Source organism: Carassius carassius, chromosome 18 (assembly GCF_963082965.1).
Source record: "Carassius carassius chromosome 18, fCarCar2.1, whole genome shotgun sequence".
In the NCBI taxonomy this organism is placed as follows: Eukaryota; Metazoa; Chordata; class Actinopteri; order Cypriniformes; family Cyprinidae; genus Carassius; species Carassius carassius.
The window spans coordinates 30153482-30425533 of NC_081772.1; the positions used below are offsets into that span (position 1 = coordinate 30153482).

At 48.3% G+C, this 272052-nt stretch overlaps 1 protein-coding gene and 129 non-coding genes across 130 annotated transcripts; all 130 read left to right on the forward strand.

Annotated features, from left to right (window-relative positions):
- The first annotated feature begins 10810 nt into the window (after window positions 1–10810).
- trnan-auu (transfer RNA asparagine (anticodon AUU)) lies at window positions 10811–10883 on the forward strand. Its single transcript has one exon. It is a non-coding gene; the product is annotated as a tRNA-Asn (tRNA).
- Window positions 10884–11702: 819 nt separating this feature from the next.
- trnas-aga (transfer RNA serine (anticodon AGA)) lies at window positions 11703–11784 on the forward strand. Its single transcript has one exon. It is a non-coding gene; the product is annotated as a tRNA-Ser (tRNA).
- A 357-nt stretch (window positions 11785–12141) lies between these two features.
- On the forward strand, window positions 12142–12223 carry trnas-uga (transfer RNA serine (anticodon UGA)). Its single transcript has one exon. It is a non-coding gene; the product is annotated as a tRNA-Ser (tRNA).
- Window positions 12224–12401: 178 nt separating this feature from the next.
- Window positions 12402–12474, forward strand: trnak-uuu (transfer RNA lysine (anticodon UUU)). The gene has a single exon. It is a non-coding gene; the product is annotated as a tRNA-Lys (tRNA).
- Window positions 12475–14142: 1668 nt separating this feature from the next.
- trnah-gug (transfer RNA histidin (anticodon GUG)) lies at window positions 14143–14214 on the forward strand. Its single transcript has one exon. It is a non-coding gene; the product is annotated as a tRNA-His (tRNA).
- Window positions 14215–14605: 391 nt separating this feature from the next.
- trnak-uuu (transfer RNA lysine (anticodon UUU)) lies at window positions 14606–14678 on the forward strand. Its single transcript has one exon. It is a non-coding gene; the product is annotated as a tRNA-Lys (tRNA).
- A 612-nt stretch (window positions 14679–15290) lies between these two features.
- Window positions 15291–15372, forward strand: trnas-aga (transfer RNA serine (anticodon AGA)). Its single transcript has one exon. It is a non-coding gene; the product is annotated as a tRNA-Ser (tRNA).
- Window positions 15373–15983: 611 nt separating this feature from the next.
- trnak-uuu (transfer RNA lysine (anticodon UUU)) lies at window positions 15984–16056 on the forward strand. Its single transcript has one exon. It is a non-coding gene; the product is annotated as a tRNA-Lys (tRNA).
- An 842-nt stretch (window positions 16057–16898) lies between these two features.
- On the forward strand, window positions 16899–16970 carry trnah-gug (transfer RNA histidin (anticodon GUG)). The gene has a single exon. It is a non-coding gene; the product is annotated as a tRNA-His (tRNA).
- Window positions 16971–17101: 131 nt separating this feature from the next.
- trnas-uga (transfer RNA serine (anticodon UGA)) lies at window positions 17102–17183 on the forward strand. The gene has a single exon. It is a non-coding gene; the product is annotated as a tRNA-Ser (tRNA).
- A 1714-nt stretch (window positions 17184–18897) lies between these two features.
- trnah-gug (transfer RNA histidin (anticodon GUG)) lies at window positions 18898–18969 on the forward strand. The gene has a single exon. It is a non-coding gene; the product is annotated as a tRNA-His (tRNA).
- Window positions 18970–22696: 3727 nt separating this feature from the next.
- Window positions 22697–22778, forward strand: trnas-uga (transfer RNA serine (anticodon UGA)). Its single transcript has one exon. It is a non-coding gene; the product is annotated as a tRNA-Ser (tRNA).
- A 178-nt stretch (window positions 22779–22956) lies between these two features.
- Window positions 22957–23029, forward strand: trnak-uuu (transfer RNA lysine (anticodon UUU)). The gene has a single exon. It is a non-coding gene; the product is annotated as a tRNA-Lys (tRNA).
- Window positions 23030–33059: 10030 nt separating this feature from the next.
- Window positions 33060–33132, forward strand: trnak-uuu (transfer RNA lysine (anticodon UUU)). The gene has a single exon. It is a non-coding gene; the product is annotated as a tRNA-Lys (tRNA).
- Window positions 33133–34778: 1646 nt separating this feature from the next.
- On the forward strand, window positions 34779–34860 carry trnas-uga (transfer RNA serine (anticodon UGA)). Its single transcript has one exon. It is a non-coding gene; the product is annotated as a tRNA-Ser (tRNA).
- A 155-nt stretch (window positions 34861–35015) lies between these two features.
- Window positions 35016–35087, forward strand: trnah-gug (transfer RNA histidin (anticodon GUG)). The gene has a single exon. It is a non-coding gene; the product is annotated as a tRNA-His (tRNA).
- A 1990-nt stretch (window positions 35088–37077) lies between these two features.
- Window positions 37078–37150, forward strand: trnak-uuu (transfer RNA lysine (anticodon UUU)). Its single transcript has one exon. It is a non-coding gene; the product is annotated as a tRNA-Lys (tRNA).
- Window positions 37151–37970: 820 nt separating this feature from the next.
- Window positions 37971–38053, forward strand: trnac-aca (transfer RNA cysteine (anticodon ACA)). The gene has a single exon. It is a non-coding gene; the product is annotated as a tRNA-Cys (tRNA).
- A 3953-nt stretch (window positions 38054–42006) lies between these two features.
- trnas-uga (transfer RNA serine (anticodon UGA)) lies at window positions 42007–42088 on the forward strand. Its single transcript has one exon. It is a non-coding gene; the product is annotated as a tRNA-Ser (tRNA).
- A 177-nt stretch (window positions 42089–42265) lies between these two features.
- Window positions 42266–42338, forward strand: trnak-uuu (transfer RNA lysine (anticodon UUU)). The gene has a single exon. It is a non-coding gene; the product is annotated as a tRNA-Lys (tRNA).
- Window positions 42339–43776: 1438 nt separating this feature from the next.
- On the forward strand, window positions 43777–43858 carry trnas-aga (transfer RNA serine (anticodon AGA)). Its single transcript has one exon. It is a non-coding gene; the product is annotated as a tRNA-Ser (tRNA).
- Window positions 43859–44215: 357 nt separating this feature from the next.
- trnas-uga (transfer RNA serine (anticodon UGA)) lies at window positions 44216–44297 on the forward strand. The gene has a single exon. It is a non-coding gene; the product is annotated as a tRNA-Ser (tRNA).
- A 177-nt stretch (window positions 44298–44474) lies between these two features.
- trnak-uuu (transfer RNA lysine (anticodon UUU)) lies at window positions 44475–44547 on the forward strand. Its single transcript has one exon. It is a non-coding gene; the product is annotated as a tRNA-Lys (tRNA).
- A 1810-nt stretch (window positions 44548–46357) lies between these two features.
- Window positions 46358–46439, forward strand: trnas-uga (transfer RNA serine (anticodon UGA)). Its single transcript has one exon. It is a non-coding gene; the product is annotated as a tRNA-Ser (tRNA).
- A 177-nt stretch (window positions 46440–46616) lies between these two features.
- Window positions 46617–46689, forward strand: trnak-uuu (transfer RNA lysine (anticodon UUU)). The gene has a single exon. It is a non-coding gene; the product is annotated as a tRNA-Lys (tRNA).
- Window positions 46690–47301: 612 nt separating this feature from the next.
- trnas-aga (transfer RNA serine (anticodon AGA)) lies at window positions 47302–47383 on the forward strand. Its single transcript has one exon. It is a non-coding gene; the product is annotated as a tRNA-Ser (tRNA).
- Window positions 47384–47734: 351 nt separating this feature from the next.
- Window positions 47735–47816, forward strand: trnas-uga (transfer RNA serine (anticodon UGA)). Its single transcript has one exon. It is a non-coding gene; the product is annotated as a tRNA-Ser (tRNA).
- A 178-nt stretch (window positions 47817–47994) lies between these two features.
- Window positions 47995–48067, forward strand: trnak-uuu (transfer RNA lysine (anticodon UUU)). Its single transcript has one exon. It is a non-coding gene; the product is annotated as a tRNA-Lys (tRNA).
- A 1373-nt stretch (window positions 48068–49440) lies between these two features.
- Window positions 49441–49522, forward strand: trnas-aga (transfer RNA serine (anticodon AGA)). Its single transcript has one exon. It is a non-coding gene; the product is annotated as a tRNA-Ser (tRNA).
- A 357-nt stretch (window positions 49523–49879) lies between these two features.
- On the forward strand, window positions 49880–49961 carry trnas-uga (transfer RNA serine (anticodon UGA)). Its single transcript has one exon. It is a non-coding gene; the product is annotated as a tRNA-Ser (tRNA).
- A 178-nt stretch (window positions 49962–50139) lies between these two features.
- On the forward strand, window positions 50140–50212 carry trnak-uuu (transfer RNA lysine (anticodon UUU)). Its single transcript has one exon. It is a non-coding gene; the product is annotated as a tRNA-Lys (tRNA).
- A 1456-nt stretch (window positions 50213–51668) lies between these two features.
- On the forward strand, window positions 51669–51750 carry trnas-uga (transfer RNA serine (anticodon UGA)). The gene has a single exon. It is a non-coding gene; the product is annotated as a tRNA-Ser (tRNA).
- Window positions 51751–51927: 177 nt separating this feature from the next.
- On the forward strand, window positions 51928–52000 carry trnak-uuu (transfer RNA lysine (anticodon UUU)). Its single transcript has one exon. It is a non-coding gene; the product is annotated as a tRNA-Lys (tRNA).
- A 1025-nt stretch (window positions 52001–53025) lies between these two features.
- Window positions 53026–53107, forward strand: trnas-aga (transfer RNA serine (anticodon AGA)). The gene has a single exon. It is a non-coding gene; the product is annotated as a tRNA-Ser (tRNA).
- Window positions 53108–53718: 611 nt separating this feature from the next.
- trnak-uuu (transfer RNA lysine (anticodon UUU)) lies at window positions 53719–53791 on the forward strand. Its single transcript has one exon. It is a non-coding gene; the product is annotated as a tRNA-Lys (tRNA).
- A 612-nt stretch (window positions 53792–54403) lies between these two features.
- On the forward strand, window positions 54404–54485 carry trnas-aga (transfer RNA serine (anticodon AGA)). Its single transcript has one exon. It is a non-coding gene; the product is annotated as a tRNA-Ser (tRNA).
- A 148-nt stretch (window positions 54486–54633) lies between these two features.
- trnah-gug (transfer RNA histidin (anticodon GUG)) lies at window positions 54634–54705 on the forward strand. The gene has a single exon. It is a non-coding gene; the product is annotated as a tRNA-His (tRNA).
- Window positions 54706–55096: 391 nt separating this feature from the next.
- On the forward strand, window positions 55097–55169 carry trnak-uuu (transfer RNA lysine (anticodon UUU)). Its single transcript has one exon. It is a non-coding gene; the product is annotated as a tRNA-Lys (tRNA).
- A 612-nt stretch (window positions 55170–55781) lies between these two features.
- Window positions 55782–55863, forward strand: trnas-aga (transfer RNA serine (anticodon AGA)). Its single transcript has one exon. It is a non-coding gene; the product is annotated as a tRNA-Ser (tRNA).
- Window positions 55864–56011: 148 nt separating this feature from the next.
- Window positions 56012–56083, forward strand: trnah-gug (transfer RNA histidin (anticodon GUG)). The gene has a single exon. It is a non-coding gene; the product is annotated as a tRNA-His (tRNA).
- Window positions 56084–56214: 131 nt separating this feature from the next.
- On the forward strand, window positions 56215–56296 carry trnas-uga (transfer RNA serine (anticodon UGA)). The gene has a single exon. It is a non-coding gene; the product is annotated as a tRNA-Ser (tRNA).
- A 1688-nt stretch (window positions 56297–57984) lies between these two features.
- On the forward strand, window positions 57985–58066 carry trnas-aga (transfer RNA serine (anticodon AGA)). Its single transcript has one exon. It is a non-coding gene; the product is annotated as a tRNA-Ser (tRNA).
- A 357-nt stretch (window positions 58067–58423) lies between these two features.
- trnas-uga (transfer RNA serine (anticodon UGA)) lies at window positions 58424–58505 on the forward strand. Its single transcript has one exon. It is a non-coding gene; the product is annotated as a tRNA-Ser (tRNA).
- Window positions 58506–58682: 177 nt separating this feature from the next.
- trnak-uuu (transfer RNA lysine (anticodon UUU)) lies at window positions 58683–58755 on the forward strand. Its single transcript has one exon. It is a non-coding gene; the product is annotated as a tRNA-Lys (tRNA).
- A 1026-nt stretch (window positions 58756–59781) lies between these two features.
- Window positions 59782–59863, forward strand: trnas-aga (transfer RNA serine (anticodon AGA)). The gene has a single exon. It is a non-coding gene; the product is annotated as a tRNA-Ser (tRNA).
- Window positions 59864–61299: 1436 nt separating this feature from the next.
- trnas-aga (transfer RNA serine (anticodon AGA)) lies at window positions 61300–61381 on the forward strand. Its single transcript has one exon. It is a non-coding gene; the product is annotated as a tRNA-Ser (tRNA).
- A 618-nt stretch (window positions 61382–61999) lies between these two features.
- Window positions 62000–62072, forward strand: trnak-uuu (transfer RNA lysine (anticodon UUU)). Its single transcript has one exon. It is a non-coding gene; the product is annotated as a tRNA-Lys (tRNA).
- Window positions 62073–63510: 1438 nt separating this feature from the next.
- On the forward strand, window positions 63511–63592 carry trnas-aga (transfer RNA serine (anticodon AGA)). Its single transcript has one exon. It is a non-coding gene; the product is annotated as a tRNA-Ser (tRNA).
- A 373-nt stretch (window positions 63593–63965) lies between these two features.
- Window positions 63966–64047, forward strand: trnas-uga (transfer RNA serine (anticodon UGA)). The gene has a single exon. It is a non-coding gene; the product is annotated as a tRNA-Ser (tRNA).
- A 177-nt stretch (window positions 64048–64224) lies between these two features.
- trnak-uuu (transfer RNA lysine (anticodon UUU)) lies at window positions 64225–64297 on the forward strand. The gene has a single exon. It is a non-coding gene; the product is annotated as a tRNA-Lys (tRNA).
- Window positions 64298–65322: 1025 nt separating this feature from the next.
- Window positions 65323–65404, forward strand: trnas-aga (transfer RNA serine (anticodon AGA)). The gene has a single exon. It is a non-coding gene; the product is annotated as a tRNA-Ser (tRNA).
- Window positions 65405–66021: 617 nt separating this feature from the next.
- On the forward strand, window positions 66022–66094 carry trnak-uuu (transfer RNA lysine (anticodon UUU)). Its single transcript has one exon. It is a non-coding gene; the product is annotated as a tRNA-Lys (tRNA).
- Window positions 66095–67325: 1231 nt separating this feature from the next.
- Window positions 67326–67407, forward strand: trnas-aga (transfer RNA serine (anticodon AGA)). The gene has a single exon. It is a non-coding gene; the product is annotated as a tRNA-Ser (tRNA).
- A 618-nt stretch (window positions 67408–68025) lies between these two features.
- trnak-uuu (transfer RNA lysine (anticodon UUU)) lies at window positions 68026–68098 on the forward strand. The gene has a single exon. It is a non-coding gene; the product is annotated as a tRNA-Lys (tRNA).
- An 819-nt stretch (window positions 68099–68917) lies between these two features.
- Window positions 68918–68999, forward strand: trnas-aga (transfer RNA serine (anticodon AGA)). Its single transcript has one exon. It is a non-coding gene; the product is annotated as a tRNA-Ser (tRNA).
- Window positions 69000–69356: 357 nt separating this feature from the next.
- trnas-uga (transfer RNA serine (anticodon UGA)) lies at window positions 69357–69438 on the forward strand. The gene has a single exon. It is a non-coding gene; the product is annotated as a tRNA-Ser (tRNA).
- Window positions 69439–69617: 179 nt separating this feature from the next.
- Window positions 69618–69690, forward strand: trnak-uuu (transfer RNA lysine (anticodon UUU)). Its single transcript has one exon. It is a non-coding gene; the product is annotated as a tRNA-Lys (tRNA).
- Window positions 69691–71821: 2131 nt separating this feature from the next.
- On the forward strand, window positions 71822–71894 carry trnak-uuu (transfer RNA lysine (anticodon UUU)). The gene has a single exon. It is a non-coding gene; the product is annotated as a tRNA-Lys (tRNA).
- An 819-nt stretch (window positions 71895–72713) lies between these two features.
- trnas-aga (transfer RNA serine (anticodon AGA)) lies at window positions 72714–72795 on the forward strand. The gene has a single exon. It is a non-coding gene; the product is annotated as a tRNA-Ser (tRNA).
- A 357-nt stretch (window positions 72796–73152) lies between these two features.
- trnas-uga (transfer RNA serine (anticodon UGA)) lies at window positions 73153–73234 on the forward strand. Its single transcript has one exon. It is a non-coding gene; the product is annotated as a tRNA-Ser (tRNA).
- Window positions 73235–73413: 179 nt separating this feature from the next.
- On the forward strand, window positions 73414–73486 carry trnak-uuu (transfer RNA lysine (anticodon UUU)). Its single transcript has one exon. It is a non-coding gene; the product is annotated as a tRNA-Lys (tRNA).
- Window positions 73487–74098: 612 nt separating this feature from the next.
- On the forward strand, window positions 74099–74180 carry trnas-aga (transfer RNA serine (anticodon AGA)). The gene has a single exon. It is a non-coding gene; the product is annotated as a tRNA-Ser (tRNA).
- Window positions 74181–76490: 2310 nt separating this feature from the next.
- On the forward strand, window positions 76491–76572 carry trnas-aga (transfer RNA serine (anticodon AGA)). Its single transcript has one exon. It is a non-coding gene; the product is annotated as a tRNA-Ser (tRNA).
- Window positions 76573–76929: 357 nt separating this feature from the next.
- trnas-uga (transfer RNA serine (anticodon UGA)) lies at window positions 76930–77011 on the forward strand. The gene has a single exon. It is a non-coding gene; the product is annotated as a tRNA-Ser (tRNA).
- Window positions 77012–77189: 178 nt separating this feature from the next.
- On the forward strand, window positions 77190–77262 carry trnak-uuu (transfer RNA lysine (anticodon UUU)). The gene has a single exon. It is a non-coding gene; the product is annotated as a tRNA-Lys (tRNA).
- A 1025-nt stretch (window positions 77263–78287) lies between these two features.
- Window positions 78288–78369, forward strand: trnas-aga (transfer RNA serine (anticodon AGA)). The gene has a single exon. It is a non-coding gene; the product is annotated as a tRNA-Ser (tRNA).
- Window positions 78370–78517: 148 nt separating this feature from the next.
- Window positions 78518–78589, forward strand: trnah-gug (transfer RNA histidin (anticodon GUG)). Its single transcript has one exon. It is a non-coding gene; the product is annotated as a tRNA-His (tRNA).
- Window positions 78590–78720: 131 nt separating this feature from the next.
- On the forward strand, window positions 78721–78802 carry trnas-uga (transfer RNA serine (anticodon UGA)). The gene has a single exon. It is a non-coding gene; the product is annotated as a tRNA-Ser (tRNA).
- A 178-nt stretch (window positions 78803–78980) lies between these two features.
- Window positions 78981–79053, forward strand: trnak-uuu (transfer RNA lysine (anticodon UUU)). Its single transcript has one exon. It is a non-coding gene; the product is annotated as a tRNA-Lys (tRNA).
- Window positions 79054–80719: 1666 nt separating this feature from the next.
- Window positions 80720–80801, forward strand: trnas-uga (transfer RNA serine (anticodon UGA)). The gene has a single exon. It is a non-coding gene; the product is annotated as a tRNA-Ser (tRNA).
- Window positions 80802–85494: 4693 nt separating this feature from the next.
- On the forward strand, window positions 85495–85576 carry trnas-uga (transfer RNA serine (anticodon UGA)). The gene has a single exon. It is a non-coding gene; the product is annotated as a tRNA-Ser (tRNA).
- Window positions 85577–85754: 178 nt separating this feature from the next.
- trnak-uuu (transfer RNA lysine (anticodon UUU)) lies at window positions 85755–85827 on the forward strand. The gene has a single exon. It is a non-coding gene; the product is annotated as a tRNA-Lys (tRNA).
- A 10032-nt stretch (window positions 85828–95859) lies between these two features.
- Window positions 95860–95932, forward strand: trnak-uuu (transfer RNA lysine (anticodon UUU)). Its single transcript has one exon. It is a non-coding gene; the product is annotated as a tRNA-Lys (tRNA).
- Window positions 95933–97578: 1646 nt separating this feature from the next.
- Window positions 97579–97660, forward strand: trnas-uga (transfer RNA serine (anticodon UGA)). Its single transcript has one exon. It is a non-coding gene; the product is annotated as a tRNA-Ser (tRNA).
- A 155-nt stretch (window positions 97661–97815) lies between these two features.
- trnah-gug (transfer RNA histidin (anticodon GUG)) lies at window positions 97816–97887 on the forward strand. The gene has a single exon. It is a non-coding gene; the product is annotated as a tRNA-His (tRNA).
- Window positions 97888–99877: 1990 nt separating this feature from the next.
- trnak-uuu (transfer RNA lysine (anticodon UUU)) lies at window positions 99878–99950 on the forward strand. The gene has a single exon. It is a non-coding gene; the product is annotated as a tRNA-Lys (tRNA).
- Window positions 99951–100770: 820 nt separating this feature from the next.
- On the forward strand, window positions 100771–100853 carry trnac-aca (transfer RNA cysteine (anticodon ACA)). The gene has a single exon. It is a non-coding gene; the product is annotated as a tRNA-Cys (tRNA).
- Window positions 100854–104368: 3515 nt separating this feature from the next.
- Window positions 104369–104449, forward strand: trnas-uga (transfer RNA serine (anticodon UGA)). Its single transcript has one exon. It is a non-coding gene; the product is annotated as a tRNA-Ser (tRNA).
- A 616-nt stretch (window positions 104450–105065) lies between these two features.
- trnak-uuu (transfer RNA lysine (anticodon UUU)) lies at window positions 105066–105138 on the forward strand. Its single transcript has one exon. It is a non-coding gene; the product is annotated as a tRNA-Lys (tRNA).
- Window positions 105139–106368: 1230 nt separating this feature from the next.
- trnas-aga (transfer RNA serine (anticodon AGA)) lies at window positions 106369–106450 on the forward strand. Its single transcript has one exon. It is a non-coding gene; the product is annotated as a tRNA-Ser (tRNA).
- A 148-nt stretch (window positions 106451–106598) lies between these two features.
- On the forward strand, window positions 106599–106670 carry trnah-gug (transfer RNA histidin (anticodon GUG)). The gene has a single exon. It is a non-coding gene; the product is annotated as a tRNA-His (tRNA).
- Window positions 106671–107060: 390 nt separating this feature from the next.
- trnak-uuu (transfer RNA lysine (anticodon UUU)) lies at window positions 107061–107133 on the forward strand. Its single transcript has one exon. It is a non-coding gene; the product is annotated as a tRNA-Lys (tRNA).
- Window positions 107134–109398: 2265 nt separating this feature from the next.
- trnas-aga (transfer RNA serine (anticodon AGA)) lies at window positions 109399–109480 on the forward strand. Its single transcript has one exon. It is a non-coding gene; the product is annotated as a tRNA-Ser (tRNA).
- A 357-nt stretch (window positions 109481–109837) lies between these two features.
- trnas-uga (transfer RNA serine (anticodon UGA)) lies at window positions 109838–109919 on the forward strand. Its single transcript has one exon. It is a non-coding gene; the product is annotated as a tRNA-Ser (tRNA).
- A 1277-nt stretch (window positions 109920–111196) lies between these two features.
- On the forward strand, window positions 111197–111278 carry trnas-aga (transfer RNA serine (anticodon AGA)). Its single transcript has one exon. It is a non-coding gene; the product is annotated as a tRNA-Ser (tRNA).
- Window positions 111279–111883: 605 nt separating this feature from the next.
- On the forward strand, window positions 111884–111956 carry trnak-uuu (transfer RNA lysine (anticodon UUU)). Its single transcript has one exon. It is a non-coding gene; the product is annotated as a tRNA-Lys (tRNA).
- A 2474-nt stretch (window positions 111957–114430) lies between these two features.
- trnas-aga (transfer RNA serine (anticodon AGA)) lies at window positions 114431–114512 on the forward strand. Its single transcript has one exon. It is a non-coding gene; the product is annotated as a tRNA-Ser (tRNA).
- Window positions 114513–114869: 357 nt separating this feature from the next.
- trnap-ugg (transfer RNA proline (anticodon UGG)) lies at window positions 114870–114951 on the forward strand. Its single transcript has one exon. It is a non-coding gene; the product is annotated as a tRNA-Pro (tRNA).
- Window positions 114952–115128: 177 nt separating this feature from the next.
- Window positions 115129–115201, forward strand: trnak-uuu (transfer RNA lysine (anticodon UUU)). Its single transcript has one exon. It is a non-coding gene; the product is annotated as a tRNA-Lys (tRNA).
- A 1790-nt stretch (window positions 115202–116991) lies between these two features.
- Window positions 116992–117073, forward strand: trnas-uga (transfer RNA serine (anticodon UGA)). The gene has a single exon. It is a non-coding gene; the product is annotated as a tRNA-Ser (tRNA).
- Window positions 117074–120149: 3076 nt separating this feature from the next.
- trnas-uga (transfer RNA serine (anticodon UGA)) lies at window positions 120150–120231 on the forward strand. The gene has a single exon. It is a non-coding gene; the product is annotated as a tRNA-Ser (tRNA).
- A 178-nt stretch (window positions 120232–120409) lies between these two features.
- On the forward strand, window positions 120410–120482 carry trnak-uuu (transfer RNA lysine (anticodon UUU)). The gene has a single exon. It is a non-coding gene; the product is annotated as a tRNA-Lys (tRNA).
- An 8720-nt stretch (window positions 120483–129202) lies between these two features.
- On the forward strand, window positions 129203–129274 carry trnah-gug (transfer RNA histidin (anticodon GUG)). The gene has a single exon. It is a non-coding gene; the product is annotated as a tRNA-His (tRNA).
- Window positions 129275–143042: 13768 nt separating this feature from the next.
- On the forward strand, window positions 143043–143115 carry trnak-uuu (transfer RNA lysine (anticodon UUU)). Its single transcript has one exon. It is a non-coding gene; the product is annotated as a tRNA-Lys (tRNA).
- An 819-nt stretch (window positions 143116–143934) lies between these two features.
- Window positions 143935–144016, forward strand: trnas-uga (transfer RNA serine (anticodon UGA)). The gene has a single exon. It is a non-coding gene; the product is annotated as a tRNA-Ser (tRNA).
- A 603-nt stretch (window positions 144017–144619) lies between these two features.
- Window positions 144620–144692, forward strand: trnak-uuu (transfer RNA lysine (anticodon UUU)). Its single transcript has one exon. It is a non-coding gene; the product is annotated as a tRNA-Lys (tRNA).
- Window positions 144693–145512: 820 nt separating this feature from the next.
- trnas-aga (transfer RNA serine (anticodon AGA)) lies at window positions 145513–145594 on the forward strand. The gene has a single exon. It is a non-coding gene; the product is annotated as a tRNA-Ser (tRNA).
- A 155-nt stretch (window positions 145595–145749) lies between these two features.
- Window positions 145750–145821, forward strand: trnah-gug (transfer RNA histidin (anticodon GUG)). Its single transcript has one exon. It is a non-coding gene; the product is annotated as a tRNA-His (tRNA).
- Window positions 145822–146212: 391 nt separating this feature from the next.
- trnak-uuu (transfer RNA lysine (anticodon UUU)) lies at window positions 146213–146285 on the forward strand. Its single transcript has one exon. It is a non-coding gene; the product is annotated as a tRNA-Lys (tRNA).
- A 1582-nt stretch (window positions 146286–147867) lies between these two features.
- On the forward strand, window positions 147868–147949 carry trnas-uga (transfer RNA serine (anticodon UGA)). The gene has a single exon. It is a non-coding gene; the product is annotated as a tRNA-Ser (tRNA).
- Window positions 147950–149028: 1079 nt separating this feature from the next.
- trnas-aga (transfer RNA serine (anticodon AGA)) lies at window positions 149029–149110 on the forward strand. The gene has a single exon. It is a non-coding gene; the product is annotated as a tRNA-Ser (tRNA).
- A 1500-nt stretch (window positions 149111–150610) lies between these two features.
- Window positions 150611–150692, forward strand: trnas-aga (transfer RNA serine (anticodon AGA)). The gene has a single exon. It is a non-coding gene; the product is annotated as a tRNA-Ser (tRNA).
- Window positions 150693–152475: 1783 nt separating this feature from the next.
- On the forward strand, window positions 152476–152548 carry trnak-uuu (transfer RNA lysine (anticodon UUU)). The gene has a single exon. It is a non-coding gene; the product is annotated as a tRNA-Lys (tRNA).
- Window positions 152549–154194: 1646 nt separating this feature from the next.
- Window positions 154195–154276, forward strand: trnas-aga (transfer RNA serine (anticodon AGA)). The gene has a single exon. It is a non-coding gene; the product is annotated as a tRNA-Ser (tRNA).
- Window positions 154277–163531: 9255 nt separating this feature from the next.
- Window positions 163532–163604, forward strand: trnak-uuu (transfer RNA lysine (anticodon UUU)). Its single transcript has one exon. It is a non-coding gene; the product is annotated as a tRNA-Lys (tRNA).
- A 3257-nt stretch (window positions 163605–166861) lies between these two features.
- Window positions 166862–166943, forward strand: trnas-aga (transfer RNA serine (anticodon AGA)). The gene has a single exon. It is a non-coding gene; the product is annotated as a tRNA-Ser (tRNA).
- A 617-nt stretch (window positions 166944–167560) lies between these two features.
- On the forward strand, window positions 167561–167633 carry trnak-uuu (transfer RNA lysine (anticodon UUU)). Its single transcript has one exon. It is a non-coding gene; the product is annotated as a tRNA-Lys (tRNA).
- Window positions 167634–171188: 3555 nt separating this feature from the next.
- On the forward strand, window positions 171189–171261 carry trnak-uuu (transfer RNA lysine (anticodon UUU)). The gene has a single exon. It is a non-coding gene; the product is annotated as a tRNA-Lys (tRNA).
- Window positions 171262–173244: 1983 nt separating this feature from the next.
- trnah-gug (transfer RNA histidin (anticodon GUG)) lies at window positions 173245–173316 on the forward strand. Its single transcript has one exon. It is a non-coding gene; the product is annotated as a tRNA-His (tRNA).
- A 131-nt stretch (window positions 173317–173447) lies between these two features.
- trnas-uga (transfer RNA serine (anticodon UGA)) lies at window positions 173448–173529 on the forward strand. Its single transcript has one exon. It is a non-coding gene; the product is annotated as a tRNA-Ser (tRNA).
- A 178-nt stretch (window positions 173530–173707) lies between these two features.
- trnak-uuu (transfer RNA lysine (anticodon UUU)) lies at window positions 173708–173780 on the forward strand. The gene has a single exon. It is a non-coding gene; the product is annotated as a tRNA-Lys (tRNA).
- Window positions 173781–174392: 612 nt separating this feature from the next.
- trnas-aga (transfer RNA serine (anticodon AGA)) lies at window positions 174393–174474 on the forward strand. Its single transcript has one exon. It is a non-coding gene; the product is annotated as a tRNA-Ser (tRNA).
- A 351-nt stretch (window positions 174475–174825) lies between these two features.
- trnas-uga (transfer RNA serine (anticodon UGA)) lies at window positions 174826–174907 on the forward strand. The gene has a single exon. It is a non-coding gene; the product is annotated as a tRNA-Ser (tRNA).
- Window positions 174908–179157: 4250 nt separating this feature from the next.
- Window positions 179158–179239, forward strand: trnas-aga (transfer RNA serine (anticodon AGA)). Its single transcript has one exon. It is a non-coding gene; the product is annotated as a tRNA-Ser (tRNA).
- Window positions 179240–187285: 8046 nt separating this feature from the next.
- trnah-gug (transfer RNA histidin (anticodon GUG)) lies at window positions 187286–187357 on the forward strand. The gene has a single exon. It is a non-coding gene; the product is annotated as a tRNA-His (tRNA).
- A 3689-nt stretch (window positions 187358–191046) lies between these two features.
- Window positions 191047–192009, forward strand: LOC132092003 (paraneoplastic antigen Ma1 homolog). The gene has a single exon (XM_059498049.1). The coding sequence runs from the start codon at window positions 191047–191049 to the stop codon at window positions 192007–192009; it is 963 nt and encodes a 320-aa protein (XP_059354032.1).
- A 7772-nt stretch (window positions 192010–199781) lies between these two features.
- trnan-auu (transfer RNA asparagine (anticodon AUU)) lies at window positions 199782–199854 on the forward strand. The gene has a single exon. It is a non-coding gene; the product is annotated as a tRNA-Asn (tRNA).
- An 819-nt stretch (window positions 199855–200673) lies between these two features.
- trnas-uga (transfer RNA serine (anticodon UGA)) lies at window positions 200674–200755 on the forward strand. Its single transcript has one exon. It is a non-coding gene; the product is annotated as a tRNA-Ser (tRNA).
- A 1901-nt stretch (window positions 200756–202656) lies between these two features.
- Window positions 202657–202729, forward strand: trnak-uuu (transfer RNA lysine (anticodon UUU)). Its single transcript has one exon. It is a non-coding gene; the product is annotated as a tRNA-Lys (tRNA).
- An 11387-nt stretch (window positions 202730–214116) lies between these two features.
- Window positions 214117–214198, forward strand: trnas-uga (transfer RNA serine (anticodon UGA)). Its single transcript has one exon. It is a non-coding gene; the product is annotated as a tRNA-Ser (tRNA).
- A 1952-nt stretch (window positions 214199–216150) lies between these two features.
- Window positions 216151–216232, forward strand: trnas-uga (transfer RNA serine (anticodon UGA)). Its single transcript has one exon. It is a non-coding gene; the product is annotated as a tRNA-Ser (tRNA).
- Window positions 216233–216410: 178 nt separating this feature from the next.
- Window positions 216411–216483, forward strand: trnak-uuu (transfer RNA lysine (anticodon UUU)). The gene has a single exon. It is a non-coding gene; the product is annotated as a tRNA-Lys (tRNA).
- A 12363-nt stretch (window positions 216484–228846) lies between these two features.
- trnak-uuu (transfer RNA lysine (anticodon UUU)) lies at window positions 228847–228919 on the forward strand. The gene has a single exon. It is a non-coding gene; the product is annotated as a tRNA-Lys (tRNA).
- An 820-nt stretch (window positions 228920–229739) lies between these two features.
- trnal-caa (transfer RNA leucine (anticodon CAA)) lies at window positions 229740–229821 on the forward strand. Its single transcript has one exon. It is a non-coding gene; the product is annotated as a tRNA-Leu (tRNA).
- A 650-nt stretch (window positions 229822–230471) lies between these two features.
- Window positions 230472–230553, forward strand: trnas-uga (transfer RNA serine (anticodon UGA)). Its single transcript has one exon. It is a non-coding gene; the product is annotated as a tRNA-Ser (tRNA).
- A 10848-nt stretch (window positions 230554–241401) lies between these two features.
- Window positions 241402–241474, forward strand: trnak-uuu (transfer RNA lysine (anticodon UUU)). The gene has a single exon. It is a non-coding gene; the product is annotated as a tRNA-Lys (tRNA).
- Window positions 241475–251631: 10157 nt separating this feature from the next.
- trnas-uga (transfer RNA serine (anticodon UGA)) lies at window positions 251632–251713 on the forward strand. The gene has a single exon. It is a non-coding gene; the product is annotated as a tRNA-Ser (tRNA).
- Window positions 251714–262129: 10416 nt separating this feature from the next.
- Window positions 262130–262203, forward strand: trnak-uuu (transfer RNA lysine (anticodon UUU)). The gene has a single exon. It is a non-coding gene; the product is annotated as a tRNA-Lys (tRNA).
- An 819-nt stretch (window positions 262204–263022) lies between these two features.
- trnas-aga (transfer RNA serine (anticodon AGA)) lies at window positions 263023–263104 on the forward strand. Its single transcript has one exon. It is a non-coding gene; the product is annotated as a tRNA-Ser (tRNA).
- An 8337-nt stretch (window positions 263105–271441) lies between these two features.
- trnas-aga (transfer RNA serine (anticodon AGA)) lies at window positions 271442–271523 on the forward strand. The gene has a single exon. It is a non-coding gene; the product is annotated as a tRNA-Ser (tRNA).
- Window positions 271524–272052: the final 529 nt, after the last annotated feature.

The following is a 272052-nucleotide window of genomic DNA, read 5'->3' on the forward strand; positions in this document are numbered from 1 at the left end:
TGCATCTCCCTTGTTCGGCACACCTGATTCTGATGGTCAGCCATTTAGGAAAGAGTGCTCAAAGAGTGAGTAGAATAAGACAGACTTCCCAATTGTGCAGTGCTGTCGGTCCCCAGGGCCAGTACTGAAAAACCCCATTACATAGGATGAGACATGGCAGCCTGATTTCTCCTCAGTGGGATCGCTGTTTTACCCGCTTGCAGGGCTAGCTTGCAATCTCCGCTTGCTGACTGAGCTGGGTTGGTTGCAAGTAGGTCAGGCAGCAGTGTTGGACAAAAACTGAGCAGAAATTGGTCTACTCCCGTAGTCGTGGCCGTACCTTCCAGCGATCGGACGGCTGAACACTTCCTAACACTTCCTAACAACATTTGAATATTTCCGAACAAGGTCGCAACACTTCCTAACAAAGTCAGAACGAAAGTCCGAACACATCCTAAATTAATCCGTACAGGTCCTAATGCAAATCCGAAACTTTCGAACAGATGGGGCAAAGGAGCCAATCAATTCCTACCGAGAGGAAAGAGCCAATCAGCAAGTTGACATGCCAATCTCGCCGCTGATTGGCTAAATGAGTTTCGTGATATTCCAGCTGTTTGTAACTCACTGGACATCTGCTATGCGGAGATTCAAGGTAAGCGTTATCACAATACAAATCCGTGACATCAGTGTTAACCTATTTGTTTAAACATTAATTCATGATTTGGAATAAAGATTATTCTGATCGTTCTACGTTTGCGTAGCAAGGCAAGCTAACTTAACGTGTCGCTAACTGATGCTTGTTAAGCCTTCGATTCATAACAAGTTTTTATTTTCTATATCTTTGCAATAATTTCATTTCATCATTCAGTATTCCAAGTATCCATTCCCTATGTTATTTCAGTCATGACTGAGTGATTCTTTACTGAATGTATTTAAATCTTTTACTATTCCGGGTATTCATTAAATATCTAGTTTTTTCCCCTTTCTTACTTTATATACAAACACAGTTTTTATAATTATACATCAAAAGCTATTTGCAATTTTTTGCAAGTAGGAACATATTTACTGCAGAAAACTATTAACCTGCCACATATTTCCCCACTCAACATGTCTGCTTTTGTATACTTGATGTGAGTCTTTATATATATATATATATATATATATATATATATATATACTGTATATGTGTGTGTGTGTGTGTGTGTATGTGTGTGTATATAAATATAAAACTCCAATAAACTCCTTTCTACTATTGCTATATTAACACATATTTAACCACATTGATTTGTTCCCCATTATTGTTCAGATATGACCAAAACAGGCAAATCCTCTGCTTATTGGAACAACATCTGCCACAGGTATGCCCAGGGCACCTTCCAGTTCAGTACAGGAAAAAGGCCTGGAAGCAGAAAATGGAAGGAGGTCCTGGAGCGGATTGATGCCTGTCCCCTGCAAAGGAGGAATAAGGTGGACCTGTTTGGCAGGCACATAGTGTGCACTTGTGGGTTCCATAAGGTAGGTATATGATATAATATATCAAAGGCATGATAAGTCCCTGTATCATGTAATACACTATTTTATGCACCAACCCCTGATATATTCTCAGAATATATTCTCAGTACAGTTCTGCAGAGTAATTGGTGTAATTATTTAACATGAATAGTAAGACCTTCTTTTGTTCCTAATATTAATTTTCTCCCAGTCAACAGATAAGGTCTTGATTGATTCAGGGCCTAAGGTAAAGGCAGGTGGCAGCTCAGAGGAGACCGGGACATCACATGAAGTACATGGGGTGAAATGTTCTCTGTGTAGTGTGGTTGTGGAGGCAGAGAAGTTCTCCGAGCACCTCTCTGACCACCACGTTGAAGAGAGGTGTGACAGCTGTGGGGTCAGGGTCCAGGGTGCCGTCGGACTCCTCCAACACATTGAGTCGAGCCATTATGAGGCTCTATTGGCTCCACGTGTCAGCCCTTCAAAAAATCCCACACCATCTCATTGCCCCTCACCATCTCCATGGCTGCCTCCACCTCCACAGCACTTGCCGTCTCCAATGCCAGTACCAGTGTCTCCATCCCCAGGGCCCACTCCATTCCCACACCACTCTCCAGCTCCAAAGCCCTTACCACCACCTCCACGGTGCTCTCCATCTATACAGCCCTCTCCATCCTCACATCCAGTACCCTCACTGCAGCTTACACCATCTCTGCCTCAGGCTATTACTGACTGGGAGAGCTTTCTTCCCAGTCAGTTCAAGAGAGTCCTCCAGCCAGCAGATTGGGTGTGGATTGCCAAGTGCCTCTATGAGCCCACAGGGCAGCTGAGGCAGAAGATCCAGGTGAACTGGTTTTATCCACCGATGCAGCCCAAGCCATGTCCTCCTGAGCCCGGGTGGTACTTCCGACAGAGGATGTTCTTGTGGGCACCAATGAGGATGTGGGGCATTCCTCTTAAATGCCCACAGTGTGGCCGGAAGATGCACCATTCAGGAATTTACCCGAAGGTCAGGGAGGTGATTGACATGGATAGCCGCTATTACCTTGTGGGTGGGGACTATCCACGCTGCAGTGCATGCAAGTTGCCAGTATGCCCATGGAGCCAGGACATCCTTTCACAACTGGATGTGGCACACAGGACCATGTTTCCAGCGGTGCTGACCACTCAGCTAGCCCTGGACAAGAAATGTGTGACTTTCCTCAGGCCAAGGACCAGTGGTAACAGTTCCTCCTACTTCCAGTCTGCAGTAGAGGAAGCCCACATTGAGGAGTGGGCACGACGCACCATCCAGTACCTCTCTGATTGTGAGCATCATTTAAGAAAAGTTACCCTGGTCCAATCTGCAACGGCACCTGCCTTTTCTGCACCCGCACCCTTCAGGCCACTTCCACTCGCCCAGTGGTTTGAGACTGTCCACTCCAACGATATCCTCAGCCATGTGTACGAGATGAAGGGGGTGATTACCTCCACCTATGGCTGAATCCTGAAGATGGATTCTACAAAGAAGGTACAATACATGAAGGTTTCAGCATGGGGTTTATTTTCAGCCAGAAAGAATTTCAACATGATGAAAAATGTTGTGTTATATACATTTGTGTTATATATATATTATAATGTACCATAACAAATCAAAGAAAATGTTCAACCCGAATTCCGGAAAAGTCGGGACGTTTTTTTAAATTTGAATAAAATGAAAACTAAAAGACTTTCAAATCACATGAGCCAATATTTTATTCACAATAGAACATAGATAACATAGCAAATGTTTAAACTGAGAAAGTTTACAATTTTATGCACAAAATGAGCTCATTTCTATTTTGATTTCTGCTACAGGTCTCAAAATAGTTGGGACGGGGCATGTTTACCATGGTGTAGCATCTCCTTTTCTTTTCAAAACAGTTTGAAGACATCTGGGCATTGAGGCTATGAGTTGCTGGAGTTTTGCTGTTGGAATTTGGTCCCATTCTTGCCTTATATAGATTTCCAGCTGCTGAAGAGTTCGTGGTCGTCTTTGACGCATTTTTCGTTTAATGATGCGCCAAATGTTCTCTATAGGTGAAAGATCTGGACTGCAGGCAGGCCAGGTTAGCACCCGGACTCTTCTACGACGAAGCCATGCTGTTGTTATAGCTGCAGTATGTGGTTTTGCATTGTCCTGCTGAAATAAACAAGGCCTTCCCTGAAATAGACGTTGTTTGGAGGGAAGCATATGTTGCTCTAAAACCTTTATATACCTTTCAGCATTCACAGAGCCTTCCAAAACATGCAAGCTGCCCATACCGTATGCACTTATGCACCCCCATACCATCAGAGATGCTGGCTTTTGAACTGAACGCTGATAACATGCTGGAAGGTCTCCCTCCTCTTTAGCCCGGAGGACACGGCGTCCGTGATTTCCAACAAGAATGTCAAATTTGGACTCGTCTGACCATAAAACACTATTCCACTTTGAAATAGTCCATTTTAAATGAGCCTTGGCCCACAGGACACGACGGCGCTTCTGGACCATGTTCACATATGGCTTCCTTTTTGCATGATAGAGCTTTAGTTGGCATCTGCTGATGGCACGGCGGATTGTGTTTACCGACAGTGGTTTCTGAAAGTATTTCTGGGCCCATTTAGTAATGTCATTGACACAATCATGCCGATGAGTGATGCAGTGTCGTCTGAGAGCCCGAAGACCACGGGCATCCAATAAAGGTCTCCGGCCTTGTCCCCTACGCACAGAGATTTCTCCAGTTTCTCTGAATCTTTTGATGATGTTATGCAGTGTAGATGATGAGATTTGCAAAGTCGTTGAGGAACATTGTTTATAAAGTTTTCCACAATTTTTTTACGCAGTCTTTCACAGATTGGAGAGCCTCTGCCCATCTTTACTTCTGAGAGACTCTGCTTCTCTAAGACAAAGCTTTTATAGCTAATCATGTTACAGACCTGATATCAATTAACTTAATTAATCACTAGATGTTCTCCCAGCTGAATCTTTTCAAAACTGCTTGCTTTTTTAGCCATTTGTTGACCCCGTGCCAACTTTTTTGAGACCTGTAGCAGGCATTAAATTTTAAATTAGCTAATTAAGTGGATAAAAGTGTAAAATTTCTCAGTTTAAACATTTGCTACGTTATCTATGTTCTATTGTGAATAAAATATTGGCTCATGTGATTTGAAATTCCTTTAGTTTTCATTTTATTAAAATTTAAAAAACGTCCCAACTTTTCCGGAATTCGGGTTGTATAATTAAGCTTGTCAGAATGTCTTTATTTTTCCTTCTTTTTGTTTTTCAGATCACCAAAGAGCTGGCTGGTGGCATTGGGGACACGGCTGCATGGATGACCAACATTGGCAATGAGCTCGGCCAGGTTCTGAACAGTGTTCTGACAACAGCTGAAGGCGCAGGACTGGAGGAGCTGTGCCAGGGCGTCGTCAAACGCTACCAGAATGCTGGCGAGCCAGAGCCTGAGGTCATCTATGTTGACCGGGATTGCTGCAGTCAGTCAGGTGAGATTTTCAAATTACTACTTTATCAAATGTGCACTGCAATATATTTTATAAAAGTTAATAGTGGTGTAAAAAAGTTCCCCTTTCCCTATTGGTGATGGTAATTAATTAGTATTATTTTTACAGCCAGTGTATTAAAAATTGTAATAAATTATATTGACTGAAAAGTATGTTTGAAATTAAATCAAATGCATGTTTTTTATTTTTTCTCCTCCACAGGTGCATCTTCAGTGTTAAAACTTTTTCGGCCATGGAAGTCTATTGTAAGGCTAGATATCTGCCATTTTATGAGAAGATTCAACTGTGGCCTTACTTCAGAGCACCACCCTGTCTATGGTACCTTTTGTTCAAAACTTTCCTCCTGTATCTTTGAGTGGGATCAGGAGGATGTGAAAGAACTTAAGGCTGCCAAGAGAGGGGAGTGGAAGTGCAGCCATGGTGGAAAGGCTCCCACTGAGGCTCAGCTCATGGCCAGCATCAGCCCAGGTGAACTCGCGAAGCACTGTAGGCGGCGGACACGCAGGGCTGAGGAGATCCGGGCCATGATTTCAGGGCTGCTGGAATCAGTGTGGGAGCTAACTGACACTACAGGGTTTCGCCTGGTTAACCCTGACAGCATGCACCATGTCTGGGAGATGCAACAAAAACACCTCGAGTGCATCCAGGACCCTCCACATGTAGAGTTGTACACAAAGACGGGGACACTCCAGAAGGGTGGCAAAGTCCTAAACGTGCTTAGGTGCGGCAGGGGGTCATCCTCGCTGGAGAGTTTTCACCGCCACCAGTGTGCCTTCATTCCTGGTAAATTCTGAATATTAAATTGCAGTATGTTTTGTAGATTTTTACGTTGAAAAGATCGCTACTGTGTCAACAACAGAACCCTGGGTGCTACCTGGATTTGGCTTGTTTTCATGGAATTTACTATCAGTCTCATTATTATGTGTTACTGTTCTATAACTGTGTCATTAAATTTGTATGTCCTCAGTTTAAAATAATTGCTGATTGAATCTGTGCATTTTCATTCTTAGGATGGAGATGCAATGCCATGCACACACAAATGTACATGTTAGAGGGGGCCTCGAGGTGAAACATGAGCCGGGCAAAAGAAGCTGTATCTGTGGTGGGGGCCTCAAGCCTAAGGACATTTGATGTCTGCACAATGTCTCATTTAAACAGCAAGAGCCAACGGGTCCTTGGTCGGGCTTTGATGCCAGAATTTACCCCTCCAGGAAAACCCACTGGTAAGATATCTCACAGGAAAATGCTGAGCATTGGAGTATTTCTCTCTCTCCTGTGTTTGTTTGTTTGTGTGTGTGTGTGTGAGTGTGTGTGTCCTCTCCCCATTAACAATGTGGTACAAATTATTGCAGGGGAGCGCATTGCAGTGGAGTACTTGTTGGCCCAGTCCAATAGAGGCGACCAGTTGATTGCATACCACAATGACATGCCTGAAGTCCCCCCAGAGGAGCCCGAAGAGGATAGTGAAATTGACACGACTGTGTGCCATGCAGCTGACCTTAGGGCTGATGACTCTCCAGTAGCTGTCGTGTAGGCCCAGGTGACAAGTCAGGTGGGTGACACTGAACCCAAATCCCCAGATGAGGAGGTCACTGAGAAAGAGGAGGATGACACTGCAAGTCCTAGCACATCAAGCCAGGTAATATTGCTATCCTGTACTATTTTTTACTTTTAAAAAAAAATTATCTGGTACAGTGCAAAACGCCTATTGTCAACAATGTGTAAAGTTAAAATATATGCATGTACAATGCAAAATAATTATTACAACACCGTATATATTTATTGGACTGTGTTTGGCATTTTTCTCAATTTCCAGAGTACACAGTGTGATTCCAGAGGTGTCTTGGGCTGGGAGGCAGTTGATGCCCTGGCAGCCTACTTGGTTGGCCTAAACCGAACGATCACTGCCTTGTCATCACAAGAGGAGGCCAACATAGTCCAGCTGTACATGGCTCTGCATGCCAAGGACAAGGTACCATCAAAATATAGCCAGAGGGTTAAGAAGAAGGCTTTGACAGGACCTTGGAGAGCATCCAGGAAGCAGAGTGGCTCTGCTCCAGGACAGCAGGCAGCAGAGAGGTAATTTGACTTTTTGGATCGTCACTAGTTTATAACCCAGTATACAGTTCAGATTATATCATCTTTCTTTTCCATAGATTGTTCATGACTCATGGGCAGGCAGCTCAGGACCCTGAAGTCCACAGGGTCTGTGAATGTGTTTGCCTAAGGCTTTTGAAAGAGTTTCAGCAAGCACGGAACAGGCCCAGGGACACACAAGGAAAAACTCTGCCAATTCCACAATCCATTGTGGTGGTATACAGCCACTTAAAACAGCTGATGGAGAACAGCAGAGAGGTTCTAGGACAGACTAACCTAGTTCTGGTCCCGATAAACACCACTACTGTCTCCTCGTGGTGAGTCTTGTTTTATGCGATACTTTTGCACAATCACAGTAGTATATCAAGATTGTACTTATAAAACCTTCTTGTACATGCTTTTAAAAATGATGCTACAGGAAGTAAAGACAATGGGCTTTTATTCACTTAAATTGCTAATTTAAGATGAAGAATGTTTCTCTTGCAGGCTACTAAAAAGACAGAAACGTGTAGACAGAGACATGCTTCTGCAGGGTACTGCACTGCCCAAACAAGTATATTTGGCAAAGGAGGCTCTTCCTGAAGTGCGCGAACTTCCAGCTGTTCCTGCACAGCATGGGCATGAGGCCATGGTATTTCAGGATTCAGCAAATCAGGAGGGAGAGGCCTTCATTCGTAAGCGTATCTCCAACAGGTGCCCAATGCCCACCCCTCCTCCTCGATCTTACTCTGCATTTCCCATATACCCACCAGCACCACACTTTGCATTCCCCCCTGGGTCCTACCCACCCTTTCCCAGCTACCAACCAGGTCTACCACTGCCTCATTCTACCCAATTCCATCCCCCTCTCCAATTCCAGCCACCTTCCCAATTCCAGCCCCCTCCCCAATTCCAGCCACCTTCCCAATTCCAGCCACCTCCCCAATTCCAGCTGCCTCCCCAATTCCAGCCCCCTCCCCAATTCCAGCAGCCTAATACCTTGCCATCACAAACTTGTCCCTCTACTCAGTCCAGGCAGCGCACATGGAGAAGGCAGAAAGCTGCCCAAGAGGATGAGGAGCGAGTGGCTAGAGGTGAACCACCACGGAAACGACTAGCAAAGGATATATATCACTATATCTGCAAGCAGTGTGGGCTGGCAAAAAATAAGACAACTGGCCACACTCAGCTGAAGGGCCGGTGGTATTGTCCAGCCTCAGGCCTCTCTGTTGCACAGTGGAGAGAGAATGTACAGGGAGTTCTTTGATTTTTTTTTCATTGGTGTATATAGTAATGTATATAGTTAGGTTTTTATACAGTTGCATATGTTGTGCTGTGTGTGTGTTGTGCTGTGAACATTTTGTTTTTAGTTGCTGTTTCCAGTGTTTAATTTACAGTGTTTGTAAAAAAAAAAGAAAGACACAACTCTTGTGGTGTAATAGTAACACATCCACCCTTTGGGTGAAAGATTCCAGGTGCAAGTCCTGGCAAGAGTTTGTGGTGTGTTTGTCAGATTATTATTATTATTATTAATTTTTTTATTAAAAATATAGTCAAAAACCAATCAAAAACTTTACTTAAATCCTTTGTGAGTGTTCATGAAGTTTGATGGATAATTTTTTTTTCTTTTTCTTGCTTTCCCTCCTTTCTCCTTCTCTTTTCCCTTTCTTTCCCCCTTGTAGCAGTCCCTTTTGCCCTGTTTTTGGCCGAGTGGTTAAGGCGATGGACTAGAAATCCATTGGGGTCTCCCTGCGTAGGTTCGAATCCTGCTGACTACGCTGTTTGCTGAAGGCCATGAGGCAAAGCATCCATGCATTTTTCACGGTCTTCGCACTTATTTGCGAAATGTCCAGTCCCTCTTCGATGGACAAACACGGCGCTGCTGCTTCTTGTATCTGGGCTCCAGGGGTTGTCTTGGGTTAGCCAGTGGCACGTCGTGATCGTATAATGGTTAGTACTCTGTGTTGTGGCCGCAGCAACCCCGGTTCGAATCTGGGTCACGCCAACCCTTTGCCGTTGAGTATACGGGAAGGTTGAAAATTTTTTACCACCTCATCTTTCTGCGTGATTTTGTTTCTGAAGCTTGGCCTGTGCAGGGCGCCACCAGACAAGGGGGCTTGCTTTCTAACATTAGGCGTAGTCATGGCCGACTACAAGAGGAGGGCAAGCCAGAGTGGAAAAAAACAATGAGATACTTTTTAAAAAAATGTGGGGATTTTAACATGGAGGATGGAATTTTATGGATGAAAACGAAGAATTGGATGACAGAACGCTTACCAGAGTATTATAGAGAAGTTTTTAGTGCTTGGGGAAAATTTTTAGATAAAGTTGAATATGATCCACATGGGAGAGAAACCATTTTAAATCAACCTCTGTTCTTAAACAAAAACATTTTAAAACAAGACAAAGGGATTTTTTTTAAAGAAATGGATGGAAGTGGGGATAACAAGAGTGAGAGACATTTTGTATGAATTTAAAGAAGGGTTTTTAACGACACAATTTATTGTAGATGCAATGGAGGAGGCAAAAGAGGATTACAGTGAACAAGAAATAAAAAGTAAATATGAAATCATTAAAAGTGCAATACCCAAAGAGTGGATTAAAAGAATAGAAAGTATGGAAGGAGAGCCAAAACAGAAATGTATTTATGTGAAATTAGGGGAAAAACTGTATGATTTTAAGGTATGTACTCTGAAAATGATTTATTGTTCTTTTAGAGATGGTGTTTTTAAAGAGCCTATTGCAAATGGATACTGGATGCAGAAATTCAAATATTTAAAAAAAGAGTGTATATGGAGAAACATGACAGGGAAGTGTGTGGAAACTAAATTGGGATGTTTGGAGTATTTTATAAGGCATAAAGTGGTTTTTACTGAGGTTATTTTAAATAAAATAGGAAGGGAAGAAAATGCTCTGTGTAAAGTGTGCCAGGAAAAGGAAGAGGGGATTTTACATATGTTTTTATATTGTAGAGAACTGGAGGAATTTTTAAGAAAATGTAAATGTTTAATTAAAGATGTGACTGAAGACTGGGATGAAAATGGAATGGAATGGAACAGAGTGGTGATGTTTGGTTGGAAAAAAAAGTGTCAAAACAAAAATTTTATTAATCTGTGTGTAATGCTAATGAAAAGTGCAATATGGGAGAGTAAGAACTGTGGCTAAAAAGGAAATCATTGTGTTGGATGTTTGGACTGTGTTTAAAAGGAAAACCGAATTATATATTGAAAGACTGTATGTGTATTTTAAAGGTGTAAATATGTTGGATTATTTTTATGATGTTTTTACCCCAAAAGTTTATTGTGTTTTAAATGATTTAATGTGGAAGCTACCAGGAAGTGAAGGAGATTTTTAAATTATCTATGTAAAGGAAAGATGTGTAATGTAGAGATGTGTATAGAAGAAATTTTGTATTTTCTATTGCTTGTGTTTAATCTATTGTATTTTATTGATTGAAATTTCTTCAATAAAAAAAAAAAAAAAAAAAAAAAAAAAAAAAAAGGTTAAGGCGATGGACTTGAAATCCATCGGGGTCTCCCCGCGCAGGTTCGAACCCTGCCGTCTACGGGAGGGCTTTGCAGTATTGCTTTAGCTTTCTGTGACGATTATTGTGCCTTCTATGGTCCTTCGCTCTCTGTGCCATAACTGCTTCTAGCTTTCATCCTCGTGACACCTGCGTCTCTTCTGGGCAGCTTGTTGTAAAACTGCTGCTTTATAAAAGGTGAGAAGCCAGTGCTCCACAAGAGCCTGGATCGCTCAGTCGGTAGAGCATCAGACTATTAATCTGAGGGTCCAGGGTTCAAGTCCCTGTTTGGGCGAAGTTCTGTCTGCTTTTGGCGGAGTCACCTTGCTATCACTACGGTCCATCTCTTCTTCTGAATCTGTACTGGAGCGGTGTTCCTTCCTGCTCCAGGGTATCAGTGCACCTCCCTTGTTCGGCACACCTGATTCTGATGGTCAGCTCGTTAGGAAAGCGCGCTCACAGAGTGAGTAGAATAAGACAGACCTCCGAATATTGCAGTGCTGTCGGTCCCCAGGCCCAGCACTGAAAAACCCCATTACATAGGATGAGACATGGCAGCCTGATTTCTCCTCAGTGGGACTGCTGTTTTACCCGCTTCCAGGGCTAGCTTACAATCTTGGCTTGCTAGGTTGCAAGTAGGTCAGGCAGCAATGTGACACACAACAGGGCAGAAGGTGGTCTGCTTAATTCAAGTCCCTGTTTGGGCGAAGGTCAGTCTACTTTTTGGAGGGCTCAGCTTGCTATCACTACGGTCCATCTCTTCTGCTGACTCTGTATTAGAGCGATGTTCCTTCCTTCTTCCGGGGATCAGTGCATCTCCCTTGTTCGGCACACATGATTCTGATGGTCAGCCCTTTAGGAAAGAGTGCTCACAGAGTGAGTAGAATAAGACAGACCTCCCATTTGTGCAGTGCTGTAGGTCCTTGGGGCCAGTACTGAAAAACCCCATTACATAGGATGAGACATGGCAGCCTGATTTCTCCTCAGTGGGACCGCTGTTTTACCCGCTTGCAGGGCTAGCTTGCATTCTCCGCTTGCTGACTGAGCTGGGTTGGTTGCTAGTAGGTCAGGCAGCAGTGTTGGACACAAACTGAGCAGAAATTGGTCCACTCCCGTAGTCGTGGCCGAGTGGTTAAGGCGATGGACTAGAAATCCATTGGGGTCTCCCCGCGCAGGTTCGAATCCTGCCGACTACGCTGTTTGCTGAAGGCCATGAGGCAAAGCATCCATGCATTTTTCACGGTCCTCGCACTTATTTGCGAAATGTCCAGTCCCTCTTCGATGGACAAACACGCTGCTGCTGCTTCTTGTATCCGGGCTCCAGGGGTTGTCTTGGTTGAGCCAGTGGCACGCCGTGATCGTATAGTGGTTAGTACTCTGCGTTGTGGCTGCAGCAACCCCGGTTCGAATCCGCTTCACGGCAACCCTTTGCCGTTGAGTATACAGGAAGGTTGACATTTTTTACCACAACATCTTTCTGCGTGATTTTGTTTCTGAAGCTTGGCCTGTGCAGGGCGCCACCAGACAAGGGCGCTTGCTTTTTAACATTAGGCGTAGTCGTGGCCGAGAGGTTAAGGCGATGGACTTGAAATCCATTGGGGTCTCCCCGCGCAGGTTCGAACTCTGCCGACTACAGGAGGGATTTGCAGTATTGCTTTAGCTTTCTGTGACGGTAATTGTGCCTTCTATGGTCCTTCGCTCTCTGTGCCATAACTGCTTCTAGCTTTCATCCTCGTGACACCTGCGTCTCTTCTAGGCAGCTTGTTGTAAAACTGCTGCTTTATAAAAGGTGAGAAGCCAGTTCTCCATAAGAGCCTGGATAGCTCAGTCGGTAGAGCATCAGACTTTTAATCTGAGGGTCCAGGGTTCAAGTCCCTGTTCGGGCTAAGGTCTGTCTGATTTTGGCGGAGTCACCTTGCTATCACTACGGTCCATCTGTTCTTCTGAATCTGTACCGGAGCGGTGTTCCTTCCTGCTCCAGGGTATCAGTGCACCTCCCTTGTTTGGCACACCTGATTCTGATGGTCAGCTCATTAGGAAAGCGCGCTCACAGAGTGAGTAGAATAAGACAGACCTCCGAATTGTGCAGTGCTGTCGGTCCCCAGGCCCAGCACTGAAAAACGCCATTACATAGGATGAGACATGGCAGCCTGATTTCTCTTAGAGCGATGTTCCTTCCTTCTCCAGGGGGTCAGTGCATCTTCCTTGTTCGGCACACATGATTCTGACGGTCAGCCCTTTAGGAAAGAGTGCTCATGGAGTGAGTAGAATAAGACAGACCTCCCATTTGTGCAGTGCTGTCGGTCCCCAGGGCCAGTACTGAAAAACCCCATTACATAGGATGAGACATGGCAGCCTGATTTCTCCTCAGTTGGACTGCTGTTTTAGCCACTTCAAGGGCTAGCTTACAATCTCGGCTTGCTAGGTTGCAAGTAGGTCAGGCAGCAGTGTTACACACAACATGGAAGAAGGTGGTCTGCTTAATTTAAGTCCCTGTTTGGGCGAAGGTCAGTCTTCTTTTTGTAGGCCTCAGCTTGCTATCACTACGGTCCATCTCTTCTGCTGACTCTGTACTAGAGCGATGTTCCTTCCTGCTCCCGGGGATCAGTGCATCTCCCTTGTTCGGCAAACCTAATTCTGATGGTCAGCCCTTTAGGAAAGAGTGCTCACAGAGTGAGTAGAATAAGACAGACTTCCCAATTGTGCAGTGCTGTCGGTCCCCAGGGCCAGTACTGAAAAACCCCATTACATAGGATGAGACATGGCAGCCTGATTTCTCCTCAGTGGGACCGCTGTTTTACCCGCTTGCAGGGCTAGCTTGCAATCTCGGCTTGCTAGGTTGCAAGGAGGTCAGGCAGCAGTGTTACACACAACATGGCAGAAGGTGGTCTGCTTAATTCAAGTCCCTGTTTGGGCGAAGTTCAGTCTTCTTTTTGTAGGCCTCAGCTTGCTATCACTACGGTCCATCTCTTCTGTTGACTCTGTACTAGAGCGATGTTCCTTCCTGCTCCCGGGGATCAGTGCATCTCCCTTGTTCGGCACACCTGATTCTGATCGTCAGCCCTTTAGGAAAGAGTACTCACAGAGTGAGTAGAATAAGACAGATTTCCCAATTGTGCAGTGCTGTCGGTCCCCAGGGCCAGTACTGAAAAACGTCATTACATAGGATGAGACATGGCAGCCTGATTTCTCCTCAGTGGGACCGCTGTTTTACCCGCTTGCAGGGCTAGCTTGCAATCTCCGCTTGCTGACTGAGCTGGGTTGGTTGCAAGTAGGTCAGACAGCAGTGTTGGACACAAACTGAGCAGAAATTGGTTTACTACCATAGTCGTGGCTGAGTGGTTAAGGCGATGGACTAGAAATCCATTGGGGTTTCTCCGCGCAGGTTTGAATCCTGCCGACTACGCTGAAGGCCATGAGGCAAAGCATCCATGCATTTTTCACGGTCCTCGCACTTATTTGCGAAATGTCCAGTCTCTCTTCGATGGACAAACACGCCGCTGCTGCTTCTTGTATCCGGGCTCCAGGGGCTGTCTTGGGTGAGCCAGTGGCACGCCGTGATCGTATAGTGGTTAGTACTCTGCGTTGTGGCCGCAGCAACCCCGGTTCGAATCCGGGTCACGGCAACCCTTTGCCGTTGATTATACGGGAAGGTTGAAAATTTTTTACCACCTCATCTTTCTGCGTGATTTTGTTTCTGAAGCTTGGCCTGTGCAGGGCGCCACCAGACAAGGGTGCTTGCTTTTTAACATTAGCCGTCGTCGTGGCCGAGAGGTTAAGGCGATGGACTTGAAATCCATTGGGGTCTCCCCACGCAGGTTCGAACTCTGCTGACTACGGGAGGGATTTGCAGTATTGCTTTAGATTTCTGTGACGGTAATTGTGCCTTCTATTGTCCTTCGCTCTCTGTGCCATAACTGCTTCTAGCTTTCATCCTCGTGACACCTGCGTCTCTTCTGGGCAGCTTGTTGTAAAACTGCTGCTTTATAAAAGGTGAGAAGCCAGTTCTCCACAAGAGCCCGGATAGCTCAGTCGGTAGAGCATCAGACTTTTAATCTGAGGGTCCAGGGTTCAAGTCCCTGTTCGGGTGAAGGTCTGTCTGCTTTTGGCGGAGTCACCTTGCTATCACTACGGTCCATCTCTTCTTCTGAATCTGTACCGGAGCGGTGTTCCTTCCTGCTCCAGGGTATCAGTGCACCTCCCTTGTTTGGCACACCTGATTCTGATGGTCAGCTCATTAGGAAAGCGCGCTCACAGAGTGAGTAGAATAAGACAGACCTCCGAATTGTGCAGTGCTGTCGGTCCCCAGGCCCAGCACTGAAAAACGTCATTACATAGGATGAGACATGGCAGCCTGATTTCTCTTAGAGCGATGTTCCTTCCTTCTCCAGGGGGTCAGTGCATCTTCCTTGTTCGGCACACATGATTCTGATGGTCAGCCCTTTAGGAAAGAGTGCTCACGGAGTGAGTAGAATAAGACAGACATCCCAATTGTGCAGTGCTGTCGGTCCCCAGGGCCAGTACTGAAAAACCCCATTACATAGGATGAGACATGGCAGCCTGATTTCTCCTCAGTGGGACCGCTGTTTTACCCGCTTGCAGGGCTAGCTTGCAATCTCCGCTTGCTGACTGAGCTGGGTTGGTTGCAAGTAGGTCAGACAGCAGTGTTGGACACAAACTGAGCAGAAATTGGTTTACTACCATAGTCGTGGCTGAGTGGTTAAGGCGATGGACTAGAAATCCATTGGGGTTTCCCCGCGCAGGTTTGAATCCTGCCGACTACGCTGAAGGCCATGAGGCAAAGCATCCATGCATTTTTCACGGTCCTCGCACTTATTTGCGAAATGTCCAGTCTCTCTTCGATGGACAAACACGCCGCTGCTGCTTCTTGTATCCGGGCTCCAGGGGCTGTCTTGGGTGAGCCAGTGGCACGCCGTGATCGTATAGTGATTAGTACTCTGCGTTGTGGCCGAAGCAACCCCGGTTCGAATCCGGGTCACGGCAACCCTTTGCCGTTGATTATACGGGAAGGTTGAACATTTTTTACAACCTCACCTTTCTGCGTGATTTTGTTTCTGAAGCTTGGCCTGTGCAGGGCGCCACCAGACAAGGGTGCTTGCTTTTTAACATTAGCCGTAGTCGTGGCCGAGAGGTTAAGGCGATGGACTTGAAATCCATTGGGGTCTCCCCACGCAGGTTCGAACTCTGCTGACTGCGGGAGGGATTTGCAGTATTGCTTTAGATTTCTGTGAAGGTAATTGTGCCTTCTATTGTCCTTCGCTCTCTGTGCCATAACTGCTTCTAGCTTTCATCCTCGTGACACCTGCGTCTCTTCTGGGCAGCTTGTTGTAAAACTGCTGCTTTATAAAAGGTGAGAAGCCAGTTCTCCACAAGAGCCCGGATAGCTCAGTCGGTAGAGCATCAGACTTTTAATCTGAGGGTCCAGGGTTCAAGTCCCTGTTCGGGTGAAGGTCTGTCTGCTTTTGGCGGAGTCACCTTGCTATCACTACGGTCCATCTCTTCTTCTGAATCTGTACCGGAGCGGTGTTCCTTCCTGCTCCAGGGTATCAGTGCACCTCCCTTGTTTGGCACACCTGATTCTGATGGTCAGCTCGTTAGGAAAGCGCGCTCACAGAGTGAGTAGAATAAGACAGACCTCCGAATTGTGCAGTGCTGTCGGTCCCCAGGCCCAGCACTGAAAAACGTCATTACATAGGATGAGACATGGCAGCCTGATTTCTCTTAGAGCGATGTTCCTTCCTTCTCCAGGGGGTCAGTGCATCTTCCTTGTTCGGCACACATGATTCTGATGGTCAGCCCTTTAGGAAAGAGTGCTCACGGAGTGAGTAGAATAAGACAGACTTCCCAATTGTGCAGTGCTGTCGGTCCCCAGGGCCAGTACTGAAAAACCCCATTACATAGGATGAGACATGGCAGCCTGATTTCTCCTCAGTGGGACCGCTGTTTTACCCGCTTGCAGGGCTAGCTTGCAATCTCCGCTTGCTGACTGAGCTGGGTTGGTTGCAAGTAGGTCAGACAGCAGTGTTGGACACAAACTGAGCAGAAATTGGTTTACTACCATAGTCGTGGCTGAGTGGTTAAGGCGATGGACCAGAAATCCATTGGGGTTTCCCCGCGCAGGTTTGAATCCTGCCGACTACGCTGAAGGCCATGAGGCAAAGCATCCATGCATTTTTCACGGTCCTCGCACTTATTTGCGAAATGTCCAGTCTCTCTTCGATGGACAAATACGCCGCTGCTGATTCTTGTATCCGGGCTCCAGGGGCTGTCTTGGGTGAGCCAGTGGCACGCCGTGATCGTATAGTGGTTAGTACTCTGCGTTGTGGCCGCAGCAACCCCGGTTCGAATCCGGGTCACGGCAACCCTTTGCCGTTGATTATACGGGAAGGTTGAAAATTTTTTACCACCTCATCTTCCTGCGTGATTTTGTTTCTGAAGCTTGGCCTGTGCAGGGCGCCACCAGACAAGTGTGCTTGCTTTTTAACATTAGCCGTAGTCGTGGCCGAGAGGTTAAGGCGATGGACTTGAAATCCATTGGGGTCTCCCCACGCAGGTTCGAACTCTGCCGACTACAGGAGGGATTTGCAGTATTGCTTTAGATTTCTGTGACGGTAATTGTGCCTTCTATTGTCCTTCGCTCTCTGTGCCATAACTGCTTCTAGCTTTCATCCTCGTGACACCTGCGTCTCTTCTGGGCAGCTTGTTGTAAAACTGCTGCTTTATAAAAGGTGAGAAGCCAGTTCTCCACAAGAGCCAGGATAGCTCAGTTGGTAGAGCATCAGACTTTTAATCTGAGGGTCCAGGATTCAAGTCGCTGTTCGGGTGAAGGTCTGTCTGCTTTTGGCGGAGTCACCTTGCTATCACTACGGTCCATCTCTTCTTCTGAATCTGTACCGGAGCGGTGTTCCTTCCTGCTCCAGGGTATCAGTGCACCTCCCTTGTTTGGCACACCTGATTCTGATGGTCAGCTCGTTAGGAAAGCGCGCTCACAGAGTGAGTAGAATAAGACAGACCTCCGAATTGTGCAGTGCTGTCGGTCCCCAGGCCCAGCACTGAAAAACGTCATTACATAGGATGAGACATGGCAGCCTGATTTCTCCTCAGTGGGACTGCTGTTTTACCCGCTTACAGGGCTAGCTTGCAATCTCCGCTTGCTAGGTTGCAAGTAGGTCAGGCAGCAATGTGACACACAACAGGGCAGAAGGTAGTCTGCTTAATTCAAGTCCCTGTTTGGGCGAAGGTCAGTCTACTTTTTGGAGGGCTCAGCTTGCTATCACTACGGGTCCATCTCTTCTGCTGACTCTGTATTAGAGCGATGTTCTTTCCTTCTCCCGGGGATCAGTGCATCTCCCTTGTCCGGCACACATGATTCTGATGGTCAGCCCTTTAGGAAAGAGTGCTCACGGAGTGAGTAGAATAAGAAAGACCTCCCATTTGTGCAGTGCTGTCGGTCCCCAGGGCCAGTACTGAAAAACCCCATTACATAGGATGAGACATGGCAGCCTGATTTCTCCTCAGTGGGACTGCTGTTTTAGCTGCATCCAGGGCTAGCTTACAATCTCCGCTTGCTAGCTTGCAAGTAGGTCAGGCAGCAGTGTTACACACAACATGGCAGAAGGTGGTCTGCTTAATTCAAGTCCCTGTTTGGGCGAAGGTCAGTCTTCTTTTTGTAGGCCTCAGCTTGCTATCACTACGGTCCATCTCTTCTGCTGACTCTGTACTAGAGCGATGTTCCTTCCTGCTCCCGGGGATCAGTGCATCTCCCTTGTTCGGCAAACCTGATTCTGATGGTCATCCCTTTAGGAAAGAGTGCTCACAGAGTGAGTAGATTAAGACAGACTTCCCAATTGTGCAGTGCTGTCGGTCCCCAGGGCCAGTACTGAAAAACCCCATTACATAGGATGAGACATGGCAGCCTGATTTCTCCTCAGTGGGACCGCTGTTTTACACGCTTGCAGGGCTAGCTTGCATTCTCCGCTTGCTGACTGAGCTGGGTTGGTTGCAAGTAGGTCAGGCAGCAGTGTTGGACACAAACTGAGCAGAAATTGGTCCACTCCCGTAGTTGTGGACGAGTGGTTAAGGCGATGGACTAGAAATCCATTGGGGTCTCCCCGCGCAGTTTCGAATCCTGCCGACTACGCTGAAGGCCATGAGGCAAAGCATCCATGCATTTTTCACGGTCCTCGCACTTATTTGCGAAATGTCCAGTCCCTCTTCGATGGACAAACACGCCGCTGCTGCTTCTTGTATCCGGGCTCCAGGGGTTGTCTTGGGTGAGCCAGTGGCATGCTGTGATCGTATAGTGGTTAGTACTCTGTGTTGTGGCCGCAGCAACCCCGGTTCGAATCCGGGTCACGGCAACCCTTTGCCGTTGGGTATACGGGAAGGTTGAACATTTTTTACCACCTCATCTTTCTGAGTGACTTTGTTTCTGAAGCTTGGCCTGTGCAGGGCACCACCAGACAAGGGCGCTTGCTTTTTAACATTAGGCGTAGTCGTGGCCGAGAGGTTAAGGTGATGGACTTGAAATTCATTGGGATCTCCCCGCGCAGGTTCGAACTCTGCCGACTACGGGAGGGATTTGCAGTATTGCTTTAGCTTTCTGTGACGGTAATTGTGCCTTCTATTGTCCTTCGCTCTCTGTGCCATAACTGCTTCTAGCTTTCATCCTTGTGACACCTGCGTCTCTTCTGGGCAGCTTGTTGTAAAACTGCTGCTTTATAAAAGGTGAGAAACCAGTTCTCCACAAGAGCCAGGATAGCTCAGTCGGTAGAGCATCAGACTTTTAATCTGAGGGTCCAGGGTTCAAGTCCCTGTTCAGGTGAAGGTCTGTCTGCTTTTGGCGGAGTCACCTTGCTATCACTACGGTCCATCTCTTCTTCTGAATCTGTACCGGAGCGGTGTTCCTTCCTGCTCCAGGGTATCAGTGCACCTCCCTTGTTTGGCACAACTGATTCTGATGGTCAGCTCGTTAGGAAAACGGGCTCACAGAGTGAGTAGAATAAGACAGACCTCCGAATTGTGCAGTGCTGTCGGTCCCCAGGCCCATCACTGAAAAACCCCATTACATAGGATGAGACATGACAGCCTGATTTCTCCTCAGTGGGACTGCTGTTTTACCCGCTTACAGGGCTAGCTTGCAATCTCCGCTTGCTAGGTTGCAAGTAGGTCAGGCAGCAATGTGACACAACAGGGCAGAAGGTAGTCTGCTTAATTCAAGTCCCTGTTTGGGCGAAGGTCAGTCTACTTTTTGGAGGGCTCAGCTTGCTATCACTACGGGTCCATCTCTTCTGCTGACTCTGTATTAGAGCGATGTTCCTTCCTTCTCCCGGGGATCAGTGCATCTCCCTTGTTCGGCACACATGATTCTGATGGTCAGCCCTTTAGGAAAGAGTGCTCACGGAGTGAGTAGAATAAGAAAGACCTCCCATTTGTGCAGTGCTGTCGGTCCCCAGGGCCAGTACTGAAAAACCCCATTAGATAGGATTAGACATGGCAGCCTGATTTCTCCTCAGTGGGACTGCTGTTTTAGCTGCTTCCAGGGCTAGCTTACAATCTCCGCTTGCTAGGTTGCAAGTAGGTCAGGCAGCAGTGTTACACACAACATGGCAGAAGGTGGTCTGCTTAATTTAAGTCCCTGTTTGGGCAAAGGTCAGTCTTCTTTTTGTAGGCCTCAGCTTGCTATCACTACGGTCCATCTCTTCTGCTGACTCTGTACTAGAGCGATGTTCCTTCCTGCTCCCGGGGATCAGTGCATCTCCCTTGTACGGCACACCTGATTCTGATGATCAGCCCTTTAGGAAAGAGTGCTCACAGAGTGAGTAGAATAAGACGGAATTCCCAATTGTGCAGTGCTGTCGGTCCCCAGGGCCAGTACTGAAAAACCCCATTACATAGGATGAGACATGGCAGCCTGAATTCTCCTCAGTGGGACTGCTGTTTTACCCGCTTCCAGTGCTAGCTTACAATCTCGGCTTGCTAGGTTGCAAGTAGGTCAGGCAGCAATGTGACACACAACAGGGCAGAAGGTAGTCTGCTTAATTCAAGTCCCTGTTTGGGCGAAGGTCAGTCTACTTTTTGGAGGGCTCAGCTTGCTATCACTACGGGTCCATCTCTTCTGCTGACTCTGTATTAGAGCGATGTTCCTTCCTTCTCCCGGGGATCAGTGCATCTCCCTTGTTCGGCACACATGATTCTGATGGTCAGCCCTTTAGGAAAGAGTGCTCACGGAGTGAGTAGAATAAGAAAGACCTCCCATTTGTGCAGTGCTGTCGGTCCCCAGGGCCAGTACTGAAAAACCCCATTACAAAGGATGAGACATGGCAGCCTGATTTCTCCTCAGTGGGACTGCTGTTTTAGCCACTTCAAGGGCTAGCTTACAATCTCGGCTTGCTAGGTTGCAAGTAGGTCAGGCAGCAGTGTTACACACAACATGGCAGAAGGTGGTCTACTTAATTCAAGTCCCTGTTTGGGCGAAGGTCAGTCTTCTTTTTGTAGGCCTCAGCTTGCTATCACTACGGTCCATCTCTTCTGCTGACTCTGTACTAGAGCAATGTTCCTTCCTGCTCCCGGGGATCAGTGCGTCTCCCTTGTTCGGCAAACCTGATTCTGATGGTCAGCCCTTTAGGAAAGAGTGCTCACAGAGTGAGTAAAATAAGACATAAGATTTTAAAGAGCGCTAGGGGAAGGGCGGTACCGCTGGTGCCACGACCAGGTGCTAAAGGCTTTGGCGGACTGCATCTGCACAGCGATCCAGCTCAGCAAGACCCAGGTAGCCCCCAAACAGACAATCACCTTCATTAGAGCTGGGCAGAAGGAACAATTCCACCGGCCTAGCTCTACGGGGGGGCTCCTCTCCACTGCTCGTGATTGGCAGCTTCAGGTTGACCTTGGAAGGCAGCTTAAGTTCCCAGGCAACATCACAGCCACTTCTCTCCGCCCAGACATGGTGCTAACATCTGAGTCTACCAAGCAAGTGGTTATCCTGGAACTAACTGTCCCCTGGGAAGACCATATTGAAGAGGCCCACGAGCGCAAGAGGGCTAACTACGCAGGGCTCAGCTCGAAGTGCCGGAACAATGGCTGGAAAACTCGCTGCGAGCCAGTCGAGGTCGGGTGCCGAGGCTTCGCTGGCCACTCACTGCTGCGAACCCTCAAACTCCTTGGAGTGAAAGGACTGCAATTGAAAAAAGCCACCGCAAACATCTTAGAGGCCACAGAAAGGGCTTCTCGGTGGCTGTAGATCCGTAGGGGGGATCCGTGGAGCAACATGCCACTTGGACACAAGCCGGGGACTGATCACCCCCGGCTGGGTCGCCCGGGTGAGGGTGTATGAAGATTAAAGACCCGAAACACCCTATGACCTCGGGTTTTTCACTGATGACGTGTCCAAGTAGCACCAGAAGGTGTATTCAAACTCTAGACAGACTTCCCAATTGTGCAGTGCTGTCGGTCCCCAGGGCCAGTACTGAAAAACCCCATTACATAGGATGAGACATGGCAGCCTGATTTCTCCTCAGTGGGATCGCTGTTTTACCCGCTTGCAGGGCTAGCTTGCAATCTCCGCTTGCTGACTGAGCTGGGTTGGTTGCAAGTAGGTCAGGCAGCAGTGTTGGACACAAACTGAGCAGAAATTGGTCTACTCCCGTAGTCGTGGCCGAGTGGTTAAGGCGATGGACTAGAAATCCATTGGGGTCTCCCCTCGCAAGTTCAAATCCTGCCGACTAAACTGTTTGCTGAAGGCCATGAGACAAAGCATCCATGCATTTTTCATGGTCCTCGCACTTATTTGCAAAATGTCCAGTCCCTTTTCGATTGACAAACACGCCACTGCTGCTTCTTGTATCCGGGCTCCAGGGGTTCTCTTGGGTGAGCCAGTGGCACGGCGTGATCGTATAGTGGTTAATACTTTGCGTTGTGGCCGCAGCAACCCCGGTTCGAATCAGGGTCACGGCAACCCTTTGCCGTTGAGTATACGGGAAGGTTGAAAATTTTTTTACCACCTCATCTTTCTGCGTGATTTTGTTTCTGAAGCTTGGCCTGTGCAGGGCGCCACCAGACAAGGGGGCTTGCTTTCTAAGATTAGGCGTAGTCGTGGCCGAGAGGTTAAGGCGATGGACTTGAAATCCATTGGGGTCTCCCCGCGCAGGTTCGAACCCTGCCGACTACGGGAGGGCTTTGCAGTATTGCTTTAGCTTTCTGTGACGGTAATTGTGCCTTCTATGGTCCTTCGCTCTCTGTGCCATAACTGCTTCTAGCTTTCATCCTCGTGACACCTGCGTCTCTTCTGGGCAGCTTGTTGTAAAACTGCTGCTTTATAAAAGGTGAGAAGCCAGTGCTCCACAAGAGCCCGGGTAGCTCAGTCGGTAGAGCATCAGACTTTTAATCTGAGGGTCCAGGGTTCAAGTCCCTGTTTGGGTGAAGGTCTGTCTGCTTTTGGCTGAGTCACCCTGCTGTCACTACGGTCCATCTCTTCTTCTGAATCTGTACTGGAGCGGTGTTCCTTCCTGCTCCAGGGTATCAGTGCACCTCCCTTAATCGGCACACCTGATTCTGATGGTCAGCCCTTTAGGAAAGAGTGCTCAAAGAGTGAGAAGAATAAGACAGACTTCCCAATTGTGCAGTGCTGTCAGTCCCCAGTGGGATCGCTGTTTTACCCGCTTGCAGGGCTAGCTTGCAATCTCTGCTTGCTGACTGAGCTGGGTTGGTTGCAAGTAGGGCAGCAGTGTTGGACACAAACTGAGCAGAAATTGGTTGGCTTGTTCGGCACACCTGATTCTTATGGTCAGCCCTTTTTTTTTTTTGGAGCGTCCATTCAGGTATAAGTTTGAGGGCTCGTGTACGTGGGTTAAGGGGACCTGCGCGCTGACCCCAAAAAATTTTTGCAGGATGCGGTGTCGATGTCTGCCGACTGCGCTGGCCCACGGGAGACCCCTGACCGGCGCGGGAGGATCTGGACCCCCGAGGGGCCTCGCGGAAGCTTACCCAAATTTGAGGCCCCTAAATGCCATTCAGCACTTCTCCACAGGGTGGCGCACGGAGCAGTACACCTCAGGTTTAAAACAGTGGCATTTACCCGAATGGGGGATGGACGATTTTTTTGCCCACGAAACCAATATTTGTCCATTTGACCATTAAAGTTACAGAATGACCACAGAACCGGTGCGGACCCCCGTCGGACCCCCAACCCGGGTCCCACGAACCCATTATTTGTCCATTTGACCATTATATTCACACAATGACTGCGGATCATCTGCGGACCCCTTGCGGACCCCCACCCTGGGTCCCACGAACCTAGTATTTGTCCATTTGACCATTATATTTACACAATGACTGCGGATCATCTGCGGACCACTTGCGGACCCCCACCCTGGGTCCCACAAACCCACTATTTGTCCATTTGACCATTATATTCACACAATGACTGCGGATCATCTGCGGACCACTTGCGGACCCCCACCCTGGGTCCCACGAACCCACTATTTGTCCATTTGACCATTATGTTCACACAATGACTGCGGATCATCTGCGGACCACTTGCGGACCCCCACCCTGGGTCCCACGAACCCAATATTTGTCCATTTGACCATTATGTTCACACAATGACTGCGGATCATCTGCGGACCACTTGTGGACCCCCACCCTGGTTCCCACGAACCCACTATTTGTCCATTTGACCATTATGTTCACGGAATGACCACAGATCACATGCGGAACATTTGCGGACCCCACCTCCGGGTCCCACGGACCCAATATTTGTCCATTTGACCATTAGCGTTAGAAAAGAGCCTCGTTCGGACATTTTTTTCTGAGACATCCCTGGGGCCCAAAACTTGGAACGGTGGCTCCTGGGGCTTCCCCCAGTAAGCTTATGAAGGCCCGGGGCCCAAGAGCCCTTGCAATCAGTGTCCACGAACCCGCTATGCTGAACACATTCAAATAAATGGCAGGTGGGATTTTTTTAGAAAAGTCCCAGGGGCCCGAAATTCGGAACGGTGGCTCTTTGGGGCCCCTGGATCGTGCAGTCAAAAGCGCGGGGCCCTAGTGCGATGCACTTTTTTCCCTTTAGTCCTACGACTATGTGCTTCGGGGCCCTGGGTGAGGGGCCCCTGAGATGCCAGAATCTAAAATCTGGGGGCCCTCCGGCCTATCGTCTCCGAACTGTGGACGTCCCACCTCCCATCAAAACGCGTAACGCTTTTGTGTACGTGGGGTCCCTTCTGTGACCGTTTGACCCCTAAAGAAGGTGGTAGGGCCACCAGACTTCAGTGCCCGGTCGAGGGGATCCCCTCGAGACACATATCCAAAATTCGGCCCGATCGGACCCTTGGGAGTCGTGTCCACGTCGTGTCCACGACCCTCTTGGGATCCCCCGAATTTCAGCCGCGGGGTCCAACGCATCGCGGAGATATTAGCAAAAAAATAGTACCATCCACCCCCCTCGCACCTACTCATCCATACCGGCCAGGGTGCACCCTCCCCGGCTAGAGAAGGCAGCTCGAAGGGGGTGGAAGTCGGAAGAAAAAAATTTTTATGAGGCCTAGAGAAAACACTTGTACTGTACCCAGGGCACTCAGAGGAATCCATTTTTGTAAGTTTTATCCCATTATACTGTAGAAATATGCATATAAAAAATGTTGGATTTTGGTTAACCAAAATGTCACAGACTTTGCCAAGCTGTAACTCCGCAAAACGGGGCCAAACTGCACCAAACTCGGGTCAAGGTCAGACCAGGTGGCCCTCTATCCGATGACACCTGCCCCATGTCCCTATGACCCCGGGGGTCAAAGTTACGGCCCCCCAAAATGTTCAATTCAATTCAATTCAAGTTTATTTGTATAGCGCTTTTTACAATACAAATCGTTACAAAGCAACTTTACAGAAAATTATGTTTCTACAATATTTAGTAGTAGCTAGTAGTTTGTGCACGTTTGACAGGATTTTAGAAAAATAAAAATAATAATAATAATAATACAAGACGTAGTCAGCTAGATGATGAACTATCAATATTATTAATTAATAGTAATTTATAGGATGCAGTTACACATGTAGCAATATTTGTTAGTTCTGTTTGTTGATTCAAAGTTAGCATCATCTGGGGTCCTCTGAGGGTCAGCATCATCTCTTCTCAGGTGTTCTGGATCCAGACTGGAGCTTGTGTAAATCCTAGTTACCACGGGATGTAAATCCCGTGGCAAAACATAGAAACAAAATAGAGACATCATTAGCATAGCTGCTGATCCAACAAAGTAAAATTAGTTTAACCCAAGCTAAAGAATAAAAATGCAGATGCAACTACACTCACAATTTAAGAGATACATTATTCGAATGCTTGGCGAAAGAGATGCGTTTTTAATCTAGATTTAAACAGAGAGAGTGTGTCTGAACCCCGAACATTATCAGGAAGGCTATTCCAGAGTTTGGGAGCCAAATGTGAAAAAGCTCTACCTCCTTTAGTGGACTTTGCTATCCTAGGAACTACCAAAAGTCCAGCGTTTTGTGACCTTAGGGTGCGTGATGGGTTGTAGCGTGGTAGAAGGCTAGTTAGGTACGCAGGAGCTAAACCATTTAGGGCCTTATGGGTAAGTAATGATAATTTGTAACTGATACGGAACTTAATAGGTAGCCAGTGCAGAGACTGTAAAATAGGGGTAATATGATCATATTTTCTTGACCTGGTAAGGACTCTAGCTGCTGCATTTTGGACGACCTGTAGCTTGTTTATTGACGAAGCAGGACAACCACCTAGAAGTCCATTACAATAGTCCAGTCTAGAGGTCATGAAAGCATGAACTAGCTTTTCTGCATCAGAAACAGATAACATGTTTCGTAGCTTGGCAATGTTTCTAAGATGGAAGAATGCGGTTTTTGTAACATTGGAAATATGATTTTCAAAAGACAAATTGCTGTCCAATATAACACCCAGATTTCTGACTGTAGAGGAAGTAACAGTACATCCGTCTAGTTGCAGATTGTAATCTACAAGATTCTGTGTGGTGTTTTTTGGTCCAATAATTAATATCTCTGTCTTATCCGAATTTAATTGGAGAAAATTATTTGTCATCCAATCTTTTACATTTTTAACACACTCTGTTAGCTTAGATAATTGGGAAGTTTCATCTGGTCTCGTTGAAATATATAGCTGAGTATCATCAGCATAACAGTGGAAGCTAATTCCATATTTTCTAATAATATTACCAAGGGGCAACATGTATATTGAAAATAGAAGGGGACCTAGGACGGATCCTTGTGGCACTCCATATTTTACTGATGATAAATGAGATGACACCCCATTTAAGTAAACAAAATGGTAGCGATCGGACAGGTAGGATCTAAACCATCTTAGAGCCTGCCCTTGAATACCTGTATAGTTTTGTAATCGATCTATGAGTATGTCATGATCTATGGTGTCGAACGCAGCACTAAGATCAAGTAAGACTAGAAATGAGATGCAGCCTTGATCTGACGCAAGAAGCAGGTCATTTGTAATTTTAACAAGTGCAGTTTCTGTGCTATGGTGGGGCCTAAAACCTGACTGAAATTCTTCATACAGATCATTTTTATGCAGGAAGGTGCTCAATTGAGCAGACACAACTTTTTCTAAAATTTTAGACATAAATGGAAGATTTGAAATAGGCCTATAATTTGCCAGTACACTAGGATCTAGTTTTGGTTTCTTAATAAGAGGCTTGATAACCGCCATTATGATAACCGCCAAAATGTGGGATTTGAACCGGGATAACTCAGGAACCGGACCACCCAGGAACTAGAGGGTGGTCGCATACGGTAGGCCCCTCGACCCTCTAGGGATCCCCTGAATTTCAGCCCCGGGGTCCACCGCTTCGCGGAGATATTAGCAAAAAAATAGTACCATCCACCCCCCTCGCACCTACTCATCCATGCCGGCCAGGGTGCACCCTCCCCGGCTAGAGAAGGCAGCTCAAGGGGGGTGGAAGTCGGAAGAAAAGTTTTTTTATGAGGCCGAGAGAAAACAGTTGTACTGTACTCAGGGCACTCAGAGGAATCCATTTTTGTAAGTTTTAACCCATAATACTGTAGAATTTGCATAAAAATGAGCGTTGAATTTTGGCACACATGTGCACCACATGTGGTGCGTATCTCACTTTTCATTAAATAGCAACTGTATTTAACTTTATTTATTTCAAATGTGTGTTATTGTTAATGAAAAGACCTTTACTGTACTCAGGACACCCAGAGGAATCAATTCTTGTAAGTTTTATCCAATAATAATGTAAAATATGCATAAAAATTTATGTCCACCAGAGCACTACGGAGGTCCCGCTGAATAAATTGTACATGGACATTTTTTTTAAAAAAACCTCCCATTTGCCATTTATTCAGCACGCCCTTCCTAATGGTTCCGTTGACGGATCAATTTTAGCGATTTCGTGGTTGAAGTCTCATCTGCTGTACTCTGCAAGCTCCGAGGAACCCATTTTTGTAAGTTTTGTCCCATAATACTGTAGAATTATGCATAGAAAACCACATGTGGTGCATGTCCACCCGCAATTTATTTGAACCCCATCCAAATATATGGCAGGTGGGACTTTTTTAGAAACATCCCAGAGGCCCGAAATTCGGATCGGTGGGTCCAGGGGCCGCCGCGAGTGAGCTGACGAAAGCGCGGGACCCTCAGGCGAGGGAAAAATTCGGAGCCTCCTGCACAAAATCTCTCCCTCAGCCCTCTCTGACTCTTACATGATGAGAGCATTTTGAGAGATTTGAGGGTGCCGGGCGGGCATTTTTTTTCAAGGTCCAACAGCTTCGTGCTTCGGGGACATGGGAGAGGGGCCCCTGAGATGCTCGAATCTCGAATCTGGGGGCCCTACGACCTATCGTCTCCGAAGGGCGGATATCCCACCTCCAATGTAAACATGTACCGGTTTGGTGGACAAGCCCTTCCGTTTTTGACCTTTTGACCCCTAAGGAAGGTCGTAGGGCCACCAAACTTCTCTGCCCGGTCAAGGGGGTCCCCATGAGGCAATCATACCAAATTCGGCCCGATCAGACCCCGGCGAGCCGTGTCCACGAAACCGCTAGGCCGAACACATTCAAGTAATTGGCAGGTGGGACTTTTTCAGAAAAGACCCAGGGGCCCAAAATTCGGATCGGTGGGTCAAGGGGCCGCCCCGAGTGAGCTTCCGAAAGCGCGGGGCCCTGGGGCCCTCGCGAGTTGTGTCCACGAATCCGCTAGGCCGAACCCATTCAAGTATGTGGCAGGTGGGACTTTTTTAGAAAAGACCCAGGGGCCCGAAATTCGGATCGGTGGGTCCAGGGGCCGCCCCGATTGAGCTGCCGAAAGAGCGGGGCCCTAAGGCGAGGGGATAATTCGGAGCCTCCTGCACAAAATCTCTCCCTCAGCCCTCTCTGACTCTTACATGATCAGAGCCTTTTGAGAGATTTCAGGGTGCCGGATGGGAATTATTTTTTCAAGGTCCTACAGCTTCGTGCTTTGGGGACATGGGAGAGGGGCCTCTGACATGCGAGAATCTCGAATCTCGGGGCCCTACGACCCATCGTCTCCGAAGGGCGGATGTCCCATCTCCAATGTAAACGCGTACCGGTTTGGTGGACAAGCGCTCCCTTTTTTGACCCTTTGATCCCTAAATAAGGTCGTAGGGGTCACCAGACTTCTATGCCCGGTCGAGGTGGCCCCCATGAGACACATATCCAAAATTCGGCCCGATCGGACCCCGGCGAGCCGTGTCCACGAAACCGCTAGGCCGAACACATTCAAGTAAATGGCAGGAGGGATTTTTTAGAAACGTCCTAGGGGCCCGAAATTTGGATCGGTTGCTCGTGAGGGCCCCTAGAACGTGCTGTCAAAAGCGTGAGGACCTAGCGCGATGCCCTTTTTTTCCATGGGTCCTACGACTACGTGTTTCGGGGCCCTTGTTGAGGGGCCCCTGAGAAGCCAGAATCTCAAATCTGGGGGCCCTACAACCTATCGTCTCCGAACTGTGGACGTCCCACCTCCCATCAAAACGCGTACCGCTTTTGTGGACGTGGGGTCCCTTCTGTGACCGTTTGACCCCTAAAGAAGGTCGTAGGGCCACCAGACTTCTGTGCCCGGTCGAGGGGATGCCCTCGAGACACATATCCAAAATTCGGCCCGATCGGACCCTTGGGAGTCGTGTCCACGAATCCGCTAGGCCGAAAGCATGGGAATAAATGGCAGGTGGGATTTTTTTAGAAACGTCCCAGAGGTCCCAAATTTCACAGCGGGGTCCGTGGGGCCCCCCCAGTGACCTCACCGAGACCGCGGACCGATCGGAGTGACTTGCGTTGGCGACCCCGAAATGGCCAGAGGGGGCGCCGGTGAGCGCCCGCGGGGCGGGGACGCCCACCCCCCACCTCTGGGACCCTTTTGGGAACGTTCCGTAAAAATAGTGGAAAAGTGGACAAATAGTGGTTCCGTGGGACCGGGGGTCCGGGTCGGGGGGTCCTCGCGGCTGGAGGGTCCGATCCGCGATGATAATGGTTAAATGGACAAATAATGGGTTCGTGGTCACGGGGGTCTGCACAGCGGACCCATATGGCGGGTGGACAAAACGCAGCTCGCTGGGATGCGAAGCCCACCCTAGAACAGCCCCGGCCATTCGTTTAATGGGAGAAAGGCCAAATAATAGGGTCCTGGGAGCGAATACCCCCAATGGCCAGCAGAACGATGGCAAAAGGACCTTTATAGGGAGCGTGGTCACGGGGGTCCGCTAAGCGGGCCCATATGGCGGGTGGACAAAACGCGGCCCGCTGGGATGCGAAGCCCACCCTAGAACTGCCCCGGCCATTCGTTTAATAGGAGAAAGGCCAAATAATAGGGTCCTGGGAGCGAATACCCCCAACGGCCAGCAGAACGATGGCAAAAGGACCTTTATAGGGTTCGTGGGAGGTGGGGGTGGTGGTGGGGGGGCTCTCCCGGTGGTCAACATCACCCCCTAGAGGTGTCAATACTTGGTTTACTGCGGATTCCCTACGGAAAAGGGGGGTAAGCCGACTCGTCCCGTTGGCCAGTTTTCTAAAGAAGAAAATGGATCCAAATTGACAGTACAATCCCTTCGAACCATTATGCGGTATATGGCAATTTAAATGAATGGGTTTTTTTTCCACGAACCCATTATGTGTACTACCTAACATTAGGCGTAGCCGTGGCCGAGAGGTTAAGGCGATGGACTTGAAATCCATTGGGGTCTCCCTGCGCAGGTTCGAACTCTGGGTTAATGGTAGAACAGGAAGGGAGAATAAAAGGAATAGGCATAGAGGGAGGAGAGAATAAAATATTTCAATACGCTGATGATACTACGCTATTGCTGCAAGATCTGTTGAGTGTAAGGGAAGCAATGAAAATAGTACAAACATTTTGCAGGGGATCAGGGGCTAAAGTGAACGAGGATAAAACAGTATACATGAGATTCGGGGGAAGTGAGGTTTTAACGGCGCACTTTAATTTTAAGGAAATGAATGAAATAAAGATTTTAGGTGTTTTAATGGGGAGGGATGAAACCAAAGCAGAAGGAATTATGTGGGAGGAGATGTTAGGAGGGATCGAGAGAAGGTTGAATTTTTGGAGATTAATGTCCTTAACTTTGGAGGGGAGGGTTTTAATTTTGAATGTTTTAATGGTTTCTAAGTTATGGCATATTTTATATGTGGCTTCAATGCCGTTGTGGACAGAAAAAAGGCTGAAAAAATGTTTTTTAGATTTTTTATGGGAAGGAAAGCCACCGAGAATTGCATATAACACTTTAATAGGAGCAGTGGGGAAGGGGGGGCTAGGGCTAATGGACGTGGAGCAAAGAAAGAACAGTTTAAGGGTGAAAATCATAAGCAAATATCTAGACGAAGAAAATAAAGCAGCATGGAAAAGAACAATGGGGCATTTTTTAAACAAGTGTAGTCATTTTAATCTGGGGGACAACATTTTATGGATGAAAACAACAAATTGGATGACGGAGGGGCTGCCAGAATTTTATAAAGAACTGATGAGAGCATGGGGAAAATGTTTAGATAATGTGCATTTTAAGCCACAAGGTAGAGAGAACATTTTAAATCAGCCTTTATTCTTAAACAACTGCATTTTAAATCAAGGGAAGCAGGTTTTTTTTAAGAAATGGTGGGATGTTGGAATCATGAAAGTCAGAGATGTTTTATATGAATTCAAAGAGGGGTTTTTACCAGTGCAATACATTGTGGATGTGATGGAGGAGGCAAAGGAGGATTATAGCAGACAAGAGATTACAAACAAATATGATTTAATTAAGAATGCTATACCTAAAGAATGGATAAAGAGAATTGAAAATATGGAAGAAGAAAATCAAGGAAAAGATGTGTATGCAAATATGGGGGGGAAATTGTGTGCTTTTAAAGAATGTACTGTGAAAATGTTTTATTGTTTTTTTAGAGATGTGGTTTTCAAGAAACCTGTTGTAAATGAATACTGGCTACGGATGTTCAATGATGTACCGGAAGAGAAAATATGGGGGAATATAAATGGGAAAATTGTACAGACTAAACTGGAGAATATGGAATATTTTATCAGGAACAAAGCAGTGTTTACAGATGTGATTTTAAGCAAAATTGGGATGGAGGAAAGTGCAATATGTAAAGTATGCCAAGATGCAGATGAAGGGTTTTTACACTTGTTTTTATATTGTGATAAGCTGAAAGATTTTAATGAGAGATGTAAAAGAATGATTTTAATTTTGAGAGGAGAGGGAAATGGAAACTTTGAGTGGGAAAAGGTGTTAATGTTGGGCATTAATGAGAAATATAAACATGAGAAGCTGATTAATTTACTTGTGATGCTGATGAAAAGTGCGATATGGGAAAGAAGAGTGGTGGTGAAAAAGGACAATGCTTTAATTGATGTATGGAATGTGTTTAGGAGAAAAGTTGAAAAATATGTTGGATGTCTGTTTTATTATTTTAAATTGGAGGAAACGATTGATGTTTTTTATAATATTTTTACTCAGGAGGTATTAATGGTCTTCAAAGAGCTGGGAATTGAATTTTCATTTTTAAAAGATTAAACTATTTAATGACTTCTTTCTTTAAATTGTAAGATGTCTGTCAATTCAAGATTTTAGGAATTTTTTATGTCAAAGAAAGAATCTTATGTACTTTTGTATGTGAATAATTGATATGTATGTTTGAATTGATTAATTTCTTCAATAAAAAAAAAAAAAAAAAGGTTAAGGCGATTGACTTGAAATCCATTGGGGTCTCCCTGCGCAGGTTCGAACTCTGCCGACTACGGGAGGGATTTGCAGTATTGCTTTAGCTTTCTGTGACGGTAATTGTGCCTTCTATTGTCCTTCGCTCTCTGTGCCATAACTGCTTCTAGCTTTCATCCTCGTGACACCTGCGTCTCTTCTGGGCAGCTTGTTGTAAAACTGCTGCTTTATAAAAGGTGAGAAGCCAGTTCTCCACAAGAGCCCGGATAGCTCAGTCGGTAGAGCATCAGACTTTTAATCTGAGGGTCCAGGGTTCAAGTCCCTGTTCGGGTGAAGGTCTGTCTGCTTTTGGCGGAGTCACCTTGCTATCACTACGGTCCATCTCTTCTTCTGAATCTGTACCGGAGCGGTGTTCCTTCCTGCTCCAGGGTATCAGTGCACCTCCCTTGTTTGGCACACCTGATTCTGATGGTCAGCTCGTTAGGAAAGCGCGCTCACAGAGTGAGTAGAATAAGACAGACCTCCGAATTGTGCAGTGCTGTCGGTCCCCAGGCCCAGCACTGAAAAACGTCATTACATAGGATGAGACATGGCAGCCTGATTTCTCCTCAGTGGGACTGCTGTTTTACCCGCTTACAGGGCTAGCTTGCAATCTCCGCTTGCTAGGTTGCAAGTAGGTCAGGCAGCAATGTGACACACAACAGGGCAGAAGGTAGTCTGCTTAATTCAAGTCCCTGTTTGGGCGAAGGTCAGTCTACTTTTTGGAGGGCTCAGCTTGCTATCACTACGGGTCCATCTCTTCTGCTGACTCTGTACTAGAGCGATGTTCCTTCCTGCTCCCGGGGATCAGTGCATCTCCCTTGTTCGGCACACCTGATTCTGATGATCAGCCCTTTAGGAAAGAGTGCTCACAGAGTACGTAGAATAAGACGGACTTCCCAATTGTGCAGTGCTGTCGGTCCCCAGGGCCAGTACTGAAAAACCACATTACATAGGATGAGACATGGCAGCCTGATTTCTCCTCAGTGGGACTGCTGTTTTACCCGCTTCCAGTGCTAGCTTACAATCTCGGCTTGCTAGGTTGCAAGTAGGTCAGGCAGCAATGTGACACACAACAGGGCAGAAGGTAGTCTGCTTAATTCAAGTCCCTGTTTGGGCGAAGGTCAGTCTACTTTTTGGAGGGCTCAGCTTGCTATCACTACGGGTCCATCTCTTCTGCTGACTCTGTATTAGAGCGATGTTCTTTCCTTCTCCCGGGGATCAGTGCATCTCCCTTGTTCGGCACACATGATTCTGATGGTCAGCCCTTTAGGAAAGAGTGCTCACGGAGTGAGTAGAATAAGAAAGACCTCCCATTTGTGCAGTGCTGTCGGTCCCCAGGGCCAGTACTGAAAAACCCCATTACATAGGATGAGACATGGCAGCCTGATTTCTCCTCAGTGGGACTGCTGTTTTAGCCGCTTCCAGAGGTAGCTTACAATCTCGGCTTGCTAGCTTGCAAGTAGGTCAGGCAGCAGTGTTACACACAACATGGCAGAAGGTGGTCTGCTTAATTCAAGTCCCTGTTTGGGCGTAGGTCAGTCGTCTTTTTGTAGGCCTCAGCTTGCTATCACTACGGTCCATCTCTTCTGCTGACTCTGTACTAGAGCGATGTTCCTTTCTGCTCCCGGGGATCAGTGCATCTCCCTTGTTCGGCAAACCTGATTCTGATGGTCAGCCCTTTAGGAAAGAGTGCTCACAGAGTGAGTAGAATAAGACAGACTTCCCAATTGTGCAGTGCTGTCGGTCCCAAGGGCCAGTACTGAAAAACCTCATTACATAGGATGAGACATGGCAGCCTGATTTCTCCTCAGTGGGACTGTGTTTTACCCGCTTGCAGGGCTAGCTTGCAATCTCCGCTTGCTGACTGAGCTGGGTTGGTTGCAAGTAGGTCAGGCAACAGTGTTGGACACAAACTGAGCAGTAATTGGTCTACTCCCGTAGTCGTGGCTGAGTGGTTAAGGTGATAGACTTGAAATCCATTGGGGTCTCCCCGCGCAGGTTCGAATCCTGCTGACTACGCTGCTTGCTGAAGGCCATGAGGCAAAGCATCCATGCATTTTTCACGGTCCTCGCACTTATTTGCAAAATGTCCAGTCCCTCTTCGATGGACAAACACGCCACTGCTGCTTCTTCTATCCGGGCTCCAGGGGTTGTCTTGGGTGAGCCAGTGGCACGCCGTGATCGTATAGTGGTTAGTACTCTGCGTTGTGGCCGCAGCAACCCCGGTTCGAATCCGGGTCATGGCAACCCTCTGCTGTTGAGTATACGGGAAGGTTGAACATTTTTTACCACCTCATCGTTCTGCGTGATTTTGTTTCTGAAGATTGGCCTGTGCAGGGCGCCATCAGACAAGGGGGCTTGCTTTCTAACATTAGGCGTAGTCGTGGCCCAGAGGTTAAGACGATGGACGATGGACTTGAAATCCATTGGGGTCTCCCTGCGCAGGTTCGAACTCTTCCCATTTCCGGAAGGATTTGCAGTATTGCTTTAACTTTCTGTGACTGTAATTGTGCCATCTATGGTCCTTCGCTCTCTGTGCCATAACTATTTCTAGCTTTCATCCTTGTGACACCTGCGTCTCTTCTGGGCAGCTTGTTGTAAAACTGCTGCTTTATAAAAGGTGAGAAGCCAGTGCTCCACAAGAGCCTGGATAGCTCAGTCGGTAGAGCATCAGACTTTTAATTTGAGGGTCCAGGGTTCAAGTCCCTGTTAGGGTGAAGGTCTGTCTGCTTTTGGCGGAGTCACCTTGCTATCACTACGGTCCATCTCTTCTTCTGAATCTGTACTGGAGCGGTGTTCCTTCCTGCTCCAGGGTATCAGTGCACCTCCCTTGTTTGGCACACCTGAATCTGATGGTCAGCTCGTTAGGAAAGCGCGCTCACAGAGTGAGTAGAATAAGACAGACCTCCGAATTGTGCAGTGCTGTCGGTCCCCAGGCCCAGCACTGAAAAACCCCATTATATAGGATGAGACATGGCAGCCTGATTTCTCCTCAGTGGGACTGCTGTTTTACCCGCTTCCAGGGCTAGCTTACAATCTCGGCTTGCTAGGTTGCAAGTAGGTCAGGCAGCAATGTGACACACAACAGGGCAGAAGGTGGTCTGCTTAATTCAAGTCCCTGTTTGGGCGAAGGTCAGTCTACTTTTTGGAGCCCTCAGCTTGCTATCACTACGGGTCCATCTGTTCTGCTGACTCTGTATTAGAGCGATTTTCCTTCCTTCTCCCGGGGATCAGTGCATCTCCCTTGATCGGCACACATGATTCTGATGGTCAGCCCTTTAGGAAAGAGTGCTCACAGAGTGAGTAGAATAAGACAGACTTCCCAATTGTGCAGTGCTGTCGGTCCCCGGGGTCAGTACTGAAAAACCCCATTACATAGGATGAGACATGGCAGGCTGATTTCTCCTCAGTGGGACCGCTGTTTTACCCGCTTGCAGGGCTAGCTTGCAATCTCTGCTTGCTGACTGAGCTGGTTTGGTTGCAAGTAGGTCAGGCAGCAGTGTTGGACACAAACTGAGCAGAAATTGGTCTACTGCCGTAGTCGTGGCCGAGTGGTTAAGGCGATGGATTAGAAATCCATTGGGGTCTCCCCGCGCAGATTCGAATCCTGCCGACTTCACTGTTTGCTGAAGGCCATGAGGCAAGGCATCCATGCATTTTTCACGGTCCTCGCACTTATTTGCGAAATGTCCAGTCCCTCTTCGATGGACAAACACGCCGCTGCTGCTTCTTCTATCCGGGCTCCAGGGATTGTCTTGGGTGAGCCAGTGGCACGCCGTGATCGTATAGTGGTTAGTACTCTGCGTTGTGGCTGCAGCAACCCCTTTCGAATCCGGGTCGCGGCAACCCTTTGCCATTGAGTATACGGGAAGGTTGTACATTTTTTACCACCTCATATTTTTGCGTGATTTTGTTTCTGAAGCTTGGCCTGTGCAGGGCGCCATCAGACAAGGGGGCTTGCTTTCTAACATTAGGCGTAGTCGTGGCCGAGAGGTTAAGGCGATGGACTTGAAATCCATTGGGGTCTCCCTGCGCAGGTTCGAACTCTTCCCATTTCCGGAAGGATTTGCAGTATTGCTTTAGCTTTCTGTGACGGTAATTGTGCCATCTATGGTCCTTCGCTCTCTGTGCCATAACTGCTTCTAGCTTTCATCCTCGTGACACCTGGGTCTCTTCTAGGCAGCTTGTTGTAAAACTGCTGCTTTATAAAAGGTGAGAAGACAGTGCTCCACAAGAGCCCGGATAGCTCAGTTGGTAGAGCATCAGACTTTTAATCTGAGGGTCCAGGGTTCAAGTCCCTGTTCAGGCGAAGGTCTGTCTGCTTTTGGCGGAGTCACCTTGCTATCACTACGGTCCATCTCTTCTTCTGAATCTGTACTGGAGCGGTGTTCCTTCCTGCTCCAGGGTATGAGTGCACCTCCCTTGTTTGGCACACCTGATTCTGATGGTCAGTTCGTTAGGAAAGCGCGCTCACTGAGTGAGTAGAATAAGACAGACCTCCGAATTGTGCAGTGCTGTCGGTCCCCAGGCCCAGCACTGAAAAACCCCATTACATAGGATGAGACATGGCAGCCTGATTTCTCCTCAGTGGGACTGCTGTTTTACCCACTTCCAGGGCTAGCTTACAATCTCGGCTTGCTAGGTTGCAAGTAGGTCAGGCAGCAATGTGACACACAACAGGGCAGAAGGTGGTCTGCTTAATTCAAGTCCCTGTTTGGGCAAAGGTCAGTCTACTTTTTGGAGGCCTCAGCTTGCTATCACTACGGGTCCATCTCTTCTGCTGACTCTGTATTAGAGCGATGTTCCTTCCTTCTCCAGGGGGTCAGTACATCTCCCTTGATCGGTACACATGATTCTGATGGTCAGCCCTTTAGGAAAGTGTGCTCACAGAGTGAGTAGAATAAGACAGACTTCCCAATTGTGCAGTGCTGTCGGTCCCCGGGGTCAGTACTGAAAAACCCCATTACATAGGATGAGACATGGCAGGCTGATTTCTCCTCAGTGGGACCGCTGTTTTACCCGCTTGCAGGGCTAGCTTGCAATCTCTGCTTGCTGACTGAGCTGCTTTGGTTGCAAGTAGGTCAGGCAGCAGTGTTGGACACAAACTGAGCAGAAATTGGTCTACTGCCGTAGTCGTGGCCGAGTGGTTAAGGCGATGGATTACAAAATCCATTGGGGTCTCCCCGCGCAGATTCGAATCCTGCCGACTACACTGTTTGCTGAAGGCCATGAGGCAAGGCATCCATGCATTTTTCACGGTCCTCGCACTTATTTGCGAAATGTCCAGTCCCTCTTCGATGGACAAACACGCCGCTGCTGCTTCTTCTATCCGGGCTCCAGGGATTGTCTTGGGTGAGCCAGTGGCACGCCGTGATCGTATAGTGGTTAGTACTCTGCGTTGTGGCTGCAGCAACCCCTTTCGAATCCAGGTCGCGGCAACCCTTTGCCGTTGAGTATACGGGAAGGTTGTAAATTTTTTTACCACCTCATCTTTTTGCGTGATTTTGTTTCTGAAGCTTGGCCTGTGCAGGGCGCCATCAGACAAGGGGGCTTGCTTTCTAACATTAGGCGTAGTCGTGGCCGAGAGGTTAAGGCGATGGACTTGAAATCCATTGGGGTCTCCCTGCGCAGGTTCGAACTCTTCCCATTTCCGGAAGGATTTGCAGTATTGCTTTAGCTTTCTGTGACTGTAATTGTGCCATCTATGGTCCTTCGCTCTCTGTGCCATAACTATTTCTAGCTTTCATCCTTGTGACACCTGCGTCTCTTCTGGGCAGCTTGTTGTAAAACTGCTGCTTTATAAAAGGTGAGAAGCCAGTGCTCCACAAGAGCCTGGATAGCTCAGTCGGTAGAGCATCAGACTTTTAATTTGAGGGTCCAGGGTTCAAGTCCCTGTTAGGGTGAAGGTCTGTCTGCTTTTGGCGGAGTCACCTTGCTATCACTACGGTCCATCTCTTCTTCTGAATCTGTACTGGAGCGGTGTTCCTTCCTGCTCCAGGGTATCAGTGCACCTCCCTTGTTTGGCACACCTGAATCTGATGGTCAGCTCGTTAGGAAAGCGCGCTCACAGAGTGAGTAGAATAAGACAGACCTCCGAATTGTGCAGTGCTGTCGGTCCCCAGGCCCAGCACTGAAAAACCCCATTACATAGGATGAGACATGGCAGCCTGATTTCTCCTCAGTGGGACTGCTGTTTTACCCACTTCCAGGGCTAGCTTACAATCTCAGCTTGCTAGGTTGCAAGTAGGTCAGGCAGCAATGTGACACACAACAGGGCAGAAGGTAGTCTGCTTAATTCAAGTCCCTGTTTGGGCGAAGGTCAGTCTACTTTTTGGAGGCCTCAGCTTGCTATCACTACGGGTCCATCTGTTCTGCTGACTCTGTATTAGAGCGATTTTCCTTCCTTCTCCCGGGGATCAGTGCATCTCCCTTGATCGGCACACATGATTCTGATGGTCAGCCCTTTAGGAAAGAGTGCTCACAGAGTGAGTAGAATAAGACAGACTTCCCAACTGTGCAGTGCTGTCGGTCCCCGGGGTCAGTACTGAAAAACCCCATTACATAGGATGAGACATGGCAGGCTGATTTCTCCTCAGTGGGACCGCTGTTTTACCCGCTTGCAGGGCTAGCTTGCAATCTCTGCTTGCTGACTGAGCTGGTTTGGTTGCAAGTAGGTCAGGCAGCAGTGTTGGACACAAACTGAGCAGAAATTGGTCTACTGCCGTAGTCGTGGCGAGTGGTTAAGGCGATGGATTAGAAATCCATTGGGGTCTCCCCGCGCAGATTCGAATCCTGCCGACTTCACTGTTTGCTGAAGGCCATGAGGCAAGGCATCCATGCATTTTTCACGGTCCTCGCACTTATTTGCGAAATGTCCAGTCCCTCTTCGATGGACAAACACGCCGCTGCTGCTTCTTCTATCCGGGCTCCAGGGATTGTCTTGGGTGAGCCAGTGGCACGCCGTGATCGTATAGTGGTTAGTACTCTGCGTTGTGGCTGCAGCAACCCCTTTCGAATCCGGGTCGCGGCAACCCTTTGCCATTGAGTATACGGGAAGGTTGTACATTTTTTACCACCTCATCTTTTTGCGTGATTTTGTTTCTGAAGCTTGGCCTGTGCAGGGCGCCATCAGACAAGGGGGCTTGCTTTCTAACATTAGGCGTAGTCGTGGCCGAGAGGTTAAGGCGATGGACTTGAAATCCATTGGGGTCTCCCTGCGCAGGTTCGAACTCTTCCCATTTCCGGAAGGATTTGCAGTATTGCTTTAGCTTTCTGTGACTGTAATTGTGCCATCTATGGTCCTTCGCTCTCTGTGCCATAACTATTTCTAGCTTTCATCCTTGTGACACCTGCGTCTCTTCTGGGCAGCTTGTTGTAAAACTGCTGCTTTATAAAAGGTGAGAAGCCAGTACTCCACAAGAGCCTGGATAGCTCAGTCGGTAGAGCATCAGACTTTTAATTTTAGGGTCCAGGGTTCAAGTCCCTGTTAGGGTGAAGGTCTGTCTGCTTTTGGCGGAGTCACCTTGCTATCACTACGGTCCATCTCTTCTTCTGAATCTGTACTGGAGCGGTGTTCCTTCCTGCTCCAGGGTATCAGTGCACCTCCCTTGTTTGGCACACCTGAATCTGATGGTCAGCCCTTTAGGAAAGAGTGCTCACGGAGTGAGTAGAATAAGACAGACCTCCCATTTGTGCAGTGCTATCGGTCCCCAGGGCCAGTTCTGAAAAACCCCATTACATAGGATTAGACATGGCAGCCTGATTTCTCCTCAGTGGGACTGCTGTTTTAGCTGCATCCAGGGCTAGCTTACAATCTCTGCTTGCTAGGTTGCAAGTAGGTCAGGCAGCAGTGTTACACACAACATGGCAGAAGGTGGTCTGCTTAATTCAAGTCCCTGTTTGGGCGAAGGTCAGTCTTCTTTTTGTAGGCCTCAGCTTGCTATCACTACGGTCCATCTCTTCTGCTGACTCTGTACTAGAGCGATGTTCCTTCCTGCTCCCGGGGATCAGTGCATCTCCCTTGTTCGGCACACCTGATTCTGATGATCATCCCTTTAGGAAAGAGTGCTCACAGAGAGAGTAGAATAAGACAGACTTCCCAATTGTGCAGTGCTGTCGGTCCCCACGGCCAGTACTGAAAAACCCCATTACAAAGGATGAGACATGGCAGCCTGATTTCTCCTCAGTGGGACTGCTGTTTTAGCCGCTTCCAGGGCTAGCTTAAAATCTCGGCTTGCTAGGTTGCAAGGAGGTCAGGCAGCAGTGTTACACACCACATGGCAGAAGGTGGTCCGCTTAATTCAAGTCCCTGTTTGGGCGAAGGTCAGTCTTCTTTTTGTAGGCCTCAGCTTGCTATCACTACGGTCCATCTCTTCTGCTGACTCTGTACTAGAGCGATGTTCCTTCCTGCTCCCGGGGATCAGTGCATCTCCCTTGTTCGGCAAACCTGATTCTGATGGTCATCCCTTTAGGAAAGAGTGCTCACAGAGTGAGTAGCATAAGACAGACTTCCCAATTGTGCAGTGCTGTCGGTCCCCAGGGCCAGTACTGAAAAACCCCATTACATAGGATGAGACATGGCAGCCTGATTTCTCCTCAGTGGGACCGCTGTTTTACCCGCTTGCAGGGCTAGCTTGCATTCTCCGCTTGCTGACTGAGCTGGGTTGGTTGCAAGTAGGTCAGGAGGCAGTGTTGGACACAAACTGAGCAGAAATTGGTCCACTCCCGTAGTCGTGGCCGAGTGGTTAAGGTGATGGAATAGATATCCATTGGGGTCTCCCCGCGCAGGTTCGAATCCTGCCGACTACGCTTTTTGCTGAAGGCCATGAGGCAAAGCATCCATGCATTTTTCACGGTCCTCGCACTTATTTGCGAAATGTCCAGTCCCTCTTCGATGGACAAACACGCCGCTGCTGCTTCTTGTATCCGGGCTCCAGGGGTTGTCTTGGTTGAGCCAGTGGCACGCCGTGATCGTATAGTGGTTAGTACTCTGCGTTGTGGCTGCAGCAACCCCGGATCGAATCCGTGTCACGGCAACCCTTTGCCGTTGAGTATACGGGAAGGTTGAAATTTTTTACCACCTCATCTTTCTGCGTGATTTTGTTTCTGAAGCTTGGCCTGTGCAGGGCGCCACCAGACAAGGGCGCTTGCTTTTTAACATTAGCCGTAGTCGTGGCCGAGAGGTTAAGGCGATGGACTTGAAATCCATTGGGGTCTCCCCGCGCAGGTTCGAACTCTGCCGACTACGGGAGGGATTTGCAGTATTGCTTTAGATTTCTGTGACGTAATTGTGCCTTCTATTGTCCTTCGCTCTCTGTGCCATAACTGCTTCTAGCTTTCATCCTCGTGACACCTGCGTCTCTTCTGGGCAGCTTGTTGTAAAACTGCTGCTTTATAAAAGGTGAGAAGCCAGTTCTCCACAAGAGCCCGGATAGCTCAGTCGGTAGAGCATCAGACTTTTAATCTGAGGGTCTAGGGTTCAAGTCCCTGTTCGGGTGAAGGTCTGTCTGCTTTTGGCGGAGTCACCTTGCTATCACTACGGTCCATCTCTTCTTCTGAATCTGTACCGGAGCGGTGTTCCTTCCTGCTCCAGGGTATCAGTGCACCTCCCTTGTTTGGCACACCTGATTCTGATGGTCAGCTCGTTAGGAAAGCGCGCTCACAGAGTGAGTAGAATAAGACAGACCTCCGAATTGTGCAGTGCTGTCGGTCCCCAGGCCCAGCACTGAAAAACGTCATTACATAGGATGAGACATGGCAGCCTGATTTCTCTTAGAGCGATGTTCCTTCCTTCTCCAGGGGGTCAGTGCATCTTCCTTGTTCGGCACACATGATCCTGATGGTCAGCCCTTTAGGAAAGAGTGCTTACGGAGTGAGTAGAATAAGACAGACCTCCCATTTGTGCAGTGCTGTCGGTCCCCAGGGCCAGTACTGAAAAAGCCCATTACATAGGATGAGACATGGCAGCCTGATTTCTCCTCAGTGGGACTGCTGTTTTAGCCACTTCAAGGGCTAGCTTACAATCTCCGCTTGCTAGGTTGCAAGTAGGTCAGGCAGCAGTTTTACACACAACATGGCAGAAGGTGGTCTGCTTAATTCAAGTCCCTGTTTGGGCGAAGGTCAGTCTTCTTTTTGTAGGCCTCAGCTTGCTATCACTACGGTCCATCTCTTCTGCTGACTCTGTACTAGAGCGATGTTCCTTCCTGCTCCCGGGGATCAGTGCATCTCCCTTGTTCGGCACACCTGATTCTGATGATCAGCCCTTTAGGAAAGAGTGCTCACAGAGAGAGTAGAATAAGACAGACTTCCCAATTGTGCAGTGCTGTCGGTCCCCAGGAACAGTACTGAAAAACCCCATTACAAAGGATGAGACATGGCAGCCTGATTTCTCCTCAGTGGGACTGCTGTTTTAGCCGCTTCCAGGGCTAGCTTAAAATCTCGGCTTGCTAGGTTGCAAGGAGGTCAGGCAGCAGTGTTACACACAACATGGCAGAAGGTGGTCTGCTTAATTCAAGTCCCTGTTTGGGCGAAGGTCAGTCTTCTTTTTGTAGGCCTCAGCTTGCTATCACTACGGTCCATCTCTTCTGTTGACTCTGTACTAGAGCGATGTTCCTTCCTGCTCCCGGGGATCAGTGCATCTCCCTTGTTCGGCAAACCTGATTCTGATGGTCATCCCTTTAGGAAAGAGTGCTCACAGAGTGAGTAGAATAAGACAGACTTCCCAATAGTGCAGTGCTGTCGGTCCCCAGGGCCAGTACTGAAAAACCCCATTACATAGGATGAGACATGGCAGCCTGATTTCTCCTCAGTGGGACCGCTGTTTTACCCGCTTGCAGGGCTAGCTTGCATTCTCCGCTTGCTGACTGAGCTGGGTTGGTTGCAAGTAGGTCAGGCAGCAGTGTTGGACACAAACTGAGCAGAAATTGGTCCACTCCTGTAGTCGTGGCCGAGTGGTTAAGGCGATGGACTAGAAATCCATTGGGGTCTCCCCGCGCAGGTTCGAATCCTGCCGACTACGCTGTTTGCTGAAGGCCATGAGGCAAAGCATCCATGCATTTTTCACGGTCCTCGCACTTATTTGCGAAATGTCCAGTCCCTCTTCGATGGACAAACACGCCGCTGCTGCTTCTTGTATCCGGGCTCCAGGGGTTGTCTTGGTTGAGCCAGTGGCACGCCGTGATCGTATAGTGGTTAGTACTCTGCGTTGTGGCTGCAGCAACCCCGGTTCAAATCCGCGTCACGGCAACCCTTTGCCGTTGAGTATACGGGAAGGTTTAAATTTTTTACCACCTCATCTTTCTGCGTGATTTTGTTTCTGAAGCTTGGCCTGTGCAGGGCGCCACCAGACAAGGGCGCTTGCTTTTTAACATTAGCCGTAGTCGTGGCCGAGAGGTCAAGGCGATGGACTTGAAATCCATTGGGGTCTCCCCACGCAGGTTCGAACTCTGCCGACTACGGGAGGGATTTGCAGTATTGCTTTAGATTTCTGTGACGTAATTGTGCCTTCTATTGTCCTTCGCTCTCTGTGCCATAACTGCTTCTAGCTTTCATCCTCGTGACACCTGCGTCTCTTCTGGGCAGCTTGTTGTAAAACTGCTGCTTTATAAAAGGTGAGAAGCCAGTTTTCCACAAGAGCCCGGATAGCTCAGTCGGTAGAGCATCAGACTTTTAATCTGAGGGTCCAGGGTTCAAGTCCCTGTTCGGGTGAAGGTCTGTCTGATTTTGGCGGAGTCACCTTGCTATCACTACGGTCCATCTCTTCTTCTGAATCTGTACCGGAGCGGTGTTCCTTCCTGCTCCAGGGTATCAGTGCACCTCCCTTGTTTGGCACATCTGATTCTGATGGTCAGCTCGTTAGGAAAGCGCGCTCACAGAGTGAGTAGAATAAGACAGACCTCCGAATTGTGCAGTGCTGTCGGTCCCCAGGCCCAGCACTGAAAAACGTCATTACATAGGATGAGACATGGCAGCCTGATTTCTCTTAGAGCGATGTTCCTTCCTTCTCCAGGGGGTCAGTGCATCTTCCTTGTTCGGCACACATGATTCTGATGGTCAGCCCTTTAGGAAAGAGTGCTCACGGAGTGAGTAGAATAAGACAGACCTCCCATGTGGGGAGTCGTGGCCTAATGGTTAGAGAGTCGGACTCCCAATCGGAAAGGTTGTGAGTTCGAGTCCCGGGCCGGCAGGAATTGTGGGTGGGGGGAGTGCATGTACAGTTCTCTCTCCACCTTCAATACCACGACTTAGGTTCCCTTGAGCAAGGCATTGAACCCCCAACTGCTCCCCGGGCGCCGCAGCATAAATGGCTGCCCACTGCTCTGGGTGTTTGCTCACAGTGTGTGTGTGTTCACTGCTCTGTGTGTGTGCCTTTCGGATGGGTTAAATGCAGAGCACAAATTCTGAGTATGGGTCACCATACTTGGCTGAATGTCACTTCACTCACTCATTAACCATTTGTGCAGTGCTGTCGGTCCCCAGGGCCAGTACTGAAAAAGCCCATTACATAGGATGAGACATGGCAGCCTGATTTCTCCTCAGTGGGACTGCTGTTTTAGCCACTTCAAGGGCTAGCTTACAATCTCGGCTTGCTAGGTTGCAAGTAGGTCAGGCAGCAGTGTTACACACAACATGGCAGAAGGTGGTCTGCTTAATTCAAGTCCCTGTTTGGGCGAAGGTCAGTCTTCTATTTGTAGGCCTCAGCTTGCTATCACTACGGTCCATCTCTTCTGCTGACTCTGTACTAGAGCGATGTTCCTTCCTGCTCCCGGGGATCAGTGCATCTCCCTTGTTCGGCAACCCTGATTCTGATGGTCAGCCCTTTATGAAAGAGTGCTCACAGAGTGAGTAGAATAAGACAGACTTCCCAATTGTGCAGTGCTGTCGGTCCCCAGGGCCAGTACTGAAAAACCCCATTACATAGGATGAGACATGGCAGCCTGATTTCTCCTCAGTGGGACCGCTGTTTTACCCGCTTACAGGGCTAGCTTGCATTCTCCGCTTGCTGACTGAGCTGGGTTGGTTGCAAGTAGGTCAGGCAGCAGTGTTGGACACAAACTGAGCAGAAATTGGTCCACTCCCGTAGTCGTGGCCGAGTGGTTAAGGTGATGGAATAGATATCCATTGGGGTCTCCCCGCGCAGGTTCGAATCCTGCCGACTACGCTTTTTGCTGAAGGCCATGAGGCAAAGCATCCATGCATTTTTCACGGTCCTCGCACTTATTTGCGAAATGTCCAGTCCCTCTTCGATGGACAAACACGCCGCTGCTGCTTCTTGTATCCGGGCTCCAGGGGTTGTCTTGGTTGAGCCAGTGGCACGCCGTGATCGTATAGTGGTTAGTACTCTGCGTTGTGGCTGCAGCAACCCCGGATCGAATCCGTGTCACGGCAACCCTTTGCCGTTGAGTATACGGGAAGGTTGAAATTTTTTACCACCTCATCTCTCTGCGTGATTTTGTTTCTGAAGCTTGGCCTGTGCAGGGCGCCACCAGACAAGGGCGCTTGCTTTTTAACATTAGCCGTAGTCGTGGCCGAGAGGTTAAGGCGATGGACTTGAAATCCATTGGGGTCTCCCCGCGCAGGTTCGAACTCTGCCGACTACGGGAGGGATTTGCAGTATTGCTTTAGATTTCTGTGACGTAATTGTTCCTTCTATTGTCCTTCGCTCTCTGTGCCATAACTGCTTCTAGCTTTCATCCTCGTGACACCTGCGTCTCTTCTGGGCAGCTTGTTGTAAAACTGCTACTTTATAAAAGGTGAGAAGCCAGTTCTCCACAAGAGCCCGGATAGCTCAGTCGGTAGAGCATCAGACTTTTAATCTGAGGGTCTAGGGTTCAAGTCCCTGTTCGGGTGAAGGTCTGTCTGCTTTTGGCCGAGTCACCTTGCTATCACTACGGTCCATCTCTTGTTCTGAATCTGTACTTGAGCGGTGTTCCTTCCTGCTCCAGGGTATCAGTGCACCTCCCTTGTTTGGCACACCTGATTCTGATGGTCAGCTCATTAGGAAAGCGCGCTCACAGAGTGAGTAGAATAAGACAGACCTCCGAATTGTGCAGTGCTGTCGGTCCCCAGGCCCAGCACTGAAAAACGTCATTACATAGGATGAGACATGGCAGCCTGATTTCTCTTAGAGAGATGTTCCTTCCTTCTCCAGGGGGTCAGTGCATCTTCCTTGTTCGGCACACATGATCCTGATGGTCAGCCCTTTAGGAAAGAGTGCTCACGGAGTGAGTAGAATAAGACAGACTTCCCAATTGTGCAGTGCTGTCGGTCCCCAGGGCCAGTACTGAAAAACCCCATTACATAGGATGAGACATGGCAGCCTGATTTCTCCTCAGTGGGCCCGCTGTTTTACCCGCTTGCAGGGCTAGCTTGCAATCTCCGCTTGCTGACTGAGCTGGGTTGGTTGCAAGTAGGTCAGACAGCAGTGTTGGACACAAACTGAGCAGAAATTGGTTTACTACCATAGTCGTGGCTGAGTGGTTAAGGCGATGGACTAGAAATCCATTGGGGTTTCCCCGCGCAGGTTTGAATCCTGCCGACTACGCTGAAGGCCATGAGGCAAAGCATCCATGCATTTTTCACGGTCCTCGCACTTATTTGCGAAATGTCCAGTCTCTCTTCGATGGACAAACACGCCGCTGCTGCTTCTTGTATCCGGGCTCCAGGGGCTGTCTTGGGTGAGCCAGTGGCACGCCGTGATCGTATAGTGGTTAGTACTCTGCGTTGTGGCCACAGCAACCCCGGTTCGAATCCGGGTCACGGCAACCCTTTGCCGTTGATTATACGGGAAGGTTGAAAATTTTTTACCACCTCATCTTTCTGCGTGATTTTGTTTCTGAAGCTTGGCCTGTGCAGGGCGCCACCAGACAAGGGTGCTTGCTTTTTAACATTAGCCGTAGTCGTGGCCGAGAGGTTAAGGCGATGGACTTGAAATCCATTGGGGTCTCCCCACGCAGGTTCGAACTCTGCCGACTACGGGAGGGATTTGCAGTATTGCTTTAGATTTCTGTGACGGTAATTGTGCCTTCTATTGTCCTTCGCTCTCTGTGCCATAACTGCTTCTAGCTTTCATCCTCGTGACACCTGCGTCTCTTCTGGGCAGCTTGTTGTAAAACTGCTGCTTTATAAAAGGTGAGAAGCCAGTTCTCCACAAGAGCCCGGATAGCTCAGTCGGTAGAGCATCAGACTTTTAATCTGAGGGTCCAGGGTTCAAGTCCCTGTTCGGGTGAAGGTCTGTCTGCTTTTGGCGGAGTCACCTTGATATCACTACGGTCCATCTCTTCTTCTGAATCTGTACCGGAGCGGTGTTCCTTCCTGCTCCAGGGTATCAGTGCACCTCCCTTGTTTGGCACACCTGATTCTGATGGTCAGCTCATTAGGAAAGCGCGCTCACAGAGTGAGTAGAATAAGACAGACCTCCGAATTGTGCAGTGCTGTCGGTCCCCAGGCCCAGCACTGAAAAACGTCATTACATAGGATGAGACATGGCAGCCTGATTTCTCTTAGAGCGATGTTCCTTCCTTCTCCAGGGGGTCAGTGCATCTTCCTTGTTCGGCACACATGATTCTGATGGTCAGCCCTTTAGGAAAGAGTGCTCACGGAGTGAGTAGAATAAGACAGACCTCCCATGTGGGGAGTCGTGGCCTAATGGTTAGAGAGTTGGACTCCCAATCGGAAAGGTTGTGAGTTCGAGTCCCAGGCCGGCAGGAATTGTGGGTGGGGGGAGTGCATGTACAGTTCTCTCTCCACCTTCAATACCACGACTTAGGTTCCCTTGAGCAAGGCATTGAACCCCCAACTGCTCCCCGGGCGCCGCAGCATAAATGGCTGCCCACTGCTCCGGGTGTGTGCTCACAGTGTGTGTGTGTGTTCACTGCTCTGTGTGTGTGCCTTTCGGATGGGTTAAATGCAGAGCACAAATTCTGAGTATGGGTCACCATACTTGGCTGAATGTCACTTCACTCACTCATTAACCATTTGTGCAGTGCTGTTGGTCCCCAGGGCCAGTACTGAAAAAGCCCATTACATAGGATGAGACATGGCAGCCTGATTTCTCCTCAGTGGGACTGCTGTTTTAGCCACTTCAAGGGCTAGCTTACAATCTTGGCTTGCTAGGTTGCAAGTAGGTCAGGCAGCAGTGTTACACACAACATGGCAGAAGGTGGTCTGCTTAATTCAAGTCCCTGTTTGGGCGAAGGTCAGTCTTCTTTTTGTAGGCCTCAGCTTGCTATCACTACGGTCCATCTCTTCTGCTGACTCTGTACTAGAGCGATGTTCCTTCCTGCTCCCGGGGATCAGTGCATCTCCCTTGTTCGGCAAACCGGATTCTGATGGTCATCCCTTTAGGAAAGAGTGCTCACAGAGTGAGTAGAATAAGACAGACTTCCCAATTGTGCAGTGCTGTCGGTCCCCAGGGCCAGTACTGAAAAACCCCATTACATAGAATGAGACATGGCAGCCTGATTTCTCCTCAGTGGGACCGCTGTTTTACCCGCTTGCAGGGCTAGCTTGCATTCTCCGCTTGCTGACTGAGCTGGGTTGGTTGCAAGTAGGTCAGGCAGCAGTGTTGGACACAAACTGAGCAGAAATTGGTCCACTCCCGTAGTCGTGGCCGAGTGGTTAAGGCGATGGACTAGAAATCCATTGGGGTCTCCCCGCGCAGGCTCGAATCCTGCCGACTACGCTTTTTGCTGAAGGCCATGAGGCAAAGCATCCATGCATTTTTCACGGTCCTCGCACTTATTTGCGAAATGTCCAGTCCCTCTTCGATGGACAAACACGCCGCTGCTGCTTCTTGTATCCGGGCTCCTTGGGTTGTCTTGGTTGAGCCAGTGGCACGCCGTGATTGTATAGTGGTTAGTACTCTGCGTTGTGGCTGCAGCAACCCCGGTTCGAGTCCGCGTCACGGCAACCCTTTGCCGTTGAGTATACGGGAAGGTTGAAATTTTTTACCACCTCATCTTTCTGCGTGATTTTGTTTCTGAAGCTTGGCCTGTGCAGGGCGCCACCAGACAAGGGCGCTTGCTTTTTAACATTAGGCGTAGTCGTGGCCGAGAGGTTAAGGCGATGGACTTGAAATCCATTGGGGTCTCCCCGCGCAGGTTCGAACTCTGCCGACTACGGGAGGGATTTGCAGTATTGCTTTAGATTTTTGTGACGGTAATTGTGCCTTATATTGTCCTTCGCTCTCTGTGCCATAACTGCTTCTAGCTTTCATCCTCGTGACACCTGCGTCTCTTCTGGGCAGCTTGTTGTAAAACTGCTGCTTTATAAAAGGTGAGAAGCCAGTTCTCCACAAGAGCCCGGATAGCTCAGTCGGTAGAGCATCAGACTTTTAATCTGAGGGTCTAGGGTTCAAGTCCCTGTTCGGGTGAAGGTCTGTCTGCTTTTGGCGGAGTCACCTTGCTATCACTACGGTCCATCTCTTCTTCTGAATCTGTACCGGAGCGGTGTTCCTTCCTGCTTCAGGGTATCAGTGCACCTCCCTTGTTTGGCACACCTGATTCTGATGGTCAGCTCGTTAGGAAAGCGCGCTCACAGAGTGAGTAGAATAAGACAGACCTCCGAATTGTGCAGTGCTGTCGGTCCCCAGGCCCAGCACTGAAAAACGTCATAACATAGGATGAGACATGGCAGCCTGATTTCTCTTAGAGCGATGTTCCTTCCTTCTCCAGGGGGTCAGTGCATCTCCGTGTTCGGCACACATGATCCTGATGGTCAGCCCTTTAGGAAAGAGTGCTCACGGAGTGAGTAGAATAAGACAGACCTCCCATTTGTGCAGTGCTGTCGGTCCCCAGGGCCAGTACTGAAAAAGCCCATTACATAGGATGAGACATGGCAGCCTGATTTCTCCTCAGTGGGACTGCTGTTTTAGCCACTTCAAGGGCTAGCTTACAATCTCGGCTTGCTAGGTTGCAAGTAGGTCAGGCAGCAGTGTTACACACAACATGGCAGAAGGTGGTCTGCTTAATTCAAGTCCCTGTTTGGGCGAAGGTCAGTCTTCTTTTTGTAGGCCTCAGCTTGCTATCACTATGGTCCATCTCTTCTGCTGACTCTGTACTAGAGCGATGTTCCTTCCTGCTCCCGGGGATCAGTGCATCTCCCTTGTTTGGCACACCTGATTCTGATCGCCAGCCCTTTAGGAAAGAGTGCTCACAGAGTGAGTAGAATAAGACAGACTTCCCAATTGTGCAGTGCTGTCGGTCCCCAGGGCCAGTACTGAAAAACGCCATTACATAGGATGAGACATGGCAGCCTGATTTCTCCTCAGTGGGACTGCTGTTTTACCCGCTTGCAGGGCTAGCTTGCAATCTCCGCTTGCTGACTGAGCTGGGTTGGTTGCAAGTAGGTCAGACAGCAGTGTTGGACACAAACTGAGCAGAAATTGGTTTACTACCATAGTCGTGGCTGAGTGGTTAAGGCGATGGACTAGAAATCCATTGTGGTTTCCCCGCGCAGGTTTGAATCCTGCCGACTACGCTGAAGGCCATGAGGCAAAGCATCCATGCATTTTTCACGGTCCTCGCACTTATTTGCGAAATGTCCAGTCCCTCTTCGATGGACAAACACGCCGCTGCTGCTTCTTGTATCCGGGCTCCAGGGGTTGTCTTGGTTGAGCCAGTGGCACGCCGTGATCGTATAGTGGTTAGTACTCTGCGTTGTGGCTGCAGCAACCCCGGTTCAAATCCGCGTCACGGCAACCCTTTGCCGTTGAGTATACGGGAAGGTTTAAATTTTTTACCACCTCATCTTTCTGCGTGATTTTGTTTCTGAAGCTTGGCCTGTGCAGGGCGCCACCAGACAAGGGCGCTTGCTTTTTAACATTAGCCGTAGTCGTGGCCGAGAGGTCAAGGCGATGGACTTGAAATCCATTGGGGTCTCCCCACGCAGGTTCGAACTCTGCCGACTACGGGAGGGATTTGCAGTATTGCTTTAGATTTCTGTGACGTAATTGTGCCTTCTATTGTCCTTCGCTCTCTGTGCCATAACTGCTTCTAGCTTTCATCCTCGCGACACCTGCGTCTCTTCTGGGCAGCTTGTTGTAAAACTGCTGCTTTATAAAAGGTGAGAAGCCAGTTCTCCACAAGAGCCCGGATAGCTCAGTCGGTAGAGCATCAGACTTTTAATCTGAGGGTCCAGGGTTCAAGTCCCTGTTCGGGTGAAGGTCTGTCTGATTTTGGCGGAGTCACCTTGCTATCACTACGGTCCATCTCTTCTTCTGAATCTGTACCGGAGCGGTGTTCCTTCCTGCTCCAGGGTATCAGTGCACCTCCCTTGTTTGGCACACCTGATTCTGATGGTCAGCTCATTAGGAAAGCGCGCTCACAGAGTGAGTAGAATAAGACAGACCTCCGAATTGTGCAGTGCTGTCGGTCCCCAGGCCCAGCACTGAAAAACGTCATTACATAGGATGAGACATGGCAGCCTGATTTCTCTTAGAGCGATGTTCCTTCCTTCTCCAGGGGGTCAGTGCATCTTCCTTGTTCGGCACACATGATTCTGATGGTCAGCCCTTTAGGAAAGAGTGCTCACGGAGTGAGTAGAATAAGACAGACCTCCCATTTGTGCAGTGCTGTCGGTCCCCAGGGCCAGTACTGAAAAAGCCCATTACATAAGATGAGACATGGCAGCCTGATTTCTCCTCAGTGGGACTGCTGTTTTAGCCACTTCAAGGGCTAGCTTACAATCTCGGCTTGCTAGGTTGCAAGTAGGTCAGGCAGCAGTGTTACACACAACATGGCAGAAGGTGGTCTGCTTAATTCAAGTCCCTGTTTGGGCGAAGGTCAGTCTTCTTTTTGTAGGCCTCAACTTGCTATCACTACGGTCCATCTCTTCTGCTGACTCTGTACTAGAGCGATGTTCCTTCCTGCTCCCGGGGATCAGTGCATCTCCCTTGTTCGGCACACCTGATTCTGATCGTCAGCCCTTTAGGAAAGAGTGCTCACAGAGTGAGTAGAATAAGACAGATTTCCCAATTGTGCAGTGCTGTCGGTCCCCAGGGCCAGTACTGAAAAACGTCATTACATAGGATGAGACATGGCAGCCTGATTTCTCCTCAGTGGGACCGCTGTTTTACCCGCTTGCAGGGCTAGCTTGCAATCTCCGCTTGCTGACTGAGCTGGGTTGGTTGCAAGTAGGTCAGACAGCAGTGTTGGACACAAACTGAGCAGAAATTGGTTTACTACCATAGTCGTGGCTGAGTGGTTAAGGCGATGGACTAGAAATCCATTGGGGTTTCCCCGCGCAGGTTTGAATCCTGCCGACTACGCTGAAGGCCATGAGGCAAAGCATCCATGCATTTTTCACGGTCCTCGCACTTATTTGCGAAATGTCCAGTCTCTCTTCGATGGACAAACACGCCGCTGCTGCTTCTTGTATCCGGGCTCCAGGGGTTGTCTTGGGTGAGCCAGTGGCACGCCGTGATCGTATAGTGGTTAGTACTCTGCGTTGTGGCCGCAGCAACCCCGGTTCGAATCTGGGTCACGGCAACCCTTTGCCGTTGATTATACGGGAAGGTTGAAAATTTTTTACCACCTCATCTTTCTGCGTGATTTTGTTTCTGAAGCTTGGCCTGTGCAGGGCGCCACCAGACAAGGGTGCTTGCTTTTTAACATTAGCCGTAGTCGTGGCCGAGAGGTTAAGGCGATGGACTTGAAATCCATTGGGGTCTCCCCACGCAGGTTCGAACTCTGCTGACTACGGGAGGGATTTGCAGTATTGCTTTAGATTTCTGTGACGGTAATTGTGCCTTCTATTGTCCTTCGCTCTCTGTGCCATAACTGCTTCTAGCTTTCATCCTCGTGACACCTGCGTCTCTTCTGGGCAGCTTGTTGTAAAACTGCTGCTTTATAAAAGGTGAGAAGCCAGTTCTCCACAAAAGCCCGGATAGCTCAGACGGTAGAGCATCAGACTTTTAATCTGAGGGTCCAGGGTTCAAGTCCCTGTTTGGGTGAAGGTCTGTCTACTTTTGGCGGAGTCACCTTGCTATCACTACGGTCCATCTCTTCTTCTGAATCTGTACCGGAGCGGTGTTCCTTCCTGCTCCAGGGTATCAGTGCACCTCCCTTGTTTGGCACACCTGATTCTGATGGTCAGCTCGTTAGGAAAGCGCGCTCACAGAGTGAGTAGAATAAGACAGACCTCCGAATTGTGCAGTGCTGTCGGTCCCCAGGCCCAGCACTGAAAAACGTCATTACATAGGATGAGACATGGCAGCCTGATTTCTCTTAGAGCGATGTTCCTTCCTTCTCCAAGGGGTCAGTGCATCTTCCTTGTTCGGCACACATGATTCTGATGGTCAGCCCTTTAGGAAAGAGTGCTCACGGAGTGAGTAGAATAAGACAGACTTCCCAATTGTGCAGTGCTGTCGGTCCCCAGGGCCAGTACTGAAAAACCCCATTACATAGGATGAGACATGGCAGCCTGATTTCTCCTCAGTGGGACCGCTGTTTTACCCGCTTGCAGGGCTAGCTTGCAATCTCCACTTGCTGACTGAGCTGGGTTGGTTGCAAGTAGGTCAGACAGCAGTGTTGGACACAAACTGAGCAGAAATTGGTTTACTGCCATAGTCGTGGCTGAGTGGTTAAGGCGATGGACTAGAAATCCATTGGGGTTTCCCCGCGCAGGTTTGAATCCTGCCGACTACGCTGAAGGCCATGAGGCAAAGCATCCATGCATTTTTCACGGTCCTCGCACTTATTTGCGAAATGTCCAGTCTCTCTTCGATGGACAAACACGCCGCTGCTGCTTCTTGTATCCGGGCTCCAGGGGCTGTCTTGGGTGAGCCAGTGGCACGCCGTGATCGTATAGTGGTTAGTACTCTGCGTTGTGGCCGCAGCAACCCCGGTTCGAATCCGGGTCACGGCAACCCTTTGCCGTTGATTATACGGGAAGGTTGAAAATTTTTTACCACCTCATCTTTCTGCGTGATTTTGTTTCTGAAGCTTGGCCTGTGCAGGGCGCCACCAGACAAGGGTGCTTGCTTTTTAACATTAGCCGTAGTCGTGGCCGAGAGGTTAAGGCGATGGACTTGAAATCCATTGTGGTCTCCCCACGCAGGTTCGAACTCTGCCGACTACGGGAGGGATTTGCAGTATTGCTTTAGATTTCTGTGACGGTAATTGTGCCTTCTATTGTCCTTCGCTCTCTGTGCCATAACTGCTTCTAGCTTTCATCCTCGTGACACCTGCGTCTCTTCTGGGCAGCTTGTTGTAAAACTGCTGCTTTATAAAAGGTGAGAAGCCAGTTCTCCACAAGAGCCCGGATAGCTCAGTCGGTAGAGCATCAGACTTTTAATCTGAGGGTCCAGGGTTCAAGTCCCTGTTTGGGTGAAGGTCTGTCTGCTTTTGGCGGAGTCACCTTGCTATCACTACGGTCCATCTCTTCTTCTGAATCTGTACCGGAGCGGTGTTCCTTCCTGCTCCAGGGTATCAGTGCACCTCCCTTGTTTGGCACACCTGATTCTGATGGTCAGCTCATTAGGAAAGCGCGCTCACAGAGTGAGTAGAATAAGACAGACCTCCGAATTGTGCAGTGCTGTCGGTCCCCAGGCCCAGCACTGAAAAACGTCATTACATAGGATGAGACATGGCAGCCTGATTTCTCTTAGAGCGATGTTCCTTCCTTCTCCAGGGGGTCAGTGCATCTTCCTTGTTCGGCACACATGATTCTGATGGTCAGCCCTTTAGGAAAGAGTGCTCACGGAGTGAGTAGAATAAGACAGACTTCCCAATTGTGCAGTGCTGTCGGTCCCCAGGGCAAGTACTGAAAAACCCCATTACATAGGATGAGACATGGCAGCCTGATTTCTCCTCAGTGGGACCGCTGTTTTACCCGCTTGCAGGGCTAGCTTGCAATCTCCGCTTGCTGACTGAGCTGGGTTGGTTGCAAGTAGGTCAGACAGCAGTGTTGGACACAAACTGAGCAGAAATTGGTTTACTACCATAGTCGTGGCTGAGTGGTTAAGGCGATGGACTAGAAATCCATTGGGGTTTCCCCGTGCAGGTTTGAATCCTGCCGACTACGCTGAAGGCCATGAGGCAAAGCATCCATGCGTTTTTCACGGTCCTCGCACTTATTTGCGAAATGTCCAGTCTCTCTTCGATGGACAAACACGCCGCTGCTGCTTCTTGTATCCGGGCTCCAGGGGCTGTCTTGGGTGAGCCAGTGGCACGCCGTGATCGTATAGTGGTTAGTACTCTGCGTTGTGGCCGCAGCAACCCCGGTTCGAATCCGGGTCACGGCAACCCTTTGCCGTTGATTATACGGGAAGGTTGAAAATTTTTTACCACCTCATCTTTCTGCGTGATTTTGTTTCTGAAGCTTGGCCTGTGCAGGGCGCCACCAGACAAGGGCGCTTGCTTTTTAACATTAGCCGTAGTCGTGGCCGAGAGGTTAAGGCGATGGACTTGAAATCCATTGGGGTCTCCCCGCGCAGGTTCGAACTCTGCCGACTACGGGAGGGATTTGCAGTAATGCTTTAGAATTCTGTGACGTAATTGTGCCTTCTATTGTCCTTCGCTCTCTGTGCCATAACTGCTTCTAGCTTTCATCCTCGTGACACCTGCGTCTCTTCTGGGCAGCTTGTTGTAAAACTGCTGCTTTATAAAAGGTGAGAAGCCAGTTCTCCACAAGAGCCCGGATAGCTCAGTCGGTAGAGCATCTGACTTTTAATCTGAGGGTCTAGGGTTCAAGTCCCTGTTCGGGTGAAGGTCTGTCTGCTTTTGGCAGAGTCACCTTGCTATCACTACGGTCCATCTCTTCTTCTGAATCTGTACCGGAGCGGTGTTCCTTCCTGCTCCAGGGTATCAGTGCACCTCCCTTGTTTGGCACACCTGATTCTGATGGTCAGCTCGTTAGGAAAGCGCGCTCACAGAGTGAGTAGAATAAGACAGACCTCCGAATTGTGCAGTGCTGTCGGTCCCCAGGCCCAGCACTGAAAAACGTCATTACATAGGATGAGACATGGCAGCCTGATTTCTCTTAGAGCGATGTTCCTTCCTTCTCCAGGGGGTCAGTGCATCTTCCTTGTTCGGCACACATGATCCTGATGGTCAGCCCTTTAGGAAAGAGTGCTTACGGAGTGAGTAGAATAAGACAGACCTCCCATTTGTGCAGTGCTGTCGGTCCCCAGGGCCAGTACTGAAAAAGCCCATTACATAGGATGAGACATGGCAGCCTGATTTCTCCTCAGTGGGACTGCTGTTTTAGCCACTTCAAGGGCTAGCTTACAATCTCCGCTTGCTAGGTTGCAAGTAGGTCAGGCAGCAGTTTTACACACAACATGGCAGAAGGTGGTCTGCTTAATTCAAGTCCCTGTTTGGGCGAAGGTCAGTCTTCTTTTTGTAGGCCTCAGCCTGCTATCACTACGGTCCATCTCTTCTGCTGACTCTGTACTAGAGCGATGTTCCTTCCTGCTCCCGGGGATCAGTGCATCTCCCTTGTTCGGCACACCTGATTCTGATGATCAGCCCTTTAGGAAAGAGTGCTCACAGAGAGAGTAGAATAAGACAGACTTCCCAATTGTGCAGTGCTGTCGGTCCCCAGGGCCAGTACTGAAAAACCCCATTACAAAGGATGAGACATGGCAGCCTGATTTCTCCTCAGTGGGACTGCTGTTTTAGCCGCTTCCAGGGCTAGCTTAAAATCTCGGCTTGCTAGGTTGCAAGGAGGTCAGGCAGCAGTGTTACACACAACATGGCAGAAGGTGGTCTGCTTAATTCAAGTCCCTGTTTGGGCGAAGGTCAGTCTTCTTTTTGTAGGCCTCAGCTTGCTATCACTACGGTCCATCTATTCTGTTGACTCTGTACTAGAGCGATGTTCCTTCCTGCTCCCGGGGATCAGTGCATCTCTCTTGTTCGGCAAACCTGATTCTGATGGTCATCCCTTTAGGAAAGAGTGCTCACAGAGTGAGTAGAATAAGACAGACTTCCCAATTGTGCAGTGCTGTCGGTCCCCAGGGCCAGTACTGAAAAACCCCATTACATAGGATGAGACATGGCAGCCTGATTTCTCCTCAGTGGGACCGCTGTTTTACCCGCTTGCAGGGCTAGCTTGCATTCTCCGCTTGCTGACAGAGCTGGGTTGGTTGCAAGTAGGTCAGGCAGCAGTGTTGGACACAAACTGAGCAGAAATTGGTCCACTCCCGTAGTCGTGGCCGAGTGGTTAAGGCGATGGACTAGAAATCCATTGGGGTCTCCCCGCGCAGGTTCGAATCCTGCCGACTACGCTTTTTGCTGAAGGCCATGAGGCAAAGCATCCATGCATTTTTCACGGTCCTCGCACTTATTTGCGAAATGTCCAGTCCCTCTTCGATGGACAAACACGCCGCTGCTGCTTCTTGTATCCGGGCTCCAGGGGTTGTCTTGGTTGAGCCAGTGGCACGCCGTGATAGTATAGTGGTTAGTACTCTGCGTTGTGGCTGCAGCAACCCCGGTTCAAATCCGCGTCACGGCAACCCTTTGCCGTTGAGTATACGGGAAGGTTTAAATTTTTTACCACCTCATCTTTCCGCGTGATTTTGTTTCTGAAGCTTGGCCTGTGCAGGGCGCCACCAGACAAGGGCGCTTGCTTTTTAACATTAGCCGTAGTCGTGGCCGAGAGGTCAAGGCGATGGACTTGAAATCCATTGGGGTCTCCCCACGCAGGTTCGAACTCTGCCGACTACGGGAGGGATTTGCAGTATTGCTTTAGATTTCTGTGACGTAATTGTGCCTTCTATTGTCCTTCGCTCTCTGTGCCATAACTGCTTCTAGCTTTCATCCTCGTGACACCTGCGTCTCTTCTGGGCAGCTTGTTGTAAAACTGCTGATTTATAAAAGGTGAGAAGCCAGTTCTCCACAAGAGCCCGGATAGCTCAGTCGGTAGAGCATCAGACTTTTAATCTGAGGGTCCAGGGTTCAAGTCCCTGTTCGGGTGAAGGTCTGTCTGATTTTGGCGGAGTCACCTTGCTATCACTACGGTCCATCTCTTCTTCTGAATCTGTACCGGAGCGGTGTTCCTTCCTGCTCCAGGGTATCAGTGCACCTCCCTTGTTTGGCACACCTGATTCTGATGGTCAGCTCGTTAGGAAAGCGCGCTCACAGAGTGAGTAGAATAAGACAGACCTCCGAATTGTGCAGTGCTGTCGGTCCCCAGGCCCAGCACTGAAAAACGTCATTACATAGGATGAGACATGGCAGCCTGATTTCTCTTAGAGCGATGTTCCTTCCTTCTCCAGGGGGTCAGTGCATCTTCCTTGTTCGGCACACATGATTCTGATGGTCAGCCCTTTAGGAAAGAGTGCTCACGGAGTGAGTAGAATAAGACAGACCTCCCATTTGTGCAGTGCTGTCGGTCCCCAGGGCCAGTACTGAAAAAGCCCATTACATAGGATGAGACATGGCAGCCTGATTTCTCCTCAGTGGGACTGCTGTTTTAGCCACTTCAAGGGCTAGCTTACAATCTCGGCTTGCTAGGTTGCAAGTAGGTCAGGCAGCAGTGTTACACACAACATGGCAGAAGGTGGTCTGCTTAATTCAAGTCCCTGTTTGGGCAAAGGTCAGTCTTCTTTTTGTAGGCCTCAGCTTGCTATCACTAAGGTCCATCTCTTCTTCTGAATCTGTACCGGAGCGGTGTTCCTTCCTGCTCCAGGGTATCAGTGCACCTCCCTTGTTTGGCACACCTGATTCTGATGGTCAGCTCGTTAGGAAAGAGTGCTCACGGAGTGAGTAGAATAAGACAGACCTCCGAATTGTGCAGTGCTGTCGGTCCCCAAGCCCAGCACTGAAAAACGTCATTACATAGGATGAGACATGGCAGCCTGATTTCTCCTCAGTGGGACCGCTGTTTTACCCGCTTGCAGGGCTAGCTTGCAATCTCCGCTTGCTGACTGAGCTGGGTTGGTTGCAAGTAGGTCAGACAGCAGTGTTGAACACAAACTGAGCAAAAAATTGGTTTACTACCATAGTCGTGGCTGAGTGGTTAAGGCGATGGACTAGAAATCCATTGGGGTTTCCCCGCGCAGGTTTGAATCCTGCCGACTACGCTGAAGGCCATGAGGCAAAGCATCCATGCATTTTTCACGGTCCTCGCACTTATTTGCGAAATGTCCAGTCTCTCTTCGATGGACAAACACGCCGCTGCTGCTTCTTGTATCCGGGCTCCAGGGGCTGTCTTGGGTGAGCCAGTGGCACGCCGTGATCGTATAGTGGTTAGTACTCTGCGTTGTGCTTTTGGCAGAGTGGTTAGTACTCTGCGTTCTGCTTTTGGCAGAGTCACCTTGCTATCACTACGGTCCATCTCTTCTTCTGAATCTACTTGAGCGGTGTTCCTTCCTGCTCCAGGGTATCAGTGCACCTCCCTTGTTAGGCACACCTGATTCTGATGGTCAGCTCGTTAGGAAAGCGCGCTCACAGAATGAGTAGAATAAGACAGACCTCCGAATTGTGCAGTGCTGTCGGTCCCCAGGCCCAGCACTGAGAAACCCCATTACATAGGATGAGACATGGCAGCCTGATTTCAACTCAGTGGGACTGCTGTTTTACCCGCTTCCAGGGCTAGCTTACAATCTCGGCTTGTTAGGTTGCAAGTAGGTCAGGCAGCAATGTGACACACAACAGGGCAGAAGGTGGTCTGCTTAGTTCAAGTCCCTGTTTGGGCGAAGGTCAGTCTACTTTTTGGAGGCCTCAGCTTGCTATCACTACGGGTCCATCTCTTCTGCTGACTCTGTATTAGAGCGATGTTCCTTCCTTCTCCAGGGGGTCAGTGCATCTCCCTTGTTCATCACACATGATTCTGATGGTCAGCCCTTTAGGAAAGCGGGCTCACAGAGTGAGTAGAATAAGACAGACCTCCGAATTGTGCAGTGCTGTCGGTCCCCAGGCCCAGCACTGAAAAAACCCATTACATAGGATGAGACATGGCAGCCTGATTTCTCCTCAGTGGGACTGCTGTTTTACCCGCTTCCAGGGCTAGCTTACAATCTCGGCTTGCTAGGTTGCAAGTAGGTCAGGCAGCAGTGTTACACACACCATGGCAGAAGGTGGTCTGCTTAATTCAAGTCCCTGTTTGGGCGAAGGTCAGTCTTCTTTTTGTAGGCCTCAGCTTGCTATCACTACGGTCCATCTCTTCTGCTGACTCTGTACTAGAGCGATGTTCCTTCCTGCTCCCAGGGATCAGTGCATCTCTCTTGTTCGGCAAACCTGATTCTGATGGTCAGCCCTTTAGGAAAGAGTGCTCACAGAGTGAGTAGAATAAGACAGACTTCCCAATTGTGCAGTGCTGTCGGTCCCCAGGGCCAGTCCTGAAAAACCCCATTACATAGGATGAGACATGGCAGCCTGATTTCTCCTCAGTGGGACCGCTGTTTTACCCGCTTGCAGGGCTAGCTTGCAATCTTCGCTTGCTGACTGAGCTGGGTTGGTTGCAAGTAGGTCAGGCAGCAGTGTTGGAGACAAACTGAGCAGAAATTGGTCTACTCCCGTAGTCGTGGCCGAGTGGTTAAGGCGATGGACTAGAAATCCATTGCGGTCTCCCCGCGCAGGTTCGAATCCTGCCGACTACGCTGTTTGCTGAAGGCCATGAGGCATAGCATCCATGCATTTTTCACGGTCCTCGCACTTATTTGCGAAATGTCCAGTCCCTCTTCGATGGACAAACACGCCGCTGCTCCTTCTTGTATCCGGGCTCCAGGGGTTGTCTTGGGTGAGCCAGTGGCACGCCGTTATTGTATAGTGGTTAGACCTCTGCGTTTTGGCCGCAGCAACCCCGGTTTGAATCCGGGTCACGGCAACCCTTTGCCGTTGAGTATACGGGAAGGTTGAAATTTTTTTACCACCTCATCTTTCTGCGTGATTTTGTTTCTGAAGCTTGGCCTTTGCAGGGCGCCACCAGACAAGGGCGCTTGCTATCTAACATTAGGCGTAGTCGTGGCCGAGAGGTTAAGGTGATGGACTTGAAATCCATTGGGGTCTCCCTGCGCAGGTTCGAACTCTGCCGACTACGGGAGGGATTTGCAGTATTGCTTTAGCTTTCTGTGACAGTAATTGTGCCTTCTATGGTCCTTCGCTCTCTGTGCCATAACTGCTTCTAGCTTTCATCCTCGTGACACCTGCGTCTCTTCTAGGCAGCTTGTTGTAAAACTGCTGCTTTATAAAAGGGGAGAAGCTAGTGCTCCATAAGAGCCCGGATAGCTCAGTCGGTAGAGCATCAGACTTTTAATCTGAGGGTCCAGGGTTCAAGTCCCTGTTCAGGCGAGGGTATGTCTGCTTTTGGCGGAGTCACCTTGCTATCACTACGGTCCATCACTTCTTCTGAATCTGTACTGGAGCGGTGTTCCTTCCTGCTCCAGGGTATCAGTGCACCTCCCTTGTTTGGCACACCTGATTCTGATGGTTAGCTCGTTAGGAAAGCGCGCTCACAGAGTGAGTAGAATAAGACAGACCTTCGAATTGTGCAGTGCTGTCGGTCCCCAGGCCCAGCACTGAAAAACGTCATTACATAGGATGAGACATGGCAGCCTGATTTCTCTTAGAGCAATGTTCCTTCCTTCTCCAGGGGGTCAGTGCATCTTCCTTGTTTGGCACACATGATTCTGATGGTCAGCCCTTTAGGAAAGAGTGCTCACGGAGTTAGTAGAATAAGAAAGACCTCCCATTTGTGCAGTGCTGTCGGTCCCTAGGCCCATCACTGAAAAACCCCATTACATAGGATGAGATATGACAGCCTGATTTCTCCTCAGTGGGACTGCTGTTTTACCCGCTTACAGGGCTAGCTTGCAATCTCCGCTTGCTAGGTTGCAAGTAGGTCAGGCAGCAATGTGACACAACATGGCAGAAGGTGGTCTGCTTAATTCAAGTCCCTGTTTGGGCGAAGGTCAGTCTTCTTTTTGGAGGGCTCAGCTTGCTATCACTACGGGTCCATCTCTTCTGCTGACTCTGTATTAGAGCGATGTTCCTTCCTTCTCCCGGGGATCAGTGCATCTCCCTTGTTCGGCACACATGATTCTGATGGTCAGCCCTTTAGGAAAGAGTGCTCACGGAGTGAGTAGAATAAGAAAGACCTCCCATTTGTGCAGTGCTGTCAGTCCCCAGGGCCAGTACTGAAAAGCCCCATTACATAGGATTAGACATGGCAGCCTGATTTCTCCTCAGTGGGACTGCTGTTTTAGCTGCATCCAGGGCTAGCTTACAATCTCCGCTTGCTAGGTTGCAAGTATGGTCAGGCAGCAGTGTTACACACAACATGGCAGAAGGTGGTCTGCTTAATTCAAGTCCCTGTTTGGGCGAAGGTCAGTCTTCTTTTTGTAGGCCTCAGCTTGCTATCACTACGGTCCATCTCTTCTGCTGACTCTGTACTAGAGCGATGTTCCTTCCTGCTCCCGGGGATCAGTGCATCTCCCTTGTTCGGCAAACCTGATTCTGATGGTCATCCCTTTAGGAAAGAGTGCTCACAGAGTGAGTAGAATGAGACAGACCTCCCATTTGTGCAGTGCTGTCGGTCCCCAGGGCCAGTACTGAAAAACCACATTACATAGGATGAGACATGGCAGCCTGATTTCTCCTCAGTGGGACCGCTGTTTTACCCGCTTGCAGGGCTAGCTTGCATTCTCCGCTTGCTGACTGAGCTGGGTTGGTTGCAAGTAGGTCAGGCAGCAGTGTTGGACACAAACTGAGCAGAAATTGGTCCACTCCCGTAGTCGTGGCCGAGTGGTTAAGGCGATGGACTAGAAATCCATTGGGGTCTCCCCGCGCAGGTTCGAATCCTGCCGACTACGCTGTTTGCTGAAGGCCTTGAGGCAAAGCATCCATGCATTTTTCACGGTCCTCGCACTTATTTGCGAAATGTCCAGTCCCTCTTCGATGGACAGACACACCGCTGCTGCTTCTTGTATCCGGACTCCAGGGGTTGTCTTGGTTGAGCCAGTGGCACGCCTTGATCGTATAGTGGTTAGTACTCTGTGTTGTGGCTGCAGCAACCCCGGTTCGAATCCGCGTGACGGCAACCCTTTGCCGTTGAGTTTACGGGAAGGTTGAAATTTTTTACCACCTCATCTTTCTGCATGATTTTGTTTCTGAAGCTTGGCCTGTGCAGGGCGCCACCAGACAAGGGCGCCACCAGACAAGGGCGCTTGCTTTTTAACATTAGCCGTAGTCGTGGCCGAGAGGTCAAGGCAATGGACTTGAAATCCATTGGGGTCTCCCCACGCAGGTTCGAACTCTGCCGACTACGGGTGGGATTTGCAGTATTGCTTTAGATTTCTGTGACGTAATTGTGCCTTCTATTGTCCTTCGCTCTCTGTGCCATAACTGCTTCTAGCTTTCATCCTCGTGACACCTGCGTCTCTTCTGGGCAGCTTGTTGTAAAACTGCTGATTTATAAAAGGTGAGAAGCCAGTTCTCCACAAGAGCCCGGATAGCTCAGTCGGTAGAGCATCAGACTTTTAATCTGAGGGTCCAGGGTTCAAGTCCCTGTTCGGGAGAAGGTCTGTCTGATTTTGGCGGAGTCACCTTGCTATCACTACGGTCCATCTCTTCTTCTGAATCTGTACCGGAGCGGTGTTCCTTCCTGCTCCAGGGTATCAGTGCACCTCCCTTGTTTGGCACACCTGATTCTGATGGTCAGCTCGTTAGGAAAGCGCGCTCACAGAGTGAGTAGAATAAGACAGACCTCCGAATTGTGCAGTGCTGTCGGTCCCCAGGCCCAGCACTGAAAAAGCCCATTACATAGGATGAGACATGGCAGCATGATTTCTCTTAGAGCGATGTTCCTTCCTTCTCCAGGGGGTCAGTGCATCTTCCTTGTTCGGCACACATGATTCTGATGGTCAGCCCTTTAGGAAAGAGTGCTCACGGAGTGAGTAGAATAAGACAGACCTCCCATTTGTGCAGTGCTGTCGGTCCCCAGGGCCAGTACTGAAAAAGCCCATTACATAGGATGAGACATGGCAGCCTGATTTCTCCTCAGTGGGACTGCTGTTTTAGCCACTTCAAGGGCTAGCTTACAATCTCGGCTTGCTAGGTTGCAAGTAGGTCAGGCAGCAGTGTTACACACAACATGGCAGAAGGTGGTCTGCTTAATTCAAGTCCCTGTTTGGGCGAAGGTCAGTCTTCTTTTTGTAGGCCTCAGCTTGCTATCACTACGGTCCATCTCTTCTGCTGACTCTGTACTAGAGCGATGTTCCTTCCTGCTCCCGGGGATCAGTGCATCTCCCTTGTTTGGCACACCTGATTCTGATCGTCAGCCCTTTAGGAAAGAGTGCTCACAGAGTGAGTAGAATAAGACAGACTTCCCAATTGTGCAGTGCTGTCGGTCCCCAGGGCCAGTACTGAAAAACCCCATTACATAGGATGAGACATGGCAGCCTGATTTCTCCTCAGTGGGACCGCTGTTTTACCCGCTTGCAGGGCTAGCTTGCATTCTCCGCTTGCTGACTGAGCTGGGTTGGTTGCAAGTAGGTCAGGCAGCAGTGTTGGACACAAACTGAGCAGAAATTGGTCCACTCCCGTAGTCGTGGCCGAGTGGTTAAGGCGATGGACTAGAAATCCATTGGGGTCTCCCCGCGCAGGTTCGAATCCTGCCGACTACGCTGTTTGCTGAAGGCCATGAGGCAAAGCATCCATGCATTTTTCACGGTCCTCGCACTTATTTGCGAAATGTCCAGTCCCTCTTCGATGGACAAACACGCCGCTGCTGCTTCTTGTATCCGGGCTCCAGGGGTTGTCTTGGTTGAGCCAGTGGCACGCCGTGATCGTAAAGTGGTTAGTACTCTGCGTTGTGGCTGCAGCAACCCCGGTTCAAATCCGCGTCACGGCAACCCTTTGCCGTTGAGTATACGGGAAGGTTTAAATTTTTTACCACCTCATCTTTCTGCGTGATTTTGTTTCTGAAGCTTGGCCTGTGCAGGGCGCCACCAGACAAGGGTGCTTGCTTTTTAACATTAGCCGTAGTCGTGGCCGAGAGGTTAAGGCGATGGACTTGAAATCCATTGGGGTCTCCCCACGCAGGTTTGAACTCTGCCGACTACGGGAGGGATTTGCAGTATTGCTTTAGATTTCTGTGACGGTAATTGTGCCTTCTATTGTCCTTCGCTCTCTGTGCCATAACTGCTTCTAGCTTTCATCCTCGTGACACCTGCGTCTCTTCTGGGCAGCTTGTTGTAAAACTGCTGCTTTATAAAAGGTGGGAAGCCAGTGCTCCACAAGTGCCTGGATAGCTCAGTCGGTAGAGCATCAGACTTTTAATCTGAGGGTCCAGGGTTCAAGTCCCTGTTCGGGTGAAGGTCTGTCTGCTTTTGGCAGAGTCACCTTGCTATCACTACGGTCCATCTCTTCTTCTGAATCTACTTGAGCGGTGTTCCTTCCTGCTCCAGGGTATCAGTGCACCTCCCTTGTTAGGCACACCTGATTCTGATGGTCAGCTCGTTAGGAAAGCGCGCTCACAGAATGAGTAGAATAAGACAGACCTCCGAATTGTGCAGTGCTGTCGATCCCCAGGCCCAGCACTGAGAAACCCCATTACATAGGATGAGACATGGCAGCCTGATTTCAACTCAGTGGGACTGCTGTTTTACCCGCTTCCAGGGCTAGCTTACAATCTCGGCTTGTTAGGTTGCAAGTAGGTCAGGCAGCAATGTGACACACAACAGGGCAGAAGGTGGTCTGCTTAGTTCAAGTCCCTGTTTGGGCGAAGGTCAGTCTACTTTTTGGAGGCCTCAGCTTGCTATCACTACGGGTCCATCTCTTCTGCTGACTCTGTATTAGAGCGATGTTCCTTCCTTCTCCAGGGGGTCAGTGCATCTCCCTTGTTCATCACACATGATTCTGATGGTCAGCCCTTTAGGAAAGCGGGCTCACAGAGTGAGTAGAATAAGACAGACCTCCGAATTGTGCAGTGCTGTCGGTCCCCAGGCCCAGCACTGAAAAACCCCATTACATAGGATGAGACATGGCAGCCTGATTTCTCCTCAGTGGGACTGCTGTTTTACCCGCTTCCAGGGCTAGCTTACAATCTCGGCTTGCTAGGTTGCAAGTAGGTCAGGCAGCAGTGTTACACACAACATGGCAGAAGGTGGTCTGCTTAATTCAAGTCCCTGTTTGGGCGAAGGTCAGTCTTCTTTTTGTAGGCCTCAGCTTGCTATCACTACGGTCCATCTCTTCTGCTGACTCTGTACTAGAGCGATGTTCCTTCCTGCTCCCAGGGATCAGTGCATCTCTCTTGTTCGGCAAACCTGATTCTGATGGTCAGCCCTTTAGGAAAGAGTGCTCACAGAGTGAGTAGAATAAGACAGACTTCCCAATTGTGCAGTGCTGTCGGTCCCCAGGGCCAGTCCTGAAAAACCCCATTACATAGGATGAGACATGGCAGCCTGATTTCTCCTCAGTGGGACCGCTGTTTTACCCGCTTGCAGGGCTAGCTTGCAATCTTTGCTTGCTGACTGAGCTGGGTTGGTTGCAAGTAGGTCAGGCAGCAGTGTTGGAGACAAACTGAGCAGAAATTGGTCTACTCCCGTAGTCGTGGCCGAGTGGTTAAGGCGATGGACTAGAAATCCATTGCGGTCTCCCCGTGCAGGTTCGAATCCTGCCGACTACGCTGTTTGCTGAAGGCCATGAGGCAAAGCATCCATGCATTTTTCACGGTCCTCGCACTTATTTGCGAAATGTCCAGTCCCTCTTCGATGGACAAACACGCCGCTGCTCCTTCTTGTATCCGGGCTCCAGGAGTTGTCTTGGGTGAGCCAGTGGCACGCCGTTATTGTATAGTGGTTAGTACTCTGCGTTGTGGCCGCAGGAACCCCGGTTTGAATCCGGGTCACGGCATCCCTTTGCCGTTGAGTATACGGGAAGGTTGAATTTTTTTTACCACCTCATCTTTCTGCGTGATTTTGTTTCTGAAGCTTGGCCTTTGCAGGGCGCCACCAGACAAGGGCGCTTGCTATCTAACATTAGGCGTAGTCGTGGCCGAGAGGTTAAGGTGATGGACTTGAAATCCATTGGGGTCTCCCTGCGCAGGTTCGAACTCTGCCGACTACGGGAGGGATTTGCAGTATTGCTTTAGCTTTCTGTGACAGTAATTGTGCCTTCTATGGTCCTTCGCTCTCTGTGCCATAACTGCTTCTAGCTTTCATCCTCGTGACACCTGCGTCTCTTCTAGGCAGCTTGTTGTAAAACTGCTGCTTTATAAAAGGGGAGAAGCTAGTGCTCCATAAGAGCCCGGATAGCTCAGTCGGTAGAGCATCAGACTTTTAATCTGAGGGTCCAGGGTTCAAGTCCCTGTTCGGGCGAAGGTCTGTCTGCTTTTGGCGGAGTCACCTTGCTATCACTACGGTCCATCACTTCTTCTGAATCTGTACTGGAGCGGTGTTCCTTCCTGCTCCAGGGTATCAGTGCACCTCCCTTGTTTGGCACACCTGATTCTGATGGTTAGCTCGTTAGGAATGCGCGCTCACAGAGTGAGTAGAATAAGACAGACCTTCGAATTGTGCAGTGCTGTCGGTCCCCAGGCCCAGCACTGAAAAACGCCATTACATAGGATGAGACATGGCAGCCTGATTTCTCCTCAGTGGGACTGCTGTTTTAGCCGCTTCCAGGGCTAGCTTACAATCTCGGCTTGCTAGGTTGCAAGTAGGTCAGGCAGCAGTGTTACACACAACATGGCAGAAGGTGGTCTGCTTAATTCAAGTCCCTGTTTGGGCGAAGGTCAGTCTTCTTTTTGTAGGCCTCAGCTTGCTATCACTAAGGTCCATCTCTTCTGCTGACTCTGTACTAGAGCGATGTTCCTTCCTGCTCCCGGGGATCAGTGCATCTCCCTTGTTCGGCAAACCTGATTCTGATGGTCAGCCCTTTAGGAAAGAGTGCTCACAGAGTGAGTAGAATAAGACAGACTTCCCAATTGTGCAGTGCTGTCGGTCCCCAGGGCCAGTCCTGAAAAACCCCATTACATAGGATGAGACATGGCAGCCTGATTTCTCCTCAGTGGGACCGCTGTTTTACCCGCTTGCAGGGCTAGCTTGCAATCTCCGCTTGCTGACTGAGCTGGGTTGGTTGCAAGTAGGTCAGGCAGCAGTGTTGGACACAAACTGAGCAGAAATTGGTCTACTCCCGTAGTCGTGGCCGAGTGGTTAAGGCGATGGACTAGAAATCCATTGCGGTCTCCCCGCGCAGGTTCGAATCCTGCCGACTACACTGTTTGCTGAAGGCCATGAGGCAAAGCATCCATGCATTTTTCACGGTCCTCACACTTATTTGCGAAATGTCCAGTCCCTCTTCGATGGACAAACACGCTGCTGCTGCTTCTTGTATCCGGGCTCCAGGGGTTGTCTTGGTTGAGTCAGTGGCACGCCGTGATCGTATAGTGGTTAGTACTCTGCGTTGTGGCTGCAGCAACCCCGGTTCGAATCCGCGTTACGGCAACCCTTTGCCGTTGAGTATACGGGAAGGTTGAAAATTTTTACCACCTCATCTTTCTGCGTGATTTTGTTTCTGAAGCTTGGCCTGTGCAGGGCGCCACCAGACAAGGGCGCTTGCTTTTTAACATTAGGCGTAGTCGTGGCCGAGAGGTTAAGGCGATGGACTTGAAATCCATTGGGGTCTCCCCGCGCAGGTTCGAACTCTGCCGACTACTGGAGGGATTTGCAGTATTGCTTTAGATTTCTGTGACTGTAATTGTGCCTTCTATTGTCCTTCGCTCTCTGTGCCATAACTGCTTCTAGCTTTCATCCTCGTGACACCTGCTTCTCTTCTGGGCAGCTTGTTGTAATACTGCTGCTTTATAAAAGGTGAGAAGCCAGTTTTTCCACAAGAGCCCGGATAGCTCAGTCGGTAGAGCATCAGACTTTTAATCTGAGGGTCCAGGGTTCAAGTCCCTGTTCGGGTGAAGGTCTGTCTACTTTTGGCGGAGTCACCTTGCTATCACTACGGTCCATCTCTTCTTCTGAATCTGTACAGGAGCGGTGTTCCTTCCTGCTCCAGGGTATCAGTGCACCTCCCTTGTTTTGCACACCTGATTCTGATGGTCAGCTCGTTAGGAAAGCGCGCTCACAGAGTAAGTAGAATAAGACAGACCTCCGAATTGTGCAGTGCTGTCGGTCCCCAGGCCCAGCACTGAAAAACGTCATTACATAGGATGAGACATGGCAGCCTGATTTCTCTTAGAGCGATGTTCCTTCCTTCTCCAGGGGGTCAGTGCATCTTCCTTGTTCGGCACACATGATTCTGACGGTCAGCCCTTTAGGAAAGAGTGCTCACGGAGTGAGTAGAATAAGACAGACCTCCCATTTGTGCAGTGCTGTCGGTCCCCAGGGCCAGTACTGAAAAACCCCATTACATAGGATGAGACATGGCAGCCTGATTTCTCCTCAGTTGGACTGCTGTTTTACCCGCTTCCAGGGCTAGCTTACAATCTCCGCTTGCTAGGTTGCAAGTAGGTCAGGCAGCAGTGTTACACACAACATGGCAGAAGGTAGTCTGCTTAATTCAAGTCCCTGTTTGGGCAAAGGTCAGTCTTCTTTTTGTAGGCCTCAGCTTGCTATCACTACAGTCCATCTCTTCTGCTGACTCTGTACTAGAGCGATGTTCCTTCCTGCTCCCGGGGATCAGTGCATCTCCCTTGTTCGGCACACCTGATTCTGATGATCAGCCCTTTAGGAAAGAGTGCTCACAGAGTACGTAGAATAAGACGGACTTCCCAATTGTGCAGTGCTGTCGGTCCCCAGGGCCAGTACTGAAAAACCCCATTACATAGGATGAGACATGGCACCCTGATTTCTCCTCAGTGGGACTGCTGTTTTACCCGCTTCCAGGGCTAGCTTACAATCTCGGCCTGCTAGGTTGCAAGTAGGTCAGGCAGCAGTGTTACACACAACATGGCAGAAGGTGGTCTGCTTAATTCAAGTCCCTGTTTGGGTGAAGGTCAGTCTTCTTTTTGTAGGCCTCAGCTTGCTATCACTACGGTCCATCTCTTCTGCTGACTCTGTACTAGAGCGATGTTCCTTCCTGCTGCCGGGGTTCAGTGCATCTCCCTTGTTCGGCACACCTGATTCTGATCGTCAGCCCTTTAGGAAAGAGTGCTTACAGAGTGAGTAGAATAAGACAGACTTCCCAATTGTGCAGTGCTGTCAGTCCCCAGGGCCAGTACTGAAAAACCCCATTACATAGGATGAGACATGGCAGCCTGATTTCTCCTCAGTGGGACCGCTGTTTTACCCGCTTGCAGGGCTAGCTTGCAATCTCCGCTTGCTGACTGAGCTGGGTTGGTTGCAAGTAGGTCAGACAGCAGTGTTGGACACAAACTGAGCAGAAATTGGTTTACTACCATAGTCGTTGCTGAGTGGTTAAGGTGATGGACTAGAAATCCATTGGGGTCCCCCCGCGCAGGTTCGAATCCTGCCGACTACGCTGAAGGCCATGAGGCAAAGCATCCATGCATTTTTCACGGTCCTCGCACTTATTTGCAAAATGTCCAGTCCCTCTTCCATGGACAAACACGCCGCTGCTGCTTCTTGTATCCGGGCTCCAGGGGTTGTCTTGGGAGAGCCAGTGGCACGCCGTGATCGTATAGTGGTTAGTACTCTGTGTTGTGGCAGCAGCAACCCTCATTCAAATCTGGGTCACGGCAACCCTTTGCCGTTGAGTATACGGGAAGGTTGAAAATTTTTTACCACCTCATCTTTCTGCGTGATTTTGTTTCTGAAGCTTGGCCTGTGCAGGGCGCCACCAGACAAGGGCGCTTGCTTTCTAACATTAGGCGTAGTCGTGGCCGAGAGGTAAATGTGATGGACTTGAAATCCATTGGGGTCTCCCCGCGCAGGTTCGAACTCTGCCGACTATGGGAGGGATTTGTAGTACTGCTTTAGCTTTCTGTGACGGTAATTGTGCCTTCTATGGTCCTTCGCTCTCTGTGCCATAACTGCTTCTAGCTTTCATCCTCGTGACACCTGGGTGTCTTCTAGGCAGCTTGTTGTAAAACTGCTGCTTTATAAAATGTGAGAAGACAGTGCTCCACAAGAGCCCAGATAGCTCAGTAGGTAGAGCATCAGACTTTTAATCTGAGGGTCCAGGGTTCAAGTCCCTGTTCGGGCGAAGGTCTGTCTGCTTTTGGCGGAGTCACCTTGCTATCACTACGGTCCATCTCTTCTTCTGAATCTGTACTGGAGCGGTGTTCCTTCCTGCTCCAGGGTATCAGTGCACCTCCCTTGTTTGGCACACCTGATTCTGATGGTCAGCTTGTTAGGAAAGCGGGCTCACAGAGTGAGTAGAATAAGACAGACCTCCGAATTGTGCAGTGCTGTCGGTCCGCAGGCCCATCACTGAAAAACCCCATTACATAGGATGAGACATGGCAGCCTGATTTCTCCTCAGTGGGACTGCTGTTTTAGCCGCTTACAGGGCTAGCTTGCAATCTCCGCTTGCTAGGTTGCAAGTAGGTCAGGCAGCAGTGTTACACACAACATGGCAGAAGGTGGTCTGCTTAATTCAAGTCCCTGTTTGGGCGAAGGTCAGTCTTCTTTTTGTAGGCCTCAGCTTGCTATCACTAAGGTCCATCTCTTCTGCTGACTCTGTACTAGAGCGATGTTCCTTCCTGCTCCCGGGGATCAGTGCATCTCCCTTGTTCGGCAAACCTGATTCTGATGGTCAGCCCTTTAGGAAAGAGTGCTCACAGAGTGAGTAGAATAAGACAGACTTCCCAATTGTGCAGTGCTGTCGGTCCCCAGGGCCAGTCCTGAAAAACCCCATTACATAGGATGAGACATGGCAGCCTGATTTCTCCTCAGTGGGACCGCTGTTTTACCCGCTTGCAGGGCTAGCTTGCAATCTCCGCTTGCTGACTGAGCTGGGTTGGTTGCAAGTAGGTCAGGCAGCAGTGTTGGACACAAACTGAGCAGAAATTGGTCTACTCCCGTAGTCGTGGCCTAGTGGTTAAGGCGATGGACTAGAAATCCATTGCGGTCTCCCCGCGCAGGTTCGAATCCTGCCGACTACACTGTTTGCTGAAGGCCATGAGGCAAAGCATCCATGCATTTTTCACGGTCCTCACACTTATTTGCGAAATGTCCAGTCCCTCTTCGATGGACAAACACGCTGCTGCTGCTTCTTGTATCCGGGCTCCAGGGGTTGTCTTGGTTGAGCCAGTGGCACGCCGTGATCGTATAGTGGTTAGTACTCTGCGTTGTGGCTGCAGCAACCCCGGTTCGAATCCGCGTTACGGCAACCCTTTGCCGTTGAGTATACGGGAAGGTTGAAAATTTTTACCACCTCATCTTTCTGCGTGATTTTGTTTCTGAAGCTTGGCCTGTGCAGGGCGCCACCAGACAAGGGCGCTTGCTTTTTAACATTAGGCGTAGTCGTGGCCGAGAGGTTAAGGCGATGGACTTGAAATCCATTGGGGTCTCCCCGCGCAGATTCGAACTCTGCCGACTACGGGAGGGATTTGCAGTATTGCTTTAGATTTCTGTGACGGTAATTGTGCCTTCTATTGTCCTTCGCTCTCTGTGCCATAACTGCTTCTAGCTTTCATCCTCGTGACACCTGCTTCTCTTCTGGGCAGCTTGTTGTAATACTGCTGCTTTATAAAAGGTGAGAAGCCAGTTTTTCCACAAGAGCCCGGATAGCTCAGTCGGTAGAGCATCAGACTTTTAATCTGAGGGTCCAGGGTTCAAGTCCCTGTTCGGGTGAAGGTCTGTCTACTTTTGGCGGAGTCACCTTGCTATCACTACGGTCCATCTCTTCTTCTGAATCTGTACCGGAGCGGTGTTCCTTCCTGCTCCAGGGTATCAGTGCACCTCCCTTGTTTTGCACACCTGATTCTGATGGTCAGCTCGTTAGGAAAGCGCGCTCACAGAGTAAGTAGAATAAGACAGACCTCCGAATTGTGCAGTGCTGTCGGTCCCCAGGCCCAGCACTGAAAAACGTCATTACATAGGATGAGACATGGCAGCCTGATTTCTCTTAGAGCGATGTTCCTTCCTTCTCCAGGGGGTCAGTGCATCTTCCTTGTTCGGCACACATGATTCTGACGGTCAGCCCTTTAGGAAAGAGTGCTCACAGAGTGAGTAGAATAAGACAGACTTCCCAATTGTGCAGTGCTGTCGGTCCCCAGGGCCAGTCCTGAAAAACCCCATTACATAGGATGAGACATGGCAGCCTGATTTCTCCTCAGTGGGACCGCTGTTTTACCCGCTTGCAGGGCTAGCTTGCAATCTCCGCTTGCTGACTGAGCTGGGTTGGTTGCAAGTAGGTCAGGCAGCAGTGTTGGACACAAACTGAGCAGAAATTTGTCTACTCCCGTAGTTGTGGCCGAGTGGTTAAGGCGATGGACTAGAAATCCATTGCGGTCTCCCCGCGCAGGTTCGAATCCTGCCGACTACGCTGTTTGCTGAAGGCCATGAGGCAAAGCATCCATGCATTTTTCACGGTCCTCGCACTTATTTGCGAAATGTCCAGTCCCTCTTCGATGGACAAACACGCCGCTGCTCCTTCTTGTATCCGGGCTCCAGGGGTTGTCTTGGGTGAGCCAGTGGCTCGCCGTGATTGTATAGTGGTTAGTACTCTGCATTGTGGCCGCAGCAACCCCGGTTTGAATCCGGGTCACGGCAACCCTTTGCCGTTGAGTATACGGGAAGGTTGAAAATTTTTTACCACCTCATCTTTCTGCGTGATTTTGTTTCTGAAGCTTGGGCTTTGCAGGGCGCCACCAGACAAGGGCGCTTGCTATCTAACATTAGGCGTTGTCGTGGCCGAGAGGTTAAGGCGATGGACTTGAAATTCATTGGGGTCTCCCCGCGCAGGTTCGAACTCTGCCGACTACGGGAGGGATTTGCAGTATTGCTTTAGCTTTCTGTGACGGTAATTGTGCCTTCTATGGTCCTTCGCTCTCTGTGCCATAACTGCTTCTAGCTTTCATCCTCGTGACACCTGCGTCTCTTCTAGGCAGCTTGTTGTAAAACTGCTGCTTTATAAAAGGGGAGAAGCCAGTGCTCCATAAGAGCCCGGATAGCTCATTCGGTAGAGCATCAGACTTTTAATCTGAGGGTCCAGGGTTTAAGTCCCTGTTCGGGCGAAGGTCTGTCTGCTTTTGGCGGAGTCACCTTGCTATCACTACGGTCCATCTCTTCTTCTGAATCTGTACTGGAGCGGTGTTCCTTCCTGCTCCAGGGTATCAGTGCACCTCCCTCGTTTGGCACACCTGATTCTGATGGTCAGCTCGTTAGGAAAGCGGGCTCACAGAGTGTGCAGTGCTGTCGGTCCCCAGGCCCAGCACTGAAAAACCCCATTACATAGGATGAGACATGGCAGCCTGATTTCTCCTCAGTGGGACTGCTTTTTTACCCGCTTCCAGTGCTAGCTTACAATCTCGGCTTGCTAGGTTGCAAGTAGGTCAGGCAGCAATGTGACACACAACAGGGCAGAAGGTAGTCTGCTTAATTCAAGTCCCTGTTTGGGCGAAGGTCAGTCTACTTTTTGGAGGGCTCAGCTTGCTATCACTACGGGTCCATCTCTTCTGCTGACTCTGTATTAGAGCGATGTTCCTTCCTTCTCCCGGGGATCAGTGCATCTCCCTTGTTCGGCACACATGATTCTGATGGTCAGCACTTTAGGAAAGAGTGCTCACGGAGTGAGTAGAATAAGAAAGACCTCCCATTTGTGCAGTGCTGTCGGTCCCCAGGGCCAGTACTGAAAAACCCCATTACATAGGATTAGACATGGCAGCCTGATTTCTCCTCAGTGGGACTGCTGTTTTAGCTGCATCCAGGGCTAGCTTACAATCTCCGCTTGCTAGGTTGCAAGTAGGTCAGGCAGCAGTGTTACACACAACATGGCAGAAGGTGGTCTGCTTAATTCAAGTCCCTGTTTGGGCGAAGGTCAGTCTTCTTTTTGTAGGCCTCAGCTTGCTATCACTACGGTCCATCTCTTCTGCTGACTCTGTACTAGAGCGATGTTCCTTCCTGCTCCCGGGGATCAGTGCATCTCCCTTGTTCGGCACACCTGATTCTGATGATCAGCCCTTTAGGAAAGAGTGCTCACAGAGAGAGTAGAATAAGACAGACTTCCCAATTGTGCAGTGCTGTCGGTCCCCAGGGCCAGTACTGAAAAACCCCATTACAAAGGATGAGACATGGCAGCCTGATTTCTCCTCAGTGGGACTGCTGTTTTAGCCGCTTCCAGGGCTAGCTTAAAATCTCGGCTTGCTAGGTTGCAAGGAGGTCAGGCAGCAGTGTTACACACAACATGGCAGAAGGTGGTCTGCTTAATTCAAGTCCCTGTTTGGGCGAAGGTCAGTCTTCTTTTTGTAGGCCTCAGCTTGCTATCACTACGGTCCATCTCTTCTGCTGACTCTGTACTAGAGCGATGTTCCTTCCTGCTCCCGGGGATCAGTGCATCTCCCTTGTTCGGCAAACCTGATTCTGATGGTCATCCCTTTAGGAAAGAGTGCTCACAGAGTGAGTAGAATAAGACAGACTTCCCAATTGTGCAGTGCTGTCGGTCCCCAGGGCCAGTACTGAAAAACCCCATTACATAGGATAAGACATGGCAGCCTGATTTCTCCTCAGTGGGACCGCTGTTTTACCCGCTTGCAGGGCTAGCTTGCATTCTCCGCTTGCTGACTGAGCTGGGTTGGTTGCTAGTAGGTCAGGCAGCAGTGTTGGACACAAACTGAGCAGAAATTGGTCCACTCCCGTAGTCGTGGCCGAGTGGTTAAGGCGATGGACTAGAAATCCATTGGGGTCTCCCCGCGCAGGTTCGAATCCTGCCGACTACGCTGTTTGCTGAAGGCCATGAGGCAAAGCATCCATGCATTTTTCACGGTCCTCGCACTTATTTGCGAAATGTCCAGTCCCTCTTCGATGGACAAACACGCTGCTGCTGCTTCTTGTATCCGGGCTCCAGGGGTTGTCTTGGTTGAGCCAGTGGCACGCCGTGATCGTATAGTGGTTAGTACTCTGCGTTGTGGCTGCAGCAACCCCGGTTCGAATCCGCTTCACGGCAACCCTTTGCCGTTGAGTATACAGGAAGGTTGACATTTTTTACCACAACATCTTTCTGCGTGATTTTGTTTCTGAAGCTTGGCCTGTGCAGGGCGCCACCAGACAAGGGCGCTTGCTTTTTAACATTAGGCGTAGTCGTGGCCGAGAGGTTAAGGCGATGGACTTGAAATCCATTGGGGTCTCCCCGCGCAGGTTCGAACTCTGCCGACTACAGGAGGGATTTGCAGTATTGCTTTAGCTTTCTGTGACGGTAATTGTGCCTTCTATGGTCCTTCGCTCTCTGTGCCATAACTGCTTCTAGCTTTCATCCTCGTGACACCTGCGTCTCTTCTAGGCAGCTTGTTGTAAAACTGCTGCTTTATAAAAGGTGAGAAGCCAGTTCTCCATAAGAGCCTGGATAGCTCAGTCGGTAGAGCATCAGACTTTTAATCTGAGGGTCCAGGGTTCAAGTCCCTGTTCGGGCTAAGGTCTGTCTGCTTTTGGCGGAGTCACCTTGCTATCACTACGGTCCATCTGTTCTTCTGAATCTGTACCGGAGCGGTGTTCCTTCCTGCTCCAGGGTATCAGTGCACCTCCCTTGTTTGGCACACCTGATTCTGATGGTCAGCTCATTAGGAAAGCGCGCTCACAGAGTGAGTAGAATAAGACAGACCTCCGAATTGTGCAGTGCTGTCGGTCCCCAGGCCCAGCACTGAAAAACGCCATTACATAGGATGAGACATGGCAGCCTGATTTCTCTTAGAGCGATGTTCCTTCCTTCTCCAGGGGGTCAGTGCATCTTCCTTGTTCGGCACACATGATTCTGACGGTCAACCCTTTAGGAAAGAGTGCTCACGGAGTGAGTAGAATAAGACAGACCTCCCATTTGTGCAGTGCTGTCGGTCCCCAGGGCCAGTACTGAAAAACCACATTACATAGGATGAGACATGGCAGCCTGATTTCTCCTCAGTTGGACTGCTGTTTTAGCCACTTCAAGGGCTAGCTTACAATCTCAGCTTGCTAGGTTGCAAGTAGGTCAGGCAGCAGTGTTACACACAACATGGAAGAAGGTGGTCTGCTTAATTTAAGTCCCTGTTTGGGCGAAGGTCAGTCTTCTTTTTGTAGGCCTCAGCTTGCTATCACTACGGTCCATCTCTTCTGCTGACTCTGTACTAGAGCGATGTTCCTTCCTGCTCCCGGGGATCAGTGCATCTCCCTTGTTCGGCAAACCTGATTCTGATGGTCAGCCCTTTAGGAAAGAGTGCTGACAGAGTGAGTAGAATAAGACAGACTTCCCAATTGTGCAGTGCTGTCGGTCCTCAGGGCCAGTACTGAAAAACCCCATTACATAGGATGAGACATGGCAGCCTGATTTCTCCTCAGTGGGACCGCTGTTTTACCCGCTTGCAGGGCTAGCTTGCAATCTCCGCTTGCTGACTGAGCTGGGTTGGTTGCAAGGAGGTCAGACAGCAGTGTTGGACACAAACTGAGCAGAAATTGGTTTACTACCATAGTCGTGGCTGAGTGGTTAAGGCGATGGACTAGAAATCCATTGGGGTTTCCCCGCGCAGGTTTGAATCCTGCCGACTACGCTGAAGGCCATGAGGCAAAGCATCCATGCATTTTTCACGGTCCTCGCACTTATTTGCGAAATGTCCAGTCTCTCTTCGATGGACAAACACGCTGCTGCTGCTTCTTGTATCCGGGCTCCAGGGGCTGTCTTGGGTGAGCCAGTGGCACGCCGTGATCGTATAGTGGTTAGTACTCTGCGTTGTGGCCGCAGCAACCCCGGTTTGAATCCGGGTCACGGCAACCCTTTGCCGTTGATTATACGGGAAGGTTGAAAATTTTTTACCACCTCATCTTTCTGCGTGATTTTGTTTCTGAAGCTTGGCCTGTGCAGGGCGCCACCAGACAAGGGTGCTTGCTTTTTAACATTAGCCGTAGTCGTGGCCGAGAGGTTAAGGCGATGGACTTGAAATCCATTGGGGTCTCCCCACGCAGGTTCGAACTCTGCCGACTACGGGAGGGACTTGCAGTATTGCTTTAGATTTCTGTGACGGTAATTGTGCCTTCTATTGTCCTTCGCTCTCTGTGCCATAACTGCTTCTAGCTTTCATCCTCGTGACACCTGCGTCTCTTCTGGGCAGCTTGTTGTAAAACTGCTGCTTTATAAAAGGTGAGAAGCCAGTTCTCCACAAGAGCCCGGATAGCTCAGTCGGTAGAGCATCAGACTTTTAATCTGAGGGTCCAGGGTTCAAGTCCCTGTTCGGGTGAAGGTCTGTCTGCTTTTGGCGGAGTCACCTTGCTATCACTACGGTCCATCTCTTCTTCTGAATCTGTACCGGAGCGGTGTTCCTTCCTGCTCCAGGGTATCAGTGCACCTCCCTTGTTTGGCACACCTGATTCTGATGGTCAGCTCATTAGGAAAGCGCGCTCACAGAGTGAGTAGAATAAGACAGACCTCCGAATTGTGCAGTGCTGTCGGTCCCCAGGCCCAGCACTGAAAAACGTCATTACATAGGATGAGACATGGCAGCCTGATTTCTCCTCAGTGGGACTGCTGTTTTACCCGCTTACAGGGCTAGCTTGCAATCTCCGCTTGCTAGGTTGCAAGTAGGTCAGGCAGCAATGTGACACACAACAGGGCAGAAGGTAGTCTGCTTAATTCAAGTCCCTGTTTGGGCGAAGGTCAGTCTACTTTTTGGAGGGCTCAGCTTGCTATCACTACGGGTCCATCTCTTCTGCTGACTCTGTATTAGAGCGATGTTCTTTCCTTCTCCCGGGGATCAGTGCATCTCCCTTGTCCGGCACACATGATTCTGATGGTCAGCCCTTTAGGAAAGAGTGCTCACGGAGTGAGTAGAATAAGAAAGACCTCCCATTTGTGCAGTGCTGTCGGTCCCCAGGGCCAGTACTGAAAAACCCCATTACATAGGATGAGACATGGCAGCCTGATTTCTCCTCAGTGGGACTGCTGTTTTAGCTGCATCCAGGGCTAGCTTACAATCTCCGCTTGCTAGCTTGCAAGTAGGTCAGGCAGCAGTGTTACACACAACATGGCAGAAGGTGGTCTGCTTAATTCAAGTCCCTGTTTGGGCGAAGGTCAGTCTTCTTTTTGTAGGCCTCAGCTTGCTATCACTACGGTCCATCTATTCTGCTGACTCTGTACTAGAGCGATGTTCCTTCCTGCTCCCGGGGATCAGTGCATCTCCCTTGTTCGGCAAACCTGATTCTGATGGTCATCCCTTTAGGAAAGAGTGCTCACAGAGTGAGTAGATTAAGACAGACTTCCCAATTGTGCAGTGCTGTCGGTCCCCAGGGCCAGTACTGAAAAACCCCATTACATAGGATGAGACATGGCAGCCTGATTTCTCCTCAGTGGGACCGCTGTTTTACACGCTTGCAGGGCTAGCTTGCATTCTCCGCTTGCTGACTGAGCTGGGTTGGTTGCAAGTAGGTCAGGCAGCAGTGTTGGACACAAACTGAGCAGAAATTGGTCCACTCCCGTAGTTGTGGACGAGTGGTTAAGGCGATGGACTAGAAATCCATTGGGGTCTCCCCGCGCAGTTTCGAATCCTGCCGACTACGCTGAAGGCCATGAGGCAAAGCATCCATGCATTTTTCACGGTCCTCGCACTTATTTGCGAAATGTCCAGTCCCTCTTCGATGGACAAACACGCCGCTGCTGCTTCTTGTATCCGGGCTCCAGGGGTTGTCTTGGGTGAGCCAGTGGCATGCTGTGATCGTATAGTGGTTAGTACTCTGTGTTGTGGCTGCAGCAACCCTGGTTCGATTCCGGGTCAGGGCAACACTTTGCCCTTGAGTATATGGGAAGGTTGAAAATTTTTTACAACCTCATCTTTCTGCGTGATTTTGTTTCTGAAGCTTGGCCTGTGCAGGGCGCCACCAGACAAGGGCGCTTGCTTTCTAACATTAGGCGTAGTCGTGGCCGAGAGGTTAAGGCGATGGACTTGAAATCCATTGGGGTCTCCCCGCGCAGGTTCGAACTCTGCCGACTACGGAAGGGATTTGCAGTATTGCTTTAGCTTTCTGTGACGGTAATTGTGCCTTCTATGGTCCTTCGCTCTCTGTGCCATAACTGCTTCTAGCATTCATCCTCGTGACACCTGGGTCCCTTCTAGGCAGCTTGTTGTAAAACTGCTGCTTTATAAAAGGTGAGAAGACAGTGCTCCACAAGAGCCAGGATAGCTCAGTCGGTAGAGCATCAGACTTTTAATCTGAGGGTCCAGGGTTCGAGTCCCTGTTCGGGTGAAGGTCTGTCTGCTTTTGGCGGAGTCACCTTGCTATCACTATGGTCCATCTCTTCTTCTGAATCTGTACTGGAGCAGTGTTCCTTCCTGCTCCAGCGTATCAGTGCACCTCCCTTGTTTGGAACACCTGATTCTGATGGTCAGCTCGTTAGGAAAGCGGGCTCACAGAGTGAGTAGAATAAGACAGACCTCCGAATTGTGCAGTGCTGTCGGTCCCCAGGCCCAGCACTGAAAAACCCCATTACATAGGATGAGACATGGCAGCCTGATTTCTCCTCAGTGAGACCGCTGTTTTACCCGCTTGCAGGGCTAGCTTGCAATCTCCGCTTGCTGACTGAGCTGGGTTGGTTGCAATTAGGTCAGGCAGCAGTGTTGGTCACAAACTGAGCAGAAATTGGTCTACTCCTGTAGTCGTGTCCGAGTGGTTAAGGCGATGGACTAGAAATCCATCGGGGTCTCTCCGCGCAGGTTCGAATCCTGCAGACTATACTGTTTGCTGAAGGCCATGAGGCAAAGCATCCATGCATTTTTCAAGGTCCTCGCACTTATTTGCAAAATGTCCAGTCCCTCTTCGATGGACAAACACGCCGCTGCTGCTTCTTGTATCCGGGATCCAGGGGTTGTCTTGGGTGAGCCAGTGGCACGCTTTCATCGTATAGTGGTTAGTACTCTGTGTTGTGGCCGCAGCAACCCCGGTTCGAATCCTGGTCACGGCAACCCTTTGCCGTTGGGTATACGGGAAGGTTGAACATTTTTTACCACCTCATCTTTCTGAGTGACTTTGTTTCTGAAGCTTGGCCTGTGCAGGGCACCACCAGACAAGGGCGCTTGCTTTTTAACATTAGGCGTAGTCGTGGCCGAGAGGTTAAGGTGATGGACTTGAAATTCATTGGGATCTCCCCGCGCAGGTTCGAACTCTGCCGACTACGGGAGGGATTTGCAGTATTGCTTTAGCTTTCTGTGACGGTAATTGTGCCTTCTATTGTCCTTCGCTCTCTGTGCCATAACTGCTTCTAGCTTTCATCCTCGTGACACCTGCGTCTCTTCTGGGCAGCTTGTTGTAAAACTGCTGCTTTATAAAAGGTGAGAAACCAGTTCTCCACAAGAGCCAGGATAGCTCAGTCGGTAGAGCATCAGACTTTTAATCTGAGGGTCCAGGGTTCAAGTCCCTGTTCAGGTGAAGGTCTGTCTGCTTTTGGCGGAGTCACCTTGCTATCACTACGGTCCATCTCTTCTTCTGAATCTGTACCGGAGCGGTGTTCCTTCCTGCTCCAGGGTATCAGTGCACCTCCCTTGTTTGGCACAACTGATTCTGATGGTCAGCTCGTTAGGAAAACGGGCTCACAGAGTGAGTAGAATAAGACAGACCTCCGAATTGTGCAGTGCTGTCGGTCCCCAGGCCCATCACTGAAAAACCCCATTACATAGGATGAGACATGACAGCCTGATTTCTCCTCAGTGGGACTGCTGTTTTACCCGCTTACAGGGCTAGCTTGCAATCTCCGCTTGCTAGGTTGCAAGTAGGTCAGGCAGCAATGTGACACAACAGGGCAGAAGGTAGTCTGCTTAATTCAAGTCCCTGTTTGGGCGAAGGTCAGTCTACTTTTTGGAGGGCTCAGCTTGCTATCACTACGGGTCCATCTATTCTGCTGACTCTGTATTAGAGCGATGTTCCTTCCTTCTCCCGGGGATCAGTGCATCTCCCTTGTTCGGCACACATGATTCTGATGGTCAGCCCTTTAGGAAAGAGTGCTCACGGAGTGAGTAGAATAAGAAAGACCTCCCATTTGTGCAGTGCTGTCGGTCCCCAGGGCCAGTACTGAAAAACCCCATTAGATAGGATTAGACATGGCAGCCTGATTTCTCCTCAGTGGGACTGCTGTTTTAGCTGCTTCCAGGGCTAGCTTACAATCTCCGCTTGCTAGGTTGCAAGTAGGTCAGGCAGCAGTGTTACACACAACATGGCAGAAGGTGGTCTGCTTAATTTAAGTCCCTGTTTGGGCAAAGGTCAGTCTTCTTTTTGTAGGCCTCAGCTTGCTATCACTACGGTCCATCTCTTCTGCTGACTCTGTACTAGAGCGATGTTCCTTCCTGCTCCCGGGGATCAGTGCATCTCCCTTGTACGGCACACCTGATTCTGATGATCAGCCCTTTAGGAAAGAGTGCTCACAGAGTGAGTAGAATAAGACGGAATTCCCAATTGTGCAGTGCTGTCGGTCCCCAGGGCCAGTACTGAAAAACCCCATTACATAGGATGAGACATGGCAGCCTGAATTCTCCTCAGTGGGACTGCTGTTTTACCCGCTTCCAGTGCTAGCTTACAATCTCGGCTTGCTAGGTTGCAAGTAGGTCAGGCAGCAATGTGACACACAACAGGGCAGAAGGTAGTCTGCTTAATTCAAGTCCCTGTTTGGGCGAAGGTCAGTCTACTTTTTGGAGGGCTCAGCTTGCTATCACTACGGGTCCATCTCTTCTGCTGACTCTGTATTAGAGCGATGTTCCTTCCTTCTCCCGGGGATCAGTGCATCTCCCTTGTTCGGCACACATGATTCTGATGGTCAGCCCTTTAGGAAAGAGTGCTCACGGAGTGAGTAGAATAAGAAAGACCTCCCATTTGTGCAGTGCTGTCGGTCCCCAGGGCCAGTACTGAAAAACCCCATTACAAAGGATGAGACATGGCAGCCTGATTTCTCCTCAGTGGGACTGCTGTTTTAGCCACTTCAAGGGCTAGCTTACAATCTCGGCTTGCTAGGTTGCAAGTAGGTCAGGCAGCAGTGTTACACACAACATGGCAGAAGGTGGTCTACTTAATTCAAGTCCCTGTTTGGGCGAAGGTCAGTCTTCTTTTTGTAGGCCTCAGCTTGCTATCACTACGGTCCATCTCTTCTGCTGACTCTGTACTAGAGCGATGTTCCTTCCTGCTCCCGGGGATCAGTGCGTCTCCCTTGTTCGGCAAACCTGATTCTGATGGTCAGCCCTTTAGGAAAGAGTGCTCACAGAGTGAGTAAAATAAGACATAAGATTTTAAAGAGCGCTAGGGGAAGGGCGGTACCGCTGGTGCCACGACCAGGTGCTAAAGGCTTTGGCGGACTCCATCTGCACAGCGATCCAGCTCAGCAAGACCCAGGTAGCCCCCAAACAGACAATCACCTTCATTAGAGCTGGGCAGAAGGAACAATTCCACCGGCCTAGCTCTACGGGGGGGCTCCTCTCCACTGCTCGTGATTGGCAGCTTCAGGTTGACCTTGGAAGGCAGCTTAAGTTCCCAGGCAACATCACAGCCACTTCTCTCCGCCCAGACATGGTGCTAACATCTGAGTCTACCAAGCAAGTGGTTATCCTGGAACTAACTGTCCCCTGGGAAGACCATATTGAAGAGGCCCACGAGCGCAAGAGGGCTAACTACGCAGGGCTCAGCTCGAAGTGCCGGAACAATGGCTGGAAAACTCGCTGCGAGCCAGTCGAGGTCGGGTGCCGAGGCTTCGCTGGCCACTCACTGCTGCGAACCCTCAAACTCCTTGGAGTGAAAGGACTGCAATTGAAAAAAGCCACCGCAAACATCTTAGAGGCCACAGAAAGGGCTTCTCGGTGGCTGTAGATCCGTAGGGGGGATCCGTGGAGCAACATGCCACTTGGACACAAGCCGGGGACTGATCACCCCCGGCTGGGTCGCCCGGGTGAGGGTGTATGAAGATTAAAGACCCGAAACACCCTATGACCTCGGGTTTTTCACTGATGACGTGTCCAAGTAGCACCAGAAGGTGTATTCAAACTCTAGACAGACTTCCCAATTGTGCAGTGCTGTCGGTCCCCAGGGCCAGTACTGAAAAACCCCATTACATAGGATGAGACATGGCAGCCTGATTTCTCCTCAGTGGGATCGCTGTTTTACCCGCTTGCAGGGCTAGCTTGCAATCTCCGCTTGCTGACTGAGCTGGGTTGGTTGCAAGTAGGTCAGGCAGCAGTGTTGGACACAAACTGAGCAGAAATTGGTCTACTCCCGTAGTCGTGGCCGAGTGGTTAAGGCGATGGACTAGAAATCCATTGGGGTCTCCCCTCGCAAGTTCAAATCCTGCCGACTAAACTGTTTGCTGAAGGCCATGAGACAAAGCATCCATGCATTTTTCATGGTCCTCGCACTTATTTGCAAAATGTCCAGTCCCTTTTCGATTGACAAACACGCCACTGCTGCTTCTTGTATCCGGGCTCCAGGGATTCTCTTGGGTGAGCCAGTGGCACGGCGTGATCGTATAGTGGTTAATACTTTGCGTTGTGGCCGCAGCAACCCCGGTTCGAATCAGGGTCACGGCAACCCTTTGCCGTTGAGTATACGGGAAGGTTGAAAATTTTTTTACCACCTCATCTTTCTGCGTGATTTTGTTTCTGAAGCTTGGCCTGTGCAGGGCGCCACCAGACAAGGGGGCTTGCTTTCTAAGATTAGGCGTAGTCGTGGCCGAGAGGTTAAGGCGATGGACTTGAAATCCATTGGGGTCTCCCCGCGCAGGTTCGAACCCTGCCGACTACGGGAGGGCTTTGCAGTATTGCTTTAGCTTTCTGTGACGGTAATTGTGCCTTCTATGGTCCTTCGCTCTCTGTGCCATAACTGCTTCTAGCTTTCATCCTCGTGACACCTGCGTCTCTTCTGGGCAGCTTGTTGTAAAACTGCTGCTTTATAAAAGGTGAGAAGCCAGTGCTCCACAAGAGCCCGGGTAGCTCAGTCGGTAGAGCATCAGACTTTTAATCTGAGGGTCCAGGGTTCAAGTCCCTGTTTGGGTGAAGGTCTGTCTGCTTTTGGCTGAGTCACCCTGCTGTCACTACGGTCCATCTCTTCTTCTGAATCTGTACTGGAGCGGTGTTCCTTCCTGCTCCAGGGTATCAGTGCACCTCCCTTAATCGGCACACCTGATTCTGATGGTCAGCCCTTTAGGAAAGAGTGCTCAAAGAGTGAGAAGAATAAGACAGACTTCCCAATTGTGCAGTGCTGTCAGTCCCCAGTGGGATCGCTGTTTTACCCGCTTGCAGGGCTAGCTTGCAATCTCTGCTTGCTGACTGAGCTGGGTTGGTTGCAAGTAGGGCAGCAGTGTTGGACACAAACTGAGCAGAAATTGGTTGGCTTGTTCGGCACACCTGATTCTTATGGTCAGCCCTTTTTTTTTTTTGGAGCGTCCATTCAGGTATAAGTTTGAGGGCTCGTGTACGTGGGTTAAGGGGACCTGCGCGCTGACCCCAAAAAATTTTTGCAGGATGCGGTGTCGATGTCTGCCGACTGCGCTGGCCCACGGGAGACCCCTGACCGGCGCGGGAGGATCTGGACCCCCGAGGGGCCTCGCGGAAGCTTACCCAAATTTGAGGCCCCTAAATGCCATTCAGCACTTCTCCACAGGGTGGCGCATGGAGCAGTACACCTCAGGTTTAAAACAGTGGCATTTACCCGAATGGGGGATGGACGATTTTTTTGCCCACGAAACCAATATTTGTCCATTTGACCTTTAAAGTTACAGAATGACCACAGAACCGGTGCGGACCCCCGTCGGACCCCCAACCCGGGTCCCACGAACCCATTATTTGTCCATTTGACCATTATATTCACACAATGACTGCGGATCATCTGCGGACCCCTTGCGGACCCCCACCCTGGGTCCCACGAACCTAGTATTTGTCCATTTGACCATTATATTTACACAATGACTGCGGATCATCTGCGGACCACTTGCGGACCCCCACCCTGGGTCCCACAAACCCACTATTTGTCCATTTGACCATTATATTCACACAATGACTGCGGATCATCTGCGGACCACTTGCGGACCCCCACCCTGGGTCCCACGAACCCACTATTTGTCCATTTGACCATTATGTTCACACAATGACTGCGGATCATCTGCGGACCACTTGCGGACCCCCACCCTGGGTCCCACGAACCCAATATTTGTCCATTTGACCATTATGTTCACACAATGACTGCGGATCATCTGCGGACCACTTGTGGACCCCCACCCTGGTTCCCACGAACCCACTATTTGTCCATTTGACCATTATGTTCACGGAATGACCACAGATCACATGCGGAACATTTGCGGACCCCACCTCCGGGTCCCACGGACCCAATATTTGTCCATTTGACCATTAGCGTTAGAAAAGAGCCTCGTTCGGACATTTTTTTCTGAGACATCCCTGGGGCCCAAAACTTGGAACGGTGGCTCCTGGGGCTTCCCCCAGTAAGCTTATGAAGGCCCGGGGCCCAAGAGCCCTTGCAATCAGTGTCCACGAACCCGCTATGCTGAACACATTCAAATAAATGGCAGGTGGGATTTTTTTAGAAAAGTCCCAGGGGCCCGAAATTCGGAACGGTGGCTCTTTGGGGCCCCTGGATCGTGCAGTCAAAAGCGCGGGGCCCTAGTGCGATGCACTTTTTTCCCTTTAGTCCTACGACTATGTGCTTCGGGGCCCTGGGTGAGGGGCCCCTGAGATGCCAGAATCTAAAATCTGGGGGCCCTCCGGCCTATCGTCTCCGAACTGTGGACGTCCCACCTCCCATCAAAACGCGTAACGCTTTTGTGTACGTGGGGTCCCTTCTGTGACCGTTTGACCCCTAAAGAAGGTGGTAGGGCCACCAGACTTCAGTGCCCGGTCGAGGGGATCCCCTCGAGACACATATCCAAAATTCGGCCCGATCGGACCCTTGGGAGTCGTGTCCACGTCGTGTCCACGACCCTCTTGGGATCCCCCGAATTTCAGCCGCGGGGTCCAACGCATCGCGGAGATATTAGCAAAAAAATAGTACCATCCACCCCCCTCGCACCTACTCATCCATACCGGCCAGGGTGCACCCTCCCCGGCTAGAGAAGGCAGCTCGAAGGGGGTGGAAGTCGGAAGAAAAAAATTTTTATGAGGCCTAGAGAAAACACTTGTACTGTACCCAGGGCACTCAGAGGAATCCATTTTTGTAAGTTTTATCCCATTATACTGTAGAAATATGCATATAAAAAATGTTGGATTTTGGTTAACCAAAATGTCACAGACTTTGCCAAGCTGTAACTCCGCAAAACGGGGCCAAACTGCACCAAACTCGGGTCAAGGTCAGACCAGGTGGCCCTCTATCCGATGACACCTGCCCCATGTCCCTATGACCCCGGGGGTCAAAGTTACGGCCCCCCAAAATGTTCAATTCAATTCAATTCAAGTTTATTTGTATAGCGCTTTTTACAATACAAATCGTTACAAAGCAACTTTACAGAAAATTATGTTTCTACAATATTTAGTAGTAGCTAGTAGTTTGTGCACGTTTGACAGGATTTTAGAAAAATAAAAATAATAATAATAATAATACAAGACGTAGTCAGCTAGATGATGAACTATCAATATTATTAATTAATAGTAATTTATAGGATGCAGTTACACATGTAGCAATATTTGTTAGTTCTGTTTGTTGATTCAAGGTTAGCATCATCTGGGGTCCTCTGAGGGTCAGCATCATCTCTTCTCAGGTGTTCTGGATCCAGACTGGAGCTTGTGTAAATCCTAGTTACCACGGGATGTAAATCCCGTGGCAAAACATAGAAACAAAATAGAGACATCATTAGCATAGCTGCTGATCCAACAAAGTAAAATTAGTTTAACCCAAGCTAAAGAATAAAAATGCAGATGCAACTACACTCACAATTTAAGAGATACATTATTCGAATGCTTGGTGAAAGAGATGCGTTTTTAATCTAGATTTAAACAGAGAGAGTGTGTCTGAACCCCGAACATTATCAGGAAGGCTATTCCAGAGTTTGGGAGCCAAATGTGAAAAAGCTCTACCTCCTTTAGTGGACTTTGCTATCCTAGGAACTACCAAAAGTCCAGCGTTTTGTGACCTTAGGGTGCGTGATGGGTTGTAGCGTGGTAGAAGGCTAGTTAGGTACGCAGGAGCTAAACCATTTAGGGCCTTATGGGTAAGTAATGATAATTTGTAACTGATACGGAACTTAATAGGTAGCCAGTGCAGAGACTGTAAAATAGGGGTAATATGATCATATTTTCTTGACCTGGTAAGGACTCTAGCTGCTGCATTTTGGACGACCTGTAGCTTGTTTATTGACGAAGCAGGACAACCACCTAGAAGTCCATTACAATAGTCCAGTCTAGAGGTCATGAAAGCATGAACTAGCTTTTCTGCATCAGAAACAGATAACATGTTTCGTAGCTTGGCAATGTTTCTAAGATGGAAGAATGCGGTTTTTGTAACATTGGAAATATGATTTTCAAAAGACAAATTGCTGTCCAATATAACACCCAGATTTCTGACTGTAGAGGAAGTAACAGTACATCCGTCTAGTTGCAGATTGTAATCTACAAGATTCTGTGTGGTGTTTTTTGGTCCAATAATTAATATCTCTGTCTTATCCGAATTTAATTGGAGAAAATTATTTGTCATCCAATCTTTTACATTTTTAACACACTCTGTTAGCTTAGATAATTGGGAAGTTTCATCTGGTCTCGTTGAAATATATAGCTGAGTATCATCAGCATAACAGTGGAAGCTAATTCCATATTTTCTAATAATATTACCAAGGGGCAACATGTATATTGAAAATAGAAGGGGACCTAGGACGGATCCTTGTGGCACTCCATATTTTACTGATGATAAATGAGATGACACCCCATTTAAGTAAACAAAATGGTAGCGATCGGACAGGTAGGATCTAAACCATCTTAGAGCCTGCCCTTGAATACCTGTATAGTTTTGTAATCGATCTATGAGTATGTCATGATCTATGGTGTCGAACGCAGCACTAAGATCAAGTAAGACTAGAAATGAGATGCAGCCTTGATCTGACGCAAGAAGCAGGTCATTTGTAATTTTAACAAGTGCAGTTTCTGTGCTATGGTGGGGCCTAAAACCTGACTGAAATTCTTCATACAGATCATTTTTATGCAGGAAGGTGCTCAATTGAGCAGACACAACTTTTTCTAAAATTTTAGACATAAATGGAAGATTTGAAATAGGCCTATAATTTGCCAGTACACTAGGATCTAGTTTTGGTTTCTTAATAAGAGGCTTGATAACCGCCATTATGATAACCGCCAAAATGTGGGATTTGAACCGGGATAACTCAGGAACCGGACCACCCAGGAACTAGAGGGTGGTCGCATACGGTAGGCCCCTCGACCCTCTAGGGATCCCCTGAATTTCAGCCCCGGGGTCCACCGCTTCGCGGAGATATTAGCAAAAAAATAGTACCATCCACCCCCCTCGCACCTACTCATCCATGCCGGCCAGGGTGCACCCTCCCCGGCTAGAGAAGGCAGCTCAAAGGGGGTGGAAGTCGGAAGAAAAGTTTTTTTATGAGGCCGAGAGAAAACAGTTGTACTGTACTCAGGGCACTCAGAGGAATCAATTTTTGTAAGTTTTAACCCATAATACTGTAGAATTTGCATAAAAATGAGCGTTGAATTTTGGCACACATGTGCACCACATGTGGTGCGTATCTCACTTTTCATTAAATAGCAACTGTATTTAACTTTATTTATTTCAAATGTGTGTTATTGTTAATGAAAAGACCTTTACTGTACTCAGGACACCCAGAGGAATCAATTCTTGTAAGTTTTATCCAATAATAATGTAAAATATGCATAAAAATTTATGTCCACCAGAGCACTACGGAGGTCCCGCTGAATAAATTGTACATGGACATTTTTTTAAAAAAAACCTCCCATTTGCCATTTATTCAGCACGCCCTTCCTAATGGTTCCGTTGACGGATCAATTTTAGCGATTTCGTGGTTGAAGTCTCATCTGCTGTACTCTGCAAGCTCCGAGGAACCCATTTTTGTAAGTTTTGTCCCATAATACTGTAGAATTATGCATAGAAAACCACATGTGGTGCATGTCCACCCGCAATTTATTTGAACCCCATCCAAATATATGGCAGGTGGGACTTTTTTAGAAACATCCCAGAGGCCCGAAATTCGGATCGGTGGGTCCAGGGGCCGCCGCGAGTGAGCTGACGAAAGCGCGGGACCCTCAGGCGAGGGAAAAATTCGGAGCCTCCTGCACAAAATCTCTCCCTCAGCCCTCTCTGACTCTTACATGATGAGAGCATTTTGAGAGATTTGAGGGTGCCGGGCGGGCATTTTTTTTCAAGGTCCAACAGCTTCGTGCTTCGGGGACATGGGAGAGGGGCCCCTGAGATGCTCGAATCTCGAATCTGGGGGCCCTACGACCTATCGTCTCCGAAGGGCGGATATCCCACCTCCAATGTAAACATGTACCGGTTTGGTGGACAAGCCCTTCCGTTTTTGACCTTTTGACCCCTAAGGAAGGTCGTAGGGCCACCAAACTTCTCTGCCCGGTCAAGGGGGTCCCCATGAGGCAATCATACCAAATTCGGCCCGATCAGACCCCGGCGAGCCGTGTCCACGAAACCGCTAGGCCGAACACATTCAAGTAATTGGCAGGTGGGACTTTTTCAGAAAAGACCCAGGGGCCCAAAATTCGGATCGGTGGGTCAAGGGGCCGCCCCGAGTGAGCTTCCGAAAGCGCGGGGCCCTGGGGCCCTCGCGAGTTGTGTCCACGAATCCGCTAGGCCGAACCCATTCAAGTATGTGGCAGGTGGGACTTTTTTAGAAAAGACCCAGGGGCCCGAAATTCGGATCGGTGGGTCCAGGGGCCGCCCCGATTGAGCTGCCGAAAGAGCGGGGCCCTAAGGCGAGGGGATAATTCGGAGCCTCCTGCACAAAATCTCTCCCTCAGCCCTCTCTGACTCTTACATGATCAGAGCCTTTTGAGAGATTTCAGGGTGCCGGATGGGAATTATTTTTTCAAGGTCCTACAGCTTCGTGCTTTGGGGACATGGGAGAGGGGCCTCTGACATGCGAGAATCTCGAATCTCGGGGCCCTACGACCCATCGTCTCCGAAGGGCGGATGTCCCATCTCCAATGTAAACGCGTACCGGTTTGGTGGACAAGCGCTCCCTTTTTTGACCCTTTGATCCCTAAATAAGGTCGTAGGGGTCACCAGACTTCTATGCCCGGTCGAGGTGGCCCCCATGAGACACATATCCAAAATTCGGCCCGATCGGACCCCGGCGAGCCGTGTCCACGAAACCGCTAGGCCGAACACATTCAAGTAAATGGCAGGAGGGATTTTTTAGAAACGTCCTAGGGGCCCGAAATTTGGATCGGTTGCTCGTGAGGGCCCCTAGAACGTGCTGTCAAAAGCGTGAGGACCTAGCGCGATGCCCTTTTTTTCCATGGGTCCTACGTGACTACGTGTTTCGGGGCCCTTGTTGAGGGGCCCCTGAGAAGCCAGAATCTCAAATCTGGGGGCCTTACAACCTATCGTCTCCGAACTGTGGACGTCCCACCTCCCATCAAAACGCGTACCGCTTTTGTGGACGTGGGGTCCCTTCTGTGACCGTTTGACCCCTAAAGAAGGTCGTAGGGCCACCAGACTTCTGTGCCCGGTCGAGGGGATGCCCTCGAGACACATATCCAAAATTCGGCCCGATCGGACCCTTGGGAGTCGTGTCCACGAATCCGCTAGGCCGAAAGCATGGGAATAAATGGCAGGTGGGATTTTTTTAGAAACGTCCCAGAGGTCCCAAATTTCACAGCGGGGTCCGTGGGGCCCCCCCAGTGACCTCACCGAGACCGCGGACCGATCGGAGTGACTTGCGTCGGCGACCCCGAAATGGCCAGAGGGGGCGCCGGTGAGCGCCCGCGGGGCGGGGACGCCCACCCCCCACCTCTGGGACCCTTTTGGGAACGTTCCGTAAAAATAGTGGAAAAGTGGACAAATAGTGGTTCCGTGGGACCGGGGGTCCGGGTCGGGGGGTCCTCGCGGCTGGAGGGTCCGATCCGCGATGATAATGGTTAAATGGACAAATAATGGGTTCGTGGTCACGGGGGTCTGCACAGCGGACCCATATGGCGGGTGGACAAAACGCAGCGCGCTGGGATGCGAAGCCCACCCTAGAACAGCCCCGGCCATTCGTTTAATGGGAGAAAGGCCAAATAATAGGGTCCTGGGAGCGAATACCCCCAATGGCCAGCAGAACGATGGCAAAAGGACCTTTATAGGGAGCGTGGTCACGGGGGTCCGCTAAGCGGGCCCATATGGCGGGTGGACAAAACGCGGCCCGCTGGGATGCGAAGCCCACCCTAGAACTGCCCCGGCCATTTGTTTAATAGGAGAAAGGCCAAATAATAGGGTCCTGGGAGCGAATACCCCCAACGGCCAGCAGAACGATGGCAAAAGGACCTTTATAGGGTTCGTGGGAGGTGGGGGTGGTGGTGGGGGGGCTCTCCCGGTGGTCAACATCACCCCCTAGAGGTGTCAATACTTGGTTTACTGCGGATTCCCTACGGAAAAGGGGGGTAAGCCGACTCGTCCCGTTGGCCAGTTTTCTAAAGAAGAAAATGGATCCAAATTGACAGTACAATCCCTTCGAACCATTATGCGGTATATGGCAATTTAAATGAATGGGTTTTTTTTCCACGAACCCATTATGTGTACTACCTAACATTAGGCGTAGCCGTGGCCGAGAGGTTAAGGCGATGGACTTGAAATCCATTGGGGTCTCCCTGCGCAGGTTCGAACTCTGGGTTAATGGTAGAACAGGAAGGGAGAATAAAAGGAATAGGCATAGAGGGAGGAGAGAATAAAATATTTCAATACGCTGATGATACTACGCTATTGCTGCAAGATCTGTTGAGTGTAAGGGAAGCAATGAAAATAGTACAAACATTTTGCAGGGGATCAGGGGCTAAAGTGAACGAGGATAAAACAGTATACATGAGATTCGGGAGAAGTGAGGTTTTAACGGCGCACTTTAATTTTAAGGAAATGAATGAAATAAAGATTTTAGGTGTTTTAATGGGGAGGGATGAAACCAAAGCAGAAGGAATTATGTGGGAGGAGATGTTAGGAGGGATCGAGAGAAGGTTGAATTTTTGGAGATTAATGTCCTTAACTTTGGAGGGGAGGGTTTTAATTTTGAATGTTTTAATGGTTTCTAAGTTATGGCATATTTTATATGTGGCTTCAATGCCGTTGTGGACAGAAAAAAGGCTGAAAAAATGTTTTTTAGATTTTTTATGGGAAGGAAAGCCACCGAGAATTGCATATAACACTTTAATAGGAGCAGTGGGGAAGGGGGGGCTAGGGCTAATGGACGTGGAGCAAAGAAAGAACAGTTTAAGGGTGAAAATCATAAGCAAATATCTAGACGAAGAAAATAAAGCAGCATGGAAAAGAACAATGGGGCATTTTTTAAACAAGTGTAGTCATTTTAATCTGGGGGACAACATTTTATGGATGAAAACAACAAATTGGATGACGGAGGGGCTGCCAGAATTTTATAAAGAACTGATGAGAGCATGGGGAAAATGTTTAGATAATGTGCATTTTAAGCCACAAGGTAGAGAGAACATTTTAAATCAGCCTTTATTCTTAAACAACTGCATTTTAAATCAAGGGAAGCAGGTTTTTTTTAAGAAATGGTGGGATGTTGGAATCATGAAAGTCAGAGATGTTTTATATGAATTCAAAGAGGGGTTTTTACCAGTGCAATACATTGTGGATGTGATGGAGGAGGCAAAGGAGGATTATAGCAGACAAGAGATTACAAACAAATATGATTTAATTAAGAATGCTATACCTAAAGAATGGATAAAGAGAATTGAAAATATGGAAGAAGAAAATCAAGGAAAAGATGTGTATGCAAATATGGGGGGGAAATTGTGTGCTTTTAAAGAATGTACTGTGAAAATGTTTTATTGTTTTTTTAGAGATGTGGTTTTCAAGAAACCTGTTGTAAATGAATACTGGCTACGGATGTTCAATGATGTACCGGAAGAGAAAATATGGGGGAATATAAATGGGAAAATTGTACAGACTAAACTGGAGAATATGGAATATTTTATCAGGAACAAAGCAGTGTTTACAGATGTGATTTTAAGCAAAATTGGGATGGAGGAAAGTGCAATATGTAAAGTATGCCAAGATGCAGATGAAGGGTTTTTACACTTGTTTTTATATTGTGATAAGCTGAAAGATTTTAATGAGAGATGTAAAAGAATGATTTTAATTTTGAGAGGAGAGGGAAATGGAAACTTTGAGTGGGAAAAGGTGTTAATGTTGGGCATTAATGAGAAATATAAACATGAGAAGCTGATTAATTTACTTGTGATGCTGATGAAAAGTGCGATATGGGAAAGAAGAGTGGTGGTGAAAAAGGACAATGCTTTAATTGATGTATGGAATGTGTTTAGGAGAAAAGTTGAAAAATATGTTGGATGTCTGTTTTATTATTTTAAATTGGAGGAAACGATTGATGTTTTTTATAATATTTTTACTCAGGAGGTATTAATGGTCTTCAAAGAGCTGGGAATTGAATTTTCATTTTTAAAAGATTAAACTATTTAATGACTTCTTTCTTTAAATTGTAAGATGTCTGTCAATTCAAGATTTTAGGAATTTTTTATGTCAAAGAAAGAATCTTATGTACTTTTGTATGTGAATAATTGATATGTATGTTTGAATTGATTAATTTCTTCAATAAAAAAAAAAAAAAAAAGGTTAAGGCGATTGACTTGAAATCCATTGGGGTCTCCCTGCGCAGGTTCGAACTCTGCCGACTACGGGAGGGATTTGCAGTATTGCTTTAGCTTTCTGTGACGGTAATTGTGCCTTCTATTGTCCTTCGCTCTCTGTGCCATAACTGCTTCTAGCTTTCATCCTCGTGACACCTGCGTCTCTTCTGGGCAGCTTGTTGTAAAACTGCTGCTTTATAAAAGGTGAGAAGCCAGTTCTCCACAAGAGCCCGGATAGCTCAGTCGGTAGAGCATCAGACTTTTAATCTGAGGGTCCAGGGTTCAAGTCCCTGTTCGGGTGAAGGTCTGTCTGCTTTTGGCGGAGTCACCTTGCTATCACTACGGTCCATCTCTTCTTCTGAATCTGTACCGGAGCGGTGTTCCTTCCTGCTCCAGGGTATCAGTGCACCTCCCTTGTTTGGCACACCTGATTCTGATGGTCAGCTCGTTAGGAAAGCGCGCTCACAGAGTGAGTAGAATAAGACAGACCTCCGAATTGTGCAGTGCTGTCGGTCCCCAGGCCCAGCACTGAAAAACGTCATTACATAGGATGAGACATGGCAGCCTGATTTCTCCTCAGTGGGACTGCTGTTTTACCCGCTTACAGGGCTAGCTTGCAATCTCCGCTTGCTAGGTTGCAAGTAGGTCAGGCAGCAATGTGACACACAACAGGGCAGAAGGTAGTCTGCTTAATTCAAGTCCCTGTTTGGGCGAAGGTCAGTCTACTTTTTGGAGGGCTCAGCTTGCTATCACTACGGGTCCATCTCTTCTGCTGACTCTGTACTAGAGCGATGTTCCTTCCTGCTCCCGGGGATCAGTGCATCTCCCTTGTTCGGCACACCTGATTCTGATGATCAGCCCTTTAGGAAAGAGTGCTCACAGAGTACGTAGAATAAGACGGACTTCCCAATTGTGCAGTGCTGTCGGTCCCCAGGGCCAGTACTGAAAAACCACATTACATAGGATGAGACATGGCAGCCTGATTTCTCCTCAGTGGGACTGCTGTTTTACCCGCTTCCAGTGCTAGCTTACAATCTCGGCTTCCTGAGTTGCAAGTAGGTCAGGCAGCAATGTGACACACAACAGGGCAGAAGGTAGTCTGCTTAATTCAAGTCCCTGTTTGGGCGAAGGTCAGTCTACTTTTTGGAGGGCTCAGCTTGCTATCACTACGGGTCCATCTCTTCTGCTGACTCTGTATTAGAGCGATGTTCTTTCCTTCTCCCGGGGATCAGTGCATCTCCCTTGTTCGGCACACATGATTCTGATGGTCAGCCCTTTAGGAAAGAGTGCTCACGGAGTGAGTAGAATAAGAAAGACCTCCCATTTGTGCAGTGCTGTCGGTCCCCAGGGCCAGTACTGAAAAACCCCATTACATAGGATGAGACATGGCAGCCTGATTTCTCCTCAGTGGGACTGCTGTTTTAGCCGCTTCCAGAGGTAGCTTACAATCTCGGCTTGCTAGCTTGCAAGTAGGTCAGGCAGCAGTGTTACACACAACATGGCAGAAGGTGGTCTGCTTAATTCAAGTCCCTGTTTGGGCGTAGGTCAGTCGTCTTTTTGTAGGCCTCAGCTTGCTATCACTACGGTCCATCTCTTCTGCTGACTCTGTACTAGAGCGATGTTCCTTTCTGCTCCCGGGGATCAGTGCATCTCCCTTGTTCGGCAAACCTGATTCTGATGGTCAGCCCTTTAGGAAAGAGTGCTCACAGAGTGAGTAGAATAAGACAGACTTCCCAATTGTGCAGTGCTGTCGGTCCCAAGGGCCAGTACTGAAAAACCTCATTACATAGGATGAGACATGGCAGCCTGATTTCTCCTCAGTGGGACTGTGTTTTACCCGCTTGCAGGGCTAGCTTGCAATCTCCGCTTGCTGACTGAGCTGGGTTGGTTGCAAGTAGGTCAGGCAACAGTGTTGGACACAAACTGAGCAGTAATTGGTCTACTCCCGTAGTCGTGGCTGAGTGGTTAAGGTGATAGACTTGAAATCCATTGGGGTCTCCCCGCGCAGGTTCGAATCCTGCTGACTACGCTGCTTGCTGAAGGCCATGAGGCAAAGCATCCATGCATTTTTCACGGTCCTCGCACTTATTTGCAAAATGTCCAGTCCCTCTTCGATGGACAAACACGCCACTGCTGCTTCTTCTATCCGGGCTCCAGGGGTTGTCTTGGGTGAGCCAGTGGCACGCCGTGATCGTATAGTGGTTAGTACTCTGCGTTGTGGCCGCAGCAACCCCGGTTCGAATCCGGGTCATGGCAACCCTCTGCTGTTGAGTATACGGGAAGGTTGAACATTTTTTACCACCTCATCGTTCTGCGTGATTTTGTTTCTGAAGATTGGCCTGTGCAGGGCGCCATCAGACAAGGGGGCTTGCTTTCTAACATTAGGCGTAGTCGTGGCCCAGAGGTTAAGACGATGGACGATGGACTTGAAATCCATTGGGGTCTCCCTGCGCAGGTTCGAACTCTTCCCATTTCCGGAAGGATTTGCAGTATTGCTTTAGCTTTCTGTGACTGTAATTGTGCCATCTATGGTCCTTCGCTCTCTGTGCCATAACTATTTCTAGCTTTCATCCTTGTGACACCTGCGTCTCTTCTGGGCAGCTTGTTGTAAAACTGCTGCTTTATAAAAGGTGAGAAGCCAGTGCTCCACAAGAGCCTGGATAGCTCAGTCGGTAGAGCATCAGACTTTTAATTTGAGGGTCCAGGGTTCAAGTCCCTGTTAGGGTGAAGGTCTGTCTGCTTTTGGCGGAGTCACCTTGCTATCACTACGGTCCATCTCTTCTTCTGAATCTGTACTGGAGCGGTGTTCCTTCCTGCTCCAGGGTATCAGTGCACCTCCCTTGTTTGGCACACCTGAATCTGATGGTCAGCTCGTTAGGAAAGCGCGCTCACAGAGTGAGTAGAATAAGACAGACCTCCGAATTGTGCAGTGCTGTCGGTCCCCAGGCCCAGCACTGAAAAACCCCATTATATAGGATGAGACATGGCAGCCTGATTTCTCCTCAGTGGGACTGCTGTTTTACCCGCTTCCAGGGCTAGCTTACAATCTCGGCTTGCTAGGTTGCAAGTAGGTCAGGCAGCAATGTGACACACAACAGGGCAGAAGGTGGTCTGCTTAATTCAAGTCCCTGTTTGGGCGAAGGTCAGTCTACTTTTTGGAGCCCTCAGCTTGCTATCACTACGGGTCCATCTGTTCTGCTGACTCTGTATTAGAGCGATTTTCCTTCCTTCTCCCGGGGATCAGTGCATCTCCCTTGATCGGCACACATGATTCTGATGGTCAGCCCTTTAGGAAAGAGTGCTCACAGAGTGAGTAGAATAAGACAGACTTCCCAATTGTGCAGTGCTGTCGGTCCCCGGGGTCAGTACTGAAAAACCCCATTACATAGGATGAGACATGGCAGGCTGATTTCTCCTCAGTGGGACCGCTGTTTTACCCGCTTGCAGGGCTAGCTTGCAATCTCTGCTTGCTGACTGAGCTGGTTTGGTTGCAAGTAGGTCAGGCAGCAGTGTTGGACACAAACTGAGCAGAAATTGGTCTACTGCCGTAGTCGTGGCCGAGTGGTTAAGGCGATGGATTAGAAATCCATTGGGGTCTCCCCGCGCAGATTCGAATCCTGCCGACTTCACTGTTTGCTGAAGGCCATGAGGCAAGGCATCCATGCATTTTTCACGGTCCTCGCACTTATTTGCGAAATGTCCAGTCCCTCTTCGATGGACAAACACGCCGCTGCTGCTTCTTCTATCCGGGCTCCAGGGATTGTCTTGGGTGAGCCAGTGGCACGCCGTGATCGTATAGTGGTTAGTACTCTGCGTTGTGGCTGCAGCAACCCCTTTCGAATCCGGGTCGCGGCAACCCTTTGCCATTGAGTATACGGGAAGGTTGTACATTTTTTACCACCTCATATTTTTGCGTGATTTTGTTTCTGAAGCTTGGCCTGTGCAGGGCGCCATCAGACAAGGGGGCTTGCTTTCTAACATTAGGCGTAGTCGTGGCCGAGAGGTTAAGGCGATGGACTTGAAATCCATTGGGGTCTCCCTGCGCAGGTTCGAACTCTTCCCATTTCCGGAAGGATTTGCAGTATTGCTTTAGCTTTCTGTGACGGTAATTGTGCCATCTATGGTCCTTCGCTCTCTGTGCCATAACTGCTTCTAGCTTTCATCCTCGTGACACCTGGGTCTCTTCTAGGCAGCTTGTTGTAAAACTGCTGCTTTATAAAAGGTGAGAAGACAGTGCTCCACAAGAGCCCGGATAGCTCAGTTGGTAGAGCATCAGACTTTTAATCTGAGGGTCCAGGGTTCAAGTCCCTGTTCAGGCGAAGGTCTGTCTGCTTTTGGCGGAGTCACCTTGCTATCACTACGGTCCATCTCTTCTTCTGAATCTGTACTGGAGCGGTGTTCCTTCCTGCTCCAGGGTATCAGTGCACCTCCCTTGTTTGGCACACCTGATTCTGATGGTCAGTTCGTTAGGAAAGCGCGCTCACAGAGTGAGTAGAATAAGACAGACCTCCGAATTGTGCAGTGCTGTCGGTCCCCAGGCCCAGCACTGAAAAACCCCATTACATAGGATGAGACATGGCAGCCTGATTTCTCCTCAGTGGGACTGCTGTTTTACCCACTTCCAGGGCTAGCTTACAATCTCGGCTTGCTAGGTTGCAAGTAGGTCAGGCAGCAATGTGACACACAACAGGGCAGAAGGTGGTCTGCTTAATTCAAGTCCCTGTTTGGGCAAAGGTCAGTCTACTTTTTGGAGGCCTCAGCTTGCTATCACTACGGGTCCATCTCTTCTGCTGACTCTGTATTAGAGCGATGTTCCTTCCTTCTCCAGGGGGTCAGTACATCTCCCTTGATCGGTACACATGATTCTGATGGTCAGCCCTTTAGGAAAGTGTGCTCACAGAGTGAGTAGAATAAGACAGACTTCCCAATTGTGCAGTGCTGTCGGTCCCCGGGGTCAGTACTGAAAAACCCCATTACATAGGATGAGACATGGCAGGCTGATTTCTCCTCAGTGGGACCGCTGTTTTACCCGCTTGCAGGGCTAGCTTGCAATCTCTGCTTGCTGACTGAGCTGCTTTGGTTGCAAGTAGGTCAGGCAGCAGTGTTGGACACAAACTGAGCAGAAATTGGTCTACTGCCGTAGTCGTGGCCGAGTGGTTAAGGCGATGGATTACAAAATCCATTGGGGTCTCCCCGCGCAGATTCGAATCCTGCCGACTACACTGTTTGCTGAAGGCCATGAGGCAAGGCATCCATGCATTTTTCACGGTCCTCGCACTTATTTGCGAAATGTCCAGTCCCTCTTCGATGGACAAACACGCCGCTGCTGCTTCTTCTATCCGGGCTCCAGGGATTGTCTTGGGTGAGCCAGTGGCACGCCGTGATCGTATAGTGGTTAGTACTCTGCGTTGTGGCTGCAGCAACCCCTTTCGAATCCAGGTCGCGGCAACCCTTTGCCGTTGAGTATACGGGAAGGTTGTAAATTTTTTTACCACCTCATCTTTTTGCGTGATTTTGTTTCTGAAGCTTGGCCTGTGCAGGGCGCCATCAGACAAGGGGGCTTGCTTTCTAACATTAGGCGTAGTCGTGGCCGAGAGGTTAAGGCGATGGACTTGAAATCCATTGGGGTCTCCCTGCGCAGGTTCGAACTCTTCCCATTTCCGGAAGGATTTGCAGTATTGCTTTAGCTTTCTGTGACTGTAATTGTGCCATCTATGGTCCTTCGCTCTCTGTGCCATAACTATTTCTAGCTTTCATCCTTGTGACACCTGCGTCTCTTCTGGGCAGCTTGTTGTAAAACTGCTGCTTTATAAAAGGTGAGAAGCCAGTGCTCCACAAGAGCCTGGATAGCTCAGTCGGTAGAGCATCAGACTTTTAATTTGAGGGTCCAGGGTTCAAGTCCCTGTTAGGGTGAAGGTCTGTCTGCTTTTGGCGGAGTCACCTTGCTATCACTACGGTCCATCTCTTCTTCTGAATCTGTACTGGAGCGGTGTTCCTTCCTGCTCCAGGGTATCAGTGCACCTCCCTTGTTTGGCACACCTGAATCTGATGGTCAGCTCGTTAGGAAAGCGCGCTCACAGAGTGAGTAGAATAAGACAGACCTCCGAATTGTGCAGTGCTGTCGGTCCCCAGGCCCAGCACTGAAAAACCCCATTACATAGGATGAGACATGGCAGCCTGATTTCTCCTCAGTGGGACTGCTGTTTTACCCGCTTCCAGGGCTAGCTTACAATCTCAGCTTGCTAGGTTGCAAGTAGGTCAGGCAGCAATGTGACACACAACAGGGCAGAAGGTAGTCTGCTTAATTCAAGTCCCTGTTTGGGCGAAGGTCAGTCTACTTTTTGGAGGCCTCAGCTTGCTATCACTACGGGTCCATCTGTTCTGCTGACTCTGTATTAGAGCGATTTTCCTTCCTTCTCCCGGGGATCAGTGCATCTCCCTTGATCGGCACACATGATTCTGATGGTCAGCCCTTTAGGAAAGAGTGCTCACAGAGTGAGTAGAATAAGACAGACTTCCCAATTGTGCAGTGCTGTCGGTCCCCGGGGTCAGTACTGAAAAACCCCATTACATAGGATGAGACATGGCAGGCTGATTTCTCCTCAGTGGGACCGCTGTTTTACCCGCTTGCAGGGCTAGCTTGCAATCTCTGCTTGCTGACTGAGCTGGTTTGGTTGCAAGTAGGTCAGGCAGCAGTGTTGGACACAAACTGAGCAGAAATTGGTCTACTGCCGTAGTCGTGGCGAGTGGTTAAGGCGATGGATTAGAAATCCATTGGGGTCTCCCCGCGCAGATTCGAATCCTGCCGACTTCACTGTTTGCTGAAGGCCATGAGGCAAGGCATCCATGCATTTTTCACGGTCCTCGCACTTATTTGCGAAATGTCCAGTCCCTCTTCGATGGACAAACACGCCGCTGCTGCTTCTTCTATCCGGGCTCCAGGGATTGTCTTGGGTGAGCCAGTGGCACGCCGTGATCGTATAGTGGTTAGTACTCTGCGTTGTGGCTGCAGCAACCCCTTTCGAATCCGGGTCGCGGCAACCCTTTGCCATTGAGTATACGGGAAGGTTGTACATTTTTTACCACCTCATCTTTTTGCGTGATTTTGTTTCTGAAGCTTGGCCTGTGCAGGGCGCCATCAGACAAGGGGGCTTGCTTTCTAACATTAGGCGTAGTCGTGGCCGAGAGGTTAAGGCGATGGACTTGAAATCCATTGGGGTCTCCCTGCGCAGGTTCGAACTCTTCCCATTTCCGGAAGGATTTGCAGTGTTGCTTTAGCTTTCTGTGACTGTAATTGTGCCATCTATGGTCCTTCGCTCTCTGTGCCATAACTATTTCTAGCTTTCATCCTTGTGACACCTGCGTCTCTTCTGGGCAGCTTGTTGTAAAACTGCTGCTTTATAAAAGGTGAGAAGCCAGTACTCCACAAGAGCCTGGATAGCTCAGTCGGTAGAGCATCAGACTTTTAATTTTAGGGTCCAGGGTTCAAGTCCCTGTTAGGGTGAAGGTCTGTCTGCTTTTGGCGGAGTCACCTTGCTATCACTACGGTCCATCTCTTCTTCTGAATCTGTACTGGAGCGGTGTTCCTTCCTGCTCCAGGGTATCAGTGCACCTCCCTTGTTTGGCACACCTGAATCTGATGGTCAGCTCGTTAGGAAAGCGCGCTCACAGAGTGAGTAGAATAAGACAGACCTCCGAATTGTGCAGTGCTGTCGGTCCCCAGGCCCAGCACTGAAAAACCCCATTACATAGGATGAGACATGGCAGCCTGATTTCTCCTCAGTGGGACTGCTGTTTTACCCACTTCCAGGGCTAGCTTACAATCTCGGCTTGCTAGGTTGCAAGTAGGTCAGGCAGCAATGTGACACACAACAGGGCAGAAGGTGGTCTGCTTAATTCAAGTCCCTGTTTGGGCGAAGGTCAGTCTACTTTTTGGAGGCCTCAGCTTGCTATCACTACGGGTCCATCTGTTCTGCTGACTCTGTATTAGAGCGATTTTCCTTCCTTCTCCCGGGGATCAGTGCATCTCCCTTGATTGGCACACATGTTTCTGATGGTCAGCCCTTTAGGAAAGAGTGCTCACGGAGTGAGTAGAATAAGACAGACCTCCCATTTGTGCAGTGCTGTCGGTCCCCAAGGCCAGTACTGAAAAACCCCATTACATAGGATGAGACATGGCAGCCTGATTTCTCCTCAGTGGGACCGCTGTTTTAGCCGCTTCCAGGGCTAGCTTACAATCTCGGCTTGCTAGGTTGCAAGTAGGTCAGGCAGCAGTGTTACACACAACATGGCAGAAGGTGGTCTGCTTAATTCAAGTCCCTGTTTGGGCGTAGGTCAGTCTTCTTTTTGTAGGCCTCAGCTTGCTATCACTACGGTCCATATCTTCTGCTGACTCTGTACTAGAGCGATGTTCCTTTCTGCTCTCGGGGATCAGTGCATCTCCCTTGTTCGGCAAACCTGATTCTGATGGTCAGCCCTTTAGGAAAGAGTGCTCACAGAGTGAGTAGAATAAGACAGACTTCCCAATTGTGCAGTGCTGTTGGTCCCAAGGGCCAGTACTGAAAAACCCCATTACATAGGATGAGACATGGCAGCCTGATTTCTCCTCAGTGGGACCGCTGTTTTACCCGCTTGCAGGGCTAGCTTGCATTCTCCGCTTGCTGACTGAGCTGGGTTGGTTGCAAGTAGGTCAGGCAGCAGTGTTGGACACAAACTGAGCAGAAATTGGTCTACTCCCGTAGTTGTGGCCGAGTGGTTAAGGCGATGGACTTGAAATCCATTGGGGTCTCCCCGCGCAGGTTCGAATCTGCCGACTACGCTGTTTGCTGAAGGCCATGAGGCAAAGCATCCATGCATTTTTTACGGTCCTCGCACTTATTTGCGAAATGTCCAGTCCCTCTTCGATGGACAAACACGCCGCTGCTGCTTCTTGTATCCGGGCTCCAGGGGTTGTCTTGGTTGAGCCAGTGGCACGCCGTGATTGTATAGTGGTTAATACTCTGCGTTGTGGCTGCAGCAACCCCGGTTCGAATCCGCGTCACGGCAACCCTTTGCCGTTGAGTATACGGGAAGGTTGAAATTTTTTACCACCTCATCTTTCTGCGTGATTTTGTTTCTGAAGCTTGGCCTGTGCAGGGCGCCACCAGACAAGGGCGCTTGCTTTTTAACATTAGGCGTAGTCGTGGCCGAGAGGTTAAGGCGATGGACTTGAAATCCATTGGGGTCTCTCCGCGCAGGTTCAAACTCTGCCGACTATGGGAGGGATTTGCAGTATTGCTTTAGATTTTTGTGACGGTAATTGTGCCTTCTATTGTCCTTCGCTCTCTGTGCATAACTGCTTCTAGCTTTCATCCTCGTGACAGCTGCGTCTCTTCTGGGCAGCTTGTTGTAAAACTGCTGCTTTATAAAAGGTGAGAAGCCAGTTCTCCACAAAAGCCCGGATAGCTCAGTCGGTAGAGCATCAGACTTTTAATCTGAGGGTCTAGGGTTCAAGTCCCTGTTCGGGTGAAGGTCTGTCTGCTTTTGGCGGAGTCACCTTGCTATCACTACGGTCCATCTCTTCTTCTGAATCTGTACCGGAGCGGTGTTCCTTCCTGCTTCAGGGTATCAGTGCACCTCCCTTGTTTGGCACACCTGATTCTGATGGTCAGCTCGTTAGGAAAGCGCGCTCACAGAGTGAGTAGAATAAGACAGACCTCCGAATTGTGCAGTGCTGTCGGTCCCCAGGCCCAGCACTGAAAAACGTCATAACATAGGATGAGACATGGCAGCCTGATTTCTCTTAGAGCGATGTTCCTTCCTTCTCCAGGGGGTCAGTGCATCTCCGTGTTCGGCACACATGATCCTGATGGTCAGCCCTTTAGTAAAGATTGCTCACGGAGTGAGTAGAATAAGACAGACCTCCCATTTGTGCAGTGCTGTCGGTCCCCAGGGCCAGTACTGAAAAAGCCCATTACATAGGATGAGACATGGCAGCCTGATTTCTCCTCAGTGGGACTGCTGTTTTAGCCACTTCAAGGGCTAGCTTACAATCTCGGCTTGCTAGGTTGCAAGTAGGTCAGGCAGCAGTGTTACACACAACATGGCAGAAGGTGGTCTGCTTAATTCAAGTCCCTGTTTGGGCGAAGGTCAGTCTTCTTTTTGTAGGCCTCAGCTTGCTATCACTATGGTCCATCTCTTCTGCTGACTCTGTACTAGAGCGATGTTCCTTCCTGCTCCCGGGGATCAGTGCACCTCCCTTGTTTGGCACACCTGATTCTGATGGTCAGCTCGTTAGGAAAGCGCGCTCACAGAGTGAGTAGAATAAGACAGACCTCCGAATTGTGCAGTGCTGTCGGTCCCCAGGCCCGGCACTGAAAAACGTCATTACATAGGATGAGACATGGCAGCCTGATTTCTCTTAGAGCGATGTTCCTTCCTTCTCCAGGGGGTCAGTGCATCTTCCTTGTTCGGCACACATGATTCTGATGGTCAGCCCTTTAGGAAAGAGTGCTCACGGAGTGAGTAGAATAAGACAGACTTCCCAATTGTGCAGTGCTGTCGGTCCCCAGGGCCAGTACTGAAAAACCCCATTACATAGAATGAGACATGGCAGCCTGATTTCTCCTCAGTGGGACCGCTGTTTTACCCGCTTGCAGGGCTAGCTTGCAATCTCCGCTTGCTGACTGAGCTGGGTTGGTTGCAAGTAGGTCAGACAGCAGTGTTGGACACAAACTGAGCAGAAATTGGTTTGCTACCATAGTCGTGGCTGAGTGGTTAAGGCGATGGACTAGAAATCCATTGGGGTTTCCCCGCGCAGGTTTGAATCCTGCCGACTACGCTGAAGGCCATGAGGCAAAGCATCCATGCGTTTTTCACGGTCCTCGCACTTATTTGCGAAATGTCCAGTCTCTCTTCGATGGACAAACACGCCGCTGCTGCTTCTTGTATCCGGGCTCCAGGGGCTGTCTTGGGTGAGCCAGTGGCACGCTGTGATCGTATAGTGGTTAGTACTCTGCGTTGTGGCCGCAGCAACCCCGGTTCGAATCCGGGTCACGGCAACCCTTTGCCGTTGATTATACGGGAAGGTTGAACATTTTTTACCACCTCATCTTTCTGCGTGATTTTGTTTCTGAAGCTTGGCCTGTGCAGGGCGCCACCAGACAAGGGCGCTTGCTTTTTAACATTAGCCATAGTCGTGGCCGAGAGGTTAAGGCGATGGACTTGAAATCCATTGGGGTCTCCCCGCGCAGGTTCGAACTCTGCCGACTACGGGAGGGATTTGCAGTATTGCTTTAGATTTCTGTGACGTAATTGTGCCTTCTATTGTCCTTCGCTCTCTGTGCCATAACTGCTTCTAGCTTTCATCCTCGTGACACCTGCGTCTCTTCTGGGCAGCTTGTTGTAAAACTGCTGCTTTATAAAAGGTGAGAAGCCAGTTCTCCACAAGAGCCCGGATAGCTCAGTCGGTAGAGCATCAGACTTTTAATCTGAGGGTCTAGGGTTCAAGTCCCTGTTCGGGTGAAGGTCTGTCTGCTTTTGGCGGAGTCACCTTGCTATCACTACGGTCCATCTCTTCTTCTGAATCTGTACCGGAGCGGTGTTCCTTCCTGCTCCAGGGTATCAGTGCACCTCCCTTGTTTGGCACACCTGATTCTGATGGTCAGCTCGTTAGGAAAGCGCGCTCACAGAGTGAGTAGAATAAGACAGACCTCCGAATTGTGCAGTGCTGTCGGTCCCCAGGCCCAGCACTGAAAAACGTCATTACATAGGATGAGACATGGCAGCCTGATTTCTCTTAGAGCGATGTTCCTTCCTTCTCCAGGGGGTCAGTGCATCTTCCTTGTTCGGCACACATGATCCTGATGGTCAGCCCTTTAGGAAAGAGTGCTTACGGAGTGAGTAGAATAAGACAGACCTCCCATTTGTGCAGTGCTGTCGGTCCCCAGGGCCAGTACTGAAAAAGCCCATTACATAGGATGAGACATGGCAGCCTGATTTCTCCTCAGTGGGACTGCTGTTTTAGCCACTTCAAGGGCTAGCTTACAATCTCCGCTTGCTAGGTTGCAAGTAGGTCAGGCAGCAGTGTTACACACAACATGGCAGAAGGTGGTCTGCTTAATTCAAGTCCCTGTTTGGGCGAAGGTCAGTCTTCTTTTTGTAGGCCTCAGCTTGCTATCACTACGGTCCATCTCTTCTGCTGACTCTGTACTAGAGCGATGTTCCTTCCTGCTCCCGGGGATCAGTGCATCTCCCTTGTTCGGCACACCTGATTCTGATCGTCAGCCCTTTAGGAAAGAGTGCTCACAGAGTGAGTAGAATAAGACAGATTTCCCAATTGTGCAGTGCTGTCGGTCCCCAGGGCCAGTACTGAAAAACGTCATTACATAGGATGAGACATGGCAGCCTGATTTCTCCTCAGTGGGACCGCTGTTTTACCCGCTTGCAGGGCTAACTTGCAATCTCGGCTTGCTAGGTTGCAAGGAGGTCAGGCAGCAGTGTTACACACAACATGGCAGAAGGTGGTCTGCTTAATTCAGGTCCCTGTTTGGGCGAAGGTCAGTCTACTTTTTGGAGGGCTCAGCTTGCTATCACTACGGGTCCATCTCTTCTGCTGACTCTGTATCAGAGCGATGTTCCTTCCTTCTCCCGGGGATCAGTGCATCTCCCTTGTTCGGCACACATGATTCTGATGGTCAGCACTTTAGGAAAGAGTGCTCACGGAGTGAGTAGAATAAGAAAGACCTCCCATTTGTGCAGTGCTGTCGGTCCCCAGGGCCAGTACTGAAAAACCCCATTACATAGGATTAGACATGGCAGCCTGATTTCTCCTCAGTGGGACTGCTGTTTTAGCTGCATCCAGGGCTAGCTTACAATCTCCGCTTGCTAGGTTGCAAGTAGGTCAGGCAGCAGTGTTACACACAACATGGCAGAAGGTGGTCTGCTTAATTCAAGTCCCTGTTTGGGCGAAGGTCAGTCTTCTTTTTGTAGGCCTCAGCTTGCTTTCACTACGGTCCATCTCTTCTGCTGACTCTGTACTAGAGCGATGTTCCTTCCTGCTCCCGGGGATCAGTGCATCTCCCTTGTTCGGCACACCTGATTCTGATGATCAGCCCTTTAGGAAAGAGTGCTCACAGAGAGAGTAGAATAAGACAGACTTCCCAATTGTGCAGTGCTGTCGGTCCCCAGGGCCAGTACTGAAAAACCCCATTACAAAGGATGAGACATGGCAGCCTGATTTCTCCTCAGTGGGACTGCTGTTTTAGCCGCTTCCAGGGCTAGCTTAAAATCTCGGCTTGCTAGGTTCCAAGGAGGTCAGGCAGCAGTGTTACACACAACATGGCAGAAGGTGGTCTGCTTAATTCAAGTCCCTGTTTGGGCGAAGGTCAGTCTTCTTTTTGTAGGCCTCAGCTTGCTATCACTACGGTCCATCTCTTCTGCTGACTCTGTACTAGAGCGATGTTCCTTCCTGCTCCTGGGGATCAGTGCATCTCCCTTGTTCGGCAAACCTGATTCTGATGGTCATCCCTTTAGGAAAGAGTGCTCACAGAGTGAGTAGAATAAGACAGACTTCCCAATTGTGCAGTGCTGTCGGTCCCCAGGGCCAGTAATGAAAAACCCCATTACATAGGATGAGACATGGCAGCCTGATTTCTCCTCAGTGGGACCGCTGTTTTACCCGCTTGCAGGGCTAGCTTGCATTCTCCGCTTGCTGACTGAGCTGGGTTGGTTGCTAGTAGGTCAGGCAGCAGTGTTGGACACAAACTGAGCAGAAATTGGTCCACTCCCGTAGTCGTGGCCGAGTGGTTAAGGCGATGGACTAGAAATCCATTGGGGTCTCCCCGCGCAGGTTCGAATCCTGCTGACTACGCTGTTTGCTGAAGGCCATGAGGCAAAGCATCCATGCATTTTTCACGGTCCTCGCACTTATTTGCGAAATGTCCAGTCCCTCTTCGATGGACAAACACGCTGCTGCTGCTTCTTGTATCCGGGCTCCAGGGGTTGTCTTGGTTGAGCCAGTGGCACGGCGTGATCGTATAGTGGTTAGTACTCTGCGTTGTGGCTGCAGCAACCCCGGTTCGAATCCGCGTCACGGCAACCCTTTGCCGTTGAGTATACGGGAAGGTTGACATTTTTTACCACAACATCTTTCTGCGTGATTTTGTTTCTGAAGCTTGGCCTGTGCAGGGCGCCACCAGACAAGGGCGCTTGCTTTTTAACATTAGGCGTAGTCGTGGCCGAGAGGTTAAGGCGATGGACTTGAAATCCATTGGGGTCTCCCCGCGCAGGTTCGAACTCTGCCGACTACAGGAGGGATTTGCAGTATTGCTTTAGCTTTCTGTGACAGTAATTGTGCCTTCTATGGTCCTTCGCTCTCTGTGCCATAACTGCTTCTAGCTTTCATCCTCGTGACACCTGCATCTCTTCTAGGCAGCTTGTTGTAAAACTGCTGCTTTATAAAAGGTGAGAAGCCAGTTCTCCATAAGAGCCTGGATAGCTCAGTCAGTAGAGCATCAGACTTTTAATCTGAGCGTCCAGGGTTCAAGTCCCTGTTCGGGTGAAGGTCTGTCTACTTTTGGCGGAGTCACCTTGCTATCACTACGGTCCATCTCTTCTTCTGAATCTGTACCGGAGCGGTGTTCCTTCCTGCTCCAGGGTATCAGTGCACCTCCCTTGTTTTGCACACCTGATTCTGATGGTCAGCTCGTTAGGAAAGCGCGCTCACAGTGTAAGTAGAATAAGACAGACCTCCGAATTGTGCAGTGCTGTCGGTCCCCAGGCCCAGCACTGAAAAACGTCATTACATAGGATGAGACATGGCAGCCTGATTTCTCTTAGAGCGATGTTCCTTCCTTCTCCAGGGGGTCAGTGCATCTTCCTTGTTCGGCACACATGATTCTGACGGTCAGCCCTTTAGGAAAGAGTGCTCACGGAGTGAGTAGAATAAGACAGACCTCCCATTTGTGCAGTGCTGTCGGTCCCCAGGGCCAGTACTGAAAAACCCCATTACATAGGATGAGACATGGCAGCCTGATTTCTCCTCAGTTGGACTGCTGTTTTAGCCAATTCAAGGGCTAGCTTACAATCTCGGCTTGCTAGGTTGCAAGTAGGTCAGGCAGCAGTGTTACACACAACATGGAAGAAGGTGGTCTGCTTAATTTAAGTCCCTGTTTGGGCGAAGGTCAGTCTACTTTTTGGAGGGCTCAGCTTGCTATCACTCCGGGTCCATCTCTTCTGCTGACTCTGTATTAGAGCGATGTTCCTTCCTTCTCCCGGGGATCAGTGCATCTCCCTTGTTCGGCACACATGATTCTGATGGTCAGCCCTTTAGGAAAGAGTGCTCACAGAGTGAGTAGAATAAGACAGACTTCCCAATTGTGCAGTGCTGTCGGTCCCCAGGACCAGTACTGAAAAACCCCATTACATAGGATGAGACATGGCAGCCTGATTTCTCCTCAGTGGGACCACTGTTTTACCCGCTTGCAGGGCTAGCTTGCAATCTCCGCTTGCTGCCTGAGCTGGGTTGGTTGCAAGTAGGTCAGGCAGCAGTGTTGGACACAAACTGAGCAGAAAGTGGTCCACTCCCGTAGTCGTGGCCGAGTGGTTAAGGTGATGGACTAGAAATCCATTGGGGTCTCCCCGCGCAGGTTCGAATCCTGCCAACTACGCTGAAGGCCATGAGGCAAAGCATCCATGCATTTTTCACGGTCCTCGCACTTATTTGCGAAATGTCCAGTCCCTCTTCGATGGACAAACACGCCGCTGCTGCTTCTTGTATCCGGGCTCCAGGTGTTGTCTTGGGTGAGCCAGTGGCACGCCGTGATCGTATAGTGGTTAGTACTCTGTGTTGTGGCCGCAGCAACCCCCGTTCGAACCCGGGTCACGGCAACCCGTTGAGTATACTGGAAGGTTGAAAATTTTTTACCACCTCATCTTTCTGCGTGATTTTGTTTCTGAAGCTTGGCCTGTGCAGGGCGCCACCAGACAAGGGCGCTTGCTTTCTAACATTAGGCATAGTCATGGCCGAGAGGTATAGGCGATGGATTTGAAATCCATTGGGATCTCCCCGCGCAGGTTCGAACTCTGCCGACTACGGGAGGGATTTATAGTACTGCTTTAGCTTTCTGTGACGGTAATTGTGCCTTCTATGGTCCTTCGCTCTCTGTGCCATAACTGCTTCTAGCTTTCATCCTCGTGACACCTGGGTCTCTTCTAGGCAGCTTGTTGTAAAACTGCTGCTTTATAAAAGGTGAGAAGCCAGTGCTCCACAAGAGCCCGGATAGCTCAGTCGGTAGAGCATCAGACTTTTAATCTGAGGGTCCAGGGTTCAAGTCCCTGTTCGGGCGAAGGTCTGTCTGCTTTTGGCGGAGTCACCTTGCTATCACTACGGTCCATCTCTTCTTCTGAATCTGTACTGGAGCGGTGTTCCTTCCTGCTCCAGGGTATCAGTGCACCTCCCTTGTTTGGCACACCTGATTCTGATGGTCAGCTCGTTAGGAAAGCGGGCTCACAGAGTGAGTAGAATAAGACAGACCTCCGAATTGTGCAGTGCTGTCGGTCCCCAGGCCCATCACTGAAAAACCCCATTACATAGGATGAGACATGGCAGCCTGATTTCTCCTCAGTGGGACTGCTGTTTTACCCGCTTACAGGGCTAGCTTGCAATCTCCGCTTGCTAGGTTGCAAGTAGGTCAGGCAGCAATGTGACACACAACAGGGCAGAAGGTAGTCTGCTTATTTCAAGTCCCTGTTTGGGGCGAAGGTCAGTCTACTTTTTGGAGGGCTAAGCTTGCTATCACTACGGGTCCATCTCTTCTGCTGACTCTGTATTAGAGCGATGTTCCTTCCTTCTCCCGGGGATCAGTGCATCTCCCTTGTTCGGCACACCTGATTCTGATGGTCAGCCCTTTAGGAAAGAGTGCTCACGGAGTGAGTAGAATAAGAAAGACCTCCCATTTGTGCAGTGCTGTCGGTCCCCAGGGCCAGTACTTAAAAACCCCATTACATAGGATTAGACATGGCAGCCTGAGTTCTCCTCAGTGGGACTGCTGTTTTAGCTGCTTCCAGGGCTAGCTTACAATCTCCGCTTGCTAGGTTGCAAGTAGGTCAGGCAGCAGTGTTACACACAACATGGCAGAAGGTGGTCTGCTTAATTCAAGTCCCTGTTTGGGCAAAGGTCAGTCTTCTTTTTGTAGGCCTCAGCTTGCTATCACTGCGGTCCATCTCTTCTGCTGACTCTGTACTAGAGCGATGTTCCTTCCTGCTCCCGGGGATCAGTGCATCTCCCTTGTTCGGCACACCTGATTCTGATGATCAGCCCTTTAGGAAAGAGTGCTCACAGAGTACGTAGAATAAGACGGACTTCCCAATTGTGCAGTGCTGTCGGTCCCCAGGGCCAGTACTGAAAAACCCCATTACATAGGATGAGACATGGCAGCCTGATTTCTCCTCAGTGGGACTGCTGTTTTACCCGCTTCCAGTGCTACCTTACAATCTCGGCTTGCTAGGTTGCAAGTAGGTCAGGCAGCAATGTGACACACAACAGGGCAGAAGGTAGTCTGCTTAATTCAAGTCCCTGTTTGGGCGAAGGTCAGTCTACTTTTTGGAGGGCTCAGCTTGCTATCACTACGGGTCCATCTCTTCTGCTGACTCTGTATTAGAGCGATGTTCCTTCCTTCTCCCGGGGATCAGTGCATCTCCCTTGTTCGGCACACATGATTCTGATGGTCAGCCCTTTAGGAAAGAGTGCTCACGGAGTGAGTAGAATAAGAAAGACCTCCCATTTGTGCAGTGCTGTCGGTCCCCAGGGCCAGTACTGAAAAACCCCATTACATAGGATTAGACATGGCAGCCTGATTTCTCCTCAGTGGGACTGCTGTTTTAGCTGCATCCAGGGCTAGCTTACAATCTCTGCTTGCGAGGGTGCAAGTAGGTCAGGCAGCAGTGTTACACACAACATGGCAGAAGGTGGTCTGCTTAATTCAAGTCCCTGTTTGGGCGAAGGTCAGTCTTCTTTTTGTAGGCCTCAGCTTGCTATCACTACGGTCCATCTCTTCTGCTGACTCTGTACTAGAGCGATGTTCCTTCCTGCTCCCGGGGATCAGTGCATCTCCCTTGTTCGGCACACCTGATTCTGATGATCATCCCTTTAGGAAAGAGTGCTCACAGAGTGAGTAGAATAAGACAGACTTCCCAATTGTGCAGTGCTGTCAGTCCCCACGGCCAGTACTGAAAAACCCCATTACAAAGGATGAGACATGGCAGCGTGATTTCTCCTCAGTGGGACTGCTGTTTTAGCCGCTTCCAGGGCTAGCTTAAAATCTCGGCTTGCTAGGTTGCAAGGAGGTCAGGCAGCAGTGTTACACACCACATGGCAGAAGGTGGTCCGCTTAATTCAAGTCCCTGTTTGGGCGAAGGTCAGTCTTCTTTTTGTAGGCCTCAGCTTGCTATCACTACGGTCCATCTCTTCTGCTGACTCTGTACTAGAGCGATGTTCCTTCCTGCTCCCGGGGATCAGTGCATCTCCCTTGTTCGGCAAACCTGATTCTGATGGTCATCCCTTTAGGAAAGAGTGCTCACAGAGTGAGTAGAATAAGACAGACTTCCCAATTGTGCAGTGCTGTCGGTCCCCAGGGCCAGTACTGAAAAACCCCATTACATAGGATGAGACATGGCAGCCTGATTTCTCCTCAGTGGGACCGCTGTTTTACCCGCTTGCAGGGCTAGCTTGCATTCTACGCTTGCTGACTGAGCTGGGTTGGTTGCAAGTAGGTCAGGCAGCAGTGTTGGACACAAACTGAGCAGAAATTGGTCCACTCCTGTAGTCGTGGCCGAGTGGTTAAGGTGATGGAATAGATATCCATTGGGGTCTCCCCGCGCAGGTTCGAATCCTGCCGACTACACTTTTTGCTGAAGGCCATGAGGCAAAGCATCCATGCATTTTTCACGGTCCTCGCACTTATTTGCGAAATGTCCAGTCCCTCTTTGATGGACAAACACGCCGCTGCTGCTTCTTGTATCCGGGCTCCAGGGGTTGTCTTGGTTGAGCCAGTGGCACGCCGTGATCGTATAGTGGTTAGTACTCTGCGTTGTGGCTGCAGCAACCCCGGATCGAATCCGTGTCACGGCAACCCTTTGCCGTTGAGTATACGGGAAGGTTGAAATTTTTTACCACCTCATCTTTCTGCGTGATTTTGTTTCTGAAGCTTGGCCTGTGCAGGGCGCCACCAGACAAGGGCGCTTGCTGTTTAACATTAGCCGTAGTCGTGGCCGAGAGGTTAAGGCGATGGACTTGGAATCCATTGGGGTCTCCCCGCGCAGGTTTGAACTCTGCCGACTACGGGAGGGATTTGCAGTATTGCTTTAGATTTCTGTGACGTAATTGTGCCTTCTATTGTCCTTCGCTCTCTGTGCCATAACTGCTTCTAGCTTTCATCCTCGTGACACCTGTGTCTCTTCTGGGCAGCTTGTTGTAAAACTGCTGCTTTATAAAAGGTGAGAAGCCAGTTCTCCACAAGAGCCCGGATAGCTCAGTCGGTAGAGCATCAGACTTTTAATCTGAGGGTCTAGGGTTCAAGTCCCTGTTCGGGTGAAGGTCTGTCTGCTTTTGGCGGAGTCACCTTGCTATCACTATGGTCCATCTCTTCTTCTGAATCTGTACCGGAGCGGTGTTCCTTCCTGCTCCAGGGTATCAGTGCACCTCCCTTGTTTGGCACACCTGATTCTGATGGTCAGCTCGTTAGGAAAGCGCGCTCACAGAGTGAGTAGAATAAGACAGACCTCCGAATTGTGCAGTGCTGTCGGTCCCCAGGCCCAGCACTGAAAAACGTCATTACATAGGATGAGACATGGCAGCCTGATTTCTCTTAGAGCGATGTTCCTTCCTTCTCCAGGGGGTCAGTGCATCTTCCTTGTTCGGCACACATGATCCTGATGGTCAGCCCTTTAGGAAAGAGTGCTTACGGAGTGAGTAGAATAAGACAGACCTCCCATTTGTGCAGTGCTGTCGGTCCCCAGGGCCAGTACTGAAAAAGCCCATTACATAGGATGAGACATGGCAGCCTGATTTCTCCTCAGTGGGACTGCTGTTTTAGCCACTTCAAGGGCTAGCTTACAATCTCCGCTTGCTAGGTTGCAAGTAGGTCAGGCAGCAGTTTTACACACAACATGGCAGAAGGTGGTCTGCTTAATTCAAGTCCCTGTTTGGGCGAAGGTCAGTCTTCTTTTTGTAGGCCTCAGCTTGCTATCACTACGGTCCATCTCTTCTGCTGACTCTGTACTAGAGCGATGTTCCTTCCTGCTCCCGGGGATCAGTGCGTCTCCCTTGTTCGGCAAACCTGATTCTGATGGTCAGCCCTTTAGGAAAGAGTGCTCACAGAGTGAGTAGAATAAGACATAAGATTTTAAAGAGCGCTAGGGGAAGGGCGGTACCACTGGCGCCACGACCAGGTGCTAAAGGATTTGGCGGACTCCATCTGCACAGCGATCCAGCTCAGCAAGACCCAGGTAGCCCCCAAACAGACAATCACCTTCATTAGAGCTGGGCAGAAGGAACAATTCCACCGGCCTAGCTCTACGGGGGGGGCTCCTCTCCACTGCTCGTGATTGGCAGCTTCAGGTTGACCTTGGAAGGCAGCTTAAGTTCCCAGGCAACATCACAGCCACTTCTCTCCGCCCAGACATGGTGCTAACATCTGAGTCTACCAAGCAAGTGGTTATCCTGGAACTAACTGTCCCCTGGGAAGACCATATTGAAGAGGCCCACGAGCGCAAGAGGGCTAACTACGCAGGGCTCAGCTCGAAGTGCCGGAACAATGGCTGGAAAACTCGCTGCGAGCCAGTCGAGGTCGGGTGCCGAGGCTTCGCTGGCCACTCACTGCTGCGAACCCTCAAACTCCTTGGAGTGAAAGGACTGCAATTGAAAAAAGCCACCGCAAACATCTTAGAGGCCGCAGAAAGGGCTTCTCGGTGGCTGTAGATCCGTAGGGGGGATCCGTGGAGCAACATGCCACTTGGACACAAGCCGGGGACTGATCACCCCCGGCTGGGTCGCCCGGGTGAGGGTGTATGAAGATTAAAGACCCGAAACACCCTATGACCTCGGGTTTTTCACTGATGACGTGTCCAAGTAGCACCAGAAGGTGTATTCAAACTCTAGACAGACTTCCCAATTGTGCAGTGCTGTCGGTCCCCAGGGCCAGTACTGAAAAACCCCATTACATAGGATGAGACATGGCAGCCTGATTTCTCCTCAGTGGGATCGCTGTTTTACCCGCTTGCAGGGCTAGCTTGCAATCTCCGCTTGCTGACTGAGCTGGGTTGGTTGCAAGTAGGTCAGGCAGCAGTGTTGAACACAAACTGAGCAGAAATTGGTCTACTCCCGTAGGTGTGGCCGAGTGGTTAAGGCGATGGATTTGAAATCCATTGGGGTCTCCCCGCGCAGATTCGAATCCTGCCGACTACACTGTTTGCTGAAGGCCATGAGGCAAGGCATCCATGCATTTTTCACGGTCCTCGCACTTATTTGCGAAATGTCCAGTCCCTCTTCGATGGACAAACACGCCGCTGTTGCTTCTTCTATCCGGGCTCCAGGGATTGTCTTGGGTGAGCCAGTGGCACGCCGTGATCGTATAGTGATTTGTACTCTGCGTTGTGGCTGCAGCAACCCCGGTTCGAATCCGGGTAACGGCAACCCTCTGCCGTTGAGTATACGGGAAGGTTGAACATTTTTTACCACCTCATCGTTCTGCGTGATTTTGTTTCTGAAGCTTGGCCTGTGCAGGGCGCCATCAGACAAGTGGGATTGCTTTCTAACATTAGGCGTAGTCGTGGCCGAGAGGTTAAGACGATGGACTTGAAATCCATTGGGGTCTCCCTGCGCAGGTTCGAACTCTTCCCATTTCCGGAAGGATTTGCAGTATTGCTTTAGCTTTCTGTGACGGTAATTGTGCCATCTATGGTCCTTCGCTCTCTGTGCCATAACTGCTTCTAGCTTTCATCCTCGTGACACCTGCGTCTCTTCTGGGCAGCTTGTTGTAAAACTGCTGCTTTATAAAAGGTGAGAAGCCAGTGCTCCACAAGAGCCTGGATAGCTCGGTCGGTAGAGCATCAGACTTTTAATTTGAGGGTCCACCCTGTTAGGGTGAAGGTCTGTCTGCTTTTGGCGGAGTCACCTTGCTATCACTACGGTCCATCTCTTCTTCTGAATCTGTACCGGAGCGGTGTTCCTTCCTGCTCCAGGGTATCAGTGCACCTCCCTTGTTTGGCACACCTGATTCTGATGGTCAGCTCGTTAGGAAAGCGCGCTCACAGAGTGAGTAGAATAAGACAGACCTCTGAATTGTGCAGTGCTGTCGGTCCCCAGGCCCAGCACTGAAAAACCCCATTACATAGGATGAGAAATGGCAGCCTGATTTCTCCTCAGTGGGACTGCTGTTTTACCCGCTTCCAGGGCTAGCTTACAATCTCGGCTTGCTAGGTTGCAAGTAGGTCAGGCAGCAATGTGACACACAACAGGGCAGAAGGTGGTCTGCTTAATTCAAGTCCCTGATTGGGGGAAGGTCAGTCTACTTTTTGGAGGCCTCAGCTTGCTATCACTACGGGTCCATCTCTTCTGCTGACTCTGTATTAGAGCGATGTTCCTTCCTTCTCCCGGGGATCAGTGCATCTCCCTTGTTCGGCACACATGATTCTGATGGTCAGCCCTTTAGGAAAGAGTGCTCACTGAGTGAGTAGAATAAGAAAGACCTCCCATTTGTGCAGTGCTGTCGGTCCCCAGGGCCAGTACTGAAAAACCCCATTACATAGGATGAGACATGGCAGCCTGATTTCTCCTCAGTGGGACTGCTGTTTTAGCCGCTTCCAGGGCTATCTTACAATCTCCGCTTGCTAGGTTGCATGTAGGTCAGGCAGCAGTGTTACACACAACATGGCAGAAGGTGGCCTGCTTAATTCAAGTCCCTGTTTGGGCGAAGGTCAGTCTTCTTTTTGTAGGCCTCAGCTTGCTATCACTATGGTCCATCTCATCTGCTGACTCTGTACTAGAGCGATGTTCCTTCCTGCTACCGGGGATCAGTGCATCTCCCTTCAGAATCAGAATCAGAATGAGCTTTATTGCCAGGTATGTTCACACATACGAGGAATTTGTTTTCGTGACAGAGCTCCGCAGTGCAACATAACAGCGACAGAACAAAAAACACAATAAGGAATAAAAAATACAAAAAAATACAAATAGGTGGGTAAGGATTGACACTATACAAATTGACAATGTATGGCAGGTATATTAAAAAGAGCATTTATGTATGTACATGTATATTATGTGGAAAAATTGTAACTGTACGCTAAGTATGTGTGTTTGGATAAATAAGTGTATGTGTATATAAATATAAATATAAGTAGTATAGTGTGTTCCATGTATGTACATGTATATTATGTGCAAAAGATTTACGTGTACGCTAAGTATGTGTGTTGGATAAAAAGTGTAGTGTATATAAATATAAATAGTGTAGTGTGTCCCACAGTTATTATCAGCTGTTCATAAGATGGATTGCCTGAGGGAAGAAACTGTTCCTGTGTCTGGTCGTTCTGGTGCTCAGTGCTCTGTAGCGTCGACCAGATGGCAACAGTTCAAAGAGGGAGTGTGCTGGATGTGAGGGGTCCAGAGTGATTTTAACAGCCCTTTTGCTCACTCTGGATAAGTACAGTTCTTGAATAGATGGGAGGGTTGTACCGATAATTCGCTCAGCAGTCCGGACTACCCTCTGTAGTCTTCTGAGGTCCGATTTAGAAGCTAACCGATTTAGAAGCTTGTTGGGCACACCTGATTCTGATGGTCAGCCCTTTAGGAAAGAGTGCTCACAGAGTGAGTAGAATAAGACAGACTTCCCAATTGTGCAGTGCTGTCGGTCCCCAGGGTCAGTACTGAAAAACCCCATTACATAGGATGAGACATGGCAGGCTTATTTCTCCTCAGTGGGACCGCTGTTTTACCCGCTTGCAGGGCTATCTTGCAATCTCCGCTTGCTGACTGAGCTGGGTTGGTTGCAAGTAGGTCAGGCAGCAGTGTTGGACACAAACTGAGCAGAAATTGGTCTACTCCCGTAGTCGTGGCCGAGTGGTTAAGGCGATGGACTAGAAATCCATTGGGGTCTCCCCTCGCAAGTTCAAATCCTGCCGACTAAACTGTTTGCTGAAGGCCATGAGACAAAGCATCCATGCATTTTTCATGGTCCTCGCACTTATTTGCAAAATGTCCAGTCCCTTTTCGATTGACAAACACGCCACTGCTGCTTCTTGTATCCGGGCTCCAGGGGTTCTCTTGGGTGAGCCAGTGGCACGGTGTGATCGTATAGTGGTTAATACTTTGCGTTGTGGCAGCAGCAACCCCGGTTCGAATCAGGGTCACGGCAACCCTTTGCCGTTGAGTATACGGGAAGGTTGAAAATTTTTTTACCACCTCATCTTTCTGCGTGATTTTGTTTCTGAAGCTTGGCCTGTGCAGGGCGCCACCAGACAAGGGGGCTTGCTTTCTAAGATTAGGCGTAGTCGTGGCCGAGAGGTTAAGGCGATGGACTTGAAATCCATTGGGGTCTCCCCGCGCAGGTTCGAACCCTGCCGACTACGGGAGGGCTTTGCAGTATTGCTTTAGCTTTCTGTGACGGTAATTGTGCCTTCTATGGTCCTTCGCTCTCTGTGCCATAACTGCTTCTAGCTTTCATCCTCGTGACACCTGCGTCTCTTCTGGGCAGCTTGTTGTAAAACTGCTGCTTTATAAAAGGTGAGAAGCCAGTGCTTCACAAGAGCCCGGGTAGCTCAGTCGGTAGAGCATCAGACTTTTAATCTGAGGGTCCAGGGTTCAAGTCCCTGTTTGGGCGAAGGTCTGTCTGCTTTTGGCTGAGTCACCCTGCTATCACTACGGTCCATCTCTTCTTCTGAATCTGTACTGGAGCGGTGTTCCTTCCTGCTCCAGGGTATCAGTGCACCTCCCTTAATCGGCATACCTGATTCTGATGGTCAGCCCTTTAGGAAAGAGTGCTCAAAGAGTGAGAAGAATAAGACAGACTTCCCAATTGTGCAGTGCTGTCAGTCCCCAGTGGGATCGCTGTTTTACCCGCTTGCAGGGCTAGCTTGCAATCTCCGCTTGCTGACTGAGCTGGGTTGGTTGCAAGTAGGGCAGCAGTGTTGGACACAAACTGAGCAGAAATTGGTTGGCTTATTCGGCACACCTGATTCTTATGGTCAGCCCTTTTTTTTTTTTGGAGCGTCCATTCAGGTATAAGTTTGAGGGCTCGTGTACGTGGGTTAAGGGGACCTGCGCGCTGACCCCAAAAAATTTTTGCAGGACGCGGTGTCGATGTCTGCCGACTGCGCTGGCCCACGGGAGACCCCTGACCGGCGCGGGAGGATCTGGACCCCCGAGGGGCCTCGCGGAAGCTTACCCAAATTTGAGGCCCCTAAATGCCATTCAGCACTTCTCCACAGGGTGGCGCACGGAGCAGTACACCTCAGGTATAAAACAGTGGCATTTACCCGAATGGGGGATGGACGATTTTTTTGCCCACGAAACCAATATTTGTCCATTTGACCTTTAAAGTTACAGAATGACCACAGAACCCGTGCGGACCCCCGTCGGACCCCCAACCCGGGTCCCACGAACCCATTATTTGTCCATTTGACCATTATATTCACACAATGACTGCGGATCATCTGCGGACCCCTTGCGGACCCCCACCCTGGGTCCCACGAACCTAGTATTTGTCCATTTGACCATTATATTTACACAATGACTGCGGATCATCTGCGGACCACTTGCGGACCCCCACCCTGGGTCCCACAAACCCACTATTTGTCCATTTGACCATTATATTCACACAATGACTGCGGATCATCTGCGGACCACTTGCGGACCCCCACCCTGGGTCCCACGAACCCACTATTTGTCCATTTGACCATTATGTTCACACAATGACTGCGGATCATCTGCGGACCACTTGCGGACCCCCACCCTGGGTCCCACGAACCCAATATTTGTCCATTTGACCAATATGTTCACACAATGACTGCGGATCATCTGCGGACCACTTGTGGACCCCCACCCTGGGTCCCACGAACCCACTATTTGTCCATTTGACCATTATGTTCACGGAATGACCACAGATCACATGCGGAACATTTGCGGACCCCACCTCCGGGTCCCACGGACCCAATATTTGTCCATTTGACCATTAGCGTTATAAAAGAGCCTCGTTCGGACATTTTTGTCTGAGACATCCCTGGGGCCCAAAACTTGGAACGGTGGCTCCTGGGGCTTCCCCCAGTAAGCTTATGAAGGCCCGGGGCCCAAGAGCCCTTGCAATCAGTGTCCACGAACCCGCTATGCTGAACACATTCAAATAAATGGCAGGTGGGATTTTTTTAGAAAAGTCCCAGGGGCCCGAAATTCGGAACGGTGGCTCTTTGGGGCCCCTGGATCGTGCAGTCAAAAGCGCGGGGCCCTAGTGCGATGCACTTTTTTCCCTTTAGTCCTACGACTATGTGCTTCGGGGCCCTGGGTGAGGGGCCCCTGAGATGCCAGAATCTAAAATCTGGGGGCCCTCCGGCCTATCGTCTCCGAACTGTGGACGTCCCACCTCCCATCAAAACGCGTAACGCTTTTGTGGACGTGGGGTCCCTTCTGTGACCGTTTGACCCCTAAAGAAGGTGGTAGGGCCACCAGACTTCAGTGCCCGGTCGAGGGGATCCCCTCGAGACACATATCCAAAATTCGGCCCGATCGGACCCTTGGGAGTCGTGTCCACGTCGTGTCCACGACCCTCTTGGGATCCCCCGAATTTCAGCCGCGGGGTCCAACGCATCGCGGAGATATTAGCAAAAAAATAGTACCATCCACCCCCCTCGCACCTACTCATCCATACCGGCCAGGGTGCACCCTCCCCGGCTAGAGAAGGCAGCTCGAAGGGGGTGGAAGTCGGAAGAAAAATTTTTTTATGAGGCCTAGAGAAAACACTTGTACTGTACCCAGGGCACTCAGAGGAATCCATTTTTGTAAGTTTTATCCCATTATACTGTAGAAATATGCATATAAAAAATGTTGGATTTTGGTTAACCAAAATGTCACAGACTTTGCCAAGCTGTAACTCCGCAAAACGGGGCCAAACTGCACCAAAATCGGGTCAAGGTCAGACCAGGTGGCCCTCTATCCGATGACACCTGCCCCATGTCCCTATGACCCCGGGGGTCAAAGTTACGGCCCCCCAAAATGTGGGATTTGAACCTGGATAACTCAGGAACCGGACCACCCAGGAACTAGAGGGTGGTCGCATACGGTAGGTCCCTCGACCCTCTAGGGATCCCCTGAATTTCAGCCCCGGGGTCCACCGCTTCGTGGAGATATTAGCAAAAAAATAGTACCATCCACCCCCCTCGCACCTACTCATCCATGCCGGCCAGGGTGCACCCTCCCCGGCTAGAGAAGGCAGCTCAAGGGGGGTGGAAGTCGGAAGAAAAGTTTTTTTATGAGGCCGAGAGAAAACAGTTGTACTGTACTCAGGGCACTCAGAGGAATCAATTTTTGTAAGTTTTAACCCATAATACTGTAGAATTTGCATAAAAATGAGCGTTGAATTTTGGCACACATGTGCACCACATGTGGTGCGTATCTCACTTTTCATTAAATAGCAACTGTATTTAACTTTATTTATTTCAAATGTGTGTTATTGTTAATGAAAAGACCTTTACTGTACTCAGGACACCCAGAGGAATCAATTCTTGTAAGTTTTATCCAATAATAATGTAAAATATGCATAAAAATTTATGTCCACCAGAGCACTATGGAGGTCCCGCTGAATAAATTGTAAATGGACATTTTTTTTAAAAAAACCTCCCATTTGCCATTTATTCAGCACGCCCTTCCTAATGGTTTCGTTGACGGATCAATTTTAGCGATTTCGTGGTTGAAGTCTCATCTGCTGTACTCTGCAAGCTCCGAGGAACCCATTTTTGTAAGTTTTGTCCCATAATACTGTAGAATTATGCATAGAAAACCACATGTGGTGCATGTCCACCCGCAATTTATTTGAACCCCATTCAAATATATGGCAGGTGGGACTTTTTTAGAAACATCCCAGAGGCCCGAAATTCGGATCGGTGGGTCCAGGGGCCGCCGCGAGTGAGCTGACGAAAGCGCGGGACCCTAAGGCGAGGGAAAAATTCGGAGCCTCCTGCACAAAATCTCTCCCTCAGCCCTCTCTGACTCTTACATGATGAGAGCATTTTGAGAGATTTGAGGGTACCGGGCGGGCATTTTTTTTCAAGGTCCTACAGCTTCGTGCTTCGGGGACATGGGAGAGGGGCCCCTGAGATGCTCGAATCTCGAATCTGGGGGCCCTACGACCTATCGTCTCCGAAGGGCGGATATCCCACCTCCAATGTAAACATGTACCGGTTTGGTGGACAAGCCCTTCCGTTTTTGACCTTTTGACCCCTAAGGAAGGTCGTAGGGCCACCAAACTTCTCTGCCCGGTCAAGGGGGTCCCCATGAGGCAATCATACCAAATTCGGCCCGATCAGACTCCGGCGAGCCGTGTCCACGAAACCGCTAGGCCGAACACATTCAAGTAATTGGCAGGTGGGACTTTTTCAGAAAAGACCCAGGGGCCCAAAATTCGGATCGGTGGGTCAAGGGGCCGCCCCGAGTGAGCTTCCGAAAGCGCAAGGCCCTGGGGCCCTCGCGAGTTGTGTCCACGAATCCACTAGGCCGAACCCATTCAAGTATGTGGCAGGTGGGACTTTTTTAGAAAAGACCCAGGGGCCCGAAATTCGGATCGGTGGGTCCAGGGGCCGCCCCGATTGAGCTGCCGAAAGAGCGGGGCCCTAAGGCGAGGGGATAATTCGGAGCCTCCTGCACAAAATCTCTCCCTCAGCCCTCTCTGACTCTTACATGATCAGAGCCTTTTCCCCCCCACCTCTGGGACCCTTTTGGGAACGTTCCGTAAAAATAGTGGAAAAGTGGACAAATAGTGGTTCCGTGGGACCGGGGGTCCGGGTCGGGGGTCCTCGCGGCTGGAGGGTCCGATCCGCGATGATAATGGTTAAATGGACAAATAATGGGTTCGTGGTCACGGGGGTCTGCACAGCGGACCCATATGGCGGGTGGACAAAACGCAGCTCGCTGGGATGCGAAGCCCACCCTAGAACAGCCCCGGCCATTCGTTTAATGGGAGAAAGGCCAAATAATAGGGTCCTGGGAGCGAATACCCCCAATGGCCAGCAGAACGATGGCAAAAGGACCTTTATAGGGAGCGTGGTCACGGGGGTCCGCTAAGCGGGCCCATATGGCGGGTGGACAAAACGCGGCCCGCTGGGATGCGAAGCCGACCCTAGAACTGCCCCGGCCATTCGTTTAATAGGAGAAAGGCCAAATAATAGGGTCCTGGGAGCGAATACCCCCAACGGCCAGCAGAACGATGGCAAAAGGACCTTTATAGGGTTATAGGTGGGAGGTGGGGGTGGTGGTGGGGGGGCTCTCCCGGTGGTCAACATCACCCCCTAGAGGTGTCAATACTTGGTTTACTGCGGATTCCCTACGGAAAAGGGGGGTAAGCCGACTCGTCCCGTTGGCCAGTTTTCTAAAGAAGAAAATGGATCCAAATTGACAGTACAATCCCTTCGAACCATTATGCGGTATATGGCAATTTAAATGAATGGGGTTTTTTTCCACGAACCCATTATGTGTACTACCTAACATTAGGCGTAGCCGTGGCCGAGAGGTTAAGGCGATGGACTTGAAATCCATTGGGGTCTCCCTGCGCAGGTTCGAACTCTGGGTTAATGGTAGAACAGGAAGGGAGAATAAAAGGAATAGGCATAGAGGGAGGAGAGAATAAAATATTTCAATACGCTGATGATACTACGCTATTGCTGCAAGATCTGTTGAGTGTAAGGGAAGCAATGAAAATAGTACAAACATTTTGCAGGGGATCAGGGGCTAAAGTGAACGAGGATAAAACAGTATACATGAGATTCGGGGGAAGTGAGGTTTTAACGGCGCACTTTAATTTTAAGGAAATGAATGAAATAAAGATTTTAGGTGTTTTAATGGGGAGGGATGAAACCAAAGCAGAAGGAATTATGTGGGAGGAGATGTTAGGAGGGATCGAGAGAAGGTTGAATTTTTGGAGATTAATGTCCTTAACTTTGGAGGGGAGGGTTTTAATTTTGAATGTTTTAATGGTTTCTAAGTTATGGCATATTTTATATGTGGCTTCAATGCCGTTGTGGACAGAAAAAAGGCTGAAAAAATGTTTTTTAGATTTTTTATGGGAAGGAAAGCCACCGAGAATTGCATATAACACTTTAATAGGAGCAGTGGGGAAGGGGGGGCTAGGGCTAATGGACGTGGAGCAAAGAAAGAACAGTTTAAGGGTGAAAATCATAAGCAAATATCTAGACGAAGAAAATAAAGCAGCATGGAAAAGAACAATGGGGCATTTTTTAAACAAGTGTAGTCATTTTAATCTGGGGGACAACATTTTATGGATGAAAACAACAAATTGGATGACGGAGGGGCTGCCAGAATTTTATAAAGAACTGATGAGAGCATGGGGAAAATTTTTAGATAATGTGCATTTTAAGCCACAAGGTAGAGAGAACATTTTAAATCAGCCTTTATTCTTAAACAACTGCATTTTAAATCAAGGGAAGCAGGTTTTTTTTAAGAAATGGTGGGATGTTGGAATCATGAAAGTCAGAGATGTTTTATATGAATTCAAAGAGGGGTTTTTACCAGTGCAATACATTGTGGATGTGATGGAGGAGGCAAAGGAGGATTATAGCAGACAAGAGATTACAAACAAATATGATTTAATTAAGAATGCTATACCTAAAGAATGGATAAAGAGAATTGAAAATATGGAAGAAGAAAATCAAGGAAAAGATGTGTATGCAAATATGGGGGGAAAATTGTGTGCTTTTAAAGAATGTACTGTGAAAATGTTTTATTGTTTTTTTAGAGATGTGGTTTTCAAGAAACCTGTTGTAAATGAATACTGGCTACGGATGTTCAATGATGTACCGGAAGAGAAAATATGGGGGAATATAAATGGGAAAATTGTACAGACTAAACTGGAGAATATGGAATATTTTATCAGGAACAAAGCAGTGTTTACAGATGTGATTTTAAGCAAAATTGGGATGGAGGAAAGTGCAATATGTAAAGTATGCCAAGATGCAGATGAAGGGTTTTTACACTTGTTTTTATATTGTGATAAGCTGAAAGATTTTAATGAGAGATGTAAAAGAATGATTTTAATTTTGAGAGGAGAGGGAAATGGAAACTTTGAGTGGGAAAAGATGTTAATGTTGGGCATTAATGAGAAATATAAACATGAGAAGCTGATTAATTTACTTGTGATGCTGATGAAAAGTGCGATATGGGAAAGAAGAGTGGTGGTGAAAAAGGACAATGCTTTAATTGATGTATGGAATGTGTTTAGGAGAAAAGTTGAAAAATATGTTGGATGTCTGTTTTATTATTTTAAATTGGAGGAAACGATTGATGTTTTTTATAATATTTTTACTCAGGAGGTATTAATGGTCTTCAAAGAGCTGGGAATTGAATTTTCATTTTTAAAAGATTAAACTATTTAATGACTTCTTTCTTTAAATTGTAAGTAAGATGTCTGTCAATTCAAGATTTTAGGAATTTTTTATGTCAAAGAAAGAATCTTATGTACTTTTGTATGTGAATAATTGATATGTATGTTTGAATTGATTAATTTCTTCAATAAAAAAAAAAAAAAAAAAAAAAAAGGTTAAGGCGATTGACTTGAAATCCATTGGGGTCTCCCTGTGCAGGTTCGAACTCTGCCGACTACGGGAGGGATTTGCAGTATTGCTTTAGCTTTCTGTGACGGTAATTGTGCCTTCTATGGTCCTTCGCTCTCTGTGCCATAACTGCTTCTAGCTTTCATCCTTGTGACACCTGCATCTCTTCTGGGCAGCTCTTTGTAAAACTGCTGCTTTATAAAAGGTGAGAAGCCAGTGCTCCACAAGAGCCTGGATAGCTCAGTCGGTAGAGAATCAGACTTTTAATTTGAGGGTCCAGGGTTCAAGTCCCTGTTAGGGTGAAGGTCTGTCTGCTTTTGGCGTAGTCACCTTGTTATCACTACGGTCCATCTCTTCTTCTGAATCTGTACTGGAGCGGTGTTCCTTCTTGCTCCAGGGTATCAGTGCACCTCCCTTGTTTGGCACACCTGATTCTGATGGTCAGCTCGTTAGGAAAGCGCGCTCACAGAGTGAGTAGAATAAGACAGACCTCCGAATTGTTCAGTGCTGTCGGTCCCCAGGCCCAGCACTGAAAAACCCCATTATATAGGATGAGACATGGCAGCCTGATTTCTCCTCAGTGGGACTGCTGTTTTACCCACTTCCAGGGCTAGCTTACAATCTCGGCTTGCTAGGTTGCAAGTAGATCAGGCAGCAATGTGACACACAACAGGGCAGAAGGTGGTCTGCTTAATTCAAGTCCCTGTTTGGGCGAAGGTCAGTCTACTTTTTGGAGGCCTCAGCTTGCTATCACTACGGGTCCATCTCTTCTGCTGACTCAGTATTAGAGCGATGTTCCTTCCTTCTCCAGGGGGTCAGTACATCTCCCTTGTTCGGCACACATGATTCTGATGGTCAGCCCTTTAGGAAAGAGTGCTCACGGAGTGAGTAGAATAAGACAGACCTCCCATTTGTGCAGTGCTGTCGGTTCCCAGGGCCAGTACTGAAAAACCCCATTACATAGGATGAGACATGGCAGCCTGATTTCTCCTCAGTGGGACTGCTGTTTTAGCCGCTTCCAGGGGTAGCTTACAATCTCGGCTTGCTAGGTTGCAAGTAGGTCAGGCAACAGTGTTACACACAACATGGCAGAAGGTGGTCTGCTTAATTCAAGTCCCTGTTTGGGCGTAGGTCAGTCGTCTTTTTGTAGGCCTCAGCTTGCTATCACTACGGTCCATCTCTTCTGCTGACTCTGTACTAGAGCGATGTTCCTTTCTGCTCCCGGGGATCAGTGCATCTCCCTTGTTCGGCAAACCTGATTCTGATGGTCAGCCCTTTAGGAAAGAGTGCTCACAGAGTGAGTAGAATAAGACAGACTTCCCAATTATGCAGTGCTGTCGGTCCCAAGGGCCAGTACTGAAAAACCTCATTACATAGGATGAGACATGGCAGCCTGATTTCTCCTCAGTGGGACTGTGTTTTACCCGCTTGCAGGGCTAGCTTGCAATCTCCGCTTGCTGACTGAGCTGGGTTGGTTGCAAGTAGGTCAGGCAACAGTGTTGGACACAAACTGAGCAGTAATTGGTCTACTCCCGTAGTCGTGGCTGAGTGGTTAAGGTGATAGACTTGAAATCCATTGGGGTCTCCCCGCGCAGGTTCGAATCCTGCTGACTATGCTGTTTGCTGAAGGCCATGAGGCAAAGCATCCATGCATTTTTCACGGTCCTCGCACTTATTTGCAAAATGTCCAGTCCCTCTTCGATGGACAAACACGCCACTGCTGCTTCTTCTATCCGGGCTCCAGGGGTTGTCTTGGGTGAGCCAGTGGCATGCCGTGATCGTATAGTGGTTAGTACTCTGCGTTGTGGCCGCAGCAACCCCGGTTCGAATCCGGGTCATGGCAACCCTCTGCTGTTGAGTATACGGGAAGGTTGAACATTTTTTACCACCTCATCGTTCTGCGTGATTTTGTTTCTGAAGCTTGGCCTGTGCAGGGCGCCATCAGACAAGGGGGCTTGCTTTCTAACATTAGGCGTAGTCGTGGCCCAGAGGTTAAGACGATGGACTTGAAATCCATTGGGGTCTCCCTGCGCAGGTTCGAACTCTTCCCATTTCCGGAAGGATTTGCAGTATTGCTTTAGCTTTCTGTGACGGTAATTGTGCCTTCAATGGTCCTTCGCTCTCTGTGCCATAACTGCTTCTAGCTTTCATCCTCGTGACACCATCGTCTCTTCTGGGCAGCTTGTTGTAAAACTGCTGCTTTATAAAAGGTGAGAAGCCAGTGCTCCACAAGAGCCCGGATAGCTCAGGCGGTGGAGCATCAGACTTTTAATCTGAGGGTCCAGGGTTCAAGTCCCTGTTTGGGCTAAGGTCTCTCTGCTTTTGGCGGAGTCACCTTGCTATCACTACGGTCCATCTCTTCTTCTGAATCTGTACTGGAGCGGTGTTCCTTCCTGCTACAGGGTATCAGTGCACCTCCCTTGTTCGGCACACCTGATTCTGATGGTCAGCTCGTTAGGAAAGCGCGCACACAGAGTGAGTAGAATAAGACAGACCTCCGAATTGTGCAGTGCTGTCGGTCCCCAGGCCCAGCACTGAAAAACCCCATTACATAGGATGAGACATGGCAGCCTGATTTCTCCTCAGTGGGACTGCTGTTTTACCCGCTTCCAGGGCTAGCTTACAATCTCGGCTTGCTAGGTTGCAAGTAGGTCAGGCAGCAATGTGACACACAACAGGGCAGAAGGTGGTCTGCTTAATTCAAGTCCCTGTTTGGGCGAAGGTCAGTCTACTTTTTGGAGGGCTCAGCTTGCTATCACTACGGTCCATCTCTTCTTCTGAATCTGTACTGGAGCGGTGTTCTTTCCTGCTCCAGGGTATCAGTGCACCTCCCTTGTTCGGCACACCTGATTCTGATGGTCAGCTCGTTAGGAAAGCGTGCTCACAGAGTGAGTAGAATAAGACAGACCTCCGAATTGTGCAGTGCTGTCGGTCCCCAGGCCCAGCACTGAAAAACCCCATTACATAGGATGAGACATGGCAGCCTGATTTCTCCTCAGTGGGACTGCTGTTTTACCCGCTTCCAGGGCTAGCTTACAATCTCCGCTTGCTAGGTTGCAAGTAGGTCAAGCAGCAGTGTTACACACAACATGGCAGAAGGTGGTCTGCTTAATTCAAGTTCCTGTTTGGGCGAAGGTCAGTCTTCTTTTCGTAGGCCTCTGCTTGCTATCACTACGGTCCATCTCTTCTGCTGACTCTGTACTAGAGCGATGTTCCTTCCTGCTCCCGGGGATCAGTGCATCTCCCTTGTTCGGCACACCTGATTCTGATGGTCAGCCCTTTAGGAAAGAGTGCTCACAGAGTGAGTAGAAAAAGACAGACTTCCCAATTGTGCAGTGCTGTCGGTCCCCAGGGCCAGTACTGAAAAACCCCATTACATAGGATGAGACATGGCAGCCTGATTTCTCCTCAGTGGGACCGCTGTTTTACCCGCTTGCAGGGCTAGCTTGCAATCTCCACTTGCTGACTGAGCTGGGTTGGTTGCAAGAAGGTCAGGCAGCAGTGTTGGACACAAACTGAGCAGAAATTGGTTGGCTTGTTCGGCACACCTGATTCTTATGGTCAGCCCTTTAGGAAAGAGTGTCCATAAAGTGTGTCCATTTTTTTTGGAGCGTCCATTCAGGTATAAGTTTGAGGGCTCGTGTACGTGGGTTAAGGGGAACTGCGCGCTGACCCCAAAAAATTTTTGCCGGACGCGGTGTCGGTGTCTGCCGGACTGCGCTGGCCCACGGGAGACCCCTGACCGGCGCGAGAGGATCTGGTCCCCCAAGGGGCCTCGCGGAAGCTTACCCAAATTTGAGGCCCCTAAATGCCATACAGCACTTCTCCACAGGGTGGCGCACGGAGCAGTACACCTCAGGTTTAAAACAGTGGCATTTACCCGAATGGGGGGTGGACGATTTTTTTGCCCACGAAACCAATTTTTGTCCATTTGACCTTTAAAGTTACAGAATGACCATGGAACCGGTGCGGACCCCCGTCGGACCCCCAACCCGGGTCCCACGAACCCATTATTTGTACATTTGACCATTATATTCACACAATGACTGCGGATCATCTGTGGATCATCTGCGGACCCCTTTCGGACCCCCACCCTGGGTCCCACGAACCCAGTATTTGTCCATTTGACCATTATATTCACACAATGACTGCGGAACATCTGCGGACCACTTGCGGACCCCCACCCTAGGTCCCACGAACCCACTATTTGTCCATTTGACCATTATATTCACACAATGACTGCGGATCATCTGCGGACCACTTGCGGACCCCCACCCTGGGTCCCACGAACCCACTATTTGTCCATTTGACCATTATGTTCACACAATGACTGAGGATCATCTGCGGACCACTTGCGGACCCCCACCCTGGGTCCCACTGACCCACTATTTGTCCATTTGACCATTATGTTCACACAATGACTGCGGATCATCTGCGGACCACTTGCGGACCCCCACCCTGGGTCCCACGAACCCACTATTTGTCCATTTGACCATTATGTTCACGGAATGAGCCCAGATCACATGCGGAACATTTGCGGACCCCACCCCCGGGTCCCACGTACCCAATATTTGTCCATTTGACCATTAGCGTTAGAAAAGGGCCTCGGTTGGACATTTTTTTCTGAGACATCCCTGGGGCCCAAAACTTGGAACGGTGGCTCCTGGGGCCTCCCCCAGTAAGCTTATGAAGGCCCGGGGCCCAAGAGCCCTTGCAATCAGTGTCCACGAACCCGCTATGCTGAACACATTCAAATAAATGGCAGGTGGGTTTTTTTTAGAAAAGTCCCAGGGGCCCGAAATTCAGAACGGTGCATCTTCGGGGCCCCTGGATCATGCAGTCAAAAGCGCGGGGCCCTAGTGCGATGCACTTTTTTCCCTTTAGTCCTACGACTACGTGCTTCAGGGCCTTGGGTGAGGGGCCCCTGAGATGCCAGAATCTCAAATCTGGGGGCCCTACGACCTATCGTCTCCGAACTGTGGACGTCCCACCTCCCATCAAAACGCGTAACGCTTTTGTGGACGTGGGGTCCCTTCTGTGACCGTTTGACCCCTAAAGAAGGTGGTAGGGCCACCAGACTTCTGTGCCCAGTCGAGGGGATCCCCTCGAGACACATATCCAAAATTCGGCCCGATCGGACTCTTGGGAGTCGTGTCCACGTCGTGTCCACGACCCTCTAGGGATCCCCCGAATTTCAGCCGCGGGGTCCACCACATCGCGGAGATATTAGCAAAAAAATAGTACCATCCACCCCCCTCGCACCTACTCATCCATGCCGGCCAGGGTGCACCCTCCCCGGCTAGAGAAGGCAGCTCGAGGGGGGTGGAAGTCAGAAGAAAATTTTTTTTATGAGGCCTAAAGAAAACACTTGTACTGTACTCAGGGTAGAGGTCTTTACAGTGCACCCGAGACCCGTCGACCCCGGACCCGACCCGGGACCCGTACGGCTTCGGGTCTATATTTTAAATCATCAGCCGGAGAACAACCGGCCATGATCAAAGACTGCTTGTGTTTTTTGTAACTTGCAACTTGTAAAATTAGGAAAAGAAAAGAGGGAGCCAAAAAAAGTGATCTCTCTCTCTCACTGCTTTTAGAAGCAGAGCGCGCAGACTCAGAGTTAATACAAGTGCACGCACGGTAATAATGCTTGCAGACATGACACACTCATATTTAATATATTTCAAATCAGCAACACAATCTGAGGTGAACTGTCACATGAATGTTTTCTATGACGCTCAAACTGCGTTAAAGCTTTTTCGGTTGATACAGCTAGCACGCATGTGCAGTCTCGAGCGCATTTCATGTTTCAGTGAGGGACACTTCGACCGCCAAACCGCGTTTTACATTTTCTCCCATTTTTATAATATTATAAATGAACCGTTTAATCTTAAAATTTTAGTGGTTCAGATTCAGACTCGATGCAGATCAGAGAGCACAGAGATCAGATGATAGCAAATAAATAACGTGAGCGGCCATGGCATTGCACGAGCGATCGTTATTATAGTTCAAAAGGGCAACCAGTCTAAGTTATTATGCGAATTAACTCAAGTCAGAATGTACATATGCACAGTTGCATTTGTCATCCGTCACCGTGACATCAAGTGGACTTTTGAAACTGAAATAATGAGTGGATTCAGCTTGGACTTGGAATAACGAGAGGAATAACATGAATAACTTTCTTGTCGGAGGATTGTAATGCATCACAGGCAGTCAGGTACAATGAGGAGAGACTACGGCTCTTTAAATTAGGTAAGACAAAAAGCTGTATTTTTCGCAACAGGTTTATTGATTTGTAATAGCAATTTTATGGTGGAATATGTGAACGTCGGGTCCAGTCGGGTCTGTGTCTTCCCAGCGGGTTCGGGTCCAGATTTCAAATAATATACGGGTCTGGGTCGGGTCCGGATAGGCATTTCTCGGATCTACACGGGTCCGGGTCCGGCTTTTGAAATATTAGACGGGTCCGGGTCGGTTCGGTGTAGTACATTACGGGTCTCTTTCGGGTTTGGGCACACATTTTTGGAAACGTGAAGACGTCTAACTCATTTAGATTTTGGTTAATTTCACCACATGTGGTGCATGTTCACCAAAATGTCACACACTTTGCCAAGCTGTAACTCCGACAAAACGGGGCCAAACTGCACCAAACTCGGGTCAGAGTAAGACCTCCAGAAGGCCTACCGAACACCGCTGCCCCCCATCCATAACACCCCGGGGGGCGAAGTTATGGCCCCCCACATTTTTGATAGTCAAATGGAAGGAAGAGACCTAGTGACTTGAAACTCGGTGACGTGATAGCCCTCGAAGGGCCCTCTCTGAAGCCACCTCCCCCAAGTCGATAGACCCCCAGGGGCCAGAGATACGGGCCCGCAAATGCAAAAGGTCCCAAAATTTGACCGGCCATAACTCAGCCAAAAAGAGGGGAAAAAACACCAAACTCTGGTTAAAATTAGACCTTGGGGACCTCAATCCGACGACACTAGCCCCATGTTCCTAGGACCCCGGGGGTCCGAGTTACGGCCCCCCAAAATGTGGAATTTGAACCATTATAACTCAGGAACCAGACCACCCAGGAACTCGAGGGTGGTCGCATACGGTAGGCCTATCGACCCTTTAGGGATCCCCCGAATTTCAGCCCCGGGGTCTACCGCATCGCGGAGATATTAGCAAAAAAATAGTACCATCCACCCCCCTCCCACCTACTCATCCATGCCGGCCAGGGTGCACCCTCCCCGGCTAGAGAAGGCAGCTCGAGGGGGGGTGGAAGTCAGAAGAAAATTTTTTTATGAGGCCTAGAGAAAACACTTGTACTGTACTCAGGGCACTCAGAGGAATCCATTTTTGTAAGTTTTATCCCATTATACTGTAGAAATATACATAAAATAAATTTTGGTTTTTGGTTAATTTCACCACATGTGGTGCATGTTCACCAAAATGTCACACACTTTGCCAAGCTGTAACTCCGCCAAAACGGGACCAAACTGCACCAAACTCGGGTCAGAGTAAGACCTCCAGAAGGCCTAACGAACACCGCTGCCCCCCCATCCATAACATCCCGGGGGGCGGAGTTATGGCCCCCACATTTTTGATAGTCAAATGGAAGGAAGAGACCTAGCGACTTGAAACTCGGTGACCTGATAGCCCTCGAAGGGCCCTCTCTGAAGCCACCTCCCCCAAGTCGATAGAGCCCCAGGGGCCAGAGACACGGGCCCGTAAATGCAAAAAGTCCCAAAATTTGACCGGCCATAACTCACCCAAAAAGATGGGAAAAAACACCAAACTCTGGACAAAAAAATTAGACCTTGGAGACCTCTATCCGATGACACCAGCCCCATGTTCCTATGACCCCGGGGGTCCGAGTTACGGCCCCACAAAATGTGGGATTTGAACCGTTATAACCCAGGAACCGGACCACCCAGGAACTCAAGGGTTGTCGTAAACGGTAGGCCCCTTGACCCTCTAGGGATCCCCCGAATTTCAGCCCCGGGGTCCACCGCATCACGGAGAAATTAGCAAAAAAATAGTACCATTCACCCCCCTCGCACCTACTCATCCATGCCGGCCAGGGTGCACCCTCCCCGGCTAGAGAAGGCAGCTCGAGGGGGGTGGAAGTCGGAAGAAAAATCTTAGGATGAGGCCTAGAGAAAACACCTGTACTGTACTTAGCACACTAAGAGAAGTCCCAAAATTTGACCGGCCATAACTTACTCAAAAAGAGGGGAAAAGATTTTTTGAAAAAATGTTGGATTATGGTTAATTTCACCACATATGGTGCATGTCCACCCTCCATTTATTTGACGGCATATGTGTCCACTTGCAGATTATCAAATAGCAAGTCTATTTAACTTGATTCATTTCAAATGAGTGCAATATTTTTAATGGAAACACCTCTACTGTACACAGCATGCTCAGCAGACTCCATTCATGTAAGTTTTATCAGAATATACTGTAGAATTTGCATAAAAATGAATGTCCACGGGAGCATTATGGAGATCCCGCTGAATAAATTGTAAATGGAATTTTTTTTTTTTAAAAACTCCCATTTGCCATTTATTCAGCACGTCCTTCCTAATGGTTCCATGGACAGATACATTTTAGCGATTTCGTGGTTGAAGTCTCATCTGCTGTACTCTGCAAGCTCCAAGGAACCCATTTTTGTAAGTTTTGTCCCATAATACTGTAGAAATATGTATATATGTCAGGCTGTAACTCCGCCAAAACGGGGCCAAACTGCACCAAAATCGGATCAAAGTCAGACCATGGGGCCGTCTATCCTACGACATTTGCACCATGTCCCTATCACCCCGGGGGTCGGAGTTACGGCCCCCCAAAATGTGGAATTTGAACCATTAAAACTCAGGAACCGGACGACCCAGGAACTCGTGGGTGGTCGCATACGGTTGGCCCCTCGACCCTCTAGGGATCCCCTGAATTTCAGCCCCGAAGTCCACTGCTTCGCGGAGATATTAGCAATAAATAGTACCATCCACCCCCTCGCAAGTACTCATCCATGCCGGCCAGGGTGCACCCTCCCCGGCTAGAGAAGGCAGCTCGAGGGGGGTGGAAGTCGGAAGAAAAATCTTAGGATGAGGCCTAGAGGAAACACCTGTACTGTACTCAGCACACTAAGAGGAATCCATTCATGTAAGTTTTATCACATAATACTGTAGAATTTGCATAAAAATGAGCGTTGAATTTTGGCACACATGTGCACCACATGTGGTGCGTATCTCACTGTTCATTAAATAGCAACTGTATTTAACTTTATTTATTTCAAATGTGTGTTATTGTTAATGAAAATACCTGTAATGTACTCAGGACACCAAGGGGAACCCATTCATGTAAGTTTTATCACGTAATAATGAAGACTGGCCATGTGTTAAAACTGCTATAGCTTGCAACCTTTTAGCAGAAAATAACACTGCATCGGGATCTGTTTTCATGGTGGTCAGGAGGTAAATTTGCAATATGGTTAATGAAAACACCTGTACTGTAGTCAGGACACTCAGAGGAATCCATTCATGTAAGTTTTATCCAATAATAATGTAAAATATGCATAAAAAAATTATGTCCACGGGAGCACTACGGAGGTCCCGCTGAATAAATTGTAAATGGACATTTTTTAAAAAAAACCCTCCCATTTACCATTTATTCAGCACGCCCTTCCTAATGGTTCCGTGGACAGATAAATTTTAGCTCCCAGGAATCCATTTTTGTAAGTTTTATCCCATAACACTGTAGAAATATGCATAGAAAAAATGTGTATATTCAATATTCACCACATGTGGTGAATATTAACCAAAATGTCACACACTTTGCCAAGCTGTAACTCCGCCAAAACGGGGCCAAACTGCACCAAAATCGGGTCAAAGTCAGACCAGGGGGACCTCTATCCGACACCACCAGCCACAAGTCCCTGAACCCCCGGGAGGCGGAGATACGGTGCCCCAAATTTGGTGTACATCCAATATGAATAAATGGCAAGTGAGATATGTGTCCACCTGAGGTTTAACCTGTTAGCCAGCACCCCCCATTATGGGACTCACAGCTGAAAGTGCTCTAACTAACTTATAATCGTAATAGTTTCCTACTTCAGTGTGTTACAAACATATTTGTGGTGTCTTTAGAAAGAAGACCCTTTGGGCTTCACTTTTTATCAACCAGATTTGATAATGCTCAAAAATATTAAAAGTTATAGACACTAAAGTGCCTTGAATTTTTTTTACCACTCTTAAATATTTTTTTATTTGATATAAAAATACATGAAATAAGTCCTGGAGCAATCTAGAAAAGTAATGGGTTGAAAGCCTCATGTCTCATGAGTTTCTATTTCAAATCTGAATAAAATATAATGAAAAATGAGACTCCTGCAAATATTTTTCTGAGACTATGTCTACACCCCCCACCCCCCCAAATATAAGAAAATATATTTCCCAATAGTATTGAAGACTTCTACAAACTATTTAGTCAGTAAACATTCCACTGCATAGTTTTTTTCAATTATAAAACACTAGACATAAACTTAGACATCATATAAATGATTTATTTGAGCAGTAGAAAAATACAATAAGAATAATTTGAGTAAGAAAAATAAGAATAATAAGAAAAATAAAAAAAGATTTAACATTGTTTGCCAATATAAAACATCCTGAGATTGCTAGAGATGCATATTTTACAATGAATTACGATGCAAATAAGTAATGATGTGCTGATGGCCACTTATACAGATGGTAATAACACAAATGTTCCGAAGTAAATAATCCACTCTCCCTATTCATATAGACGCGTTCACTTTGATAGCCGTGACCATTCAGTAATAGCGAGCTGATTTGCACTCAAACAGATGGTAATCATGCACATACATTCACATTCAACATAAAACACACTCTCACATATATAAAAACTCTCTAAAATAAAAAGAAAGACAGGAATTTGCAATCGCTGTAAGTTCCGCCTCCATCAGCTGACCGGTGCGTCAGAGCGCGTCACCAGTTCTCAGGAGAGAGCGCCAAATTCAAATAAACTATTTTCCGCCTATTTTTCAAATCATGGCAGCCTGATTTCTCCTCAGTGGGACTGCTGTTTTAGCCGCTTCCAGGGCTAGCTTACAATCTCCGCTTGCTAGGTTGCAAGTAGGTCAGGCAGCAGTGTTACACACAACATAGGAGAAGGTGGTCTGCTTAATTCAAGTCCCTGTTTGGGCGAAGGTCAGTCTTCTTTTGTAGGCCTCAGCTTGCTATCACTACGTTCCATCTCTTCTGCTGACTCTGTACTAGAGCGATGTTCCTTCCTGCTCCCGGGGATCAGTGTGGAACATGAGCCGGGCAAAAGAAGCTGTATCTGTGGTGGGGGCCTCAACCCTAAGGACATTTGATGTCTGCACAATGTCTCATTTAAACAGCATGAGCCAACGGGTCCTTGGTCGGGCTTTGATGCCAGAATTTACCCCTCCAGGAAAACCCACTGGTAAGATATCTCACAGGAAAATGCTGAGCATTGGAGTATTTCTCTCTCTCCTGTGTTTGTTTGTTTGTGTGTGTGTGTGAGTGTGTGTGTCCTCTCCCCATTAACAATGTGGTACAAATTATTGCAGGGGAGCGCATTGCAGTGGAGTACTTGTTGGCCCAGTCCAATAGAGGCGACCAGTTGATTGCACACCACAATGACATGCCTGAAGTCCCCCCAGAGGAGCCCGAAGAGGATAGTGAAATTGACACGACTGTGTGCCATGCAGCTGACCTTAGGGCTGATGACTCTCCAGTAGCTGTCGTGCAGGTCCAGGTGACAAGTCAGGTGGGTGACACTGAACCCAAATCCCCAGATGAGGAGGTCACTGAGGAAGAGGAGGATGACACTGCAAGTCCTAGCACATCAAGCCAGGTAATATTGCTATCCTGTACTATTTTTTACTTTTAAAAAAAATGTATCTGGTACAGTGCAAAACGCCTATTGTCACCAATGTGTAAAGTTAAAATATATGCATGTACAATGCAAAATAATTATTACAACACCGTATATGTTTATTGGACTGTGTTTGGCATTTTTCTCAATTTCCAGAGTACACAGTGTGATTCCAGAGGTGTCTTGGGCTGGGAGGCAGTTGTTGCCCTGGCAGCCTACTTGGTTGGCTTAAACCGAACGATCACTGCCTTGTCATCACAAGAGGAGGCCAACATAGTCCAGCTGTACATGGCTCTGCATGCCATGGACAAGGTACCATCAAAATATAGCCAGAGGGTTAAGAAGAAGGCTTTGACAGGACCTTGGAGAGCATCCAGGAAGCAGAGTGGCTCTGCTCCAGGACAGCAGGCAGCAGAGAGGTAATTTGACTATTTGGATCGTCACTAGTTTATAACCCAGTATACAGTTCAGATTATATCATCTTTCTTTTCCATAGATTGTTCATGACTCATGGGCAGGCAGCTCAGGACCCTGAAGTCCACAGGGTCTGTGAATGTGTTTGCCTAAGGCTTTTGAAAGAGTTTCAGCAAGCACGGAACAGGCCCAGGGACACACAAGGAAAATTTCTGCCAATTCCACAATCTATTGTGGTGGTATACAGCCACTTAAAACAGCTGATGGAGGACAGCAGAGAGGTTCTAGGACAGACTAACCTAGTTCTGGTCCCGATAAACACCACTACTGTCTCCTCGTGGTGAGTCTTGTTTTATGCGATACTTTTGCACAATCACAGTAGTATATCAAGATTGTACTTATAAAACCTTCTTGTACATGCTTTTAAAAATGATGCTACAGGAAGTAAAGACAATTGGCTTTTATTCACTTAAATTGCTAATTTAAGATGAAGAATGTTTCTCTTGCAGGCTACTAAAAAGACAGAAACGTGTAGACAGAGACATGCTTCTGCAGGGTACTGCACTGCCCAAACAAGTATATTTGGCAAAGGAGGCTCTTCCTGAAGTGCGCGAACTTCCAGCTGTTCCTGCACAGCATGGGCATGAGGCCATGGTATTTCAGGATTCAGCAAATCAGGAGGGAGAGGCCTTCATTCGTAAGCGTATCTCCAACAGGTGCCCAATGCCCACCCCTCCTCCTGGATCTTACTCTGCATTTCCCATATACCCACCAGCACCACACTTTGCATTCCCCCCTGGGTCCTACCCACCCTTTCCCAGCTACCAACCAGGTCTACCACTGCCTCATTCTACCCAATTCCATCCCCCTCCCCAATTCCAGCCCCCTCTCCAATTCCAGCCACCTTTCCAATTCCAGCCCCCTCCCCAATTCCAGCCACCTTCCCAATTCCAGCCACCTCCCCAATTCCAGCCCCCTCCCCAATTCCAGAAGCCTAATACCTTGCCATCACAAACTTGTCCTACCACTCAGCCCAGGCAGCGCACATGGAGAAGGCAGAAAGCTGCCCAAGAGGATGAGGAGTGAGTGGCTAGAGGTGAACCACCATGGAAACGACTAGCAAAGGATATATATCACTATATCTGCAAGCAGTGTGGGCTGGCAAAAAATAAGACAACTGGCCACACTCAGCTGAAGGGCCGGTGGTATTGTCCAGCCTCAGGCCTCTCTGTTGCACAGTGGAGAGAGAAAGTACAGGGAGTTCTTTGATTTTTTTTTCATTGGTGTATATAGTAATGTATATAGTTAGGTTTTTATATAGTTGCATATGTTGTGCTGTGTGTGTGTTGTGCTGTGAACATTTTGTTTTTAGTTGCTGTTTCCAGTGTTTCATTTGCAGTGTTTGTAAAAAAAAGGAAAGACACAGCTCTTGTGGTGTAATAGTAACACATCCACCCTTTGGGTGGAAGATTCCAGGTGCAAGTCCTGGCAAGAGTTTTTGGTGTGTTTGTCAGATTATTATTATAATTATTAATTTTTTTATTAAAAATATAGTCAAAAACCAATCAAACACTTTACTTAAATCCTTTGTGAGTGTTCATGAAGTTTGATGGATAATTTTTTTTCTTTTTCTTGCTTTCCCTCCTTTCTCCTTCTCTTTTCCCTTTCTTTCCCCCTTGTAGCAGTCCCTTTTGCCCTGTTTTTGGCCGAGAGGTTAAGGCGATGGACTTTAAATCCATTGGGGTCTCCCTGCGCAGGTTCGAACTCTGCCGACTACGGGAGGGATTTGCAGTATTGCTTTAGCTTAATTTGAGGGTCCAGGGTTCAAGTCCCTGTTAGGGTGAAGGTCTGTCTGCTTTTGGCGGAGTCACCTTGCTATCACTACGGGTCCATCTCTTCTGCTGACTCTGTATTAGAGCGATGTTCCTTCCTTCTCCCGGGGATCAGTGCATCTCCCTTGTTCGGCACACATGATTCTGATGGTCAGCCCTTTAGGAAAGAGTGCTCACGGATTGAGTAGAATAAGACAAACCTCCCATTTGTGCAGTGCTGTCGGTCCCCAGGGCCAGTACTGAAAAACCCCATTACATAGGATGAGACATGGCAGCCTGATTTCTCCTTAGTGGGACTGCTGTTTTAGCCGCTTCAAGGGCTAGCTTACAATCTCGGCTTGCTAGGTTGCAAGTAGGTCAGGCAGCAGTGTTACACACAACATGGCAGAAGGTGGTCTGCTTAATTCAAGTCCCTGTTTTGGCGAAGGTCAGTCTTCTTTTTGTAGGCCTCAGCTTGCTATCACTACGGTCCATCTCTTCTGCTGACTTTGTACTAGAGCGATGTTCCTTCCTGCTCCCGGGGATCAGTGCATCTCCCTTGTTCGGCACACCTGATTCTGAGACTTCCCAATTGTGCAGTGTTGTCGGTCCCCAGGGCCAGGACTGAAAAACCCCATTACATAGGATGAGACATGGCAGCCTGATTTCTCCTCAGTGGGACCGCTGTTTTAGCCGCTTGCAGGGCTAGCTTGCAATCTCCGCTTGCTGACTGAGCTGGGTTGGTTGCAAGTAGGTCAGGCAGCAGTGTTGGACACAAACTGAGCAGAAGTTGGTCTACTCCCGTAGTCGTGGCCGAGTGGTTAAGGTGGGGTCTCCCCGCGCAGGTTCGAATCCTGCTGACTACGCTGTTTGCTGAAGACCATGAGGCAAAGCATCCATGCATTTTTCACGGTCCTCGCACTTATTTGCGAAATTTCCAGTCCTCTCATCGATGGACAAACACGCCGCTGCTGCTTCTTGTATCTGGGCTCCAGGGGTTGTCTTGGGTGAGCCAGTGGCACGCCGTGATCGTATATTGGTTAGTACTCTGCGCTGAGGCCGCAGCAACCCTGGTTCGAATCCGAGTCACGGCAACCCTTTGCCGTTGAGTATACGGGAAGGTTAAACAATTTTTACCACCTCATCTTTCTGCGTGATTTTTTTTCTGAAGCTTGGCCTGTGCAGGGCGCCATCAGACAAGGGGGCTTGCTTTCTAACATTAGGCGTAGTCGTGGCCGAGAGGTTAAGGCGATGGACTTGAAATTCATTGGGGTCTCCCTGCGCAGGTTCGAACTCTTCCCATTTCCGGAAGGATTTGCAGTATTGCTTTAGCTTTCTGTGACTGTAATTGTGCCATCTATGGTCCTTCGCTCTCTGTGCCATAACTGCTTCTAGCTTTCATCCTCGTGACACCTGCGTCTCTTCTGGCCAGCTTGTTGTAAAATTGCTGCTTTATAAAAGGTGAGAAGCCAGTGCTCCACAGGAGCCCGGATAGCTCAGTCGGTAGAGCATCAGACTTTTAATCTGAGGGTCCAGGGTTCAAATCCCTGTTCGGGTGAAGGTCTGTCTGCTTTTGGCGGAGTCACCTTGCTATCACTACGGTCCATCTCTTCTTCTGAATCTGTACTGGAGCGGTGTTCCTTCCTGCTCCAGGGTATCAGTGCACCTCCCTTGTTTGGCACACCTGATTCTGATGGTCAGCTCGTTAGGAAAGCGCGCTCACAGAGTGAGTAGAATAAGACAGACCTCCGAATTGTGCAGTGCTGTCGGTCCCCAGGCCCAGCACTGAAAAACCCCATTACATAGGATGAGACATGGCAGCCTGATTTCTCCTCAGTGGGACTGCTGTTTTAGCCGCTTCCAGGGCTAACTTACAATCTCAGCTTGCTAGGTTGCAATTAGGTCAGGCACCAGTGTTACACACAACATGGCAGTAGGTGGTCTGCTTAATTCAAGTCCCTGTTTGGGCGTAGGTCAGTCTTCTTTTTGTAGGCCTCAGCTTGCTATCACTACGGTCCATCTCTTCTGCTGACTCTGTACTAGAGCGATGTTCCTTTCTGCTCCCGGGGATCAGTGCATCTCCCTTGTTCAGCACACCTGATTCTGATGGTCAGCCCTTTAGGAAAGAGTGCTCACAGAGTGAGTAGAATAAGACAGACTTCCCAATTGTGCAGTGCTGTCGGTCCCCAAGGCCAGTACTGAAAAACCCCATTACATAGGATGAGACATGGCAGCCTGATTTCTCCTCAGTGGGACCGCTGTTTTACCCGCTTGCAGGGCTAGCTTGCAATCTCCGCTTGCTGACTGAGCTGGGTTGGTTGCAAGTAGGTCAGGCAGCAGTGTTGGACACAAACTGAGCAGTAATTGGTCTACTCCCGTAGTCGTGGCCGAGTGGTTAAGGCGATGGACTTGAAATCCATTGGGGTCTCCCTGCGTAGGTTCGAATCCTGCTGACTACGCTGTTTGCTGAAGGCCATGAGGCAAAGCATCCATGCATTTTTCACGGTCCTCGCACTTATTTGCGAAATGTCCAGTCCCTCATCGATGGACAAACACGCCGCTGCTGCTTCTTGAATCCGGGCTCCAGGGGTTGTCTTGGGTGAGCCAGTGGCACGCCGTGATCGTATAGTGGTCAGTACTCTGCGTTGTGGCTGCAGCAACCCTGGTTTGAATCCAGGTCACGGCAACCCTTTGCCATTGAGTATACAGGAAGGTTGAAAATTTTTTACCACCTCATCTTTCTGCGTGATTTTGTTTCTGAAGCTTGGCCTGTGCAGGGCGCCATCAGACAAGGGGGCTTGCGTAGTCGTGGCCGAGAGGTTAAGGCGATGGACTTGAAATCCATTGGGGTCTCCCTGCGCAGGTTCCAACTCTGCCGACTACGGGAGGGATTTGCAGTATTGCTTTAGCTTTCTGTGATGGTAATTGTGCCATCTATGGTCCTTCGCTCTCTGTGCCATAACTGCTTCTAGCTTTCAACCTCGTGACACCTGCGTCTCTTCTGGGCAGCTTGTTGTAAAATTGCTGCTTTATAAAAGGTGAGAAGCCAGTGCTCCACAAGAGCCCGGATAGCTCAGTCGGTAGAGTATCAGACTTTTAATCTGAGGGTCCAGGGTCCAAGTCCCTGTTCGGGCGAAGGTCTGTCAGCTTTTGGCGGAGTCACCTTGCTATCACTATGGTCCATCTCTTCTTCTGAATCTGTACTGGAGCGGTGTTCCTTCCTGCTCCAGGGTATCAGTGCACCTCCCTTGTTTGGCACACCTGATTCTGATGGTCAGCTCGTTAGGAAAGCGCGCTCACAGAGTCAGTAGAATAAGACAGACCTCCGATTTGTGCATTGCTGTCGGTCCCCAGGCCCAGCACTGAAAAACCCCATTACATAGGATTAGACATGGCAGCCTGATTTCTCCTCAGTGGGACTGCTGTTTTACCCGCTTCCAGTGCTAGCTTACAATCTCGTCTTGCTAGGTTGCAAGTAGGTCAGGCAGCAATGTGACACACAACAGGGCAGAAGGTAGTCTGCTTAATTCAAGTCCCTGTTTGGGCGAAGGTCAGTCTACTTTTTGGAGGGCTCAGCTTGCTATCACTACGGGTCCATCTCTTCTGCTGACTCTGTATTAGAGCGATGTTCCTTCCTTCTCCCGGGGATCAGTGCATCTCCCTTGTTCGGCACACATGATTCTGATGGTCAGCCCTTTAGGAAAGAGTGCTCCCGGAGTGAGTAGAATAAGAAAGACCTCCCATTTGTGCAGTGCTGTCGGTCCCCAGGGCCAGTACTGAAAAACCCCATTACATAGGATGAGACATGGCAGCCTGATTTCTCCTCAGTGGGACTGCTGTTTTAGCCGCTTGCAGGGCTAGCTTGCAATCTCCGCTTGCTGACTGAGCTGGGTTGGTTGCAAGTAGGTCAGGCAGCAGTGTTGGACACAAACTGAGCAGAAATTGGTCTACTGCCGTAGTCGTGGCCGAGTGGTTAAGGCGATGGACTAGAAATCCATTGGGGTCTCCCCGCGCAGGTTCGAATCCTGCCGACTACGCTGTTTCCTGAAGGCCATGAGGCAAAGCATCCATGCATTTTTCATGGTGCTCGCACTTATTTGCGAAATGTCCAGTCCCTCTTCGATGGACAAACACGCCGCTGCTGCTTCTTGTATCCGGGCTCCAGGGGTTGTCTTGGGTGAGCCAGTGGCACGCCGTGATCGTATAGTGGTTAGTACTCTGCGTTGTGGCCGCAGCAACCCCGGTTCGAATCCGGGTCACGGCAACCCTTTGCCGTTGAGTATACGGGAAGGTTGAAAATTTTTTACCACCTCATCTTTCTGCGTGATTTTGTTTCTGAAGCTTGGCCTGTGCAGGGCGCCACCAGACAAGGGGGCTTGCTTTCTAACATTAGGCGTAGTTGTGGACGAGAGGTTAAGACGATGGACTTGAAATCCATTGGGGTCTCCCTGCGCAGGTTCGAACTCTTCCCATTTCCGGAAGGATTTGCAGTATTGCTTTAGCTTTCTGTGACGGTAATTGTGCCATCTATGGTCCTTCGCTCTCTGTGCCATAACTGCTTCTAGCTTTCATCCTCGTGACACCTGCGTCTCTTCTGGGCAGCTTGTTGTAAAATTGCTGCTTTATAAAAGGTGAGAAGCCAGTGCTCCACAAGAGCCCGGATAGCTCAGTCGGTAGAGCATCACACTTTTAATCTGAGGGTCCAGGGTTCAAGTCCCTGTTCGGGCGAAGGTCTTTCTGCTTTTGGCGGAGTCACCTTGCTATCACTACGGTCCATCTCTTCTTCTGAATCTTTACTGGAGCGGTGTTCCTTCCTGCTCCAGGGTATCAGTGCACCTCCCTTGTTTGGCACACCTGATTCTGATGGTCAGCTCGTTAGGAAAGAGTGCTCACGGAGTGAGTAGAATAAGACAGACCTCCCATTTGTGCAGTGCTGTCGGTCCCCAGGGCCAGTACTGAAAAACCCCATTACATAGGATAAGACAAGGCAGCCTGATTTCTCCTTAGTGGGACTGCTGTTTTAGCCGCTTCCAGGGCTAGCTTACAATCTCGGCTTGCTAGGTTGCAAGTAGGTCAGGCAGCAGTGTTACACACAACATGGCAGAAGGTGGTCTGCTTAATTCAAGTCCCTGTTTGGGCGTAGGTCAGTCTTCTTTTTGTAGGCCTCAGCTTGCTATCACTACGGTCCATCTCTTCTGCTGACTCTGTACTAGAGCGATGTTCCTTTCTGCTCCCGGGGATCAGTGCATCTCCCTTGTTCGGCAAACCTGATTCTGATGGTCAGCGCTTTAGGAAAGAGTGCTCACAGAGTGAGTAGAATAAGACATAAGATTTTTAAGAGCGCTGAGGGAAGGGCGGTACCGCTGGCGCCACGACCAGGTGCTAAAGGCTTTGGCGGACTCCATCTGCACAGCGATCCAGCTCAGCAAGACCCAGGTAGCCCCCAAACAGACAATCACCTTCATTAGAGCTGGGCAGAAGGAACAATTCCACCGGCCTAGCTCTACGGGGGGGCTCCTCTCCACTGCTCGTGATTGGCAGCTTCAGGTTGACCTTGGAAGGCAGCTTAAGTTCCCAGGCAACATCACAGCCACTTCTCTCCGCCCAGACATGGTGCTAACATCTGAGTCTACCAAGCAAGTGGTTATCCTGGAACTAACTGTCCCCTGGGAAGACCATATTGAAGAGGCCCACGAGCGCAAGAGGGCTAACTACGTAGGGCTCAGCTCGGAGTGCCGGAACAATGGCTGGAAAACTCGCTGCGAGCCAGTCGAGGTCGGTGCCGAGGCTTCGCTGGCCACTCACTGCTGCGAACCCTCAAACTCCTTGGAGTGAAAGGACTGCAATTGAAAAAAGCCACCGCAAACATCTTAGAGGCCGCAGAAAGGGCTTCTCGGTGGCTGTAGATCCGTAGGGGGGATCCGTGGAGCAACATGCCACTTGGACACAAGCCGGGGACTGATCAACCCCGGCTGGGTCGCCCGGGTGAGGGTGTATGAAGATTAAAGACCCGAAACACCCTATGACCTCGGGTTTTTCACTGATGACGTGTCCAAGTAGCACCAGAAGGTGTATTAAAACTCTAGACAGACTTCCCAATTGTGCAGTGCTGTCGGTCCCCTGGGCCAGTACTGAAAAACCCAATTACATAGGATGAGACATGGCAGCCTGATTTCTCCTCAGTGGGATCGCTGTTTTACCCGCTTGCAGGGCTAGCTTGCAATCTCCGCTTGCTGACTGAGCTGGGTTGGTTGCAAGTAGGTCAGGCAGCAGTGTTGAACACAAACTGAGCAGAAATTGGTCTACTCCCGTAGTCGTGGCCGAGTGGTTAAGGCGATGGATTTGAAATCCATTGGGGTCTCCCCGCGCAGGTTCGAATCCTGCTGACTACGCTGTTTGCTTGAAGGCCATGAGGCAAAGCATCCATGCATTTTTTGCGAAATGTCCAGTCCCTCTTCGATGGACAAACACGCCGCTGCTGCTTCTTGTATCTGGGCTCCAGGGGTTGTCTTGGGTGAGCCAGTGGCACGCCGTGATCGTATATTGGTTAGAACTCTGCGTTGTGGCAGCAGCAACCCCGGTTCTAATCCAAGTCACGGCAACCCTTTGCCGTTGAGTATACGGGAAGGTTGAACATTTTTTTCCACTTCATCTTTCTGCGTGATTTTTTTTCTGAAGCTTGGCCTGTGCAGGGCGCCATCAGACAAGGGGGCTTGCTTTCTAACATTTGGCGTAGTCGTGGCCGAGAGGTTAAGGCGATGGACTTGAAATCCATTGGTGTCTCCCCGCGCAGGTTCGAACCTGGCTGACTACGGGAGGGCTTTGCAGTATTGCTTTAGCTTTCTGTGACGATAATTGTGCTTTCTATGGTCCTTCGCTCTCTGTGCCATTACTGCTTCTAGCTTTCATCCTCGTGACACCTGCGTCTCTTCTGGGCAGCTTGTTGTAAAACTCCTGCTTTATAAAAGGTAAGAAGCCAGTGCTCCACAAGAGCCCGGATAGCTCAGTCAGTAGAGCATCAGACTTTTAATCTGATCGTCCGGGGTTCAAGTCCCTGTTCGGGCGAAGTTCTGTCTGCTTTTGGCGGAGTCACCTTGCTATCACTACAGTCCATCTCTTCTTCTGAATCTGTACTGGAGCGGTGTTCCTTCCTGCTCCAGGGTATCAGTGCACCTCCCTTGTTTGGCACACCTGATTCTGATGGTCAGCCCTTTAGAAAAGAGTGCTCACAGAGTGAGTAGAATAAGACCGACTTCCCAATTGTGCAGTGCTGTCGGTCCCCGGGGTCTGTACTGAAAAACCCCATTACATAGGATGAGACATGGCAGGCTGATTTCTCCTCAGTGGGACCGCTGTTTTACCCTCTTGCAGGGCTAGCTTGCAATCTCCGCTTGCTGACTGAGCTGGTTTGGTTGCAAGTAGGTCAGGCAGCAGTGTTGGACACAAACTGAGCAAAAATTGGTCTACTGCCGTAGTCGTGGCCGAGTGGTTAAGGCGATGGATTAGAAATCCATTGGGGTCTCCCCGCGCAGATTCGAATCCTGCCGACTACACTGTTTGCTGAAGGCCATGAGGCAAGGCATCCATGCATTTTTCATGGTCCTCGCACTTATTTGTGAAATGTCCAGTCCCTCTTCGATGGACAAACACGCCGCTGTTGCTTCTTCTATCCGGGCTCCAGGGATTGTCTTGGGTGAGCCAGTGGCACGCCGTGATCGTATAGTGGTTAGTACTCTGCGTTGTGGCTGCAGCAACCCCGGTTCGAATCCGGGTAACGGCAACCCTCTGCCGTTGAGTATACGGGAAGGTTGAACATTTTTTACCACCTCATCGTTCTGCGTGATTTTGTTTCTGAAGCTTGGCCTGTGCAGGGCGCCATCAGACAAGGGGGATTGCTTTCTAACATTAGGCGTAGTCGTGGCCGAGAGGTTAAGACGATGGACTTGAAATCCATTGGGGTCTCCCTGCGCAGGTTCGAACTCTTCCCATTTCCGGAAGGATTTGCAGTATTGCTTTAGCTTTCTGTGACGGTAATTGTGCCATCTATGGTCCTTCGCTCTCTGTGCCATAACTGCTTCTAGCTTTCATCCTCGTGACACCTGCGTCTCTTCTGGGCAGCTTGTTTTAAAACTGCTGCTTTATAAAAGGTGAGAAGCCAGTGCTCCACAAGAGCCTGGATAGCTCAGTCGGTAGAGCATCAGACTTTTAATTTGAGGGTCCACCCTGTTAGGGTGAAGGTCTGTCTGCTTTTGGCGGAGTCACCTTGCTATCACTACGGTCCATCTCTTCTTCTGAATCTGTACTGGAGCGGTGTTCCTTCCTGCTCCAGGGTATCAGTGCACCTCCCTTGTTTGGCACACCTGATTCTGATGGTCAGCTCGTTAGGAAAGCGGGCTCACAGAGTGAGTAGAATAAGACAGACCTCCGAATTGTGCAGTGCTGTCGGTCCTCAGGCCCATCACTGAAAAACCCCATTACATAGGATGAGACATGGCAGCCTGATTTCTCCTCAGTTGGACTGCTGTTTTACCCGCTTACAGGGCTAGCTTGCAATCTCCGCTTGCTTGGTTGCAAGTAGGTCAGGCAGCAATGTGACACACAAGAGGGCAGAAGGTAGTCTGCTTAATTCAAGTCCCTGTTTGGGCGAAGGTCAGTCTACTTTTTGGAGGGCTCAGCTTGCTATCACTACGGTCCATCTCTTCTGCTGACTCTGTACTAGAGCGATGTTCCTTCCTGCTCCCGGGGATCAGTGCATCTCCCTTGTTCGGCAACCCTGATTCTGATGGTCAGCCTTTTAGGAAAGAGTGCTCACAGAGTGAGTAGAATAAGACAGACTTCCCAATTGTGCAGTGCTGTCGGTCCCCAGGGCCAGTACTGAAAAACCCCATTACATAGGATGAGACATGGCAGCCTGATTTCTCCTCAGTGGGACCACTGTTTTACCCGCTTGCAGGGCTAGCTTGCAATCTCCGCTTGCTGACTGAGCTGGGTTGGTTGCAAGTAGGTCAGGCAGCAGTGTTGGACACAAACTGAGCAGAAACTAGTCCACTCCCGTAGTCGTGGCCGAGTGGTTAAGGCGATGGACTAGAAATCCATTGGGGTCTCCCTGCGCAGGTTCGAATCCTGCCGACTACGCTGAAGGCCATGAGGCAAAGCATCCCTGCATTTTTCACGGTCCTCGCACTTATTTGCGAATTGTCCAGTCCCTCTTCGATGGACAAACACGCCGCTGCTGCTTCTTGTATCCGGGCTCCAGGGGTTGTCTTGGGTGAGCCAGTGGCACGCCGTGATCGTATAGTGGTTAGTACTCTGTGTTGTGGCCGCAGCAACCCTCGTTCGAATCCGGGTCACGGCAACCCTTTGCCGTTTAGTATACGGGAAGGTTGAAAATTTTTTACCACCTCATCTTTCTGCGTGATTTTGTTTCTGAAGCTTGGCCTGTGCAGGGCGCCACCAGACAAGGGCGCTTGCTTTCTAACATTAGGCGTAGTCGTGGCCGAGAGGTAAAGGTGATGGACATGAAATCCATTGGGGTCTTCCCGCGCAGGTTCGAACTCTGCCGACTACGGGAGGGATTTGTAGTACTGCTTTAGCTTTCTGTGACGGTAATTGTGCCTTCTATGGTCCTTCGCTCTCTGTGCCATAACTGCTTCTAGCTTTCATCCTCGTGACACCTGGGTCTCTTCTAGGCAGCTTGTTGTAAAACTGCTGCTTTATAAAAGGTGAGAAGACAGTGCTCTACAAAAGCCAGGATAGCTCAGTCGGTAGAGCATCAGACTTTTAATCTGAGGGTCCAGGGTTCGAGTCCCTGTTCGGGTGAAGGTCTGTCTGCTTTTGGCGGAGTCACCTTGCTATCACTATGGTCCATCTCTTCTTCTGAATCTGTACTGGAGCAGTGTTCCTTCCTGCTCCAGCGTATCAGTGCACCTCCCTTGTTTGGCACACCTGATTCTGATGGTCAGCTCGTTAGGAAAGCGGGCTCAAAGAGTGAGTAGAATAAGACAGACCTCCGAATTGTGCAGTGCTGTCGGTCCCCAGGCCCAGCACTGAAAAACCCCATTTCATAGGATGAGACATGGCAGCCTGATTTCTCCTCAGTGAGACCGCTGTTTTACCCGCTTGCAGGGCTAGCTTGCAATCTCCGCTTGCTGACTGAGCTTGGTTGGTTGCAATTAGGTCAGGCAGCAGTGTTGGTCACAAACTGAGCAGAAATTGGTCTACTCCTGTAGTCGTGGCCGAGTGGTTAAGGCGATGGACTAGAAATCCATCGGGGTCTCCCCGCTCAGGTTCGAATCCTGCAGACTATACTGTTTGCTGAAGGCCATGAGGCAAAGCATCCATGCATTTTTCAAGGTCCTCGCACTTATTTGCAAAATGTCCAGTCCCTCTTCGATGGACAAACACGCCGCTGCTGCTTCTTGTATCCGGGCTCCAGGGGTTGTCTTGGGTGAGCCAGTGGCACGCCGTGATCGTATAGTGGTTAGTACTCTCTGTTGTGGCCGCAGCAACCCTGGTTCGAATCCGGGTCACGGCAACCCTTTGCCGCTGAGTATTCGGGAAGGTTGAAGATTTTTTACCACCTCATCTTTCTGCGTGATTTTGTTTCTGAAGCTTGGCCTGTGCAGGGCGCCACCAGACAAGGGCGCTTGCTTTCTAACATTAGGCGTGGCCGAGAGGTTAAGGCGATGGACTTGAAATCCATTGGGGTCTCCCCGCGCAGGTTCGAACTCTGCCGACTACGGGAGGGATTTGTAGTATTGCTTTAGCTTTCTGTGACATAATTGTGCCTTCTATTGTCCTTCGCTCTCTGTGCCATAACTGCTTCTAGCTTTCATCCTCGTGACACCTGTGTCTCTTTTGGGCAGCTTGTTGTAAAACTGCTGCTTTATAAAAGGTGGGAAGCCAGTGCTCCACAAGAGCCTGGATAGCTCAGTCGGTAGAGCATCAGACTTTTAATCTGAGGGTCCAGGGTTCAAGTCCCTGTTCGGGTGAAGGTCTGTCTGCTTTTGGCAGAGTCACCTTGCTATCACTACGGGTCCATCTCTTCTGCTGACTCTGTATTAGAGCGATGTTCCTTCCTTCTCCAGGGGGTCAGTGCATCTCCCTTGTTCATCACACATGATTCTGATGGTCAGCCCTTTAGGAAAGAGTGCTCACAGAGTGAGTAGAATAAGACAGACCTCCGAATTGTGCAGTGCTGTCGGTCCCCAGGCCCAGCACTGAAAAACCCCATTACATAGGATGAGACATGGCAGCCTGATTTCTCCTCAGTGGGACTGCTGTTTTACCCGCTTCCAGGGCTAGCTTACAATCTCGGCTTGCTAGGTTGCAAGTAGGTCAGGCAGCAGTGTTACACACAACATGGCAGAAGGTGGTCTGCTTAATTCAAGTCCCTGTTTGGGCGAAGGTCAGTCTTCTTTTTGTAGGCCTCAGCTTGCTATCACTACGGTCCATCTCTTCTGCTGACTCTGTACTAAAGCGATGTTCCTTCCTGCTCCCAGGGATCAGTGCATCTCTCTTGTTCGGCAAACCTGATTCTGATGGTCAGCCCTTTAGGAAAGAGTGCTCACGGAGTTAGTAGAATAAGAAAGACCTCCCATTTGTGCAGTGCTGTCGGTCCCCAGGCCCATCACTGAAAAACCCCATTACATAGGATGAGACATGACAGCCTGATTTCTCCTCAGTGGGACTGCTGTTTTACCCGCTTCCAGTGCTAGCTTACAATCTCGGCTTGCTAGGTTGCAAGTAGGTCAGGCAGCAATGTGACACACAACAGGGCAGAAGGTAGTCTGCTTAATTCAAGTTCTGTTTGGGCGAAGGTCAGTCTACTTTTTGGAGGGCTCAGCTTGCTATCACTACGGGTCCATCTCTTCTGCTGACTCTGTATTAGAGCGATGTTCCTTCCTTCTCCCGGGGATCAGTGCATCTCCCTTGTTCGGCACACATGATTCTGATGGTCAGCCCTTTAGGAAAGAGTGCTCACGGAGTGAGTAGAATAAGAAAGACCTCCCATTTGTGCAGTGCTGTCGGTCCCCAGGGCCAGTACTGAAAAACCCCATTACATAGGATGAGACATGGCAGCCTGATTTCTCCTCAGTGGGACTGCTGTTTTAGCCACTTCAAGGGCTAGCTTACAATCTCGGCTTGCTAGGTTGCAAGTAGGTCAGGCAGCAGTGTTACACACAACATGGCAGAAGGTGGTCTGCTTAATTCAAGTCCCTGTTTGGGCGAAGGTCAGTCTTCTTTTTGTAGGCCTCAGCTTGCTATCACTACGGTCCATCTCTTCTGCTGACTCTGTACTAGAGCGATGTTCCTTCCTGCTCCCGGGGATCAGTGCATCTCCCTTGTTCGGCAAACCTGATTCTGATGGTCAGCCCTTTAGGAAAGAGTGCTCACAGAGTGAGTAGAATAAGACAGACTTCCCAATTGTGCAGTGCTGTCGGTCCCCAGGGCCAGTACTGAAAAACCCCATTACATAGGATGAGACATGGCAGCCTGATTTCTCCTCAGTGGGACCACTGTTTTACCCGCTTGCAGGGCTAGCTTGCAATCTCCGCTTGCTGACTGAGTTGGGTTGGTTGCAAGTAGGTCAGGCAGCAGTGTTGGACACAAACTGAGCAGAAATTGGTCCACTCCCGTAGTCGTGGCCGAGTGGTTAAGGCGATGGACTAGAAATCCATTGGGGTCTCCCCGCGCAGGTTCGAATCCTGCCGACTACGCTGAAGGCCATGAGGCAAAGCATCCATGCATTTTTCACTGTCCTCGCACTTATTTGCGAAATGTCCAGTCCCTCTTCGATGGACAAACACGCCGCTGCTGCTTCTTGTATCCGGGCTCCAGGGGTTGTCTTGGGTGAGCCAGTGGCACGCCGTGATCGTATAGTGGTTAGTATGCTGTGTGGTGGCCGCAGCAACCCTCGTTCGAATCTGGGTCACGGCAACCATTTGCCGTTGAGTATACGGGAAGGTTGAAAATTTTTTACCACCTCATCTTTCTGCGTGATTTTGTTTCTGAAGCTTGGCCTGTGCAGGGCGCCACCAGACAAGGGCGCTTGCTTTCTAACATTAGGCGTAGTCGTGGCCGAGATGTAAAGGTGATGGACTTGAAATCCATTGGGGTCTCCCCGCGCAGGTTCGAACTCTGCCGACTACGGGAGGGATTTGTAGTACTGCTTTAGCTTTCTGTGACGGTAATTGTGCCTTCTATGGTCCTTCGCTCTCTGTGCCATAACTGCTTCTAGCTTTCATCCTCGTGACACCTGGGTCTCTTCTAGGCAGCTTGTTGTAAAACTGCTGCTTTATAAAAGGTGAGAAGACAGTGCTCCACAAGAGACCAGATAGCTCAGTTGGTAGAGCATCAGACTTTTAATCTGAGGGTCCAGGGTTCAAGTCCCTGTTCGGGCTAAGGTCAGTCTGCTTTTGGCGGAGTCACCTTGCTATCACTACGGTCCATCTCTTCTTCTGAATCTGTACTGGAGCGGTGTTCCTTCCTGCTCCAGGGTATCAGTGCACCTCCCTTGTTTGGCACACCTGTTTCTGATGGTCAGCTTGTTAGGAAAGCGGGCTCACAGAGTGAGTAGAATAAGACAGACCTCCGAATTGTGCAGTGCTGTCGGTCCGCAGGCCCATCACTGAAAAACCCCATTACATAGGATGAGACATGGCAGCCTGATTTCTCCTCAGTGGGACTGCTGTTTTACCCGCTTACAGGGCTAGCTTGCAATCTCCGCTTGCTTGGTTGCAAGTAGGTCAGGCTGCAATGTGACACAACAGGGCAGAAGGTAGTCGGCTTAATTCAAGTCCCTGTTTGGGCGAAGGTCAGTCTACTTTTTGGAGGGCTCGACTTTCTAACACTACGGGTCCATCTCTTCTGCTGACTCTGTATTAGAGCGATGTTCCTTCCTTCTCCCGGGGATCAGTGCATCTCCCTTGTTCGGCACACATGATTCTGATGGTCAGCCCTTTAGGAAAGAGTGCTCACGGAGTGAGTAGAATAAGAAAAACCTCCCATTTGTGCAGTGCTGTCGGTCCCCAGGGCCAGTACTGAAAAACTCCATTACATAGGATTAGACATGGCAGCCTGATTTCTCCTCAGTGGGACTGCTGTTTTAGCTGCTTCCAGGGCTAGCTTACAATCTCGGCTTGCTAGGTTGCAAGTAGGTCAGGCAGCAGTGTTACACACAACATGGCAGAAGGTTGTCTGCTTAATTCAAGTCCCTGTTTGGGCAAAGGTCAGTCTTCTTTTTGTAGGCCTCAGCTTGCTATCACTACGGTCCATCTCTTCTGCTGACTCTGTACTAGAGCGATGTTCCTTCCTGCTCCCGGGGATCAGTGCATCTCCCTTGTTCGGCACACCTGATTCTGATGATCAGCCCTTTAGGAAAGAGTGCTCACAGAGTACGTAGAATAAGACGGACTTCCCAATTGTGCAGTGCTGTTGGTCCCCAGGGCCAGTACTGAAAAACCCCATTACATAGGATGAGACATGGCAGCCTGATTTCTCCTCAGTGGGACTGCTGTTTTACCCGCTTCCAGTGCTAGCTTGCAATCTCGGCTTGCTAGGTTGCAAGTAGGTCAGGCAGCAATGTGACACACAACAGGGCAGAAGGTAGTCTGCTTAATTCAAGTCCCTGTTTGGGCGAAGGTCAGTCTACTTTTTGGAGGGCTCAGTTTGCTATCACTACGGGTCCATCTCTTCTGCTGACTCTGTATTAGAGCGATGTTCCTTCCTTCTCCCGGGGATCAGTGCATCTCCCTTGTTCGGCACACATGATTCTGATGGTCAGCTCGTTAGGAAAGCGCGCTCACAGAGTGAGTAGAATAAGACAGACCTCCGAATTGTGCAGTGCTGTCGGTCCCCAGGCCCAGCACTGAAAAACGCCATTACATAGGATGAGACATGGCAGCCTGATTTCTCCTCAGTGGGACTGCTGTTTTAGCCGCTTCCAGGGCTAGCTTACAATCTCGGCTTGCTAGGTTGCAAGTAGGTCAGGCAGCAGTGTTACAGACAACATGGCAGAAGGTTGTCTGCTTAATTCAAGTCCCTGTTTGGGCGAAGGTCAGTCTTCTTTTTGTAGGCCTCAGCTTGCTATCACTACGGTCCATCTCTTCTGCTGACTCTGTACTAGAGCGATGTTCCTTCCTGCTCCCGGGGATCAGTGCATCTCCCTTGTTCGGCAAACCTGATTCTGATGGTCAGCCCTTTAGGAAAGAGTGCTCACAGAGTGAGTAGAATAAGACAGACTTCCCAATTGTGCAGTGCTGTCGGTCCCCAGGGCCAGTCCTGAAAAACCCCATTACATAGGATGAGACATGGCAGCCTGATTTCTCCTCAGTGGGACCGCTGTTTTACCCGCTTGCAGGGCTAGCTTGCAATCTCCGCTTGCTGACTGAGCTGGGTTGGTTGCAAGTAGGCCAGGCAGCAGTGTTGGATACAAACTGAGCAGAAATTGGTCTACTCCCGTTGTCGTGGCCGAGTGGTTAAAGCGATGGACTAGAAATCCATTGCGGTCTCCCCGCGCAGGTTCGAATCCTGCCGACTACGCTGTTTGCTGAAGGCCATGAGGCAAAGCATCCATGCATTTTTAACAGTCCTCGCACTTATTTGCGAAATGTCCAGTCCCTCTTCGATGGACAAACACGCCGCTGCTCCTTCTTGTATCCGGGCTCCAAGGGATGTCTTGGGTGAGCCAGTGGCACGCCGTGATTGTATAGTGGTTAGTACTGTGCGTTGTGGCCGCAGCAACCCCGGTTTGAATCCGGGTCACGGCAACCCTTTGCCGTTGAGTATACGGGAAGGTTGAAAATTTTTTACCACCTCATCTTTCTGCGTGATTTTGTTTCTGAAGCTTGGCCTTTGCAGGGCGCCACCAGACAAGGGCGCTTGCTATCTAACATTAGGCGTAGTCGTGGCCGAGAGGTTAAGGCGATGGACTTGAAATCCATTGGGCTCTCCCCACACAGGTTCGAACTCTGCCGACTACGGGAGGGATTTGCAGTATTGCTTTAGATTTCTGTGACGTAATTGTGCCTTCTATTGTCCTTCGCTCTCTGTGCCATAACTGCTTCTAGCTTTCATCCTCGTGACACCTGCGTCTCTTCTGGGGCTTACGGCCATACCAACCTGAGGGCGCTAGAGAGCTACAGGAAGTGTTGGCTGCAGTTGGGAGAGGAAGGCTCTCCTCCATTTTGATTTTTCTGTCAGTGTTTGTTTTGTGAGTTGTTTTTGGACTTTAGTTTATTTTTTGTGTTTTTTCAGTTTTAAACCACCTAACAGCAGCATCTTGCTGGCTGGAGGGTGGTTAATTTTTTGTTTGATTTTTGTACAATGGACGGATTATTGGCAAACGACACTGGACTGGCTGGAGAGACACGCATGGCAAACGACACTGGAATGGCTGGAGAGACACGTATGGCAAACGAAACTGGACTGGCTGGAGAGACACGTATGGCAAACGACACTGGACTGCTTGGAGAGACACGTATGGCAAATGACCCTGGACTGGCTGGAGAGACATGCATGGCAAATGACCCTGGAGTGGAGTATCGACAACGAGCAGGACACGGTAAAAAACAAGATGCAAGAGATAAATTTGGTGAAAGGAAATACTTAAAGGAGGCAACTGTGATTGTGAATGTCGAGAACGTAAATGAGGTGAGAGCTGTGGATATTATTAAAGCGGTGACGGAAAAATGTGGATATGGTAAAATTTTAGCACTAAGGCCAAGACAAGGAAAGGAATATGAACTGACAATGGAGAAAGAAGAAACATGTGATGAACTGACTGAGGGATTGTTAATTAAAGGAGTTAACTGTGAGATAAAGAAACTGCAAAATAGAGATTATGTTGTTTCCTTCATGAACCTGCCCGTCTACCTTGATGATAAAGACATTTTTAGAAAATTGGAGGGATGGGGAGTTAATCCTATTTCAAAATTAAAAAGAAGATGCTACCCGGGCACTGAAATAGAGGATGGAACAAGGTTTTTAAAAGTGAGATTCCCCAAGGAGGTGGCATCATTGCCCTACAGCACAAAGCTGGAAACAGCAGAAGGGCCGCAGTACTTTAGGGTGATGCACAGCCACCAGGTGAAGACCTGTAAGCTGTGCATGAGCCCGGATCATCTGCTCAAAAAATGCCCTGAATTTAAGTGTCACAAGTGCGAGGAAAGGGGACATTTCGCAAGGGATTGCAATGTGGTCAGATGCCCGGAGTGTCAAAAGATTTTAAACAAGTGTGAGTGTTGGATGGAGGGAGAGGAAGGAGGTCTGGAGCATCGGGTGGACGGACAGGTGCATGAAGGAAACACTGAAGAGGAAGGAGATATTGATGAAGGACAAGGGGATGAAGGATTATCACAAAAGGAAACAGAAGGAGGAACAGGCAACCAAGAGGAAGAAGAAGAAGGAAAAAAGAATGATATGGATGAGGAACAAACAGCAGAACAGAATACCCAATGGACAGAAATGGAAATATCGGACAGTTTTAAAAATCTTTTGGATAATGTGGAGAGGGATGGACAGGGAATGTATGATCAAAACAAAGAAATGGACAGTGAAGAAGAAACAAGGATGGACAACATGGGAAAAGACAGAGGGGAGAGAGGACAAAGTAGAAGAAGAACATTAAAGGTAAAACCAAATGTGGAAAATGCAAGAAAGAAGTTAATGACAAGGGGCCGAGTAAAAAGTGTAAACAGATATGAAGTGTTAAGAGGGCTGGAGGGAGAAGATGGAAAATAATGGTTTTTATGTATTTATTTTTATTTATTTTAATGGTTTTAAGTTGTGTTACTTTTAATGCAAGGGGATTGATGGACATGGGTAAATTTGAAAAGGTGAAAGAAATGTGTAAAGGAGAGGATGTGATTTTATTACAAGAAACTAACTGGAGGGAAGAGTACATGACTGAAATAAGGAAAAGGTGGAGCGGAGAGATTTTATATAACAATGGTGATGGGAGGCTTGGAAGAGGAGTTGCGATTTTAATAAAAGAAAACTGTGGGGTATCATGTAAAACAATATATAATGACGTAGATGGGAAATGTATTGCGGTTGAAATGGAGTATGAGGAGAAAAAAGTTATTGTAGTTAATATTCATGCACCGACTGTAGAGAATGAAAAGAAGGAATATTTTAATGTATTAAGAGATTTTTTTAAAAAGCATAAAGAAGTTATTATGATGGGTGATTTTAATACCGTTTTCAGTAAATTAGAAATGGGTGAGGGAATGGTTTTTAAAAATGATAAAGGAAGAAAAGAACTGAAACTATTAATGGAAGAAAATAATATGATTGATGTATGGAGAGAAAGAAATGAAAAAAAGAAAGAATATTCAAGGAGGCAATTAGTAGGGAATTTTATGTGTAAGACAAGGATTGATTTTATTTTGTGTACAAGGAACATTGAAGGATATATCGGTAACATTAAATATGAAGAATCAAGCTTAAGTGACCATAAACCAATTTTTTTGCAAGTAGACTGGAGTTCAGTGAAAAGAGGGCCGGGTGTATGGGTGTTAAATGTAGAGGTTTTGAAGAATGAGGAGTATGTTTTAAGTATTAAAGAAATTATTGAAAAAGAAAAGGAGAATGAAATGTACAGTGAAGATAAAAGGATATGGTGGGAAAATGTTAAATATTTAGTTAAAAAAATCACAATAAAGTATTGCAAATTAATACAGATATGTAAGAGGAAGAAGGAGAGAGAAATAAGAGAAAAATTGGAAAAGGAATTAAATGAGAATGGGAAAGATATACAAAAAATAAAAGAATTGGAGGGAATATTGAAAGAAATGGAAGAGAAAAAATATGAAGGAGCAAGACTAAGAAGTAAAGCTAAATATACTGTGGAGGGAGAAAAATGTACAAAATTTTTCTTTGATCTAGAAAAAATACGAGGGAAAGCTGGAATGATTAAAGAAATAAGAGGAAAAAATGGTGTAGTGGTGGAAACAAATGAGGAAATATTAAAAGAAGTAAAAGCATATTATGAGAACCTGTTTAGTACTGAGGGGTTGAAGGAAGAAGAGAAATTGGAGTTACTTAAGCAAATAAAAACAACAGTAGGAGAAGTAGACAAAAAAGAGTGTGATGAAGAGATAAGAGAAGAAGAGATAAAAAGAGCAATAAGTGAATTAAACAAAAATAAAAGTCCAGGTATAGATGGTTTGGGGAGTGAATTTTATATTGTTTTTAAAGATTTTTTAACCAGTATTTTAAAAGAAGTATATGAAGAGATCTTTAAAAAAGAAGAAATGAATCAGAGAATGGGGATGGGATTATTAAAGTTGATATATAAAAGAAAAGGAGATAAAGTAGACTTAAAAAATTATAGACCAATTACAATGTTGAATACAGATCTGAAAATTTTAACAAAAGTTTTAGCCAACAGATTGAAAGAGGTAATGCCAACCATAATTGAAACAAATCAAGTGTATGGAGTTAAAGGGAAAGATATAGCGGACACAACTTTAAGTATAATAGATAGAATAAGATATATGAAAGAAAAAAACAAAAAAGGATATGTTATTAGTTTGGATTTCGAAAAGGCTTTTGATAGAGTGGAGCATGAATATTTATTTGGAATTTTAAGGAGGTACGGGTTTGGGGAAAATTTTATCAAATGGATTAAAATTTTATATAGGGGAGCAATAACAAGAATACAGTGTAATGGTTTTTTAACTGAATGTTTTAAAATTACTAGATCAATAAGACAAGGATGTCCATTATCAGCGCTTTTATATTCTTTAGTTGCAGAACCATTGGAATTAGCTATTAAAATAGACGAAGACATAAGAGGGATAAACATTGAAGGAAGTGGGGGAAATGAAAAAATATTTCAATATGCAGATGATACGATAATAATAGTTAAAGATATAGAGAGTGTTAATAAAGTAATGGAAGTAGTACAGATGTTTTGTAGGGGATCAGGAGGTAAGATAAATGAAGAAAAAACTATATATATGAGATTTGGAGGAGTGACTGTTTTAACAGAGTATTTTCATTTTAAAGAAACAAAAGAAATAAGGATTTTAGGTGTTCTAATGGGAAAAGAAGAAAGGAATGTAAAAGAAAAAATGTGGGAAGAAATAGTAGGAGGTATTGAAAGAAGGTTAAATTTTTGGAAATTGAGGACATTAAGTTTAAAAGGGAAGGTTTTAATTTTAAATGTGTTAATGGTGTCAAAGTTGTGGTATGTTTTATATGTGACTGCTATGCCAATGTGGGTGGAGACAAGGTTGAAAAAATGTTTTTTAGATTTTTTATGGAATAGTAAACCGTCAAAAATTGCATATAGTACATTAATAGGAGAAATAGGGAAAGGAGGGATGGGATTAATTGATGTTGAACAGAGAAAAAATAGCTTAAGAATTAAAATAGTAAAAAAATATCTAGATGATGGTCACAAAACTGCATGGAAAAAGACAATGGAATATTTTTTAAACAAATGTGGGGATTTTAACATGGGGGATGGGATTTTATGGATGAAAACAAAGAATTGGATGACAGAGTGCTTACCAGAGTTTTATAGGGAAATGTTTAGTGCCTGGGGAAAATTTTTAGATAGACTTGAGTATGATCCACATGGGAGAGAAAACATTTTAAATCAACCTCTGTTTTTAAACCAAAACATTTTAAAACAAGACAAAGGAATTTGTTTAAAGAAATGGATGGAAGTGGGGATAACAAGAGTGAGAGATGTTTTGTATGAATTTAAAGAAGGGTTTTTACCAACACAATTTATTGTAGATGCAATGGAGGAGGCAAAAGAGGATTACAGTGAACAAGTAATAAAAAATAAATATGAAATCATTAAGAATGCAATACCTAAAGAGTGGATAAAAAGAATAGAAAGTATGGAAGGAGAGCCAAAAGAGAAATGTATTCATGTGAAATTAGGGGGAAAACTGTATGATTTTAAGGAATGTACTGTGAAAATGATTTATTGTGCTTTTAGAGATGATGTTTTTAAAGAGCCGATTGCAAATGGTTACTGGGTGCAGAAATTCAAAGATTTAAAAAAAGAGTGTATATGGAGAAACATGACGGGGAAATGTGTGGAAACAAAATTGGAATGTTTGGAGTATTTTATAAGGCATAAAGTGGTTTTTACTGATGTTATTTTAAATAAAATAGGAATGGAAGAAAATGCTCTGTGTAAAGTGTGCCAGGAAGAGGAAGAGGGGATTTTACATATGTTTTTACATTGTAGAGAGCTAGAGGACTTTTTAAGGAAATGTAAATGTTTAATTAAAGATGTGACTGGAGTGGGATGAAAATGGAATGGAATGGAACAGAGTTGTGATGTTTGGTTGGGAAAAAAAGTTTCAAAACAAAAGTTTCATTAATCTGTGTGTAATGCTAATGAAAAGTGCAATATGGGACAGAAGAACTGTGGCTAAAAAGGAAAAAATTGTGTTGGATGTTTGGAGGATGTTTAAAAGAAAAACAGAATTATATACTGAAAGACTGTATGTGTACTTTAAAGGTGTAAATATGTTAGACTCTTTTTATGATGTTTTTACCCCAAAAGTTTATTGTGTTTTAAATGATTTAATGTGGAAGCTGCCAGGAAGTGAAGGAGATTTTTAAATTATCTATGTAAAGGAAAGATGTGTAATGTAGGGATGTGTAAAGACAATGTTCTGTATTTTCTGTTGATTGTGTTTAATCTATTGTATTTTATTGATTGAAATTTCTTAATAAAAAAAAAAAAAAAAAAAAAAAAAGTTAAGGTGATGGACTTGAAATCCATTGGGGTCTCCCTGCGCAGGTTCGAACTCTGCCGACTACGGGAGGGATTTGCAGTATTGCTTTAGCTTTCTGTGACGGTAATTGTGCCTTCTATGGTCCTTCGCTCTCTGTGCCATAACTGCTTCTAGCTTTCATCCTCGTGACACCTGCGTCTCTTCTAGGCAGCTTGTTGTAAAACTGCTGCTTTATAAAAGGGGAGAAGCCACTGCTCCATAAGACCCCGGATGGCTCAGTCGGTAGAGCATCAGACTTTTAATCTGAGGGTCCAGGGTTCAAGTCCCTGTTCGGGCGAAGGTCTGTCTGCTTTTGGCGGAGTCACCTTGCTATCACTACGGTCCATCTCTTCTTCTGAATCTGTACTGGAGCGGTGTTCCTTCCTGCTCCAGGGTATCAGTGCACCTCCCTCGTTTGGCACACCTGATTCTGATGGTCAGCTCGTTAGGAAAGCGGGCTCACAGAGTGTGCAGTGCTGTCGGTCCCCAGGCCCAGCACTGAAAACCCCCATTACATAGGATGAGACATGGCAGCCTGATTTCTCCTCAGTGGGACTGAAGTTTTACCCGCTTCCAGTGCTAGCTTACAATCTCGGCTTGCTAGGTTGCAAGTAGGTCAAGCAGCAATGTGACACACAAAAGGGCAGAAGGTAGTCTGCTTAATTCAAGTCCCTGTTTGGGCGAAGGTCAGTCTACTTTTTGGAGGGCTCAGCTTGCTATCAATACGGGTCCATCTCTTCTGCTGACTCTGTATTAGAGCGATGTTCCTTCCTTCTCCCGGGGCATCTCCCTTGTTCGGCACACATGATTCTGATGGTCAGCCCTTTAGGAAAGAGTGCTCACGGAGTGAGTAGAATAAGAAAGACCTCCCATTTGTGCAGTGCTGTCGGTCCCCAGGGCCAGTACTGAAAAACCCCATTACATAGGATTAGACATGGCAGCTTGATTTCTCCTCAGTGGGACTGCTGTTTTACCCGCTTAAAGGGCTAGCTTGCAATCTCCGCTTGCTTGGTTGCAAGTAGGTCAGGCAGCAATGTGACACAACAGGGCAGAAGGTAGTCTGCTTAATTCAAGTCCCTGTTTGGGCGAAGGTCAGTCTACTTTTTGGAGGGCTCAGCTTGCTAACACTACGGGTCCATCTCTTCTGCTGACTCTGTATTAGAGCGATGTTCCTTCCTTCTCCCGGGGATCAGTGCATCTCCCTTGTTCGGCACACATGATTCCGATGGTCAGCCCTTTAGGAAAGAGTGCTCACGGAGTGAGTAGAATAAGAAAGACCTCCCATTTGTGCAGTGCTGTCGGTCCCCAGGGCCAGTACTGAAAAACTCCATTACATAGGATTAGACATGGCAGCCTGATTTCTCCTCAGTGGGACTGCTGTTTTAGCTGCTTCCAGGGCTAGCTTACAATCTCGGCTTGCTAGGTTGCAAGTAGGTCAGGCAGCAGTGTTACACACAACATGGCAGAAGGTTGTCTGCTTAATTCAAGTCCCTGTTTGGGCAAAGGTCAGTCTTCTTTTTGTAGGCCTCAGCTTGCTATCACTACGGTCCATCTCTTCTGCTGACTCTGTACTAGAGCGATGTTCCTTCCTGCTCCCGGGGATCAGTGCATCTCCCTTGTTCGGCACACCTGATTCTGATGATCAGCCCTTTAGGAAAGAGTGCTCACAGAGTACGTAGAATAAGACGGACTTCCCAATTGTGCAGTGCTGTCGGTCCCCAGGGCCAGTACTGAAAAACCCCATTACATAGGATGAGACATGGCAGCCTGATTTCTCCTCAGTGGGACTGAAGTTTTACCCGCTTCCAGTGCTAGCTTACAATCTCGGCTTGCTAGGTTGCAAGTAGGTCAAGCAGCAATGTGACACACAAAAGGGCAGAAGGTAGTCTGCTTAATTCAAGTCCCTGTTTGGGCGAAGGTCAGTCTACTTTTTGGAGGGCTCAGCTTGCTATCAATACGGGTCCATCTCTTCTGCTGACTCTGTATTAGAGCGATGTTCCTTCCTTCTCCCGGGGCATCTCCCTTGTTCGGCACACATGATTCTGATGGTCAGCCCTTTAGGAAAGAGTGCTCACGGAGTGAGTAGAATAAGAAAGACCTCCCATTTGTGCAGTGCTGTCGGTCCCCAGGGCCAGTACTGAAAAACCCCATTACATAGGATTAGACATGGCAGCTTGATTTCTCCTCAGTGGGACTGCTGTTTTACCCGCTTAAAGGGCTAGCTTGCAATCTCCGCTTGCTTGGTTGCAAGTAGGTCAGGCAGCAATGTGACACAACAGGGCAGAAGGTAGTCTGCTTAATTCAAGTCCCTGTTTGGGCGAAGGTCAGTCTACTTTTTGGAGGGCTCAGCTTGCTAACACTACGGGTCCATCTCTTCTGCTGACTCTGTATTAGAGCGATGTTCCTTCCTTCTCCCGGGGATCAGTGCATCTCCCTTGTTCGGCACACATGATTCTGATGGTCAGCCCTTTAGGAAAGAGTGCTCACGGAGTGAGTAGAATAAGAAAGACCTCCCATTTGTGCAGTGCTGTCGGTCCCCAGGGCCAGTACTGAAAAACTCCATTACATAGGATTAGACATGGCAGCCTGATTTCTCCTCAGTGGGACTGCTGTTTTAGCTGCTTCCAGGGCTAGCTTACAATCTCGGCTTGCTAGGTTGCAAGTAGGTCAGGCAGCAGTGTTACACACAACATGGCAGAAGGTTGTCTGCTTAATTCAAGTCCCTGTTTGGGCAAAGGTCAGTCTTCTTTTTGTAGGCCTCAGCTTGCTATCACTACGGTCCATCTCTTCTGCTGACTCTGTACTAGAGCGATGTTCCTTCCTGCTCCCGGGGATCAGTGCATCTCCCTTGTTCGGCACACCTGATTCTGATGATCAGCCCTTTAGGAAAGAGTGCTCACAGAGTACGTAGAATAAGACGGACTTCCCAATTGTGCAGTGCTGTCGGTCCCCAGGGCCAGTACTGAAAAACCCCATTACATAGGATGAGACATGGCAGCCTGATTTCTCCTCAGTGGGACTGCTGTTTTACCCGCTTCCAGTGCTAGCTTACAATCTCGGCTTGCTAGGTTGCAAGTAGGTCAGGCAGCAATGTGACACACAACAGGGCAGAAGGTAGTCTGCTTAATTCAAGTCCCTGTTTGGGCGAAGGTCAGTCTACTTTTTGGAGGGCTCAGTTTGCTATCACTACGGGTCCATCTCTTCTGCTGACTCTGTATTAGAGCGATGTTCCTTCCTTCTCCCGGGGATCAGTGCATCTCCCTTGTTCGGCACACATGATTCTGATGGTCAGCTCGTTAGGAAAGCGCGCTCACAGAGTGAGTAGAATAAGACAGACCTCCGAATTGTGCAGTGCTGTCGGTCCCCAGGCCCAGCACTGAAAAACGCCATTACATAGGATGAGACATGGCAGCCTGATTTCTCCTCAGTGGGACTGCTGTTTTAGCCGCTTCCAGGGCTAGCTTACAATCTCCGCTTGCTGACTGAGCTGGGTTGGTTGCAAGTAGGCCAGGCAGCAGTGTTGGACACAAACTGAGCAGAATATGGTCCACTCCCGTAGTCGTGGCCGAGTGGTTAAGGCGATGGACTAGAAATCCATTGCGGTCTCCCCGCGCAGGTTCGAATCCTGCCGACTACGCTGTTTGCTGAAGGCCATGAGGCAAAGCATCCATGCATTTTTCACAGTCCTCGCACTTATTTGCGAAATGTCCAGTCCCTCTTCGATGGACAAACACGCCGCTGCTCCTTCTTGTATCCGGGCTCCAGGGGTTGTCTTGGGTGAGCCAGTGGCACGCCGTGATTGTATAGTGGTTAGTACTCTGCGTTGTGGCCGCAGCAACCCCGGTTTGAATCCGGGTCACGGCAACCCTTTGCCGTTGAGTATACGGGAAGGTTGAAAATTTTTTACCACCTCATCTTTCTGCGTGATTTTGTTTCTGAAGCTTGGCCTTTGCAGGGCGCCACCAGACAAGGGCGCTTGCTATCTAACATTAGGCGTTGTCGTGGCCGAGAGGTTAAGGTGATGGACTTGAAATCCATTGGGGTCTCCCCGCGCAGGTTCAAACTCTGCCGACTACGGGAGGGATTTGCAGTATTGCTTTAGCTTTCTGTGACGTAATTGTGCCTTCTATGGTCCTTCGCTCTCTGTGCCATAACTGCTTCTAGCTTTCATCCTCGTGACACCTGCGTCTCTTCTAGGCAGCTTGTTCTAAAACTGCTGCTTTATAAAAGGGGAGAAGCCACTGCTCCATAAGACCCCGGATGGCTCAGTCGGTAGAGCATCAGACTTTTAATCTGAGGGTCCAGGGTTCAAGTCCCTGTTCGGGCGAAGGTCTGTCTGCTTTTGGCGGAGTCACCTTGCTATCACTACGGTCCATCTCTTCTTCTGAATCTGTACTGGAGCGGTGTTCCTTCCTGCTCCAGGGTATCAGTGCACCTCCCTCGTTTGGCACACCTGATTCTGATGGTCAGCTCGTTAGGAAAGCGGGCTCACAGAGTGTGCAGTGCTGTCGGTCCCCAGGCCCAGCACTGAAAACCCCCATTACATAGGATGAGACATGGCAGCCTGATTTCTCCTCGGTGGGACTGCTGTTTTACCCGCTTCCAGTGCTAGCTTACAATCTCGGCTTGCTAGGTTGCAAGTAGGTCAGGCAGCAATGTGACACACAACAGGGCAGAAGGTAGTCTGCTTAATTCAAGTCCCTGTTTGGGCGAAGGTCAGTCTACTTTTTGGAGGGCTCAGCTTGCTATCACTACGGGTCCATCTCTTCTGCTGACTCTGTATTAGAGCGATGTTCCTTCCTTCTCCCGGGGATCAGTGCATCTCCCTTGTTCGGCAAACATGATTCTGATGGTCAGCCCTTTAGGAAAGAGTGCTCACGGAGTGAGTAGAATAAGAAAGACCTCCCATTTGTGCAGTGCTGTCGGTCCCCAGGGCCAGTACTGAAAAACCCCATTACATAGGATGAGACATGGCAGCCTGATTTCTCCTCAGTGGGACTGCTGTTTTACCCGCTTCCAGTGCTAGCTTACAATCTCCGCTTGCTAGGTTGCAAGTAGGTCAGGCAGGAATGTGACACACAACAGGGCAGAAGGTAGTCTGCTTAATTCAAGTCCCTGTTTGGGCGAAGGTCAGTCTACTTTTTGGAGGGCTCAGCTTGCTATCACTACGGGTCCATCTCTTCTGCTGACTCTGTATTAGAGCGATGTTCCTTCCTTCTCCCGGGGATCAGTGCATCTCCCTTGTTCGGCACACATGATTCTGATGGTCAGCCCTTTAGGAAAGAGTGCTCACAGAGTGAGTAGAATAAGAAAGACCTCCCATTTGTGCAGTGCTGTCAGTCCCCAGGGCCAGTACTGAAAAGCCCCATTACATAGGATTAGACATGGCAGCCTGATTTCTCCTCAGTGGGACTGCTGTTTTAGCTGCATCCAGGGCTAGCTTACAATCTCCGCTTGCTAGGTTGCAAGTATGGTCAGGCAGCAGTGTTACACACAACATGGCAGAAGGTGGTCTGCTTAATTCAAGTCCCTGTTTGGGCGAAGGTCAGTCTTCTTTTTGTAGGCCTCAGTTGCTATCACTACGGTCCATCTCTTCTGCTGACTCTGTACTAGAGCGATGTTCCTTCCTGCTCCCGGGGATCAGTGCATCTCCCTTGTTCGGCAAACCTGATTCTGATGGTCAGCCCTTTAGGAAAGAGTGCTCACAGAGTACGTAGAATAAGACGGACTTCCCAATTGTGCAGTGCTGTCGGTCCCCAGGGCCAGTACTGAAAAACCCCATTACATAGGATGAGACATGGCAGCCTGATTTCTCCTCAGTGGGACTGCTGTTTTACCCGCTTCCAGTGCTAGCTTACAATCTCGGCTTGCTAGGTTGCAAGTAGGTCAGGCAGCAATGTGACACACAACAGGGCAGAAGGTAGTCTGCTTAATTCAAGTCCCTGTTTGGGCGAAGGTCAGTCTACTTTTTGGAGGGCTAAGCTTGCTATCACTACGGGTCCATCTCTTCTGCTGACTCTGTATTAGAGCGATGTTCCTTCCTTCTCCCGGGGATCAGTGCATCTCCCTTGTTTCGGCACACATGATTCTGACGGTCAGCCCTTTAGGAAAGAGTGCTCACGGAGTGAGTAGAATAAGAAAGACCTCCCATTTGTGCAGTGCTGTCGGTCCCCAGGGCCAGTACTGAAAAACCCCATTACATAGGATTAGACATGGCAGCCTGATTTCTCCTCAGTGAGACTGCTGTTTTAGCTGCATCCAGGGCTAGCTTACAATCTCTGCTTGCTAGGTTGCAAGTAGGTCAGGCAGCAGTGTTACACACAACATGGCAGAAGGTGGTCTGCTTAATTCAAGTCCCTGTTTAGGCGAAGGTCAGTCTTCTTTTTGTAGGCCTCAGCTTGCTATCACTACGGTCCATCTCTTCTGCTGACTCTGTACTAGAGCGATGTTCCTTCCTGCTCCCGGGGATCAGTGCATCTCCCTTGTTCGGCACACCTGATTCTGATGATCATCCCTTTAGGAAAGAGTGCTCACAGAGAGAGTAGAATAAGACAGACTTCCCAATTGTGCAGTGCTGTCGGTCCCCAGGGCCAGTACTGAAAAACCCCATTACAAAGGATGAGACATGGCAGCCTGATTTCTCCTCAGTGGGACTGCTGTTTTAGCCGCTTCCCGGGCTAGCTTAAAATCTCGGCTTGCTAGGTTGCAAGGAGGTCAGGCAGCAGTGTTACACACCACATGGCAGAAGGTGGTCCGCTTAATTCAAGTCCCTGTTTGGGCGAAGGTCAGTCTTCTTTTTGTAGGCCTCAGCTTGCTATCACTACGGTCCATCTCTTCTGCTGACTCTGTACTAGAGCGATGTTCCTTCCTGCTCCCGGGGATCAGTGCATCTCCCTTGTTCGGCAAACCTGATTCTGATGGTCATCCCTTTAGGAAAGAGTGCTCACAGAGTGAGTAGAATAAGACAGACTTCCCAATTGTGCAGTGCTGTCGGTCCCCAGGGCCAGTACTGAAAAACCCCATTACATAGGATGAGACATGGCAGCCTGATTTCTCCTCAGTGGGTCCGCTGTTTTACCCGCTTGCAGGGCTAGCTTGCATTCTCCGCTTGCTGACTGAGCTGGGTTGGTTGCAAGTAGGTCAGGCAGCAGTGTTGGACACAAACTGAGCAGAAACTGGTCCACTCCCGTAGTCGTGGCCGAGTGGTTAAGGCGATGGAATAGAAATCCATTGGGGTCTCCCCGCGCAGGAATCCTGCCAACTACGCTTTTTGCTGAAGGCCATGAGGCAAAGCATCCATGCATTTTTCACGGTCCTCGCACTTATTTGCGAAATGTCCAGTCCCTCTTCGATGGACAAACACGCCGCTGCTGCTTCTTGTATCCGGGCTCCAGGGGTTGTCTTGGTTGAGCCAGTGGCACGCCGTGATCGTATAGTGGTTAGTACTCTGCGTTGTGGCTGCAGCAACCCCGGTTCAAATCCGCGTCACGGCAACCCTTTGCCGTTGAGTATACGGGAAGGTTTCAATTTTTTACCACCTCAACTTTCTGCGTGATTTTGTTTCTGAAACTTGGCCTGTGCAGGGCGCCACCAGACAAGGGCGCTTGCTTTTTAACATTAGCTGTAGTCGTGGCCGAGAGGTTAAGGCGATGGACTTGAAATCCATTGGGATCTCCCCACGCAGGTTCGAACTCTGCCGACTACGGGAGGGATTTGCAGTATTGCTTTAGATTTCTGTGACGTAATTGTGCCTTCTATTGTCCTTCGCTCTCTGTGCCATAACTGCTTCTAGCTTTCATCCTCGTGACACCTGCGTCTCTTCTGGGCAGCTTGTTGTAAAACTGCTGCTTTATAAAAGGTGAGAAGCCAGTTCTCCACAAGAGCCCGGATAGCTTAGTCGGTAGAGCATCAGACTTTTAATCTGAGGGTCCAGGGTTCAAGTCCCTGTTCGGGTGAAGGTCTGTCTGATTTTGGCGGAGTCACCTTGCTATCACTACGGTCCATCTCTTCTTCTGAATCTGTACCGGAGCGGTGTTCCTTCCTGCTCCAGGGTATCAGTGCACCTCCCTTGTTTGGCACACCTGATTCTGATGGTCAGCTCGTTAGGAAAGCACGCTCACAGAGTGAGTAGAATAAGACAGACCTCCGAATTGTGCAGTGCTGTCGGTTCCCCAGGCCCAGCACTGAAAAACGTCATTACATAGGATGAGACATGGCAGCCTGATTTCTCTTAGAGCGATGTTCCTTCCTTCTCCAGGGGGTCAGTGCATCTTCCTTGTTAGGCACACATGATTCTGATGGTCAGCCCTTTAGGAAAGAGTGCTCACGGAGTGAGTAGAATAAGACAGACCTCCCATTTGTGCAGTGCTGTCGGTCCCCAGGGCCAGTTTTGAAAAAGCCCATTACATAGGATGAGAAATGGCAGCCTGATTTCTCCTCAGTGGGACTGCTGTTTTAGCCACTTCAAGGGCTAGCTTACAATCTCGGCTTGCTAGGTTGCAAGTAGGTCAGGCAGCAGTGTTACACACAACATGGCAGAAGGTGGTCTGCTTAATTCAAGTCCCTGTTTGGGCGAAGGTCAGTCTTCTTTTTGTAGGCCTCAGCTTGCTATCACTACGGTCCATCTCTTCTGCTGACTCTGTACTAGAGCGATGTTCCTTCCTGCTCCCGGGGATCAGTGCATCTCCCTTGTTCGGCACACCTGATTCTGATCGTCAGCCCTTTAGGAAAGAGTGCTCACAGAGTGAGTAGAATAAGACAGATTTCCCAATTGTGCAGTGCTGTCGGTCCCCAGGGCCAGTACTGAAAAACCCCATTACATAGGATGAGACATGGCAGCCTGATTTCTCCTCAGTGGGACCGCTGTTTTACCCGGTTGCAGGGCTAGCTTGCAATCTCCGCTTGCTGACTGAGCTGGGTTGGTTGCAAGTAGGTCAGACAGCAGTGTTGGACACAAACTGAGCAGAAATTGGTTTACTACCATAGTCGTGGCTGCGATGGACTAGAAATCCATTGGGGTCTCCCCACGCAGGTTCGAACTCTGCCGACTACGGGAGGGATTTGCAGTATTGCTTTAGATTTCTGTGACGTAATTGTGCCTTCTATTGTCCTTCGCTCTCTGTGCCATAACTGCTTCTAGCTTTCATCCTCGTGACACCTGCATCTCTTCTGGGCAGCTTGTTGTAAAACTGCTGCTTTATAAAAGGTGAGAAGCCAGTTCTCCACAAGAGCCCGGATAGCTCAGTCGGTAGAGCATCAGACTTTTAATCTGAGGGTCCAGGATTCAAGTCCCTGTTTGGGTGAAGGTCTGTCTGCTTTTGGCGGAGTCACCTTGCTATCACTACGGTCCATCTCTTCTTCTGAATCTGTACCGGAGCGGTGTTCCTTCCTGCTCCAGGGTATCAGTGCACCTCCCTTGTTTGGCACACCTGATTCTGATGGTCAGCTCGTTAGGAAAGAGTGCTCACGGAGTGAGTAGAATAAGACAGACCTCCGAATTGTGCAGTGCTGTCGGTCCCCAAGCCCAGCACTGAAAAACGTCATTACATAGGATGAGACATGGCAGCCTGATTTCTCCTCAGTGGGACCGCTGTTTTACCCGCTTGCAGGGCTAGCTTGCAATCTCCGCTTGCTGACTGAGCTGGGTTGGTTGCAAGTAGGTCAGACAGCAGTGTTGGACACAAACTGAGCAGAAATTGGTTTACTACCATAGTCGTGGCTGAGTGGTTAAGGCGATGGACTAGAAATCCATTGGGGTTTCCCCACGCAGGTTTGAATCCTGCCGACTACGCTGAAGGCCATGAGGCAAAGCATCCATGCATTTTTCACGGTCCTCGCACTTATTTGCGAAATGTCCAGTCTCTCTTCGATAGACAAACACGCCGCTGCTGCTTCTTGTATCCGGGCTCCAGGGGCTGTCTTGGGTGAGCCAGTGGCACGCCGTGATCGTATAGTGGTTAGTACTCTGCGTTGTGGCCGCAGCAACCCCGGTTCGAATCCGGGTCACGGCAACCCTTTGCCGTTGATTATACGGGAAGGTTGAACATTTTTTACCACCTCATCTTTCTGCGTGATTTTGTTTCTGAAGCTTGGCCTGTGCAGGGCGCCACCAGACAAGGGTGCTTGCTTTTTAACATTAGCCGTAGTCGTGGCCGAGAGGTTAAGGCGATGGACTTGAAATCCATTGGGGTCTCCCCACGCAGGTTCGAACTCTGCCGACTACGGGAGGGATTTGCAGTATTGCTTTAGATTTCTGTGACGGTAATTGTGCCTTCTATTGTCCTTCGCTCTCTGTGCCATAACTGCTTCTAGCTTTCATCCTCGTGACACCTGCGTCTCTTCTGGGCAGCTTGTTGTAAAACTGCTGCTTTATAAAAGGTGAGAAGCCAGTAATCCACAAGAGCCTGGATAGCTCAGTCGGTAGAGCATCAGACTTTTAATCTGAGGGTCCAGGGTTCAAGTCCCTGTTTGGGTGAAGGTCTGTCTGCTTTTGGCGGAGTCACCTTGCTATCACTACGGTCCATCTCTTCTTCTGAATCTGTACCGGAGCGGTGTTCCTTCCTGCTCCAGGGTATCAGTGCACCTCCCTTGTTTGGCACACCTGATTCTGATGGTCAGCTCGTTAGGAAAGAGCGCTCAAAGAGTGAGTAGAATAAGACAGACCTCCGAATTGTGCAGTGCTGTCGGTCCCCAGGCCCAGCACTGAAAAACGTCATTACATAGGATGAGACATGGCAGCCTGATTTCTCTTAGAGCGATGTTCCTTCCTTCTCCAGGGGGTCAGTGCATCGTCCTTGTTCGGCACACATGATTCTGATGGTCAGCCCTTTAGGAAAGAGTGCTCACGGAGTGAGGAGAATAAGACAGACTTCCCAATTGTGCAGTGCTGTCGGTCCCCAGGGCCAGTACTGAAAAACCCCATTACATAGGATGAGACATGGCAGCCTGATTTCTCCTCAGTGGGACCGCTGTTTTACCCGCTTGCAGGGCTAGCTTGCAATCTCCGCTTGCTGACTGAGCTGGGTTGGTTGCAAGTAGGTCAGACAGCAGTGTTGGACACAAACTGAGCAGAAATTGGTTTACTACCATAGTCGTGGCTGAGTGGTTAAGGCGATGGACTAGAAATCCATTGGGGTTTCCCCGCGCAGGTTTGAATCCTGCCGACTACGCTGAAGGCCATGAGGCAAAGCATCCATGCATTTTTCACGGTCCTCGCACTTATTTGCGAAATGTCCAGTCCCTCTTCGATGGACAAACACGCCGCTGCTGCTTCTTGTATCCGGGCTCCAGGGGTTGTCTTGGGTGAGCCAGTGGCATGCTGTGATCGTATAGTGGTTAGTACTCTGTGTTGTGGACGCAGCAACCCTGGTTCGATTCCGGGTCAGGGCAACCCTTTGCCCTTGAGTATATGGGAAGGTTGAAAATTTTTTACAACCTCATCTTTCTGCGTGATTTTGTTTCTGAAGCTTGGCCTGTGCAGGGCGCCACCAGACAAGGGCGCTTGCTTTCTAACATTAGGCGTAGTCGTGGCCGAGAGGTTAAGGCGATGGACTTGAAATCTATTGGGGTCTCCCCGCGCAGGTTCGAACTCTGCCGACTACGGGAGGGATTTGCAGTATTGCTTTAGCTTTCTGTGACGGTAATTGTGCCTTCTATGGTCCTTCGCTCTCTGTGCCATAACTGCTTCTAGCATTCATCCTCGTGACACCTGGGTCTCTTCTAGGCAGCTTGTTGTAAAACTGCTGTTTTATAAAAGGTGAGAAGACAGTGCTCCACAAGAGCCAGGATAGCTCAGTCGGTAGGGCATCAGACTTTTAATCTGAGGGCCCAGGTTCGAGTCCCTGTTCGGGTGAAGGTCTGTCTGTTTTGGCGGAGTCACCTTGCTATCACTATGGTCCATCTCTTCTTCTGAATCTGTACTGGAGCAGTGTTCCTTCCTGCTCCAGCGTATCAGTGCACCTCCCTTGTTTGGCACACCTGATTCTGATGGTCAGCTCGTTAGGAAAGCGGGCTCACAGAGTGAGTAGAATAAGACAGACCTCCGAATTGTGCAGTGCTGTCGGTCCCCAGGCCCAGCACTGAAAAACCCCATTACATAGGATGAGACATGGCAGCCTGATTTCTCCTCAGTGAGACCGCTGTTTTACCCGCTTGCAGGGCTAGCTTGCAATCTCCGCTTGCTGACTGAGCTGGGTTGGTTGCAATTAGGTCAGGCAGCAGTGTTGGTCACAAACTGAGCAGAAATTTGTCTACTCCTGTAGTCGTGTCCGAGTGGTTAAGGCGATGGACTAGAAATCCATCGGGGTCTCTCCGCGCAGGTTCGAATCCTGCAGACTATACTGTTTGCTGAAGGCCATGAGGCAAAGCATCCATGCATTTTTCAAGGTCCTCGCACTTATTTGCAAAATGTCCAGTCCCTCTTCGATGGACAAACACGCCGCTGCTGCTTCTTGTATCCGGGATCCAGGGGTTGTCTTGGGTGAACCAGTGGCACGCTTTCATCGTATAGTGGTTAGTACTCTGTGTTGTGGCCGCAGCAACCCCGGTTCGAATCCGGGTCACGGCAACCCTTTGCCGTTGGGTATACAGGAAGGTTGAACATTTTTTACCACCTCATCTTTCTGAGTGACTTTGTTTCTGAAGCTTGGCCTGTGCAGGGCACCACCAGACAAGGGCGCTTGCTTTTTAACATTAGGCGTAGTCGTGGCCGAGAGGTTAAGGTGATGGACTTGAAATCCATTGGGATCTCCCCGCGCAGGTTCGAACTCTGCCGACTACGGGAGGGATTTGCAGTATTGCTTTAGCTTTCTGTGACGGTAATTGTGCCTTCTATTGTCCTTCGCTCTCTGTGCCATAACTGCTTCTAGCTTTCATCCTCGTGACACCTGCGTCTCTTCTGGGCAGCTTGTTGTAAAACTGCTGCTTTATAAAAGGTGAGAAACCAGTTCTCCACAAGAGCCAGGATAGCTCAGTCGGTAGAGCATCAGACTTTTAATCTGAGGGTCCAGGGTTCAAGTCCCTGTTCAGGTGAAGGTCTGTCTGCTTTTGGCGGAGTCACCTTGCTATCACTACGGTCCATCTCTTCTTCTGAATCTGTACTGGAGCGGTGTTCCTTCCTGCTCCAGGGTATCAGTGCACCTCCCTTGTTTGGCACAACTGATTCTGATGGTCAGCTCATTAGGAAAACGGGCTCACAGAGTGAGTAGAATAAGACAGACCTCCGAATTGTGCAGTGCTGTCGGTCCCCAGGCCCATCACTGAAAAACCCCATTACATAGGATGAGACATGACAGCCTGATTTCTCCTCAGTGGGACTGCTGTTTTACCCGCTTACAGGGCTAGCTTGCAATCTCCGCTTGCTAGGTTGCAAGTAGGTCAGGCAGCAATGTGACACAACAGGGCAGAAGGTAGTCTGCTTAATTCAAGTCCCTGTTTGGGCGAAGGTCAGTCTACTTTTTGGAGGGCTCAGCTTGCTATCACTACGGGTCCATCTCTTCTGCTGACTCTGTATTAGAGCGATGTTCCTTCCTTCTCCCGGGGATCAGTGCATCTCCCTTGTTCGGCACACATGATTCTGATGGTCAGCCCTTTAGGAAAGAGTGCTCACGGAGTGAGTAGAATAAGAAAGACCTCCCATTTGTGCAGTGCTGTCGGTCCCCAGGGCCAGTACTGAAAAACCCCATTAGATAGGATTAGACATGGCAGCCTGATTTCTCCTCAGTGGGACTGCTGTTTTAGCTGCTTCCAGGGCTAGCTTACAATCTCCGCTTGCTAGGTTGCAAGTAGGTCAGGCAGCAGTGTTACACACAACATGGCAGAAGGTGGTCTGCTTAATTCAAGTCCCTGTTTGGGCAAAGGTCAGTCTTCTTTTTGTAGGCCTCAGCTTGCTATCACTATGGTCCATCTCTTCTGCTGACTCTGTACTAGAGCGATGTTCCTTCCTGCTCCCGGGGATCAGTGCATCTCCCTTGTACGGCACACCTGATTCTGATGATCAGCCCTTTAGGAAAGAGTGCTCACAGAGTGAGTAGAATAAGACGGAATTCCCAATTGTGCAGTGCTGTCGGTCCCCAGGGCCAGTACTGAAAAACCCCATTACATAGGATGAGACATGGCAGCCTGATTTCTCCTCAATGGGACTGCTGTTTTACCCGCTTCCAGTGCTAGCTTACAATCTCGGCTTGCTAGGTTGCAAGTAGGTCAGGCAGCAATGTGACACACAACAGGGCAGAAGGTAGTCTGCTTAATTCAAGTCCCTGTTTGGGCGAAGGTCAGTCTACTTTTTGGAGGGCTCAGCTTGCTATCACTACGGGTCCATCTCTTCTGCTGACTCTGTATTAGAGCGATGTTCCTTCCTTCTCCCGGGGATCAGTGCATCTCCCTTGTTCGGCACACATGATTCTGATGGTCAGCCCTTTAGGAAAGAGTGCTCACGGAGTGAGTAGAATAAGAAAGACCTCCCATTTGTGCAGTGCTGTCGGTCCCCAGGGCCAGTACTGAAAAACCCCATTACAAAGGATGAGACATGGCAGCCTGATTTCTCCTCAGTGGGACTGCTGTTTTAGCCACTTCAAGGGCTAGCTTACAATCTCGGCTTGCTAGGTTGCAAGTAGGTCAGGCAGCAGTGTTACACACAACATGGCAGAAGGTGGTCTACTTAATTCAAGTCCCTGTTTGGGCGAAGGTCAGTCTTCTTTTTGTAGGCCTCAGCTTGCTATCACTACGGTCCATCTCTTCTGCTGACTCTGTACTAGAGCGATGTTCCTTCCTGCTTCCTGGGATCAGTGCGTCTCCCTTGTTCGGCAAACCTGATTCTGATGGTCAGCCCTTTAGGAAAGAGTGCTCACAGAGTGAGTAGAATAAGACATAAGATTTTAAAGAGCGCTAGGGGAAGGGCGGTACCGCTGGCGCCACGACCAGGTGCTAAAGGCTTTGGCGGACTCCATCTGCACAGCGATCCAGTTCAGCAAGACCCAGGTAGCCCCCAAACAGACAATCACCTTCATTAGAGCTGGGCAGAAGGAACAATTCCACCGGCCTAGCTCTACGGGGGGGCTCCTCTCCACTGCTCGTGATTGGCAGCTTCAGGTTGACCTTGGAAGGCAGCTTAAGTTCCCAGGCAACATCACAGCCACTTCTCTCCGCCCAGACATGGTGCTAACATCTGAGTCTACCAAGCAAGTGGTTATCCTGGAACTAACTGTCCCCTGGGAAGACCATATTGAAGAGGCCCACGAGCGCAAGAGGGCTAACTACGCAGGGCTCAGCTCGAAGTGCCGGAACAATGGCTGGAAAACTCGCTGCGAGCCAGTCGAGGTCGGGTGCCGAGGCTTCGCTGGCCACTCACTGCTGCGAACCCTCAAACTCCTTGGAGTGAAAGGACTGCAATTGAAAAAAGCCACCGCAAACATCTTAGAGGCCGCAGAAAGGGCTTCTCGGTGGCTGTAGATCCGTAGGGGGGATCCGTGGAGCAACATGCCACTTGGACACAAGCCGGGGACTGATCACCCCCGGCTGGGTCGCCCGGGTGAGGGTGTATGAAGATTAAAGACCCGAAACACCCTATGACCTCGGGTTTTTCACTGATGACGTGTCCAAGTAGCACCAGAAGGTGTATTCAAACTCTAGACAGACTTCCCAATTGTGCAGTGCTGTCGGTCCCCAGGGCCAGTACTGAAAAACCCCATTACATAGGATGAGACATGGCAGCCTGATTTCTCCTCAGTGGGATCGCTGTTATACCCGCTTGCAGGGCTAGCTTGCAATCTCCGCTTGCTGACTGAGCTGGGTTGGTTGCAAGTAGGTCAGGCAGCAGTGTTGAACACAAACTGAGCAGAAATTGGTCTACTCCCGTAGTCGTGGCCGAGTGGTTAAGGTGATGGATTAGAAATCCATTGGGGTCTCCCCGCGCAGGTTCGAATCCTGCTGACTACGCTGTTTGCTGAAGGCCATGAGGCAAGGCATCCATGCATTTTTCACGGTCCTCGCACTTATTTGCGAAATGTCCAGTCCCTCTTCGATGGACAAACACGCCGCTGTTGCTTCTTCTATCCGGGCTCCAGGGATTGTCTTGGGTGAGCCAGTGGCACGCCGTGATCGTATAGTGGTTTGTACTCTGCGTTGTGGCTGCAGCAACCCCGGTTCGAATCTGGGTAACGGCAACCCTCTGCCGTTGAGTATATGGGAAGGTTGAACATTTTTTACCACCTCATCGTTCTGCGTGATTTTGTTTCTGAAGCTTGGCCTGTGCAGGGCGCCATCAGACAAGGGGGATTGCTTTCTAACATTAGGCGTAGTCGTGGCCGAGAGGTTAAGATGATGGACTTGAAATCCATTGGGGTCTCCCTGTGCAGGTTCGAACTCTTCCCATTTCCGGAAGGATTTGCAGTATTGCTTTAGCTTTCTGTGACGGTAATTGTGCCATCTATGGTCCTTCGCTCTCTGTGCCATAACTGCTTCTAGCTTTCATCCTCGTGACACCTGCGTCTCTTCTGGGCAGCTTGTTGTAAAACTGCTGCTTTATAAAAGGTGAGAAGCCAGTGCTCCACAAGAGCCTGGATAGCTCGGTCGGTAGAGCATCAGACTTTTAATTTGAGGATCCACCCTGTTAGGGTGAAGGTCTGTCTGCTTTTGGCGGAGTCACCTTGCTATCACTACGGTCCATCTCTTCTTCTGAATCTGTACCGGAGCGGTGTTCCTTCCTGCTCCAGGGTATCAGTGCACCTCCCTTGTTTGGCACACCTGATTCTGATGGTCAGCTCGTTAGGAAAGCGCGCTCACAGAGTGAGTAGAATAAGACAGACCTCTGAATTGTGCAGTGCTGTCGGTCCCCAGGCCCAGCACTGAAAAACCCCATTACATAGGATGAGAAATGGCAGCCTGATTTCTCCTCAGTGGGACTGCTGTTTTACCCGCTTCCAGGGCTAGCTTACAATCTCGGCTTGCTAGGTTGCAAGTAGGTCAGGCAGCAATGTGACACACAACAGGGCAGAAGGTGGTCTGCTTAATTCAAGTCCCTGATTGGGCGAAGGTCAGTCTACTTTTTGGAGACCTCAGCTTGCTATCACTATGGGTCCATCTCTTCTGCTGACTCTGTATTAGAGCGATGTTCCTTCCTTCTCCCGGGGATCAGTGCATCTCCCTTGTTCGGCACACATGATTCTGATGGTCAGCCCTTTAGGAAAGAGTGCTCACTGAGTGAGTAGAATAAGAAAGACCTCCCATTTGTGAAGTGCTGTCGGTCCCCAGGGCCAGTACTGAAAAACCCCATTACATAGGATGAGACATGGCAGCCTGATTTCTCCTCAGTGGGACTGCTGTTTTAGCCGCTTCCAGGGCTATCTTACAATCTCCGCTTGCTAGGTTGCATGTAGGTCAGGCAGCAGTGTTACACACAACATGGCAGAAGGTGGCCTGCTTAATTCAAGTCCCTGTTTGGGCGAAGGTCAGTCTTCTTTTTGTAGGCCTCAGCTTGCTATCACTATGGTCCATCTCGTCTGCTGACTCTGTACTAGAGCGATGTTCCTTCCTGCTACCGGGGATCAGTGCATCTCCCTTCAGAATCAGAATCAGAATGAGCTTTATTGCCAGGTATGTTCACACATACGAGGAATTTGTTTTCGTGACAGAGCTCCGCAGTGCAACATAACAGCGACAGAACAAAAAACTCTCCCTCAGCCCTCTCTGACTCTTACATGATGAGAGCATTTTGAGAGATTTGAGGGTGCCGGGCGGGCATTTTTTTTCAAGGTCCTACAGTTTCGTGCTTCGGGGACATGGGAGAGGGGCCCCTGAGATGCTCGAATCTCGAATCTGAGGACCCTACGACCTATCGTCTCCGAAGGGCGGATATCCCACCTCCAATGTAAACATGTACCGGTTTGGTGGACAAGCCCTTCCGTTTTTGACCTTTTGACCCCTAAGGAAGGTCGTAGGGCCACCAAACTTCTCTGCCCGGTCAAGGGGGTCCCCATGAGGCAATCATACCAAATTCGGCCCGATCAGACCCCGGCGAGCCGTGTCCACGAAACCGCTAGGCCGAACACATTCAAGTAATTGGCAGGTGGGACTTTTTCAGAAAAGACCCAGGGGCCCAAAATTCGGATCGGTGGGTCAAGGGGCCGCCCCGAGTGAGCTTCCGAAAGCGCGGGGCCCTGGGGCCCTCGCGAGTTGTGTCCACGAATCCGCTAGGCCGAACCCATTCAAGTATGTGGCAGGTGGGACTTTTTTAGAAAAGACCCAGGGGCCCGAAATTCGGATCGGTGGGTCCAGGGGCCGCCCCGATTGAGCTGCCGAAAGAGCGGGGCCCTAAGGCGAGGGGATAATTCGGAGCCTCCTGCACAAAATCTCTCCCTCAGCCCTCTCTGCCTCTTACATGATCAGAGCCTTTTGACAGATTTCAGGGTGCCGGATGGGAATTATTTTTTCAAGGTCCTACAGCTTCGTGCTTTGGGGACATGGGAGAGGGGCCTCTGAGATGCGAGAATCTCGAATCTCGGGGCCCTACGACCCATCGTCTCCGAAGGGCGGATGTCCCATCTCCAATGTAAACGCGTACCGGTTTGGTGGACAAGCGCTCCCTTTTTTGACCCTTTGATCCCTAAATAAGGTCGTAAGGGTCACCAGACTTCTATGCCCGGTCGAGGTGGCCCCCATGAGACACATATCCAAAATTCGGCCCGATCGGACCCCGGCGAGCCGTGTCCACGAAACCGCTAGGCCGAACACATTCAAGTAAATGGCAGGAGGGATTTTTTAGAAACGTCCTAGGGGCCCGAAATTTGGATCGGTTGCTCGTGAGGGCCCCTGGAACGTGCTGTCAAAAGCGTGAGGGCCTAGCGCGATGCCCTTTTTTTCCATGGGTCCTACGACTACGTGTTTTGGGGCCCTTGTTGAGGGGCCCCTGAGAAGCCAGAATCTCAAATCTGGGCCCCTATCGTCTCCGAACTGTGGACGTCCCACCTCCCATCAAAACGCGTACCGCTTTTGTGGACGTGGGGTCCCTTCTGTGACCGTTTGACCCCTAAAGAAGGTCGTAGGGCCACCAGACTTCTGTGCCCGGTCGAGGGGATGCCCTCGAGACACATATCCAAAATTCGGCCCGATCGGACACTTGGGAGTCGTGTCCACGAATCCGCTAGGCCGAAAGCATGGGAATAAATGGCAGGTGGGATTTTTTTAGAAACGTCCCAGGGGTCCCAAATTTCACAGCGGGGTCCGTGGGGCCCCCCCAGTGACCTCACCGAGACCGCGGACCGATCGGAGCGACTTGCGTCGGCGACCCCGAAATGGCCAGAGGGGGCGCCGGTGAGCGCCCGCGGGGCGGGGACGCCCACCCCCCACCTCTGGGACCCTTTTGGGAACGTTCCGTAAAAATAGTGGAAAAAGTGGACAAATAGTGGTTCCGTGGGACCGGGGGTCCGGGTCGGGGGTCCTCGCGGCTGGAGGGTCCGATCCGCGATGATAATGGTTAAATGGACAAATAATGGGTTCGTGGTCACGGGGGTCTGCACAGCGGACCCATATGGCGGGTGGACAAAACGCAGCTCGCTGGGATGCGAAGCCCACCCTAGAACAGCCCCGGCCATTCGTTTAATGGGAGAAAGGCCAAATAATAGGGTCCTGGGAGCGAATACCCCCAATGGCCAGCAGAACGATGGCAAAAGGACCTTTATAGGGAGCGTGGTCACGGGGGTCCGCTAAGCGGGCCCATATGGCGGGTGGACAAAACGCGGCCCGCTGGGATGCGAAGCCCACCCTAGAACTGCCCCGGCCATTCGTTTAATAGGAGAAAGGCCAAATAATAGGGTCCTGGGAGCGAATACCCCCAACGGCCAGCAGAACGATGGCAAAAGGACCTTTATAGGGTTCGTGGGAGGTGGGGGTGGTGGTGGGGGGGCTCTCCCGGTGGTCAACATCACCCCCTAGAGGTGTCAATACTTGGATTTACTGCGGATTCCCTACGGAAAAGGGGGGTAAGCCGACTCGTCCCGTTGGCCAGTTTTCTAAAGAAGAAAATGGATCCAAATTGACAGTACAATCCCTTCGAACCATTATGCGGTATATGGCAATTTAAATGAATGGGGGTTTTTTCCACGAACCCATTATGTGTACTACCTAACATTAGGCGTAGCCGTGGCCGAGAGGTTAAGGCGATGGACTTGAAATCCATTGGGGTCTCCCTGCGCAGGTTCGAACTCTGGGTTAATGGTAGAACAGGAAGGGAGAATAAAAGGAATAGGCATAGAGGGAGGAGAGAATAAAATATTTCAATACGCTGATGATACTACGCTATTGCTGCAAGATCTGTTGAGTGTAAGGGAAGCAATGAAAATAGTACAAACATTTTGCAGGGGATCAGGGGCTAAAGTGAACGAGGATAAAACAGTATACATGAGATTCGGGGGAAGTGAGGTTTTAACGGCGCACTTTAATTTTAAGGAAATGAATGAAATAAAGATTTTAGGTGTTTTAATGGGGAGGGATGAAACCAAAGCAGAAGGAATTATGTGGGAGGAGATGTTAGGAGGGATCGAGAGAAGGTTGAATTTTTGGAGATTAATGTCCTTAACTTTGGAGGGGAGGGTTTTAATTTTGAATGTTTTAATGGTTTCTAAGTTATGGCATATTTTATATGTGGCTTCAATGCCGTTGTGGACAGAAAAAAGGCTGAAAAAATGTTTTTTAGATTTTTTATGGGAAGGAAAGCCACCGAGAATTGCATATAACACTTTAATAGGAGCAGTGGGGAAGGGGGGGCTAGGGCTAATGGACGTGGAGCAAAGAAAGAACAGTTTAAGGGTGAAAATCATAAGCAAATATCTAGACGAAGAAAATAAAGCAGCATGGAAAAGAACAATGGGGCATTTTTTAAACAAGTGTAGTCATTTTAATCTGGGGGACAACATTTTATGGATGAAAACAACAAATTGGATGACGGAGGGGCTGCCAGAATTTTATAAAGAACTGATGAGAGCATGGGGAAAATGTTTAGATAATGTGCATTTTAAGCCACAAGGTAGAGAGAACATTTTAAATCAGCCTTTATTCTTAAACAACTGCATTTTAAATCAAGGGAAGCAGGTTTTTTTTAAGAAATGGTGGGATGTTGGAATCATGAAAGTCAGAGATGTTTTATATGAATTCAAAGAGGGGTTTTTACCAGTGCAATACATTGTGGATGTGATGGAGGAGGCAAAGGAGGATTATAGCAGACAAGAGATTACAAACAAATATGATTTAATTAAGAATGCTATACCTAAAGAATGGATAAAGAGAATTGAAAATATGGAAGAAGAAAATCAAGGAAAAGATGTGTATGCAAATATGGGGGGAAAATTGTGTGCTTTTAAAGAATGTACTGTGAAAATGTTTTATTGTTTTTTTAGAGATGTGGTTTTCAAGAAACCTGTTTTAAATGAATACTGGCTACGGATGTTCAATGATGTACCGGAAGAGAAAATATGGGGGAATATAAATGGGAAAATTGTACAGACTAAACTGGAGAATATGGAATATTTTATCAGGAACAAAGCAGTGTTTACAGATGTGATTTTAAGCAAAATTGGGATGGAGGAAAGTGCAATATGTAAAGTATGCCAAGATGCAGATGAAGGGTTTTTACACTTGTTTTTATATTGTGATAAGCTGAAAGATTTTAATGAGAGATGTAAAAGAATGATTTTAATTTTGAGAGGAGAGGGAAATGGAAACTTTGAGTGGGAAAAGGTGTTAATGTTGGGCATTAATGAGAAATATAAACATGAGAAGCTGATTAATTTACTTGTGATGCTGATGAAAAGTGCGATATGGGAAAGAAGAGTGGTGGTGAAAAAGGACAATGCTTTAATTGATGTATGGAATGTGTTTAGGAGAAAAGTTGAAAAATATGTTGGATGTCTGTTTTATTATTTTAAATTGGAGGAAACGATTGATGTTTTTTATAATATTTTTACTCAGGAGGTATTAATGATCTTCAAAGAGCTGGGAATTGAATTTTCATTTTTAAAAGATTAAACTATTTAATGACTTCTTTCTTTAAATTGTAAGTAAGATGTCTGTCAATTCAAGATTTTAGGAATTTTTTATGTCAAAGAAAGAATCTTATGTACTTTTGTATGTGAATAATTGATATGTATGTTTGAATTTATTAATTTCTTCAATAAAAAAAAAAAAAAAAAAAAAAAAAAAAGGTTAAGGCGATTGACTTGAAATCCATTGGGGTCTCCCTGCGCAGGTTCGAACTCTGCCGACTACGGGAGGGATTTGCAGTATTGCTTTAGCTTTCTGTGACGGTAATTGTGCCTTCTATGGTCCTTCGCTCTCTGTGCCATAACTGCTTCTAGCTTTCATCCTTGTGACACCTGCATCTCTTCTGGGCAGCTTGTTGTAAAACTGCTGCTTTATAAAAGGTGAGAAGCCAGTGCTCCACAAGAGCCTGGATAGCTCAGTCGGTAGAGAATCAGACTTTTAATTTGAGGGTCCAGGGTTCAAGTCCCTGTTAGGGTGAAGGTCTGTCTGCTTTTGGCGTAGTCACCTTGTTATCACTACGGTCCATCTCTTCTTCTGAATCTGTACTGGAGCGGTGTTCCTTCCTGCTCCAGGGTACCAGTGCACCTCCCTTGTTTGGCACACCTGATTCTGATGGTCAGCTCGTTAGGAAAGCGCGCTCACAGAGTGAGTAGAATAAGACAGACCTCCGAATTGTTCAGTGCTGTCGGTCCCCAGGCCCAGCACTGAAAAACCCCATTATATAGGATGAGACATGGCAGCCTGATTTCTCCTCAGTGGGACTGCTGTTTTACCCGCTTCCAGGGCTAGCTTACAATCTCGGCTTGCTAGGTTGCAAGTAGGTTAGGCAGCAATGTGACACACAACAGGGCAGAAGGTGGTCTGCTTAATTCAAGTCCCTGTTTGGGCGAAGGTCAGTCTACTTTTTGGAGGCCTCAGCTTGCTATCACTACGGGTCCATCTCTTCTGCTGACTCAGTATTAGAGCGATGTTCCTTCCTTCCTTCTCCAGGGGGTCAGTACATCTCCCTTGTTCGGCACACATGATTCTGATGGTCAGCCCTTTAGGAAAGAGTGCTCACGGAGTGAGTAGAATAAGACAGACCTCCCATTTGTGCAGTGCTGTCGGTTCCCAGGGCCAGTACTGAAAAACCCCATTACATAGGATGAGACATGGCAGCCTGATTTCTCCTCAGTGGGACTGCTGTTTTAGCCGCTTCCAGGGGTAGCTTACAATCTCGGCTTGCTAGGTTGCAAGTAGGTCAGGCAGCAGTGTTACACACAACATGGCAGAAGGTGGTCTGCTTAATTCAAGTCCGTGTTTGGGCGTAGGTCAGTCGTCTTTTTGTAGGCCTCAGCTTGCTATCACTACGGTCCATCTCTTCTGCTGACTCTGTACTAGAGCGATGTTCCTTTCTACTCCCGGGGATCAGTGCATCTCCCTTGTTCGGCAAACCTGATTCTGATGGTCAGCCCTTTAGGAAAGAGTGCTCACAGAGTGAGTAGAATAAGACAGACTTCCCAATTGTGCAGTGCTGTCGGTCCCAAGGGCCAGTACTGAAAAACCTCATTACATAGGATGAGACATGGCAGCCTGATTTCTCCTCAGTGGGACTGTGTTTTACCTGCTTGCAGGGCTAGCTTGCAATCTCCGCTTGCTGACTGAGCTGGGTTGGTTGCAAGTAGGTCAGGCAACAGTGTTGGACACAAACTGAGCAGTAATTGGTCTACTCCCGTAGTCGTGGCTGAGTGGTTAAGGTGATAGACTTGAAATCCATTGGGGTCTCCCTGCGCAGGTTCGAATCCTGCTGACTACGCTGTTTGCTGAAGGCCATGAGGCAAAGCATCCATGCATTTTTCACGGTCCTCGCACTTATTTGCAAAATGTCCAGTCCCTCTTCGATGGACAAACACGCCACTGCTGCTTCTTCTATCCGGGCTCCAGGGGTTGTCTTGGGTGAGCCAGTGGCACGCCGTGATCGTATAGTGGTTAGTACTCTGCGTTGTGGCCGCAGCAACCCCGGTTCGAATCCGGGTCATGGCAACCATCTGCTGTTGAGTATACGGGAAGGTTGAACATTTTTTACCACCTCATCGTTCTGCGTGATTTTGTTTCTGAAGCTTGGCCTGTGCAGGGCGCCATCAGACAAGGGGGCTTGCTTTCTAACATTAGGCGTAGTCGTGGCCCAGAGGTTAAGACGATGGACTTGAAATCCATTGGGGTCTCCCTGCGCAGGTTCGAACTCTTCCCATTTCTGGAAGGATTTGCAGTATTGCTTTAGCTTTCTGTAACGGTAATTGTGCCATCTATGGTCCTTCGCTCTCTGTGCCATAACTGCTTCTAGCTTTCATCCTCGTGACACCTGGGTCTCTTCTAGGCAGCTTGTTGTAAAACTGCTGCTTTATAAAAGGTGAGAAGCTAGTGCTCCACAAGAGCCTGGATAGCTCAGTCGGTAGAGCATCAGACTTTTAATTTGAGGGTCCAGGGTTCAAGTCCCTGTTAGGGTGAAGGTCTGTCTGCTTTTGGCGGAGTCACCTTGCTATCACTACGGTCCATCTCTTCTTCTGAATCTGTACTGGAGCGGTGTTCCTTCCTGCTCCAGGGTATCAGTGCACCTCCCTTGTTTGGCACACCTGAATCTGATGGTCAGCTCGTTAGGAAAGCGCGCTCACAGAGTGAGTAGAATAAGACAGACCTCCGAATTGTGCAGTGCTGTCGGTCCCCAGGCCCAGCACTGAAAAACCCCATTACATAGGATGAGACATGGCAGCCTGATTTCTCCTCAGTGGGACTGCTGTTTTACCCACTTCCAGGGCTAGCTTACAATCTCGGCTTGCTAGGTTGCAAGTAGGTCAGGCAGCAATGTGACACACAACAGGGCAGAAGGTGGTCTGCTTAATTCAAGTCCCTGTTTGGGCGAAGGTCAGTCTACTTTTTGGAGGCCTCAGCTTGCTATCACTACGGGTCCATCTGTTCTGCTGACTCTGTATTAGAGCGATTTTCCTTCCTTCTCCCGGGGATCAGTGCATCTCCCTTGATTGGCACACATGTTTCTGATGGTCAGCCCTTTAGGAAAGAGTGCTCACGGAGTGAGTAGAATAAGACAGACCTCCCATTTGTGCAGTGCTGTCGGTCCCCAAGGCCAGTACTGAAAAACCCCATTACATAGGATGAGACATGGCAGCCTGATTTCTCCTCAGTGGGACAGCTGTTTTAGCCGCTTCCAGGGCTAGCTTACAATCTCGGCTTGCTAGGTTGCAAGTAGGTCAGGCATCACTGTTACACACAACATGGCAGAAGGTGGTCTGCTTAATTCAAGTCCCTGTTTGGGCGTAGGTCAGTCTTCTTTTTGTAGGCCTCAGCTTGCTATCACTACGGTCCATCTCTTCTGCTGACTCTGTACTAGAGCGATGTTCCTTCCTTCTCCCGGGGATCAGTGCATCTCCCTTGTTCGGCACACATGTTTCTGATGGTCAGCCCTTTAGGAAAGAGTGCTCACGGAGTGAGTAGAATAAGACAGACCTCCCATTTGTGCAGTGCTGTCGGTCCCCAGGGCTAGTACTGAAAAACCCCATTACATAGGATGAGACATGGCAGCCTGATTTCTCCTCAGTGGGACTGCTGTTTAACCCACTTGCAGGGCTAGCTTGCAATCTCCGCTTGCTGACTGAGCTGGGTTGGTTGCAAGTAGGTCAGGCAGCAGTGTTGGAAACAAAATGAGCAGAAATTGGTCTACTCCCGTAGTCGTGGCCGAGTGGTTAAGGCGATGGACTAGAAATCCATTGGGGTCTCCCCGCGAAGGTTCGAACTCTGCCAACTACGGGAGGGATTTGCAGTATTGCTTTAGCTTTCTGTGACTGTAATTGTGCCTTCTATGGTCCTTCGCTCTCTGTGCCATAACTGCTTCTAGCTTTCATCCTCGTGACACCTGCGTCTCTTCTGGGCAGCTTGTTGTAAAACTGCTGCTTTATAAAAGGTGAGAAGCCAATGATTCACAAGAGCCCGGATAGCTCAGTCGGTAGAGCATCAGACTTTTAATCTGAGGGTCCAGGGTTCAAGTTCGGGTGAAGGTCAGTCTGCTTTTGGCGGAGTCACCTTGCTATCACTATGGGGCCATCTCTTCTGCTTACTCTGTATTAGAGTGATGTTCCTTCCTTCTCCCGGGGATCAGTGCATCTCCCTTGTTCGGCACACATGATTCTGATGGTCAGCTCGTTAGGACAGCGCGCTCACAGAGTGAGTAGAATAAGACAGACCTCCGAATTGTGCCGTGCTGTCGGTCCCCAGGCCCAGCACTGAAAAACCCCATTACATGGTGTAACCCAGCTGAAATGTCAAAACACATTTAAATAAATAGTTCATGCTGATTAAAAAAACATGTTAAAAGAATATAAAGTTAAGAGGTGGTTAAAAATCTGATGTTTTCATTGTGTTTAAAAAGTGGGAGGATTCATGTTAAATTGTGTTTGTAAAAGAGAACGTTAGTTTATTTCATAATGTAAAAGCCAAAAAAAGAAAAAAATGATTTTCTTTTAGAGGAAGAATAATTCTGTTAAACCCAGGTTGTTTTGTCATGTGACCTTACGTCTGTGAGGGGAGGGGGACGAACACAGATAGAGATAAGGATGGAAGGAGAGACGCATGTGAGAAAAAAAGTGGATTAAACAGTTCGTTTGTGCATTGAACAGCTTGTTATGCTGAACTTCTGATAGCTTGTACTTTTGATGGTCAGCCTGATAATCTTGTAAGTGACAAGTGATAGTTGTGAGCGACAGTTAATTTCAGCACAAAGTTTATTACTGTTGATTACATGCAGACTTCCGTGCTGGCTAAGCACGGGCTAAAGGCTAAGAGAAACGTGATCGGACTGTGTGGATGCAGCTGTTAGCTAACGCAGCTAGCCATGTAGCTGTTCATCAGTTCCCGACCAGGAAACGAGAGGACGTGAACCAGATAGCGCTCTGAGCTATCAGGGATGCTCAGAGTTCCTCTGGCAACGTTGGATAATCATCAGAGATCGTGTGGATATCGGTGTGGACACCTGTGTGAACTTCCATTCTCATCTGGACTGAGGTGAACTGACTGGACCATTGTGCTTGGAAAAGGTATCTGTTTCTTTTTGTTTTAACTCAATGAACCTGTAATTTTTGGGTTCCAACGATCCCGAGCCACGACTCAGGCCTGCAACGTTTGTTTTTCTAATAAGGGGTGCCGGCTTTTATTATTTTTATAAAAGTGAAACATTGTGTGAAATATTTTATTCCTTAAGAAAACACTGTTTTTTTAATTGTATACTGTATACTGGTCATTGTATACTGGTGTTTGCATTTTAGCCTAAGGGCACAGACATTTCATTTAGTTTATACTGTCTTTATTTACAATTATTTTATTTAATTAAAGTGAAAACTTGTTATTTTTACACCAAGGTTTCTGTTGTGAGTTTGAGTAGAATGTGCCATTTATTCAGTTATTTACCATAGTTTAGGTATTTGTCTTAGTCCAAGTTTAAGTTTAAGGCATTTTAGTGACCCATATATTTAATCCAGAATATCACACACATACGAGAGTATATATGAAACAAACCTAGGGCCCATCCTCTTATGAGCAGGATAGGAATGGTTACATAAAATGGAGGCACCGCTGGGATTGGGGTGATTTGTGATTAGTATTGGGGTTTTAACAGTCAGTGCAGATAATTAAAAAAAAAAAAATCTGTTAAACCACAGAGCAAAATGGCAGACAGAGCACAGCTCATTTCTGAGCTGAAGAGGTGGTGCAGAGGAGAAGGGCTGGATGAGGCTCATGGACTGATGGTGATAGTCCCACCTGATGTTGAAATAGCCCATATTGAAGAAGTTGTTCAAACCATTAAGTGCTTGGGACGTGTGCGTGTCAGAGGCAGGATGTTTGATACTACTTTGAGCAGCCTGATGGTTCTCTGTGAAACTAAGGAGAACCTCACCACTGTAAGCATTCCCCCTGAAGTGATGTATCCTGAGAGTGGAGAAACTTGGCCCCTGGTCACCATAGCTAGCAACCCAGCCCCTGAAGAGTTTGGTACCAAACTGAAAGTGCTGTTAGAGACTGAGGGAAAGACTATGGATGATCTTAAGGCCCTGCTCTCTAGCCCTCAACCACCCACTAACTCTACTGAATCCATCTTAAAGGCGGTGGGAGATCTGTTGGAGAAAACCAGTAAACCTCCTGCTGAAGGTGGGTACCGTCGTCTACGCATTTTCTCAGGACTTCTGCCAGTTCCACCTGGGGAGGAGCAGTTTGATCACTGGCTTGAGCAGGCATGGCTCATGGTGGAGGAGAGCGAATGCATGGAGAGAGAAAAAAGGCGCAGGCTGATGGAATGTTTAAGAGGACCAGCACTAGAAGTAGTTAAGGCTGTAAGAGACTCTCATCCTGATTCAAGTCCAGCTGAATATCTGGAGGCCTTGGAGAGTGCCTTTGGAACTGCTGAGTCTGGAGATGATCTGTATTTTGCTTTTCGACAGATGTACCAGCAACCAGGGGAGAAGTTGTCTGATTTCCTTAGACGCCTGGAGCGGTCTCTGTCTAAAGTTGTTCAGAGAAAAGGCATTTTGCCCAGCAACAAGGACAAAGCCCGTTTGTCTCAACTACTGAAAGGCGCTGTCGCCTCTAAACTTTATGCTAATTCAGTTAAGATTAAGGGAGAGGAAGGATAACCCACCAACTTTTCTACAACTGCTGTGTGAAATTCGTCATGAAGAGGAGTATGAAACATCCAGGATGAAACTCAACAATTCAGTGAATCCAGTGCGCTCAAAGCACATAGCTGATGCTAAACAGGCAGAGATCCAAAGTTTAAAAGCTGAGGTAAAAGAGCTCAAGTCAATGGTGGCTGCTCTGGCCCCCAAACCTACTGAAGCTAGAGCAGAACTCTCCAATCCCTCGCCTGTGACCCCTTCACTCTCAGGTGAACCAAGCCAAGACTCCGGGTTAGTGGCTCTAAAGAAGCAATTCAAGAGACTGCAGCAAAAGCTGCATAGGAAAGAGAACACATATGAGCCCTCTGTCAGAAACCCTTCCGTCTCAGCGGTGGAAGCTGGTTACCGAATCCCCACCAGACCCTCGAGACCCTCCGATGAGCAGTTTTGCTACCGGTGTGGGGAGAATGGTCACTTTGTTGCAAAGTGCCACAACCCAGAAAAACAAAACAAAGTCATAAGGAAGCTGATACGAGCCCTAAAAATTGTGAAAGAAAACCAGCCTGTTACCGACCCCACACTTTCTGAAGTAGACTGTGATGTAAAAAGAAGTGTTGTAAACACGCCAGTCACAACGGTAATTCCAGAAGGTTTGATCGGGCCCCCCAGTTTGGTAAAGTTGAAAGTAAAAGGACATCCCTGTAATGCTCTCATGGATAGTGGCTCACAGGTCACTATTATTTTTGAGTCATGGTACAAAAAGCACCTCGCAGATGTCCCCGTGCATCCTGTTTCTGGTCTGGCCATCTGGGGTTTGAGTGAATCCAACAGCAGCTATCCTTACCGTGGCTACAGTTTGGTAGATCTGGAATACCCTTCAGATGTTACTGGAATCAGTGAGGTTGTAACAGTTCTTGCTCTCATTTGCCCCAGTCCTAGGTCTGAAGAGCAGACACCAGTCATAATAGGGACAAATACCTGTCATGTGAGAAATCTGGTCAAGCGCTGCAGTGAAAAGGGTCTTGACATCACCAAAACTCTTGGCATAAAAGTTCATTGCAAAAACATGCCTAAACCCCCAACTTTAGTTTCACCTACCGTCGATGATGATGATGTTGGTTGGGTTACATGGCAAGGTCCAGGTTCCCTTACACTTCCCCCTGGGCAAGACTTACAGGTCAGCTGTAAAGTTGAGTTTATGCAAAAAGTTGATAAAGAGATCCTGATGGTAGACACATCCCCTTCAGCACCACTTCCAGCTAGTGTGCTATTGCAGCCCATGGTTGTGCCTGGCAATGCAGTAAATGTTAACAACTTCCAGATGCTAGTCCAAAATCAGTCCCTTAGGGAGACGGTTATACCAGAGGGCACTGTCATAGGGCACATGTATCTTACTGAGAGTGTCACTACTGTCTCTTTCCAAAAGACAACCGCAACAGACTTTGACAAAACCCTGATCAACTTTGGAGACTCCCCTGTAACAGAGGAATGGAAAGAGCGACTCCGGCAGAAGCTTTCCCAACGATCACATGTGTTCTCCATGGAGGAATGGGAGGATGGAGAAGCTTAAGGGGTAGAGCACACCATCCGTCTGTCTGATTCCCGACCATTCCGGCAACGGTCCAGACGTTTGACTCCTGCTGACATTGATGACGTAAGGAAACATCTTCAAGAGCTCACGCATGCAGGCATCATCAAAGAGTCTCGCAGCCCTTACGCATCACCAATAGTGATCGTCAGAAAGAAAAATGGTTCCATACGTATGTGTATTGACTACAGGTTACTAAATAGTCGTACAATACCGGATCAGTACACCACCCCTTGCATCGATGATGCATTAGACTCTTTGTCTGGCAGCAAATGGTTCTCTGTGTTGGACTTGAGAAGTGGATATTACCAGATTCCTATGGCCGAAGAAGACAAGGAAAAAACGGCGTTCATTTGCCCGCTGGGGTTCTTCCAGTTCGAGAGAATGCCCCAGGGAATAACAGGAGCCCCAGCTACTTTCCAAAGGCTAATGGAAAAGACTGTGTGTGACATGAACCTTCTACAGGTTCTTGTTTACTTGGATGACATTATCGTCTTTGGGAAGTCATTAGAAGAACATGAGGAGAGGCTACTTAAGGTGCTCGACAGACTCGGAGAGGCTGGGCTGAAGCTTTCTCTGGATAAGTGTCAATTTTGCCAGCCAAAAGTAAAGTACCTCGGGCACATTGTGTCATCTGAAGGCATCTCACCAGATCCTGCAAAGATCGAAGCAGTTACCAACTGGCCCAAGCCGACTGACCTGAAGACCCTGAGATCTTTTTTGGGGTTTTGCGGGTATTATAGGCGATTCATAGCCAACTATGCTTCCATAGTTAGACCCTTAACAGAGCTAACCAAAGGCTATGCTCCGACACAAAAGAGTAAAAAGCAAAACAAAGATCCCTCCAAGAGCTATCTGAAAGAGTCTGAGCCATTTGGTCAAAGGTGGGATCAGTCCGGTTTACGGTACGGACCGACAATAATCCCTTGACATATGTGCTCTCAACTGCTAAGCTGAATGCAGTGGGACACAGATGGCTTGCTGCTTTATTGACTTATGACTTTGATGTGCAGTACAGACCAGGCAAGCACAAACATAGATGCCGATCTTCTTTCCCGACATTTTCCGGATGATGATTCCCACCTAGATTGGGAAACCATATCACAGGATGGGGTGAAGTCGATCTGTCAAAGAGTCAGCTTACCTACTTCCTCAGATGGTTCAGTCCGCTATGTGGATCAGCTCGGAGCTCCCCCAGAATGCATTCCAAACATCTATTCATTCCCCATGCACATGGAGCTTGAGGCTTTGAAACACATAACCAAAGATGAGCTAGTACATGCACAAAAAGAAGATCCAGTCATTGGATCTGCACTACAGGCTGTCCAGCATCATAAATGGCCAGAACATGTTGAGAATGATCCAGAGTTTTCCCAACTGAAAGGAGAGAAAGACAAACTAACTCTAAATGCTGGTCTTCTCTATCGCCAGTCTAAATTGCCTTCAGAGGAGAACGTCAATCAGCTCATTTTGCCGACCAAGTATCGAGACACTGTTCTAAGGGCCCTACATGATGATTTGGGACATCTCGGAATCGAAAGAATAACTGACCTGCTGAGACAGAGATTCTTCTGACCAAAGATAGCCAAAGATGTTGAGCAGTATATTAAAAACTGTGGAGAATGTATTACACGCAAGTCCCCTAATCAAAGAACAGCTCCCTTACACCAGATTACCAGCAGGGGACCAATGGATCTTGTGTGTATAGATTTCCTCTCCATGGAAGTAGACTCAAAAGGAATGAGCAGTGTATTGGTCGTAACTGATCACTTTACACGCTATGCACAAGCTTTCCCCACTAAGAACCAGAAAGCTCAAACAGTGGCCACGATCTTAGTTGACAAGTTCTTTGTGCATTATGGGCTACCAACTAGGATCCATTCTGATCAGGGGCGGGATTTTGAGAGTAGATTGATCCAAGATCTATTAAAGATGATGGGGATTCGTAAGTCGCGTACTACTCCCTACCACCCGCAGGGGGATCCGCAGCCTGAAAGGTTCAACAGGACCTTGCTTTCTATGTTAGGAACGCTAACACCTGACAAGAAGCGTCAGTGGAGCCAACATGTACCACACTTGGTCCACGCCTACAACAACACTAAATGTGATTCAACAGGATATTCACCTTATTACTTAATGTTTGGCCGGGAAGCCAAGCTTCGGATGGACTTGTGCTTTGGAACGGGTGTGGATGGGAAAGTAGACAGTCATTCCCGCTATGTGGCAAAGTTAAAAGAGGACTTGAAAAAAGCTTATCGGCTGGCATCAGAAATGGCTTATAGATCTCATCAAAGGAACAAGAAGTCCTACGACAAAAGAGTTAGTTTCCAGTCCTTAGACGTCGGTGACAGAGTGTTACTCAGGAACCTGGGGCTGAAAGGCAAACATAAGCTGCAAACAAGGTGGAATCCTATGCCTTACCTGGTTGTTGGAAAAATGCCAAATCTTCCTGTATATAAGCTCAGGCCTGAGAATGGGAAGGGAAGTGTTAAAACGCTTCACAGAGACCACATTCTGCCAATAGGACAGCTAGTGAGACTTCCAAAAGCAGAGGTGGATCATGACTCATGTGTCAGGGCAAGAACAAGAACTGAGACTTCCAGAAAACAGACATTGACCTTACCTGACACTGTCCTCCCCGAGCCACTTAGCACTGATTCTTCTTCCGACTCGGAGTACTACAGACCTACTAGGATTTGCTATAAGCTCAGAGAGACTCCCAGGACCAGACCGACTACACACCTTTCAGAGGACATGCAGGAGGATGTAGATCCCCCTCTGTCAGAAGAGAGCTCTGAAGAGGATGATAAGGTGGAGGAGGGACCCAGTCCGGATGCTGCTCCTGAAACTGATGATGAGCTGGAGGAGACTGGACAGGAGAGCTCTGAAGAGCCAGAAGTTGAACCAAATGAAAGTCAAGATGACAGTGCTCTTAAGTCTACAGACGTAGATGTTAGCGTAGATGCTAGTCAAACACCAGAGCCATTGATTAATAAAGCTGAAACACGCTCGAAAAGACCCATCAAACCAGTAGTAAGACTAACCTATGATGAGCCTGGTAAAGCTAGAGATCAGCCAATCACTATCATACACAGAGGTGTGGTTTTTAAGATTGGAAAGAATTAAACTTAGATAAGCTGTTGTTATATTTACCTTTCTCCTAAAGTAGAGTTTGAGTTGTTGTTGTCTGTTGAGGACACCAGACTATTAGAAGGGGGAGGGTGTAACCCAGCTGAAATGTTAAAACACATTTAAATAAATAGTTCATGTTGATTAAAAAAAACATGTTAAAAGAATATAAAGTTAAGAGGTGGTTAAAAATCTGATGTTTTCATTGTGTTTAAAAAGTGGGCGAATTCATGTTAAATTGTGTTTGTAAAAGAGAACGTTAGTTTATTTCATAATGTAAAAGCCAAAAAAAGAAAACATTATTTTATTTTAGAGGAAGAATAATTCTGTTAAAACCAGGTTGTTTTGTCATGTGACCTTACGTCTGTGAGGGGAGGGGGACGAACACAGAAAGAGATAAGGATGGAAGGAGAGACGCATGTGAGAAAAAAGTGGATTAAACAGTTCGTTTGTGCATTGAACAGCTTGTTATGCTGAACTTCTGATAGCTTGTACTTTTGATGGTCAGCCTGATAATCTTGTAAGTGACAAGTGATAGTTGTGAGCGACAGTTAATTTCAGCACGAAGTTTATTACTGTTGATTACATGCAGGCTGCCGTGCTGGCTAAGCACGGGCAAAAGGCTAAGAGAAACGTGATCGGACGGTGTGGATGCAGCTGTTAGCTAACGCAGCTAGCCATGTAGCTGTTCGTCAGTTCCCGACCAGGAAACGAGAGGACGTGAACCAGATAGCGCTCTGAGCTACCAGGGATGCTCAGAATTCCTCTGGCAACGTTGGATAATCATCAGAGATCGTGTGGATATCGGTGTGGACACCTGTGTGCGCTTCCATTCTCATCTGGACTGAGGTGAACTGACTGGAACATTGTGCTTGGAAAAGGTATCTGTTTTTTTTTGTTATAACTCAATGAACCTGTAATTTTTGGGTTCCAACGATCCCGAGCCACGAATCAGGCCTGCAACGTTTGTTTTTCTAATAAGGGGTGCCGGCTTTTATTATTTTTATAAAAGTGAAACATTGTGTGAAATATTTTATTCCTGAAGAAAACACTGTTTTTTGAACTGTCATTGTATACTGGTGTTTGCATTTTAGCCTAAGGGCACAGACATTTCATTTAGTTTATACTGTCTTTATTTACAATTATTTTATTTAATTAAAGTGAGAACTTGTTATTTTTACACCAAGGTTTCTGTTGTGAGTTTGAGTAGAATGTGACATTTATTCAGTTATTTACCATAGTTTAGGTATTTGTCTTAGTCCAAGTTTAAGTTTAAGGCATTTTAGTGACCCATATATTTAATCCAGAATATCACACACATACGAGAGTATATATGAAACGAACCTAGGGCCCATCCTCTTATGAGCAGGATAGGAAGGGTTGCAATAGGATGAGACATGGCAGCCTGATTTCTCCTCAGTGGGACTGCTGTTTTACCCGCTTCCAGGGCTAGCTTACAATCTCGGCTTGCTAGGTTGCAAGTAGGTCAGGCAGCAATGTGACACACAACAGGGCAGAAGGTGGTCTGCTTAATTCAAGTCCCTGTTTGGGCGACGGTCAGTCTACTTTTTGGAGGCCTCAGCTTGCTATCACTACGGGTCCATCTCTTCTGCTGACTCTGTATTAGAGCGATGTTCCTTCCTTCTCCAGGGGGTCAGTGCATCTCCCTTGTTCGGCACACATGATTCTGATGGTCAGCCCTTTAGGAAAGAGTGCTCACGGAGTGAGTAGAATAAGACAGACCTCCCATTTGTGCAGTGCTGTCGGTCCCCAGGGCCAGTACTGAAAAACCCCATTACATAGGATGAGACATGGCAGCCTGATTTCTCCTCAGTGGGACTGCTGTTTTAGCCGCTTCCAGGGCTAGATTAGAATCTCGGCTTGCTAGGTTGCAAGTAGGTCAGGCAGCAGTGTTACACACAACATGGCAGAAGGTGGTCTGCTTAATTCAAGTCCCTGTTTGGCCGAAGGTCAGTCTTCTTTTTGTAGGCCTCAGCTTGCTATCACTACGGTCCATCTCTTCTGCTGACTCTGTACTAGAGCGATGTTCCTTCCTGCTCCCGGGGATCAGTGCATCTCCCTTGTTAGGCACACCTGATTCTGATGGTCAGCCGTTTAAAAAGAGTGCTCACAGAGTGAGAAGAATAAGACAGACTTCCCAATTGTGCAGTGCTGTCGGTCCCCAGGGCCAGTACTGAAAAACCCCATTACATAGGATGAGACATGGCAGCCTGATTTCTCCTCAGTGGGACAGCTGTTTTACCCGCTTGCAGGGCTAGCTTGCAATCTCCGCTTGCTGACTGAGCTGGGTTGGTTGCAAGCAGGTCAGGCAGCAGTGTTGGGCACAAACTGAGCAGAAATTGGTCTACTCCCGTAGTTGTGGCCGAGTGGTTAAGGCGATGGACTAGAAATCCATTGGGGTCTCGCCGCGCAGGTTCGAATTCTGCAGACTACGCTGTTTGCTAAAGGCCATGAGGCAAAGCGTCCATGCATTTTTCACGGTCCTCGCACTTATTTGCGAAATGTCCAGTCCCTCTTCGATGGACAAACACGCCGCTGCTGCTTTTTGTATCCGGGCTCCAGGGGTTGTCTTGGGTGAGCCAGTGGCACGCCTTGATCGTATAGTGGTTAGTACTCTGCGTTTTGGCCGCAGCAACCCCGGCTCGTATCCGGGTCACGGCAATCCTTTGCTGTTGAGTATACGGGAAGGTTGAAAAAATTTTACCACCTCATCTTTCTGCGTGATTTTGTTTCTGAAGCTTGGCCTGTGCAGGGCGCCACCAGACAAGGGGGCTTGCTTTCTAACATTAGGCGTAGTCGTGGCCGAGAGGTTAAGGCGATGGACTTGAAATCCATTGGGGTCTCCCCGCGCAGGTTCGAACTCTACCGACTACGGGAGGGATTTGCAGTATTGCTTTAGCTTTCTGTGACGGTAATTGTGCCTTCTATGGTCCTTCGCTCTCTGTGCCATAACTGCTTCTAGCTTTCATCCTCGTGACACCTGCGTCTCTTCTGGGCAGCTTGTTGTAAAACTGCTGCTTTATAAAAGGTGAGAAGCCAGTGCTCCACAAGAGCCGGGATAGCCCAGTCGGTAGAGAATCAGACTATTAATCTGAGGGTCCAGGGTTCAAGTCCCCGTTCGGGCGAAAGTCTGTCTGCTTTTGGCGAAGTCACCTTGCTATCACTACGGTCCATCTCTTCTTCTGAATCTGTACTGGAGCGGTGTTCCTTCCTACTCCACGGTATCAGTGCACCTCCCTTGTTTGGCACACCTGATTCTGATGGTCAGCTCGTTAGGAAAGCGAGCTCACAGAGTGAGTAGAATAAGACAGACCTCCGAATTGTGCAGTGCTGTCGGTCCCCAGGCCCAGCACTGAAAAACCCCATTACATAGGATGAGACATAGCAGCCTGATTTCTCCTCAGTGGGACTGCTGTTTTACCCGCTTCCAGGGCTTGCTTACAATCTCGGCTTGCTAGGTTGCAAGTAGGTCAGGCAGCAATGTGACACACAACAGGGCAGAAGTTGGTCTGCTTAATTCAAGTCCCTGTTTGGGCGAAGGTCAGTCTTCTTTTTGTAGGCCTCAGCTTGCTATCACTACGGTCCATCTCTTCTGCTGACTCTGTACTAGAGCGATGTTCCTTTCTGCTCCCAGGGATCAGTGCATCTCCCTCTTTCGGCAAACCTAATTCTGATGGTCAGCCCTTTAGAAAAGAGTGATCACAGAGTGAGTAGAATAAGACAGACTTCCCAATTGTGCAGTGTTGTCGGTCCCCAGGGCCAGTACTGAAAAACCCCATTACATAGGATGAGACATGGCAGCCTGATTTCTCCTCAGTGGGACCGCTGTTTTACCCGCTTGCAGGGCTAGCTTGCAATCTCCGCTTGCTGACTGAGCTGGGTTGGTTGCAAGTAGGTCAGGCAGCAGTGTTGGACACAAACTGAGCAGAAATTGGTCTACTCCCGTAGTCGTGGACGAGTGGTTAAGGTGATGGACTTGAAATCCATTGGGGTCTTCCCGCGCAGGTTCGAATCCTGCTGACTACGCTGTTTGCTGAAGGCCATGAGGCAAAGCATCCATGCATTTTTCACGGTCCTCGCACTTATTACTCTTCGATGGACAAACACGACGCTGCTGCTTCTTATATCCGGGCTCCAGGGATTTTCTTGTGTGAGCCAGTGGCACATCGTGATCGTATATTGGTTAATACTCTGCGTTGTGGCCGCAGCAACCCCGGTTCGAATCCGGTTCATGGCAACCCTTTGCCGTTGAGTATACGGGAAGGTTGAAAATTTTTTACCACCTCATCTTTCTGCGTGATTTTGTTTCTGAAACTTGGCCTGTGCAGGGCGCCATCAGACAAGGGGGCTTGCTTTCTAACATTAGGCGTAGTCGTGGCCGGGAGGTTAAGGCGATGGACTTGAAATCCATTGGGGTCTCCCTGCTCAGGTTCGAACTCTTCCCATTTCCGGAAGGATTTGCAGTATTGCTTTAGCTTTCTGTGACTGTAATTGTGCCTTCTATGGTCCTTCGCTCTCTGTGCCATAACTGCTTCTAGCTTTCATCCTCGTGACACCTGCGTCTCTTCTGGGCAGCTTGTTGTAAAACTGCTGCTTTATAAAAGGTGAGAAGCCAGTGCTCCACAAGAGCCGGGATAGCCCAGTCGGTAGAGAATCAGACTATTAATCTGAGGGTCCAGGGTTCAAGTCCCCGTTCGGGTGAAAGTCTGTCTGCTTTTGGCGAAGTCACCTTGCTATCACTACGGTCCATCTCTTCTTCTGAATCTGTACTGGAGCGGTGTTCCTTCCTACTCCACGGTATCAGTGCACCTCCCTTGTTTGGCACACCTGATTCTGATGGTCAGCTCGTTAGGAAAGCGAGCTCACAGAATGAGTAGAATAAGACAGACCTCCGAATTGTGCAGTGCTGTCGGTCCCCAGGCCCAGCACTGAAAAACCCCATTACATAGGATGAGACATAGCAGCCTGATTTCTCCTCAGTGGGACTGCTGTTTTACCCGCTTCCAGGGCTAGCTTACAATCTCGGCTTGCTAGGTTGCAAGTAGGTCAGGCAGCAATGTGACACACAACAGGGCAGAAGTTGGTCTGCTTAATTCAAGTCCCTGTTTGGGCGAAGGTCAGTCTTCTTTTTGTAGGCCTCAGCTTGCTATCACTACGGTCCATCTCTTCTGCTGACTCTGTACTAGAGCGATGTTCCTTTCTGCTCCCAGGGATCAGTGCATCTCCCTGTTTCGGCAAACCTGATTCTGATGGTCAGCCCTTTAGGAAAGAGTGATCACAGAGTGAGTAGAATAAGACAGACTTCCCAATTGTGCAGTGTTGTCGGTCCCCAGGGCCAGTACTGAAAAACCCCATTACATAGGATGAGACATGGCAGCCTGATTTCTCCTCAGTGGGACCGCTGTTTTACCCGCTTGCAGGGCTAGCTTGCAATCTCCGCTTGCTGACTGAGCTGGGTTGGTTGCAAGTAGGTCAGGCAGCAGTGTTGGACACAAACTGAGCAGAAATTGGTCTACTCCCGTAGTCGTGGATGAGTGGTTAAGGTGATGGACTTGAAATCCATTGGGGTCTTCCCGCGCAGGTTCGAATCCTGCTGACTACGCTGTTTGCTGAAGGCCATGAGGCAACGCATCCATGCATTTTTCACGGTCCTCGCACTTATTACTCTTCGATGGACAAACACGACGCTGCTGCTTCTTATATCCGGGCTCCAAGGATTTTCTTGTGTGAGCCAGTGGCACATCGTGATCGTATACTGGTTAATACTCTGCGTTGTTTCTGTGACTGTAATTGTGCCTTCTATGGTCCTTCGCTCTCTGTGCCATAACTGCTTCTAGCTTTCATCCTCGTGACACCTGCGTCTCTTCTAGGCAGCTTGTTGTAAAACTGCTGCTTTATAAAAGGTGAGAAGCCAGTGCTCCACAAGAGCCCGGATAGCTCAGTTGGTAGAGCATCAGACTTTTAATCTGAGGGTCCAGGCTTCAAGTCCCTGTTCGGGCGAAGGTCTGTCTGCTTTTGGCGGAGTCACCTTGCTATCACTACGGTCCATCTCTTCTTCTGAATCTGTACTGGAGCGGTGTTCCTTCCTGCTACAGGGTATCAGTGCACCTCCCTTGTTTGGCACACCTGATTCTGATGGTCAGCTCGTTAGGAAAGCGCGCTCACAGAGTGAGTAGAATAAGACAGACCTCAGAATTGTGCAGTGCTGTCGGTCCCCAGGCCCAGCACTGAAAAACCCCATTACATAGGATGAGAAATGGCAGCCTGATTTCTCCTCAGTGGGACTGCTGTTTTACCCGCTTCTAGGGCTAGCTTACAATCTCGGCTTGCTAGGTTGCAAGTAGGTCAGGCAGCAGTGTTACACACAACATGGCAGAAGGTGGTCTGCTTAATTCAAGTCCCTGTTTGGGCGTAGGTCAGTCTTCTTTTTGTAGGCCTCAGCTTGCTATCACTACGGTCCATCTCTTCTGCTGACTCTGTACTAGAGCGATGTTCCTTTCTGCTCCCGGGGATCAGTGCATCTCCCTCTTTCGGCAAACCTGATTCTGATGGTCAGCCCTTTAGGAAAGAGTGATCACAGAGTGAGTAGAATAAGACAGACTTCCCAATTGTGCAGTGTTGTCGGTCCCCAGGGACAGTACTGAAAAACCCCATTACATAGGATGAGACATGGCAGCCTGATTTCTCCTCAGTGGGACCGCTGTTTTACCCGCTTGCAGGGCTAGCTTGCAATCTCCGCTTGCTGACTGAGCTGGGTTGGTTGCACGTAGGTCAGGCAGCAGTGTTGGACACAAACTGAGCAGAAATTGGTTGGCTTGTTCGGCACACCTGATTCTTATGGTCAGCCCTTTAGGAAAGAGTGTCCATAAAGTGTGTCCATTTTTTTTGGAGCGTCCATTCAGGTATAAGTTTGAGGGCTCGTGTACGTGGGTTAAGGGGAACTGCGCGCTGACCCCAAAAATTTTTTGCCGGACGCGGTGTCGATGTCTGCCGGACTGCGCTGGCCCACGTGAGACCCCTGACCGGCGCGGGAGGATCTGGTCCCCCAAGGGGCCTCGCGGAAGCTTACCCAAATTTGAGGCCCCTAAATGCCATACAGCACTTCTCCACAGGGTGGCGCACGGAGCAGTACACCTCAGGTTTAAAACAGTGGCATTTACCCGAATGGGGGGTGGACGATTTTTTTGCCCACGAAACCAATTTTTGTCCATTTGACCTTTAAAGTTACAGAATGACCATGGAACCGGTGCGGACCCCCGTCGGACCCCCAACCCGGGTCCCACGAACCCATTATTTGTACATTTGACCATTATATTCACACAATGACTGCGGATCATCTGCGGATCATCTGCGGACCCCTTGCGGACCCCCACCCTGGGTCCCACGAACCCAGTATTTGTCCATTTGACCATTATATTCACACAATGACTGCGGAACATCTGCGGACCACTTGCGGACCCCCACCCTGGGTCCCACGAACCCACTATTTGTCCATTTGACCATTATATTCACACAATGACTGCGGATCATCTGCGGACCACTTGCGGACCCCCACCCTGGGTCCCACGAACCCACTATTTGTCCATTTGACCATTATGTTCACACAATGACTGAGGATCATCTGCGGACCACTTGCGGACCCCCACCCTGGGTCCCACTGACCCACTATTTGTCCATTTGACCATTATGTTCACACAATGACTGCGGATCATCTGCGGACCACTTGCGGACCCCCACCCTGGGTCCCACGAACCCACTATTTGTCCATTTGACCATTATGTTCACGGAATGAGCCCAGATCACATGCGGAACATTTGCGGACCCCACCCCTGGGTCCCACGTACCCAATATTTGTCCATTTGACCATTAGCGTTAGAAAAGGGCCTCGGTTGGACATTTTTTTCTGAGACATCCCTGGGGCCCAAAACTTGGAACGGTGGCTCCTGGGGCCTCCCCCAGTAAGCTTATGAAGGCCCGGGGCCCAAGAGCCCTTGCAATCAGTGTCCACGAACCCGCTATGCTGAACACATTCAAATAAATGGCAGGTGGGTTTTTTTTAGAAAAGTCCCAGGGGCCCGAAATTCAGAACGGTGCATCTTTGGGGCCCCTGGATCATGCAGTCAAAAGCGCGGGGCCCTAGTTCGATGCACTTTTTTCCCTTTAGTCCTACGACTACGTGCTTCGGGGCCTTGGGTGAGGGGCCCCTGAGATGCCAGAATCTCAAATCTGGGGGCCCTACGACCTATCGTCTCCGAACTGTGGACGTCCCACCTCCCATCAAAACGCGTAACGCTTTTGTGGACGTGGGGTCCCTTCTGTGACCGTTTGACCCCTAAAGAAGGTGGTAGGGCCACCAGACTTCTGTGCCCAGTCGAGGGGATCCCCTCGAGACACATATCCAAAATTCGGCCCGATCGGACTCTTGGGAGTCGTGTCCACGTCGTGTCCACGACCCTCTAGGGATCCCCCGAATTTCAGCCGTGGGGTCCACCACATCGCGGAGATATTAGCAAAAAAATAGTACCATCCACCCCCCTCGCACCTACTCATCCATGCCGGCCAGGGTGCACCCTCCCCGGCTAGAGAAGGCAGCTCGAGGGGGGTGGAAGTCAGAAGAAAATTTTTTTTATGAGGCCTAAAGAAAACACTTGTACTGTACTCAGGGTAGAGGTCTTCACAGTGCACCCGAGACCCGTCGACCCCGTACCCGACCCGGGACCCGTACGGGTTCGGGTCTATATTTTAAATCATCAGCCGGAGAACACCCGGCCATGATCAAAGACTGCTTGTGTTTTTTGTAACTTGCAACTTGTAAAATTAGGAAAAGAAAAGAGGGAGCCAAAAAAAGTGATCTCTCTCTCTCACTGCTTTTAGAAGCAGAGCGCGCAGACTCAGAGTTAATACAAGTGCACGCATGGTAATAATGCTTGCAGACATGACACACTCATATTTAATATATTTCAAATCAGCAACACAATCTGAGGTGAACTGTCACATGAATGTTTTCTATAACGCTCAAACTGCGTTAAAGCTTTTTCGGTTGATACAGCTAGCACGCATGTGCAGTCTCGAGCGCATTTCATGTTTCAGTGAGGGACACTTCGACCGCCAAACCGCGTTTTACATTTTCTCCCATTTTTATAATATTATAAATGAACCGTTTAATCTTAAAATTTTAGTGGTTCAGATTCAGACTCGATGCAGATCAGAGAGCACAGAGATCAGATGATAGCAAATAAATAACGTCAGTGGCCATGGCATTGCACGAGCGATCGTTATTATAGTTCAAAAGGGCAACCAGTCTAAGTTATTATGCGAATTAACTCAAGTCAGAATGTACATATGCACAGTTGCATTTGTCATCCGTCACCGTGACATCAAGTGGACTTTTGAAACTGAAATAATGAGTGGATTCAGCTTGGACTTGGAATAACGAGAGGAATAACATGAATAACTTTCTTGTCGGAGGATTGTAATGCATCACAGGCAGTCAGGTACAATGAGGAGAGACTACGGCTCTTTAAATTAGGTAAGACAAAAAGCTGTATTTTTCGCAACAGGTTTATTGATTTGTAATAGCAATTTTATGGTGGAATATGTGAACGTCGGGTCCAGTCGGGTCTGTGTCTTCCCAGCGGGTTCGGGTCCAGATTTCAAATAATATACGGGTCTGGGTCGGGTCCGGATAGGCATTTCTCGGATCTACACGGGTCCGGGTCCGGCTTTTGAAATATTAGACGGGTCCGGGTCGGTTCGGTGTAGTACATTACGGGTCTCTTTCGGGTTTGGGCACAAATTTTTGGAAACGTGAAGACTTCTAACTCAGGGCACTGGATTTTGGTTAATTTCACCACATGTGGTGCATGTTCACCAAAATGTCACACACTTTGCCAAGCTGTAACTCCGACAAAACGGGGCCAAACTGCACCAAACTCGGGTCAGAGTAAGACCTCCAGAAGGCCTACCGAACACCGCTGCCCCCCATCCATAACACCCCGGGGGGCGAAGTTATGGCCCCCCACATTTTTGATACTCAAATGGAAGGAAGAGACCTAGTGACTTGAAACTCGGTGACGTGATAGCCCTCGAAGGGCCCTCTCTGAAGCCACCTCCCCCAAGTCGATAGACCCCCAGGGGCCAGAGATACGGGCCCGCAAATGCAAAAGGTCCCAAAATTTGACCGGCCATAACTCACCCAAAAAGATGGGAAAAAACACCAAACTCTGGACAAAAAAATTAGACCTTGGAGACCTCTATCCGATGACACCAGCCCCATGTTCCTATGACCCCGGGGGTCCGAGTTACGGCCCCACAAAATGTGGGATTTGAACCGTTATAACCCAGGAACCGGACCACCCAGGAACTCAAGGGTTGTCGCAAACGGTAGGCCCCTTGACCCTCTAGGGATCCCCCGAATTTCAGCCCCGGGGTCCACCGCATCACGGAGAAATTAGCAAAAAAATAGTACCATCCACCCCCCTCGCACCTACTCATCCATGCCGGCCAGGGTGCACCCTCCCCGGCTAGAGAAGGCAGCTCGAGGGGGGTGGAAGTCGGAAGAAAAATCTTAGGATGAGGCCTAGAGAAAACACCTGTACTGTACTCAGCACACTAAGAGAAGTCCCAAAATTTGACCGGCCATAACTTACTCAAAAAGAGGGGAAAAGATTTTTAGAAAAAATGTTGGATTTTGGTTAATTGCATGTCCACCCTCAATTTATTTGACGGCATATGTGTCCACTTGCAGATTATCAAATAGCAAGTCTATTTAACTTGATTCATTTCAAATGAGTGCAATATTTTTAATGGAAACACCTCTACTGTACACAGCATGCTCAGCAGACTCCATTCATGTAAGTTTTATCAGAATATACTGTAGAATTTGCATAAAAATGAATGTCCACGGGAGCATTATGGAGGTCCCGCTGAATAAATTGTAAATGGAATTTAAAAAAAAAAAAAACTCCCATTTGCCATTTATTCAGCACGTCCTTCCTAATGGTTCCATGGACAGATACATTTTAGCGATTTCGTGGTTGAAGTCTCATCTGCTGTACTCTGCAAGCTCCAAGGAACCCATTTTTGTAAGTTTTGTCCCATAATACTGTAGAAATATGTATATATGTCAGGCTGTAACTCCGCCAAAACGGGGCCAAACTGCACCAAAATCGGATCAAAGTCAGACCATGGGGCCGTCTATCCTACGACATTTGCAACATGTCCCTATCACCCCGGGGGTCGGAGTTACGGCCCCCCAAAATGTGGAATTTGAACCATTAAAACTCAGGAACCGGACGACCCAGGAACTCGTGGGTGGTCGCATACGGTTGGCCCCTCGACCCTCTAGGGATCCCCTGAATTTCAGCCCCGAAGTCCACTGCTTCGCGGAGATATTAGCAATAAATAGTACCATCCACCCCCTCGCAAGTACTCATCCATGCCGGCCAGGGTGCACCCTCCCCGGCTAGAGAAGGCAGCTCGAGGGGGGTGGAAGTCGGAAGAAAAATCTTAGGATGAGGCCTAGAGGAAACACCTGTACTGTACTCAGCACACTAAGAGGAATCCATTCATGTAAGTTTTATCACATAATACTGTAGAATTTGCATAAAAATGAGCGTTGAATTTTGGCACACATGTGCACCACATGTGGTGCGTATCTCACTGTTCATTAAATAGCAACTGTATTTAACTTTATTTATTTCAAATGTGTGTTATTGTTAATGAAAATACCTGTAATGTACTCAGGACACCAAGGGGAACCCATTCATGTAAGTTTTATCACGTAATAATGAAGACTGGCCATGTGTTAAAACTGCTATAGCTTGCAACCTTTTAGCAGAAAATAACACTGCATCGGGATCTGTTTTCATGGTGGTCAGGAGGTAAATTTGCAATATGGTTAATGAAAACACCTGTACTGTACTCAGGACACTCAGAGGAATCCATTCATGTAAGTTTTATCCAATAATAATGTAAAATATGCATAAAAAAATTATGTCCACGGGAGCACTACGGAGGTCCCGCTGAATAAATTGTAAATGGACATTTTTTTAAAAAAACCCTCCCATTTACCATTTATTCAGCACGCCCTTCCTAATGGTTCCGTGGACAGATAAATTTTAGCTCCCAGGAATCCATTTTTGTAAGTTTTATCCCATAACACTGTAGAAATATGCATAGAAAAAATGTGTATATTCAATATTCACCACATGTGGTGAATATTAACCAAAATGTCACACACTTTGCCAAGCTGTAACTCCGCCAAAACGGGGCCAAACTGCACCAAAATCGGGTCAAAGTCAGACCAGGGGGACCTCTATCCGACACCACCAGCCACAAGTCCCTGAACCCCCGGGAGGCGGAGATACGGTGCCCCAAATTTGGTGTACATCCAATATGAATAAATGGCAAGTGAGATATGTGTCCACCTGAGGTTTAACCTGTTAGCCAGCACCCCCCATTATGGGACTCACAGCTGAAAGTGCTCTAACTAACTTATAATCGTAATAGTTTCCTACTTCAGTGTGTTACAAACATAATTGTGGTGTCTTTAGAAAGAAGACCCTTTGGGCTTCACTTTTTATCAACCAGATTTGATAATTCTCAAAAATATTAAAAGTTATAGACACTAAAGTGCCTTGAATTTTTTTTTACCACTCTTAAATATTTTTTTATTTGATATAAAAATACATGAAATAAGTCCTGGAGCAATCTAGAAAAGTAATGGGTTGAAAGCCACATGTCTCATGAGTTTATATTTCAAATCTGAATAAAATATAATGAAAAATGAGACTATGTCTACACCCCCCACCCCCCCAAATATAAGAAAATATATTTCCCAATAGTATTGAAGACTTCTACAAACTATTTAGTCAGTAAACATTCCACTGCATAGTTTTTTTCAATTATAAAACACTAGACATAAACTTAGACATCATATAAATGATTTATTTGAGCAGTAGAAAAATACAATAAGAATAATTTGAGTAAGAAAAATAAGAATAATAAGAAAAATAAAAAAAGATTTAACATTGTTTGCCAATATAAAACATCCTGAGATTGCTAGAGATGCATATTTTACAATGAATTACGATGCAAATAAGTAATGATGTGCTGATGGCCACTTATACAGATGGTAATAACACAAATGTTCCGAAGTAGATAATCCACTCTCCCTATTCATATAGACGCGTTCACTTTGATAGCCGTGACCATTCAGTAATAGCGAGCTGATTTGGGCTGATTTGCACTCAAACAGATGGTAATCATGCACATACATTCACATTCAACATAAAACACACTCTCACATATATAAAAACTCTCTAAAATAAAAAGAAAGACAGGAATTTGCAATCGCTGTAAGTTCCGCCTCCATCAGCTGACCGGTGCGTCAGAGCGCGTCACCAGTTCTCAGGAGAGAGCGCCAAATTCAAATAAACTATTTTCCGCCTATTTTTCATTCATTCTTTTTTCCAGTACTGAAAAAACCCATTACATAGGATGAGACATGGCAGCCTGATTTCTCCTCAGTGGGACTGCTGTTTTAGCCGCTTCCAGGGCTAGCTTACAATCTCCGCTTGCTAGGTTGCAAGTAGGTCAGGCAGCAGTGTTACACACAACATAGGAGAAGGTGGTCTGCTTAATTCAAGTCCCTGTTTGGGCGAAGGTCAGTCTTCTTTTGTAGGCCTCAGCTTGCTATCACTACGGTCCATCTCTTCTGCTGACTCTGTACTAGAGCGATGTTCCTTCCTGCTCCCGGGGATCAGTGTGGAACATGAGCCGGGCAAAAGAAGCTGTATCTGTGGTGGGGGCCTCAACCCTAAGGACATTTGATATCTGCACAATGTCTCATTTAAACAGCATGAGCCAACGGGTCCTTGGTCGGGCTTTGATGCCAGAATTTACCCCTCCAGGAAAACCCACTGGTAAGATATCTCACAGGAAAATGCTGAGCATTGGAGTATTTCTCTCTCTCCTGTGTTTGTTTGTTTGTGTGTGTGTGTGAGTGTGTGTGTCCTCTCCCCATTAACAATGTGGTACAAATTATTGCAGGGGAGCGCATTGCAGTGGAGTACTTGTTGGCCCAGTCCAATAGAGGCGACCAGTTGATTGCACACCACAATGACATGCCTGAAGTCCCCCCAGAGGAGCCCGAAGAGGATAGTGAAATTGACACGACTGTGTGCCATGCAGCTGACCTTAGGGCTGATGACTCTCCAGTAGCTGTCGTGCAGGTCCAGGTGACAAGTCAGGTGGGTGACACTGAACCCAAATCCCCAGATGAGGAGGTCACTGAGGAAGAGGAGGATGACACTGCAAGTCCTAGCACATCAAGCCAGGTAATATTGCTATCCTGTACTATTTTTTACTTTTAAAAAAAATTTATCTGGTACAGTGCAAAACGCCTATTGTCACCAATGTGTAAAGTTAAAATATATGCATGTACAATGCAAAATAATTATTACAACACCGTATATGTTTATTGGACTGTGTTTGGCATTTTTCTCAATTTCCAGAGTACACAGTGTGATTCCAGAGGTGTCTTGGGCTGGGAGGCAGTTGATGCCCTGGCAGCCTACTTGGTTGGCCTAAACCGAACGATCACTGCCTTGTCATCACAAGAGGAGGCCAACATAGTCCAGCTGTACATGGCTCTGCATGCCATGGACAAGGTACCATCAAAATATAGCCAGAGGGTTAAGAAGAAGGCTTTGACAGGACCTTGGAGAGCATCCAGGAAGCAGAGTGGCTCTGCTCCAGGACAGCAGGCAGCAGAGAGGTAATTTGACTATTTGGATCGTCACTAGTTTATAACCCAGTATACAGTTCAGATTATATCATCTTTCTTTTCCATAGATTGTTCATGACTCATGGGCAGGCAGCTCAGGACCCTGAAGTCCACAGGGTCTGTGAATGTGTTTGCCTAAGGCTTTTGAAAGAGTTTCAGCAAGCACGGAACAGGCCCAGGGACACACAAGGAAAAACTCTGCCAATTCCACAATCTATTGTGGTGGTATACAGCCACTTAAAACAGCTGATGGAGGACAGCAGAGAGGTTCTAGGACAGACTAACCTAGTTTTGGTCCCGATAAACACCACTACTGTCTCCTCGTGGTGAGTCTTGTTTTATGCGATACTTTTGCACAATCACAGTAGTATATCAAGATTGTACTTATAAAACCTTCTTGTACATGCTTTTAAAAATGATGCTACAGGAAGTAAAGACAATGGGCTTTTATTCACTTAAATTGCTAATTTAAGATGAAGAATGTTTCTCTTGCAGGCTACTAAAAAGACAGAAACGTGTAGACAGAGACATGCTTCTGCAGGGTACTGCACTGCCCAAACAAGTATATTTGGCAAAGGAGGCTCTTCCTGAAGTGCGCGAACTTCCAGCTGTTCCTGCACAGCATGGGCATGAGGCCATGGTATTTCAGGATTCAGCAAATCAGGAGGGAGAGGCCTTCATTCGTAAGCGTATCTCCAACAGGTGCCCAATGCCCACCCCTCCTCCTTGATCTTACTCTGCATTTCCCATATACCCACCAGCACCACACTTTGCATTCCCCCCTGGGTCCTACCCACCCTTTCCCAGCTACCAACCAGGTCTACCACTGCCTCATTCTACCCAATTCCATCCCCCTCCCCAATTCCAGCCCCCTCTCCAATTCCAGCCACCTTTCCAATTCCAGCCCCCTCCCCAATTCCAGCCACCTTCCCAATTCCAGCCACCACCCCAATTCCAGCCCCCTCCCCAATTCCAGAAGCCTAATACCTTGCCATCACAAACTTGTCCTACCACTCAGCCCAGGCAGCGCACATGGAGAAGGCAGAAAGCTGCCCAAGAGGATGAGGAGTGAGTGGCTAGAGGTGAACCACCATGGAAACGACTAGCAAAGGATATATATCACTATATCTGCAAGCAGTGTGGGCTGGCAAAAAATAAGACAACTGGCCACACTCAGCTGAAGGGCCGGTGGTATTGTCCAGCCTCAGGCCTCTCTGTTGCACAGTGGAGAGAGAAAGTACAGGGAGTTCTTTGATTTTTTTTTCATTGGTGTATATAGTAATGTATATAGTTAGGTTTTTATATAGTTGCATATGTTGTGCTGTGTGTGTGTTGTGCTGTGAACATTTTGTTTTTAGTTGCTGTTTCCAGTGTTTCATTTGCAGTGTTTGTAAAAAAAAGGAAAGACACAGCTCTTGTGGTGTAATAGTAACACATCCACCCTTTGGGTGGAAGATTCCAGGTGCAAGTCCTGGCAAGAGTTTGTGGTGTGTTTGTCAGATTATTATTATAATTATTAATTTTTTTATTAAAAATATAGTCAAAAACCAATCAAACACTTTACTTAAATCCTTTGTGAGTGTTCATGAAGTTTGATGGATAATTTTTTTTCTTTTTCTTGCTTTCCCTCCTTTCTCCTTCTCTTTTCCCTTACTTTCCCCCTTGTAGCAGTCCCTTTTGCCCTGTTTTTGGCCGAGAGGTTAAGGCGATGGACTTTAAATCCATTGGGGTCTCCCTGCGCAGGTTCGAACTCTGCCGACTACGGGAGGGATTTGCAGTATTGCTTTAGCTTAATTTGAGGGTCCAGGGTTCAAGTCCCTGTTAGGGTGAAGGTCTGTCTGCTTTTGGCGGAGTCACCTTACTATCACTACGGGTCCATCTCTTCTGCTGACTCTGTATTAGAGCGATGTTCCTTCCTTCTCCCGGGGATCAGTGCATCTCCCTTGTTCGGCACACATGATTCTGATGGTCAGCCCTTTAAGAAAGAGTGCTCACGGATTGAGTAGAATAAGACAGACCTCCCATTTGTGCAGTGCTGTCGGTCCCCAGGGCCAGTACTGAAAACCCCATTACATAGGATGAGACATGGCAGCCTGATTCCTCCTTAGTGGGACTGCTGTTTTAGCCGCTTCCAGGGCTAGCTTACAATCTCGGCTTGCTAGGTTGCAAGTAGGTCAGGCAGCAGTGTTACACACAACATGGCAGAAGGTGGTCTGCTTAATTCAAGTCCCTGTTTGGGCGAAGGTCAGTCTTCTTTTTGTAGGCCTCAGCTTGCTATCACTACGGTCCATCTCTTCTGCTGACTTTGTACTAGAGCGATGTTCCTTCCTGCTCCCGGGGATCAGTGCATCTCCCTTGTTCGGCACACCTGATTCTGAGACTTCCCAATTGTGCAGTGTTGTCGGTCCCCAGGGCCAGGACTGAAAAACCCCATTACATAGGATGAGACATGGCAGCCTGATTTCTCCTCAGTGGGATCGCTGTTTTAGCCGCTTGCAGGGCTAGCTTGCAATCTCCGCTTGCTGACTGAGCTGGGTTGGTTGCAAGTAGGTCAGGCAGCAGTGTTGGACACAAACTGAGCAGAAGTTGGTCTACTCCCGTAGTCGTGGCCGAGTGGTTAAGGTGATGGACTTGAAATCCATTGGGGTCTCCCCGCGCAGGTTCGAATCCTGCTGACTACGCTGTTTGCTGAAGGCCATGAGGCAAAGCATCCATGCATTTTTCACGGTCCTCGCACTTATTTGCGAAATGTCCAGTCCTCTCATCGATGGACAAACACGCTGCTGCTGCTTCTTGTATCTGGGCTCCAGGGGTTGTCTTGGGTGAGCCAGTGGCACGCCGTGATTGTATATTGGTTAGTACTCTGCGCTGAGGCCGCAGCAACCCTGGTTCGAATCCGAGTCACGGCAACCCTTTGCCGTTGAGTATACGGGAAGGTTGAAAATTTTTTACCACCTCATCTTTCTGCGTGATTTTTTTTCTGAAGCTTGGCCTGTGCAGGGCGCCATCAGACAAGGGGGCTTGCTTTCTAACATTAGGCGTAGTCGTGGCCGAGAGGTTAAGGCGATGGACTTGAAATTCATTGGGGTCTCCCTGCGCAGGTTCGAACTCTTCCCATTTCCGGAAGGATTTGCAGTATTGCTTTAGCTTTCTGTGACTGTAATTGTGCCATCTATGGTCCTTCGCTCTCTGTGCCATAACTGCTTCTAGCTTTCATCCTCGTGACACCTGCGTCTCTTCTGGCCAGCTTGTTGTAAAATTGCTGCTTTATAAAAGGTGAGAAGCCAGTGCTCCACAGGAGCCCGGATAGCTCAGTCGGTAGAGCATCAGACTTTTAATCTGAGGGTCCAGGGCTCAAATCCCTGTTCGGGTGAAGGTCTGTCTGCTTTTGGCGGAGTCACCTTGCTATCACTACGGTCCATCTCTTCTTCTGAATCTGTACTGGAGCGGTGTTCCTTCCTGCTCCAGGGTATCAGTGCACCTCCCTTGTTTGGCACACCTGATTCTGATGGTCAGCTCGTTAGGAAAGCGCGCTCACAGAGTGAGTAGAATAAGACAGACCTCCGAATTGTGCAGTGCTGTCGGTCCACAGGCTCAGCACTGAAAAACCCCATTACATAGGATGAGACATGGCAGCCTGATTTCTCCTCAGTGGGACTGCTGTTTTAGCCGCTTCCAGGGCTAGCTTACAATCTCCGCTTGCTAGGTTGTATGTAGGTCAGGCAGCAGTGTTACACAAAACATGGCAGAAGGTGGCCTGCTTAATTCAAGTCCCTGTTTGGGTGAAGGTCAGTCTTCTTTTTGTAGGCCTCAGCTTGCTATCACTATGGTCCATCTCATCTGCTGACTCTGTACTAGAGCAATGTTCCTTCCTGCTACCGGGGATCAGTGCATCTCCCTTGTTGGGCACACCTGATTCTGATGGTCAGCCCTTTAGGAAAGAGTGCTCACAGAGTGAGTAGAATAAGACAGACTTCCCAATTGTGCAGTGCTGTCGGTCCCCAGGGTCAGTACTGAAAAACCCCATTACATAGGATGAGACATGGCAGGCTTATTTCTCCTCAGTGGGACCGCTGTTTTACCCGCTTGCAGGGCTATCTTGCAATCTCCGCTTGCTGACTGAGCTGGGTTGGTTGCAAGTAGGTCAGGCAGCAGCGTTGGACACAAACTGAGCAGAAATTGGTCTACTCCCGTAGTCGTGGCCGAGTGGTTAAGGCGATGGACTAGAAATCCATTGGGGTCTCCCCTCGCAAGTTCAAATCCTGCTGACTAAACTGTTTGCTGAAGGCCATGAGGCAAAGCATCCATGCATTTTTCATGGTCCTCGCACTTATTTGCGAAATGTCCAGTCCCTCTTCGATTGACAAACATGCCGCTGCTGCTTCTTGTATCCGGGCTCCAGGGGTTCTCTTGGGTGAGCCAGTGGCACGGCGTGATCGTATAGTGGTTAATACTTTGCGTTGTGGCCGCAGCAACCCCGGTTCGAATCAGGGTCACAGCAACCCTTTGCCGTTGAGTATACGGGAAGGTTGAAAATTTTTTTACCACCTCATCTTTCTGCGTGATTTTGTTTCTGAAGCTTGGCCTGTGCAGGGCGCCACCAGACAAGGGGGCTTGCTTTCTAAGATTAGGCGTAGTCGTGGCCGAGAGGTTAAGGCGATGGACTTGAGATCCATTGGGGTCTCCCCACGCAGGTTCGAACCCTGCCGACTACGGGAGGGCTTTGCAGTATTGCTTTAGCTTTCTGTGACGGTAATTGTGCCATCTATGGTCCTTCGCTCTCTGTGCCATAACTGCTTCTAGCTTTCATCCTCGTGACACCTGCGTCTCTTCTGGGCAGCTTGTTGTAAAACTGCTGCTTTATAAAAGGTGAGAAGCCAGTGCTCCACAAGAGCCCGGATAGCTCAGTCGGTAGAGCATCAGACTTTTAATCTGAGGGTCCAGGGTTCAAGTCCCTGTTTGGGAGAAGGTCTGTCTGCTTTTGGCGGAGTCACCCTGCTATCACTACGGTCCATCTCTTCTTCTAAATCTGTACTGGAGCGGTGTTCCTTCCTGCTCCAGGGTATCAGTGCACCTCCCTTAATCGGCACACCTGATTCTGATGGTCAGCCCTTTAGGAAAGAGCGCTCAAAGAGTGAGAAGAATAAGACAGACTTCCCAATTGTGCAGTGCTGTCAGTCCCCAGTGGGATCGCTGTTTTACCCGCTTGCAGGGCTAGCTTGCAATCTCCGCTTGCTGACTGAGCTGGGTTGGTTGCAAGTAGGTCAGGCAGCAGTGTTGGACACAAACTGAGCAGAAATTGGTTGGCTTGTTCGGCACACCTGATTCTTATGGTCAGCCTTTTTTTTTTTTGGAGCGTCCATTCAGGTATAAGTTTGAGGGCTCGTGTACGTGGGTTAAGGGGACCTGCGCGCTGACCCCAAAACTTTTTTGCCGGACGCGGTGTCGATGTCTGCCGACTGCGCTGGCCCATGGGAGACCCCTGACCGGTGCGAGAGGATCTGGACCCCCGAGGGGCCTCGCGGAAGCTTACCCAAATTTGAGGCCCCTAAATGCCATTCAGCACTTCTCCACAGGGTGGCGCACGGAGCAGTACACCTCAGGTTTAAAACAGTGGCATTTACCCGAATGGGGGATGGACGATTTTTTTGCCCACGAAACCAATATTTGTCCATTTGACCTTTAAAGTTACAGAATGACCACAGAACCGGTGCGGACCCCCGTCGGACCCCCAACCCGGGTCCCACGAACCCATTATTTGTCCATTTGACCATTATATTCACACAATGACTGCGGATCATCTGCGGACCCCTTGCGGACCCCCACCCTGGGTCCCACGAACCTAGTATTTGTCCATTTGACCATTATATTTACACAATGACTGCGGATCATCTGCGGACCACTTGCGGACCCCCACCCTGGGTCCCACAAACCCACTATTTGTCCATTTGACCATTATATTCACACAATGACTGCGGATCATCTGCGGACCACTTGCGGACCCCCACCCTGGGTCCCACAAACCCACTATTTGTCCATTTGACCATTATGTTCACACAATGACTGCGGATCATCTGCGGACCACTTGCGGACCCCCACCCTGGGTCCCAAGAACCCAATATTTGTCCATTTGACCATTATGTTCACACAATGACTGCGGATCATCTGCGGACCACTTGTGGACCCCCACCCTGGGTCCCACGAACCCACTATTTGTCCATTTGACCATTATGTTCACGGAATGACCACAGATCACATGCGGAACATTTGCGGACCCCACCCCCGGGTCCCACGGACCCAATATTTGTCCATTTGACCATTAGCGTTAGAAAAGAGCCTCGTTCGGACATTTTTTTCTGAGACATCCCTGGGGCCCAAAACTTGGAACGGTGGCTCCTGGGGCTTCCCCCAGTAAGCTTATGAAGGCCCGGGGCCCAAGAGCCCTTGCAATCAGTGTCCACGAACCCGCTATGCTGAACACATTCAAATAAATGGCAGGTGGGATTTTTTTAGAAAAGTCCCAGGGGCCCGAAATTCGGAACGGTGGCTCTTTGGGGCCCCTGGATCGTGCAATCAAAAGCGCGGGGCCCTAGTGCGATGCACTTTTTTCCCTTTAGTCCTACGACTATGTGCTTCGGGGCCCTGGGTGAGGGGCCCCTGAGATGCCAGAATCTAAAATCTGGGGGCCCTACGGCCTATCGTCTCCGAACTGTGGACGTCCCACCTCCCATCAAAACGCGTAACGCTTTTGTGGACGTGGGGTCCCTTCTGTGACCGTTTGACCCCTAGAGAAGGTGGTAGGGCCACCAGACTTCAGTGCCCAGTCGAGGGGATCCCCTCGAGACACATATCCAAAATTCGGCCCGATCGGACCCTTCGGAGTCGTGTCCACGTCGTGTCCACAACCCTCTCGGGATCTCCCGAATTTCAGCCGCGGGGTCTAACGCATCGCGGAGATATTAGCAAAAAAATAGTACCATCCACCCCCCTCGCACCTACTCATCCATGCGGGCCAGGGTGCACCCTCCCCGGCTAGAGAAGGCAGCTCGAAGGGGGTGGAAGTCGGAAGAAAAATTTTTTTATGAGGCCTAGAGAAAACACTTGTACTGTACCCAGGGCACTCAGAGGAATCCATTTTTGTAAGTTTTATCCCATTATACTGTAGAAATATGCATATAAAAAATGTTGGATTTTGGTTAACCAAAATGTCACAGACTTTGCCAAACTGTAACTCCGCAAAACGGGGCCAAACTGCACCAAAATCGGGTCAAGGTCAGAACAGGTGGCCCTCTATCCGATGACACCTGCCCCATGTCCCTATGACCCCGGGGGTCAAAGTTACGGCCCCCCAAAATGTGGGATTTGAACCGGGATAACTCAGGAACCGGACCACCCAGGAACTAGAGGGTGGTCGCATAAGGTAGGCCCCTCGACCCTCTAGGGATCCCCTGAATTTCAGCCCCGGGGTCCACCGCTTCGCGGAGATATTTGCAAAAAAATAGTACCATCCACCCCCCTCGCACCTACTCATCCATGCCGGCCAGGGTGCACCCTCCCCGGCTAGAGAAGGCAGCTCAAGGGGGGTGGAAGTCGGAAGAAAATTTTTTTTATGAGGCCGAGAGAAAACAGTTGTACTGTACTCAGGGCACTCAGAGGAATCAATTTTTGTAAGTTTTAACCCATAATACTGTAGAATTTGCATAAAAATGAGCGTTGAATTTTGGCACACATGTGCACCACATGTGGTGCGTATCTCACTTTTCATTAAATAGCAACTGTATTTAACTTTTTTTATTTCAAATGTGTGTTATTGTTAATGAAAAGACCTTTACTGTACTCAGGACACCCAGAGGAATCCATTTTTGTAAGTTTTATCCAATAATAATGTAAAATATGCATAAAAAATTATGTCCACCAGAGCACTACGGAGGTCCCGCTGAATAAATTGTAAATGGACATTTTTTTTAAAAAAACCTCCCATTTGCCATTTATTCAGCACGCCCTTCCTAATGGTTCCGTGGACGGATCAATTTCAGCGATTTCGTGGTTGAAGTCTCATCTGCTGTACTCTGCAAGCTCCGAGGAACCCATTTTTGTAAGTTTTGTCCCATAATACTGTAGAATTATGCATAGAAAACCACATGTGGTGCATGTCCACCCGCAATTTATTTGAACCCCATTCAAATATATGGCAGGTGGGACTTTTTTAGAAAAGACCCAGGGGCCCGAAATTCGGATCGGTGGGTCCAGGGGCCGCCCCGATTGAGCTGCCGAAAGAGCGGGGCCCTAAGGCGAGGGGATAATTCGGAGCCTCCTGCACAAAATCTCTCCCTCAGCCCTCTCTGACTCTTACATGATCAGAGCCTTTTGAGAGATTTCAGGGTGCCGGATGGGAATTATTTTTTCAAGGTCCTACAGCTTCGTGCTTTGGGGACATGGGAGAGGGGCCTCTGAGATGCGAGAATCTCGAATCTCGGGGCCCTACGACCCATCGTCTCCGAAGGGCGGATGTCCCATCTCCAATGTAAACGCGTACCGGTTTGGTGGACAAGCGCTCCCTTTTTTGACCCTTTGACCCCTAAATAAGGTCGTAGGGTCACCAGACTTCTATGCCCGGTCGAGGTGGCCCCCATGAGACACATATCCAAAATTCGGCCCGATCGGACCCCGGCGAGCCGTGTCCACGAAACCGCTAGGCCGAACACATTCAAGTAAATGGCAGGAGGGTTTTTTTAGAAACGTCCTAGGGGCCCAAAATTTGGATCGGTTGCTCCTGAGGGCCCCTAGAACGTGCTGTCAAAAGCGTGAGGACCTAGCGCGATGCCCTTTTTTTCCATGGGTCCTACGACTACGTGTTTCGGAGCCCTTGTTGAGGGGCCCCTGAGAAGCCAGAATCTCAAATCTGGGGGCCCTACAACCTATCGTCTCCGAACTGTGGACATCCCACCTCCCATCAAAACGCGTACCGCTTTTGTGGACGTGGGGTCCCTTCTGTGACCGTTTGACCCCTAAAGAAGGTCGTAGGGCCACCAGACTTCTGTGCCTGGTCGAGGGGATGCCCTCGAGACACATATCCAAAATTCGGCCCGATCGGACCCTTGGGAGTCGTGTCCACGAATCCGCTAGGCCGAAAGCATGGGAATAAATGGCAGGTAGGATTTTTTTAGAAACGTCCCAGGGGTCCCAAATTTCACAGCGGGGTCCGTGGGGCCCCCCCAGTGACCTCACCGAGACCGCGGGCCGATCGGAGCGACTTGCGTCGGCGACCCCGAAATGGCCAGAGGGGGCGCCGGTGAGCGCCCGCTGGGCGGGGACGCCCACCCCCCACCTCTGGGACCCTTTTGGGAACGTTCCGTAAAAATAGTGGAAAAGTGGACAAATAGTGGTTCCGTGGGACCGGGGGTCCGGGTCGGGGGTCCTCGCGGCTGGAGGGTCCGATCCGCGATGATAATGGTTAAATGGACAAATAATGGGTTCGTGGTCACGGGGGTCTGCACAGCGGACCCATATGGCGGGTGGACAAAACGCAGCTCGCTGGGATGCGAAGCCCACCCTAGAACAGCCCCGGCCATTCGTTTAATGGGAGAAAGGCCAAATAATAGGGTCCTGGGAGCGAATACCCCCAATGGCCAGCAGAACGATGGCAAAAGGACCTTTATAGGGTTCGTGGTCACGGGGGTCCGCTAAGCGGGCCCATATGGCGGGTGGACAAAACGCGGCCCGCTGGGATGCGAAGCCCACCCTAGAACTGCCCCGGCCATTCGTTTAATAGGAGAAAGGCCAAATAATAGGGTCCTGGGAGCGAATACCCCCAACGGCCAGCAGAACGATGGCAAAAGGACCTTTATAGGGTTCGTGGGAGGTGGGGGTGGGGGTGGGGGGGCTCTCCCGGTGGTCAACATCACCCCCTAGAGGTGTCAATACTTGGTTTACTGCGGATTCCCTACTGAAAAGGTGGGTAAGCCGACTCGTCCCGTTGGCCAGTTTTCTAAAGAAGAAAATGGATCCAAATTGACAGTACAATCCCTTCGAACCATTATGCGGTATATGGCAATTTAAATGAATGGGGTTTTTTCCACGAACCCATTATGTGTACTACCTAACATTAGGCGTAGTCGTGGCCGAGAGGTTAAGGCGATGGACTTGAAATCCATTGGGGTCTCCCTGCGCAGGTTCGAACTCTGGGTTAATGGTAGAACAGGAAGGGAGAATAAAAGGAATAGGCATAGAGGGAGGAGAGAATAAAATATTTCAATACGCTGATGATACTACGCTATTGCTGCAAGATCTGTTGAGTGTAAGGGAAGCAATGAAAATAGTACAAACATTTTGCAGGGGATCAGGGGCTAAAGTGAACGAGGATAAAACAGTATGCATGAGATTCGGGGGAAGTGAGGTTTTAACGGCGCACTTTAATTTTAAGGAAATGAATGAAATAAAGATTTTAGGTGTTTTAATGGGGAGGGATGAAACCAAAGCAGAAGGAATTATGTGGGATGAGATGTTAGGAGGGATCGAGAGAAGGTTGAATTTTTGGAGATTAATGTCCTTAACTTTGAAGGGGAGGGTTTTAATTTTGAATGTTTTAATGGTTTCTAAGTTATGGCATATTTTATATGTGGCTTCAATGCCGTTGTGGACAGAAAAAAGGCTGAAAAAATGTTTTTTAGATTTTTTATGGGAAGGAAAGCCACCGAGAATTGCATATAACACTTTAATAGGAGCAGTGGGGAAGGGGGGGCTAGGGCTAATGGACGTGGAGCAAAGAAAGAACAGTTTAAGGGTGAAAATCATAAGCAAATATCTAGACGAAGAAAATAAAGCAGCATGGAAAAGAACAATGGGGCATTTTTTAAACAAGTGTAGTCATTTTAATCTGGGGGACAACATTTTATGGATGAAAACAACAAATTGGATGACGGAGGGGCTGCCAGAATTTTATAAAGAACTGATGAGAGCATGGGGAAAATTTTTAGATAATGTGCATTTTAAGCCACAAGGTAGAGAGAACATTTTAAATCAGCCTTTATTCTTAAACAACTGCATTTTAAATCAAGGGAAGCAGGTTTTTTTTAAGAAATGGTGGGATGTTGGAATCATGAAAGTCAGAGATGTTTTATATGAATTCAAAGAGGGGTTTTTACCAGTGCAATACATTGTGGATGTGATGGAGGATGCAAAGGAGGATTATAGCAGACAAGAGATTACAAACAAATATGATTTAATTAAGAATGCTATACCTAAAGAATGGATAAAGAGAATTGAAAATATGGAAGAAGAAAATCAAGGAAAAGATGTGTATGTAAATATGGGGGGAAAATTGTGTGCTTTTAAAGAATGTACTGTGAAAATGTTTTATTGTTTTTTTAGAGATGTGGTTTTCAAGAAACCTGTTGTAAATGAATACTGGCTACGGATGTTCAATGATGTAACAGAAGAGAAAATATGGGGGAATATAAATGGGAAAATTGTACAGACTAAACTGGAGAATATGGAATATTTTATCAGGAACAAAGCAGTGTTCACAGATGTGATTTTAAGCAAAATTGGGATGGAGGAAAGTGCAATATGTAAAGTATGCAAAGATGCAGATGAAGGGTTTTTACACTTGTTTTTATATTGTGATAAGCTGAAAGATTTTAATGAGAGATGTAAAAGCATGTTTTTAATTTTGAGAGGAGAGGGAAATGGAAACTTTGAGTGGGAAAAGGTGTTAATGTTGGGCATTAATGAGAAATATAAACATGAGAAGCTGATTTATTTACTTGTGATGCTGATGAAAAGTGTGATATGGGAAAGAAGAGTGGTGGTGAAAAAGGACAATGCTTTAATTGATGTATGGAATGTGTTTAGGAGAAAAGTTGAAAAATATGTTGGATGTCTTTTTTATTATTTTAAATTGGAGGAAACGATTGATGTTTTTTATAATATTTTTACTCAGGAGGTATTAATGGTCTTCAAAGAGCTGGGAATTGAATTTTCATTTTTAAAAGATTAAACTATTTAATGACTTCTTTCTTTAAATTGTAAGTAAGATGTCTGTCAATTCAAGATTTTAGGAATTTTTTATGTCAAAGAAAGAATCTTATGTACTTTTGTATGTGAATAATTGATATGTATGTTTGAATTGATTAATTTCTTCAATAAATAATAAAAAAAAAAAAAAAGGTTAAGGCGATTGACTTGAAATCCATTGGGGTCTCCCTGCGCAGGTTCGAACTCTGTCGACTACGGGAGGGATTTGCAGTATTGCTTTAGCTTTCTGTGACGGTAATTGTGCCTTCTATGGTCCTTCGCTCTCTGTGCCATAACTGCTTCTAGCTTTCATCCTTGTGACACCTGCATCTCTTCTGGGCAGCTTGTTGTAAAACTGCTGCTTTATAAAAGGTGAGAAGCCAGTGTTCCACAAGAGCCTGGATAGCTCAGTCGGTAGAGAATCAGACTTTTAATTTGAGGGTCCAGGGTTCAAGTCCCTGTTAGGGTGAAGGTCTGTCTGCTTTTGCCGGAGTCACCTTGCTATCACTACGGTCCATCTCTTCTTCTGAATCTGTACTGGAGCGGTGTTCCTTCCTGCTCCAGGGTATCAGTGCACCTCCCTTGTTTGGCACACCTGATTCTGATGGTCAGCTCGTAAGGAAAGCGCGCTCACAGAGTGAGTAGAATAAGACAGACCTCCGAATTGTTCAGTGATGTCGGTCCCCAGGCCCAGCACTGAAAAACCACATTATATAGGATGAGACATGGCAGCCTGATTTCTCCTCAGTGGGACTGCTGTTTTACCCGCTTCCAGGGCTAGCTTACAATCTCGGCTTGCTAGGTTGCAAGTAGGTCAGGCAGCAATGTGACACACAACAGGGCAGAAGGTGGTCTGCTTAATTCAAGTCCCTGTTTGGGCGAAGGTCAGTCTACTTTTTGGAGGCCTCAGCTTGCTATCACTACGGGTCCATCTCTTCTGCTGACTCAGTATTAGAGCGATGTTCCTTCCTTCTCCAGGGGGTCAGTACATCTCCCTTGTTCGGCACACATGATTCTGATGGTGGCCGAGAGGTTAAGGCGATGGACTTGAAATCCATTGGGGTCTCCCTGCGCAGGTTCGAACTCTGGGTTAATGGTAGAACAGGAAGGGAGAATAAAAGGAATAGGCATAGAGGGAGGAGAGAATAAAATATTTCAATACGCTGATGATACTACGCTATTGCTGCAAGATCTGTTGAGTGTAAGGGAAGCAATGAAAATAGTACAAACATTTTGCAGGGGATCAGGGGCTAAAGTGAACGAGGATAAAACAGTATGCATGAGATTCGGGGGAAGTGAGGTTTTAACGGCGCACTTTAATTTTAAGGAAATGAATGAAATAAAGATTTTAGGTGTTTTAATGGGGAGGGATGAAACCAAAGCAGAAGGAATTATGTGGGATGAGATGTTAGGAGGGATCGAGAGAAGGTTGAATTTTTGGAGATTAATGTCCTTAACTTTGAAGGGGAGGGTTTTAATTTTGAATGTTTTAATGGTTTCTAAGTTATGGCATATTTTATATGTGGCTTCAATGCCGTTGTGGACAGAAAAAAGGCTGAAAAAATGTTTTTTAGATTTTTTATGGGAAGGAAAGCCACCGAGAATTGCATATAACACTTTAATAGGAGCAGTGGGGAAGGGGGGGCTAGGGCTAATGGACGTGGAGCAAAGAAAGAACAGTTTAAGGGTGAAAATCATAAGCAAATATCTAGACGAAGAAAATAAAGCAGCATGGAAAAGAACAATGGGGCATTTTTTAAACAAGTGTAGTCATTTTAATCTGGGGGACAACATTTTATGGATGAAAACAACAAATTGGATGACGGAGGGGCTGCCAGAATTTTATAAAGAACTGATGAGAGCATGGGGAAAATTTTTAGATAATGTGCATTTTAAGCCACAAGGTAGAGAGAACATTTTAAATCAGCCTTTATTCTTAAACAACTGCATTTTAAATCAAGGGAAGCAGGTTTTTTTTAAGAAATGGTGGGATGTTGGAATCATGAAAGTCAGAGATGTTTTATATGAATTCAAAGAGGGGTTTTTACCAGTGCAATACATTGTGGATGTGATGGAGGATGCAAAGGAGGATTATAGCAGACAAGAGATTACAAACAAATATGATTTAATTAAGAATGCTATACCTAAAGAATGGATAAAGAGAATTGAAAATATGGAAGAAGAAAATCAAGGAAAAGATGTGTATGTAAATATGGGGGGAAAATTGTGTGCTTTTAAAGAATGTACTGTGAAAATGTTTTATTGTTTTTTTAGAGATGTGGTTTTCAAGAAACCTGTTGTAAATGAATACTGGCTACGGATGTTCAATGATGTAACAGAAGAGAAAATATGGGGGAATATAAATGGGAAAATTGTACAGACTAAACTGGAGAATATGGAATATTTTATCAGGAACAAAGCAGTGTTCACAGATGTGATTTTAAGCAAAATTGGGATGGAGGAAAGTGCAATATGTAAAGTATGCAAAGATGCAGATGAAGGGTTTTTACACTTGTTTTTATATTGTGATAAGCTGAAAGATTTTAATGAGAGATGTAAAAGCATGTTTTTAATTTTGAGAGGAGAGGGAAATGGAAACTTTGAGTGGGAAAAGGTGTTAATGTTGGGCATTAATGAGAAATATAAACATGAGAAGCTGATTAATTTACTTGTGATGCTGATGAAAAGTGTGATATGGGAAAGAAGAGTGGTGGTGAAAAAGGACAATGCTTTAATTGATGTATGGAATGTGTTTAGGAGAAAAGTTGAAAAATATGTTGGATGTCTTTTTTATTATTTTAAATTGGAGGAAACGATTGATGTTTTTTATAATATTTTTACTCAGGAGGTATTAATGGTCTTCAAAGAGCTGGGAATTGAATTTTCATTTTTAAAAGATTAAACTATTTAATGACTTCTTTCTTTAAATTGTAAGTAAGATGTCTGTCAATTCAAGATTTTAGGAATTTTTTATGTCAAAGAAAGAATCTTATGTACTTTTGTATGTGAATAATTGATATGTATGTTTGAATTGATTAATTTCTTCAATAAAAAAAAAAAAAAAAAAAAAAAGGTTAAGGCGATTGACTTGAAATCCATTGGGGTCTCCCTGCGCAGGTTCGAACTCTGTCGACTACGGGAGGGATTTGCAGTATTGCTTTAGCTTTCTGTGACGGTAATTGTGCCTTCTATGGTCCTTCGCTCTCTGTGCCATAACTGCTTCTAGCTTTCATCCTTGTGACACCTGCATCTCTTCTGGGCAGCTTGTTGTAAAACTGCTGCTTTATAAAAGGTGAGAAGCCAGTGTTCCACAAGAGCCTGGATAGCTCAGTCGGTAGAGAATCAGACTTTTAATTTGAGGGTCCAGGGTTCAAGTCCCTGTTAGGGTGAAGGTCTGTCTGCTTTTGCCGGAGTCACCTTGCTATCACTACGGTCCATCTCTTCTTCTGAATCTGTACTGGAGCGGTGTTCCTTCCTGCTCCAGGGTATCAGTGCACCTCCCTTGTTTGGCACACCTGATTCTGATGGTCAGCTCTTTAGGAAAGCGCGCTCACAGAGTGAGTAGAATAAGACAGACCTCCGAATTGTTCAGTGATGTCGGCCCCCAGGCCCAGCACTGAAAAACCACATTATATAGGATGAGACATGGCAGCCTGATTTCTCCTCAGTGGGACTGCTGTTTTACCCGCTTCCAGGGCTAGCTTACAATCTCGGCTTGCTAGGTTGCAAGTAGGTCAGGCAGCAATGTGACACACAACAGGGCAGAAGGTGGTCTGCTTAATTCAAGTCCCTGTTTGGGCGAAGGTCAGTCTACTTTTTGGAGGCCTCAGCTTGCTATCACTACGGGTCCATCTCTTCTGCTGACTCAGTATTAGAGCGATGTTCCTTCCTTCTCCAGGGGTCAGTACATCTCCCTTGTTCGGCACACATGATTCTGATGGTCAGCCCTTTAGGAAAGAGTGCTCACGGAGTGAGTAGAATAAGACAGACCTCCCATTTGTGCAGTGCTGTCGGTTCCCAGGGCCAGTACTGAAAAACCCCATTACATAGGATGAGACATGGCAGCCTGATTTCTCCTCAGTGGGACTGCTGTTTTAGCCGCTTCCAGGGGTAGCTTACAATCTCGGCTTGCTAGGTTGCAAGTAGGTCAGGCAGCAGTGTTACACACAACATGGCAGAAGGTTGTCTGCTTAATTCAAGTCCCTGTTTGGGCGTAGGTCAGTCTTCTTTTTGTAGGCCTCAGCTTGCTATCACTACGGTCCATCTCTTCTGCTGACTCTGTACTAGAGCGATGTTCCTTTCTGCTCCCGGGGATCAGTGCATCTCCCTTGTTCGGCAAACCTGATTCTGATGGTCAGCCCTTTAGGAAAGAGTGCTCACAGAGTGAGTAGAATAAGACAGACTTCCCAATTGTGCAGTGCTGTCGGTCCCCAGGGCCAGTACTGAAAAACCTCATTACATAGGATGAGACATGGCAGCCTGATTTCTCCTCAGTGGGACTGTGTTTTACCCGCTTGCAGGGCTAGCTTGCAATCTCCGCTTGCTGACTGAGCTGGGTTGGTTGCAAGTAGGTCAGGCAACAGTGTTGGACACAAACTGAGCAGTAATTGGTCTACAGTCGTGGCCGAGTGGTTAAGGTGATGGACTTGAAATCCATTGGGGTCTCCCCGCACAGGTTCAAATCCTGCTGACTACGCTGTTTGCTGAAGGCCATGAGGCAAAGCATCCATGCATTTTTCACGGTCCTCGCACTTATTTGCAAAATGTCCAGTCCCTCTTCGGTGGACAAACACGCCACTGCTGCTTCTTCTATCCGGGCTCCAGGGGTTGTCTTGGGTGAGCCAGTGGCACGCTGTGATCGTATAGTGGTTAGTACTCTGCGTTGTGGCCACAGCAACCCCGGTTCGAATCCGGGTCACGGCAACCCTCTGCCGTTGAGTATACGGGAAGGTTGAACATTTTTTACCACCTCATCGTTCTGCGTGATTTTGTTTCTGAAGCTTGGCCTGTGCAGGGCGCCATCAGACAAGGGGGCTTGCTTTCTAACATTAGGCGTAGTCGTGGCCGAGAGGTTAAGACGATGGACTTGAAATCCATTGGGGTCTCCCTGCGCAGGTTCGAACTCTTCCCATTTCCGGAAGGATTTGCAGTATTGCTTTAGCTTTCTGTGACTGTAATTGTGCCATCTATGGTCCTTCGCTCTCTGTGCCATAACTGCTTCTAGCTTTCATCCTCGTGACACCTGCGTCTCTTCTGGGCAGCTTGTTGTAAAATTGCTGCTTTATAAAAGGTGAGAAGCCAGTGCTCCTTAAGAGCCCGGATAGCTCAGTCGGTAGAGCATCAGACTTTTAATCTGAGGGTCCAGGGTTCAAGTCCCTGTTCGGGCGAAGGTCTTTCTGCTTTTGGCGGAGTCACCTTGCTATCACTACGGTCCATCTCTTCTTCTGAATCTGTACTGGAGCGTTGTTCCTTCCTGCTCCAGGGTATCAGTGCACCTCCCTTGTTTGGCACACCTGATTCTGATGGTCAGCTCGTTAGGAAAGCGCGCTCACAGAGTGAGTAGAATAAGACAGACCTCCGAATTGTGCAGTGCTGTCGGTCCCCAGGCCCAGCACTGAAAAACCCCATTACATAGGATGAGACATGGCATCATGATTTCTCCTCAGTGGGACTGCTGTTTTACCCACTTCCAGGGCTAGCTTACATTCTCGGCTTGCTAGGTTGCAAGTAGGTCAGGCAGCAATGTGACACACAACAGGGCAGAAGGTGGTCTGCTTAATTCAAGTCCCTGTTTGGGCGAAGGTCAGTCTACTTTTTGGAGGCCTCAGCTTGCTATCACTACGGGTCCATCTCTTCTGCTGACTCTGTATTAGAGCGATGTTCCTTCCTTCTCCAGGGGGTCAGTACATCTCCCTTGATCGGCACACATGATTCTGATGGTCAGCCCTTTAGGAAAGAGTGCTCACGGAGTGAGTAGAATAAGACAGACTTCCCAATTGTGCAGTGCTGTCGGTCCCCAGGGCCAGTACTGAAAAACCCCATTACATAGGATGAGACATGGCAGCCTGATTTCTCCTCAGTGGGACCGCTGTTTTACCCGCTTGCAGGGCTAGCTTGCAATCTCCACTTGCTGACTGAGCTGGGTTGGTTGCAAGAAGGTCAGGCAGCAGTGTTGGACACAAACTGAGCAGAAATTGGTCTACTCCCGTAGTTGTGACCGAGTGGTTAAGGCGATGGACTCAAAATCCATTGGGGTCTCCCCGTGCAGGTTCGAATCCTGCTGACTGTGCTGTTTGCTGAAGGCCATGAGGCAAAGCGTCCATGCATTTTTCACGGTCCTCGCACTTATTTGCGAAATGTCCAGTCCCTCTTCGATGGACAAACACGCCGCTGCTGCTTCTTGTATTCGGGTTCCAGGGGTTGTCCTGGGTGAGCCAGTGGCACGCCGTGATAGTATAGTGGTTAGTACTCTGCGTTGTGGCCGCAGCAACCACGGTTCGAATCTGGGTCACGGCAACCCTTTGCCGTTGAGTATACGGGAAGGATGAAATTTTTTTACCACCTCATCTTTCTGCGTGATTTTGTTTCTGAAGCTTGGCCTGTGCCGGGCGCCACCAGACAAGGGGGCTTGCTTTCTAACATTAGGCGTAGTCGTGGCCAAGAGGTTAAGGCGATGGACTTGAAATTCTTTGGGGTCTTCCCGCGCAGGTTCAAACCCGGGGTGAGCCAGTGGCACGCCGTGATCGTATAGTGGTTAGTACTTTGCGTTGTGGCCGCAGCAACCCTGGTTCGAATCCGGATCACGGACCCCCTTTGCCGTTGAGTTTACAGGAATGTTAAAAAATTTTCACCACCTCATCTTTCTGCGTGATTTTGTTTCTGAAGCTTGGCCTGTGCAGGGCGCCACCACACAAGGGGGCTTGCTTTCTAACATTAGGCGTAGTCGTGGCCGAGAGGTTAAGGCGATGGACTTGAAATCCATTGGGGTCTCCCCGCGCAGGTTCGAACCCTGCCGACTACGGGAGGGCTTTGCAGTATTGCTTTAGCTTTCTGTGACGGTAATTGTGCCTTCAATGGTCCTTGGCTCTCTGTGCCATAACTGCTTCTAGCTTTCATCCTCGTGACACCATCGTCTATTTTGGGCAGCTTGTTGTAAAACTGCTGCTTTATAAAAGTTGAGAAGCCAGTGCTCCACAAGAGCCTGGGCTAAGGTCTCTCTGCTTTTGGTGGAGTCACCTTGCTATCACTACGGTCCATCTCTTCTGCTGACTCTGTACTAGAGCGATGTTCCTTCCTGCTCCCGGGGATCAGTGCATCTCCCTTGTTCGGCACACCTGATTCTGATGGTCAGCCCTTTAGGAAAGAGTGCTCACAGAGTGAGTAGAATAAGACAGACTTCCCAATTGTGCAGTGCTGTCGGTCCCCAGGGCCAGTACTGAAAAACCCCATTACATAGGATGAGACATGGCAGCCTGATTTCTCCTCAGTGGGACCGCTGTTTTACCCGCTTCCAGGGCTAGCTTACAATCTCGGCTTGCTAGGTTGCAAGTAGGTCAGACAGCAGTGTTACACACAACATGGCAGAAGGTGGTCTGCTTAATTCAAGTCCCTGTTTGGGCGACGGTCAGTCTTCTTTTTGTAGGCCTCAGCTTGCTATCACTACGTTCCATCTCTTCTTCTGAATCTGTACTGGAGCGGTGTTCCTTCCTGCTCCAGGGTATCAGTGCACCTCCCTTGTTTGGCACACCTGATTCTGATGGTCAGCTCGTTAGGACAGCGCGCTCACAGAGTGAGTAGAATAAGACAGACCTCCCAATTGTGCAGTGCTGTCGGTCCCCAGGCCCAGCACTGAAAAACCCCATTACATGGTGTAACCCAGCTGAAATGTCAAAACACATTTAAATAAATAGTTCATGCTGATTAAAAAAACATGTTAAAAGAATATAAAGTTAAGAGGTGGTTAAAAATCTGATGTTTTCATTGTGTTTAAAAAGTGGTCGGATTCATGTTAAATTGTGTTTGTAAAAGAGAACGTTAGTTTATTTCATAATGTAAAAGCCAAAAAAAGAAAAAAATGATTTTCTTTTAGAGGAAGAATAATTCTGTTAAAACCAGGTTGTTTTGTCATGTGACCTTACGTCTGTGAGGGGAGGGGGACGAACACAGAAAGAGATAAGGATGGAAGGAGAGACGCATGTGAGAAAAAAAGTGGATTAAACAGTTCGTTTGTGCATTGAACAGCTTGTTATGCTGAACTTCTGATAGCTTGTACTTTTGATGGTCAGCCTGATAATCTTGTAAGTGACAAGTGATAGTTGTGAGCGACAGTTAATTTCAGCACAAAGTTTATTACTGTTGATTACATGCAGACTTCCGTGCTGGCTAAGCACGGGCTAAAGGCTAAGAGAAACGTGATCGGACTGTGTGGATGCAGCTGTTAGCTAACGCAGCTAGCCATGTAGCTGTTCGTCAGTTCCCGACCAGGAAACGAGAGGACGTGAACCAGATAGCGCTCTGAGCTATCAGGGATGCTCAGAGTTCCTCTGGCAACGTTGGATAATCATCAGAGATCGTGTGGATATCGGTGTGGACACCTGTGTGCACTTCCATTCTCATCTGGACTGAGGTGAACTGACTGGAACATTGTGCTTGGATAAGGTATCTGTTTCTTTTTGTTTTAACTCAATGAACCTGTAATTTTTGGGTTCCAACGATCCCGAGCCACGACTCAGGCCTGCAACGTTTGTTTTTCTAATAAGGGGTGCCGGCTTTTATTATTTTTATAAAAGTGAAACATTGTGTGAAATATTTTATTCCTTAAGAAAACACTGTTTTTTTAATTGTATACTGTATACTGGTCATTGTATACTGGTGTTTGCATTTTAGCCTAAGGGCACAGACATTTCATTTAGTTTATACTGTCTTTATTTACAATTATTTTATTTAATTAAAGTGAAAACTTGTTATTTTTACACCAAGGTTTCTGTTGTGAGTTTGAGTAGAATGTGCCATTTATTCAGTTATTTACCATAGTTTAGGTATTTGTCTTAGTCCAAGTTTAAGTTTAAGGCATTTTAGTGACCCATATATTTAATCCAGAATATCACACACATACAAGAGTATATATGAAACAAACCTAGGGCCCATCCTCTTATGAGCAGGATAGGAATGGTTACATAAAATGGAGGCACCGCTGGGATTGGGGTGATTTGTGATTAGTATTGGGGTTTTAACAGTCAGTGCAGATAATTAAAAAAAAAAAAAATCTGTTAAACCACAGAGCAAAATGGCAGACAGAGCACAGCTCATTTCTGAGCTGAAGAGGTGGTGCAGAGGAGAAGGGCTGGATGAGGCTCATGGACTGATGGTGATAGTCCCACCTGATGTTGAAATAGCCCATATTGAAGAAGTTGTTCAAACCATTAAGTGCTTGGGACGTGTGCGTGTCAGAGGCAGGATGTTTGATACTACTTTGAGCAGCCTGATGGTTCTCTGTGAAACTAAGGAGAACCTCACCACTGTAAGCATTCCCCCTGAAGTGATGTATCCTGAGAGTGGAGAAACTTGGCCCCTGGTCACCATAGCTAGCAACCCAGCCCCTGAAGAGTTTGGTACCAAACTGAAAGTGCTGTTAGAGACTGAGGGAAAGACTATGGATGATCTTAAGGCCCTGCTCTCTAGCCCTCAACCACCCACTAACTCTACTGAATCCATCTTAAAGGCAGTGGGAGATCTGTTGGAGAAAACCAGTAAACCTCCTGCTGAAGGTGGGTACCGTCGTCTACGCATTTTCTCAGGACTTCTGCCAGTTCCACCTGGGGAGGAGCAGTTTGATCACTGGCTTGAGCAGGCATGGCTCATGGTGGAGGAGTGCGAATGCATGGAGAGAGAAAAAAGGCGCAGGCTGATGGAATGTTTAAGAGGACCAGCACTAGAAGTAGTTAAGGCTGTAAGAGACTCTCATCCTGATTCAAGTCCAGCTGAATATCTGGAGGCCTTGGAGAGTGCCTTTGGAACTGCTGAGTCTGGAGATGATCTGTATTTTGCTTTTCGACAGATGTACCAGCAACCAGGGGAGAAGTTGTCTGATTTCCTTAGACGCCTGGAGCGGTCTCTGTCTAAAGTTGTTCAGAGAAAAGGCATTTTGCCCAGCAACAAGGACAAAGCCCGTTTGTCTCAACTACTGAAAGGCGCTGTCGCCTCTAAACTTGATGCTAATTCAGTTACAATTAAGGGAGAGGAAGGATAACCCACCAACTTTTCTACAACTGCTGTGTGAAATTCGTCATGAAGAGGAGTATGAAACATCCAGGATGAAACTCAACAATTCAGTGAATCCAGTGCGCTCAAAGCACATAGCTGATGCTAAACAGGCAGAGATCCAAAGTTTAAAAGCTGAGGTAAAAGAGCTCAAGTCAATGGTGGCTGCTCTGGCCCCCAAACCTACTGAAGCTAGAGCAGAACTCTCCAATCCCTCGCCTGTGACCCCTTCACTCTCAGGTGAACCAAGCCAAGACTCCGGGTTAGTGGCTCTAAAGAAGCAATTCAAGAGACTGCAGCAAAAGCTGCATAGGAAAGAGAACACATATGAGCCCTCTGTCAGAAACCCTTCCGTCTCAGCGGTGGAAGCTGGTTACCGAATCCCCACCAGACCCTCGAGACCCTCCGATGAGCAGTTTTGCTACCGGTGTGGGGAGAATGGTCACTTTGTTGCAAAGTGCCACAACCCAGAAAAACAAAACAAAGTCATAAGGAAGCTGATACGAGCCCTAAAAATTGTGAAAGAAAACCAGCCTGTTACCGACCCCACACCTTCTGAAGTAGACTGTGATGTAAAAAGAAGTGTTGTAAACACGCCAGTCACAACGGTAATTCCAGAAGGTTTGATCGGGCCCCCCAGTTTGGTAAAGTTGAAAGTAAAAGGACATCCCTGTAATGCTCTCATGGATAGTGGCTCACAGGTCACTATTATTTTTGAGTCATGGTACAAAAAGCACCTCGCAGATGTCCCCGTGCATCCTGTTTCTGGTCTGGCCATCTGGGGTTTGAGTGAATCCAACAGCAGCTATCCTTACCGTGGCTACAGTTTGGTAGATCTGGAATACCCTTCAGATGTTACTGGAATCAGTGAGGTTGTAACAGTTCTTGCTCTCATTTGCCCCAGTCCTAGGTCTGAAGAGCAGACACCAGTCATAATAGGGACAAATACCTGTCATGTGAGAAATCTGGTCAAGCGCTGCAGTGAAAAGGGTCTTGACATCACCAAAACTCTTGGCATAAAAGTTCATTGCGAAAACATGCCTAAACCCCCAACTTTAGTTTCACCTACCGTCGATGATGATGATGTTAGTTGGGTTACATGGCAAGGTCCAGGTTCCCTTACACTTCCCCCTGGGCAAGACTTACAGGTCAGCTGTAAAGTTGAGTTTATGCAAAAAGTTGATAAAGAGATCCTGATGGTAGACACATCCCCTTCAGCACCACTTCCAGCTAGTGTGCTATTGCAGCCCATGGTTGTGCCTGGCAATGCAGTAAATGTTAACAACTTCCAGATGCTAGTCCAAAATCAGTCCCTTAGGGAGACGGTTATACCAGAGGGCACTGTCATAGGGCACATGTATCTTACTGAGAGTGTCACTACTGTCTCTTTCCAAAAGACAACCGCAACAGACTTTGACAAAACCCTGATCAACTTTGGAGACTCCCCTGTAACAGAGGAATGGAAAGAGCGACTCCGGCAGAAGCTTTCCCAACGATCACATGTGTTCTCCATGGAGGAATGGGAGGTTGGAGAAGCTTAAGGGGTAGAGCACACCATCCATCTGTCTGATTCCCGACCATTCCGGCAACGGTCCAGACGTTTGACTCCTGCTGACATTGATGACGTAAGGAAACATCTTCAAGAGCTCACGCATGCAGGCATCATCAAAGAGTCTCGCAGCCCTTACGCATCACCAATAGTCATCGACAGAAAGAAAAATGGTTCCATACGTATGTGTATTGACTACAGGTTACTAAATAGTCGTACAATACCGGATCAGTACACCACCCCTTGCATCGATGATGCATTAGACTCTTTGTCTGGCAGCAAATGGTTCTCTGTGTTGGACTTGAGAAGTGGATATTACCAGATTCCTATGGCCGAAGAAGACAAGGAAAAAACGGCGTTCATTTGCCCGCTGGGGTTCTTCCAGTTCGAGAGAATGCCCCAGGAAATAACAGGAGCCCCAGCTACTTTCCAAAGGCTAATGGAAAAGACTGTGGGTGACATGAACCTTCTACAGGTTCTTGTTTACTTGGATGACATTATCGTCTTTGGGAAGTCATTAGAAGAACATGAGGAGAGGCTACTTAAGGTGCTCGACAGACTAGGAGAGGCTGGGCTGAAGCTTTCTCTGGATAAGTGTCAATTTTGCCAGCCAAAAGTAAAGTACCTCGGGCACATTGTGTCATCTGAAGGCATCTCACCAGATCCTGCAAAGATCGAAGCAGTTACCAACTGGCCCAAGCCGACTGACCTGAAGACCCTGAGATCTTTTTTGGGGTTTTGCGGGTATTATAGGCGATTCATAGCCAACTATGCTTCCATAGTTAGACCCTTAACAGAGCTAACCAAAGGCTATGCTCCGACACAAAAGAGTAAAAAGCAAAACAAAGATCCCTCCAAGAGCTATCTGAAAGAGTCTGAGCCATTTGGTCAAAGGTGGGATCAGTCCTGCACCGATGCTTTCCATCGGATCATCTACTGTCTAACACATGCTCCGGTGCTACCATTTGCCGACCCAGAGAAGCCATACATCCTTCATGTGGATGCCAGCTTAAAGGGAGTTGGGGCAGTTCTTTATCAGCAGCATTCAGAGGGTTTGAGACCAGTGGCTTTTGCAAGTAGAAAGCTGAGTCAGTCAGAGAAACGTTATCCAATTCACCAGCTGGAGTTTTTGTCACTCAAATGGGCTGTTGTGGATCGTTTTCAGGATTACCTGTATGGAGCCCGGTTTACGGTACGGACCGACAATAATCCCTTGACATATGTGCTCTCAACTGCTAAGCTGAATGCAGTGGGACACAGATGGCTTGCTGCTTTATCGACTTATGACTTTGATGTGCAGTACAGACCAGGCAAGCACAAACATAGATGCCGATCTTCTTTCCCGACATTTTCCGGATGATGATTCCCACCTAGATTGGGAAACCATATCACAGGATGGGGTGAAGTCGATCTGTCAAAGAGTCAGCTTACCTACTTCCTCAGATGGTTCAGTCCGCTATGTGGATCAGCTCGGAGCTCCCCCAGAATGCATTCCAAACATCTATTCATTCCCCATGCACATGGAGCTTGAGGCTTTGAAACACATAACCAAAGATGAGCTAGTACATGCACAAAAAGAAGATCCAGTCATTGGATCTGCACTACAGGCTGTCCAGCATCATAAATGGCCAGAACATGTTGAGAATGATCCAGAGTTTTCCCAACTGAAAGGAGAGAAAGACAAACTAACTCTAAATGTTGGTCTTCTCTATCGCCAGTCTAAATTGCCTTAAGAGGAGAACGTCAATCAGCTCATTTTGCCGACCAAGTATCGAGACACTGTTCTAAGGGCCCTACATGATGATTTGGGACATCTCGGAATCGAAAGAATAACTGACCTGCTGAGACAGAGATTCTTCTGACCAAAGATAGCAAAGATGTTGAGCAGTATATTAAAAACTGTGGAGAATGTATTACACGCAAGTCCCCTAATCAAAGAACAGCTCCCTTACACCAGATTACCAGCAGGGGACCAATGGATCTTGTGTGTATAGATTTCCTCTCCATGGAAGTAGACTCAAAAGGAATGAGCAGTGTATTGGTCGTAACTGATCACTTTACACGCTATGCACAAGCTTTCCCCACTAAGAACCAGAAAGCTCAAACAGTGGCCACGATCTTAGTTGACAAGATCTTTGTGCATTATGGGCTACCAACTAGGATCCATTCTGATCAGGGGCGGGATTTTGAGAGTAGATTGATCCAAGATCTGTTAAAGATGATGGGGATTCGTAAGTCGCGTACTACTCCCTACCACCCGCAGGGGGATCCGCAGCCTGAAAGGTTCAACAGGACCTTGCTTTCTATGTTAGGAACGCTAACACCTGACAAGAAGCGTCAGTGGAGCCAACATGTACCACACTTGGTCCACGCCTACAACAACACTAAATGTGATTCAACAGGATATTCACCTTATTACTTAATGTTTGGCCGGGAAGCCAAGCTTCGGGTGGACTTGTGCTTTGGAACGGGTGTGGATGGGAAAGTAGACAGTCCTTCCCGCTATGTGGCAAAGTTAAAAGAGGACTTGAAAAAAGCTTATCGGCTGGCATCAGAAATGGCTTATAGATCTCATCAAAGGAACAAGAAGTCCTACGACAAAAGAGTTAGTTTCCAGTCCTTAGACGTCGGTGACAGAGAGTTACTCAGGAACCTGGGGCTGAAAGGCAAACATAAGCTGCAAACAAGGTGGAATCCTATGCCTTACCTGGTTGTTGGAAAAATGCCAAATCTTCCTGTATATAAGCTCAGGCCTGAGAATGGGAAGGGAAGTGTTAAAACGCTTCACAGAGACCACATTCTGCCAATAGGACAGCTAGTGAGACTTCCAAAAGCAGCGGTGGATCATGACTCATGTGTCAGGGCAAGAACAAGAACTGAGACTTCCAGAAAACAGACATTGACCTTACCTGACACTGTCCTCCCCGAGCCACTTAGCACTGATTCTTCTTCCGACTCGGAGTACTACAGACCTACTAGGATTTGCTATAAGCTCAGAGAGACTCCCAGGACCAGACCGACTACACACCTTTCAGAGGACATGCAGGAGGATGTAGATCCCCCTCTGTCAGAAGAGAGCTCTGAAGAGGATGATAAGGTGGAGGAGGGACCCAGTCCGGATGCTGCTCCTGAAACTGATGATGAGCTGGAGGAGACTGGACAGGAGAGCTCTGAAGAGCCAGAAGTTGAACCAAATGAAAGTCAAGATGACAGTGCTCTTAAGTCTACAGACGTAGATGTTAGCGTAGATGCTAGTCAAACACCAGAGCCATTGATTAATAAAGCTGAAACACGCTCGAAAAGACCCATCAAACCAGTAGTAAGACTAACCTATGATGAGCCTGGTAAAGCTAGAGATCAGCCAATCACTATCATACAGAGAGGTGTGGTTATTAAGATTGGAAAGAATTAAACTTAGATAAGCTGTTGTTATATTTACCTTTCTCCTAAAGTAGAGTTTGAGTTGTTGTTGTCTGTTGAGGACACCAGACTATTAGAAGGGGGAGGGTGTAACCCAGCTGAAATGTTAAAACACATTTAAATAAATAGTTCATGTTGATTAAAAAAAACATGTTAAAAGAATATAAAGTTAAGAGGTGGTTAAAAATCTGATGTTTTCATTGTGTTTAAAAAGTGGGCGAATTCATGTTAAATTGTGTTTGTAAAAGAGAACGTTAGTTTATTTCATAATGTAAAAGCCAAAAAAAGAAAACATTATTTTATTTTAGAGGAAGAATAATTCTGTTAAAACCAGGTTGTTTTGTCATGTGACCTTACGTCTGTGAGGGGAGGGGGACGAACACAGAAAGAGATAAGGATGGAAGGAGAGACGCATGTGAGAAAAAAGTGGATTAAACAGTTCGTTTGTGCATTGAACAGCTTGTTATGCTGAACTTCTGATAGCTTGTACTTTTGATGGTCAGCCTGATAATCTTGTAAGTGACAAGTGATAGTTGTGAGCGACAGTTAATTTCAGCACGAAGTTTATTACTGTTGATTACATGCAGGCTGCCGTGCTGGCTAAGCACGGGCAAAAGGCTAAGAGAAACGTGATCGGACTGTGTGGATGCAGCTGTTAGCTAACGCAGCTAGCCATGTAGCTGTTCGTCAGTTCCCGACCAGGAAACGAGAGGACGTGAACCAGATAGCGCTCTGAGCTACCAGGGATGCTCAGAATTCCTCTGGCAACGTTGGATAATCATCAGAGATTGTGTGGATATCGGTGTGGACACCTGTGTGCGCTTCCATTCTCATCTGGACTGAGGTGAACTGACTGGAACATTGTGCTTGGAAAAGGTATCTGTTTTTTTTTGTTATAATTCAATGAACCTGTAATTTTTGGGTTCCAACGATCCCGAGCCACGAATCAGGCCTGCAACGTTTGTTTTTCTAATAAGGGGTGCCGGCTTTTATTATTTTTATAAAAGTGAAACATTGTGTGAAATATTTTATTCCTGAAGAAAACACTGTTTTTTGAACTGTCATTGTATACTGGTGTTTGCATTTTAGCCTAAGGGCACAGACATTTCATTTAGTTTATACTGTCTTTATTTACAATTATTTTATTTAATTAAAGTGAGAACTTGTTATTTTTACACCAAGGTTTCTGTTGTGAGTTTGAGTAGAATGTGACATTTATTCAGTTATTTACCATAGTTTAGGTATTTGTCTTAGTCCAAGTTTAAGTTTAAGGCATTTTAGTGACCCATATATTTAATCCAGAATATCACACACATACGAGAGTATATATGAAACGAACCTAGGGCCCATCCTCTTATGAGCAGGATAGGAAGGGTTACAATAGGATGAGACATGGCAGCCTGATTTCTCCTCAGTGGGACTGCTGTTTTACCCGCTTCCAGGGCTAGCTTACAATCTCGGCTTGCTAGGTTGCAAGTAGGTCAGGCAGCAATGTGACACACAACAGGGCAGAAGGTGGTCTGCTTAATTCAAGTCCCTGTTTGGGCGACGGTAAGTCTACATTTTGGAGGCCTCAGCTTGCTATCACTACGGGTCCATCTCTTCTGCTGACTCTGTATTAGAGCGATGTTCTTTCCTTCTCCAGGGGGTCAGTGCATCTCCCTTGTTCGGCACACATGATTCTGATGGTCAGCCCTTTAGGAAAGAGTGCTCACGGAGTGAGTAGAATAAGACAGACCTCCCATTTGTGCAGTGCTGTCGGTCCCCAGGGCCAGTACTGAAAAACCCCATTACATAGGATGAGACATGGCAGCCTGATTTCTCCTCAGTGGGACTGCTGTTTTACCCGCTTGCAGGGCTAGCTTGCAATCTCCGCTTGCTGACTGAGCTGGGTTGGTTGCAAGTAGGTCAGGCAGCAGTGTTGGACACAAACTGAGCAGAAATTGGTCTACTCCCGTAGTCGTGGACGAGTGGTTAAGGTGATGGACTTGAAATCCATTGGGGTCTTCCCTCGCAGGTTCGAATCCTGCTGACTACGCTGTTTGCTGAAGGCCATGAGGCAAAGCATCCATGCATTTTTCACGGTCCTCGCACTTATTACTCTTCGATGGACAAACACGACGCTGCTGCTTCTTATATCCGGGCTCCAAGGATTTTCTTGTGTGAGCCAGTGGCACATCGTGATCGTATATTGGTTAATACTCTGCGTTGTGGCTGCAGCAACCCCGGTTCAAATCCGGGTCATGGCAACCCTTTGCCGTTGAGTATACGGGAAGGTTGAAAATTTTTTACCACCTCATCTTTCTGCGTGATTTTATTTCTGAAACTTGGCCTGTGCAGGGCGCCATCAGACAAGGGGACTTGCTTTCTAACATTAGGCGTAGTCGTGGCCGGGAGGTTAAGGCGATGGACTTGAAATCCATTGGGGTCTCCCTGCTCAGGTTCGAACTCTTCCCATTTCCGGAAGGATTTGCAGTATTGCTTTAGCTTTCTGTGACTGTAATTGTGCCTTCTATGGTCCTTCGCTCTCTGTGCCATAACTGCTTCTAGCTTTCATCCTCGTGACACCTGCGTCTCTTCTAGGCAGCTTGTTGTAAAACTGCTGCTTTATAAAAGGTGAGAAGCCAGTGCTCCACAAGAGCCCGGATAGCTCAGTTGGTAGAGCATCAGACTTTTAATCTGAGGGTCCAGGCTTCAAGTCCCTGTTCGGGCGAAGGTCTGTCTGCTTTTGGCGGAGTCACCTTGCTATCACTACGGTCCATCTCTTCTTCTGAATCTGTACTGGAGCGGTGTTCCTTCCTGCTACAGGGTATCAGTGCACCTCCCTTGTTTGGCACACCTGATTCTGATGGTCAGCTCGTTAGGAAAGCGCGCTCACAGAGTGAGTAGAATAAGACAGACCTCAGAATTGTGCAGTGCTGTCGGTCCCCAGGCCCAGCACTGAAAAACCCCATTACATAGGATGAGAAATGGCAGCCTGATTTCTCCTCAGTGGGACTGCTGTTTTACCCGCTTCTAGGGCTAGCTTACAATCTCGGCTTGCTAGGTTGCAAGTAGGTCAGGCAGCAGTGTTACACACAACATGGCAGAAGGTGGTCTGCTTAATTCAAGTCCCTGTTTGGGCGTAGGTCAGTCTTCTTTTTGTAGGCCTCAGCTTGCTATCACTACGGTCCATCTCTTCTGCTGACTGTACTAGAGCGATGTTCCTTTCTGCTCCCGGGGATCAGTGCATCTCCCTCTTTCGGCAAACCTGATTCTGATGGTCAGCCCTTTAGGAAAGAGTGATCACAGAGTGAGTAGAATAAGACAGACTTCCCAATTGTGCAGTGTTGTCGGTCCCCAGGGACAGTACTGAAAAACCCCATTACATAGGATGAGACATGGCAGCCTGATTTCTCCTCAGTGGGACCGCTGTTTTACCCGCTTGCAGGGCTAGCTTGCAATCTCCGCTTGCTGACTGAGCTGGGTTGGTTGCACGTAGGTCAGGCAGCAGTGTTGGACACAAACTGAGCAGAAATTGGTTGGCTTGTTCGGCACACCTGATTCTTATGGTCAGCCCTTTAGGAAAGAGTGTCCATAAAGTGTGTCCATTTTTTTTGGAGCGTCCATTAAGGTATAAGTTTGAGGGCTCGTGTACGTGGGTTAAGGGGAACTGCGCGCTGACCCCAAAAAATTTTTGCCGGACGCGGTGTCGATGTCTGCCGGACTGCGCTGGCCCACGGGAGACCCCTGACCGGCGCGGGAGGATCTGGTCCCCCAAGGGGCCTCGCGGAAGCTTACCCAAATTTGAGGCCCCTAAATGCCATACAGCACTTCTCCACAGGGTGGCGCACGGAGCAGTACACCTCAGGTTTAAAACAGTGGCATTTACCCGAATGGGGGGTGGACGATTCTTTTGCCCACGAAACCAATTTTTGTCCATTTGACCTTTAAAGTTACAGAATGACCATGGAACCGTTGCGGACCCCCGTCGGACCCCCAACCCGGGTCCCACGAACCCATTATTTGTACATTTGACCATTATATTCACACAATGACTGCGGATCATCTGCGGATCATCTGCGGACCCCTTGCGGACCCCCACCCTGGGTCCCACGAACCCAGTATTTGTCCATTTGACCATTATATTCACACAATGACTGCGGAACATCTGCGGACCACTTGCGGACCCCCACCCTGGGTCCCACGAACCCACTATTTGTCCATTTGACCATTATATTCACACAATGACTGCGGATCATCTGCGGACCACTTGCGGACCCCCACCCTGGGTCCCACGAACCCACTATTTGTCCATTTGACCATTATGTTCACACAATGACTGAGGATCATCTGCGGACCACTTGCGGACCCCCACCCTGGGTCCCACTGACCCACTATTTGTCCATTTGACCATTATGTTCACACAATGACTGCGGATCATCTGCGGACCACTTGCGGACCCCCACCCTGGGTCCCACGAACCCACTATTTGTCCATTTGACCATTATGTTCACGGAATGAGCCCAGATCACATGCGGAACATTTGCGGACCCCACCCCTGGGTCCCACGTACCCAATATTTGTCCATTTGACCATTAGCGTTAGAAAAGGGCCTCGGTTGGACATTTTTTTCTGAGACATCCCTGGGGCCCAAAACTTGGAACGGTGGCTCCTGGGGCCTCCCCCAGTAAGCTTATGAAGGCCCGGGGCCCAAGAGCCCTTGCAATCAGTGTCCACGAACCCGCTATGCTGAACACATTCAAATAAATGGCAGGTGGTTTTTTTTTAGAAAAGTCACAGGGGCCCGAAATTCAGAACGGTGCATCTTTGGGGCCCCTGGATCATGCAGTCAAAAGCGCGGGGCCCTAGTGCGATGCACTTTTTTCCCTTTAGTCCTACGACTACTTGCTTCGGGGCCTTGGGTGAGGGGCCCCTGAGATGCCAGAATCTCAAATCTGGGGGCCCTACGACCTATCGTCTCCGAACTGTGGACGTCCCACCTCCAATCAAAACGCGTAACGCTTTTGTGGACGTGGGGTCCCTTCTGTGACCGTTTGACCCCTAAAGAAGGTGGTAGGGCCACCAGACTTCTGTGGCCAGTCGAGGGGATCCCCTCGAGACACATATCCAAAATTCGGCCCGATCGGACTCTTGGGAGTCGTGTCCACGTCGTGTCCACGACCCTCTAGGGATCCCCCGAATTTCAGCCGTGGGGTCCACCACATCGCGGAGATATTAGCAAAAAAATAGTACCATCCACCCCCCTCGCACCTACTCATCCATGCCGGCCAGGGTGCACCCTCCCCGGCTAGAGAAGGCAGCTCGAGGGGGGTGGAAGTCAGAAGAAAATTTTTTTTATGAGGCCTAAAGAAAACACTTGTACTGTACTCAGGGTAGAGGTCTTCACAGTGCACCCGAGACCCGTCGACCCCGGACCCGACCCGGGACCCGTACGGGTTCGGGTCTATATTTTAAATCATCAGCCGGAGAACATGATCAAAGACTGCTTGTGTTTTTTGTAACTTGCAACTTGTAAAATTAGGAAAAGAAAAGAGGGAGCCAAAAAAAGTGATCTCTCTCTCTCACTGCTTTTAGAAGCAGAGCGCGCAGACTCAGAGTTAATACAAGTGCACACACGGTAATAATGCTTGCAGACATGACACACTCATATTTAATATATTTCAAATCAGCAACACAATCTGAGGTGAACTGTCACATGAATGTTTTCTATGACGCTCAAACTGCGTTAAAGCTTTTTCGGTTGATACAGCTAGCACGCATGTGCAGTCTCGAGCGCATTTCATGTTTCAGTGAGGGACACTTCGACCGCCAAACCGCGTTTTACATTTTCTCCCATTTTTATAATATTATAAATGAACCGTTTAATCTTAAAATTTTAGTGGTTCAGATTCAGACTCGATGCAGATCAGAGAGCACAGAGATCAGATGATAGCAAATAAATAACGTCAGCGGCCATGGCATTGCACGAGCGATCGTTATTATAGTTCAAAAGGGCAACCAGTCTAAGTTATTATGCGAATTAACTCAAGTCAGAATGTACATATGCACAGTTGCATTTGTCATCCGTCACCGTGACATCAAGTGGACTTTTGAAACTGAAATAATGAGTGGATTCAGCTTGGACTTGGAATAACGAGAGGAATAACATGAATAACTTTCTTGTCGGAGGATTGTAATGCATCACAGGCAGTCAGGTACAATGAGGAGAGACTACGGCTCTTTAGATTAGGTAAGACAAAAAGCTGTATTTTTCGCAACAGGTTTATTGATTTGTAATAGCAATTTTATGGTGGAATATGTGAACGTCGGGTCCAGTCGGGTCTGTGTCTTCCCAGCGGGTTCGGGTCCAGATTTCAAATAATATACGGGTCTGGGTCGGGTCCGGATAGAAATTTCTCGGATCTACACGGGTCCGGGTCCGGCTTTTGAAATATTAGACGGGTCCGGGTCGGTTCGGTGTAGTACATTACGGGTCTCTTTCGGGTTTGGGCACAAATTTTTGGAAACGTGAAGACGTCTAACTCAGGGCACTGGATTTTGGTTAATTTCAATAATTCAATAATTACTGTAGAAATATGTATATATGTCAGGCTGTAACTCCGCCAAAACGGGGCCAAACTGCACCAAAATCGGATCAAAGTCAGACCATGGGGCCGTCTATCCTACGACATTTGCACCATGTCCCTATCACCCCGGGGGTTGGAGTTACGGCCCCCCAAAATGTGGAATTTGAACCATTAAAACTCAGGAACCGGACGACCCAGGAACTCGTGGGTGGTCGCATACGGTTGGACCCTCGACCCTCTAGGGATCCCCTGAATTTCAGCCCCGAAGTCCACTGCTTCGCGGAGATATTAGCAATAAATAGTACCATCCACCCCCTCGCAAGTACTCATCCATGCCGGCCAGGGTGCACCCTCCCCGGCTAGAGAAGGCAGCTCGAGGGGGGTGGAAGTCGGAAGAAAAATCTTAGGATGAGGCCTAGAGGAAACACCTGTACTGTACTCAGCACACTAAGAGGAATCCATTCATGTAAGTTTTATCACATAATACTGTAGAATTTGCATAAAAATGAGCGTTGAATTTTGGCACACATGTGCACCACATGTGGTGCGTATCTCACTGTTCATTAAATAGCAACTGTATTTAACTTTATTTATTTCAAATGTGTGTTATTGTTAATGAAAATACCTGTAATGTACTCAGGACACCAAGGGGAACCCATTCATGTAAGTTTTATCACGTAATAATGAAGACTGGCCATGTGTTAAAACTGCTATAGCTTGCAACCTTTTAGCAGAAAATAACACTGCATCGGGATCTGTTTTCATGGTGGTCAGGAGGTAAATTTGCAATATGGTTAATGAAAACACCTGTACTGTACTCAGGACACTCAGAGGAATCCATTCATGTAAGTTTTATCCAATAATAATGTAAAATATGTATAAAAAAATTATGTCCACGGGAGCACTACGGAGGTCCCGCTGAATAAATTGTAAATGGACATTTTTTAAAAAAAAACCTCCCATTTACCATTTATTCAGCACGCCCTTCCTAATGGTTCCGTGGACAGATAAATTTTAGCTCCCAGGAATCCATTTTTGTAAGTTTTATCCCATAACACTGTAGAAATATGCATAGAAAAAATGTGTATATTCAATTCACATGTGGTGAATATTAACCAAAATGTCACACACTTTGCCAAGCTGTAACTCCGCCAAAACGGGGCCAAACTGCACCAAAATCGGGTCAAAGTCAGACCAGGGGGACCTCTATCCGACACCACCAGCCACAAGTCCCTGAACCCCCGGGAGGCGGAGATACGGTGCCCCAAATTTGGTGTACATCCAATATGAATAAATGGCAAGTGAGATATGTGTCCACCTGAGGTTTAACCTGTTAGCCAGCACCCCCCATTATGGGACTCACAGCTGAAAGTGCTCTAACTAACTTATAATCGTAATAGTTTCCTACTTCAGTGTGTTACAAACATAATTGTGGTGTCTTTAGAAAGAAGACCCTTTGGGCTTCACTTTTTATCAACCAGATTTGATAATTCTCAAAAATATTAAAAGTTATAGACACTAAAGTGCCTTGAATTTTTTTTTACCACTCTTAAATATTTTTTTATTTGATATAAAAATACATGAAATAAGTCCTGGAGCAATCTAGAAAAGTAATGGGTTGAAAGCCACATGTCTCATGAGTTTCTATTTCAAATCTGAATAAAATATAATGAAAAATGAGAATCCTGCAAATATTTTTCTGAGACTATGTCTACACCCCCCACCCCCCCAAATATAAGAAAATATATTTCCCAATAGTATTGAAGACTTCTACAAACTATTTAGTCAGTAAACATTCCACTGCATAGTTTTTTTCAATTATAAAACACTAGACATAAACTTAGACATCATATAAATGATTTATTTGAGCAGTAGAAAAATACAATAAGAATAATTTGAGTAAGAAAAATAAGAATAATAAGAAAAATAAAAAAAGATTTAACATTGTTTGCCAATATAAAACATCCTGAGATTGCTAGAGATGCATATTTTACAATGAATTACGATGCAAATAAGTAATGATGTGCTGATGGCCACTTATACAGATGGTAATAACACAAATGTTCCGAAGTAGATAATCCACTCTCCCTATTCATATAGACGCGTTCACTTTGATAGCCGTGACCATTCAGTAATAGCGAGCTGATTTGGGCTGATTTGCACTCAAACAGATGGTAATCATGCACATACATTCACATTCAACATAAAACACACTCTCACATATATAAAAACTCTCTAAAATAAAAAGAAAGACAGGAATTTGCAATCGCTGTAAGTTCCGCCTCCATCAGCTGACCGGTGCGTCAGAGCGCGTCACCAGTTCTCAGGAGAGAGCGCCAAATTCAAATAAACTATTTTCCGCCTATTTTTCATTCATTCTTTTTTCCAGTACTGAAAAACCCCATTACATAGGATGAGACATGGCAGCCTGATTTCTCCTCAGTGGGACTGCTGTTTTAGCCGCTTCCAGGGCTAGCTTACAATCTCCGCTTGCTAGGTTGCAAGTAGGTCAGGCAGCAGTGTTACACACAACATAGGAGAAGGTGGTCTGCTTAATTCAAGTCCCTGTTTGGGCGAAGGTCAGTCTTCTTTTGTAGGCCTCAGCTTGCTATCACTACGGTCCATCTCTTCTGCTGACTCTGTACTAGAGCGATGTTCCTTCCTGCTCCCGGGGATCAGTGTGGAACATGAGCCGGGCAAAAGAAGCTGTATCTGTGGTGGGGGCCTCAACCCTAAGGACATTTGATGTCTGCACAATGTCTCATTTAAACAGCATGAGCCAACGGGTCCTTGGTCGGGCTTTGATGCCAGAATTTACCCCTCCAGGAAAACCCACTGGTAAGATATCTCACAGGAAAATGCTGAGCATTGGAATTTCTCTCTCTCCTGTGTTTGTTTGTTTGTGTGTGTGTGTGAGTATGTGTGTCCTCTCCCCATTAACAATGTGGTACAAATTATTGCAGGGGAGCGCATTGCAGTGGAGTACTTGTTGGCCCAGTCCAATAGAGGCGACCAGTTGATTGCACACCAAAATGACATGCCTGAAGTCCCCCCAGAGGAGCCCGAAGAGGATAGTGAAATTGACACGACTGTGTGCCATGCAGCTGACCTTAGGGCTGATGACTCTCCAGTAGCTGTCGTGCAGGTCCAGGTGACAAGTCAGGTGGGTGACACTGAACCCAAATCCCCAGATGAGGAGGTCACTGAGGAAGAGGAGGATGACACTGCAAGTCCTAGCACATCAAGCCAGGTAATATTGCTATCCTGTACTATTTTTTACTTTTAAAAAAAAATGTATCTGGTACAGTGCAAAACGCCTATTGTCACCAATGTGTAAAGTTAAAATATATGCATGTACAATGCAAAATAATTATTACAACACCGTATATGTTTATTGGACTGTGTTTGGCATTTTTCTCAATTTCCAGAGTACACAGTGTGATTCCAGAGGTGTCTTGGGCTGGGAGGCAGTTGATGCCCTGGCAGCCTACTTGGTTGGCCTAAACCGAACGATCACTGCCTTGTCATCACAAGAGGAGGCCAACATAGTCCAGCTGTACATGGCTCTGCATGCCATGGACAAGGTACCATCAAAATATAGCCAGAGGGTTAAGAAGAAGGCTTTGACAGGACCTTGGAGAGCATCCAGGAAGCAGAGTGGCTCTGCTCCAAGACAGCAGGCAGCAGAGAGGTAATTTGACTATTTGGATCGTCACTAGTTTATAACCCAGTATACAGTTCAGATTATATCATCTTTCTTTTCCATAGATTGTTCATGACTCATGGGCAGGCAGCTCAGGACCCTGAAGTCCACAGGGTCTGTGAATGTGTTTGCCTAAGGCTTTTGAAAGAGTTTCAGCAAGCACGGAACAGGCCCAGGGACACACAAGGAAAAACTCTGCCAATTCCACAATCTATTGTGGTGGTATACAGCCACTTAAAACAGCTGATGGAGGACAGCAGAGAGGTTCTAGGACAGACTAACCTAGTTCTGGTCCCGATAAACACCACTACTGTCTCCTCGTGGTGAGTCTTGTTTTATGCGATACTTTTGCACAATCACAGTAGTATATCAAGATTGTACTTATAAAACCTTCTTGTACATGCTTTTAAAAATGATGCTACAGGAAGTAAAGACAATGGGCTTTTATTCACTTAAATTGCTAATTTAAGATGAAGAATGTTTCTCTTGCAGGCTACTAAAAAGACAGAAACGTGTAGACAGAGACATGCTTCTGCAGGGTACTGCACTGCCCAAACAAGTATATTTGGCAAAGGAGGCTCTTCCTGAAGTGCGCGAACTTCCAGCTGTTCCTGCACAGCATGGGCATGAGGCCATGGTATTTCAGGATTCAGCAAATCAGGAGGGAGAGGCCTTCATTCGTAAGCGTATCTCCAACAGGTGCCCAATGCCCACCCCTCCTCCTGGATCTTACTCTGCATTTCCCATATACCCACCAGCACCACACTTTGCATTCCCCCCTGGGTCCTACCCACCCTTTCCCAGCTACCAACCAGGTCTACCACTGCCTCATTCTACCCAATTCCATCCCCCTCCCCAATTCCAGCCCCCTCTCCAATTCCAGCCACCTTTCCAATTCCAGCCCCCTCCCCAATTCCAGCCACCTTCCCAATTCCAGCCACCTCCCCAATTCCAGCCCCCTCCCCAATTCCAGAAGCCTAATACCTTGCCATCACAAAACTTGTCCTACCACTCAGCCCAGGCAGCGCACATGGAGAAGGCAGAAAGCTGCCCAAGAGGATGAGGAGTGAGTGGCTAGAGGTGAACCACCATGGAAACGACTAGCAAAGGATATATATCACTATATCTGCAAGCAGTGTGGGCTGGCAAAAAATAAGACAACTGGCCACACTCAGCTGAAGGGCCGGTGGTATTGTCCAGCCTCAGGCCTCTCTGTTGCACAGTGGAGAGAGAAAGTACAGGGAGTTCTTTGATTTTTTTTTCATTGGTGTATATAGTAATGTATATAGTTAGGTTTTTATATAGTTGCATATGTTGTGCTGTGTGTGTGTTGTGCTGTGAACATTTTGTTTTTAGTTGCTGTTTCCAGTGTTTCATTTGCAGTGTTTGTAAAAAAAAGGAAAGACACAGCTCTTGTGGTGTAATAGTAACACATCCACCCTTTGGGTGGAAGATTCCAGGTGCAAGTCCTGGCAAGAGTTTGTGGTGTGTTTGTCAGATTATTATTATAATTATTAATTTTTTTATTAAAAATATAGTCAAAAACCAATCAAACACTTTACTTAAATCCTTTGTGAGTGTTCATGAAGTTTGATGGATAATTTTTTTTCTTTTTCTTGCTTTCCCTCCTTTCTCCTTCTCTTTTCCCTTTCTTTCCCCCTTGTAGCAGTCCCTTTTGCCCTGTTTTTGGCCGAGAGGTTAAGGCGATGGACTTTAAATCCATTGGGGTCTCCCTGCGCAGGTTCGAACTCTGCCGACTACGGGAGGGATTTGAAGTATTGCTTTAGCTTAATTTGAGGGTCCAGGGTTCAAGTCCCTGTTAGGGTGAAGGTCTGTCTGCTTTTGGCGGAGTCACCTTGCTATCACTACTGGTCCATCTCTTCTGCTGACTCTGTATTAGAGCGATGTTCCTTCCTTCTCCCGGGGATCAGTGCATCTCCCTTGTTCGGCACACATGATTCTGATGGTCAGCCCTTTAGGAAAGAGTGCTCACGGATTGAGTAGAATAAGACAGACCTCCCATTTGTGCAGTGCTGTCGGTCCCCAGGGCCAGTACTGAAAAACCCCATTACATAGGATGAGACATGGCAGCCTGATTTCTCCTTAGTGGGACTGCTGTTTTAGCCGCTTCCAGGGCTAGCTTACAATCTCGGCTTGCTAGGTTGCAAGTAGGTCAGGCAGCAGTGTTACACACAACATGGCAGAAGGTGGTCTGCTTAATTCAAGTCCCTGTTTGGGCGAAGGTCAGTCTTCTTTTTGTAGGCCTCAGCTTGCTATCACTACGGTCCATCTCTTCTGCTGACTTTGTACTAGAGCGATGTTCCTTCCTGCTCCCGGGGATCAGTGCATCTCCCTTGTTCGGCACACCTGATTCTGAGACTTCCCAATTGTGCAGTGTTGTCGGTCCCCAGGGCCAGGACTGAAAAACCCCATTACATAGGATGAGACATGGCAGCCTGATTTCTCCTCAGTGGGATCGCTGTTTTAGCCGCTTGCAGGGCTAGCTTGCAATCTCCGCTTGCTGACTGAGCTGGGTTGGTTGCAAGTAGGTCAGGCAGCAGTGTTGGACACAAACTGAGCAGAAGTTGGTCTACTCCCGTAGTCGTGGCCGAGTGGTTAAGGTGATGGACTTGAAATCCATTGGGGTCTCCCCGCGCAGGTTCGAATCCTGCTGACTACGCTGTTTGCTGAAGGCCATGAGGCAAAGCATCCATGCATTTTTCACGGTCCTCGCACTTATTTGCGAAATGTCCAGTCCTCTCATCGATGGACAAACACGCCGCTGCTGCTTCTTGTATCTGGGCTCCAGGGGTTGTCTTGGGTGAGCCAGTGGCACGCCGTGATCGTATATTGGTTAGTACTCTGCGCTGAGGCCGCAGCAACCCTGGTTCGAATCCGAGTCACGGCAACCCTTTGCCGTTGAGTATACGGGAAGGTTGAAAATTTTTTACCACCTCATGTTTCTGCGTGATTTTTTTTCTGAAGCTTGGCCTGTGCAGGGCGCCATCAGACAAGGGGCTTGCTTTCTAACATTAGGCATAGTCGTGGCCGAGAGGTTAAGGCGATGGACTTGAAATTCATTGGGGTCTCCCTGCGCAGGTTCGAACTCTTCCCATTTCCGGAAGGATTTGCAGTATTGCTTTAGCTTTCTGTGACGGTAATTGTGCCATCTATGGTCCTTCACTCTCTGTGCCATAACTGCTTCTAGCTTTCATCCTCGTGACACCTGCGTCTCTTCTGGGCAGCTTGTTGTAAAACTGCTGCTTTATAAAAGGTGAGAAGCCAGTGCTCCACAAGAGCCTGGATAGCTCGGTCGGTAGAGCATCAGACTTTTAATTTGAGGGTCCACCCTGTTAGGGTGAAGGTCTGTCTGCTTTTGGCGGAGACACCTTGCTATCACTACGGTCCATCTCTTCTTCTGAATCTGTACCGGAGCGGTGTTCCTTCCTGCTCCAGGGTATCAGTGCACCTCCCTTGTTTGGCACACCTGATTCTGATGGTCAGCTCGTTAGGAAAGCGCGCTCACAGAGTGAGTAGAATAAGACAGACCTCTGAATTGTGCAGTGCTGTCGGTCCCCAGGCCCAGCACTGAAAAACCCCATTACATAGGATGAGAAATGGCAGCCTGATTTCTCCTCAGTGGGACTGCTGTTTTACCCGCTTCCAGGGCTAGCTTACAATCTCGGCTTGCTAGGTTGCAAGTAGGTCAGGCAGCAATGTGACACACAACAGGGCAGAAGGTGGTCTGCTTAATTCAAGTCCCTGATTGGGCGAAGGTCAGTCTACTTTTTGGAGGCCTCAGCTTGCTATCACTACGGGTCCATCTCTTCTGCTGACTCTGTATTAGAGCGATGTTCCTTCCTTCTCCCGGGGATCAGTGCATCTCCCTTGTTTGGCACACCTGATTCTGATGGTCAGCTCGTTAGGAAAGCGCGCTCATAGAGTGAGAAGAATAAGACAGACTTCCCAATTGTGCAGTGCTGTCAGTCCCCAGTGGGATCGCTGTTTTACCCGCTTGCAGGGCTAGCTTGCAATCTCCGCTTGCTGACTGAGCTGGGTTGGTTGCAAGTAGGTCAGGCAGCAGTGTTGGACACAAACTGAGCAGAAATTGGTTGGCTTGTTCGGCACACCTGATTCTTATGGTCAGCCCTTTTTTGTTTGGAGCGTCCATTCAGGTATAAGTTTGAGGGCTCGTGTACGTGGGTTAAGGGGACCTGCGCGCTGACCCCAAAAAATTTTTGCCGGACGTGGTGTCGATGTCTGCCGACTGCGCTGGCCCATGGGAGACCCCTGACCGGTGCGAGAGGATCTGGACCCCCGAGGAGCCTCGCGGAAGCTTACCCAAATTTGAGGCCCCTAAATGCCATTCAGCACTTCTCCACAGGGTGGCGCACGGAGCAGTACACCTCAGGTTTAAAACAGTGGCATTTACCCGAATGGGGGATGGACGATTGTTTTGCCCACGAAACCAATATTTGTCCATTTGACCTTTAAAGTTACAAAATGACCACAGAACCGGTGCGGACCCCCGTCGGACCCCCAACCCGGGTCCCACGAACCCATTATTTGTCCATTTGACCATTATATTCACACAATGACTGCGGATCATCTGCGGACCCCTTGCGGACCCCCACCCTGGGTCCCACGAACCTAGTATTTGTCCATTTGACCATTATATTTACACAATGACTGCGGATCATCTGCGGACCACTTGCGGACCCCCACCCTGGGTCCCACAAACCCACTATTTGTCCATTTGACCATTATATTCACACAATGACTGCGGATCATCTGCGGACCACTTGCGGACCCCCACCCTGGGTCCCACGAACCCACTATTTGTCCATTTGACCATTATGTTCACACAATGACTGCGGATCATCTGCGGACCACTTGTGGACCCCCACCCTGGGTCCCACGAACCCACTATTTGTCCATTTGACCATAATGTTCACGGAATGACCACAGATCACATGCGGAACATTTGCGGACCCCACCCCCGGGTCCCACGGACCCAATATTTGTCCATTTGACCATTAGCGTTAGAAAAGAGCCTCGTTCGGACATTTTTTTCTGAGACATCCCTGGGGCCCAAAACTTGGAACGGTGGCTCCTGGGGCTTCCCCCAGTAAGCTTATGAAGGCCCGGGGCCCAAGAGCCCTTGCAATCAGTGTCCACGAACCCGCTATGCTGAACACATTAAAATAAATGGCAGGTGGGATTTTTTTAGAAAAGTCCCAGGGGCCCGAAATTCGGAACGGTGGCTCTTTGGGGCCCCTGGATCGTGCAGTCAAAAGCGCGGGGCCCTAGTGCGATGCACTTTTTTCCCTTTAGTCCTACGACTATGTGCTTCGGGGCCCTGGGTGAGGGGCCCCTGAGATGCCAGAATCTAAAATCTGGGGGCCCTACGGCCTATCGTCTCCGAACTGTGGACGTCCCACCTCCCATCAAAACGCGTAACGCTTTTGTGGACGTGGGGTCCCTTCTGTGACCGTTTGACCCCTAGAGAAGGTGGTAGGGCCACCAGACTTCAGTGCCCGGTCGAGGGGATCCCCTCGAGACACATATCCAAAATTCGGCCCGATCGGACCCTTCGGAGTCGTGTCCACGTCGTGTCCACGACCCTCTCGGGATCTCCCGAATTTCAGCCGCGGGGTCCAACGCATCGCGGAGATATTAGCAAAAAAATAGTACCATCCACCCCCCTCGCACCTACTCATCCATGCCGGCCAGGGTGCACCCTCCCCGGCTAGAGAAGGCAGCTCGAAGGGGGTGGAAGTCGGAAGAAAAAAATTTTTATGAGGCCTAGAGAAAACACTTGTACTGTACCCAGGGCACTCAGAGGAATCCATTTTTGTAAGTTTTATCCCATTATACTGTAGAAATATGCATATAAAAAATGTTGGATTTTGGTTAACCAAAATGTCTCAGACTTTGCCAAGCTGTAACTCCGCAAAACGGGGCCAAACTGCACCAAAATCGGGTCAAGGTCAGAACAGGTGGCCCTCTATCCGATGACACCTGCCCCATGTCCCTATGACCCCGGGGGTCAAAGTTACGGCCCCCCAAAATGTGGGATTTGAACCGGGATAACTCAGGAACCGGACCACCCAGGAACTAGAGGGTGGTCGCATACGGTAGGCCCCTCGACCCTCTAGGGATCCCCTGAATTTCAGCCCCGGGGTCCACCGCTTCGCGGAGATATTTGCAAAAAAATAGTACCATCCACCCCCCTCGCACCTACTCATCCATGCCGGCCAGGGTGCACCCTCCCCGGCTAGAGAAGGCAGCTCAAGGGGGGTGGAAGTCGGAAGAAAATTTTTTTTATGAGGCCGAGAGAAAACAGTTGTACTGTACTCAGGGCACTCAGAGGAATCAATTTTTGTAAGTTTTAACCCATAATACTGTAGAATTTGCATAAAAATGAGCGTTGAATTTTGGCACACATGTGCACCACATGTGGTGCGTATCTCACTTTTCATTAAATAGCAACTGTATTTAACTTTTTTTATTTCAAATGTGTGTTATTGTTAATGAAAAGAACTTTACTGTACTCAGGACACCCAGAGGAATCCATTTTTGTAAGTTTTATCCAATAATAATGTAAAATATGCATAAAAAATTATGTCCACCAGAGCACTACGGAGGTCCCGCTGAATAAATTGTAAATGGACATTTTTTAAAAAAAAAACCTCCCATTTGCCATTTATTCAGCACGCCCTTCCTAATGGTTCCGTGGACGGATCAATTTCAGCGATTTCGTGGTTGAAGTCTCATCTGCTGTACTCTGCAAGTACAGGGACAAGTTTTGTCCCATAATACTGTAGAATTATGCATAGAAAACCACATGTGGTGCATGTCCACCCGCAATTTATTTGAACCCCATTCAAATATATGGCAGGTGGGACTTTTTTAGAAAAGACCCAGGGGCCCGAAATTCGGATCGGTGGGTCCAGGGGCCGCCCCGATTGAGCTGCCGAAAGAGCGGGGCCCTAAGGCGAGGGGATAATTCGGAGCCTCCTGCACAAAATCTCTCCCTCAGCCCTCTCTGACTCTTACATGATCAGAGCCTTTTGAGAGATTTCAGGGTGCCGGATGGGAATTATTTTTTCAAGGTCCTACAGCTTCGTGCTTTGGGGACATGGGAGAGGGGCCTCTGAGATGCGAGAATCTCGAATCTCGGGGCCCTACGACCCATCGTCTCCGAAGGGCGGATGTCCCATCTCCAATGTAAACGCGTACCGGTTTGGTGGACAAGCGCTCCCTTTTTTGACCCTTTGACCCCTAAATAAGGTCGTAGGGTCACCAGACTTCTATGCCCGGTCGAGGTGGCCCCCATGAGACACATATCCAAAATTCGGCCCGATCGGACCCCGGCGAGCCGTGTCCACGAAACCGCTAGGCCGAACACATTCAAGTAAATGGCAGGAGGGATTTTTTAGAAACGTCCTAGGGGCCCGAAATTTGGATCGGTGTCGTGCTGTCAAAAGCGTGAGGACCTAGCGCGATGCCCTTTTTTTCCATGGGTCCTACGACTACGTGTTTCGGAGCCCTTGTTGAGGGGCCCCTGAGAAGCCAGAATCTCAAATCTGGGGGCCCTACAACCTATCGTCTCCGAACTGTGGACGTCCCACCTCCCATCAAAACGCGTACCGCTTTTGTGGACGTGGGGTCCCTTCTGTGACCGTTTGACCCCTAAAGAAGGTCGTAGGGCCACCAGACTTCTGTGCCTGGTCGAGGGGATGCCCTAGAGACACATATCCAAAATTCGGCCCGATCGGACCCTTGGGAGTCGTGTCCACGAATCCGCTAGGCCGAAAGCATGGGAATAAATGGCAGGTGGGATTTTTTTAGAATTGTCTCAGGGGTCCCAAATTTCACAGCGGGGTCCGTGGGGTCCCCCCAGTGACCTCACCGAGACCGCGGGCCGATCGGAGCGACTTGCGTCGGCGACCCCGAAATGGCCAGAGGGGGCGCCGGTGAGCGCCCGCTGGGCGGGGACGCCCACCCCCCACCTCTGGGACCCTTTTGGGAACGTTCCGTAAAAATAGTGGAAAAGTGGACAAATAGTGGTTCCGTGGGACCGGGGGTCCGGGTCGGGGGTCCTCGCGGCTGGAGGGTCCGATCCGCGATGATAATGGTTAAATGGACAAATAATGGGTTCGTGGTCACGGGGGTCTGCACAGCGGACCCATATGGCGGGTGGACAAAACGCAGCTCGCTGGGATGCGAAGCCCACCCTAGAACAGCCCCGGCCATTCGTTTAATGGGAGAAAGGCCAAATAATAGGGTCCTGGGAGCGAATACCCCCAATGGCCAGCAGAACGATGGCAAAAGGACCTTTATAGGGTTCGTGGTCACGGGGGTCCGCTAAGCGGGCCCATATGGCGGGTGGACAAAACGCGGCCCGCTGGGATGCGAAGCCCACCCTAGAACTGCCCCGGCCATTCGTTTAATAGGAGAAAGGCCAAATAATAGGGTCCTGGGAGCGAATACCCCCAACGGCCAGCAGAACGATGGCAAAAGGACCTTTATAGGGTTCGTGGGAGGTGGGGGTGGGGTGGGGGGGCTCTCCCGGTGGTCAACATCACCCCCTAGAGGTGTCAATACTTGGTTTACTGCGGATTCCCTACGGAAAAGGTGGGTAAGCCGACTCGTCCCGTTGGCCAGTTTTCTAAAGAAGAAAATGGATCCAAATTGACAGTACAATCCCTTCGAACCATTATGCGGTATATGGCAATTTAAATGAATGGGGTTTTTTCCACGAACCCATTATGTGTACTACCTAACATTAGGCGTAGTCGTGGCCGAGAGGTTAAGGCGATGGACTTGAAATCCATTGGGGTCTCCCTGCGCAGGTTCGAACTCTGGGTTAATGGTAGAACAGGAAGGGAGAATAAAAGGAATAGGCATAGAGGGAGGAGAGAATAAAATATTTCAATACGCTGATGATACTACGCTATTGCTGCAAGATCTGTTGAGTGTAAGGGAAGCAATGAAAATAGTACAAACATTTTGCAGGGGATCAGGGGCTAAAGTGAACGAGGATAAAACAGTATGCATGAGATTCGGGGGAAGTGAGGTTTTAACGGCGCACTTTAATTTTAAGGAAATGAATGAAATAAAGATTTTAGGTGTTTTAATGGGGAGGGATGAAACCAAAGCAGAAGGAATTATGTGGGATGAGATGTTAGGAGGGATCGAGAGAAGGTTGAATTTTTGGAGATTAATGTCCTTAACTTTGAAGGGGAGGGTTTTAATTTTGAATGTTTTAATGGTTTCTAAGTTATGGCATATTTTATATGTGGCTTCAATGCCGTTGTGGACAGAAAAAAGGCTGAAAAAATGTTTTTTAGATTTTTTATGGGAAGGAAAGCCACCGAGAATTGCATATAACACTTTAATAGGAGCAGTGGGGAAGGGGGGGGCTAGGGCTAATGGACGTGGAGCAAAGAAAGAACAGTTTAAGGGTGAAAATCATAAGCAAATATCTAGACGAAGAAAATAAAGCAGCATGGAAAAGAACAATGGGGCATTTTTTAAACAAGTGTAGTCATTTTAATCTGGGGGACAACATTTTATGGATGAAAACAACAAATTGGATGACGGAGGGGCTGCCAGAATTTTATAAAAAACTGATGAGAGCATGGGGAAAATTTTTAGATAATGTGCATTTTAAGCCACAAGGTAGAGAGAACATTTTAAATCAGCCTTTATTCTTAAACAACTGCATTTTAAATCAAGGGAAGCAGGTTTTTTTAAGAAATGGTGGGATGTTGGAATCATGAAAGTCAGAGATGTTTTATATGAATTCAAAGAGGGGTTTTTACCAGTGCAATACATTGTGGATGTGATGGAGGATGCAAAGGAGGATTATAGCAGACAAGAGATTACAAACAAATATGATTTAATTAAGAATGCTATACCTAAAGAATGGATAAAGAGAATTGAAAATATGGAAGAAGAAAATCAAGGAAAAGATGTGTATGTAAATATGGGGGGAAAATTGTGTGCTTTTAAAGAATGTACTGTGAAAATGTTTTATTGTTTTTTTAGAGATGTGGTTTTCAAGAAACCTGTTGTAAATGAATACTGGCTACGGATATTCAATGATGTAACAGAAGAGAAAATATGGGGGAATATAAATGGGAAAATTGTACAGACTAAACTGGAGAATATGGAATATTTTATAAGGAACAAAGCAGTGTTCACAGATGTGATTTTAAGCAAAATTGGGATGGAGGAAAGTGCAATATGTAAAGTATGCCAAGATGCAGATGAAGGGTTTTTACACTTGTTTTTATATTGTGATAAGCTGAAAGATTTTAATGAGAGATGTAAAAGCATGTTTTTAATTTTGAGAGGAGAGGGAAATGGAAACTTTGAGTGGGAAAAGGTGTTAATGTTGGGCATTAATGAGAAATATAAACATGAGAAGCTGATTAATTTACTTGTGATGCTGATGAAAAGTGTGATATGGGAAAGAAGAGTGGTGGTGAAAAAGGACAATGCTTTAATTGATGTATGGAATGTGTTTAGGAGAAAAGTTGAAAAATATGTTGGATGTCTTTTTTATTATTTTAAATTGGAGGAAACGATTAATGTTTTTTATAATATTTTTACTCAGGAGGTATTAATTGTCTTCAAAGAGCTGGGAATTGAATTTTCATTTTTAAAAGATTAAACTATTTAATGACTTCTTTCTTTAAATTGTAAGTAAGATGTCTGTCAATTCAAGATTTTAGGAATTTTTTATGTCAAAGAAAGAATCTTATGTACTTTTGTATGTGAATAATTGATATGTATGTTTGAATTGATTAATTTCTTCAATAAATAAAAAAAAAAAAAAAAAAGGTTAAGGCGATTGACTTGAAATCCATTGGGGTCTCCCTGCGCAGGTCCGAACTCTGCCGACTACGGGAGGGATTTGCAGTATTGCTTTAGCTTTCTGTGACGGTAATTGTGCCTTCTATGGTCCTTCGCTCTCTGTGCCATAACTGCTTCTAGCTTTCATCCTTGTGACACCTGCATCTCTTCTGGGCAGCTTGTTGTAAAACTGCTGCTTTATAAAGGTGAGAAGCCAGTGCTCCACAAGAGCCTGGATAGCTCAGTCGGTAGAGAATCAGACTTTTAATTTGAGGGTCCAGGGTTCAAGTCCCTGTTAGGGTGAAGGTCTGTCTGCTTTTGCCGGAGTCACCTTGCTATCACTACGGTCCATCTCTTCTTCTGAATCTGTACTGGAGCGGTGTTCCTTCCTGCTCCAGGGTATCAGTGCACCTCCCTTGTTTGGCACACCTGATTCTGATGGTCAGCTCGTTAGGAAAGCGCGCTCACAGAGTGAGTAGAATAAGACAGACCTCCGAATTGTTCAGTGATGTCGGTCCCCAGGCCCAGCACTGAAAAACCCCATTATATAGGATGAGACATGGCAGCCTGATTTCTCCTCAGTGGGACTGCTGTTTTACCCGCTTCCAGGGCTAGCTTACAATCTCGGCTTGCTAGGTTGCAAGTAGGTCAGGCAGCAATGTGACACACAACAGGGCAGAAGGTGGTCTGCTTAATTCAAGTCCCTGTTTGGGCGAAGGTCAGTCTACTTTTTGGAGGCCTCAGCTTGCTATCACTACGGGTCCATCTCTTCTGCTGACTCAGTATTAGAGCGATGTTCCTTCCTTCTCCAGGGGGTCAGTACATCTCCCTTGTTCGGCACACATGATTCTGATGGTCAGCCCTTTAGGAAAGAGTGCTCACGGAGTGAGTAGAATAAGACAGACCTCCCATTTGTGCAGTGCTGTCGGTTCCCAGGGCCAGTACTGAAAAACCCCATTACATAGGATGAGACATGGCAGCCTGATTTCTCCTCAGTGGGACTGCTGTTTTAGCCGCTTCCAGGGGTAGCTTACAATCTCGGCTTGCTAGGTTGCAAGTAGGTCAGGCAGCAGTGTTACACACAACATGGGAGAAGGTGGTCTGCTTAATTCAAGTCCCTGTTTGGGCGTAGGTCAGTCTTCTTTTTGTAGGCCTCAGCTTGCTATCACTACGGTCCATTTCTTCTGCTGACTCTGTACTAGAGCGATGTTCCTTTCTGCTCCCGGGGATCAGTGCATCTCCCTTGTTCGGCAAACCTGATTCTGATGGTCAGCCCTTTAGGAAAGAGTGCTCACAGAGTGAGTAGAATAAGACAGACTTCCCAATTGTGCAGTGCTGTCGGTCCCCAGGGCCAGTACTGAAAAACCTCATTACATAGGATGAGACAGCCTGATTTCTCCTCAGTGGGACTGTGTTTTATCCGCTTGCAGGGCTAGCTTGCAATCTCCGCTTGCTGACTGAGCTGGGTTGGTTGCAAGTAGGTCAGGCAACAGTGTTGGACACAAACTGAGCAGTAATTGGTCTACTCCCGTAGTCGTGGCTGAGTGGTTAAGGTGATAGACTTGAAATCCATTGGGGTCTCCCCGCGCAGGTTCGAATCCTGCTGTCTACGCTGTTTGCTGAAGGCCATGAGGCAAAGCATCCATGCATTTTTCACGGTCCTCGCACTTATTTGCAAAATGTCCAGTCCCTCTTCGATGGACAAACACGCCACTGCTGCTTCTTCTATCCGGGCTCCAGGGGTTGTCTTGGGTGAGCCAGTGGCACGCCGTGATCGTATAGTGGTTAGTACTCTGCATTGTGGCCGCAGCAACCCCGGTTTGAATCCGGGTCACGGCAACCCTCTGCCGTTGAGTATACGGGAAGGTTGAACATTTTTTACCACCTCATCGTTCTGCGTGATTTTGTTTCTGAAGCTTGGCCTGTGCAGGGCGCCATCAGACAAGGGGGCTGGCTTTCTAACATTAGGCGTAGTCGTGGCCGAGAGGTTAAGACGATGGACTTGAAATCCATTGGGGTCTCCCTGCGCAGGTTCGAACTCTTCCCATTTCCGGAAGGATTTGCAGTATTGCTTTAGCTTTCTGTGATGGTAATTGTGCCATCTATGGTCCTTCGCTCTCTGTGCCATAACTGCTTCTAGCTTTCATCCTCGTGACACCTGCGTCTCTTCTGGGCAGCTTGTTGTAAAATTGCTGCTTTATAAAAGGTGAGAAGCCAGTGCTCCAGAAGACCCCGGATAGCTCAGTCGGTAGAGCATCAGACTTTTAATCTGAGGGTCCAGGGTTCAAGTCCCTGTTCGGGTGAAGGTCTTTCTGCTTTTGGCGGAGTCACCTTGCTATCACTACGGTCCATCTCTTCTTCTGAATCTGTACTGGAGCGGTGTTCCTTCCTGCTTTAGGGTATCAGTGCACCTCCCTTGTTTGGCACACCTGATTCTGATGGTCAGCTCGTTAGGAAAGCGTGCTCACAGATTGAGTAGAATAAGACAGACCTCCGAATTGTGCAGTGCTGTCGGTCCCCAGGCCCAGCACTGAAAAACCCCATTACATAGGATGAGACATGGCAGCCTGATTTCTCCTCAGTGGGACTGCTGTTTTACCCACTTCCAGGGCTAGCTTACAATCTCGGCTTGCTAGGTTGCAAGTAGGTCAGGCAGCAATGTGACACACAACAGGGCAGAAGGTGGTCTGCTTAATTCAAGTCCCTGTTTGGGCAAAGGTCAGTCTACTTTTTGGAGGCCTCAGCTTGCTATCACTACGGGTCCATCTCTTCTGCTGACTCTGTATTAGAGCGATGTTCCTTCCTTCTCCAGGGGGTCAGTACATCTCCCTTGATCGGCACACATGATTCTGATGGTCAGCCCTTTAGGAAAGAGTGCTCACAGAGTGAGTAGAATAAGACAGACTTCCCAATTGTGCAGTGCTGTCGGTCCCCGGGGTCAGTACTGAAAAACCCCATTACATAGGATGAGACATGGCAGGCTGATTTCTCCTCAGTGGGACCGCTGTTTTACCCGCTTGCAGGGCTAGCTTGCAATCTCTGCTTGCTGACTGAGCTGGTTTGGTTGCAAGTAGGTCAGGCAGCAGTGTTGGACACAAACTGAGCAGAAATTGGTCTACTCCCGTAGTCGTGGCCGAGTGGTTAAGGCGATGGACTAGAAATCCATTGGGGTCTCCCTGCGCAGGTTTGAATCCTGCCGACTACGCTGTATGCTGAAGGCCATGAGGCAAAGCATCCATGCTTTTTTCACAGTCCTCACACTTATTTACGAAATGTCCAGTCCCTCTTCGATAAACAAACACGCCGCTGCTGCTTCTTGTATGCGGGCTCCAGGGTTTGTCTTAGGTGAGCCAGTGGCACGCCGTGATCGTATAGTGGTTAGTACTCTGCGATGTGGCCCCAGCAACCCTGGTTTGAATCTGGGTCACGGCAACCCTTTGCCGTTGAGTATACGGCAAGGTTGAAAATTTTTTTACCACCTCATCTTTCTGTGTGATTTTGTTTCTGAAGCTTGGCCTGTGCAGGGCGCCACCAGACAAGGGCACTTGCTTTCTAACATTAGGCGTAGTCGTGGCCGTACCTTCCAGCGATCGGACGGCTGAACACTTCCTAACACTTCCTAACAACATTTGAATACTTCCGAACAAGGTCGCAACACTTCCTAACAAAGTCAGAACGAAAGTCCGAACACATCCTAAATTAATCCGAACAGGTCCTAACGCAAATCCGAAACTTTCGAACAGATGGGGGAAAGGAGCCAATCAATTCCTACCGAGAGGAAAGAGCCAATCAGCAAGTTGACATGCCAATCTCGCCGCTGATTGGCTGAATGAGTTTCGTGATATTCCAGCTGTTTGTAACTCACTGGACATCTGCTATGCGGAGATTCAAGGTAAGCGTTATCACAATACAAATCCGTGACATCAGTGTTAACCTATTTGTTCAAACATTAATTCATGATTTGGAATAAAGATAATTCTGATCGTTCTACGCTTGCGTAGCAAGGCAAGCTAACTTAACGTGTCGCTAACTGATGCTTGTTAAGCCTTCGATTCATAACAAGTTTTTATTTTCTATATCTTTGCAAGAATTTCATTTCATCATTCAGTTTTCCAAGTATCCATTCCCTATGTTATTTCAGTCATGACTAAGTGATTCTTTACTGAATGTATTTAAATCTTTTACTATTCCAGGTATTCATTAAATCTCTAGTTTTTCCCCCTTTCTTACTTTATATACAAACACAGTTTTTATAATTATACATTAAAAGCTATTTGCAATTTTTTGCAAGTAGGAACATATTTACTGTAGAAAACTATTAACCTGCCACATATTTCACCACTCAACATGTCTGCTTTTGTATACTTGATGTGAGTATTTATATATATATATATATATATATATATATATATATATATATATATATATATATATATATATACTGTATATATATATATATATATATACTGAATATGTGTGTGTGAGTGTGTGTGTGTGTGTATATATAAATATAAAACTCCAATAAACTCCTTTCTACTGTTGCTATATTAACACATATTTAACCACATTGATTTGTTCCCCATTATTGTTCAGATATGACCAAAACAGGCAAATCCTCTGCTTATTGGAACGACATCTGCCACAGGTATGCCCAGGGCACCTTCCAGTTCAGTACAGGACAAAGGCCTTGAAGCAGAAAATGGAAGGAGGTCCTGGAGCGGATTGATGCCTGTCCCCTGCAAAGGGGGAATAAGGTGGACCTGTTTGGCAGGCACATAGTGTGCACTTGTGGGTTCCATAAGGTAGTTATATGATATAATATATCAAAGGCATGATAAGTCCCTGTATCATGTAATACACTATTTTATGCACCAACCCCTGATATATTCTCAGAATATATTCTCAGTACAGTTCTGCAGAGTAATTGGTGTAATTATTTAACATGAATAGTAAGACCTTCTTTTGTTCCTAATATTAATTTTCTCCCAGTCAACAGATAAGGTCTTGATTGAGTCAGGGCCTAAGGTAAAGGCAGGCGGCAGCTCAGAGGAGACCGGGACATCACAGGAAGTACATGGGGTGAAATGTTCTCTGTGTAGTGTGGTTGTGGAGGCAGAGAAGTTCTCCGAGCACCTCTCTGACCACCACGTTGAAGAGAGGTGTGACAGCTGTGGGGTCAGGGTCCAGGGTGCCGTCGGACTCCTCCAACACATTGAGTCGAGCCATTATGGGGCTCTATTGGCTCCACGTGTCAGCCCTTCAAAAAATCCCACACCATCTCCTTGCCCCTCACCATCTCCATGGCTGCCTCCACCTCCACAGCACTTGCCGTCTCCAATGCCAGTACCAGTGTCTCCATCCCCAGGGCCCACTCCATTCCCACACCACTCTCCAGCTCCAAAGCCCTGACCACCACCTCCACGGTGCTCTCCATCTCCACAGCCCACTCCATCCTCACATCCAGTACCCTCACTGCAGCCTACACCATCTCTGCCTCAGGCTATTACTGACTGGGAGAGCTTTCTTCCCAGTCAGTTCAAGAGAGTCCTCCAGCCAGCAGATTGGGTGTGGATTGCCAAGTGCCTCTATGAGCCCACAGGGCAGCTGAGGCAGAAGATCCAGGTGAACTGGTTTTATCCATCGATGCAGCCCAAGCCATGTCCTCCTGAGCCCGGGTGGTACTTCCGACAGAGGATGTTCTTGTGGGCACCAATGAGGATGTGGGGCATTCCTCTTAAATGCCCACAGTGTGGCCGGAAGATGCACCATTCAGGAATTTACCCGAAGGTCAGGGAGGTGATTGACATGGATAGCCGCTATTACCTTGTGGGTGGGGACTATCCACGCTGCAGTGCATGCAAGTTGCCAGTATGCCCATGGAGCCAGGACATCCTTTCACAACTGGATGTGGCACACAGGACCATGTTTCCAGCGGTGCTGACCACTCAGCTAGCCCTGGACAGGAAATGTGTGACTTTCCTCAGGCCAAGGACCAGTGGTAACAGTTCCTCCTACTTCCAGTCAGCAGTAGAGGAAGCCCACAGTGAGGAGTGGGCATGACGCACCATCCAGTACCTCTCTGATTGTGAGCATCATTTGAGAAAGGTTACCCTGGTCCAATCTGCAACGGCACCTGCCTTTTCTGCACCCGCACCCTTCAGGCCACTTCCAACGATATCCTCAGCCATTTGGACGAGATGAAGGGGGTGATTACCTCCACCTATGGCCGAATCCTGAAGATGGATTCTACAAAGAAGGTACAATACATGAAGGTTTCAGCATGAGGTTTATTTTCAGCCAGAAAGAATTTCAACATGATGAAAAATGTTGTGTTATATACATTTGTGTTATATATATATTATAATGTACCATAACAAATCATTTCCTTCTTTTTGTTTTTCAGATCACCAAAAAGCTGGCTGGTGGCATTGGGGACACGGCTGCATGGATGACCAACATTGGCAATGAGCTCGGCCAGGTTCTGAACAGTGTTCTGACAACAGCTGAAGGCGCAGGACTGGAGGAGCTGTGCCAGGGCGTCGTCAAACGCTACCAGAATGCTGGCGAGCCAGAGCCTGAGGTCATCTATGTTGACCGGGATTGCTGCAGTCAGTCAGGTGAGATTTTCAAATTACTACTTTATCAAATGTGCACTGCAATATATTTTATAAAAGTTAATAGTGGTGTAAAAAAGTTCCCCTTTCCCTATTGGTGATGGTAATTAATTAGTATTATTTTTACAGCCAGTGTATTAAAAATTTTAATAAATTCTATTGACTGAAAAGTATGTTTGAAATTAAATCAAATGAATGTTTTTTATTTTTTCTCCTCCACAGGTGCATCTTCAGTGTTAAAACTTTTTCGGCCATGGAAGTCTATTGTAAGGCTAGATATCTTCCATTTTATGAGAAGATTCAACTGTGGCCTTACTACAGAGCACCACCCTCTCTATGGTACCTTTTGTTCAAAACTTTCCTCCTGTATCTTTGAGTGGGATCAGGAGGATGTGAAAGAACTTGAGGCTGCCAAGAGAGGGGAGTGGAAGTGCAGCCATGGTGGAAAGGCTCCCACTGAGGCTCAGCTCATGGCCAGCATCAGCCCAGGTGAACTCGCGAAGCACTGTAGGCGGCGGACACGCAGGGCTGAGGAGATCCGGGCCATGATTTCAGGGCTGCTGGAATCAGTGTGGGAGCTAACTGACACTACAGGGTTTCGCCTGGTTAACCCTGACAGCATGCACCATGTCTGGGAGATGCAACAAAAACACCTCGAGTGCATCCAGGACCCTCCACATGTAGAGTTGTACACAAAGACGGGGACCCTCCAGAAGGGTGGCAAAGTCCTAAACGTGCTTAGGTGCGGCAGGGGGTCATCCTCGCTGGAGAGTTTTCACCGCCACCAGTGTGCCTTCATTCCTGGTAAATTCTGAATATTAAATTGCAGTATGTTTTGTAGATTTTTATGTTGAAAAGATCGCTATTGTGTCAACAACAGAACCCTGGGTGCTACCTGGATTTGGCTTGTTTTCATGGAATTTACTATCAGTCTCATTATTATGTGTTACTGTTCTATAACTGTGTCATTAAATTTGTATGTCCTCAGTTTATAATAATTGCTGACTAAATCTGTGCATTTTCATTCTTAGGATGGAGATGCAATGCCATGCACACACAAATGTACATGTTAGCGGGGGCCTCGAGGTGGAACATGAGCCGGGCAAAAGAAGCTGTATCTGTGGTGGGGGCCTCAACCCTAAGGACATTTGATGTCTGCACAATGTCTCATTTAAACAGCATGAGCCAACGGGTCCTTGGTCGGGCTTTGATGCCAGAATTTACCCCTCCAGGAAAACCCACTGGTAAGATATCTCACAGGAAAATGCTGAGCATTGGAGTATTTCTCTCTCTCCTGTGTTTGTTTGTTTGTGTGTGTGTGTGTGAGTGTGTGTGTCCTCTCCCCATTAACAATGTGGTACAAATTATTGCAGGGGAGCGCATTGCAGTGGAGTACTTGTTGGCCCAGTCCAATAGAGGCGACCAGTTGATTGCACACCACAATGACATGCCTGAAGTCCCCCCAGAGGAGCCCGAAGAGGATAGTGAAATTGACACGACTGTGTGCCATGCAGCTGACCTTAGGGCTGATGACTCTCCAGTAGCTGTCGTGCAGGCCCAGGTGACAAGTCAGGTGGGTGACACTGAACCCAAATCCCTAGATGAGGAGGTCACTGAGGAAGAGGAGGATGACACTGCAAGTCCTAGCACATCAAGCCAGGTAATATTGCTATCCTGTACTATTTTTTACTTTTAAAAAAAATGTATCTGGTACAGTGCAAAACGCCTATTGTCACCAATGTGTAAAGTTAAAATATATGCATGTACAATGCAAAATAATTATTACAACACTGTATATGTTTATTGGACTGTGTTTGGCATTTTTCTCAATTTCCAGAGTACACAGTGTGATTCCAGAGGTGTCTTGGGCTGGGAGGCAGTTGATGCCCTGGCAGCCTACTTGGTTGGCCTAAACCGAACGATCACTGCCTTGTCATCACAAGAGGAGGCCCACATAGTCCAGCTGTACATGGCTCTGCATGCCATGGACAAGGTACCATCAAATATAGCCAGAGGGTTAAGAAGAAGGCTTTGACAGGACCTTGGAGAGCATCCAGGAAGCAGAGTGGCTCTGCTCCAGGACAGCAGGCAGCAGAGAGGTAATTTGACTATTTGGATCGTCACTAGTTTATAACCCAGTATACAGTTCAGATTATATCATCTTTCTTTTCCATAGATTGTTCATGACTCATGGGCAGGCAGCTCAGGACCCTGAAGTCCACAGGGTCTGTGAATGTGTTTGCCTAAGGCTTTTGAAAGAGTTTCAGCAAGCACGGAACAGGCCCAGGGACACACAAGGAAAAACTCTGCCAATTCCACAATCTATTGTGGTGGTATACAGCCACTTAAAACAGCTGATGGAGGACAGCAGAGAGGTTCTAAGACAGACTAACCTAGTTCTTGTCCCGATAAACACCACTACTGTCTCCTCGTGGTGAGTCTTGTTTTATGCAATACTTTTGCACAATCACAGTAGTATATCAAGATTGTACTTATAAAACCTTCTTGTACATGCTTTTAAAAATGATGCTACAGGAAGTAAAGACAATGGGCTTTTATTCACTTAAATTGCTAATTTAAGATGAAGAATGTTTCTCTTGCAGGCTACTAAAAAGACAGAAACGTGTAGACAGAGACATGCTTCTGCAGGGTACTGCACTGCCCAAACAAGTATATTTGGCAAAGGAGGCTCTTCCTGAAGTGGGCGAACTTCCAGCTGTTCCTGCACAGCATGGGCATGAGGCCATGGTATTTCAGGATACAGCAAATCAGGAGGGAGAGGCCTTCATTCGTAATCGTATCTCCAACAGGTGCCCAATGCCCACCCCTCCTCCTGGATCTTACTCTGCATTTCCCATATACCCACCAGCACCACACTTTGCATTCCCCCCTGGGTCCTACCCACCCTTTCCCAGCTACCAACCAGGTCTACCACTGCCTCATTCTACCCAATTCCATCCCCCTCCCCAATTCCAGCCCCCTCGCCAATTCCAGCCACCTTCCCAATTCCAGCCCCCTCCCCAATTCCAGCCACCTTCCCAATTCCAGCCACCTCCCCAATTCCAGCCGCCTCCCCAATTCCAGCAGCCTAATACCTTGCCATCGTAAACTTGTCCCTCTACTCAGCCCAGGCAGCGCACATGGAGAAGGCAGAAAGCTGCCCAAGAGGATGAGGAGCGAGTGGCTAGAGGTGAACCACCACGGAAACTACTAGCAAAGGATATATATCACTATATCTGCAAGCAGTGTGGGCTGGCAAAAAATAAGACAACTGGCCACACTCAGCTGAAGGGCCGGTGGTATTGTCCAGCCTCAGGCCTCTCTGTTGCACAGTGGAGGCAGAATGTACAGGGAGTTCTTTGATTTTTTTTTCATTGGTGTATATAGTAATGTATATAGTTAGGTTTTTATATAGTTGCATATGTTGTGCTGTGTGTGTGTTGTGCTGTGAACATTTTGTTTTTAGTTGCGGTTTCCAGTGTTTAATTTGCAGTGTTTGTAAAAAAAAAAGAAATACACAACTCTTGTGGTGTAATAGTAACACATCCACCCTTTGGGTGGAAGATTCCAGGTGCAAGTCCTGGCAAGAGTGTGTGGTGTGTTTGTTAGATTATTATTATTAATTTTTTTATTAAAAATATAGTCAAAAACCAATCAAACACTTTACTTAAATCCTTTGTGAGTGTTCATGAAGTTTGATGGATAATTTTTTTTTCTTTTTCTTGCTTTCCCACCTTTCTCCTTCTCTTTTCCCTTTCTTTCCCCCTTGTAGTAGTCCCTTTTGCCTTGTTTTTGGCCGAGAGGTTAAGGCGATGGACTTGAAATCCATTGGGGTCTCCCCGCGCAGGTTCGAACTCTGCCGACTACGGGAGGGATTTGCAGTATTGCTTTAGCTTTCTGTGACGGTAATTGTGCCTTCTATGGTCCTTCGCTCTCTGTGCCATAACTGCTTCTAGCTTTCATCCTCGTGACACCTGCGTCTCTTCTAGGCAGCTTGTTGTAAAACTGCTGCTTTATAAAAGGTGAGAAGCCAGTGCTCCATAAGAGCCCGGATAGGTCAGTCGGTGGAGCATCAGACTTTTAATCTGAGAGTCCAGGGTTCAAGTCCCTGTTCGGGCGAAAGTCTGTCTGCTTTTGGCGGAGTCACCTTGCCCTCACTACGGTCCATCTCTTCTTCTGAATCTGTATGGGGGGCGGTGTTCCTTCCTTCTCCCGGGGATCAGTGCATCTCCCTTGTTCGGCACACATGATTCTGATGGTCAACCCTTTAGGAAAGAGTGCTCACGGAGTGAGTAGAATAAGAAAGACCTCCCATTTGTGCAGTGCTGTCGGTCCCCAGGGCCAGTACTGAAAAACCCCATTACATAGGATTAGACATGGCAGCCTGATTTCTCCTCAGTGGGACTGCTGTTTTAGCTGCTTCCAGGGCTAGCTTACAAGCTCCGCTTGCTAGGTTGCAAGTAGGTCAGGCAGCAGTGTTACACACAACATGGCAGAAGGTGGTCTGCTTAATTCAAGTCCCTGTTTGGGCGAAGGTCAGTCTTCTTTTTGTAGGCCTCAGCTTGCTATCACTATGGTCCATCTCTTCTGCTGACTCTGTACTAGAGCGATGTTCCTTCCTGCTCCCGGGGATCAGTGCATCTCAATTGTTCGGCAAACCTGATTCTGAAGGTCAGCCCTTTAGGGAAGTGTGCTCACAGAGTGAGTAGAATAAGACAGACTTCCCAATTGTGCAGTGCTGTCGGTCCCCAGGGCCAGTACTGAAAAACCCCATTACATAGGATGAGACATGGCAGCCTGATTTCTCCTCAGTGGGACCGCTGTTTTACCCGCTTGCAGGGCTAGCTTGCAATCTCCGCTTGCTGACTGTGCTGGGTTGGTTGCAAGTAGGTCAGGCAGCAGTGTTGGACACAAACTGGTCTACTCCCGTAGTCGTGGCCGAGTGGTTAAGGCGATGGACTAGAAATCCATTGCGGTCTCCCCGCGCAGGTTCGAATCCTGCCGACTACGCTGTTTGCTGAAGGCCATGAGGCAAAGCATCCATGCATTTTTCACGCTCGTCGCACTTAATTGCGAAATGTCCAGTCCCTCTTCGATGGACAAACACGCCGCTGCTGCTTCTTGTATCCGGGCTCCAGGGGTTGTCATGGTTGAGCCAGTGGCATGCCGTGATCGTATAGTGATTAGTATTCTGCGTTGTGGCCGCAGCAACCCCGGTTCGAATCCGGGTCACGGCAACCCTTTGCCGTTGAGTATACGGGAAGGTTGAAAATTTTTTACCACCTCATCTTTCTGCGTGATTTTGTTTCTGAAGCTTGGCCTGTGCAGGGCGCCACCAGACAAGGGCGCTTGCTTTTTAACATTAGGCGTAGTCGTGGCCGAGAGGTTAAGGCGATGGACTTGAAATCCATTGGGGTCTCCCCGCGCAGGTTCGTACTCTGCCGACTACGGGAGGGATTTGCAGTATTGCTTTAGCTTTCTGTGACGGTAATTGTGCCTTCTATTGTCCTTCGCTCTCTGTGCCATAACTGCTTCTAGC

Bases quoted from the DNA above. Each gene is read 5' to 3' on its own strand.
- LOC132092003 (XM_059498049.1), top strand. From the start codon at position 191,047: ATGGCAGACAGAGCACAGCTCATTTCTGAGCTGAAGAGGTGGTGCAGA.